This window comes from Symphalangus syndactylus, chromosome 16 (assembly GCF_028878055.3).
Source record: "Symphalangus syndactylus isolate Jambi chromosome 16, NHGRI_mSymSyn1-v2.1_pri, whole genome shotgun sequence".
Taxonomy (NCBI): Eukaryota; Metazoa; Chordata; class Mammalia; order Primates; family Hylobatidae; genus Symphalangus; species Symphalangus syndactylus.
The window spans coordinates 35,972,525-36,260,882 of record NC_072438.2 but is presented as its reverse complement, the minus strand read 5'-3'; the positions used below and the strand labels follow the sequence as shown (position 1 = coordinate 36,260,882).

The 288,358-nt window shown below is 35.8% G+C and overlaps 1 long non-coding RNA gene across 1 annotated transcript; it reads right to left on the bottom strand.

Moving 5' to 3' along the window:
* Positions 1–91,331: 91,331 nt before the first annotated feature.
* LOC134732727 (uncharacterized) lies at positions 91,332–255,550 on the bottom strand. The gene is made up of 3 exons (XR_010116210.1): positions 255,446–255,550; positions 216,008–216,066; positions 91,332–94,480 (listed from the first exon to the last, which is right to left on the bottom strand). It is a non-coding gene; the product is annotated as an uncharacterized lncRNA (long non-coding RNA).
* Between the last annotated feature and the right edge of the window lie 32,808 nt (positions 255,551–288,358).

The window sequence follows — 288,358 nt, the reverse complement described above, 5'->3', positions numbered from 1 at the left end:
GTTTTCTAGGGAGACAAATGCTAACAAAGCAATCAAGCTAATACCTTTGCAAAGGTTTCTTACAGGCAGAAACTAAAAGAAGGTCAATGTGATTAGAGTTGGAGAGCAAAGGGGAGAAGTGGGGCACATAAAATTAAATAGGGGCTGGGATACCTGGGGTTATCTGCAGGGATGTTGGTATTTAATCTTAAGAGCTTTGGGAAGCCATAGAGGCTTTTAACAAAGGAAATTCCACAAGGAGATTTGGGTTTTGAAAACCATTCAGGTTGCAATGCCAAGGAGGAATTAGAAGTGTCAGAGTCTTTGCTGTGGGGCCAGTTGGAGGTCTGTCTTTTTAGAGTGGTAACTATGGGGATAGGACAAAATAATATAATTAGAAGAATAAACTTAACATAAGACAGCTGCAGTGCAATGTGATCAATGTGGAAGAGGCATCAAGGACATTAATCTTTCAGCTCCCATAAAGTATTTTTCTTAACATTATTTGTAAAAGGATAAATAATTTTTGGGTTCATGTAAATCTATTTTCTAATTTTCTATGACTAATGTCTTAAGACTTAATGACAAAAATCCAGGATTTTGAAATGTGAAGGATACTTCAGTTACAGAAGCCACATAACAAATGCATGCTAGTAGGTCTACAAAAGTCAGTTCTAGTATTTGAAGCTCCTGGGTTTTAAACATGCATGTTAGGTGATGTTACCCCGGGACAAATCTAGACACTATGAGGAAATGTTCTCATCTGTGTAGTCTACTCTGGCTGTCCACTGGCAGCCACACTCTGCCCCATAAGTGAAACGGTATTTTCTGAACAATGAAGGTGAGTTTATGGAGTAACTGGAGTTAAACTAATGGAAAGCATTGAATTGATCAGCTGGAAACTCAAAAAAGGTTAAAATAGCCTCCATTTTATGTTACTGTACAGTAGTGAGTAGTGTTAATTGAATTCCCCTTGTGAGATTCTAAGAGATTTTTCCACACGATCCTGTGCTGTATAAAAAGAAACAATCGCTTGTAGTAAAGTTAATTCAAGCTGAGATACATTAACTGCACCACATTATCGGCTGCTAAGAGTGCTATTAACACACATCACCCACTGTGTGTATTTGTGAATTAGGAGATTTCCTTGTTAATGGAAATGAGACACTTTCCTTGAAAATGCCAAGCACTATGCATGTTGATATCGTTTTAAAAAACACAAAAAGAGAAGACTATTTTAATTCTATATGTAATGTGGCTCCTCTCGCTTTTGACACAGCATTATTTTTTACTATTTCTTTTTTTTTTTTTTCTTTTTGGGCTGTCACTGTTTTTTTTTTTCTTTTCTCTTCTTTTTTATTTTTTTTGTAGTGGCTGTGGATCACTGAGAACAGTGTCATACCATGAAAACACTTGCTTTCAATTATACTAATCCATTTCAAATTTTCTAAAATAACAGCTGCTTATAAAACAGAAATATGCCAACTAAGGAATCAGGAAATTCAAGTTCAAATCCTGGCTCTGTCTCTGCCTATGAATGCATGCCTGTGATTGTAGGAAGGAGAAGACAAGCATTATCTGTGGATATTGCCAGAAAGTGGGCTTAGTGCTTCACTCATGATCTTTCTTTTGAATTAATTATTTTTTAACCTTGTAATCTATATACTGTTTTTCTCCTCTCTTGAGGACTGAGGTATTTGTAGCTCAGCAAAAGACAGTCCCAAAACTGATCAATAAAATATAAATATAAGAGGCCAGGTGACTTCAATGGCCTCTGCAATATCGAAAACATATACAAAAATGCACTTACCCTTCTATTCACACAGAAACACTCACACTTATGCCATATTCAAAAAGTTAAAGAAAACAAAACTATTGGATAACTTCATATTTTTATCATTATTAATTACGGCAATCACATGTGAAAAAATATTTTAGTATCATTGGTTTGTTTAATTAACCCCCTACTTATGAACTAAGGCTATGCATCAACGTATTCTTACAGATATTTCTTACACTTGATCAAACACCAAAGAGCATAGCACTTAAAAGCAAAGTAATAATTCAAAACTATGCTGCTGACATTTTCACACTGGAGTTGCTGCGTTCGAAAAGTGGAACCAGGGCATGAATAGAAATATAATTCTTCACCAAGTACATGGAAACAAATGACAGTACAATTACATGATTAAAAATGAACTTTATTTATGCTTTTTCATGCATGAACTCTACATATGTAATTTCCTGCCTAGTTTGTAAATAGGCTCTAAAGCCTATTTACACATTATTACACATACTCTTCCGAATGTGTGATAATTTTCATTGGTGAATTTCTCATAAAATTGCAATTATTTCTGGAAAAAAATAGCTTCCAAAACTCTAAGCTGGAAATGGAGGGGAAGCAACATAAGGGAAATTCAGAAAACATGTTTTCAATTGGCCAAACTCTGCAAATGGCTATGTCACCTACCTAGATTTATCAAGCCGTGGGAACAATAAAAATATCCATTTCATTCATTTATTAAGTTAAAAAAAGATAAAGTAGATCCTGAATCATAAATATACCACAAAGAACACTTTGCATTGTTATTAGTTAAAAATTTAGAACACGTGTAAATAAAAAACCTTGGTCTCTGTTGTTTGCGTATAATATTTACCTTAAAAAAAATCCCCTTTTTTGATAGGTAAAGAGAAACAAACTAAAAACTCTTCTGGGAGATACTGTGTGGGAGAAATGCTAATAATAAGAGTTAATAAAATAGAAAAATAGTTCATAAGCTGTAGATAAAATTATCTAAACCAAATCTTAAAGCGGACTATAGAAAATTCTGAACATTCCATAGCATTCCACTCACTCCTTCTGCATGTCATTTCGTCATTTGTTCCAGGACAGGTAGCTGCTTATGACAACCTGTTTTCTTCTTCCTCTTTTTTTTTTTTTAGACGGAGTTTTGCTCTTATTGCCCAGGCTGGAGTGCAATGGCGCAATACCAGCTTGGCACGGTCTCGGCTTAGCACAACCTCCGCCTCCCAGGTTCAAGCAATTCTCCTGCCTCAGCCTCCCGAGTAGCTGGGATTACAGGCACGAGTCACCACACCTGACTAATTTTGTATTTTTAGTAGAGACGGGGTTTCTCCATGTTGGTCAGGCTGGTCTCGGACTCCCGACCTCCAGTGATCCGCCCGCCTAGGCCTCCCAAAGTGCTGAGATTACAGACGTGAGCCACCGTGTCCAGACACAACCTGTTTTCTTTTCTGCCTGGGCACACAAGTAAAGGATATATGAGCAGAGAAATATGTGCCCTTTCCAGGCCTGGTCCTTAATCATTCACACCTCCCCTGCCATCTTCTTTGAACAATTCTATTTGCTTCTCTTCTTTTTTCCTTTTTGCTATCAGGATGCCAAAGCTTGCGTGGGATTATAAACCATTTGTTGAAGAAAGAGGACTCTCTCTCAAACTGGGTTTCTTTTTCTTTTTTCTTTTTTTTCTTGGTGGTGGTTTTATTTTGAGACGGAGTCTCACTCTGTCACCCAGGCTGGAGTGCAGTGGTGCGATCTCGGCTCACTGCAACCTTCGCCTCTCGTGTTCACGCCATTCTCCTGCCTCAGCCTCCCGAGTAGCTGGGACTACAGGCGCCCACCACCATGCCAGGCTAATTTTTTGTATTTTTAGTAGAGACGGGGTTTCACCATGTTAGCCAGGATGGTCTCAATCTCCTGACCTCGTGATCCACCCACCTCGGCCTCCCAAAGTGCTGAGATTACAGGCGGGAGCCACCGCCACCACGCCCGGCCTCAATCTGGGTTTCTAAACAAAAATATAAATTAGAACCACATATCAGCCAATCTAGAATGATATTGGCTCGATTATGTAAGAAATAGCTACTTTTTATGCTTAGTCCATTATAATTTTAGAGTTTCATTTTCAAGTAGTTCATCTATGCCAATTAATAATTAGTACACTTCACTCTTTCTTGATTAAAATCTACTAAATACATATAGAAAACATATTCTAACATTAGAACATCATAAGACAACAATGAATAAACTGTTAGACATATACATGCAAAATGAATTACGTTTTTGTCGATAGAATTAAAAAACAGGCAATCTCTGGACATTATGTATTTCTTTGAGCAACTACCAAATGACTAAACCTAAAAGTACTATCAGGAGACTGTCAGACTGTTCAAAAAGTAGAGGCTGCGTAGCTGTTCATAAGTTACCTAGTGAGAAAGTTAATTTAATAAGCAATGCTATATACTTATACAGATTATTCTCATTTACATAGATGGAAGAGCAAATGATCCCGAAGTGACCCAAATGAAGAAAACTTTAAGAACTAGGTATTTGGCTTACTCTGTGTGATTCAAGAGAAAATTCAAGCAAGCAATGTTTTTCTTCTTACTTTAGACCACATTTTGTCTCTTTCACTGCTTATTAGCACTACCACCAATATTGGTTAAGGAAGGGAATCTGAACTTCAGCACTCACCAGTATTGATCTATGGAATTGGTATTATTCCCAGCACCTCCACTACCTTGCCTGTATGGCCACTCAATGTCAGTCATGTTTCGACTACATCACTCTAGGGCATGGACTCTAATTTGTAAAATGGAACAACCATTGGCAGCAGCAGACACTAGGCTGCATTTACTAAGTGCTGGCAATGGAAAGAAGCTGGAAGATGGCATTTTCAAGCCAACATTCAATCTATTTGTTGCTATAAAGAAAACATCTCCAGCATTAAGAAATCTGTATTGCAAAAAGCTGAAAAACATTCATTAGCAAAAATCAATGCCTTTCTTTTCTTCCAAACAAGATTGTTTACTTTTGGAAAGTGCTGATTTTTTGTTACTGTTCACCAAAATGTATATCCATATGTTGGTAAATACAATATTTTGTGAATGGTTTGCTTTACCCTTTAATTGTTTACTAAGAGTCTCACAGATCTCAAAATTCTTAAATTTTCATTATAACTAATCATTTTTATAGGCTAGTATTAGAATATGCTGTTTTTGTGAATCAAAAGCTTATAGTATTTCTGTGTAGTCTTTTTTTCTGTAATTATGCTGCTAACATAGCTCTATATATCATTTGTTAGTTTAAAATCTTTGTTGAACATCTATTTTATGCAAGACACTCTGTTAAGTGCTGGGAATATAAAGATAACATAACACAAACTGGTTCCTATTATAAAAATAAACAACACAAACATAAAAGCACTGAAGTTGGACAGTGTTGCTCAGGAGAAGACCTTTTACATAAAAGCCAATCTCAAGCTTAAAAAGAAGGATACTACATTAGAATTTGTTATTATGTTTAATTTATGTCCCAGAGGCCCACTTGTTCTCTGAGTGTACTAGCTGAATCCAGGAAGAGAATATCTAAAGGGGTAGAAGATCATAATATTAAGAAAATATGTTCAATTGTCTTTTGTAAAATTTTAGTTATGGGTAAAATATTTTTTTAATTTGTTAGATTGATGAACAATTAAACCCATTACTGAATATACAAACAAAGGAAAATAAATTATTCTACCAAAAAGACATATGCACTCATACATTCATTACAGCACTACTCACAACAGCAAAGACATGGAATTAACAAAGCTGCCCATCCACAGTGGATTGGATAAAAAAAATGTGGTACCTATACACCATGGAATACTATACAGCAATAAAAAGGAACAAAAATCGTGTCTTTGCAGCAGCATGGATATAGCTAGAGGCAATTATTCTAAGCAAATGAACACAAGAATGCAAACTAAATACTGCATAATCTCACTTGTAACTGGGAGCTAAGCATTGGGTACAAATGGACATAAAAATGGGAACAATAGATAGCGTGAACTACTAGAGGGAACAGAAAGGGAAGGAGGCCAAGGGCTGAAAAATATCTAATATGCATATTGAATATTATGCTCACTACCTGGATGATAGTATCATTTGTAATGCAAACCTGAGCATCACGCAACATATCCATGTAACAAACCTGCACATGTACTCCCTCAATCTGAAAAAAAGTTGAAATTATAAAGAATGAATTAGAATTTAGTTCAATGTCATTTATTCTGTCATATCTGCATACTTGTTTGTTTGGTTTTCGACCCTGTGATTGGTAATCTAAGTCCAAGGTATTTTTTAAATGACCTGAATCATCAAAAATAAATTTGCCTGAGACAAGTTAAAGATGAGTCTGCAAATGTGTTCATATGGTTTTCTAAGCTTACACTGAAGATATTTGCAGTATCATTTATAAGTTAAATATAGGCATTATAAATAATCACATCTTTATAAAAGTTATTTTTATCATTAAATGAAAATCAATAAAATATCTTAGAAATGAAAAACTTTTAGATAATTAAACTAATAAGCTTATGTGAAGGATAAATAATGGACACCTATGAGACTTAGAGCAGGCCTGGATTTCATTCTTGGATTCTGATTCCAGCTCCATCACTATCACATTTTCATTCTTTTAGGCAATTCAGTAAGACATTTAATACTATTCACATTGGTAAATGAGGGAATTTGATTTGATTCTTTGGCTCTTTTTAACAATAAAAGTCTGTGAGTACAAAATATATTTCCATGGTACTCTTACATACTTCATGCCAGTTTAAACTCAAGTATCTTTTCTGAGGTCCAGTGTGCCAGATATGGCTTGTCTTTTCCAACCATCATGCCAGGGTTTTGAATTAAAGATATGACCAGGATTCTATGTCCTCAGAAATTGGAATAAATATTCTTGTTCTCTTTGCACATTAAAGCATATTTGCCTATAAAACACTATTTCTGGCATTTTTCATTGGATAGTTCTAGAATGTAGGTTAGGACTATCCCTCTTCTCCAGGAAGTTAATTGTGGTATTGCATCCTTTCTTTAGATGCCATGTCAAGTTTGATATTAACAGAACACTAGACACTTCAATATGACAAATGTAGGTTTAAATACACTTTTGCTGCTTATTATCCATCTACTTAAACCAATTTGAGGTCTGATCACTGGAAATGAATCTTATATAGTTGAAAGAATTAAAAAGGCATAATATGCAAAATTTCTGATACATAAGCATAAATCTTAGTGTGCTCATTCTTATTGCATGCTAATCTTCTTTCTTTATTTTGCTTTCTAACACTAACCCCTTTTCCCCCCAAGAAAACAAAAACAAAAACCATCTGTTCTCATGCTGCTAATACAGACAGAGCTGAGACTGGGTAATTTATAAAGAAAAAGAAGTTTAATGGACTCACAGTTCCACATGGCTGGGGAGGCCTCACAATCGTGGTGAAAGGCGAAGGAGGAACAAAGGCACATCTTACCTGGCAGCAGGCAATAGAGCATGTGCCGGGAAACTGTCCTTTATAAAACCATCAGATCTCATGAGACTCATTCACTATTACGAGAACATCATGGAAAAACCCACTCCATGATTCAATTGCCTCCAACCGGGTCTGTGCCACGACACATGAGGATTATGGGAGTTACAATTCAAGATGAAATTCGGATGCAGTCACAGCCAAAGCATATCAGTGGGGTATTAAATATAAACTCTAAATGTTATTATGTGTTAGAGAGTAGAGTTATGATAATCCAACCTCCCATCAGTCCTCCCTTCTGAACTAAATGTCTGGAGGAGTTTATACCCTAAAAACAATTGACAATTAATGAATAAAATTCCAGTTAAAAATGGACAGTTTTTAAATACACCAGGAAAGCTAAAGAAGTTTTCTATTTCATCTTCTCTCTGTTTATGATTGCCTAATACATCTTACTTTTTCACCTCTTTACAAATATCTGGTCAGAGTGGAAGGGGCTGCAAAGGACATAGAAAGGATTAGATAGTTTCGTTTTAACTATTTAACCCAGTAAGAAAACATGCCCAATGACTGTTCCATTCTCTGGCCCTTTACATTGGCAATAAGGGCCCTGAATAGGAGTTAAGGAGAAGAAGAACTGCTTATCCTCTCAAAAGCTACAGTGTAGAGAGACAGAAAAATTATCCGCTCCCTCTATATATTTGCTCACAATTTGGAATAATCTGACACTGAAAACTATACTCTGTATTCCAGGAGCCAAAATGTATAAGTGCATTATCATTATATAAATATTTTCTTTCAAAGAGATTCTTTAAGAGGATCTAATAAAAGAAATTTAAATTCTGTAACTTGAGAAGCTGAAATGAAACAGGACTGATGTGTTACATTTTGTAACGCACGATCAGAAAGAAGCACTCAATCCCACTAAGAAAGAGAAACTAACCATCCTCCCAAACCTACATCAACTCCACCCCCATATGGATGACCATGTACTGCCTTGATTTTTAAACAAATTATGATAGTTATTCATGCCTCTTGTTTTTGAAATTCAGCAATTAAGTTTCATATAGGATTTTAATGTATTTGCCACAGGATTCACTGAAAGCAGTTAAAAGGAAAATACCTCTTGGTTTATATTTTAAAATTTCAACTTACTATTCATGTGGATGAGATTAGAGACAGACATAGGATCTTAAGACATCTATTGTATAATGCTTGCTGTCACTCTATTAATAAAGTTTTCAGTGAGTGCACCTGTGGCACATGGAAATAGCCTTGATATATTAAGCTTTACTCAGTATATTTTTCTTGCAATCAGGCAGATGATTTAGTAAGTTAAAAGTCAGGCTCTAAAACCAGAAGGTCAGGGGTTCCCAAGTTCTACTATTTACTGACTTTGTGACAATAATCAAGTCATTTTGCCTTTCATTGCCTCATGCTTCTCACTGTAACATGGGATAAGAGTATAAATGTCACAGTCTTATAGAGATTAAATGAATTAATATATGTAATGTGCTAAGCATAAAACCTGGAAGTGCAATGCATACTGTACCAGTATGGCAACTCTATTATCAATTAAATCTTCTTGAAATTCACGCTTTTTTTTTTTTTTTTTTAATTTGAGACAGTCTTGTTCTGTTGCCCAGGCTGAGTGCAATGGCATGATCTCGGCTCACTGCAACCTCCAACTCCTGGGCTCAAGCGATTCTTCTGCCTCAGCCTCCTGAGTATCTGGAATTACAGGTGCATGCCACCACACCAGCTAATTTTTTGTATTTTTAGTAGAGAGGAGGTTTCGCCATGTTGGCCAGGCTGGTCTCCAACTCCTGACCTCAGGTCATCTGCCCACCTCGGCCTCCCAATGAAATTCACTTTTAATGAGCTTCATCGATACATGTGTGTTTTTTTTTTTTCCCTGTAAACTGTAAGTGTTAAAAGGGCAGACATTTGTCTGTGCTTCTATATCATCAGTGTTTAGAAGTGCCTGCCACAGCCTACATGTTAAAAAAAATTTGCTGAATAAAGTAAATAAATAACTGAATTCAACTTTTAAAAAAGTACTTTAAAACCATGGGGGCTATTGATTATATAATAATAATTTAGAAGTAATAACACAATTGTTTATCAATCAATTACTATATGCCATTCTTGAATGTATCATTTAATAGGAGTCTAACTAGATTCTTACTGGCAGTATTACTATCATCTGCATTTTAAATATGAGGAGGACTCTTGTAATCAAAAGGGTGAATTATAAGCTGCTCAAGGTCATTCACTAAATATTGAAACTAGGATTTATGAACGAGTCACATTATAGAGAAAATGTGATTTTACTCTCATTGACAAGAAATAGTCTCTTTTTCAGATTTCTACAGAAATCTTTGTGGCATAAAAATCTAATAATTGAATTGAATTTAGAAATTAGAAGTAGTTATTTCAAAGTATAAAGTTTAAAGCATTTTCAGAAATGCATTTTCAGTTATATCTCAACACACAGCAAAAGGGACTCAGATGTTATCCCAGGAACAAGCAAATCCTTAAATTTTAAGAAAGTGAGTTTCATTGATTTTAATCTTGGCTGAAGGCCATTTTGAAATAAGTTGGTATGTAGCTCATAAAACATACAATAAAAAACAGGCAAACAATCAAAAGGCCAAGTTAGAATTATCCGGCCATCAGGACTTTTGAGAAGGAAAAAATAGACAGTCTGCCGCCAAATATAGAGTAGGAATTAATTATTGTTTGCTTGATGAGGAAACAAATCAGATAATACCCATCTATTTAAAGATATAATTGATGCTGATCTATCAATCATAGGAAGGAAGGAAAAATAAAACATTTTTCTGGATTTTATGAGAATCAGATTTTAACGCAAAGTAAAAGATACGAGATTCTAGAACCAAATGTATAGTATGTTTATCAAAAGATTACTTCCAGTTTATGTCATAAAGGAAGCTAATATAAATGATAAAAAATAGACAAACACCTTCAATACTAGGGACTGAATGAAAAAGAGCCACAGTCATATAGGCTGGCATAACTGAATTGCTGCCTAATGTGTTGCATGGAACCCCATTAGGAGGAACTTTAGTTTAACAAGCATTAATTTTAAAGTGAACATTAGAAATTCTATAGTAGAGTAAGTTAAAACTTTTGGAATCAAATATGTGATTACATTAAAAATAAATGCAAAGATTCTACAAAGTCATGAGATTTATGAAAAAGTGTAAGAAAAATGATGAGAGCAAAATATCTTCATTTAATATTCAACAAATATTTATTAACTGCCATCTAACAGAGTGCTAGGGTAAAAATGATTACTTCTTCCTTCACCTAGTTAATAACCTAGTCAATATTAGAGGAATTTTCCAACAATTCAAGATAAAGAGCAGAAATTACAGAAAAATAATGATAAACTATAAGAGGTTTAATAGCAGGGCACAAAATTTTGAAATTTAATTTTTTTTTGTTTATTTGCTTTGCATATTTCTCTATTTTCCTGAGTGTTATACAGACTCATTTAAAAATATAAAGTAAATCTGAAGATAGAGACTAATGCATAAATTGTATTTTTACACAAACTTTTAATGTCAATAAACCAATAACCAAAGGTACTTAAAATACTACACCATTCATTAAAATCTCAGTGAATTAAGCAAATCTCTAGGCAGCTTAGTTTCGAAAATTATTTGAGGCTCAACAACATGAAAATATCTAATTTGAAATAAATATTGATACAATGTAGTTACTCATAAAATTTTCCACAAGTAAAATGATGACTTACTATATTCTAGAAATTGACTAGAAATCTGGCAGTATAATGATGAATAAAAGATAATTCCTGCCCTGCACATGCTCATAATTCAATCAGAGCATGAAAATAACATAGGAAGGTAAATAGATAGAAGCCAAGAAATATGCTACAATTAAATCCACATGGACTCAGACAGAAAGATGTCTTTAACTGTGCTTGGTGAAGACAGGAATGTTTTCTGAGATGGTTGCTTTTAGAGCAAGGAAAGGAAACTTTCCACCAAGTCATATAAGAAAGGTGGACTTTCTGGCAGAAGGAACACATATTTAAAAATGTGTATTAAGTTTAGGGATTATAAATGAGCTCAATCAGGATTGCAGGGTCATATGGAAAATTTATATTAATTAAATTTAGAAAACCAGAAGTGCCATGTCTTGAGGATCTTTGGTCTCATATTTAAGGAGTCTGAGTAATAAGGAACATTTGGCTGATTGAGACTGGGTTTTAAAAAGATCACGTGAGCATCAATATGGAGAGTGGTGTGCAAGGAAGAAGAAAATGGGGCCAGGGAACCCAGTAACCAATGTATTCCAATGGTTCAGGAAAAAACGTGTAGAGGCAGGAAATAAGGCAGTGCAGGTGGGGAAGAAGGGAAGGCATGAACTGAAGGGATTTTAAGAAGTTGGGTATGAAAGTACATTTTGGTTAAATTAGAAGTGGGGCTAAATGAAAAGGAAGAATCTAGAAGAGTGATTCTACAATGTTCACTGTCCCTATTAAACATACATATTTAAACACATACAATTTTTACATAGAATTTCAGGAAGTTTTCTCAGATAATCTGACACTCAATGAAACTCAATTCAGAGTTCAATCAGAGAAGCAGAATCAGTAGGAGATTGATGAGATAGATAGATAGATAGATAGATAGATAGATAGATAGATAGATAGATAGAATAGATAAATAGATAGATAGATAGATAGATAGATAGATAGATAGATAGATAGAATAGATGATAGACTAGATGATAGATAGATAGATGATAGATAGATTAGCTAGATATAGAAGAGAGAGAGAGAAAGATAGAAAGCAAGGATTTGGCTTACCCAGTTGTTGGGCTGGCTAGGCAAATCCAAAATGTGTAAGACAGGCAGTCAGGAAGAACAGACTGGGACTCTCAGGCATGACTGAAGCTGCTGTCCACAGGTACAATGTCTCCTCTTTAAGGGAAGTCTCAGCTGCTCTTCAGGCCTTTCAACTGACTGAATTATGTTTTCTCAGATTGGCAAGACTATTCTCTCTTACTTGAAGTAAACAGATTGTTGATTTTATTCACATCTCCAATATATCTTCACAGCAACACTGGATAAGTGTTTGATTGCATAGCTAGAGACTGGTCTATCCACGTTTTCACGTCAAAGACCATCATGCTATCAGCCTCAACCTCAAAAGTCTCTGTTCTCAAATGATACCAGATTTCTTATTTAGGAAAATGGAACTATTATGCTGCAATGAATCAAAATGGGAGAAAAAAAGGAAAGGATAATAGATTTCTTGGTGTCGTCATATTCTGGATATGATTTTGAAGTCACCGTGGAACATTTAAGAATAAAATATGTTTTAACATTTTAAATGAGTGTTAAAATGCTGACATGACATACTAACGTGTAAGAAATAACTTAAAAGCATGCTTTTCCTTAAAGTAGTTTTGTGTGCTAGAAAATATAGGCAAGTGAGGATGGGAAACCTGGCTTTTACTTCTTAATATGTCACTAGGAAACTTTGCGTTTGGAAAAGATACGTAACCTGTGGATGTCACTGTCTTATCTGTTAATTAAAGGGGACAGACCAGATTATAATGCATTGAAATGATTTTTTTTCAGTATGACAAATAATTCTCCTCAAAGTTGGAAGTAGGTTGCTGTTAACTGACACTTCACAAAATGCTTATAGTCAATAGTAGATTAAATACAAGTAAACATAGATAAAAAGATGGCAGAGAGAGAGAAGAGAGATATATTAAATGATTTCTCTGGCTATATCTAATTGTTAACTAGTTATTTTTGTTCTTTCTTAGTATTTAGTTCTACATTTGTTCAACAACATTGGCACTTAATATAGTCAAAACTTTGAAGCCATATGCTTTCAGACACTCAGTATTGCTCTTGCATATTTTTTACATTAAACATTTAAAAAAATTAATAAGAGGAGGATAAAAAATGAAAAGAAGAAGGAAGAGGAAAGTGTGAGAATAAGGAAAATGTGAAAGTGAAGGAGAATAGCTACCAGAAATAGCAATCTCATGGACACAAAATCAATTGTGGTTAATTTTGCCTTTGATGTACAAAAATTCATATTAAATCACTGTGATAATAAATTATTTCATTCCATTAAAATCTTTTCTGTGTAAGATTTCCTATACCACTAGATTATTCGTTGCCTAAATGTATATTGTGTCTGAGTCATTGAATTCATACTCTATTCTGCAATGCTATCAGCAATGGAAGTGATTTGCTACAAATTCCAGTTGTATTTGTGCATAAAATGTATTGATCCTAACTCCATATTCTCTAATTATCAGTCACTGCCAACCCATTTCTTGGTACCTGTCCTTGCCAGATATGCCACAATAGGTAAATGTGATACTGAAATAAAATAAGCCAATGAGATATTACTGAATAAATATTGTTTCTCTCTGTCTACACAATTTCTTTCATTTCTCACTGCGGTTGTTCATCACATCCTAGCAATACTAATGAACATTTACAGGAAGGTTTAGCAAGTAAAAGGAAAATTCTTATCATAGGAGAAATAACAAAACTGAACTATGTTCTCTAGGTTTGGTTTTGCCCAGGCATGAACAAACTCATTACACTCTAATTCCCTCCAAAATTTACATTAATTATATTTACTGACCTGTACTTTTTCAAGTGGCCCAAGTTACTGTCTTGTATTTTGTTTGATGATGTCCAAAATGCTTTTAGCAAATAATGATTCACAAAACTGACCCTTTACAAACTTTCTTTTGTTTTTCACAACCATGTTAATGATGCACTCAATGGCAGTCAGTACTGGCAGCATAATAAAGAAGGAAGATTTGTTTTATTTTACTTTGATATTAACTTACATTTGAATCTCATCTAGGCCTACTTTCTCACAGCATTTTAAAATCTGACTTACGAATTTGCCAAATTTGTCAACCAATACCAACTTCAACTTCTCTGCCTAACAAAGAAAATCAAAGATGACATTGATCCAAAATGATGCATATCATAAAAATAATGTTGATTTTGCTAAGGAACACATTTCTGATTTTCTGCATTGTATCTATTACTATCAATATATGAGCATTTATTCACAATGTTTGAAATAATGAAGCCCCTTAGTCCTCCATCTTCCATTAGCTGTAGGCTGCCATTCAGATTAATTGTAAACAGAACTGGTGATGATATTATCAAAGATGTTACTTCTTGTAGGGACAGCTAATTCCTCTGTTATAATCTTTTTTGAAGCTATGAAAGGCAAAAATGCTTAATCACATTGGAACTTTATAATATATAAGGCATTTTAAGATTTGAAATAAATGAAGTTATATTAGAGATGAACTTAAGAACTGATTCCATTTTCTGAAATAACATTAAACTAGACCATATGCTGTATGTGCGGTATACTTATCTTGCCTCTATAGGCTTATACCTGAAAAAAAAATTCAAGTTGTTTATATTTACCCAATTCTCTAGGAAAGCAAACCTTAAGTCAAATTGCAAAAATACAAAAACAACAATAGTATAAACTAAAAAAAAAAAAAATCATTTAATATGATGCCAACACAGTCACATCAATACAGGACCTAAGCAGTCCCACAGAAAGTGAGTGAGCCAAGGTTGAAATACAGGCTATACAAGACAACTTTTACATGATTGAAAAGTTTTAGTGGAAAAGATCAGTTACTGAAAATCTCTCTGCTATCACCAAGTCAAAATGCCTAAAACATTTCCATAAAGTTAGTTCTTTCACTTAAAGCACTATGCCATCCATTGTCCACCATATGCTTTATTGCTTCTGGAAGATTATAGCTATCAACATGCCAGCTTCAGTTAATTTACTTGATGATTTGCACCAGTATTTAATAACTTTGTGTGATAATCATTATTTACATGGTTGGATTTCCTATTCTCCCACACTCTATAACACAAGCTTCATTTCACAATAACTGTAAACACAAACCAGGAAAAATGCCCAGAAATGTAATTAAATACTTTTAGACATAGAACTTCCGACATAAAGACCTCTTTTTTCCTCCACTGGCAAAGGGTGAAGAGGGCTGTTATACGAGAAGGACACAAGGAGCTCTCTGTGATCTTTTTCTTTTTCTCTCTTTCTCTCCCTTAAATCTGGACATATACAGCCAATATTTAGGTCATAAGCCATATGGAGTCCATGTGGCCCCAAAGTGTGACTCAATAAATATTAGCTACACATATGCAGCATTATAGAATAAAGGGAGGTGAAATGAGTGGTCCGTAGCCTCCATCACAAAGGGTGACATGTGCTAGATGAGCAGATTGATAAATTTGGGGTGATGGTGGTATAGGGGGCTGCATATCCTCGAGTTATTAAACTTATGAAACAATTAATGTTGCATATCAATGATTATTGAGAATATACCAATATATCTCCTTCTCTATTTCTATCTATTTTCCTATATATCAGTCTATCTAAAATAAGTTTAGATATGCTTTGCAGGAATGTGGCAGGCATGGTGTTACTCTGTTAGCCCAATGTTGGTTGGCTATGTTTTTCACATGATCATTCCAGCCAAAAGATGCACAATATTTAGTAATTACATATGCAAAGCCCTTCACTACAGGTAGAAAATAAAAAAGTTTACATGGGACAATGGGTTAGATTGGATTTGAAAATATTTATTTATAAGAGACTTGAAAAAAATAGTCATTTTATTTTTCAATAAAACAAATCCAATTTTAAGAAAATATTAAATAGTTCATTACAAGTTTTAAAATAACATGGTAAATTTAAATTAGGAAAAAGAATGCTTACATCAGTGAATATGATTTTCTTTTATAGTCAAAGTAGCTATTCAATATACCTGATTAGAACTTTTTTTTTTTTTTTTTTTTGGTGGCAGGGGTGGCGTAGACAGAGTCTGGCTTTGTCGCCTAGGCTGGTGCAATGGCACAATCTCAGCTCACTGAAACCTCTGCCTCCCAGGTTTAAGTGATTCTTGTGTCTCAGCCTCCTGAGTAGCTGGGATTACCTGCACTGTCACTATGCCTGGCAATTTTTGTATTTTTAGTAGAGACGGGTTTTTGCCATGTTGGCCAGGCTGGTCTCAAACTCCTGACCTCTGCCCGCCTTGGCCTCCCAGAGTGCTGGGATTACCAGCATGAGCCACTGCGCCTGACCTGATTTGAATTCTTAATAAGGATCTGTTCAAATTTTTCAAAGATACTGTTAACAACAAAAACTGGGTTACAAAATCAATGATAATTTTTAAACAAATCTTTGAAATCATTTAAAAGTTTATATTTTAAAATATTTATTTAAATAATGTAAGTTTTTTTGCTTTTATTATGTAAAAGTTTATATTTTTTAGTTTTTGTTTAAATTTTCTAATTTCATTTGCTTTTATGGAGAGATGTAATGTTAAAATGTAATGTTCAAGTTAATGTTGATTTAAATTGAAAACAGATTCTATGTCTAGAAAAACATGGCAATGCTCTAAGTTCAGGACAAGCATGCATTGTTACAGCAGTCACTGGGCATCTGGCTTGGATGCCATTAAAAGGGCACTCAAGACAGACAGAAGCGTCTAATAAATGTGAATCTAGCCACTCTGGTGATCTCATTAAAGCTCTGCCTGCCAAGAGTGCCCGCATAGCCTTTCTGCCCCCTACTGGACAGGCTGCTGTTCATGTGGCAGAGCATGCATCTCCAGCACCTGGACCACAAAAATGTCCAGCAGTTCCATAGGGACCTTGCCTTCTGCTGGGCAGAGGCGCGAGATGAGACTAGCTGCCGAAGCAGATAGAGCCCCTGCTTGGGAACGTTCATCCCAGAACAGTGGAACTGATGCTGTTTGTCATTCTTCCTTCCTGTTGGGAGGGCAGGGAGTTGCCTCAGACCTTTTGCAGCTAGAGCTACACTCTGAGACATCCCCAAGGAAATCAGTACCTGGGGTTACGCCTGTAACTCATTTAGGACAAACTTGAGGCCAATATTTCACTGACTAGGAGGCTCTATTTTATCAATACATATTCCTAATAAAATACACTCTGGAAGAAAATATACAAAAACATCATTAGCATACACCTTTATTTTAAAATGCCAGGCACAATAAATCTCTGAAAGGACAATCTGTATTGGAGAAATTGGGTGGAAATTTTACAACTGGTCTGGGAATGAGGGAGCAATCAGTCAAATTCCAGTTGATTTTAGAAATTGTTTATGCAAAAAATAGTTCCTGGAAAAATGAGTATTTTCATAGATTAGCAGCCATAGTTTTGGTAATTTTCATTTTATCAAGTGATGTGAGAAAGAAGATTTAGGAGATAAAGTGCTGTGTGAGAAGGTAGGGAAGAAAAATAAGTTTTCCCTCAGCCCTCATAAGTTCTTAGTTGGAGTGGATCCCTGTAACAAAAGACAGATTAACAGGAGAAAAAGAAAAGTTTATTAACATGCAGAGTTTTATGTATACCTGAGTGATAACCAGTAAATCAGTAGTTCTCAATGATATGGCTTTGGGTTCTGGTTTATATAGTATCTTTAATAAAGAAAAGTACGGTTTTAGAGAAGCCACAGGACAAAAGGAAAAGGACTTTTGGGTCTCTAAGGGCAGCAACTTGTGGAAAGGCAAATAGATAATAGATAAAGGCTAGTGAGTAGAGCGTGTTAATGTAGATTCTCCTGGTGCCATCTCCAGCCCTGGATGGGTCTAAAGTGGTCTTCAGCAGTTAACCTTTGTTCTTCTTGATAGAAAGGGGAGGTGGGATCTTTTTTGTCTTTGTAAATTTCTGTCCTGTTTTTAGGCCAATAGAAGGAGGGCAGAGAGCTTTCCATCATTTGCTTCATCTTAATTGCCTTCGGCTCAAGAATTCTTATGCCAAAAGGGAATATTTTGAGGTGGCACAGTCGGGTCCCTCTTCCACAAAAGGATGGAGAGAGAGAGCTGGGAGGGCAAAGGTCATGTGAAAGCCACAGAAGAAAATCCTCAGCCCTTCAGGGTTTCCTACAATACCACCGTAAGTACCTGAAAAACATATGTCAAAAGTTTTCACTTTTCTAGCTTTCTTAACTTTATAATTCCAAGGATCCATTTTGGTAACCTAAATCCGGAAAAAGAGGTGAAAAGAGAAATAAAGAAGAGAGAAAAATGGAAAGACTTAGTTGCTTATTTCTGCCATAAAATATAAAAATAATGATTTATTTCCTTTTAGTCAATTGTTTCCTTGTTATAACTTTATTTTTAATTTCACATTTTGATATTTTATACTCTCTCCCCATGAAATAGCCTGAATGTTATTTAAGAATTACCCAAATAGAATTTGAGTAAAATAACATTACAGTTAGTGGAAATAATTCAGCCTTTTGAGTAAGCTGAATACAGTTTTGGTTCTGTCTGTATCACTTTTTAAAATATATTGTTGAACAAGTTAGACCTCAGAGTCCCCATTTTGAAAATTGATTTTGTGGTTGAATCTACAGATTAGAAGTGTAATATGCTTAAAACACACAAACAGGGTGCTAGCTTATAACAGGTTTATTAACATGTAGAGTTTTATATACAACTGAGTGATAGCCAGTAAATCAGTAGTTCTGTAGGGATTTATTCCTCTCCCTTTTCTCCTTTCCCTTCCCCTTATCTCTTTGATTTGATAAGATCTTACCAGATACTAGGAAAGATACTAATTTTGAATAAAGCAAAATTCACTTACCCATAAAAATACTCACACCTTTACCTTTAAGTTCCTCATCCTTTCTTGCCCTTACCCCTTCAGTAAAATCCAGGAATGTTTTTGTTTTTTCTTTTACCCGAATGGTATAGATACTTTTTTCATTGGTAGGAAAATGCAATGCTTATTAGAGTTAACTGGGAGAGAGGGGTCCATTCATCCACTCAACAGTTATGTACTAATCACCTAAACATTCAAGGCAGTGTTCTAGTAGTTGGGACTAATCAGTGAATGAAACCCTGTACTTAGGGAACTTATATTCCAGAAGGAAAAACACACCATAAGCAAGAAAGAGTATAATATAAGAATATACAGTGGTAAGTGCTGTGAAGGAAAACACATCAGTGCATAAGATGGAGAGTGACAGATTTGGAGAGGGCTAGAACTGCTGATAAAGAAGTCTTAGGTGGTATCATTTGTGCCTATACTTGATGAAGTGAGCGAGGGACGATTGCAGTGTGAGTGGAGATTGTTAATGAAAAAATTATCCTGGCCGGGTGTGGTGGCTCACGCCTGTAATCCCAGCACTTTGGGAGGCCGAGGCGGGTGGATCACCTGAGGTCAGGAGTTCAAGACCAGCCTGACCAACATGGTGAAAAGGTGTTTCTACTAAATACGAAAAATTAGCCTGGCGTGGTGGCGCATGCCTATAATCCCAGCTACTTGGGAGTCTGAGGCAGGAGAATCGCTTGAACCCGGGAGGCAGAGGTTGCAGTGGGCTGAGATTGCACCCTTGTACTCCAGCCTGGGCAAGAAGAGCAAAACTCCATCTCAACAACAACAACAACAAAAAAAAAAAAGAAGAGAAAAGGAAAGAAAAAATTATCCATGATATTTGTTAAAACTGTAAGGCTGACTTTATTCAGCAGGGACTACTACAATGGTGTTTGGTAGTAGGGAAGAGATATTTGGCTCAACTTTGAATCCAGTGAGGAAGAGTGGAGGCTTATAGCCAAGGAACAGAGTAGGGGGATCGATCAGTGGATGGAAAATTAGTAAGTAGGGTAATTCTTTGCTAAACTGATCTAACAGGATTTTTACTGGAGCCAGGTGAGGGTGGCCAGACCAAAGCTGCAGAATTTTCCCTAAAAAAGACTGTTATGATTCTTAAATGATTCTTAATAAAACTGGAATAAATGGGCCAAAACAGAGCCAAGTTCAGGGCTTAGTAAAATAGAGGACTCAGAGGAGCCTGAATAGAGTTAGGTCAAGAAAAGACCATTTTTCATGAGGCAGCAGTGAATGAATATTTACTGTAATATAATATTACATTTTCCCACTCAAGATTTGTTTGTATTTTGGTAGATACACTTTACCTGGAGAATTCAGTATGCTGAGTCAATTAGTATGCTAACAAACATGCAAATAGATCAAACTTCATGAATTTATAAAAGGAGCCTATCCAAAATTATAAGCCATCCCTACAAATCCTATTTTATTAAGCTTTATTAAATATAAAATGAACCTCAATCAAGTAAACAAAAATCTAAAATAATTGCTGAGATATTAGAAATTTTGAGAATGTTTGTAGGAAGAAAAGGAAGGGGAGATTAGTTCAGAAAGAGCAAAAATGTCTTGCAATATGGTAATATGAAATATTTTAGGAGGAGGCAGCTGATCATTTTTCTTACTTCTTACTTTAACTATCCAATCAGCTAGTACTGAAATGCCCTGAATATGTGAAAGCTTCAATTCCTCCCAGATCTCTTTCCATTGTGTGGCTCAGCAGGTATCTTTTTAAAGGTAAAATGTTCTTAGTTGTCATTAACAATAGTGCAGATCTGTGACCACTGTGAGTGCTTCTTTTGTTCCCTCTGGAACTTTCTCTGACAGTTTTTCAATTCTCACTAGTAAAATTGAATCTATCTTTTCCAACTGTTCATCATTGGGTAATTGCATTCCTATTTGGGTAATTATCTCCTTAATGAGAAAATTGCATTCCTTCTCAATTTCTGCCATATTCCTGAGAACCAATTTATTTAGTTCAGTCATAATAAAGGTCAACTACTAGAAATATTTACCCTTCCTTCTTAAATCTGTTATTAGTCTCACAGTAATTCAGTTGTATTTTTTATTATAACTAATCTCTTCCTTCTAAGAACACTAGATACAATCAAATCTATCTCTGATCAAATGCCTATTGTCTTTATTTTCAAATTCTAGAGAATCGTTACTCTTTGAATAGTGACTGTACAGGTAACTTATTTCCTTGGTTCTGGGTTTAAAAAATTTGTTTTTATTTTAACCTTGAAATTAAGCATTCCTATTTAGTATTTGATACATTGAAGTTAGAAATTAGATCTAAAATGATTGTGTCCTGCATTGCATTATTTGTACTTGCAGTTGAGGACATAATTATTTTTCAAACATGTAAATTGTGAGGAACATCAACAGAATTTTATGTGCCCTCAGAATTTTAAAACCTTTTATATAGTTTTTGACCACACAAAATGTAGTTATCATATACCATATCAACATATTTCTAATGATGATGTGTACTTTTTCATCAAAGTAATTCATTAAAACCAGTCAATTTTTGAGGAATATGATTCAACAATTTTGGGGTATATACAAAATGTTTGCAAACATTTTTAAAGATGGCACAACACTGAAGTATGTGTTTTCATTTTTAAATATCTTCTTTGATAAATATTAATGTGTCAGAATAAAGCATACACCATCTTAATTTTTGTAATGTAAAAGAATAAAAATTAAAATGTTATATAAAAATATATATATTGCATACTACAATTATAAAGACAGTGGTTTAAGTCCAGTTCCTAACACTTTCTAGTTTTGTGGTCTTGGCAAGTTACAAAATTTCTTTGAAGTTTTAGTTTTGCACTTGTAAAACACATGCCAGCCTCATAGAATCATTGGAAGGACAAAATATAATAAATATATTTAAATTGAGTACAGTGGTTGAGAGGGTGTGAACATGTAAATTATATCTTGTTTATCCACTTATTCAACAAATACTTATTGACTATCCATGCCTCCTAGGGATAAAATAGTAAATATATGCATATAGCGCAAGCTTATCTAGGAGGTAAGAATGAGGAGTATTACTGTTAGGTTGGAAGTTAAGCTTTAAATTGTTAAGGGCTTTAAAGTTTTAAGGGCTTTTACAGGAAAAGGTAATTGACATATTTAAGGGACAGTAAGGAGATCATGGTAGGTGGAGCCTCAGTAGGAGAAGATCAGCAGTAGTAACTAAAGTTTATTGAACACTTCCAATATACAAGGGATATTCTAGATGCTTTGTATTTATTAACTCACTCTTAAAAATCTCAGTGATCATTTTATTATCCCCGTTGAGGAGCAGAGAGTTTAAATAACACCTGGTAAGTGATGGAGCTGTCATTTGTACTTGTAGGGGTGAAAAGGACTTCTCCTCTGCCTCTGAAAGTATAATAACTGAATCTGCTGAAATAAACTGATAATAGATTAATAGGAGAAAAGGCATACAGATTTATTACTTGCAAGCACATCATAGTCCTACAAAATACAAGATTCAAAGAAGAGCCAGATGGTTGAAGCTTAAATATCCTCTACATAAGAGACAGGCAAATGAAGAGTGTAAGCAATTTTAGAGAAGGGGTAAGTGATTTTTAGAGGTGATCAATGCATCCAAATCACCCAGACCATAGCCTGGGAAAAAGTTTTTCTGGGCTCCGGATGAGTATCAACTCTAGCCTTCTTTCTTGTGAGTTCATCTTTCCAGCTTGATGAGATTATAGGGAAGAGGCTCAAGGTAATTGCATTCCTTCTGGAGGAACATAGGAACATTTCCTAGTCAGGTAAAAGAACTTCAGAGAAAGTTTCCTCCCTGCATTTGCTGCTCCCCAGGTTCTTTTGAAGTCAAAAGCAGCATATTTTGGGATATCATTTCCTGAGCCCACACAAACTAAGAAGTCAGGCTCCTAAGACTATGTTCTGAATCACTGTATGATAGGATTGGAAACAGAGTTGTGAGAGTGGGGGAGGTCATTGCAAACATACAAGATTTTTCTTTGTGATTAAAAGCCACTTGAACATTGGGAGTAGAGCAGTATTATGATTTACCTTTGGTTTTAACAGGAGCACTTTGCCTGTCTAGTTAAGAATGATTGTAGTGGCAAGTGCAGAAGCAGGGAGAACAGTTAGGAAGCCTTTGTAATAATAAAAATGAGCAATGGTGGTAGCTTGGATCAGAGTGATGGTGTTGATGAAATATGTTAAGAAATGGTTAGAATCTGCATACAGTGTGACATTAAACCCTATGGTATTTGCTGGCAGAATGACTGTGAGGTATGATATAGTGTATTCAAGGATAGCCCTGTTGTCAACCTCAACAACGAGAAGGATGCAGTTGTCATTAATTGATGTAGGAGGATGTGGTCTCAGGGTGAAGGTGAAAAGGATAGTTTCAGACATGCTGTACTTCAGATTCCTATTAGACATCCAAGTAGAAATATTGATCGCATCGCTGGATACTCAAGTCTCTATTCTTTAGCATATAAATACTACTTAAAGTCATGAAATAGGATGAGATTACTACAAAAGGGAGTGTGGATCAAAAAGCCGAAAGGTCTAAGGGCACTTCCAGACTGTAGCAGCAGGAAGGTAGGAAAGACATAGCAATGAGAGTGAGAAAAGCTAGCTAGTGAAGTATATGAGAAACACAAAGATTGTGATGTCATGCGTGCCTACTGCAGTGTTCCTAGGAAGAAAGAGTGATTGTGGTAAACGTTGCCGAAAGTGGAAACGTTGCTAAAAGGAGCACTGAAATTTGGGCATTAGAATCAGCAACATGCAGGTCATTTATAACTCTGAGAATAGCAACATTTGTGGAGTGCTGGAGGCAAAGAAAAGAGAGACAAGGAGAGAGTGAGAAACAGAGAAAGAAGGAACTAAAGACGATTTGAATAGACCACTATTCCAAGAAGATTTACTGTAATGAGGAGCAGAATTAGTGCACCTAGCTTCCCTGTTTGTCGTATATGAAATCAAGACACGTTGCTTTATTCTAAAGGTGGTAAAAATCTATTTTTATGGTGATATAGATGATACAATAAAAGGGAAAAATTGATGATGCAGAAGGAAAGAGAAAACACCTAGTGAGATATCCTTATGGCAGCTGAAAGCAGATGGGGTTTAATGTACCCATGGATGTGTTTCGCTTACAATCACAGGGAATTCATATACAGGAAGAAACAAGAGGAAATAGTACAATACCGGCTAATACGGAGAGATGAGAAGATGTGGTGGTGCGGATGTGTGGAATCGGTGTTCTGACTGCTTCTATTTAATATTTCCTGAGCATATAAGAGAAAAGAAAAATGTTATAGATGAATGTAAAATAAGTAGAGAAAAGGAAAGCCTAAGCAAAAATATTATAATGGCCAAACAGCATTACTAGAGCACTTGCAGTCAGTCGTCTTAAATTTAAAATAAGATCTGTTAACATTCACATGATTTTATGTTTTTCTATAACTTTGTTCAGTTACAAGATCTATTACTTTCCATCAAAATTTCTTCCATCATAATCAAGTTAAGCTGTGCATGTGTCTATCTATCTAGGAGTTGTATTTCAAAGGTTTATTTTTACCTAGGTGTAGTAATGTGACTATATTTGTACCTAGGGATGTGAGCAGAAGGATACGGGAAACTCCTCCTTCAATTGTTTAAAATAATACTGTTAACCTACATGTTCTGTCTTTCTAGATTATACAAATTGAGCCATGAGCATGCACATGATCCAGCTCCAATCAGGAAGGTGAGGACAAGGCCCTAGCTGTGGGGGGAAGGAAAAAAGAACCTATATCCCTGAATGTCTGCAATGAGTAGAGGAAGACATTGATGGTAAGCTGGACCATTCATCTTGGTATCTTTAGTTGAAAAACAATAAACCTTTCTCTTGTTTGATTCTTTACATTTGTCATGTCTCTTTGTTAAAACAGTGTATCATTTATCCTGACAGTCAAGTGAGAATGAGAGCTAAGATAATAATTTAATTTTAGTTGGGTTTGGAGGCTTGCTAAAGTACAAGGACAAAGTAAGAGTGGTGACAGAGCTCAGGGTGCATGCATGAAAAGATATAATAATGAATCATGACTTTTAAGCTGTGTAAAAACGGAAGTGAGGACCTCAGCAAGAGATAGGGAATGGTGGTAAGATCAAGTTATATAAGGTCAAAATATTGTGAGAATTAAGTTTCAAAGAGAGAGATACTGGAGAGAGAAGGAAGAGTGGTAAAAAACGGAATATTTGAAATTGAAATTATGAAAGGTACAATTATTTATAACGACAAGATTCAGATCATGACCGTAGAGTTACTTAAACTGAGGTAAAGTGAATAATAAGAGAACCTGAGAGGCAAAAGTGTTTGCTTTTGATCAGCAATCTGGATATTCAAAGAAGCTAGAATTATAACAGGCATTGTTGGGGACAGTGATATTAAAGCAAGAGTTAAATTTTCAAAGAATAAGAAGCAATGACCTAAAGATTGCTGAATGAGTTCAACCATGAGAAGTGATTATTATTGTAGTATGTGTTTAAGCCTTACTTCAGTTAACTTATTTCAAACTTCACAACCATGGAGTTCTTGATAACACATCTTTTACTTCATTTTAGGAACTAAGTATTAAGGATATTTCATAGCAGAGAAAGAGAACATACATAGAACTGTGGAACAATGACAAATGTTGAATTTTAGAGATGTTACAATTTGTTAAAATAACAAACATTTTTATAGCTGGTGTTCTGAGTTTTTCTTTTTTAGCACAAAGCAAAATGCCACTGTCAGCAAGAAAATGCAAATCATTTGTATCACAGCAGGGAACAAAGATAATAAAACAACAGTGTGAGCCAACTACAACCTCTTTTCCTCTAATCACTCTCCTTTGAAAACTAGAACTTGGTAATTAAAAAGAACCTGGCTTATGTATTGGATGCCATGGAAAAGCAGTTCAAGAAAAAAAAATTCGTACCTTAAGGAAAAAAATGGATTGGGTACCTGGAATCACATTGTAATTGAATAATTTTAGAGAGCTCTGGAGCATCCATTTTAATGACAGCTTTCTGGTAACATTTGCAGAAAAATACTAGCATCTTTTTCATTGATACATTATCTTTTACTATTATTTTGTAACACTCTTTAAGCAATAATGTGTCTAATTTTTCTCTTGAGACCTTGAGATTATCTCATAATAGATCCTGACAGGGAGATTTGAGTGTTGGTCAAAGAGTACAAACTTTTAATTATAAAATAAATAAGTTCTGGGGATGTAATATACAGAATGGTGATTACAGTTAATAATACCATAGTATTTACCTGAAATATGCTAAGAGAGTATATCTTATGTCCTCATCACCCCCATACACACAATGGTAACTATTTGTGGTGATTTATGTGTTAATTAGATTGGGGTAACCATTCCACAATGTATACATATATTGAATTATCAGGTTGTACACCTTCAATAAATACAATTTTTCTTTGTTAATTTTCAGTCAATAAAGCTGAAATACATTTTTTAAAAAAATTAATGAGAAACTGACTTAAGAAAAGTCTGGAAATTTACAGGCCTTTGTATTTAAATACACATAATGGGGCACAGACAGATGGTTTTGCAATTTTTTTGTTGTTGTTGTTTCCAAGAAATGGTTGTACTTGGTAATACTCTTAAATTATCTTATGACATGTGGAACTCCTAGCACATTCAGGATGCCCTTCTCCAGTGAAAAAAGGGTCTTCCAGATTAGGCTACTGTTGGGGCTCAGAAAACAATACCTCAAAATGAAAGCCTCAGAAGCAGCTCTCTTAACCTCCTTCCCTCCTGTCTCTGGCCCCTGATTGTCACCTGAGCCTAGGCATAGAAACTAGAATCCTTCTTCCCCGAGGCAGTTCAGAGAAACCAGAACCCCTATTCCCCAAAGCCAGTAATAAAATCTAAAAATATTAACTCGTGCCCCAACCCTCACCTTTCAGTGTACAAATTTGCCACAAAGAAATTATTCAGCTGACCTTGTTTGACTGTAGGTCATAAGACACCCGTCCCAGAGAGGATCCTGCCCCATACCCGGAAGGATGGAAGGCTACACAGAAAGAAGAATCTAAGGCCTTCCCACTCAGTCTACTAGTATTTGATGATACTCTTTTTGTCCAATCATATTTCTGCACAGCTATCCATATTTAATTGAAACTAAGCATAAAAACTGTTTCCCCTATAGCCTTGGGTCATCATTCTGAAGGCTTCTGTGTCATATAAAATAACTACATATATATATATAATATATATACGCGTATATATAATATATATTTTTTATATATCTATACACATATATTATATTTATATATATATATATACACACACACCTATATATATATAATATATATTTATTTTTTTCTTTTGTAGATGGAGTCTCCCTTTGTCACCAAGGCTGGAGGGCAGTGGCATGATCTCTACTCACTGCAACTTCCACCTTCTGGGTTCAAGCGATTCTCTTGCCTCAGCCTCCTGAATAGCTGGGATTAAAGGTGCTTGCCACTGCATCCGGCTAATTTTTGTATTTTCAGTGGAGACCTGGTTTCACCATGTTGTCCATGGCTGGTTTCAAACAACTGACGTCAAGTGATCCACCTGCCTTGGTCTCCCAAAGTGTTGAGATTACAGGTGTGAGCCACAGTGCCTGGCCAAAATATCAGACCATAATATTTTTAAAACGCTTACAAATTTATAATGGCCATTGCACCCAGCTAAAACAATGATACAGTTGCCTGCCTCTTCTTCAGTAAGTCAGCCTTTTGTCAGTTGATTTTCAGTGGATCCTTCCCTTCATCCTTACACTACCACATAATTAAGAACACCATTAGAAATTTTAGGTTTTCTACAAAAGAAACAGGTAATTTAAAGAGGGAAATTGGTAAATTACACATTTCTTTAACAAATAATGGAAATATAAGAAGGAAGGAAGGAGCAGACAGTGAATATGCATCTAAAGGGAAAATTGTGAAAATACATATCCAAAGGCAGTGCACAGTACACTTACCCTAAAATTATAGGAATAGGAAGATATCACTGAAGCTGTTCACAGTAAGAGGAGGAGATGAGAATATGATTGGATAACAGCATGATGAGTAAGACCTTTGTTGGCAAATTTAGTCAGCTCTTAAATAAATACATATTAAATGAGCAAAGTTTAAGATAATCTATAATGCATATAAAAGAAAGCCCTTTATAATCTAATAATCCCCCTCTAGAGTTAAGCAGAGTTAACAGTTCTGTGTTTACTCTTCTAAAATTATGCAAGAAAAAGAGAATTTAATTTTAAATGAGTTAATACATATAAAACTGTAACAAATATGAAGCCTAGCAAGAACATCTATAGATCCACAAGTCAAAAGAACTTTTGCAGTTTCATCTGTCCCTTAGCTGTCTTCCAAAGATAAAAGTGAACACCAATTTAAGCTTATTTATGTAACCATTCCCTTGATTTTTTGGTTTGTTTTTTGTTTGTTTGTTTTTGAGAAAGGCTCTGGCTCTGTTGCCCAGGCTGGAGCAGTGGTGCAATCACGGCTCACCACAGCTTCAACTTCCTGGGATCAAGTGATCCTCCCACTTCTGCCTCCCAAGTAGCTGGGACTACAGGCATGCACCACCACATCTGCCTAATTTCTGTATTTTTTGTAGAGATGAAGTTTTGCCATGTTTCCCAGGCTGGTCTTGAAATCCTGGGCTCAAGCAATTCTGTTGCCTCGGCCACCCAAAGTGCTAGGATTACAGATGTGAGCCACCAGGCCCGGCCTTTTCTTAATGTTCTTTATATTGTTACCACATATATTGTATCCCCAAACGATATATGTTTTATTCTGCTTGTTTTTCTGTGACTTGCTTTTTTAACTATTTTTCTAATAGATGTATATGTTGATGTGTTCAGCTACAGTTCTTTCATTCTAAATATTGCATAATTTCCAATTTTTGAATATATTACGGGGTATCCATTCTCTTCTTATTTGGGTGTTTATTTGTTTGCTACTATAAATGTGCTGCCTCAGTCATTCTTGCGTTTGTCTTCTGGTGGGCCTGAGCTAGAGTCGCTGTATAGTACATACCTTCTAAAAAGTGAAATTGATGGCCTGTATATTAGCATGTGAAACATTGCAGAAGATACTACATAATTTTAAAAATTGTTTTTAATAATTTCACTTTTACCAGAACTGATATCACAATTCTCATTGCATCACATCTTTGTTATCTGATATTATCAAACATTCAAAGTTTTCATCAATGTGTTGGGTTTAAGATTGTGTCTTATTGTAGTTTTAATTTTTATTTCCCTGATTAATATAGAAGTTGAACGTTTTCATATATTCAGTCATCAAATATGATTATTAGGGTTATTTCCCAATTCTAATCTTCTGTGAAATGTACTGAAATTATTTTTTAGTTTATAATTTATCTCTTAGTTTTGATTTAAAAACACATAGTATAACAATGTCTATGTGTAAAGAAAGAAAAAGTGGCTCTGAAAATTGTACTAATAACAGGAGAACATAAAAATAATCAGGCATTATTACAAAACAAAAACAAAAATAAAATTAAATTCTAGCACAGAAGAAAAAAAATTTTTAAATGAATCACTTTTCTGAAGGGTTAAACTATAGAATAATCCCAACTATAAGAAAATTGGTAAACCAGTTTTTCAGTCTGAAAAACTATATAGTATATAGTACAGAAATTATGAACAATGAAAAGAATAAGATACATGGAGAATAGCTAAAAAGTTGCAACCTAAAAGTAATCAGAATTTTAAAAGAAAAATAGACAACATAGAGACAAGATTCAAATAAATTACTGGCAGAGGCTTTTCCAAAATTAAAGGAATTAATCCTTAAAATCTGCAGTCTCTTGTTGGGAATGGTCAACTCCTTTGCTGAGAGATCTTGATAACACTGTAAAGTTTCAAAGAAGCACAAAAAAACAAATGTTTAAGCTCCCACCATGTGGGAGCTTAGAAATTATAGAGTCCCAAACCCTCGTTTCATTAGTAACTGTCAGGAATATTAAGACAGATGGCCAGGTCCACCCACCACTGGCAAGCAGAAGAGGAGTGCACAACACCAGGAGCTTCCATTTGCATTGACTTTGACATGAATCGGTCCCTCAGAGCTACTGAATGCATTGGTTTATTCACTGGTCACAAGGAATGTACAGACTTATACCTTTCTCAGGATTTAAGAGCATAGACAGAGATATAACTCATGTTGCTATCTCCTTCTATAAAACAAAATTGTCTTCTTCTTAAAGGCTGTAAATATTAACTAGATATAATTGTTAAGAGACCATATCAATTTAAACCTTACACTTGAGTGTGACAAAAAATAGCTTCAAAAGGGCAGAATCACGATTTCTTCCTTTTACTTTTAACCTTGGTCAATTGAAGCCTTGTTCAAAACAGGCTTTCCACCATAGCTTTATTAAGCCTCTAGGTGTTGGGTGAAAAAATCAGGCTTATATGTGGAGAAACCATCAGTGCTATTGATTGGGTCATCTAGCCCCAGAGAATTATTAAATGTGTTATTTCTGAGCTCTGCCTCTAGGACCTGTCCCATGGAGGTGTCTCTTTTCTTTAAGAAAAGGAAGAAGTTTTGTCTGAGTTTCAGCAGACATGATATTTTGTTGTCTTTTCAATAACTGAGAAATCAAAGAGACAAATTACTAACTAAAAAAAAAAAAAGCAATTTAATTCTGAAACTGGTGGCAGAGGTTAGAAAGACATGGAGAAATGAACATTTTTCTTCTGCCTTTGTCTGATATTTCTCCATGATTGCTTTGTATAAGGTTCTGGATTTGTACTCTGCTATAGATTTTCCTCACAAGATAAAATGATAAATCATTTTCTGTCTCCATTGTAGATCTCTGTCATGCCTAAGTCCCTCAAAGTTTCTTAAACCTTATTTTGTTCTCTAGACATAGAGAACAATCATATAAAAGGAGACATCAATTTTATGATAGAAAGGCTCAGCTTTAACCACAAATATCAATGCTTTTGTTCAGATTTAGATATTATTGATGGGAGAGGAGGAGACCCTACCCTTCTTATCAAGCTATTTACCTGTTTCAAATACTATACACAACTTAAATAACCTTAGCATTTTGTAACTTTCTTAGATATACTTCTTTGTCACCCAACTATTATCTTGAAATGTAGATTAAAATAGTTAAATAAGAGGAGAGAGCAGGGTTCCATCGTGCTCTTTAACTTTGGACTTGAAACCCAATGCAGTTGTCTGGTGTCTGCTTGCTGTGAGGTAACCTCAAAGGCGAAGTCATTCAAATGACTGGTTTTCCAGGTTACTTCTTAATGGTACGGCCTAACCTCTTATACCCATGCTGTATGGCCTTTGTACAATTGGTTTAATGAGTATATCTTCTAATTGTCCCCCAGAGTGACTTTTTATCTAGAACATTAAGGATTTTAAGAGGTTAGTCAACCTTTTGAACCAAGATCTGCCCTTGAATTAAAAATGTTTACATCCACAGGGCACATCCTGATGGGAACCTTTGAAAAATTGTTTTCATTATTGAAAAGCAAAGCATGTTGTTTTTTTTCTAGGGTTTAAGTGTGTTTTCTTTTTCGTTTTGTTATTTTGCCTGTATCATTCCCATCTCCTGGCTGTACAGAACAAACAGGCAGGCAGACCGTGAAAAACATGTATTTAGCATCCACTAAATCTGGCACTGTTTCACTGGAAGGACTCAGACAATAATCACTGGAATTAATAAGAAGAATACCTTACACACTGAGAAAGGCAATAAAGAAAATAAATATAATAATGTAGTGATAGGAGTGAAGTGGTACTACTTTAGTTCGAGAACTTGAAGGATTTTTCTGAGAAAAATGACAACTAGCAAAGTCCTCACTGATGAGAAAGGGGCAGCCATATGAAAATCTATGAGGAAAAGGAGGAATATGGTGGGAGAAAGATCAGAGAGGTTCGTATAATGCAGCATCTTGAAGACTGTGGTGAAGAGTCTGAGATTTCATTCTATTTTATTTCATTCTATTTCATTTGAGAAACAATTAAAAAACTTTAATAAAGAGGTGAGTGATATTTGAGAAAGTTACCTTTTCAAAGAGAAACAAAACTGGGCGTCAGTTAATGGTGATAAAGACAGATTTTATATGATAACTACTGCGGTAGGGAAAAGAGACTTCAGTACAGAACCGAGCTGTTTTCAACACAGCAAAGACAAATGACGGTTTCTAGGTAACAAGCTGAGTGAGGGAATCAGTGGATGGGAAATTGCTAAGAGACATGAAGGATAGGAAGATTCTTGCCAAACTGGTGCAGCAGGACTCTTGCTAAAGGCAGGCCAAGAACTCAGACAACAAACATGGAAGATGAGAGACTTGATCAAGGATGATCATATATCAAGAAGGGGTGGGATTCTTGCTAAACTGACTTGGCAAAGTTTTTTTTTTTTTGTTTGTTTTACTAAAACTAGCCTCAGCAGGCCAAGAACAGGGCCCCAAAATGAGACCTATTAAAAAGGAGGAGCTTGCATAAAGGTGATGAAGGAGCATCTTTCTTCTCTCTCTAGGTAGAGAATATATTCCAAGGGTGCAAAAGAGCCAAGGAAGGGAAACCTATTAGAAGTCTGTTATCCTAGTGTAAGAAACACTAGTAGCTGAGTTTAGAATTTTAGCATATAAAATAGGAAGAAATGGTTGTTTGTGGATATAACCTTTTGGTTAGATTACTGAAGATACCATCAGAAAGCAGTGAACCCAAGGAGGCCGTCGGAGCATTCTCCTCAGATTTTAGGCTGAGCACCTGTGTGGAAATTGTATCAATTACAGAGACAGATAGACTTGCAGAGGAATGGCAGGTGTAGGGATCAATCAATCATTCTTTTGGCAAGGTTTCGTCTGAGATACTGTTCAACATCTCAATTAGGTGTTAAATGAACAGCTAAGTTTGGAGGTGAAGAGTAAGAGCAGGCCTGGGAATAAAAATAGGAGCCCTCAGCACAGACATGGGATTTAAAGGTATGGGACTAGATGGAATCAGTTAAGTATATGTTAATTTTTAAAAATTACTCATGACATTCGTTAAAACACTAAGGGCAGACTTTATTCAAGACAACTGCAACACGTATAGGGACTACTGCAATGGGGTATTGCAGTAGGGGAGAGAAATTGGGCTCAACTCCAAATACTACCAGAGAAAGTGGGAATTAATAGCCAAGGAGCAGAGCACAATGGGAAGGTGTGTGCATAGAAAATTACTAAGACGAAGTAGCAAGTTAAGAAGGGATACTGGCTCAGTGAACCTAACAGGATTTTGGCTGAAGGCAGGCCAATTGTTCTTCACACATTACCTGAGGGATGGATGAGGAAGAAGAATTTCTGTGAATATGAGGGTGATCAGATCTTGAGGGCAGGGAGTCTGACTAAACTGACTTAGTGGGATTCTTGCTAAAATTGGGCTTTTGATGACATAACCTAGAATGGAGCCAATTTAAAAAATGAGTTCAGGGGAGCTTGACAAGGGTTTGGTCAAGGAAAATATCTTTGTCAGCGATAAACAGAAAGTGCTGGAGTTTCCTCTTTGTTCATAAAGGATCAATAAAGTACTTGAAGCCCTCATATTAAATATTTTGACAAAATCACCATGTAGAAAATGTACATAGAAATATGTAATAGGATGGTATATTCCATATGATTATCGAGTGGTAAATATCCACTTTATATTCTACAAGAGGAGGAAAGGAGAAGAAAACTAATATATTGAATATCTACTCTGCCATGACCTATGATAAATTGTTCACATAATTGTCTCATTTAATTGTTATACTATCTGTACCAAATAGATATAATTTTCATTTTAGAGAGGAGTGAAGCAAACCTTAATAAGAAATGTGACAACTTTCTGATAATAACACTGCCTAGACAGGATTCAAACCCCCATTTGTCTGGTTAAAAAGCTTGTACATAGCTCATTAAGGAAAAAATCTCCAGAACCCTATCTAGATGGGAATAAATTAGTATTACCCCAGCATACGCAATTAAAATTCTCATAATGATTTGTCTCCCTGGATTACAATCAGCTAAAAGTAAGATCCACAAAACAGGGGGAACTGGCTTTAAGGTGAGTTTTTAATTCCAAGGATCCCCTAAGGACTCTACTTTCCCCAAGATTCCTGGATATGGCCATAGAAGTTGGGAACATTGAATGGAAGGTGATGTCGAAAAATAGAAAGTTTTATTACAGTTCAAGATCCCATCCTGGATACACATATGGCCTTCCAAATTAATGGTGACTTTGTTTTCAAAGTAAAATCCCTTATTTGACTGTTTTATGGCTCATTTTGTTGTACATTAGGAGCTATACGTAGGCATTTGTTTTATCTGAGCTCATGATATCACAGCCAGCAAATGTATTATTTCATATTGCAGCATCCTTTTCCCAGAGGTATATCATGGGACTGACATTTATTTACCTCAAAATAATAATCACCAATGGTTTATATAATTGACTTCTCTTACCCAGAACTGCCTTTCCCTTTGAAAATGTCTGACCTTGTTGTGTCTTTCTCAATCTACTGTAAGAGTCAATACACATTATTCCAAACAACACCGTTTGAGCAATGTGTGTGTATGAGGAAATGGGAGGCTAACAAAATAACACATCTAAATTTATTTTCCAGTTCTGTTCATTAGTTGCTTTGATATTATGATAGCATTAAATGAAATTTTTATTTTGCACTTGTGTTCTTAAACCATGCCACTCTTCCTAACCCATGTCACCAAACAGATAACTTGCTTTCATAACATAATTCATTTAAAGTGTTTAGAAGAGTACCTGGTGCACATAATAAATATAAAGACAAAATGAATTGTGAGAGTGAACCATGTGGAAAATTGGGTACAGGTCCCAAGGCAGAGAGAACAGCAAGTGGAAAAGCCCTAAGGCAGAAGCGCACTGGGCATGTTAAAGCCGCAGCATGAGGGACAGCAGCATGGCTGGAGATTTAGGGGACGTAAAATAGGAGATGCATTTGTAGTGGCATTCAGGGGCCAGATCATGTACGGACTTTTAGCCCATGTTAAATGCTTTGGATTTCTTGTAACTGTGATGGGAAACTATCGGAGGGTTTTTATCAAGGGAATGATGTATTTGTCTTACTGCTTATTTAAGTGACTGAGACTGAAATATTAACCTGATTAATATATGTGTGTGTGTATATATATACACACACATATACACACACATATACACACACAAATACTGGGTGCACGCACAGATACCTATATCTATACCTATACCTGATACAGATCAGATACCTATATTACTGATATAAATCTCATAGATAACATATATACATATATAATATACAGTTTATTCCATTTTATGATCCACATTATGTTAAGGAAAAATCTCCTGAATCCTCTCTAGATAGGAATAAATTAGTATCACCCCAGTATACGCAATTAAAATTCTCATAATGATTTGCCTCCCTGGATTGCAATCAGCTAAAAGTAAAATCAAGAATAGAATAAACATAGACAAGAATAAGAAATTGTCCTGAAATACAATATATTTACAATTTTATACAGCAAATAAAATTTATCTGCAATACCTAAGAAATGTGAATGGCTCGAGGCTTATCTTGGTATCTGTCTCAGTGGTCTTAGTTTTATCGCTTGTTAACTGTATAATCTTGGATGTGGTTTTTAGCATCATTAAGGCATTTTGTTACATCTGTGAAATGGCAAAAATTATAATAACTATTTCAGGTAATAACAATCTATTGGAAAGCAGCTGTTCCAAGGCAGATTCTTCAAACATATAACCATATGAAATTTCCATGGAGAAAAAAAAAACCCTAAAATACGCAGATACAAAAATGCCAATACATTGAGTAAAATGAAGTTGCAGTTAGTATTAATACTGTATCTTGGATATTAGTATATTTGAAAGAAATGGAAGGAAGGAAGGAAGGAAGGAAGGAAGGAGGGAGGGAGGGAGGGAGGGAGGGAGGGAGGGAGGGAGGAAGGAATCCTCGATTCCCTAGCTCAGAACACACATTCAGGTGCATCTGCTCTACAGTGTCATCCTAAGGGTTTCCTCAAGTTATTGCTCTCAGAGGCACTTACCTCACACGACACTCAGTTAATAATTTACCAAATGTTGAGTATCGCTTAGTACATGTTATACATTTAATATTTTGCTAGTTTTTGCTTCTACTCTTCTAAAATACCTTTTGAATACCTTGCTGCTATATTTGGAATAAAAATATATAGTAAGTGAGAAAATAAAGACATTATAGTTCCTAAAATAATACCAATAATCTAAAAGAGATGAGAGAAATGCAACCTCCTTCCCCCCAAATGTATAAGCATTCTTCCTGTGTCCAGGTTCTTATAAAATAACTTTATTTAACTAACATATTAAAGAATAATTAAACATTTTTATCTTATACTATATAAAAAGATGGTAGCTCTTCAAACATACTTTCCAAGAACATGCCAACCTATGTAGCATGATCTTAGATTCTGATACGTTCAATTTGCTTTGATTTTATATAATTTATTACTTCCAAGGACCAATTTATTGTATGTACAATTTAATATGGTTACCTTTCATATTGTAATTTATTCTAGCTAAAGGACTTTATCCATAACAAAAGATATTTATATATATATATATATTTTTTTTTAACCAAAGTTGTGACATGAATCATAGGTAAGAGAAGAATGCCAATAGAGAGGATTTGAGGATTAAAGAATGTCAGCCTCCAATTATTCATATTATCATCTCACCTCCACCATGTAGTTCTTCTTAAGTGCTCTAGGACAATGTGGTCTCTTCCTTACATAAATTGCTGTTTTGACATGTTTTGTTTTGCAGGGAACTAGAGTTATTCCCAGAATTCAGGACACTCTGGGAATTTAGTAGTAAATACACTCACCATGAATCTCAATACATTTATGATGAGTGATTCTCCAAGGAAACCATGCATATTTTTTTAAGATGCATACATTTGCACTCCAGTATCTACCACATGGTCATCAAAACTTGTAATTTTATCTTCACATATTCATTTATTCTTTTTTTTTTTTTTTTAGACAGAGTCTTGCTTTGTCACCCAGGCTGGAGTACAATGGCATGATCTCGGATCACTTCAACCTCCGCCTCCCGGGTTCAAGTGATTCTCCTGCTGCAGCTTCCTGAGTAGCTGGGATTACAGGCACGTGCCACCATACCCGGCTAATTTTTATATTTTTAGTAGAGACAGGTTTTAGCCATGTTGGCCAGGCTGGTCTTGAACTCCTAACCTCAAGTGATTCTTCTGCCTCGGCCTCCCAAAGTGCTGGGATAACAGGTGAGCCACCACGCCTGGGCAAAACATTAGACCGTAATGTTATAAGAAAATCTACGAATTTCTATTGGGCCACATTCAAAGCAATCCTGGGTCATAGGTTGGAAAAGCTTTTTCCACATTGCATAAATAAGACTTCCTGGCAGATTTCCAAAACTTTTTTGTGGAAATTTTATGGTGAATTAAATTCCTATGGAAAGTACTATTATATTTAATCATGGACATGTGTGATCCAGAACAGAAAAATGACCTAAACGTGAACAAGGCCATCAACTTTAGAAGCAAGTGTATATAATAATACATTACATAACAATAACATAAAAGAAATGAGGGAAATCCAACTTTCCCTCCCTGAGTCTGTAGGTATTCTTCCTGTGTCTAGGTTCTTACAAAATAAACACATATTTGCGTGTTTGTGTGTTTCCATATGGAATGTACACACACAAACACACGTACATACATACATGCACACATACGCACACAGAGAGGCAGAAAGACCTAGATATCAGAGTTGGGAATCTCTCTGATCCTTGAGATTCTAAAGAAATACTTGTTCCAAATGCAATTTCATACTCTGTAGAAAACAAAATTGCTTCTCCCAAATCCCTGAGAATTATTTTGGGCTTTAATTCTTTTGCCTCCCGTGGCTCTGAGCTTCTATTTCCTACTTTACTACTTTACAGAACTTCTCACTCTCCCATGCGTATCTCTTCTGCAGTTTGAGAACCAAGAAATTGAAAACAGAAATTCCCCATGCCTTCCAAATGAAGCAAAGCAATTCATATAACCAAGTTTATTCAATATTCAGGAAGAGGTAGAGAAAAAGATGACTTACAACAACTTAAAAATTTAAATATTAGCTGTTCCTGTTTTTAAAAGAATATTCTCTATAATTTCCAAAATTACAAATCTTAAGTCCATCTTTGGTTCACTGTCTCCATCTTTTATTTCACTCTGCCCTCTTTGAAGGGACTGCTCATCCTTTTCTTACACCTTCAAATTCATTTATGTTCTTAAATCAAATCTCACCACTGGATCTCTCTCTGCAAGGCTAATATATGGCAGAATTAATGTTTACAAAGCTCCATTTGATTAAGTTCTTAAACATGACCTTTAACCACATTACAGTCATAAGAGAGATTTTTTTTTTTATTTCTTCTACTGTATATAGGCGTCCAGGTGAAATTATTTTATATAATGAAATACAATAGAACAATATAAATTTTGGAGACATAAAGACTAAAGTTGGAGTCAAATTTGAATCCTGATTCTTTTACCTGGAACAATTAAACAATAATATCAGAATTATTCTTTTTTTTTTGGAGTCTGGGTGTTGCTTTGTCATCCAGGCTGGAGTGCAGTGGTGCAATCATAGCTCACTGTGGCACTGAACCCTTGGCTCTAGAGTCTTCCCACATCAACCTACCAAATAGCTAGGACCACAGGCACATACCATCGTGCCCAGCACAAGATTCGTAACACAGTTCAATAACCTGAGGATAGAATAACTTTTCAAATGGATATTATAAAAAATAAAAAGGTGACACGAAAGCCAGTAAATAAGTACTATCTTAATTATCTTCTATTTCTGTTTCTTCCTCATTTACAATGTACAAACTGAGGTCCAAAAGGGTGATGCAACTTGCCCAAGATTATTATTTTCTTCTTATTTTATGTACTTTAATTTTGCTTCCCAACCTTTGACATTGCTTTATTGACAAGAAGATAAAAATTTGATGAGTTTCTGGGTAGGGTAGAGTAGTATCTCCTAGGTCTCATCAAGAACTTAGATTTGTGGTACCCGCAGTCAAGAAGCCATTAAACAGCAAGTCATTCAGAGCAAGTAATTTTTTAAGATAAAAATTAGTCCAATTATTCAGGGAAAATAGAGCAAAACTGTAGGATTATCGAGATAGAGAATGAAAAATAAAGTAAATAAACTAACGGGGAAAAAAAGAGAAGAAAAAATAAGTAGAAAAAATAAATCTGGAGTAATTTCTAGGTGGGAGTGCCAAGGGTCTTTCATGCCTTTACAAATGTTCTCTACTAATGGAGTCACAACCAGAATATTGAAGAGAAGAATAAGAATAAACATACTTGTTATATTGTAGTTTCCGGAGATAGCAAGGATTGTATCTTATTTGCATGGATTGTATCTTATCTGCATTCTGAATGTGCAATGCACATTGATAATCTGGTAGTTACTTAATAAATACATTTTGGTTCAGTCAATCTACTCTGTATGCTGAGCAAAGTTACATATTTCTATATTGATGCTTTCATATAGGCTTTATCTGGTTTCCAAATAATAGTCTTGGCAACCATCAACTAACAGGTTAAGGTTCTTGAGGAAGGTTTCACCCCAGATCCTTCTGTACTCTCCTCCCAGCACTTACAGGTCCTTTATGCCTTGGAACATTCACTTTTTACCAATTATCAAAAAATTGTGGTTTATTCATTGGGAGAAAGATGGAAATATATGAAAAAAGAAAGAAACGAGATAAATCAAGTTTATTTTGTAAAGAATTTAGATACTCTGAGTTTATAAAGACAGGGAAATGTTCCAAGCATCATGAGTTATCCCTGAACTACCTATAATTTGGAATTTTTGTTTTTGGCCAATTCATGAATCTCTAGAAAAATGTAATAGTCATGTTTGCATTTGCATACTAATTTGCACTTCTTACCAATAGAATTTCTGATTTTTCTCTGACAGTAGGAAAAAGAAAAGGGCCCATCAGGCATTTTCTTTTCACTTGCTCGCAGGAAATAATACAGATGTAAATTTATCTTTAAAATATTCTCACAATATTTTAGAATAGTCATACCCCAAGCAAAAACTGTAAATTTTTATTTTAGAAAATCCTTTGAAACTTGAACATATATTTCACTCCCAGGCAGGAGTAATAAACATTGCCTAATCTTTTAGGTACAGTGAGGTAGTGGTGAAGTGGAGTTATGGAAATACTTAATGTTTTAAATTGTATGAAGCAACTTATACTTTCAATTATTGTGAAACTTTGTGTTAATTATATAATTAGACATACTACATCTTTGGGGTTTATGTGGATAAGTTCTTTTCCTGGAGAAAACAGAAAAATTGATGTAGGTTCCAGAATGTTATGAAATCAATGTCATAAAACTTTAGAAGCCACAAAATGAAACACTGTTTTTCTTTACATAGACAGCAATATTTTAAAAGTTATCTCTGAATTGCTTAGAGGTGGATTATTACCAAAATGTCCAGTTTACCATGGGCTGTCAAAAAGAGCGTAAGTGGTAAAAACTCCATGTCTGTATCCCCAGAGGGGAGTAGGGTCAAAGTTGAGCCATGGCAAATCAAACCGAGGCAATTTTATGTTCCAGTCTAATTCTTCAACAAGTGTGTGGACAGAGAGAGTGCAGCGCCCAAGGGCATCCCTATGGTCTGGGCTAAAGGTAAATCACAACATAGATTCAACCTTCCCTTTATCTTTTTCCTTGCTGGGTGTTAATATACTGACAAAATCAGGTTAATGTGAATGCCAAGGTCAACCACGAAAAAGAAAAGGCTTTTACAAAAAGGCAGCCTAAGGCTTTTAATGGTAGTAAACAATGGTTGTTGACCAACTGCACACATGTGTAACCCTGGGTTCTTCAGTATCATCTGACAGAGACACGACCTTTCTAACTAAATCCCATTCTTTCTTCCCAAGGCATTGTCCATTTGACTAAATTCACTAAGAATAACTCTGAAAATGATCAAAGCCGGGTGCAGTGGCTCACACCTGTAATCCCAGCACTTTTGGAGGCCGAGAGGGGTGGATCACCTGACGTCAGGCATTCAAGCCCAGCCTGGCCAACGTGGTAAAACCCCGTCTCTATTAAAAATACAAAAAATTATCTGGGCATGGTGGCAGGTGCCTGTAATCCCAGTTACTTGGGAGGCTGAGGCAGGAGAATCCCTTGAACCTGGGAGGTGGAGGTTGCAATGAGCTGAGATCGTGCCACTGCACTCCAGCCTGGGCAACAAGAGCAAAGCTCTGTCTCAAAAAAAAAAAAAAAAAAGGAAAATGAGCTCATTAAAAATATTACTATAATAAAAATGTTTCCTGTCTTCCTAAAGGAAAGATGATGTCTTCATCAGTTTCAGCTTCTGTAACAGAATACCATAAACCGGGTGGCTTAAACAACCTTTCTTTCTCATCGTCTTGGAGACTGGAATTCCTGCCTTCCAGGGTAGCATGGTCAGATTCTGATACGGACCCATTTCCTGGTTTACAGACCAGCCAGCCGCCTTCTAGTTGAGTCCTTACGTGGTGGAGAGAGTGAAAGCAGGTCTCTTTCTCCTCTTTTTGTAAGGCACTAATCCCACCATGTGGCTTCACCCTCAGGATCTCATCTAAACCTAATTATCTCTCAAAACCCCACCTCTTAACACTACCTCTTTGGGGGTTAAGGCTTCAACCTACAACTTGTATGAGGATATAAATATACACTTCACAAAGGATGAGTTATAAATGTAATCCTTTCTTAAACCTTGATTGTTGAAATGACAATAAATTATATTTGAGTGTTTATATTTGTCTGATAAGATTCTGGCAAGTATTAGAAGCAAGAAGTTATTTACCCAAATCATCACAAAATTGTTTCTTCCTCCCAGAGTGAAACGTGCAGGAAGAGCACTTTTAAAAAACATTGTAATAGAATTCAGTAAAGAAGGTTTTTGTTGTCTATATAAAGATCCAGCTTCCCTCTACTAGTATTTTTAAAAAATAATAAGAGGATGTATTAACTACAAAAAATAGTTTAAAACAGTTAAAAAAGTGTAGTAGTGGACTTCTTGGCATAAAATTGAGAGCTATTTTATCTTGACCATTTGCACTAATCAGTGTTTCTGGAAATGCAGGCTCTGTTGGCTGTTAAGATGCTCCAAATGTCTTCTCACCTTGCCTGCTTCTACTTCTGCTCTTCTCACTTTGCAGGAGGTAATTAGGTGGTTGCAAATCTCACAAAAGTTTCTGCTCACAGTATTGCAGCAAGCTGATCTAGGATATTATGTCTCTGAAGTTGTTGGTTCTAAAATTCCTCTATGGAATGGCCTTAAGGAGCAAATATCATTGTAATTGCTTATTTTGTTAAAGAGGAGATGTAAGGTTAAAGGTGGAGCTGAGCCTGCTGTTCTGTAGTTACATGAAGGCCAGAATAAAGAGAGCAAGCTTGCTCTGCACCATGTGCAAGAGAGGTTGGATTAAAAACAACAACAACAACAACAACAAAAACAAAAAAAATTTGCTGAAAGTGACTAGAGTTTTACCAATAAAACCTGTTTTGGTTAACCTTTTGCTAGAGTTGCCTATGTATAAGAGAAATTTCTATGCCTAGCATCTAAACTACAGAATACATCTGTAATTTCCAAACAGTTCAAAGATGGCAAAGTGTAGAGGTGAATCATTGTTTATGAGCTCTCGCAAATATAGAAAAGTAAAGAAAAGAAAAAAATTCGGCTTACAGAAATCCATGAATGTTTTTGCAGCTTGCCAAGCAGTGTTTACTACCCTCTGCAGTCCTCTGAACATAAAAATGTAAATATATTACTTTAAAGGCAATTCTGAATATGTTTTCAGGTGCTTATGCATGTGTGACCACACACATATACACAAGACTATTTTATTTTCATATTTGTAGTAAATATTATATAAACATTTAGGGAAGCATAGACATTAAAAGTAAAAGTCTAACAGGTTGGCTTTAGCTGGTCACAATTTCTTTGGGTACTTTACAAACTTTGTTTATTCGCTTCATTCCTGATCCAAAACTGCCTTGCTATTCAAAATTGGGCTTCTCTTGAACTGAGTGAACCAAGGCAGGTATATTTCTGCTGAATGGGGCCAATCGTATGGTAGCTTTGTGATTTGAACAAATTTCCATTAGCTACGAGGAAGAAATCACAAAATTGATTTTTATCTGTGAACTGAGACAGAACATGAAAAAGTCTTCAGAGAAAGAAGGAAAAAAAACAAAGATTGCAGGTTGTGTACAGAATGCTGAAAATTATTTCAGAATATTTAAAGTGAAATATACTTTAATCAGTCTCTAAGGAAAACTATGAGGACTCCACACACGTAATATGTTTCTTATACATTTTTGCATTGTGTTTAACACCTGCTCTTAAATAGAGATAAAAGGGCTTAAGCAGCACCAGGGGAATATATTTTTAGGTTGGAGCTGGGATGTCAAAACCACTTAAATGGTTCTTCAAGCGAGATTTCAATTCTCCCACACCAATCTTCTAACACCAGTTTCATGGGCATGAAGACACTTAATAAGTACCACCGAATGATGATTAGCTTTCTAAATTACCAGCTAATTAATCTGCTGTGAACCTAATTGGTGAATTCACTCCTCCAAGTCAGAAGTTAGTAGGGTGGGCAATCTCAAAATTAATTCATCTTGAAAAGCTAGAAAGCTAGAAAAATCCTATTACTTCATGTTAATTATAACCGATTAGAGAAAATATTTTGATAATGTATAGGCTGTTTTGTCTATTCTTTTTCCTTGAGTAATATATGGTGAAAGTGCCAGGTTAATTCTACTTTTAATTGGAATTCTACAATCAAAGCTTATCTTTAAGCAAATACTATGGACATAGACATAGCCATTCTGTATTCTGGCCATGCAAAATATTTTTTAAATAAAAATTAGTTAAGTTGGAATGGCCAATAATATTAGCTGAAAAATCTGCATGAACTAAGTAGCTATCCAAAATCCTAAAGATCTAAAATAAGTCTTGAAATATGCTTCAGATTAAAGTAATGGTTATATATCCCATCAGTGAACTACAGTTAATAAAATATAAATAACTATCATTTGTTAAGCACATACTGTCTCAGGAAATACATATTTTCGTGATTTATAAAGCTAATTAGATACTTGTAAATGAAGAAATTGGGCAACAGATAAGTTAATTGCTTTTCATAGAAACAGAATTTAAAGCCAGGTGCGTGTAACTCTAAGATCTATAATTTTTAAATTGTTTCTTACTCCTTCAAATACAAAGCACAAAATAAAGCAAAACAAATAATAAACACACACAGGCACCTGCTTCTGTAAGCATTACAGAATTATGTCTACAAGATTCTAGCTTCTCATTATGCTGATCTAAAGCCAGCAAAATATACCTGCTTTTAAGTCCCTTCACAGTTTTTTGTCAATAATATCAGATCAGAATGTTAAAGTAGGTGTTAGAAAAGCAGAACAAAGAGCCATAAGAAGAAAGTTTGTGTGAAATAGATATTCTTTTATATTTGGTTTCCTAGACAACTCATGAATTTTGAGTGAAAAGGAAGAAACTTATTCTGTTAATTATTAAGATCAATTAAGATATATAAGGAAGACGTTATCTTCTCTGTCCTGTATTTATAATTTACTACAGGGTCTCTTTTTTGGCTTGTAAATTGCTTTGGCATTCATGACCAAACTACAAAAAAAGCTCAAATAACTAGAGAGTTTGGAAAGAAATTGACATTTTATTCCTTGAGCATTCTTCAAGAGCCTAACATATTGCTTGGCATATACTGTACACCTTTTACAAACCTTCACCTCCTTCTTGACCTGAAACTCCCTTACTCTTTCAGATTGTCCCTTTTTTTAACTGAGTGAACCCAGGAAGATATTTCTATATTAGGCAAAGAGTGTTGTACCTTTGTGAAATGACTTCCTTGTTGTTTAATTCACCTTTGGTATTTATTGAATGCTCTTCCCTAAATATCTTCTTAGAAATGGATAGTGTATTATTTTCTATTGTAATGAAGAGGTGGCAGAACAGACTGAACATGAGTTTTTACTACTTAGGCAGGACGAATTTAATAAGCAACTCACTTATGCATGGTTTTAGGTATTGGTGACGCAAAGACAAATATTAGAAAATGTGCATCCTACGTTTCTGCTGCACAACATTTTCTCTCTTTTAAAAGTCACTTATTGAATCATCATCTGTCTCAGGCTTGATATGGTATAGCCTCTGAAAGACTGGTTTAGTACTTCAACTCGCCTTTCAAAATATTTCCAGTGCAGGCCATTCAGTGTTCCAGGTACCTAATGAGTCATTTTCCTCTTCCCAGTCTACCAGGCAGGATCTCAAAGCCTCCTTTATCTTTCTGGGTGTATACAGAGTCATTAAGCTCAAATATGTCCTTTGCCAATAGACTTGAGGGTTGGGTTTAGTTATTAACTTGGTGAGTCTCCACCCAGCTAACTATTCTAGGAAATTATTTGGTGAGTCAGGCATCCTTATATTCACATTGCAGCAGCCAGTCATCTGCCCTAAGTGCTGCCGCCGAAGACTGGATGTCCTGGAAAGTTTGCTATCACATCTCCATTATGACAAAAGCATTGTGCCGAACAGATGAAAAAATGCGTTGTCAACGGAATCTTTTATGTTCGTTTTCCTTTAAGAAACATTGCCTTACTTGTTATAAAAGATAAATATTTGTTCATTTCAAAAAATAAAAATAAAAGAAAATGTGCACCCTACACTGTCAGTTGTTGTCTACATACATAGACTTGTCTCCCTTGCTGACGTTCTTTCTTGTGTTTCCAACCTGTCACCATATAAGATAGGGAAGGCAACCATTGCCCTTGGTCCATAGATAAAACATGCTTAACATAAGGTTAAGCCAAGCAAAAAAAACTCAAAGTTTTACATTTTTCCTTTTATATGTATACTATAATATTTTGCATATAAATATAGCCAATGTAAATAAGAAAATTTAACTCTTTGCCCAGGTCATCATAATTTTAATTGAGTTCTAGCAGGCTCTGGGCCCCTTCATATATAAAAATTACTTAATCTTATAATCACCTTTAAATAAAAGTGTGTTTTGTCAATAAATATTGAAACTAAACTTTAGAAAGATGGAAGACAGGGCACGTAAAGTAATCCTTGTTCCCCTAAATGCCTAGATGTGAAATAAGATATTTTTCAATAAATTTTTAAAACAATTCGGAAAAAAGATAATTATCAAAGAAATTTGAAAATAAAAAAAATGGAAAACCCTTAAAAGCACAAAGCACACAGATGTACTCAGACTAAAAAACAAAACAACAACAGCAACAACAACAACAACAACAACAAAATAGAGCCTCAATTACCTGTAGAAAAATTTCCCTTAGGGTGCTCCAATTTCAAAAACAATGAACAGAAAAGTACAAGGACTCATGACAACATTCAGAATAATTGTTGGAGAATAATATATGGCAAAGTCAGACTAACTGATTTCTTTTTCCCACCCTGCTTATGCTGAGCTTTGAATCACCAATATCTGTATTCTTAGATTAAAGCCAAGACCTGGACTATTTGAGTTAAAAAGTATAAGAGGTAGCTGGCGGACTGCAACAAATTCTCAACATTCACAACCAACTCAACCATGAGAAACCTCCTGACAACACATCCCACCTATTTCCCACAATCATGAGGAAAAGTTCTTAGAATCAAAAAGATTTTCTTGTGCTTCCACCTCTGAATCTTCCACAAGTTCTTCTGTCCAATTCTATCCCAGGAACATAGAGTGAAGGGATTCTGTGAATGAAGAATCCAGCTCATCCAAATTAGGTTAGCACATTCCAACACATTCCTCAAGGGGCTTAAAGAATAAGCATAAAGACCAAATATTTTTATCAAACTTTAGGTTATTATAAGTAAATTAATAAATACATATACCTGGAAAACACGTTTCCTTCTACATAAAACTGACTTATTTTGTCCTTTGAGGAAAATAAGTAGTCTTACAACTTTGACTACCTACTTTATCAAACGGGAGCATTTCAGTGAGAAAAAATACATATTGCATCTTGATAATACAACATTAATATTGAGGCATAGACAACGGAGGGCAAAAGGGGGTTTATAATTATTCTCTATGCAATAACATCATGGACATATTAAAAATTCAGGTAGAAAGTGACTCATCAGTGGTTCCTTTCCTGTTTTTAATCTAGTCTATAAGTCGAATGAAAAGCAAAGTATAGGATATGATCAGGTTCCTGAATTTGTTTAGACCTGTTTACTACCAGGATAGGAAACATACTAAACAAATATACAAAACTGTAGATGTTTTAATAAAGATAAAAAGAAGACACACGCAAACACTCTACCTTATAGGAGGAAAGAGGAAAATTACTCTCCTTCCCAAGGATGATAATCTGCATATGCCTGGAACCTATGAATATGTCAGTTCACAGGGCAAAGGGTAATTAAGGTTTTACATGAAATAAAGGTTGCTAATCAGCTCACCTTAAAATGGGGAGATTATGCTAGATCATCTGGACAGGACAAATGTATTCATAATGTCCCTCAATAGTGGAAGAGCAAGGCCGAAATGGAGGTTGGAGGTTTGCATTGAGGAAAGACTCAACCTGTCTTTGCTGGCTTTGGGGATATAGAAATGGGAGCAGGAGGCACACAATGCTGGAAAAGGCAAGAAATGGATTCTCCCTTGGAGTATGATTGGTGTCAGACTTCCGACCTACAGAACTATAAGACAATACATTTGTGTTATTTGAAGCCACTATGTTTGTGGTAATTTATTACAGCAGCAATAGAAAGGGAATACAACCCCCATCTCTGACAGACATTTGCTCTTAGATAGTAGGAGCGAGAAAAAGTTCATATTTACACCTCAAAAGAAGATTCTTTGTCCATTTCATTAAATGTTTTATCAATCTTATTCTCTGTGGTAGGTTTTTTTTATCTTTTAGGGAACAAGTCTTCAATTTTTTATGTATATAATTTCCATTTTCATTTTCTGAATGGTGTACTTTAATAAATTTCATTAATGACCTTGATTATATATTTTGAAAATTATATTTGCTTATCAGACTCAAATTCATAAAATGACGTGCATTTGGAAGGAAAAATCGTAGTCGTGCAATAATCTTTGTGAATATATGTTGTTCCTCACTCTTCAAGAAAAAGCCCATAAGCTTTAGGTTCTATGATAGCTGCAACCATGTGTCTCTCCCAGAGTACACCAGATTTTCCCTTGTGTCTGAGCAGGGAGTACCTTCTTCCTGTACCAAGATATTTTTCCCTTTTAAATTTGCCTGGCCCACTCCTTCTCTTCCAGGCCTCAGCTTAAACAGAACTTCTTTTTGGAAGAATAGCCTCCTGCCTATTAGACTGTATTTTCTATGTACTTTCACCTCACCCCATACACCAAAAAAAATCCTAAATTTTATCATACTGAATTTTAATTTACTGTTTTATTCCTGCTATTTTTTTCTCACAGTCATTGTGCCTTAGAAACAATATCAAAAATATTGCAATAATCTGAAGCTCCAAAAAAGATAAAAGAAACAACTAGCACAATGGTTCTGAGGATGGTGTGCCCTTTGCCTGAAGACCAAGGTGGCAAGTGTCGGGAAAGAGGTTAGGGACAGGAGAAGGTACTGATGTTCGATGTTGCCTTGGAGACACTATTACAGAGATGGATTTAACTCAGAGTGAAGTGAGAAGATTTTGGAAAATTTGTGGAAGAACTAATGCTAACAACCGTCCTACAGAGACCATATCAAGAGTAAAGAGAGAATTGCTCATGGTGTCTAAGAGTTGCAGTAGACAAGACATTGGGTCCGTCTCTGAGCCATACCAAATGGGACTTCTGAGAGTTGTTCCTGCTAGGAGGAACAGGCTCTGGAATACACTGAGAGCCAATGCCAAGGAGACCCAATGGGAGTGATGACATCTGCAGCCAGTCCTTAGGGGCAACTGCTAATATGCAGTCTCACAGCCAGGAAGTGTCTGCTTCAAGAACAGATGCCAGGAGACACTTGAGGTGTCTTCTTCATGAAATAAAACTTGTGTGTAACTACAGGGCACACTTACACTTGATGGCATTGGAAGAAATCTCAGAAATATGGATAATCCAATAAACCATGAAAACCTTGGGTAGAAGAAATTTAGAATTTTTTTTTTTTTGGTGGGGAGTGGCTAAGATGGATATCTAGCTCTCACAGAAAGAAATGGAAAGGACGAGTAAATACAACACCTTCAACCGAAACATTCAGGTACTCACATTGGGACTAATCAAGAAAACAATTTGACCCCCACAGAGAATGAAGAAAAACAAGGCAGTACAGGAGTTCACCTGGGAGCAGCACGGAGATGGAGCCAAAGGAACCTCCCTCATCCAGGGAAGTGATGAGTGAATGAGTGACCCCAGGAAACTGCTTCTCCCGTGGATCTTTGCAACCCTCAGGTCAGGAAATCTCCTTGTGAACCACTCCACTGGGGCCTTCAGTCTGACAGGCAGAACTACATGGAGTCTTGGCAGAGTAGCAACAGCCTGCAGGCCCCACTTCCATGGCACCTCACAAGATAAGACCCACTGATTTGGAATTCCAGCCAGCCCCTGGTAGCAGCATTGCACTTCCCTAAGAAGGAGCTCCCAGGGTGAGGGGCAGGCCACCATCTGTGCTGCTTGGGCAGCTTAGCCATTCTGGACTTTGGGATCTGGAGAGTCTGAACCAACTGGGGGCAGAAGGGATCCCCCAGCACAGCACAGCAGCTCTACCAAATCATGGCCAGACAGCTTATCCAAGCAGGTGCACAATCCCATACCTCCTCATTGGTCGGAACCTCCCAATTGGGCCTCCAACCACCCCTGCCTATGTTCTCCAGTCAACAGAAATTTGAAATTCCACCTGGCATGGCACTCCCAGAGGAAGGAGTGGGCTGCTGTCTTTGCTGTCTGGATGACTTAGCCAATCCAGCCTTTGGGCTTTGAAGAGTTCCAGCCAATAGGGACCGTGAGCAGCCCAGGAGTGCCAAATCATGATCTACAACCAGCACTCAAGGAGGAGAGGAACCCTCATTTTCAGAGCATTAAGAGAGAACACTGCTGCAACTTTGACAAAAATAGGGGAGCCACACAACCAAGCAAGAGTCTACCAACTGACCCATAAGCCTAAGTGCCACTTGCCAGATCACACACAAAGCTTCAACAACAAAAATGCCTCATTAACACACCCTTCCCTAAAAGTAGAGACAAGAAGCCAGCTTCAAATAAAGACCCTACACAAAGCCTTGGCCCAGTGAAAACATCCAGAAAAGAATTCTGCTGACTGAACCCAATCTACACTGCAATTAAAGGATCGTCTACATGCAGAGATGAGAAAGAACCAATACAAGGACTCCAGTAACTCAAATGGCCAGAGTGCTGTATGTCCTGCAAACGACTGCACCAGTTCTCCAACAAGAGTTCTTGACAAGGTCAAACTGGCTGGAATGAGAGAAATAGAATTCAGAATATGGATAGGAACAAAGATCATTGAGATTCAGGAAGATAGCAAAACATGATCCAAGGAAAATAAGAACCACAATAAAGCAATACAGGAGCTGAAGGACAAAATAACCATTACAAAAAACAACCTAATGGGTCTGACAGAGCTGAGTAACACAATTCAAGAATTTCACATTGCAGTCACAAATATTAACAGCAGAATAAACCAAGCTGAGGAAAAGATCTCAGAACTTGAAGAATGTTTCTCTGAAATAAGACAGACAAAAATAAAGAAAATAAAGGAAAAGAATAAAGAATAAAAAAGAATGATCAAAAGAAATATGGGCCTATGTAAAGAGGCCAAATCTATGAATCACTGGCATCCCTGAAAGAGAAGGTGAGAAAGCATACAACTTGAAAAACATATTTCAGAATATCATCCATGAAAACTTTCTCAATCTTGCTAGAGAGGCCTACAGTCAAATTCAGGAAGTATAGAAAACTCCTGCAAGATTCTACATAAGAAGATATTCCCCAAGACTCATATTCATCAGATTTTCCAAGGTCTAAATGAAAGAAAGAATGTTAAAGGCAGACAGAGATATCGGGCTGGTCACCTACAAAGCGAACCCCATCAAGCTAACAGCAGATCTCTCAGCTGAAACCCTACAAGCCAGAAGAGATTGAGGGTCTATATTCAACATTCTTAAAGAAAATAATCTTCAACCAATAATTTCATATCCAGACAAACTAAGCTTCCTAAGTGAGGAAGAAATAAGATCCTTTTCAGACGAGCAAATGTTGAGAGAATTCATTATGACCAAACACGCCTTACAAGGGGTCTTGAAAGAAGCACTAAATATAGAAAAGAAAGGCCACTACCAGCTAATACAAAAGCACACTTAAACACATAGACCCGTGTCACTGTAAAGCAACCATACAAACAAGTCAACATAATAACCAGCTAACAGCACAATGACAGGATCAAATCCACACATATCAATAGTAACCCTGAATGTAAACAGGCTAAATGCTCCACTTAAAAGGCACAGAGTGGCAAGCTGTACAAAAAAGCAAGACCCAATGGCATGCTGTCTTCAAGAGACCCATCTCACGTGTAATGACACTCATAGACTCAAAATAAAGGGATGGGGGAAAATCTACTAAGTGAATGGAAAACAGAGAAAAGCAGGGTTGGAATCTTAATTTCAGACAAAACAGATTTCAAATCAGCAAAGATTAGAAAACATTAAGAAGGATAATACATAATGGTAAAGGGTTCAATTAAACAAGAAGAACTAACTATCCTAAATATATATGCTCCCAACACAGGAGCATCCAGATTCATAAAGCAAGTTCTTAGAGACCTCCAAAGAGACATAGACTCCTACACAATAATAGTGGGAGATTTCAACATTACACTGACAGTATTAGACAGATCATCAAGGAAGAAAATGAACAAAGATATTCAGGACCTAAAGAACACAAAGAAGAAAACATAGATGCTGGGATATACTTGAGGGAAGTTAGGGTGGGAGGACAGAGAAGAGTAGAAAAGATAGCTCTTGGGTACTGGGATTAATATCTGAGCGATGAAACGATATGTACAGCAGACCCTGTGACACGTGTTTACCTATGTAACAAACCTTCACATGTACCCACAAACCTAAAATAGAAGTTAAATTTTTCTTTAAAGCTTGGATTTATGTTACTATTTTCACAATGTTTCTTAGATTTAACTGTTCCACTGATAACTTCCATCAAATTACACAGGGCAGGCTGCCTACACACGTAGATTGAGTCAGTCTATAGTTATGAGTTTTTAATAATCACGTGCTTGTGAAAACGTGCCATAATCTCACCTAAAGTGTTTTGGAATTATTTTTGACTTTATGATGGTTTGCAGTATGATATTTATAAGTATATTGTGTTTATAGTAATTAGGTTTATATTTATATAAAACACATTCTAATGCTTTAATATTTTTGGATAAATTGACTTTTCAGTTTAGTCAATGAAATAAACTGTCAAACACACTGCTAGATGTATGCAATTAGACTCAGCCTGGGCTTTGTTGTTTTATTCCTGATAGTTAAATTTCAGGATGGTATCAATAGATGGTCTGGAGAAGATTAGACAATAATTTCCATTTGCTCAGTGATAGAATTCAACTAATCACCTATGCACACATTGAGCATTGACTGTGTATGGTGCTCAATAACATTTTTGCCTGACTAAATTGTGAGTCAATTAATTATTTTTAATATGTTATAAACATCTTACAGTTTTATCTTAGATCTATTGTTTAAGAATAAGGTCAAAGGAGCTGACAAAGCAGTCTCTAATATTTTATTATCTCATGGAGACAAGGGTGGAAAGGAATACTGGATGAAAAAAGTACATTATATAATGGAGTTTCTGTAATGCTATAATATGAGGTATATGAAATAGAATAATTATTTTTTTTTATTGAATGCTTTCTATGAGATTACTGAAGTCAAACAGGTAAAATCCAGCATAAAACATACCACATTTGGTCAGGAAAGTAAGGTGACAAAGAATTATATTTCATTTTTGTGTGTAGCAGTTTTTACATTAAATTAGGGATAAGTGAAGTCACTCAGGATGTGGTAAGCAACAAGAGCAAGAATAGTTTACAATAAATCATGGAGAGTGAGAGAAGAACATGACTTAATTCCATTGAGTTGGTGCTGTCTTTTGTGAAGACTTCATGGGTTATTGACACTCAATTGCATGGCTAAGTTGAATTTATAAAGTTAGCTTGGAGGATGTACAAAAAACGATCTCAAATTATATTATCAAATAATTAAAAAATTAGATCACTGTAACAGAATAGAAAGCCCAGAAGTAGACCCATATACATTTTGTCAACTGATCTCTGGCAACGAAGCAAAGGCAATACAATGAAGAAAAAACAATTGTCTTTTCAACAGATGATGTTGGGATAACTGGATATCACATGCAAAAAAATTAATCCCAACACAGACCTTATACTCTTCTCAAAAAATAACTCAAAATGGGTCACAGGCCCAAATGTAAAGTGTAAAACCCTAAAACTTGTAACAAAGAAAATCCAGATGACCTAGGATTTGGTAATTACTTTATAGATACAACACTAAAGGCACAATCCAAGAATGAATGGATAAGCTGAACTTCATTAAAAGTAAAAATTGCTCTACAAAAGACCCTGTCAAGAGAATGAAAATACAAGACACATAGTGGAAGAAACTCTTTATAAAGGAATTGCAGAGTACTATTATACAAAAAAAACCACAAAGAACATTTGAAACTCAAAAATAAGAAAAAACAAGCAACTCAATTAAAAAATGAGCAAAAAAGCTAAACAGATATCTCATCAAATAAGATATACAGATGGCAATAAACATAAAACAGATATGCACATCACATATCATCAGAAACACGCAAATTAAAATGACAATGAGATACTAATATACAACTATTGGAATGGCCAAATCCAGGACACTGAGTATGCCAAATGCTGGTGAGGATGTGGAGCATAGGAATTCTCATTTATTGCTAGTGGTAATGCAAAATGGTACTCCTACTTTGGAATACAGTTTGGCATTTTCTGACAAAAGTAAACATGCTGTTACCATATGATCCAATCATGCACTTCAGTATTTATTCAAAGAAATTGAAAACTTTTATCTACACAAGAACTTGCACAGAGACATTTATAGCAGCTTTATTCAGAATTGCCAAAACTTAGAAGCCACTGAGATGTCCATCAGGAGGCGAATGAATGAATAAACTGGTATATCCAGATAATGGAATATTTTTCAATGCTAAAAAGAAATGAGCTATCACATCATAAAAAGACATGAAGGAAACTTAAATGTATTTTACTAAGTAAAAAAAAAGCCAATTATAAAAGTCTACATACTGTGAGATTGGAAAGATATGACATTCTGAAAAAAGGTAAAACTATGCAGGCAGTAGATCAATGGTTGGCAGGGTTTAAGGGGCAGGGAAGGATGAATAGGCAGAACACAGGTTTTCAGGGCAGTGAAACTATTCTGTATAACACTATAATGGTGGATACATGTCACTGTAAATTTTTACGAACCCATAGAATGTGCAACACCAAGAGTGAGTCCTAATGTAAACCATGGGCTCTGGGTGATAATTATGTGCCATAGTAGTTCATCAGTTGTAATAAATGTACCACACTGATGTGAGATGCTGACAATACAAAAGATTGCTTATGTGTGAAGGCAGAGGTTGTATGGGAAATCTCTCTACCTTCCACTCAATTTTGCCTTGAACCTAAAACCACTCTAAAAAAGCCAATTAAATATAAAGCTACCTTAAAAGAATTTTGACAAATGGAATATAGTGTTTTATTCAACAAATATTTATTCATCAGCTCCCTTATGCTGTAATTTCATGGGTATAGAAATGTGAAAAATATAAAATTTCAGTAAACTGAGAAAAGAACAGTATAATAGGTGGCAAAGTACTATGCTAACTATTAGATAATAGATGATGGGGACAGATAATGACATATGAATGATCTGGTAATTACTTCCAGCTAGGAAATGAAGAAGACATTCTAGAAGAAGGGACACTTTTCCAGAGCAGTTAATGAATACTGAATATTTTAAAAAAGGTTAAAATGATGTTGGGCATCTTTTTTTGTAAGAATGATCAGGAACAGAGGCACAGAGCCTCAAAATGTAAATAATACCTAGGACTATTGAAAACATGACATAAAGTTAGAAATATTTCAGAAATACATCATCCAGTAAAATATTTTTAAAGTACTGGCAAATGGAAAAAAAATCATATGATGGTTGAGGGACAATATAAAACCTTGGAAAGTATGTGGTCTTTGGAGGTAGAAAAATTTCATTCAAAACCCTCAGTGACTAGGTATATGTATATATATACTTAAGTATATATACTTACTTATAGATAGATAAGTAAGTATATAAATAAGTATATATACCTAAGTATAAATATCTGGGTTAGCTATATAAAATATGAGTGAATACATTTAACTTTATAAAGATCATTATGAGGATGAATTAATTATATTGTAAAAAGATTAGTACATTGCTTAAGACACAGCAGAAATTTTATAAATATTAATGACTGATAGCAATATAATACTTTATCAGTTATTTGAAAAAAATTAAATACTTCATAAGGGAGTAACCTTTGAGGAAATTTAAGAAGAGCGAGGTATGAATTAGTGAGAAGATGAGAAAGTAATGTATTACCCGCCTTACTGGTTCTGTAAATTAAAAAATTATTATTTTATTGCATTAGAAATATATAGCTTATTAAATCAATAAGTAGTAATACATTGTGATAAGTTTGTCTCTATTCGATGCCACTTATTTACTAATCTGTTAATATAGATCCTTTAAAGGCTATAACAAGGTCTCCATCAATGCAGTGAGGAATTTTATAAAATAGAAGGATAACTGACTAAAATGAGCACAACATAAATGTCTTGATGATTTTGGGCTTCTCTATGCAAATATTTTCCAAAATATTGTTAATGTATTTTTATCTCTTTGATAGTTTTTGAAATAACATATTATTTAAATAGATGTTATTTTACAAGGGACCCTACAAAAGGGAAAAGGGTATGTGGAAGTCCTATGGTTATATACATTTTGGGAACATGAAATCATACACCTCCCATTAAAGAGTCACAATATTCAAACTTTGCTTATCAGGGCTCTACGGAATCCTGTTGTAATAAAGCTGTTTAACTTTGTCTAATATAGTCTTTACAAATAGTCTACCATTACCAAAAAGTAGTTTTCCACTATGAAAAATGCAACATTCCAGGAAACCGCATTTTCATGGTGTAATAATTTGTATTATACAGACTTAGAATTTAGAATACGATAATGGAGCAAATTGATTGCTAGAAAGTCTGTTTTAGATAAATGATGTTCAGTGGACCTTTCTATGATGGTGGAAATGTTCTATATTTGTGCCATTCAATACAGTAGCCACTAGACTATTGGTCTATTTGCACTTGAAATGTGGCTAATGAGACTCACAAATACAATTTTAAATTTAATTTAACTTTAAATAACAACACGTATTTTATTGTGTAGCACAGCTATAGTCCCTTTGCAGTACAATTTTAAATAAGCAAATCTGTATCAATTTCCTCACTAATAATCTTCATAGAGAGACATGTGCCTTTGATGTGAAGACTGCGTATCATAAATAGTCTAGACAGAGGTTATTTTATGGCTGGCATGGCTTCATTCAATTACAAGAAGATTTTAATAGGATTAAGAAACTTCGAAAATAAAGTATGACAATTCAGACATGAATTATCTACATATAGACACTCATTGCACATTAAAAAAGAATCTAATGCAAATGTCAAAAATCCTTTTAGAAAGAATTTTTTTTTCTAAAGGTAATGTAAGAACAAAAACTTTATCCTGTTCTGAAAGCCTAGAATGTATTATAATATTATGGCCATCGTAATGAAAATTTAGAACAGTAAAATTTAAACTTAAATTTATAATTTTATACAGAAATTTTGACTCAGCATTAAACATCTTAAAATTGACAATGTTAACTAGAGAAATCTTTATTAAAAGACATTTTAATTAAATGCAGCTAATTATGCCTGTAATCCCAGCACTTTGGAAAGCCGAGACGGGCTGATCACTTATGATGGTGAGGAGTTGCAGAGGAGCCTGGCCAAAATGGTGAAACCCCGTCTCTATTAAAAATACAAAAATTAGCCGAGCATGGGAGCATGCACCTGTAGTCCCGGCTACTCGGTAGGCTGAGGCAGAAGAATCACTTGAACTTGGGAAGAGGAGATTGCAGTGATCTGAGATCCACCCCTATACTCCGGCCTGGGTGACAGAGTGAGACTCTGTCTTAAAAAAAAAAAAAAAAAAAAAAAAAAAAAAAGTAGCTAATCAACAAATATAGGAGCCATATTAATCATTTTAGAACATAAAGCTAAAAAAATCACAATTGGTAGATACAGGGAAAATGTAAAAAGATATTAACAAAATGGAATTAAATACAAAAAGATAAAAGGACAATACAAGAATAATTTTTAAAAATTATTATGAATACAATAAAATTAAAATTAGTGGTGGTGCTTTTTTAAAAAATTGCATGTAGTGTCTGATAATTTTTTCTCTTTTTAAGTTTTCTATGTTTATATAATGTTTGAACTACATGTGTTCAAATGCAAAACCTACTTATTTATGTTTCCTAGGCTTAAAATATCGTATGTATATGTACTGTTTCAATTTTCCCTTACATTTCAAACAGTTTCTACAATTTATATGTGATATTCTACTGTTGGTACATAATGCTTCCTAACAAATATATTTTTATGGCCATTAAATGTATATACAATGAGGCTCCTTTTTACATTATCTTTTTGGTTTGAATATTATTTCATAACACATTACTGTTGCTGCTCATGGCAACCCTGTCTTATGTTGCATTTGTCTTGTAAACCTTTAGTTTTTTTAATAACGAAATGTTCCATGCAGAGAACCATCTCTGGTAAGCCGCTTATCAGGGGCATTTGTTCTGTAACACATTCTATAAATATTTACCTTTCTAAGACTGATTTTAATCAGAATTTCCTAAAGACATGCAGAAAATTACGTGTATTTAAAAGTTTTCCAGGTAGTTCTAATGCAAAGCTAGTTTGGTGTACCTTTATACTAGGCTCCAAAGAAACCGAAAATTTTTTTTAAGAATCAAAGTAATACTGCCCACATGTCATGCCAAGTATAGCAACTAATAAAAGTTTAAATATATAACTAAAAAAGCAAGCTTGATTAGTTTTCAAACTTTTAAATTAGTCTATGATAATGAATACATTACTCTATCCCACTGTCTTTATTTAAATGTTTGCATTATTTGGGGTGCAGGCTAAGTTGTGGCAAACATAGACTCCAAAGCACAATCATTTAAAGACGATAAAAAAGACAAACAACTTTTCTTCAATATAGCACTTCAAAGATAGGCAAGCAGTTTTGGAGACTCTGTTTCAAAAAAAAAAAAAAAAAATGAAATGTGCTTCTATCTGGTTTAACTAAACTCAGAGTTTTTGACATAAAATAATAGTAGAATGAATACCAAGGGGTAATTAACAATATTTTACCTAATACCTTTCTTCTGCCTGGAACTTAATTTTCAGCATTACTCAGATTTATCTCTGGTTCTTTTTCATTTTTTTTGTATTCTTTCTTCACAAAGTTTTATTTTCAGAATTTAAAAAATGTGTCCTTTCTTTATACTCTTATGCACAGTTAAATCATCAGCTGGGCATAATTTTTCATTTCAAGACCTTATATCCAATTGGCCCGTCCACTTGGAGTCCATTAATCCCATTGAACTTAGTATTTTTTGAACTACACAGACACATCTGTTTAATCCCCCACAGACACATCTGTTTAATCCTGAACATATCTTTCCTCCTGTATTTCAGGCATCAGTGAATGCACCACAACTTAGTCATATACTTAGGTCTTTATGGGACCTTCTACTTCTAAAGAGTCACCCAGCCCTATAGATTTCTTCCTTGTATTGTTTGAATACATCTATTCTCTACTATTTTCAAGCCCCTCCCTTAATTTAAATACTTATCACAGTTCATCTACATTATGGCAAATTTATCCCCACTAATCTTCCTACACCCCACTCTTGATTTCTCATATATTCCGAATATAGTACATCCCAGAAATTACAAATCTGATGATGTCACTTTCTTAGATAAAACTTTACAGACTGTAGCCAGGCACAATATACTGAACTTTCCCCAGTCTCTCCACTACCTTACATTCTATGCAGCCCTTCCTGACTAGTGTCAGTTCCCTGTAAAAAGAAGACTTTCTATCATTTTCAAATCTTTCCAACCTCCTTCTTGCGATGAAATGACTACTATTTCCTCCCTTTTCTTCTTTTATCTGTACTTCTTTATGTCATAACATCTGTATTACAATTTTACAATCTTTTGCTTCCATATATACCTCAGGTTACTACCTTAGATTGCAAACACCTTGAAGTCACACAGCAGCTGCTTCATTACTGCTGTGTTTAGAATTATAGAATTTTATAAACTGGGGAAACGAAAGAATCTTCACATTTAAAAAGCTATCTAAACCAAACCTTTAACAAAGATAAGAATCCCAACAGTAATACAATATTATATTATTATTAAACATAGCCATACTTTATCAAAGACTCTATCTCAAAAGTTGAGGGTATTCCTACCACTTTTGAAAGCCATAATTCTCACAATATTCTTCCTTATATTTTCCTGACAGGGTTTTTGTTTTGTGTTTTATTTGACGGATGGAGTTTTGCTTTTGTTGCCCAGACTGGAGTGCAGTGGCGCGATCTCAGTTCACTGCAACCTCAGCCTCCCGTCAAGCAATTTTCCTGCCTCAGCCTCCCGAGTAACTGGGACTTGGGAGTTACTGGGTGCATGTCACCACGCTCGGCTAATTTTTTGTATTTTTAGTAGAGATGGGGTTTCACCGTATTAGTCAGGATGGTGTCGATTTCCTGAACTTGTGATCTGCCCGCTTCAGCTTCCCAAAGTGCTGGGATTACAGACGTGAGCCACCCCACCTGGCCATGATTTTTTATATATGATACACTTTCATCCAACTTCAGGAAAACAATAAAATGCATTTGGTGCAGCATCTACAGCAAACATTGAAACACAAACTAGCATACACTATGAAAAATTTGGTAATACTAAATAAGATATCTTTAATTTTAATACAAGACTTTGGAGTAAATTGCTGTTATCTGCAAAAAAATGTAATTAATTGTCATGAAAAGTGTAATATTCACATATACATGTTTTTCTCAACCTTTAAATGTTAAACTCAAAAACACCTGACCAAGAAAGTATAATTTAGATGCAAAACATTTTGGCTTACTGTGAAACCAATATAATTTACCCACACCAATAAAAATAATTGCTGAAAAGAAAGATTTATTATTCAGTCAATTCAATATATTATAAGCAGAAACCAATATACAGTGGCAATCAATTTATTATACTATATAAAGCATTTCATGTGGAAACCAATTTATAATAAACCAAAGACTTAGTGCCAAACACATTTATAAAAAGCTTGATATAATATTCACATAAATTCCAGGCAAAAAACTAAGACTTGACTTTATAGACACCCTAGGGAGGAACACTGCCCTTCTTTATTTCCAATCCTATCAATTTCCAGAAAAATCACAGATTTATATGAACTAGGTTTCTTTTTTTATTGTCATTGCGAAAATGAAAAAGGAAATCATTAACAAAATAAAAATGAATTATTCTTTAAAAGCTTAACAATTATTCAAATCTGATAAGAGGTGGAAGTTACTATGATAGAACAGCTGTAGAATTACATTTTTGCTGACTTTGATTTTATTTAAAGGAATAATTTAATAATTTCTCAGCATGGATTTTGCAAGCACTGACACAGTTCTCTGATTCACATTTTAGATTTGCTGTAGCCAAAGGAGCACTTGCCAACTTAATAAAGCTTTTGCAACTTGAAATGAGTAGGTGTTTCCAAAACATTTCAATTATTCTCTTGATGACTCTGAGAGATGTGGGGTAAAACTGATTGTAGGAATGCAAAATTAGACATTTAGAGGCAGTCACAATGTCCTCTCTTACACAATCACATCTCTTGTGTCCTTTACACATGAATGACTATGTACAGAGATTTCAAGGGACTAATAAGTCAAAAAGAGGAAAATCAGTTAGGGATATTTCAAGGTTTTCCCTTTTTTCCAAATTTATTTAAAAGTGATTCCACTAGCCAGTTTTTACTAGGGAATGTCCATCCTATAGCTGATGGGACAAATAAAAATAATAGTACTAGTAATCATGATAATAAGTCATTGCTCCAAATATTTTGGGGGGGGATTCATCCTAAAATGAACAGCAGGAGCATTTACTTTCCAATGTGTAAGCACAGACAGTGCAGGATAAACTTTTTTATATACATATTATACCCAATATACCCAATATGAACTATATTTTAAAATTTAAACCAATTATAATTTGTAGGTAGTCTGCATTTTATCTGGTGACCAGGGCTGGCTTCTTTTAAAGTGGCAATTTAGATAGTAAAACTAAATTCCTCACTTTTCCTTAATTAAGATTTTGCTTTTTTTTTTTTTTCTCCTGAACTAAGGTCTCATTCCATCACCCAGGCCGGAGTGCAGTGTCATGATCATGGCTTACTGCAGCATTGACCTCCCTGGGCTCAGGTGATCCTCCCACCTCAGCCTCCTGAGTAGCTGGTAACACAGGTGTCCACCACCACACCTGGCTAATTTTTTGTATTTTTGGTAGAGACGGAGTTTGGCTATGTTGCCCAGGATGGTCTCAAACTCCTGGCCTCAAGCGATCCTCTCACTTCAGCCTCCCAGAATGCTGGGATTACAGGCATAAGCCACCGTTCCCAGCCAGGGCTACATGTTTATGGTCTCAGCTTTAAAAAAAAAAGGATCTAAGAGCTTAAATGCCTCCCTTAATTTCGTACGGATAAACAGAAGCCTGGGTGTAAGAAATGGCTCAGCCTATTGCTGATCAGCAACCCACTCATTTTTTTCCTACTATGGCAATGCCCCTATATAGCACTTTAAAAACAGATGATTTTGGCCCAGGTGTGGTGGCTCACACCTGAAATCCCAGCACTTTGGGAGGCCGAGGTGAGTGGATCATGAGGTCAGGAGATCAAGACCATCCTGGCCAACATGGTGATACCCCGTCTCTACTAAAAATACAAAAATTAGCCAGGCGTGGTGGTGCACTCCCGTAGTCTCAGCTACTCAAGAGGCTGAGGCAGGAGAATTGCTTAAACCCAGGAGGTGGAGGCTGCAGTGAGCAGAGTTTGCACCACTGCACTCCAGCCTGGGCAACAGAGCTAGGCTCTGTCTCAAAAAACAAACAAACAAATAAAAAAACAGATGATTTCTTTGAACTTTATTTACCAGTAACCTTGTCAAGAACTTTGTATGTAATATCTCATTTAATAAACTCAACAAGCTTATGATATGGGAGTTATTATTTTTGCCATGATTTCCATTAACACTATCATTGAGCAAGTAGGGTTACAAGTTGCCTAAAAGTCTATCACGTGTTTAATGATAATTCAGTTACTCAAGACCTATAAAAGTTCCCTTTTTTATGTTGATCTGATCATGTAAATACAAGGCAGAAAATTATGACTCACTGTAGCTCCCCACCCTGGCCAATAATTCCTCACCATTCCAACTTATCTGTATTGTTGCTTATTTTTCGATCACTGCTTTGTTAGGAATAGGAAACAAATGCACATTAGGTAAATAGGGACAACGACAGGAAAAAAAAATCTTTAGAAACATAGACCACACACACACACACACACACACACACACACACACTAGAATGTATGAATATATGAGGATTCATTTAAATATTAAATCCCAGGAGAGTTTACTGGTGAAGTCAGCATCTTAAGAAAAGTAAGGATAAAGATAATGAAAATCCTGTTCAAGTACCTAGAAGAGAAAACACAATCTCAGCGGGGTTCCCACCAGCATGTGGTGACTTTGTGAGAAAAAAATAGATAATCTAGGTGTACATTTAGCTAAAAGGAATATTCTTAGGTAGAACAACTAGGAAAAGAGTGTTCCCCCTTGAATGATGAATTAAGGGGGTTCCCTTCTTTGAGTCTGATGTGGTTGTACACTAGGGATCACAGTTTGGCAAGCAAGCCCACAGCTTGATTTCAGCTGCCACTCCTACCCACTTGGCAAAAGGGCCCATGAAGAGGACACTACACACAGCAATTTTGTGGGTGGTCCAGCAGGGTAGTAAAAATACTCACACCTCCACTGCAAATGGGTGTCAATAATCCAATCTCCAGTAGACTTAGATATATACCCAGTTCCCAAGATGAACACGTTTCCTCTTTGTTCTGCTTTTATGGAAGAAGTAATCTGAATTTGTCTGGGAATTATAAGATGATCAGAGACATAAGGAAGAAGTACAACCTTATATAGTAGGTCATTAAAAAATGGTTTTACTGCTACTACTATCACTGCCAGAGAATAAACTCAAGTATGTTGCTAACTGTAGTTTACTTTTGAGTCATTCTGCTGCTATTTCAGGTATTACAATCGTTTTTTTCTTTCTCACATGCGCTCCAGTGGAACAGAGATTATGTCTGTTGTACTCATGGTTGTACTTGCAGCACATCATAGTACTTAAATAAATGTTAGCTGAATGAATAAAGTAATGAATGGGATGTGGATTATAAATTTTATACAACACATTGTATTTGAGCAATATATTATAGCATGTGGGGAACACATTCTACCATGAGGTAAGATTGGGTGCTCAAACAGAAAACAGAGAATAACTCTCTCCCCAACTTTCTGATGTCTTCCTCCCATTTTGCCTTTCTGAACACTCTTTAAAATGTTTTTAATTGGGCAAAGATTGAGTGTAAGGATAAAAAATAAAGTAGATGTGAGAAGACCTATTCCAAGAGAAACTAGACTTATCTGATTAGTAGGAGTTAGGTAGTCTGAAGCAAGAAAAGTATCCAAATCTGAAAAGTTAAGGGCGATGTTCTCATGCTGAGAAGTATTATGTTGACCCTTGAATGATACAGGTTTGAATTGCACTGGTCTATTTATAGGCAAATTTTTTTCTGCAAATACAGATAAAAAATACAGTATTTGTGGGATGAAGTCCCATGTTTAGGGAGCAAGGACTTTTCATATACATAGGTTGCCCAGGGCTGACTATAGGACTTAAGTATGCCAGGATTTGGAGTTTATTTATTCACTTAATTAATGCATGTTTATAGAACACCAACCATTTGCCAGGTACTAGGTCAAACACTCATTATTCAATAAGATAAAGATGGATGTTAATCTTATTCAAATAAATGCACATTTCTTTGAAAGTAATTACTTATATAATAACAATAAAGAATGACCAGGACCAATGGTCAAATTAGTTGACCACCATAATTCTTTCAAAGCACTGCACTTCTACTACTGGCTGATGGAGAATCAACACAGTGCCCTGCTATAGAGCATTGGCCTGAGTCAAACTGGCCAAGTTTGAATGCTTAACTTTACCAATGACTTAGGAAAGGTGCTTAATCTATGCTTTGTTTTCCTCATTAATGAAATAAAATAACACTAATAATAAAGTTTTCATGAAGAATAAATAAGTTATCATCAGTAGCATACTTAGAACTTATTGCTACATAGTAAGGACTCTGTAAGAATTTAGTAAATAAATAATATTTATGGATCCTTTAAAATACTAGGCTTCTATACACCTTTGGAAATAATGTGCCTAGGTGATGTAAACTCTCCTTACTATCTCCTGGGTTCAGGGGATTTCACTGATAGCTTTGTTCCTAAGAGTAATGTATAAGGTTGATACATGGGAATGTAGCAAGAAGTGGAATCAGTTATTTAGTATTTACTCTAAACGTATTTTAGAAGTTAAGGGATTAATAAGATTTAGAAGTAAAAGGAAATATATGTGTTTATTGTAGAACCATATTAGCAAAATCCAAGCCTGCATAAAGAACCAAGCCATATTTATTTCTTGAGCGCCTACTAGGATTTAACTGTTCAGGATAGATTACAGGCATAAGACCAGCAGCTTATATGATTGAAGAAGTAAGGACAATATCTATGATGTTTTATTAAGGAGTACAAAACAGTATAAGATTATGATTGTGTTATGGGTACTTCTTGACATCAGAAATGGAAGAAAGGGAAAGAATGAAGCTTGAATGAGCCAAATAAGTTATATTTGACCCCACTCCCAAATTCCATCTTTTCAACCCATTTAACTCATCTCTTACTTTTATCCTCGAGTGGTATGCCCTTGTGGTCTTGTCTTAGGCTTTGTCTATTATAAAAGCTGAACAAAAAATTAAGTACAGATCCTGTTCAACTGTCTTCCCAAGTTAGAAGATCTTGTTTCTGGAGATTTTAAATTGGAAACCCATGATATATGAATGTGAGTTTCTCCAAACAGACCCTAGAATAGTCTTCCTTGGAAATTCCAGACTGTGAACAAAGAGGGATTTACATGGAGAAAATGAATCCTTTCTCTGAGGAATTTAGCATTTGGGGATGATTTATTGCAGCTTAGCTATCCTTGTTAGCATCTCAGGAGTGCCTTACATACAGGCACATCCACATATGCAAACATGGAGATTTTAAATTGGAAACCCAAAATATATGAATGTGAGTTTCCCCAAAGAGACCCTAGAATAGTCTTCCTTGGAAATTCCAGACCATGAGCAAATAGGGATTTACATGGAGAAAAAGCATCCTTTCCCTGAGGAATTTGGCATTTGGGGGTGATTTATTATAGGTTAGCTATGCTTGTTACCATCTCAAGAGTGTCTTACATACAGTCACACCCACATATGCAAACATGGATTTATGTAATTCCTCAGAATTAACTCAATTGAAATCTATAAGCTTATTACTTGCTTTATATTTCCCAAAACTGTCCATGTAAACAAATTGAAAATGTTAATGTTTTAAAATCATGCACACAAAGAATAGTAATTAATATTCCTATGTTTGTCTGACCAGTGCTGAAGAATCACTGTAATCCAGTTGTTTCAGAAAGACAAACCAGTACAAGATGGGTTTTATGTCCATTGACTTTCAATTGATATTATCTATTAAACAAGGAGAAGATGGAATAATGAAAAAGAAGCAGTCATTTGTCAGCACCTGAAGTCCACCAACCACCAGGAGTTTTAAAGGTTAAAGGTCACCTATCATTATTTGTATTATAAATGTTAGAGATGATGGATATGCTAATTACCCTGATTTGATCACTGTACATTATATATATAGAAATATTAGTATGCACTCCATGAATATGAACATTTATTATTTGTAAATTTAAACATTTAAAAAGAAAATATTAAATCAAATAACAGCAAACACTTACTGAGAGCTTATTATGTGCCAGGCATTCTTCCAAAAATTAACTCATTCAGTGTGTACTAACTTAATCATCATAACAACTGTAAAAAGCAGGTGAAAAAGAAAAGGAGGGAGAAAGGATGATAAATAACTTGCCTAAGATCACACAGCTAGTAGTCAAACCAAGGGTGTCTGCTCATAGTCTATGCTCTTAACCTTTATATTGCACTGCCTCATATTGACTCATATTTGTATACAAAATAGGTTCACAAGGCAGAACTCACATTTTTGCCTTGTTGAGCTTTTGCAGACAAGACAAATTTGTCATGATATAAAATATTTTTTTCTTAAATATGAGAGCATATTGAGGTCATTTCTGATGTTTTCTTATCTAGTTCAAATAAACAAAAGCTGTTTTTCAACCAAGACATCAGAAGACTGCAGAATTGAATGAATCTAAAGGTCAAAAAGAACAGAAGATACTGCTGGTCCTTGGGTGACCATCATCTTATTAGAAAAATTACACCTCATTCCTCTTTTATATAATGCAACAGGAAATGAATTCTTAGCAAAAAAAAAAAATCTGAAAATGAAAGTTGCTCTTTTCATTAAATGTATATTAGCAAAAAAGAGTAATGATGACTTGTTAATTAAATAAATTTCTTGATCTAAGAGACACAACCAAGTTTGTGTTTGTTAGGTAAATTTGAGGCATAAAAATTTATGTATGGTTTTAAATGTATATAAGTAGCATACTAATTTGCAAATTTCTCCTAAGAAATGGATTACAGAGAGGTAATTACAATGAAAATAAAGAAACAATAGCAGATTTAAGGGAGGTTATGTGCATTTTAAAATTTCTTGTTTTTCATTATTACCCATCATTCCAAATCCCATCTGCTGTAGGCTAGTAAGAAAATTAGTTTCCTCTTTCTTACGGCCTTTTCTTGGTTGATCAGGGACATCTTATAGAGATATATTTGATACACTCATTAACAAGATGGTAGTACCCCCCATTAGATATAGTTGGTGGCGTTGGGAACATTTCTCTCTCCCTGCTCTTATTTGAACAGGGAGGAAAAAAAAAAAGCCAAGGAAAATAATCTAATTTTACTAAAACAGATAAATGAATGAATAAATCACATCTATATGAAATAATTGATACACATCTGCATAAAGTAAACCAAGAAGATACAACAAGCAAATATATAAAAGTGTGATAACATCACATAAAAAGACTGTTTTCCTAGGTTTCATTAATTTAAATAGGCTGTTGAGATGTCTTACTTTCTGATTTTTGGATTGAATGATCTTACATATTGTCTCTATATTAATTCATATTGTAGTCACAAACATGAGTTTAATTACCCAAGATCTTCTAGTATGAATGAATTTACTACATTTAACAAACTTTAAATTTTTGTAAGACTAAAGAAACGTTTAAGCTGTCCTAAAAAATACTGATAGAGGGAAGTTTCTACCCTAAATGTAATGCTATTCCTTAAATTTCTTCTTGTTTACCCCAATCATCTTCATAATGATCATGACTTTTCTGTGAACCATCAACCATCACCAACTCCATCTTTCTTTACAGCTGCTTTACTAACATTGTATATTTTTTTCTCCAAACACTTATTCTTTATAAATAGCTGTGTGCAAATTGTTAATTTTAGTTTTCCCCATCTTTTCTTTAGGTATTTTAAGAAATAGGCTTTGATTCCTTTCTCTTCTTCATATGCATCACTATTTTCATCACTCTTCTTCCTGTTCTATACATTTTTCTGCATTTCCTTTCTTTCATTTTACAATTGTGACAGGCAAAGTCCCTTCAAGAGATACAGTCTAGTAGGAGAGAAAGGCAAGTAAACAGGCAACAACAATACTAGCTGACAAATTCTAAGTTACGAGCAATCATGAGGGATTATGAGAATATGTAAAAGTAGCTGTATCTAATTTTGAGGGATGAGGACATGACATCTAGTCAAAAATCTGCCTTTTAGCTGAATTTGAAAGAATGACAACAAGTTACCTAACAACTAGCAAAATTAATTCTAGGAAACTTGAATCAGATGCTTAGTTAACATTTATTCCAGAATTTTTCATGTTGTGGGAAGTCAAGGACCCACAACGGAGGGACTGGCTGAAGCCACGGCAGAAGAACATAAATTGTGAAGATTTCATGGACATTTATTAGTTCCCCAAATTAATACTTTTATAATTTCTTATGCCTGTCTTTATTGCAATCTCTGAACATAAATTATGAAGATTTCATGGACATTCATCACTTCCCCAGTCAATACTCTTGTAATTTCCTATGCCTGTCTTTACTTCAATCTCTTAATCCCATCATCTTCCTAAGCTGAGGATGTATGTCACCTCAGGACCCTGTGATGATTGTGTTAACTGTACAAATTGTTTGTAAAACATGTGTGTTTGAACAATATGAAATCAAGGCACCCTGAAAAAGAACAGAATAACAGTGATTTTCAGGGAACAAGGAAAGATAACCATAAGGTCTGACTGCCTGTGGGGTCAGGCAGAATATAATCATATTTTTCTTCTTGCAGGGAGCCTATAAACGGATGTGTAAGAGAAATATTGCTGAATTCTTTTCCCAGCAAGGAATATTAACAATTGATAACCCTGGGGAAGGAATGCATTCCCAGGGGTAGGCCTGTAGTTGACTGCTCTGGGAGTGTCTGTCTTATGCAGTTGAGAGAAGGATGAAATACACCCTGGTCTCCTGCAGTGCCCTCAGGCTTACTAGGATTGGGAAATTCCAGCCTGGTGAATTCTAGTCAGACCCGTTGTCTGCTCTCGAACCCTGTTTCCTGTTAAGATGTTTATCAAGAAAATGCATGCCCAGTGGGACATGGACCCTCATCAGTAATTCTAATTTCATCCTTGCCTTGTGATCCTGCTCTGCCCTTTTGCCTTGTGATATTTTATTGCCCTTTGAAGCATGTGATCTCTGTGACCCACTCCCTATTCGTACACCCCTCCCCTTTCGAAATCCCTAATACAAACTTGCTGGTTTTGTGGCTCCGGGTCACCATCACCATCCTACCAATATGTGATGGCACCCCCAGAGGCCCAGCTGTAAAATTTCTTTCTTTGTACTCTTTCTCTTTATTTCTCAGACTGACCAACACTTAGGGATAATAGAAAGAACCTACATTGAAATATTGGAGGCTGGTTCCCCCGATATTTTCAGATATATATTTCTAGAATTATTATAACTACATACCAATCCCACTGGATTGAAGGAAGCTTAACAGAAGTAAAGCACAACAAATGTATTTAATCAAAGTTTTACATGAAGTGAAAGCCTCCAGAATGGAGACCCAATGGAGACAGGAAAACTGTCCAAATTTATGCTTAGATTTGACGAAGAATGGACAGCCATGTAGAACTGTGACGGGATAGGAATAGACTAAAGGGGGAAACCTAGCAAGATGTGTCTATTCAGATTCTCCTTGGCCTCTGTGCAGCATTCTTTCTTTCTGGGTATAAGGCCAGACCCTCGCTGGGATGGGCATCTTATGGCCCATTACCAAATAAGGTCAGTCCGAGAATCTCTTTATGTCCAGGCCTTACACAGAAAGGAAGGGGAAAATTAGAGTAATATTTTTGCGTTTTATAGCTGGCTTTCGGGGATAGGGGTTCTGATTTCTATAGTCTCCCTTAGGGAATAGAGAGTCTAGTTTCTCCACCTTGACTTGAGGAAGAATGAGGCGGAGAGACAGAAAGGCAGAAAGTCAGTGAAAACTGTGCTACTAAGGCTCCTATTGAGGCTGCTTGTGAGGCCTTTATTTTGGGATATTAAAGAAGCGAGGCCAACAAGACCTCACTTCTGAGGTCCTTTCAGTTTCCTTCAGTGTAAGATACTCAGCATGCCAAGGTGTCATGCTTTGGGGTTTCATGCACTGAGTTCCGACAATGGTAACTTTTATGTTCTGCTGGTAAGAGCTGACCAGTTCACTGTAAGGTTTAGGTAAGAGTCACAAAGTAGGTCATAATCTATCTTCCACAATAGCTTTTAGATTGTGTCATCTTCGTCAGCAAGTGAACTAACGTAACATACGCTAAATCTTTGTCTTCTTTATGCATATCTCTGAAAGAAAATAATATTGCTTACAAAATTGAACGAACATGCTCTCCTATCAGCAGGCAGTCTTCAGTTAATATTGTGCTGTGACGCAAAAAAATATAGAATGGTAGATGTGAACCTTTATACTGCATTAAATAACATTTTATGAACAGATATAGAGCATATAATATCTGAGGCAAAGAGGTAGAACACAAAAATGTTGAATAAGATGTAATTTATTTTCTTAAATGGCTCTTTTCTATTATATTTCAGTTCCATTTCTCTTTATAATAGATAGTCTTATCAGACATTTATCTGCCATCACTTTCTGACATAATACACATCTTGTGGTTTCCAATTTTATCACACAATAAACTTCTTTTATGTTCTCAAAAATAACATGAGTTAGAATTGACTAAAAATAATCCACAGTATTACCATAGGTATTTCAAACTAGAAAACTGATTTTTTTATACTGTCACTGCCTATAAAGAATGGGTTTTGGAGGACTTTGAAGGATTCTACTAAAATATACTCAGAGGGTTTTAAAACTTTTATTTCTACTTAAATTACAAGGAGAATTTGTTCAGATCATTACACAAAAACAAAATGAGCCAAAAAAGATGTCTCCTTATATTTCAGCCTCTTTTGTTAGTTTTCTCCATATTAATAATTGCTGTTGTTATAATATTAGCATTATAAATGTTTTTTCAGTTTCATTTGTTAACCTGCTTATGATATATCTTTAGTTACTTATTTTCTGCAAATTTCTATACCAAACCAAAAATAGACTGAATTTCAAAGCATCATAAAGGGTGATTCTGTACTCTTCCCTACAAAACAACAACTTTTTCCCATCTGTAACACGTCTTTCTCTAACTTTATCTTTACAATCATTATTAATAGCTTCTAAATTCCTGATTCTTCCAAAAAGCATTACCAGTAATCAAATCTGTACCTGGTTCCTCTCAATTAATTCTGAAGTGCCCGTGGGGCGTTCCTTCTAATCATCTCTTACAAATGGCAGTAAAATTACATACTTTCCTATGCTTGGCATACCTAATTATTTTATTATCTGTATAACAACAAATAGTAATTGCTTTGTTTGTAGGTGGTCTTTTTGGATGGAGACTAGATTAAATCTATTGCAATGTGATGAACAATTTATGGAGATTAAACATTCAGACCTTATACTCACTCTTTTGCCAAGCAAATTAAAGACATGTCTGTTTCAGTGACAAATGACATACTAACTTTCATAGTAATAAAATAATGCCTCTTTATCTGCTTATTGTCTGTTCTTTTAATTGTCTGTTCTTTTCGTTGTCTTTGCATTATCTACAGTGAAATATAGCTTAAAATCTATAGCAGTATAAGTAAACTTCAAGCGACCTGGCACTTTAGAAAATATTTGAATTAATATTTTATTGTATCTATATATATATAGATATATATACATCTACATATATCTACACTTGGATAAAGAGTATGATGCTTTTCTCAGACATTGAGGGTTTGAATGTTGATCAAACACAGATAGCTTTGTTACCTTCAGCACCAAGCTATAAAATGAGAAAGACAGAATGAAGTTAATTAATTTTCTTGGGTAAATAAAAAAGATGAAGCGCTTAGCACAGGGTATGGCACAGAATAAATATTTGACTGTTAGCTGTGATTTTATGGCCAAATAAAGAACAGTCTGTCAAGATATGATAAGTATGTTAGTATTCCCGTTTTGTCCACTTATTTGATATATATATAATCTTACTTTTATTTCAATTGAAAGTCAATGTATTCTAAACTGAAAATTCTTACAAGATAGAAATGAATTTTAAGTTCTTCCTACCAACCATCTAATGAACAATCTCTACATTTAACTTTGTAGCAATAGTTTTTAGAGATTATGCACAAAATCCATTTATAATTATAGTCTATGAGAACATAGTCTATATGAGTTTCTCCAAGAAAATCTCTTTGGTACCTTTCCAAAGGAAGATATACCACCTAAAAATACTGTGGGATTGGTTCTGGTATTTATCATTACCCAGTGCTATTAGTGTAACCCTGCATTTCAGTGTTATGCAATCAAACTATTTTCATGCAAAACTGTAAAAAGTATTTGTTTACTGAATACAAGTTCTAAGAAAAGTTTTAAGGAAAGCAATACAGTAAAAGGAAAACAATTGCTTAAAAACACGATTTTCATAATATAGTCCCATGAAAACTCATGTAGATTTAAAAAATTATGTCAAAAATTTTCAATGACAATTAGGTCTAGTTAATTAAAACATTGAATTAGCAGTGTTTTAGAATGTATTTGTTTTATTTATTTATTCTATTTATTTATTTATAAGTGCGATGGCACAATCTCGACTCACTGCAACCTCCACCTCCTGGGTTCATGTGATTCTCCTGCCTTAGTCTCCCAAGTAGCTGGGACTACAGGTGCACCACCACGCCCGGCTACTTTTTGTATTTTTTTTTTTTTTTTTTTTTTTAGTAGAGACGGGGTTTCACCATATTGGCCAGGCTGTTCTCAAACTCCTCACCTCATAATCCACCCGCCTCGGCCTCCCAAAGTGCTGGGTTTACAGGAATGTATTTATTCTTTAAATAGAATTTATTCCTTTATATTCTTTGAAATACATTAATTTTAAAAAACAAACCTCACGAAAGCAATTATGCATCATTGAATATCAATAAATAATTTGATAAAATTCATTTGGTAATAAGCAAAAACACAAGATTTTACATTAAATATATGCTGCAATATAGTATTTTGTTCCAAATAGCCATTTATTGCACATCTGTTTATATGTTATATGCTTTGTGTATACTTAAGAGAGTAAAACCCATTAGAGAGTGTCTGAGACACAAAACAGTCACTATTTATTAGCTAGTTATTTTTAGTTTCCTGTAATATTAGGATATTTTTGAGACTTGAGAAGTTGTTTAAAGATTATTTTGCTTATTGCCTAAAATATAAAACTAAAACTATTGTTTCTTTGAGATTTATACGGAAGATGTAAGAAATGAATTTGTCCTAAAATTTACTTCAAAGCTTTTTTTAAGACTCCTCTGAATGACAAAAAACCTTCTTCATACAGAGTCATGGGACAGATCTAATACGAAATATTTTAAAAATCCCCTAAACTGTAAACTAAACATATTTAAAATGACTTTGTATTTTTTTAAACTAAGAAAAATTATGAGAAAAACTATTTTTAAATGCCTTTTGTATCTCACCTATAAAGCTTTTCAAAGACATAAAAGGTTAAATTTGTAAAAATTTTCTTCAGAATGTGTTTTATAAAAAATAATATATGCAATAAAATATTCAAATCTTGCTTTATCATAATCTGAACTATATCAGATTATATTTGAAGCTTCAAGCTTCTAGAAGTGGTTTACCTGGTAGTAATTTTATTTCCTGAAGAATATTTTGAATCACCAGCATCATAGACTCTTACCTGCAGACTTAAAACTCTTGGACACTTTATGGGTTAGCTTTTGTTACAGAATAAATCACCCCAAAATTTAGTGGTTTGTGAAAACAACCATTAATTTAGCTCACCCTGTACTCAGCAGGGGAGTTCTGTTGATTTGGGCCAGGCTCAGCTGATCTTGGCTGGATCTCAATCTTGGCTTTGTGAGTGGTTGCCAGGTAAACTGGGACTAGCTGAGAGTTAGCTGCAGGAGGGTGCTGAATATTACTGCTTCTGCCTTCTTACCTCCCAGCAGAGTAGCCACATCTTGTTTACCAGATAAAGCAAACAGTAAGGAGACATCTCTTTTCATATGTATGCTTATATCACTCTTGCTGCTCTCCCACTGGCCAAAGAAAGTTACTTATGAAGTCCAGAGTCCCTGTGGGAAGGTTCTCCCTAAAGATATAGCTAGAGGGCAGCACGAATAAATTGGGGGTCATTACTGCAACAATCTATCACAGAAATTTGAGCCCTTTTATTCTTTTTTAAATGCCAACAAATAAACATAAAACATTTGAAAAATTGAGATTGGGTCTCACAGAGAATCTTCCATAACGGATTGTTTTCAGTAGATGATTTTGATAACTGCTGCCTGATTGAAATAAGTTCAGTATTTACGGAAGGTGATAAATTAACCAAAGGTATCACAGAACTGCTTGCTCAAGTACGATGAAAATACTGTGCATGGAAGCCAGTTTTTATGAAGTGATGGTTAAGGTTTTCAAAATAAAGAGTAAAATGAAAGAATAAAGAGTATAATGAAAGAATAGATAATGGAGAATCTTGTAATCTAAGTGAAAAATTTGAATTATTTGAGAAAAATTAACAAAGTAATCACTGAAAATATTAGGTTTAAACAGCTTATCACTGATTTAAAAATATATAATGATGAATTCAGGATTTGGGGGATTTTGGCTACTGGATGAAAATGATTTGAGAAATTGCCATTAGCTAATAAATTCCATGTGGACAGGGTCTGTGTGTGTTTTGTTTAACATTGTATCCCCTCAAACCACCTATGTTTAGAAGACAGCCCAGCACAAATAAGGCACTATTTTATGTTTTAATTAACTTAATTAATTTTTTATGTTATATTTTATCATGTCAGGTTCATTCACTAGGTTTAGTGAGAAATTCAGGATCAGTCTAAGATAAGCTCTTTCTTCCCCTGCATGACATTATATGTGTCACAAGAAAATGAGTACTGGATGTAGTTCTTTCTTTCTTTTTTTTTTTTTTTTTGAGACGGAGTCTCGCTCTGTCGCCCAGGCTGGAGTGCAGTGGCGCAATCACGGCTCACTGCAAGCTCCGCCTCCCGGGTTCACGCCATTCTCCTGCCTCAGCCTCTCCGAGTAGCTGGGACTACAGGCGCCCGCCACCACGCCCGGCTAATTTTTTGTATTTTTTAGTAGAGACGGGGTTTCACCATGGTCTCGATCTCCTGACCTCGTGATCCGCCCGCCTCAGCCTACCAAAGTGCTGGGATTACAAGCGTGAGCCACTGCGCCCGGCCTGGATGTAGTTCTTAGCCTATGGCGGTCACCAATTACAAAACACTCCTTCTAATCACCAGCTCTTCACCCAGTATCAGGCAACATTTCTAAGGGCAGGCAGCTGTGATGCTCCCTAGTTACCCTCTTCTCTGGCTACAGGCTGTGTCACATGGACCATTGATTAGTTTGCAAGGCAAGAAGCTTGGTATGGAAAGGCCATACCCTCACGAAGGTGTTATGCATAAGGAGGAAGCAACTTTTCATGTTGTGAAAAACGTCACTTAGTACAGTAGCCTAGAATGGCTTGAGAAAGTTCACTTTTCCTGCCTTTGGTTTTGGAATCACTTTTTCTTTTCTTTGCAAATCATCAAACTATGGGCTTGTCTTTATGGGGCTTCTAAGATATGAATAAGTTGTGAGTCTTCTTCTCATACCTCTGAATCAGTTCCTTCTGAACACAGGTGTGATCATGTCCACTTTACAAAAGAAAAATGGAAAAAAAAACATTTTCCTTTAAGATTAACAAGTTACTCATAGTTAATACGTTGAGAAAAAAAACAGAATTAGAGTCCAGATCTTAATTTTATTACAGTGTTTCCTCTTCTGGCTGGTTCTGCTTCTTCAATTCAGGTGGATAATGTACTGTAGAAATAAATGAATATGAGAAGAGAAAATTACAAATTTTGATGACCGATGTGGTAGATACTGGAGAACAGCTTTAAGCAGGAAGGTGGAATTTGGAGATCTCCTGTTGAGGTAATATCTGAGCTCACAACTGCAGAAAGAGAAAGACCCTGTTAGGTGGTAAGGAGATAAAAGCATTCAGACAAAGGGAACAGCAAGTGTAAAGTCTCTGAGGTGAGAATGAGCTTTCTACAATTGAGAGACAGAAAGGAAGCCAGTCTGGCCAGACTTTTTAAGTAAAGATGAAGCCCCTAAAACATAGATTTCATATGGTAAGAAGAGCCAGGTCATGAGATCTTACAGTGGAAATCAGAAATTTTGATTTTATTTTAAGTGTAATGGCAATTTATTATGTTTTAATTATAACGGCTTTTTAAAAAAGTATTATTATCTCATTGTAGATAATGAATGGAATGTTGTAAGTGAAGGCTGGAAGCAGGGAATCAGACCAGGAGATGATGTTGACTTAGGCTAGGGTAATCATAGTACAGATGGAGGGAATTAAACAAATGCAAAATATAATTTGTGGTTGGAGCTAATAGCACTTTCTGATATAGTCAATGTATATTATAACAATAGAGGAATTAAGGATTGTCCATAATTCTGAATATGGTTACTCAATTGCAGAGGGATACTGTTTACTAACACAGGAAACTAGAAGATACCAGGAATGAGAGATGGAAAAAGGCCAAGTGTTCAGTTTTGTTTTTACATGCTTTGCATTGCCTGTTGGGCAGCCAACTAGAATGTTTCAATAGGCAGTTACATATTGGAGATGGAAGACTAGGAGCTGGTTTGAACTAGAGTCATGAGTGTTAAGGCTTATTACTGTGATGTTATTATCACCTAATATATAAGCACCTAGAAGGTAAAGACAAAGTGTCACATATTTCCATTCTTTTCACAATGCATAGGACATTTTTACAGTGTACCAATGGTGATGGTGGTTTTGCTGCTGCTAGTGATGATAATGGTGATGGTAAAGATGATAATGATGACGATCACAATGAGTCAAACAAAGGTCTTGAAGAAACAGGAAACACATCTGTGATCTCAGGCAGAAAGTTTGTTGCTGCCTGTGGCATGATAGGTTCTATTGTCTATGGGGAGACACGCAGGAGTCAGGTATAGCTGGATCACTTGAGAATGTTCACTAGGAGAGCCTACTATTGCTGCTTCCCCTTTTTATGGGAACTTTGAATAGGTGCTAGTGATATTTATCTGTGCTTATATAAGTGAGAGACTGTTGTTGTAATGAAAGTGACTTTGTTATCTATTAGACACACTCATCTTTAAGCTTGATTCCAACTACGCAGGGAAGTCATGAACCAGTGCTCGTAGTAATTGTATACTCTGTGGCAAAAGGAATATGCAGTGACCTGCTGATGAAAAACAAAGCCATTGGACCAAGATAGCTTAGATCTAGGTGAACAAAGAAAGGCTAAGGTTTTTTGTTTTTTTTTTTAAAAAGCTATGTGCTTCTCTCCACATGAAAATAGCAGGTGTTTATGGACACTATTTGGTACCTACTACGTGCTAAGAAAGTTGTAAATACTTTCCATATAATAACCCATTTGATCCTATTACCATGATATAAGAGAGATCCTATCATCATCACTATTGTACAAGTTAGGAATACTTGAACTCTGAAAAGAAACGAAACTTGCCCAAAGTCACCCAGGTAGTCAGGGAAATAGCTGGGATTTGAGCTGTATCTGCTTGATGCTAAACACTTTGAATCACTTTGAATAAAATTGCTATGGGAGAAAGGGTTTTTTATTGCATAGGGAGTGGGTAGGGAGAGACTATAACCGCAAAGTGAGGGGACAAAATCAGCAGAAGACATTCTGCGTAAGGGAATTTTCTGTACTTAGCTCACTCCTCCTAACATTGTTTCGCTGCATCCTTCAGTTTGTTTCTATAAGTTCTATGCCCCAAATCCTCTGGGTGAAGCCCTGAACTTGATCCTTTTATCACTAGATCATAACATCTATCCTTTGTACTTTACAGCTCAAAGGAGTTTTAGATCTATAAACACTGTTCACTCTGAGCATTGTCTTCCTGTTTTTTGAGAATACTACAGATGCACTGGAAGCACGTTCTACCTCAGGAAAGAGGGAGATTTATCATTTCAAAATGTAATAATGAACAAATTTTGAGACAATCACAGCTTTCATCTTAAAGCTATGTCAATTTAGTACTCAAAATAGGAAAGAATTAATATAGCCCTGAATAGTAACTACTATATATATTGGTAAGTAATTTTTTCACTACTCACTCACCACTCTGCTAGGATATTTGGTGTTAGCTTTTGGCCTTTGCAATTAGAATCCTATATTCAGTGAAGAAACAGAAAATTGCCAGAGTGGTACAAAGCCTCCCAAAGCACAAACATTTATTCCAGGGCAGAGGATGGAGCAAACCATTAAGTTTTCCTTCCACTCATAAGTCAAAAATAATTTGAAACAGAGGGTCCACAAATGGAATCTGCTAGGAGCCCAGGCAGCTACTTGCCATGTTGGTGGTTGGTGGGGAAACTGACAGAGTAAAAAGCCTCAAGAAAGAATGGAAGAAAAAATGTAAAGACTATGCAAATACATAGATAACTTCTCAAACATTCACTTGTAGTTTATGCATGAGCTCAGTGCAGTGAATAGATTCGCACATTTAGTTTTCAATTCATTGGCAGAGATTTGTTATGAAAGTCAAGTAATACAGATGGTATGAAATTATTCATGCTGCATAAGAAAACCACTATGAAGACACTATTAAAATATGATTGTCAATTAGTAATCATGATGGTTTCTGAAAAAAAAAAAAAAAAAAAAAAAAAAAAAGACTTGGTAAAAATTAAATCTCCAACGAGTTTGGATACTTGCTACTGTGTTAAGTTAAGGCAAGGTTAAGATGTCAATGTCATTAACCGTGAGATCAGAAAACCTAGACCATCACTTTATCCTTTAAAATCTGCCAATTTAAACCATTGCTGTTATCATTAGTATCATTAATGTTCTTTTCTAATGTACTCAACTCTCATGTAGCCTTACAGTAAACATGAATATTACTCCTTTATGAAAAAACTTACAATTTTCTACTTTATTAAAACTCTCATTTAATTGTATTTGTTTTTAACGAAGTTTGCAAATACATAATGCATCACTTTGCATTGGTTAACAACCAATACCTAGTGTAACCATACATTTCATTAGTAATGGTAGTAACTTAATGAAAGGTCAATATGCAGTAAATACTATGAAACATGCTTCTTATGGATTATCTCTAACTTTTCACAATAATTTACCAAACTATTGTGAACTATATTGAAAACCTTCTCCAAAATTCATAAATTGAAGCTGTAATCCACAATTTGACTGTATTTAGTGACAAGGCCTTTATGAAGGTAACTAATGTTAAATTAGATTTTTAAGACAAGGTCTTAATCCAATAAGATTTGTATGCTTATGAGATGGGAGAGACAAACACAATTGCACGTGGTCAGAGGAAAAAAAAATGTGTTGCTCTAATATGGCAGCCCTAGCAGGCTAATACACAAGGTAAGTATCAGTGTGCCCATTTGAAAGAAAAGGAATTGTCCTGTGAAAGTTCAGGCTAGAATGTGCCACAAGAGGTCTGCTATTGGAATTAACACAGGCTTGATTATCCTAAGGCCCTTCCATTTTCATAGTCTAGGTTAACCCACTTCATCTACAAATGGCCTTTAAGGGCTGAAAGTTATTTTAATTCAATTCCAAGTATTCCTGAGGTATATAGAATTTGAGGTAAGAAATTAAATATATGCACTTTTTTTGTTGTTGTCATTTTTATAATACCATAGTAACTGGTTCTCCCAAGACAGGGAAGTTCAGGATTCTTGAGTGTTTTGAAACTACTTTGATTATTTAATTTATATATTCAAGGTACTAATAGTTTTTAGTAACTTACTATGTCTCAGGCAGTTTTCAATTTAAGTTATGGATACAACAAATACGACTCAGGCCTTCACTAGAGAATTCCAAGGTGTCAATTCCCTCCTATTGGAGGGAAAAGCTTTATAGCAAATAGTTTTTAATACAATATTCTCTGGCATTATTTCTAATATTACACAATTTCAGTCAACAAACTGTTACTAGCCTGTCATGCAATTAGTTCAAAATTTGAGAGGAAGCATTTAGAAATTTCTAGAATGATTTCAGTGTAAAATCCAAGCACATGCACGTTATCTCTCTCTGTCTCTCTCTCTCTCTCTGTACTCTAAAAAACAAATGGCCTAGTCTATGATCAATTGGGAATTAAAGAAGAAAACAAATAAATAAAAAAGTCTTCTACTTCAATTAGATTAAGAAGCACTGCTCTATATGATACCTTAATTTACTTCAACTTGAGAAGATAGAAAAAAAATTCAACTAGCATCTGTTTACTGGCAACTTTTGCAAATGTTATTGTGTTTACTGTCACTTAGTCAAAAGTAAATAAAATTAATAGTATATTTGGAGTCAGCTATTAAGTATCTTATGTTTGAAAGTAAAAAATTTAAAAGATTCAATGATAACTCTATACAGATTAAATCCTTTCCTTTCTTGTGTTAGGTACCTTTTGTCTCAAGCAGTAAAGTAAAAACTGAACTTAGATAAAATGCTATGGTCTGAATGTTTGTGTCTCCACAAAATTCTTATGTGGAAACCCTATTCCCAATGTGGTAATATTGAGATTTAGGCCTTTGGGGGATAATTAGGTCATAAGAGGTCCACCCTCGTCCTCGTTAAAGAAGCCCAAGGGAGCTTGTTTGCCCCTTCTGTCATGTGAGGACACATAAGCGTCATCTATGAGGGTCAGGCTCTCACCAGACAATCTGCTGGTCTTGAATTTCCCAGGCTCCAAAACTGTGAGCAATAAATTTCTGTTGTTTATAAATTATCCAGTCCAATATAGTTTGTTATAGCAGCCAGCACTAAGATAGACTCTAATTAGACATATGTTCCTCTGACTTAGTCTTATAAGGATGCAATGTAATTGTCCCAGAACCTCTACTCCTTTTATAATAGTTTAGCAGTGAGATGGAACAGTCAGGAGCTGATTTTGGCTTGAAAGCTGGAGCCAGGTAGAAGCTGGGAGAGAAATTTCTCAAAGTTAATTTCTTCAGGTTATGCCTAGGCTATTATTTTCTGGCTTTCTCAAGACAAGTAAGTTGGAAATTCATGTGCCTACCCCTGGACTAGGAGAATTCACTGACATTGGATCAGCCATCAGTCATGTGCCTCCTGAAGTAAAGAATATTTGTATTCTTAGATGATCCTGTTTGGAATCAGCATAGACAAGGGCTTAGCAAATATGCTGATTATTATTATTTTGACAGTATGATTTTTTTGAATTTTAAGTGGTTTGGTTGAAAATATTCCAAATGAAAAATTGCAAGTGGGATTGGAACAGTTTAGATAAACCTATCTAGAAGACAATTGGTAACCAATGCAGATGGGCAACATAAATTTCAAGACAGTCATAAATTGTATTGGTGTCATAGAGAAAGAAGAAACTAATCTTTGTATGTCCCTAAGTGGCACAAAGTTCAAGAAATTTAACATCATATTTTAGACAAGTTTACAGAAAAGTTAACACTATGTATATATTTAAGAATCATTGCCACAAATATTCAATTATGAATATATTTTTATCTTTCCTCAAATTTTAAGAAACATTATGCTTGAACATAAAGTGCTCCTGCTAGGCAAAAATTCTATTCAACGTACTCAAATCTAGACAGGCATTCAGATTTTGTCAGTTATATTAAAAAACTCTGATACCATCTTTTCATGATGCAATCAACTCTCTTCTTCTTTTGCCTTGTCTTTCCACAAAGGAGGACCTTTGTGGATTATGTTGAGGTACACTGTTTATATAAATAATTTGTTGAAATTTTTTGTTATGAAAAGACATTAAATATTACCAAATACTTTTTCTGCATTAAGATTATCATTTGTTTTTTATTTTTCATTCTGTTAACATGGTGTATCACATTTTTTGATTTGCACATGTTGAACACCCTTGCATCCAAGGGATAAATTTCACTTGATCGTGATGCATAATCCTTTTAAAGTGAAGCTGAATTTGATTTGCTTATATTTTTTTGAGTTTTTACATTTACATTAATTAGGCCTATTTGTCTGTAATTTTATTTCCTTGTAGTATCCTTACCTAGTTACGGCATGAGGGTACTGCTGGCCTTGTAAAAGGAGTTTGGAAGATTTTTTTCCCCAGAGTACGTATGTCCTTGCTTGTGCTCCAGTAACTATATAAACACACACATACAGACACACCCACATCCCACAATAAACAAAACAAAACATAATAGTTGCCCACACACCCCTCAGAAAATTTTGCCTAGCCTAGCCTGTGATCTACGTCTTTCTCCGTATCAGTTGTAGGATATTCTGAGTCATTTCCTAACATACTTATTCTTTGGGATATGTTATTTTAGACTTTTCATCACTGAAATGCTTTTGAGATCATATGGAATCTCCAAGTAAGGTACCTGAGAACAGCCCAGTTAGGACTATTCTAGATGTATTTTCGGATCAAACTTCTTAAGTATTCTTTACACAGGCCATTACCCCGACAGTTGGAAAGAGTAAACAGAAAACTTTTTGTGTTTCCCAAGAAAGTAAAAATAATCCAGTGGCTTAGTCTGACCTTCAAGATTCTCCCTGAGTACTATTCTAGATTTATAATCTTATCTACCCTTAGCACACATTTTATGTTCTATCATGTTATTTCACAAATGGACATCACATGAACCCGATTATTATATATGATTAATTATTATTATGAAAATAAGCTGCCATTCATATAAAAATAATTACCTCTGCTTTGTAGAGTCCTCCTTGGTGGTTTTACAATACCCTGCATATATGTTAATTTATGTTAATTGCATTTAAATACCATTTTTAGCTTTTATAAAAAAGGAATTGTTTTGTTCACTTTAAAATTCTAATTCCTAAGTGTAATTATGCCAGGTCTTATATAAAGTAGTATTCAATGATGCTACATCAGTGGATGCTACCTATAGGACCTGGTATAATAATTAAAGTATAATAACTAATTTTCTGCTTTATGATTGTAAATACCTGTTCTATATATGCATAATTTTTCAATTGAGAAAGATGAACATACTTTGGGTGAGAAAGCTTGCCACTTGAATAAGGTTCATGGCAACATAATAGTCTCAAAGTAATTTTAGTGAAAGCAATAACATTTGCAATTACAAACAGGCTCAGCCGTAATCCTCAATATTCTTGCATTTAATTTCAGTAGTTCTCTTACATTCAACACAGTTGTCTCTGAACCTATATCCTCTGTAAGTAATAATTAAAAAAACTTTGAGGGACTTAAATTATTCTTTCTACAATGAAAAATGTATTTTGTAATGCAAATACGTGGAAATTATTTTAGAGTTTTAAGTTCACAATTACCTTTGGAGACTTCTGCTATCTCAGTCCCCACTGCAACACCCAGAGAAAATGTCTCTTCATCATTTTGACAATAGGAGTGATTTTGGAAAATACTATTGGAATGTATTTCACAGGTCAGCAGTCTCATTCTAATATAGATCTACATCTTAGATTAGATCATAATTTGTTTCCTGCTTTACCTTCACCCTGACGTGCTATTTCATATAATTAAACAGTAAATCAATAGAATCCTTTTGGGTGGGATTCTGCAAAGAAAACAACCTGTGTTCTGCTTAATTATAAACTCATTAAAATAAGAACATGAAATTTCCAAAGCACTGATTTGTTCGTACAAATCAAATTCCACTGAAACCTAAGTGTGGGACTTACTGTCCAGAAAACAGTCTTGGTTTGTGGTGACAAAGTCATCACTAATCTTACTGCACTTAAAAAGCCTACTGATTTTGTCCTCCAAACGAATAGGTACAATAGGTCACAGATAAGTAATCTGTCAAATGATAGGTGGAATTACCAAGTAGTCCAGAACTCTATAAAAATAAAAAAAAATGGAATGTTTTCAGAGCAAAGTTATTTCCTGACATATGATTTCTGAGTGGCACATGCTTATAATTCCAAGGGGGGAACACTAGGCTATGTTTTATTTTAAAAATACGAGTGCATCAGGAAGGGGAACATCACGCTCCGGGGACTGTTGTGGGGTGGGGGGAGGGGGGAGGGACAGCATTAGGAGATACACCTAATGCTAAATGACGAATTAATGGGTGTAGGAAATCAACATGGCACATGGATACATATGTAACAAACCTGCACATTGTGCACATGTACCCTAAAACCCTAAAGTATAATAAAAAAAAAAATATTTATAAAAAAAAAAAAAAACAAAACAAAACAAAAAAAAACGAGTGCATGTCGGAGGGTCCTATTCACATACAAATAGATAATTCATAATTTAACTATGTATATGCAACACACTTTAATTTGCTTCTATTTGCTTTCCTCTGGCTTCTCTTTAATTGGTTAGCATTTTATTTTTTGGAGAGGAGAACCATGGTACAGTGAGACTGGGTGACTGGACAAAGATCAAATAGGTAGTATATTACATAATAAAGAAATTTAAGCACTGCCCTTCAAAATTTTATTTGATTTTAATTGACAAATAATAATTCTATATATTTATGGGGCAAAATGTGATGTATTGATATACGTATACACTGTAGAATGATGAAATGTAGCTAATTAACATATTATCACCTCATATATTTATCATTCATTTTTGGTGAGAACATTTAAAACCTATTAACAATTTTCATATATGCAATACATTATTGTTAACTACAGGCACTATGCTGTGCAGTAGATCACTAGAACTCATTTCTCCTGTCTAAAGGAAACTTAGTATCCTTTGATCAACATCTCCCCTTTCCCTGTTCATGTCTCCCACCCCCTGCCTCTAGTAACCACCATTCTGCTCTCTGCTTCTGTGATTTCTACTTTTTTTAGATTCCCCATTATAAGTGAGCTCATACAATACTTGCCTTTTTGTTCCTGGTTTATTTCATTTAGTGTAATGTTATCTAGATCTATCTATGTTGCTGCAAATGACAATAATTTCTTCTTTGTTAAGGCTAAATAGCATTTCTTTGTGTTATAAACCACATTTGCCTTATCCAGTCATCTGTTGATATGTTGATAATCAACTTAGGTTGACTCCATATCTTGGCTATTGTGAATAGTGCTGCAATAAACATGGAAGTGTAGTTGTCATGTCAATATATTGATTTCTATTTCTTTGAATATAGAAGTTCACTGGGATTGCTGAATCATATTTAAAACTGCTGTTGTTGTTTCTGGAAAACAGATCATCCAGTGTCTCCAGGCATTTGGACACGTGGGGCATATAACTTGCCATGCTTGTGACTTTCCTGGTTCTATCATAACAAGAGACTTTTCAGAGGGCTTACTCTCCTGGAACCCTCATTGAGATTTCAATGGTCAATCTGTACTAGTAACTTTACTTACTATTGTGCATTTTCATTTGCAGGAAATGTATTCTAAATGTAAGCTAAACTATAGCATGTTTAAAAGTAATATCTACATATCAATAAACATTATGAAATGCAAAAACAAAACAAAACTAAAAGTAGATCCATAAATCCTATTCTTCTTCTTCTTAATGCATTTTTGTTAACTGATCTCTTCCACATTTTGGGCACTGAAGACTTCAAAAAGGATTCCAATATATTGCTATTTTTTTATGACAAGATGACTCTGGGTTTTAGTAGTTGGCAGATAATGAAAATATGTGGACTTTTACTATTTTGGTAAGGATCTTTTGAATTGATTTACTTGAGAAATAACGAAATATTGCTAACTTCTTGGCTGCCCTACTACGCTAAAAAGTCAATGTATTAAAAAGAACAATGGATTAAACAATAGGCCTTAAATTCACATTTCACATCATCATCAATGTATGACAGTCTTTCTATGGCACTTGGATGAAAACCTGTCTTACAAGTTATTATTCTCCCACACAACTAGTCTTCCACTCACTAAGTCTGTCTTATCCTGAGGAAATAATAAAAAGAAGCATCCCCAAATAAGTAGAAAGTGTTCTTGGTTCACAAATACAATTGGATGAAATACTTATGATCCAGTAAATAAGGGTCAGAGACTTCAATTGGAATTGAAATTGCATTGTAATTCTCCCCAAATGAATAGGTATAGTAGGTCACAGATTACTTAACTGAAAATTAAAGAAAATTGGAAGAAATGATCTCTGTAGAATTACATCCTTAAAAAGCTTAACCACTCAAGCCTGCAAAAAAAATGCGTTTGAAATATACCTCTCCCAAGGGTCAATATTCTAAATAAAGAAATGTATATTTGCTCCTCACTATAGGTCTTGGTAGCCAATAAACTGTCAGCTGAAGGGGAGCATATTTAAGAAAGCATACTTCTTGATGCCTTCTTTATATTAGAAGTAGAGACAGGTTATTGGTGTGGGAAATCATTACTTCTGAGTTGTTATGTCATCTAAAATGTTTTTTGTATAAGTTATATTCCACATATTTGTGGTTGTTAGAAAACATTGATCAGAAATACATCGTTGTAATACATATATAAATATATATCAAATACGTGTAACTATAATCATAAGATATTTTGAATTTATATAAATATATTTTTATAATCATAAGGGATCTAGAGAAAGGAATAAAGCAGCTGTAGAAATCTAAAAGAGACTTCTGATGAAAGCCTAGTACACTTAGATGTATGCATGTACATAGCACATTTTGGTACATAAGTTTAGGCATGTACAATAACTTTTATGATTCTCTCACCCTTTGAATTTAGATATCACATATTCTATTATAGTTGCACAATATAGGGCTGTTTAATTAAGAAAGATTTTACTGGCCTGGCACGGTGGCTCACGACTGTAATATTAGCACTTTGGGAGGCGGAGGCGGGCGGATCACGAGGTCAGGAAATGGAGACCAGCCTGGCTAACAGAGTGAAATCCTGTCTCTACTAAAAATACAAAAAATTAGCTGGGCATGGTGGCACACACCTGCAGTCCCAGCTACTCGGGAGGCTGAGGCAGGAGAATCGCTGGAACCTGGGCGGCGGAGGTTGCAGGGAGCCAAGATCGCGCCACTGCACTCCAGCCTGGGCGACATAGTGAGACTCCATCTCAAAAAAAGAAAAAAAAAGTTTTATTTCTATATAGCTATAATATAATTGTCAGCTCAGAAAACTGTAGCTTTCAAAACGATGGCCTAAAGAGTCATCTAAATGATATATCAGTCTGTATATGAAAATATTGCGTTATGGAGGGTAATACCATGTTTGTACATAATAAAGTGAAATCAAGGGGCACCCTGAGAGAAGCCCATGGAAGAAAGAATTGGGTAATTCACGATTCACTTATGAATTGAGCAGAGTTTTCTCTCAAGAGGCAATAAATAATGTCAAAAGTGTGTTTTCATTTAAGGCACAGAGATATACTTCCAAGATGCATGTGGAGTTTTGATGTTTAAATAGAATAAGCAGTTCCATACATCACTTCCTATCCTTCATTCTGGATTAAATTTCCTGAGAGTCTTCTGGTCATAATATTCACTTCATTGCTAGTGAGTTCAAAGTATTTTATGTGTAAACATTTTGCTAAACACTCTTTATCATAATTCATCTTTGAACTCTTAACTATTTAGTCAATATACTTAAAAAGAAGATAAATTTTGTCAATATTGATTAAAAATAATCTTGTATTTTACTTTTCTAAATGTACAAATAGGGTGAATTTATATTTGTAAAATGCCTAGCACAATTTCTAGCATATAACTTAGAATAGTTTAAAAAGTTTAGGGGATATATGTGTGTGTGTAGGGGAGTACATAGAGTTAATATAGGGAGAAAATACTTTGGGTTGAAAGAACTTGCATAATGGTTAGTTATAAGTATATTCCCAGGGCTTTTATTTAGCCAGATTAGACATAAGGAAGGTTTATTGAATAATACGTTAATTTTATTCCTTCCATCTACTTTAATCATCTTCTATAAGGGGACCCTAATTTGCCTAACCTGTAGCAAGTGCTTCTCCAGGCTGATACACTAATCATTCTTGGTAACATGAAGGTCTTAGTGGCATTTGTGAACCCCCTTGATTCTGGTCTTCAAAATTTCTCAGAATCATGAAGGGGACATGGTATATGTATGAGGCAGGCGTAGTGGTAATGATACAATTCAAGGATGAACCATTGGGACACAAGTTTTTCAGAATCTTTTCTGTCTAAAAAATGTTTACTTCTATTTTGGGATCATGTATCATCCTCATTCTGTTTTGTGTTTTTTTTTTTTTTTTTTTTTTAGTTTCGTATGTATCTCATATTAAGCTATAACTCATTCTCAGCCTGTCCTCCAGGTAAATGATGTTTGCATTTATTTCTGTTTGGAGAATATATATGTAGCGGCTTACAGGTTTATTTCCAGCAAAACATACTTCACAGCTCATAATTCTCAACTCCATGAGGATTCCCCTGATCAAGCAATTTGCCACTTTATAAACAAATCTTTAAAAAAAAACTTTTTAAAATTATTAAGTTTTGGGATACATGTGCAGAACATCCAGGTTTGTTACATAGGTATACACGTGCCATGATGGTGTGCTGCACCCATCAACTCATCATCTACATTAGGTATTTCTCCTAATGCTATCCCTCCCCTAGTCCTCCAACCCTCGACAGGCCCTGGTGTGTGATGTTCCCCTCCCTGTGTCCATGTGTTCTCATTGGTTATAAACAAATCTTAACATTAATAATGTTCTTGCCAAAATTACCAGTGACAAAATTTCAAGACATTCTACATGAATCAGCTTCTTTTTTCTGTTGTAACAGCCAGGCTTCCTTAAATCACAGTATGTGTGATTTCTTCTAAAAGCTTCAATACTGCTTAATGAAACCACAAATGATTAACTATAGGGACACTCTTATATAAGGTTAACACTATGCATATTGATTAAGATAGAGAAATTCAGATAGCTGTTGTTTTAGTCATTTTTCTACCCTGAGTCCATCAGAATACTCTAGCAGAGTACCATATATTTAATAGATATTGAATAAGAATATAGATTCTTCTCACATGCAAAAAGACTTCACAATAATTATGTCAGCATGAATAACAGAAATATGAACCATTAATACATGGGATTTAGAAGCTAAATGTCAGATATTTCGTTTTGCTTTTTTAAGAGACAGTATCCTCCTATATTGCCCAGGCTGTAGTACAGTAGCTATTCACAGGTGCATTCATAGCTTACTGCAGCCTTAAATTCCTGGGCTAAAGTGATCCTCCTGCCTCAATCACCCAAGTAGCTGGGACTACAGATGCACCACCAGATATGTTTTGAGTTCTTTTCTCCCTTCTTGGAGTGAACATGATGTAATACTTTAAAAATATAGATTATTATTAAAAATACTACATACTGAGGACAGAGCTATATTTTCTCTAGCCATTTCTTTGGTGTCCTTTGAATCAGAGATCCAATTATCATCATTTGGGGAAAGATTCTGACTATTAATTTAATATAATACTTTTTTTTGCAGCCTGCAGTGACACATGGAGAAAATGTAACTATAGCCTTATTTAGTGTTAAATTATCTACTTCATGTAATAAGTAAATGTTGAAAATGAAGAAAGAATGTTCTATATAATTTCTCTCAAATGACACAAATTGGATGTCCAGTAATTGGTCCCAAGTCCTGATTTCTGGTCAGTTACTTAAATTTCAGACCACATTGTATCCATTAAGTGTAGCCACTCTTTATTGATATTTTGTTCATTTAATACAGAGCTTCCTATTTATATAATGCCTATCTCCAAGGAATTTAATGCAAATTTAAAGATAATCTCAGTAATCCTTATGACTGGAGATTGTATGATTATGCCTTTATAGTGATGGAAACTGAGGCAGAAATAATTTTAGTGGTTTTCATAAAGTCCTACCATATGCTATCTGTGACAGTCTTCCATGTAGAAGGAATTGTCACCTCATACACATTTAGCACTCGTAGGTCACCATATTAAAAAGTTTCCATGGAGACTGCCCCAAACTTTTAAATTTTGCAGCTCATTAGTGAAGAAAGATGCTTCAATTTTTTGCTACTGCATGTACATCTGACAGAAAAAAAATCTTTTCTGCAACCACTAAAGCAGGAGTGAAGAGAAAATAGAGAGTGCTCAAGATCCTCACTAGCACAAGCAGGGCAATTTTTCTTTCCTCATTATTAATGCATCATATTACATTGTGAAGCAAGTGTCCCAACATAAGTCTAGTTGCTTAATGTCTCAGACAATAACCTATCATACAAGCCAGGAGGCTTAGAATCCAGATCTAGTAGTAAGGCTTCTTAGAATCCTATTAATGGCTTCCTATTTGCAATATATTCAATGTATTCAATAACATAAAGGCTTCAATCTTCAATAGGAAGCGGCAGAGCTGACAGTCACAGCCTGTTATAACCATGTGTGTGTCTGAGTCCATTTTTTCCTACGCACTGAATAAAAATAAGAAACACAGAGTTTCAGATCTCAACGAGTTTCAACAATCATTCTGAAAGGAGAAATTCAGGCATCTATAGTGAAATTTGTTCCTGTAAAGACATCTTATTTTTTAAAGAAAGACAGAGAGAGTGACGAGGCACCCAAGAAAATGTTACTATCAGAGCATCTTTAAGAATCATATCAAATTTGAAATAACTATATAGTAATAATTACAATGATTGTTAAATTGTAGTAAACAAGTGGATATGGGAAAATAGAACCTAAATTCCATTTGCTGTTCTGTAATAGAGTATGGTTACCAAATACCCGCTTTATGATGCCAAAGTATCATTTCGAAAAAGCCATTGCTGAGGATTCCTTTAGTGCCTAATGTTTTTTTTTCCATCTCTTTTTTGTTAATGGCCTAAATTTTAACTAAGTCACTAATGCAATAATAGAATGACATTCTTAATTATTAATTTTTTAGAAAATAACCAATACTAGCATATTCTATATACTGAATGCCCCTAAAGTTGTTAGGTATTCTGAATATGTTTAATAGCTAGATAGATAAATAGATGTAATGCTATGGTTAGCATGATTTAATAGAATAACGTGAATAAAACAAAAGTGTCCTTGCAACATACATTTATCACACTCTTTACAGGAGATAATAAAAACCACTAACAATCTATTCAGGAGAAAGTAAAGTAAGTATTGTGGTATTCACAAACAGAGATAGAACACAGGCTGATTGTGGCTCCCTGTGATGAAATGTGAATGTCTTGAGAGCTGTAAAATAATACAAGCAGAAATGATAGATTGAGAATTTCTGCTTGGAGCAATGCATGGAACATATTATCCAAATCACCCTCTGTGAAAGTATATATGGTTCGCTGTGTAAAAGCAAAAGGAGAAAATCAATATATAGTTAGAGAATATAGTGTTAATAGTTCAGTTGTTTCTTTTTTTCAGGCTTACTTTTTCAAATATGTTTTTAGATGAGAAATTGTACTTAAGTCTATATTAATGTTCTTGAGATTTTAACATTGTGCTTTTTCTCAAGTACAAAATTAGTGTAATGCAATATATCATGGTTTCCTAGGTAATTCCTGACTCAGATATAGTGGGAGCACTTAGTAAATTTCAAATTTCAGGCTGCAATTCCAGAACCGCTGAGTAGAATTTTCAAAGGTAATCACACTATATTGCTCAGGAAATTCTGATGCCTACAAAATATGTTTCCTTTTGCTACTTTGACAAACTGCCACAAATGTAGTAGCTTAAACAACACAAATTTATCTCTTACAGATCTGGAAGTTAGAGTCTGAAAATCTGTTTCACTGAGCTAATGTCAAGGAATCAGTAGGGCTGTTTCCATCTGGAACTTCTAGGGAGAATTCATTTCCTTATCTTCTGCAGCTTCGAAAGGATGCCTGATTTCCTTAGATCTCAACCCCTTCCTCTATCTCTGAATCTAGTAAGGTAGCATCTTCAAATCTCTCACTACTTCTGCTTTCGTAGCCACTTTATGTGTGTATGTGTGTTTTATTCTGAACTTTTGCCTTCCTCTTTTAAGGAACATTGTTCATTGTAATTTCATTGAGTTACTTAGAATAATATTTCTGTCTCAAGATCATTAACTTTATTACATCTGCAAAGTCTCTTTGTTACATAAGGTAACATATTCCAGGTTTGGGAGGTTAGGACTAGGCCATCTTTAAGGGACCATTGTTCTGTTTGCCACACCAAATTTGGGTAGAACTTGGTGATCCTACCAAGCAATTAAATTCTATAATCCTATACGTCTACCAACATTTTTGTTGCTGCATTTAACTATTTACTTATTTATTCATTCATCATTAAATAAGTACTTGTTTCACAGCTACTGGGTGTAAAGCACAGAGCCAGTCCATGGAGACATGAAAATAATCTAAAAGTAAAATACCTACCCTTATGCAATTCTATCTTTCAATATAATTTCTAAACCAAATTAATATATGTGGGTATTACCTACTTATGTGCAAAATATGGTCTATATACAAATAAAAAACACATACTTATGTAGTAGACAGAGAATGTGATATGTTGTTTCCATTGAAATTTCCATTATTATTCTAGAAATAGATTGTAAAATAGCATAAAGAGACATCCATGGGAATACATCATAGAATTGGTAAGTTAAAAAAAAAAAAAGAAAAAAAGAAAGTCTGCAAGACTACAGCCTAGGGAGATATACTGAGCAATTGACATACTGTTAGGGTGTCAATAAAATCAAACATTGCCAGTTAGAAGAATAATGAGCTCTTTTCTCTCTGTACCCAAAGGAGATTAATTCAAGAATATATATTTTCTGCATGTTGCTCACCTCTCCCGATAAAATGAAAGTGCTAAAAATGGTCATCTGGGGGTGGTTTTGACTTTACTTTTTATTCTCTCTACTGAAAAGAAACAAGTTACATAACTTCTATTACACACAGAATTCCATAATAGACATTTTGTTATTTGGATTCCTGGCCAAGTGATTTAATGAATGTTCAGTTAAAGAATATGTGTTTTAAAATTATCGTATCAGAACTGACAGAAGAGTTCCTCTACTGTTAAAAATGTCCCAAGTTAGGCAAAAATCTGTTAATGCCACACACACACACAAAATTGAAATTAGCAAGTCACTGAAAGAAAACAGGAACTCCCACTCTCCATAGTCAGGCTTTTCTGAAATTCAGACCCAGAAACCCTTATCTTGCCTTGGGCTCACTCTATCTGCCTCTCTAAATTTCTGTTTTCCCTGATGCTTCCATGCATTTTTACCATAGCTACTGTCGACTCTCCTTCTCCTGGGATAGTAGCAGAGATGCTTCAGGTGCAATTTTAGCCCTATACTACATGAGCAATTCTTTTCACTTCTGCTGTTTCATCTTCAGGTACCTTGTGCTTTGAAGGTGTTCCCTAGGTATTTAGATATACTTTTGAGTTTGCTTCATGCTTTGAACTTTCCTGAGCTCTTCTGTTTCTTCAAATTCATCTGTCCTGTTCCCCATTTTCTTTACATTTGAAAGAGGAAAGTCAGGGGAAGTGATTTGAGTTTTATGTTAATACGTGCTCCTGGTTTCATATGATTATGCTCTCAGAAAACATGTTTTTATTTTAACAGGAGCCATCAATACCAAAGGCCTGTGCTTCTCAAACTATGTAACTCAAACATCTGTTGAACAGTATATTCGGTAAATCAAAAGCTAAACATCATGCATTTGTCTGAAGCATGCATTTTAATTCATTCTAAATAAAGCATTGCTTTTGTATTATTGAATATAATATGCAGTTTATATTAGATGCTTTTAAGCCAAGTCTCCCACTTCAAATAAATTTTGTCCTTGTGATATGTTATTTTAGGTTCATAAAGCTCTAAATCCTCTTTGTACAGAACCCCACAGAAAACATATTTAACTCATTTGCTCTTCTGGATATTTCAGTATAAAAGTATGAGAATAACTGCGTTAAAAGATGGGAACTTAGCTTTGTTGAAAGATCCTCGTGATCCATCTGAATCACCATCGAGGTTCAGCCTGAAATGGAGAAAGCAGAGGTAATTTTTGAATTCCATGTTGATACTGCAAGTTTAGTAACAAATTCTTTAAGGAGAGTAGGAGAAATGGTTGAGAGGTAGAGGTATCAGAGTAAAAGATGAGTACATAAAAATTGGGTAATAATAATAAGATTTTTTGTTACATTCTAGCTAACATCTATCACACTGTGGCAACCACAAGTGTCAGGAGAAGTTTTATAGACCAATATCCAGAGAGAGAGAATCAGAGTATAAGATGCACATGGCAATTGTTTAGACCCACAGTCTTGGTTTATAAAAATGTGAGAAGGTTAAGAAGCTTTTCCTTGGATCTTATAGTGATTCACTGGAAGAACTGAACACTGTGCTAAGGGAATTAGTTAAAAAAAAAAAAAAAGTTCTAGTTTAATTCAAAAAAACACAACTTGAGTTAGTTTAAGGTACAAAAAGAAATTTATCAGGTCATGTAACAAAACCATGAAATTAGGACAGCTTAAACTGCATCATTTAGGGTTGGCTAAGAACAGATTACTTTATTTAGGGATGTCTCTTCTCTCTACTTCATGCATCAATGGCATGTTCTGTTTTACTATGAGGAATTTTTCTGAACATTGAAACTATGGCAGTAGGTATCTTTTTCTTTTATCTTAACAGCATCTCATCTAAAAACAGCATCTCCAATTTCTTCCTGTTCCAGAAATTAAAATCATAAGGAAAAAGTCTTATTGTCTTGGCTCAGGTCACTTGACACTTGAACCAAGGAAAGGTGAGTTAGTAATCCCTAGTCTTTGTGACTTTTTTGCTCTTGTAACCAAGACAGAAACAGTTTTAAAGGAAGATGAAGATTAGCAAGTGCCCTTCCCCTAGACACTGGGGCTCTAATAATAAACAAAAAAGACATGGGTTTCTGAAGTGCATGTGCTTACAGTCTAGCAGAAGTGTTTTATACCCAACAAATTTCAATTTAGTCAACCTGGAATATCCATTATAGAAATCAGTTTTAAAAGGGCTGTCAAATAAGCAACGGTCAAAAGGATAAGCTGTTTCTTCAGTTGTCACCCTTTAAAAAATTCATTGTCTGAGTCCCAGTACCCATATACTGTATAAAATAATATGTACATATGAGCCAAATAATAACTGCAGATTGCATTTGATTACTTTGCAGAAATGGCCTATTTTGGATTCCTCCCCAAATAATATTTATTTTCTACAATGATGTTTGGACTTGTACTTTTCCCAAAAGACCTTTCTGTCTGTTTTGAAATACAAATGAAGATAATGTTTAAACGCTATAAACCTGACTCTCCTATTCATACACAGAGTTTACCTTGTGACAGTGTCTTATAGTCCTTTAGGTTTCAAAGCAATCAACTAGTTGCTTCTCAGAAGCGTTTGGCTACTGTCTACAGAAACTGTTAATGCTCCCAGTTGGATGGAAAATTAATGAGGACAAGCCAAATATTCTTGGTTTTCTGCAGCTACAATAATCAGGATGCTAATAATCAGAACTTATTCTGAATTTTTAAAATGAAACAGAAATTACTCCAACCTAGCTGCTATTTTTTGACCATGTATAAAATTTGTAAGTGTAATTTTATTTTCTGGAGAATGAGAGAAAACGAATGTCTGACTTCTATCCCCAAACTGAGATAGAAATATAACATATATATATAATATATATATTTGTTAAAGGATATATAGATAAATATCTGTATTCTTTAACAACAAAAGCTTACTTATGAAATCCAGCTTCAGACTCAATTAGTGCACCTTAGTGAAACACACACTATTTTAATTATTGGTTTTATTTAGGGAGAGAAATGGCATCAAATTTAGAGAAAGTGCTTTGTGCGTGTAAGTAGGTCATTGGCCTCAACCCTGCTGTATTTGTGCTCTTGAGAGTAACACTCTCTCAGTTTCCAGGAAACTTCCTCTGCCTTCATAGCTACATTTTACTTGTATTGTAGGATAACATAAAAGAAAAAAGTAAAGGAAATAATATTTCACCAAACAAAATAATTTTGGGAGACTTTTTTGGCAATTTATGTTTATGACCACAAAACATTGTCACTCTTCCACCTGCTACATCTCAGAGAGAGAAATATTCAACAATGTCAATCAAACTAATGTATTAGAATAGCTTCTTCGGGCTCCATACAATTCAGTATCTCTTGTAACCATAGCAACCTACATGTATAAAGGAGCAAGGCAAAGTACCCCTAATACTGTCTTGCTTAAAGGTCCTGTCTAATACTTGATATTCCATGATATATAGCTCTAGCAGCAAGTTAAGCATGTTGTCTTATTATTTTCAGATTATGTAATTATTCTTTCTGCAGTTGAAACTACAATTCTGAGAACTACGAAGACAACAAATTATCAACTGTCCCTTAGCTTAAATCTCTCTATCTTGAATATTGTGTCTGTGTTCTTGTAACCGAGTAAGAATTCCATCTAAAAGACCCTTATCCCCAAAGAATTTCATGAAATTGTAATTCAGTCTTCTCAGAGAGATGTAGAAGAAAAGAACAAGAATAAAACAGACCACATGGTACAGTAGAAAGAGCATGAACTTTGGATTGAGACTGATCTGTTTTGAATCCCAAACCTGCACATTCTGCCAGAAAGAATTCAGACAAGTCACTTCACTTCTGAGTCTCTCTTTCTTATTCTCAAAGCAGGGATATTGACAGGCACTTCTCAAGGCCATTGAGATGATTTAATGAGATTACATATGTAAGTTCCCTAGTATAAAGAGGGCTCAACAATCATATATTGTAGAAAATCATCTCAATTAGAGTTGTATTAGTCCATTCTCATGCAGCTATGAAGAAATATCGAAGATTGGGTAACTTATAAAGAAAAGAGGTTTAATTGATGCACAGTTGTGCATGGCTGGGGAGGCCTCAGGAATCTTACAATTGTGGTAGAAGGCAACCCTTCAGAGGTTGGCAAGAGAGAAAATGAGAACTGAGTGAAGAGGAAAGCCTCTTATAAAACCATCAGAGCTTGTAAGACCTTACCATCAAGAGAATAGCATGGGGGCAGCTGCCCCCATGATCCAATTATCTTCCACTGGGTCCCTCCCATAACATGTGGGGATAATGGGAAGTACAATTCAAGGTGAGATTTGGGTGGGGACACAGCCAAACCATATCATTACAGCCTGGTCCATTTCAAATCTTATGTCCTCACATTTATAAACACAATCATGCCTTGCCAAAAGTCTCCCCAAGCCTTAACTCATTCCAGCATTAACCCAAAAGTCCAAGTCCAAAGTCTTATCTGAGACAAGGCAAGCCCCTTCTGTGTATGAGTCTGTAAAGTCAAAAGCAAGATAGTTACTCCATTGAGACATTGGGGTTACAGGAATTGGGTAAATACAGCTGTTCCAAATGGGAGAAGGTGGCCAAAACAAAGGAGCTACAGGCCCCATGCAAATCCATAATCCAATAGGGCAGTCACTAAACCTTAAAATTCCAAAATAATCTCCTTTGACTCCATGTCTCACATCCAGTCATGCTGATGCAAGAAGTAGGCTCCCACAGCATTGCGCAGCTCCATCCCTCTGGCTTTGCAAGCTATACGCCACCTGCCAGCTGCATTCATGGCATTGAGTGTTTGTGGCTTTTTACAGGCATATGGTGAAAGCTGTCAATGAATCTACCTTTCTGGCATCTGGAGGACAGTGGCCTTCTTCTCACAGCTCCATTAGGCAATGCCCCAGTGGGGACTCTTTGTGGGCCCTCCAACCCCACATTTCCCTTTTGCACTGCCCTGAAAGAGGTTCTCCATGAGGGCTACACCCCTGCAGCAAACTTCTGCTTGGACATCCAGATGTTTCCCTACATCCTCTGAAATCTAAGTGGAAGTTCCCAAACCTCAATTATTGACTTCTGTGCACCGGCAGGCTCAATAACATATGGAAACTGCCAAGGCTTGGGGCTTGCACCCTCTAAAGCCATGCCCTGAGCTGTATATTGCTCCGTTTTAGCCATGGCTGGGATGCAGGGCACCAAGTCCCAAAACTACACAAAGCAGCAAGGCCCTGGGCCCAGCCCATGAAACCATTTTTTTTCTCTCCTAGGCCTCCAGGCTTGAGTTGGGAGGGGCTGCTGTGAAGACCTCTGACATGCCTGGAGACTTTCTCCCATTGTGTTGGCAATTATGATTTAGTTCCTTTTTATTTATGCAAATATCTGCAGCAGGCTTGAATTTCTCCCCAGAAAATGAATTTTCTTTTCTATCACATCATCAAGAATTAAATTTTCCCAACTTTTATGCTCTGCTTCCTCTTGAATGCTTTGCCACTTAGAAATTTCTTCTGCCAGATACCCTAAATCATCTCTCTCAAGCTCAAAGTTCCACAGATATCTAGGGCAGGGACAAAATGCTGCCAGTCTTGTCGTAAGACAGAGTAGAAAATGAGAACTGCAGCACAATTTGTGGTGACTGATAAATGTAAAGCAAAACTTCAGAAAAACAATATTTCCTCAGATAAATCCAGAATATCCGTTGATATGTTGGCTTTGGTTCCAATTTGACAAAGCCCAGATGTTGCTTTCATTAGCACCTGGGTGACTCCCTGGAACAGTCTGTAAATCTCTAGGGTCCTTCCACCAGCTACTTAGTGCAGCTCCTCTCTTAGCAACATCTGGAGAGAACAGCTTGAAGAGGCAGTGGAGCCCACTAAGGCTTCTAGAATGACAATGATGCCATATACTGGAGTATAAGGAGTATATTTATAAGCTGGTCTTTTTAAAAAAATTGATAGATAATATTTGTATACCTTTATGGGGTACATACGACGTTTTGATAAATGCATGGAATGTATAATAATCAAATCAGGGTATTTAGGATAGTCATCACCTTAAACATTTATCATTCCTTTACGTCGAGAACATTTCAAATCTTTTCTAGCTATTTTGAAAAACAACATGTTGTTGTTAACTATAGTCACCCTACTGTGCTATCAAATGTATTCTATCTAACCATATATTTGTATGCATTAACAAACCTCTCTTCATCATTTCACCACCACACTTTCAGCCTCTAGTAGGAGCTGGTCATTTAAAGCCTTGTTCCAAACTCTCTAAAGTTATCTTAAGAAAGCAGATTTGAAAACTTGGAATTATCAACATCAGTGGTTCCCTCAATATCTCTTGCTGTTTCCTGAAGCAGAAACAACCCAACTGATGTGAGCTCGCATACTTCATGCTGCTGATAGAACAGATTGTTAAAGCACAAAAGCCACTAATGTCTTAAAATAATTTCCCTCTCAAGTACTTAAGGGGCTTGGCAAAGATCACCAGTGGCCCTTCATATTCTCCTCTCCTAAGAACAGCCCAGGATACCTGCAAATTCCCAAAGGCAGGATGTGCAAAAGTATCGTTAGAGCAGCCTCTGGATTCTTGTTTCAATAATCATGTTATATTCTGCCAAGGGAATTTTGAGCCATCAAGGTCATGCTCATGTGTTAGTCGTCATTTTCTAGCTGTGATAGGGAACAGTAGCAGAGAAAGAGCCCTGCATTCTTTGTCAGCTGACAAGGGTTCTAATCCCAACTCTGTCACTAGGCAATTATGTGAACTTATGTAAATCATTCAACAGCTCTGGACCCAAGGGCCCTCATCTATGCAGACAATTATTTCTCAGCTCCCATTCAGGACTAAGATTTTATGATCTATACCCTCAATTTGCTTCTGCTTAGATAGCAGGCAGATTGAACGCTCTTTCAAAAGCACTAACCATCCTTCCTGAGAACACTTGCACACAAGGTTATTAGGTAAATAAAAAAGGAGTTTCTGTTTGCAGAAAAAATATCTTGGCATTATGGCTTCATGTTAATATTTAATGCTTTAATATTATAAAGTCCATGCACATAACACTTTCTATTTCTTTCATTTTATTCAGCAAATGTGAATTTTGTGAGCATGATATTCCAGACCCCTAATCATCTCAAAGTCACTGGGCTCTTTAAATACCTCCAAATTGGAGACACCATTTGAGAACAATTTTTACCCTCTAGCCATTTAATAGTGATTTTGTTTTTGTCTTGATGCCCAAATTGCATTTATTTTTAATTTGTAAATTCAATATATATTGCACCAGCATCTATGTTGAATCATATATTCACCAATTAAATTACCCATGAATAATATAATGACTCTGGTTTCCCAGAAATAGAGCATCCCTTGGCTGGGCAAGTTGGCTCATGCCTGTAATCCCAGCACTTTGGGAGGCTGAGGCGGGCTGATCATGAGGTCAGGAGATCGAGACCATCCTGGCTAACACGGTGAAACCCCCGTCTCTACTAAAAATACAAAAAAAATAGCTGGGCTTGGTGGCGGGTGCCTGTAATCCCAGCTACTCGGGAAGCTGAGGCAGGAGAATGGCGTAAACCTGGGAGGCGGAGCTTGCAGTGAGCCAAGATAGCGCCACTGCACTTCAGCCTGGGCAACAGAGCGAGACTCCGTCTCAAAAAAACAAAAAATAAAATAAAAATAAAATAAAATAAAATGGAGCATCTCTTATAAATGATCTTCTTCACTGACATAAATCTAGTCATGCTTATGTTTTATGATGCCAGTAATTGTAGATCACAGCTTCTACTCCTTTTCATCCCTGTACACTACATGATGATACAGCTTAAATTCATACGTATCAAACATCAGACAGGATTTCACAAGATTCCATTAGAGCAAATTGCTGGATATGGTACAATAATATCTGCAAGCTTCTGCCATCCCAGGCTCAAGATGAATGATGTCAGACTTGAGGCTAATCACTTTCATAATTCTACTTTAACTGCAGCTGTCAAAAAAAAACTAAGCCAAAAATATATCAATGATCTATTTCAAATACTTTTTCAGGGGCACAGTTTTGCAAGTGGTGTATTTATACATACAATCACTGAGACAGGTAAAGCCTATACAAATTTAGAGCTGATTTTCTATATCCATTTTTCACTTCATGCTTTAATTTGTTAGAATTACTGAGCCCCTTACAAAACTTGGTATTAATAATCACAATAATACATGCTGAAAAACTAATTTATAATTAAGGAACCTGAACTCATAGTTGTTTTATGAACTAATAGAGTTATATTCAATCTTAAATGTGAGAGGGCTTACGTTTTCCTGTCTATAAATTGCCCAGGGGAGGAGATAGCCCAAGGTTATGGACATCTATCTGATCATCTCAGGGATCTTGTGGGAGTACCAGGTACGTCATCAATAACCTCTAGTGAAGTATCTGCTTACGCTCAATGAAATACACAAGTTTCAATACTATTGGCATCTACAGATTGCCTATGATAGTCCAGTCACTCTGTTGCACACGATATATAAAAAGGAGACTGTGCCTATGTTCTTGTCTCAAAGGCCCCAAGTAGTGAAGAAAACAAGAAAACACATAGATGCCGATTCATATAATTGATGCTTTTTTTAGAGGCCACATACAAATAGCTGCTCTGGGGCTCATCTCTACATGAAGAGGGCAGAGAAGCCTTCCCAGATGAGACGACTGTAACATTCTTTTTTTATTTAATTTAATTAATTAATTTATTAATTATTTTTTGAGACACAGTCTCGCTCTGTGGCCCAGACTGGAGTGCAGTGGCACTATCTTGGCTCACTGCAAGCTCTGCCTCCCGGGTTCATGCCATTCTCCTGCCTCAGCTTCCCGAGTAGCTGGGACTATAGGTGCCTGCCACCATGCCTGACTAATTTTTTTGTATTTTTTTAGTAGAGATGGGGTTTCACCATGTTAGCCAGGATGTTCTCCATCCCCTGACCTAGTGATCTGCCTGCCTCAGCCTCCAAAAGTGCTGGGATTACAGGCATGAAAATATCCAAAGGAGGGTTGTTAGATGAACCATAGGATGTCATCACAGAGGGAGTAGCAAATTAATACATTTCCAACTTTTGTTAATTTGATCAATATGCCAGTCAATCAAAGTTGGCTTTTTAGATAAGCATTTTTTCCTTATCAGTAAACCATAGCATAGAACTTAGGGTCAAGGTTGACTTAGCATAAAAGAACAATACTAAAAGCCACCTTTTTTTCTCACTTTTCTTAGCATCTTGGTAGCTATAATATATATACATGAAGTAATTAATAAGGGCTTCACTCAACAACAATAACAGCTATATCTATGTAAAATACAAATATAGAGCTGAACATTCCTAGTACCTGGTCCTGGTGAGCCCACAGTTAAAGCAGACATTAGTGTTAACATAAATGTTCAGAGCTCTGCAATGTGATTTAGTAGGTACACACGAGGTGATTAACAGCACCAAGGAAGGTATATCCACATGATCTCTCAGGTCCTATTTAAATCAGTGATTCTATGACTGAATGAACTTTTGCATAGTTTATCTCTAGTCTGTGATAGAAAGCAAAAAAGAATTCACTTAAAATGTACAATAAATCCAGTTGGAGATATCCAGGCAACCTTTGAACTGCAAAGACATAATCACACTGTAAACTAATTTTAACATTTACATAGAGACTGGTTTCAGAGTCATGCACGTGAGACATACCCTACATGTCTTCTTGAATATATGCATTAGCATCACTGATCATGAAGAATGTGGATGAGCAAATCTAAAATCATTACTAACATCTTATTAGGGTTAGCTAATCACTTTCATTGAAACAATGCTAACCCCAGTAAAACTAACTGCAGTTTGAAGAAGTCTTAAAAATATTTCCTGGTAGAGTTAAATATGGGTTACTATAAATAGGAAACGCAGGAAAAGAAAAACCTGTTTTTACAAACAAAAGAAAAATTTCATGCGAAGATAAAAAGCTACAGCCTTTAAACAAGGAACATTGGAATTGAGAAAAAAAAAATGCATAGTACTTTTATTGTAAGAAAGAATGGAAACCTACTAAAAAGATCTCAAGATGGAGACTGTGACCAGGTCCAATATCAGGAAGAGTTAAACATAAATGCCCATTACTTTACAATTTGGATATTTCAATATTACTATATCTTGTGGTCATTTATTCTCTTTGTTCATCTATCCATTCATCTTGATTTAATTAGGACTGTTCTGTGCATATTCATTCAACATTTATCACATTTTTTTTATGCTGGCTACTATGCTACATACTGGAAGTGTTGAGACTTTCTTTATGTAGGATGAATAAACAACAGAAACACAATATGCAATTACCACATGAAAGACAATTGTATGTTGTCACTGAGCACAATTTCACCTTTCTTTTCACGTGATTTGTTGTGGCTGCTGTTAACCAGAGTAGATTGATATAACTATAGAGAATCCAGAGGTACAAGTGATTTCTTGTTGAATTTGCTTGTTTGAAAAAAGGGTGTATATAAGCATGGTTAATCAGAACAACAGTTAATTATTTACTAGAAAAGGCAATTAAATTTCCACCTACTCCACATGTAATGGTTCTCAATACTCAAAATTCTGAAATGAGAGTCTATTTTTTAAGAATCAGACTGTATTTGTTGAAGGTTAGAAAATGAGACAGTGTCAAAATAGTTTTTGTCTATTTAATTCATAGAAAGTTGAAATGCCGTTATTTAGAAACATGCCCAGCTTCAACACTACCCACGAACCATCTGATATTCTTGTCTTTTGAATTCATCCTTCATGGTGATGTTAAAACTCAAGTACTCCCTCACAAAGGCAAATTTCTGAGTTTGTAACCTCAAGAGCCTGAAAGGAAAAAAACACCGTCTCCTAAGGATATCAAATACATTTCTCCAAAGAATACTTGATACAGGGGAGATGACACTCATATCCTGATAACAATAACAGTTGAGAGAAAATAAACATGCCTCCAGGTATTTGCTTGAAGGCATTGATCAATGAAAAAATGCTTATTGAGTTATGTGCCTGTAAGTTCCTACTAAAAAATCACAAACAATTAAAACAAGCATGTTACTTGACTTACCACTTTCTCTTTTCATATTTGACAACTAAGAATATCTTTTAAAAAGCTATTCATTCTGCTTAGTGTTAGTAGAGGTTATTTCAATATCTTTCACATCATTCTAATATATTAGTAGTTTAAAATATAAAATAGACACCATCTATATAACACATTTAGCTTTGCCTAGGTGGCATTGCTCCATGTGCTACAGTGATGAATAAAATGTGTAAAATACAACTCTTTCTATATGTGTGATGATTATCTAACCGTGGAGGAAAGTGCAGACAAGTATCTGCAATAAAGAACTGCATGTGCTAAGATACAGGTGATCAGTTCAGTTGAGTAAGAGCTCTTTCTGAATGCTAGAGCTGAAATGCTCAATTCTTTTCTAATTTTACATAAGCCATTTTATTATTTAGAATAAAATTTTGCTAGAAGTCCATGTCTTCCTATTCTTTAATATAATTAAATGGGTATTAGAAGTTACTGCATAGGGAACGTATAAATTAAATCATGTGAGGGGTGTACTAGTTTCAGTAGACAGATGATAAATTGCTTTGAGAAGAGTTGGCTCAAAGAAAAACAGCAATAAAGGCCTATGGTAGAAGAAGCCTTCATAGAGAACACAGTAACTCAGCTGTCACAGGTCACTGGGCTCTTGGAGAGCTGACAATAAAGTAAACGCAAAGCTGATTCTATAGACTGACTCAGACCACAGGCTTAGAAATACATCCACCCACTAAGGTCAATATTGCCATATGTTAGGCAGAACCACTTCCCAACAAACATGGAAATATTGACACTTGGGAGATCCAAAGACCCAAAAAGATATCAATTGGCTTTGATGCACAGATTTGGAACATGGACAGAATTTTCTGAATTCTGGAAGAGAAAGTTGGAAAAAGATGAATTTCATTTTATAATAGGCTTTACTTTACTCAATCCAATAGAAAATCCATCATGAGATGATGAAACCAGAGTGGCAGTGGCACTCCTAAGGTGACAGAGGAGTCAAAACTCAGGCACTAAAAAGATTAAAATTATTTTTTTGAAGGCGGGTGATGGATCCTTCCTTCTAGGTTAGTTTTCCCTGTAAGAGTAAACAGAGAGGGAGTCAGGAAGGGAGAAAGAAACAGACAGACACACACACACAAACACACACACACACACACACTCACACAGAGACTTATTAATTAAAGTAAATACGTAGGAATCAACGTAACACTTTCAATGCAAATGGGCTGGAGTTGTCCACCCCAGTGAAAGTTTAAGTACAGCATAAATGGATTTTAAATAATACAGTAATCAGTTTTAATGCAGTGGTTTTTCTTGACACGTTTTTTTTTTTTTTTTTTTTCCTTGAGACAGAGTCTCTCTCTGTCGCCCAGGCTGGAGTGCAGTGGCGCAATCTCGGCTCACTGCAAGCTCCGCCTCCTGGGTTCACGCCATTCTCCTGCCTCAGCCTCTCCGAGTAGCTGGGACTACAGGTGCCCGCCACCACGCCTGGCTAATTTTTTTGTATTTTTAGTAGAGACGGGGTTTCACCGTGGTCTCCATCTCCTGACCTTGTGATCCGCCCACCTCGGCCCCCCAAAGTGCTGGGATTACAAGCGTGAGCCACCGCGCCCAGCCTTCTTGATACGTATCTTACATTGAACACACATTTTGTTTTGGTTTTAAAAGTTGAGAGGACAAGTTATAAGAAAAAGATTTGGAAGAATATATGAAAAGGCTGAGCTAGTTTTCCTCACTCCCTGGGGTAGAAAATAAATAAAATTTCCAACTCAGATGTAGGAATAATAAGGGGAAAGCAAAAGGTCCTCATGATGGAGTCTTCCTAAATAGCAATGCTCTGACTTGTCTAAGGAAAAGAAAGGGTATGACACAGTTCAGATAGGTTTTCAAGTCTGAAAATGAAGGGTACTAATTCTTCACTTTAGAAGTATATTCCAAATAAATTAAAACTCTATTTTCAGAAAGACATGGGAAAGGGAGTGTTGAAAGGTAAGATTGATGTCTCTATGTAAAAAGGGACTGAAGCTGCATCAGAGTGGCCTCAAAAGGAATAACAAGAACACTTTGCTAGACCTGGACCTAGAGGGGACTCTTGTTTGGGAATAGCTGCAACATTCATGTAATAGCTGCAGCATTCATGTAACAAAGGATGAAGCTGGAACAGGTAAACCTCAGTGGAAACCAGACTGGATAGATGGCAAATAAGGGCAAATGTTCTCACTCCTAAATATGTAAGCATCATTGCCACCACCCCTTCATACATTAAGGAAAGCCAACCAGATGGTAAAGAGAAATTTCAAAGTGTCTGACAATTTTTTCACCACCCATTAGAATTACAATTCAATTAGAAATAGTTTTGTTGTGCAACATTAAAGTAACACTTCATGCTTGCCTGAATTTGTGGACTAGATGTTTACCTAACATGCACTTTGTGTCGATAGCATCAACAAAACAAAATAGGACAAAACAGAACACTCAAATCTATCATAGGATCAACTTCCCTGGGTTTCCCTAGATTGCTGATAATTTCAACTTTAAAAACATTTTGCTATGTTAAACATATTACATCAGATCTCCTTGGTTTCTTTTCCCTGTCTCTGTGTTCCCTCCTCTTTTTATAAGGTTCTCTTCACTGTTTTTTCAGTATTGGACTCGAGTTGGACCTCAAATGTGCTATAAGTTTCAGATTGATCCTGGTAAACCAGGCCACCAACCAGACTCCAAGGACCTCATATATTAGGAACATTCATATTAAACTCTAGTCTTTATATAGGATAAACCAGTCAAATTATTTAATAGCTTCCCACAATTTCATTATGTGTAGGTAAGATACGCAATATGTCAAACTAGCATGAGGGAGTTATATCTTCATTATATTAATTGATTGGCATACCGGTTTTCCCCTAGAGAGACTGATACAGCTGGACCTGGAGAGAAGAGTAGCAGGAAGGTTAACTGGTAACTAACATTTAGTGAGGAAGAAGAGTAATCTAGGATCCAAAGACAGCAGAGCAGGTCTTTCTATTTCCTGAGAGCCAGGAGCCTAGCAAATGCCCCCAGGAGATGAGCTGCAGCAAAGCAACAATACCCCTGCCTATTCATCCCCTCAATAGTCCCTTATTTCTGAAACCCCCTCCTCCACCCAAGGCAACAACCAAACAAACAACAACTTAGAAAAAGGGGAGGGGTTAGAAAGAAATCCTGGACTCCCTAAAAGGAAGGGAGGGCATAAAGTGAGTGCCTTGACTTCCTGTTAAAAAGAAAAACTTTAGTTGAATTACATTTCAAGGAGTTTAATTGAGTAACGACGATTTGCGAATGGTGCAGTCCCCGGAATCACAGCAGATTCAGAGAGACTCCAGGGATGCCTCGTGGTTAGAACAAATTTATCAACAAAAAAAGGGAAGTGACATTCAGAAATCAGAAGTGAGGTACAGAAACAAACGGATCAGTTACAGCTTGGCGTTCACTCAGCAGTGTATGAATGGCCGAAGTATGGCTGCTGGGATTGACCAAGACTCAGCTATTGTTACAGTCATATACTCCTGAGTCAGGTTTTAATCTTGTCCACCTTTTAAGTTAGGCTACAGTTCATCTGCAAGGACTCAAATGTAGAATTACAGAGTCCTTCTCAGGCCATATTTAGTTTGCTTTAGCATTTCCATTTCTGAAAATATACTAAACTCCGTTTATCCCTATTACTCCTTGCACTAACAACTGCTTTTATCTAAGAGGAAAAGTGAGATGCTACAACAGAGACTCAAAACTACAGTGGCTGAAAGAAATGGAAATGCACAAGTATATTTCTCTCATATGACAGTACTCAAGGCTCAAGTTGCTGTACTATAGGCATGTTTAAAGATTGAGGAAGGAGAGAAGGGATAAAGAGAGAGAGAAAAAAAGGAGAGGAAGGAGAAGGAAGAGAGAGGCAGGGAAAGGAGGCTTGCTGCTCACCTACTGTGGGACTGAACTGAAACAGTAGCAAGTACCTCTACTGGTGGAGACAACAATGCCACCACCACTAAACAAAGCCAAACAAAACTCAACTAAACAAAATGGAAGCAGCATAGTGTTAGAAATGCTTGTTCCCTAGTGCCGTAAAGAAATAGCACTAGAACATAAATGTCATTTTCTCAGCAAGGCCATTTTTTTTTTTTTTTACTTTCTGCAGAAAGGGTACACTCGCCAGCAGTTTTGCCACTAGAGTACACCAAATAAAGGAGACAGGGTCATTTATAACCTGACGCATCCACCCTACTGCTGTGTCTGGTTTCCATTGGCTGGAACGGGACCTCACTTTCTGTATTTGTCCTGATTGGCAAGCAACTTAGAACTTTTTTAAAAAGACAAAGGCAGAGGAGAACAAAGGAAGGAGGAACTAGCTTGTGTAATGCTGAGAAAGGTAAAAACAGGCTATGACCTAAAGCTTGCTTGGACCAGTATAAGCAAGCCAGGGCAAATATTTAGGCTACATTGTGGGAGCTAAGAACATAAAGTACACTGATTTCTTTATTACGGCTAGCAGATATTTAAGAATGTTAGCACGGGTCTTTGAATAAATTTTGCTTCTAAGAGAAGTTACTATTCATTCCTAATTAGATGGGGAGGAAAGTCTTTGAAGAGGAACCTCTACTTTACTTTTTACAATAGGTTGAACTTTGGGATGTCTGAATGTTTTCTGTCTCACCACTCGGAGTGGCCACATGCCAGTTGCAAAGAATAAGATTATATTCGTGAGCAAGTCAGAATCTGTCCTGTGATAAATGCCTGGAGGATGAAGGTCAGCATCTGCTCTGTCATTTGAATTTGATATTAGAAAATTTAAATCTGAAAAGAGAATCTCGAAGTGCTTATCAGAAGAAGAGAAGATGTGAGGCACAGGAGGGTAGGATCTACGGTGCTGTTACATCCTCACTGGCATCAACGATTTAGACTCATCTCTATATCCTTGTGTAACTTGTTACAGGTAGGGGTTAATTTAGCCTATTTTTATTCTTTATGCCTTTAAATACATAAAACATACTTTGAAACTGACTTTTATGAATTTGTAGATTTAATTATTTTCCTTATTCTGATTATTTATACTTTATTTCTCAGTCTGCATTCATAAGCTGGACTCAGTACACTAAAGTATATTCAGCATTATAAATACACTGAAACACCAGAAAGGCTGAGATACACATAATTTGAAGAGTGAAAATGGCTCGAGAGCATGAAGTCTCATTATCTGCAGGTAGGTAACCAAAATCTGTGTCTAGATATTTAAATATAAATAGTTCCTGATATCTGGACTGTGACAGATATAAGTCACATTATCACTTCTTAATTACCTCCATTGCTACCTTCATTATTTCTTTTAGCTTTAAGAAGAACCTGCATGAGCTTATGGGGCTCAACTGCTTCGGGTGAAAGAGAAATGAGCACTTTTCCATGGGTACATTGCTGGGATTTTATTGATACACATCACATTCCAACCCCAGGTTATGCTAAATGAATGACTAAAATGATCCTTAGGGAGCTTGTGGTATATGTGGGCTCCCTTAGCAACCCAAATGCCTAAAGCCAGCTCTGCCTATCACATTTTCCAGTCTCTCCCTATTCATATCACCTCACCTCCTGGAGCTCATGGTGTAGTGTTCTACCTAGAGGGCCATTTTGCTTGTCTCAGATAACACGTATATTTTAACAGCAACATTTTTTTTTATTATTGAGATACAATTTATTTTTAAGGAAAAGTCTTCATAGTGTCATACTATATTATGCAAGGGGACTTTAACTTCCCCAGAGTTACATAAATTCTGAGGAACTGAATTGAAAATTCAAGATCACATTTTCTTCATTGCTGATAGATAATGGGACAATTAGCTCTGTCGTATTCATACACCTTGGGACATATTTTGTTGGTGGTTACTATTTTCCAGTAATATCCTCTCTCCTGTCTCTGATTATCAGCTGAAAATCTTCAAATCCCTTTGCCCTTTCCTTCATGCAGATACTTAATCTCTTTCACTTATAGGTTTATGCTATATATTCACTGAGTGCTTGTCAAGAGCTGCAGCTCCTATTTTTGTCTTGGACATATGTTGACTAAATATTTTACCTGCATTGAGAGGGATTATGCAATGTTCAAATTATGTCAGAATAACTCACTGAAAAGTGAAGAATTCAAGTTATGTGTTTTGAACTCTACAAGAAATTTTGTAATAGGCATTTGCTAAACTACTAAAATGTGCTAACACTGTTCTGGGCACTACACAAATCTAGTGTCCAATACATACTCCCTGGCCTCAGTTTAGAGAGGTTGAAGAGTATTACACAACAAAGTATGGAAAAACAAATTGTGTACAACGTAAGATAATGATAAAAACATTGACAGTTGAAGCAAGTTTTGTTTTGGCCACACTAACTGTGAAACTTTAGGTGGGTTATTTCCAAACTTGGTTTCATCATTTGCATAATGAGATAACAATAATAATGCTTGATCTGAGGAAAAAATAGGAACAAAAATGTAACATTCTTAGAATAGTGTTGGCACATAGTAAGCATTAAATAAATCTCAGTTATTTCTACAATTTTCTGTAAAGCAATCAAAATATAGGGTTGTGTTCAGAGCTATGGAGGCTAAGAGAAAGAAGATATTTCTCCTGAATAAGAGTAGACATTACATGTGGCCACAGAGGTGATGTATAAACTGGATGGATATTTATGAATTAGTAGAAACATTCTTTGTCTTGGTCCCATTGTTAAAACATGTATGTAGGTACGCATGTGTATGTGTGCATGTGAGTGGGGGTGTTCAGAGATAGCTCTAATTTGTATTTTGTTTCTGTTCTCCCCTGTATTAGGCCATTTTCAGGCTGCTGATAAAGACATACCTGAGACTGGGAAGGCAAAGAGATTTAATTGGACTTACAGGTCCACATGGCTGGGGAGGCATCAGAATCATGGTGGGAAGTGAAAAGCACTTTTTCTATGGCAGAGGCAAGAGAAGAATGAGGAAGATGCAAAAGCAGAAACCCCTGATAAACCCATGAGATCTCGTGAGATTTATTCACTATCACAATAATAGCACAGGAAAGACTGGCCCTATGATTCAATAACTCCCTCTGGGTCCCTCCCACAACACATGGGAATTCTGGGAGATAAAATTCAAATTGAGATTTGAGTGAAGACACATCCAAACCATATCATTCCTCCCCTGGACTCTCCAAATCTCATGTCCTCACATTTCAAAACCAATCATGTCTTCTCAACAGTCCCCCAAAGTTTTAACTAATTTCAGCATTAACCCAAAAGTCCACAGTACAAAGTCTCATCTGAGACAAGGCAAGTGCCTTCTACCTATGAGCCTGTAAAATCAAAAGCAAACGAGTTACTTCCTGGATACGATGGGGATACAGGTAGTTGGTAAATACAGCATTTCCAAATGGGTGAAATTGGCCAAAATAAAGGGGTTACAGGGCCCATGCAAGTCTGAAATCCAGTGGGGCAGTCAAATTTTAAAGCTCCAAAATGATCTCCTTTGACTTCAGGTTTCACATCCAGATCACACTAATGCAGGAGGTGGGCTCCCATGGTCTTGGGTATCTTTGCCCCTGTGGCTTTGCAGGGTACAGCCTCCTTCCTGGCTCCTTTCACAGGCTGGCATTGAATGTCTGTGGCTTTTTCAGGTGCACAGTACAAGCTGTCAGTTGATCTCAGTTGATCCACCATTTTGGGGTCTGGAGGATGGTGGCCCTCTTCTCACAGCTCCACTAGGCTGTGCCCCAGAAGGGACTCTGTGTGGGGGCTCCAACCCCACATATACATATCCCTTCCATACTGTCCTAGCAGAGGTTCTCCATGAGGGCCCCACCCCTGCAGCAAACCTTTGCTCGGACATCCAGGCATTTCCATACATCATCTGAAATCTAGGCAGAGGTTCTCAAACCTCAATTCTAGACTTCTGTGCACCCGCCAGCTCAACGTCATATGGAACCTACCAAGGCTTGGGGCTTTCACCCTCTGAAGCCACAGCCTGAGCTCCATGTTGGCTCCATTCAGCCATGGCTGTGACACAGGGCACCAAGTCCCTAGGCTGCACACAGCAAGGGGATCCTGGGCCCAGCCTACAAAACCACTCTTTCCTCCTGAGCCTCTGGGTCTGTGATGGGAGGGGCTGCCATGAAGGTCTCTGACATGGCCTGGAGACATATTCCCCATGTTCGTTGGGATTAACATTAGGCTCCTTGCTACTTACGTGAACTTCTGCAATTGGCTCGAATTTCTCCCCTGAAAATGGGTTTTTCTTTTCTATCATATAGGCTGTAAATTTCCCAAAATTTTATGCTCTGTTTCCCATTAAAAACAGAATGTTTCTAACAGCACCCAAGTCACCTTTCGAATGCTTTGCTGCTTAGAAATTTCTTCTGCCAGATACCCTAAATCATCTCTCTCAAGTTCAAAGTTCCACAAATCTCTAGGGTGGGGTCAAAATGCCACCAGTCTCTTTGCTAAAACATAACAAGAGTCACCTTTGCTCCAGTTCCCAACAAGTTCTTCATCTCCATCTGAGACCACCTTAGCCTGGACCTTATTGTTCATATCACAATGTCACAGCCATTCAACAAGTCTCTAGGAGGTTCAGACTTTCTCACATTTTCCCATCTACTTCTGAGCCCTCCAAACTGTTCCAATCTCTGTCTGTTACCCAGTTCTAAAGTTGCTTCCACATTTTCGAGTATCTTTTCAGCAATGTCCCACTCTACTGGTACCAATTTACTGTATTAGTCCATTTTCACACTGCTGATAAAGACAGATCCAAGACTGGGAAGAAAAAGAGCTTTAGTTGGACTTACAGTTATATGGCTGCAGAAGCCTCAGAATTATGATGGGAGGTGGAAGGCACTTCTTACATGATGGTGGCAAGAGAAGAATGAGGAAGAAGAAAAAGTGGAAACCCCTGATAAACCCATCAGATCTCATGAGACTTATTCATTATCATAAGAATAGCATGAGAAAGACCAGCCCCCATGATTCAATTGCCTCCCCTGGGTCCCTCCCACAACACATGGGAATTCTGGGAGATAAAATTCAAATTGAGATTTGGGTGGGGGCACAGCCAAACCATATCATCCCCTAAATAATTAAATAGTCTCACTAAACCCATTGTTTCATTTATAATTCTTTGGTTGCAACATAATCTTTGACTTATTATTTAAAAAGGGAATTTTCTGCACATTAGTGGAATGCATGCAATCAAATGGAATGATGAAGAACTAGGCCCAGAAAAGTAAGGAATCAGCAGTTATGGTAATGGAAACTACTCAGAGGCATCATTTGGCCCCCTCTGCTAGAATGAACAAACTCCAACTGTTTGTTCTTTCCTTCCTTCCCTTTAGGATACGAAATTTCTTGTATTGTCCCACCCGTGCAGGGTCTGCCATTCTTGCCCCCCACCCTTTAAAGATGTCAGTGTCAAAACACACCACACTGCTCGTAACAGAATCACAAGTAATTAAATGTTTTAGTAATAAGGAATATGTGAGCAAAGAGAGATACTGGCTGAGGGGCCCACAGATAGCAACTGGGAGAAGGAAAGAGAAAGAACATGGTCCTGTGGTGGCAGCTGGAACAATGTTGAATAAAGTTAAATAATGTTGGGTGCAGACTAATTGTGGCTGGTCTCTCCTGTTGCATGGGTGGAAGGTCAGAGGATCAGGGTGAGTCACATTGCATGAAATTAATAAGACCTAATAGAAAAGAGCAGGCTGGGCCACCTGACAGCTCCATCAAAACAATTGAAAACAGTTTAACAAAATACAGTTTTGCTGTAAGTGAAGTATTGCTTCAGATGTTATTTCTCCAAAGCTCCCATTGAAGACTGACAATGGATCTGAAAAGACTTCAAAGACTGACTGAAGGATCACGCTTTGGTAATGTGACCACCTTCTGTCTATGGCGGTGACTTTCACTTTGTCTTATGGTTCCACCAAGACTCCATACACTGGAAGATGGCTGTTCCTCAAAAGGAAAGGAAACAAGTACTAGGTAGCCAGATGATCAGAGGGAGCAACTCCCAGCCCTGAGGGTGTAAAGACTGCCATTCTTGGAAATCTTCTGAAAAGTTTTCTTTCTTCTGCTGCTTTACAATAAAAGCAAGAAATTTGATAAGAAATATATTTTTGGGGGTGGAGAAATGTTATATTGAAAGATACAGAGAAATAATAAAGAAGAGAGGAGGAGAGAGAATTTCAAAAAGTATACAGGTAAAAACAAGGATAGTATTCAGATTTTAAATCCTTCTCTTTGAAATCTGTGCTATGCACAAACTTGTGCATATTACTAATCCTCAAAACCACCTCTATGTTTGTTACAGAACATCATGAGATATAGCAACCTTCCAAAGAATTCTTGAGGTAAAATTTTCACCACAGCAGAAGAAAAAGTATTCAATAAGTGTTACATTCGTTTTATAATCTTATACCATGTTCATATAACTGTATTTTGTGAGACTTTCAATACTTGAAATGGTTTTATAATATGCTTCATGCCTACTCTTTCAGCATTTAATTCAAAGAGACACAAAATATTTAGAAAGAAAATTTTAAAAATTACAAAAGCATCCATACTTCAAAGTAGTTAATTAAAATGATTCATATACATTAATACAAATTATAATAACTGTTCGTGTGTTTTGTTGACCATATAGCTTTTAACTATAATTGGAACAGAGAAAGAACAGCTTTTCTGAAGATCCTTGCATTAAAAACAAGACAAGAGACAATATTTAGTGTGACTCTTTAAAAAAAGAAGCCTTACCCCAAAGTATAAAGGTATGATTTAATAACATCAGTATTTTCAAATCATGTTCAAAATGTGTTCAAATGTAGATGCTTTCATTCTATGCATAATTGAACAAGAAATTACTTTGTGACAGCTCTTCTGATTTTCAAGGCAAAATAATCCACCAATGCTTTTAGTCTTATAACAAAATGTTAGTAACTTTATTGTACCACAAATAACAGCCTATGCTAGTCACATGCGTCCACTTTGGCTTACATATGAAAGAATTAGAACAGAATCTGATCTACGTTTTTGTGGTAACAGCACTTAGCAAAAGGCTCACCTTTGATAATAGGTGTGATAGGCCTCTCTGCTAAATAATAAAATGATGGAATATGGCAAAAGAGAAGAAAGAGTGAATTAGGCATAGAACATTATTTCTCCCAACCTGGGTCCACTGTGGACCAACTTCATGACTTTGGAAAAATATTTCCTTTATTTTTGTTCATTTACAAAATGATGTGTGACTCTCTGAGTTGTTTTGAGGATGAAAAGTGATTAAAAGTATATATTAATAAATAAGCAAAATATGATTGTTATTAAAATCCACTTGCTTTCACATTTCCTGGAGAATAAGTGTTTTGTTCAATATGCAACAAACTGTAAGGACTGTCTGGCAGTTAAAGCAAAGTGGTATCTACATTTGAGATTTTCCTCAAAGCACTGAGGAACTCTGAGCACCTAAAAATGGTTTGCATTAAGCTCAATTTGGCCTCTTGTCTATTAGTATTGGAGGCAGTAAAATGAGATAATCCAAGGAAATTTTTGTACCAATGTTTATTGAGTACTTATTCTATCTAAAAATTTTGCTAGTTACCATGGCAATGAGTGAACCAATATGAAAAGTCTTTCATTGTAAAGAGAAATGCACACAAGCAAATAAAAATAATAATAATGTAGATAAAAGGTAAGAGTGCAATGCATTATAGAAGAGATGTGAGCCATTTTTCTGAGGGAATTTACTCAAGTTCTTATGATCACAACGATATAAAATCAGTGGTGTGCTGGGGTTCCTACAAGCTCAGTGAGCCCATTGTATGCATTTCTTCTCAACCTAGCTTTCTGTGCTGTATCCTTGGTAGCTTGAACTTGGCCATGGTGGGGAGGGATACACATGACAGAAACAGACAAATGCTGTAAATCAGGGCTTCACAACCACTTCTAAAGCCATTAAAAAAATATTTATGCAATAGTGCTCATATAATACTGTATATAATTCTAAAAGAAAAAAAATTGAAGAGGAAAACAGTATTTATATTTCTTTAGGCTAAAACAACTTGATATTTTCCCTTTTTTTTTTTTTCATTTCTCTGAAGTCCTGGTTAGCATGCTTATAACAGTTCTAGAGTGATTGTTTTCCTCTTTTCTAGGAGTCTGAAGAAAAATAGAAATAAATAACTTAAAGCTCCTAATAAATGACTTTCTTAAGGCATAAGATAAATTTGGTTGATTGAGAATTTTAATAAGGGGTTATGTAAGTTTTAAACATTTCCCCCCACCTGATAGTATCATTACTTTCCATCACAGATAATAACTCTCATCATATGTTATAGATGAATGCATAGTAAAAATGAAATACCCAACTAGAAAACTGTTGCAAAAAAATGGCTAAGCATTGGCTGCAGTATTCAATAGACCTGAGGCAATAATAACTTGCCTAAATACCAACTGAAATTCACAGAACAGCTTTGCTGGATTGAATGCAGTTTTGCTTAGTACAAATTAATTTCACAGTTTCCTTTTTCACCGGTGATCACCAAGGATCCAGGTCCAATAAATAACACTTCATTTGTTTCTTGAAGTAATTATTTGTGTGCAATAGAACTTGCAGAAGCCAGTTTTTGTAGCCTCCAGCTATCACTTCTCCACAAGAGCCCTCTAAATTAGTTAACTTTTAGCAATTACTTCTGTACCAGATGATTATCTTTCTAACCCAATCAATTTGTCTACATTTTCATTACTACAAAGTCTTTGAGCTGGGAGAAAAATATACCTGCTTGGATACCTGGTAGAGGTTAAATTTCCATTTTATAGCTGCTCTTTTTGGCTTACACAATTGTAAAAACCCGATGAATTATTTGGTAATGTTCCTCTCTAATAACTTTCCATCATTGACTCAGGGTTTAACTTGTTTTAGAAGAGTACATCTTATATTTCCCCTGAATTGCTACAGGTGGGGACAGCTTACAGGACACTGCTGCTACTCTTAGTGACCTGTATACTGCGACTGGTCCATTAGGCTTTTAGTGGCCTGCTGCAGGCAGGAGACATTTATACCTGAGGGTGAGGTTTTAATTGCTAACACCTCCTAAAGGAATCTGAAGGTAGACAAAAGGGAAAGAAAAGAAAAAAAAAAAGGTCAGGAACCCAAAATGAGTCCTAGGGGAAAAAGGTAGAAAACAGGAGATTCCCATTGCATTTTTCAGAGATGTTTCAAAGAACTGTTCATTATATTAGGACTGATGTTCTAAGAACACGAGGAATATGGAAAGGACCTGGATTCCTGAGGTTTTTCACCTAGATCTCCTCTAGATTGTTGAGATGCTTTCTCCACAATTGGCAAGGTTAGTTGACACAGAAGTAAGAAGCTGAGACAGCTGAGAACGAGGACACACATGCCAGACTATCCCAAGGGCAGTCCTGAAGGGCAGTGGGATTCATTTGGTAGGTATATAGTAGTAAGTATAGAGATTGGAGAGCCACACAGATGAGAGTGATAAACTTGATTCACACCCTAGCAGGTTTTCAACCTTGGCTAAATTTCTCCCCCACACCCTGAATGTCTGTAATGACATGGAGGTAAAAATGACAGCTGGGATATATTGAACACTTGAATGTTCCTGCCACCAGGTCAGATGCTTTACCTCCTTCACCTGCTTTGAGTCACATCACTAGCAAATGACAGTTAGAATTCAAACCCAGGAAGTCTCATTCCAAAGTTCACTTTCTTATCCATTATGCTTTACTAACCACTTTATTTCTCATCTAGTTGATAACAATGCAAAATGCGTATGAGGGGCACATATGATTGTTGTGTAACAAAATACCACAATTTTAGCAGCTTGAAACAATACCCATGTATTAGCTCGCAGTTCTGTCAGTCATAAGTCAAGCATGGGATGGTAGGTTTCTCTGCTCTGTATATCACAGCTGGGTATCAAAATACAAAGGCTGAAATAAAGGGATCAGCTGAACTGATTTCTCATAGAGGTTCTGGGGGTTGCAGGGTTAGGGAGGGAATCTGCTTCCAAACTTAGTCTTGTGGTTGGTGGAATGAAGTTCCTTGCAGTTAATGAACTGAAGTTTCTATTTCCCTAAAAACTATCAACCAGGGACTGTCTCAGTTCCTAGAAGCAGATGCTCTCACTGGGAACCCAACATGGGTGTTTGCTTTCCTCAGGCCAGCAAGAGTGGATATTTCTTACTTCTTCTTTTTGACAGTCAGAGCAATCTCTCTGCTCTTGCAGGGATAACATGATTAAATCAGTCTACTTGATAAATTCTCATTCTTAAAGACACATATGTGCCACCTAACATAACTTAATCACAGGAGTAAAACATTTTCTTTGAACAACCCTATGTATTATGTAGGACATCCACAATAGGAGCAGAAAATCTTGTGCACCATTTTAGGAATCTGTCTGTAATGTGAAGTGTTACAATCTCAAATGGTTGTGAGGATTAAAAGTAATAATTTTATGTAATATATTTAGCACCTTGATTAGCATATAACACTTGATACCTGGTAGCAATGATGATGATGATGATGATGATGACGACTATGGGTTTGAAAGTTTGGGTCTCCCCCACATTCATATGTTGAAACATAATCACAAATATGATGGTGTTAAGAAGTGTGGCATTTAGAGTTGATCAGATCATAAAAGCTGATCCCCCATGAATCAAATTAGTGCCCTTATAAAAGAGGACAAGGGACACCCATCTCCCCTTCTGCCATGTGAGCTCAGAGTGAGAAGATAACTGTTTGTGAGAAACTGGGCCCTCACCAGGCACCAGATCTGCTGGTGCTTCAATCTTGGACTTTCTGGTCCCTAGAACTGTAAAAAAATATATTTCTGTTGTTTATAAGCCACTCAATCTATGGTATTGTGTTATAGCAGCCTGAAATGACTAAGACGATGATGATGACTCAAAAAGAGATAGATTCTGACTTCTAAGGGACAAGCATGGAATCAAAAGCAGGGTACAGAATTAGAGATACAGAGTCTCTCTCACTCTCTCTCTCTGTGTGTGTGTGTGTGTGTGTGTGTAAATATATACACAAAGATATGCTTTCACCCCAAAGCAAACCTTAATATGCACAAGACAAGTGATATATAAGCCATAGTTATTGGCTATTATAAATTATGACTGTGTCAAATTAAGTTTCATGGTAATATCTATTAGGTCAGGTTAAGGCAACAATATGGGAGCTCATAATTCTTTTGCATCCATATTTTATCATAGTTTATTTAAAACCAAACTGTAAACAAGAAAATAAAATAGGATATACTACTTTAAATCATCACATTTTGCAACAAAACAATAATTATTCAGATATACAGATTCTATATCAAGAATTCTTGACATTAATAAGAATGAAAATTATTGAATGAAAAATAGCTTTCTTGTTTCATAAAACAGATAATGAGAGCCTACTTTGTGCTAGGTACTGATGATATGAAGCAGGAATAAGTAATATCTACTCTCAAAGCAATTGCAATGTATTTAATGGTGAAACAAGTAAATCAATGACTATATAAGCTGATAAGAAGTATACTAAAATTATGCTCAGAAAGCTATAGTGATAAACTTTATTTTAAAATACATAGCTTGACCTATAACTTCGATTGTAGATTGTGATTGTGACTGTATGTTCCATTAATGTGGATATTACAGACTTAGTTTACTCTTCACTTTTCCTCTAGTTCCTATCATATAATGACACATACAATTGTTTGTAATACATGTATTTTTAATGAATAAAAAATTAGCAGATAATTTATCTATTTGGTTACTGGTATCTGTCCCCCTTTCTCTTAATTATTCTTACAAAAAATATTGTCTATCTATACTATTTTCTTCCCTGCATCCAATTTTAGGGAAATTCTACTCCATTCCTGGTTTAGAATTTAGCTGCAACTCCATCAGACTATCTCGTGGCTGTCATCCAGGATAATTTTTTTCCCTCCAGGATACATTCAGCATGCCTAGAGACATTTTTCCAATGGGAAGGGGTTGTAAATTGCTACTGGCCTCTAGTGATTAAGGCTAGAGATATTGCAGCATATTCTACAGTGCAGAGGACAGTAACTCTCCACATCCACTAATTATCTGGCCCAAAATGTTAATAATAGAGATATTGAAAACTCTGGTCTAATCTCATTTTTCTAGCCCCAGAAATTGGCTCAGGGATGAACACCTGATCTAAATTGGTCTAATCAGACCAAAGGTTGAAAGCTTTCTTTGATGGTTAGGGGAAATGAGGCTCTGTGGGAGCATTCATTGAATGAGAAAATATATAGAGCTGAGACGTAGAGAAACAATTTAAGATCAAGAAGGGAATGTTTTACGTGATTAGAGTCCAACTCAAGATAAGCCAAAGAGTACTAAGAGAGATTAGCATGATTTGAGCAACCACACTGAATATACTCTCTGAAGCTTTTTTCAACCTCTCAATATTTTAGACATTTAATCTAATAAGTTTCTTTTAAATTATTTAAGTCCTGGGGTTTGGGTTACTTGCAACAAATAACTTTTATTCTGAAGAAGAATATATGAATAAATTATAAGTAAGGCACAAATGAAAAATGTTATATATTAAATTACGTTATATTTGCAAAATTACTGAATATTTTTGCATTTTTTTGAAAATAATGTTTTAAAATCTTTAAGGGGGGACTGTTTTGCTATACCCTGTGTATTAGTCTATTTTCACGTTGCTGATAAAGACATACCCAAGACTGGGAAGAAAAAGAGGTTTAGTTAAACTTAACAGTTCCACAGGGATGGGGAGGCCTCAGAGTCATGGCGGGAGGTGAAAGGCACTTCTTACATGGCAGCACCCAGAGAAGAATGAGAAAGAAGCAAAAGCGGGAAGCCCCTGATAAACCATCAGATCTTGTGAGACTTATTCACTATCACAACAATAGCACAAGAAAAGACCAGCCCCCATGCTTCAGTTGCCTCCCCCTGGGTCCCTCCCACAACATGTGGGTATTCTGGGAGACACAATTCAAGTTGAGATTTGGTGAGGACACAGCCAAACTATAACACCCTGTGATATATTCCACTATCCTAGTTATCAAGAGAGAGAGAAAGACAGAAAGAGGGAGAAGGAGAAACGTTTTATTTTAGAGATAGGATTTAGATGCACTTAATCATTTTTTCTTCAAGTTTAAAGCCCTCCTTCCCCTACCCTTCTATGCTAAGTCATTTTCTAAAGATAAAATAAGGTTTTATGAAGAGCATCTCTAAAACACAATTACCCCCCCCTCCTAGACTGGGAACAGAATTATATTGAAAACTCACTTGATAGAAAGACAGCTAGCATTGGAATTCATTTTATCTTATTTGATGAGCCCTCTCTCGACCATACAATGTGACAAATAAAAGCATATTATCCTATCCTTTAATCCTGAAAATGTTCTTAGAACTCCTACTACTATAAATATTTAATATTGTGAAGTATGGCAACAGAAGAGAGTCACAGGGCATTGCTATTAACTTTAGAAGAGAGTCATAGGGCTTTGCTCTTATCCTCAGTTATTATAAATATATTTGTCTCAAACAAACGAAGCAGTAACAAATAGAGAATTAACATATTTTTCATGCTAATTGAGGACAACATTTACTCTTAGATTCTTCCAGGGAGCAGGACAGCTACTGTCGATACACACTCTGTGCAGATGTAGCTCCTCTGTGCTATCTCATACAGCCAGAATAATATTCCCCAAAATCTACTGAAGTCATGAACTCCCTATTTTTAAAATCCTTCAGTAGCTTCCTAAATTTGAAAGATACAAGCCAAAATATTTTGTGATATAGTAGAAACTTTAGATCGTATTTATTGCCTGCATGTGGGCCACACCTTTTCCCATCAACTCTCCTATGTATATCTGCTACTACTACTTATTACTAAAGTACTTCAACATAGCACAAGATTTCCTACCTCATTGGTTTTGCATATAATGTTTGCAAAGCATTCTCCTCTCCCTTGATCATATGCCACATTTCTATCCATGTTGCTGACTTAAAACCCTGAAGCTTACTGATCTTTCTACTACTCCATCACCAGTAAAGATGAGTTTCTCCCTCCCCTCTGTTTCATCAATGCTATGTAAATCTTTCTCTTTGTGCTTGTTGCTTCATTTTTTCTCACTCTCCAAACTTTTAAGTCCCTGCAAGCAAGCACCATTTGATATGAATGTTTTTATCCCTTAAAAGAGTGACTTTCAAATTTTTTGAACAGTTATTCACATGAAACATGTAGTTTAAACAGTGGCTCAGAACACTTATGTATATACGTATGTATACCATGTATATACGTATGCCATGTATATACATACACACATGTGTGTATATACATGAATCTGAGTATAGAGATTTCTCTTACGAAAATTCATCATCATTTTTTCTCCTCTCTTCCTTCTCATGCCTTCCTTACTTCATATTTGAATAAAACTACCCTCTCCCCAACTATTCTTCCTCTCTTTCATGCATAGTTAAATAGCATCAACATCCACCAATTGTTCGAACAAACATTCTGACAGTCATATTGATCTCTCCCTTTTTGTGATCTCTCTTATGTAATCCACATCTAGTCTGCATCCATGGCTTCCAGATCAACTCAAACATTAGTCCAAACTAGAACTATTCCCCATTGAGTAATGAAAATATCCACCACTTGGTCTTCACAATTCCATACTAATCTTTTCATAATCTTTAAAAAAATGGAAATCAAAGCCAGGGCATGTCACTCTGTATTAAATTCCTAGGACTTCCATAACAAATTACTACAATCTTGGTAGCTTAAAACAATGGAAATTTATTTGTTCATAGTTCTGAGAGCCCGAAGTATCAATGAAGGTGCCAGCAGTACCAACCTCCCTCTGAAGGCTCTAAGCGAGAATCCTTCCTTGCCTATTCCAGTTTCCGGTGCCTCTAGGGGATTCTTGTGTTGTGATTGCAGAATTCCAATCTCTGCCTTTGTCTTCTCATGGCTTCTTCCCTGCTTGTCTGTGTCTCAAATCTCCTTTTTCCTTTCTCTGACGCCTTCCACTGTACTTTGGGCCACCCTAAATGACCTCACCATTAGGGTGTCCTCATCTTGAAATTATTAATTATATTTGGAAAGATCTTTTCTACAAAATAAGGTCACAGATGTAAATTCTTGGTTATCCTACTTTTTGGGAGACCACAATTCAACCCACTACACATTAATACACCTTCAGTGACCTCCTAGTGCCTTAATACACCATATTTTTAATTTTTATTGTATAGTAATATGTGAAGCCCTGTCATATGTTCTTTATAACTTAGTTTTAAACATTTGTCACAATAAACAAATTGGTTTTACAACCTAATTAAATGTTGAGACATGTCTAAAGGTCAACATCCTTGTTTTATAGGTCAGCTTAGAACCTCAGACCTAATGATCTTGCCCAAGGTTTTACACTAGATGGTGATGGCATTCTGTTCAGTGACTGGAGATGCTAACCAAAGTGCGTCACATTAATGATTCTAAAATGTGATTATGTGTCAGTATTACATCTGGAAGATGTTAATGTGAAGCTTTTCAGGCCCCTCCCCCAGGATTACTGAGTAAGCCAAATTTTCCTAAATATAATATTGTGTATTGTTTTATTTTAACATGCATCTAGGCTAACACAGGCTTATTAGAAAAATTGAACCTCCAAACAGACAGCCAGGCTAGATAGATTCTTCCATGCTTTGTGTCAGATTATTCCTGCTAGCTGATAGCTTCTCTGAATACTTTTGAAGTACATTGAGTTTATACTAAGAATAGCTAATGTAGCTATAATTTCTAATTAAAAGGAATTAACTAGGGAGAAACAAAACAAAAATATATATTATACAATATATAAGTACTGTATGAATACATGATTTTCTTTCTAAATGAGGCTACATGGGAATGAAATACATGCATCTGACCCTTCACTGTAAGCTTATAAAAAAAACTATTTAATTTTTTCTCTATTTCTATAGTTTCCAGACCAAAACTTACTACCTCTTAAAGAGGTGTGAACGGTGGAGCCAAGATGGCCGAATAGGAACAGCTCCGGTCTCCAGCTCCCAGCCCGAGCGACACAGAAGACGGGTAATTTCTGCATTTCTGCTTGAGGTACCGGTTTCATCTCACTAGGGAGTGCCATACAGTGGGTGCAGGACAGTCGGTGAAGCGCACTGTGCACGAGCCAAAGCAGGGCGAGGCATTGCCTCACTCGGGAAGCACAAGGGGTGAGGGAGTTCCCTTTCCTAGTCAAAGAAAGGGGTAACAGACGGCACCTGGAATATTGGGTCAGTCCCATCCTAATACTGCGCTTTTCCAATGGGCCTGGAAAAGGGCACACTAGGAGATTGTGTCCCGCACCTGGCTCGGAGGGTCCTATGCCCACGGAGTCTCGCTGACTGCTAGCACAGCAGTCTGAGATCAAGCTGCAAGGTGGCAGCGAGGCTGGGGGAGGGCCGCCTGCCATTGCCCAGGCTTGCTTAGGTAAACAAAGCAGCCAGGAAGCTCGAACTGGGTGGAGCCCACCACAGCTCAAGGAGGCCTGCCTGCCTCTGTAGGCTCCACCTCTGGGGGCAGGGCACAGACAAACAAAAAGTCAGCAGGAACCTCCACAGACTTAAATGTCCCTGTCTGACTGACAGCTTTGAAGAGAGTAGTGGTTCTCCCAGCACACAGCTGGAGATCTGAGAACGGACAGACTGCCTCCTAAAGTGGGTCCCTCACCCCTGAGCAGCCTAACTGGGAGGCACCCCCACAGTAGGGACAGACTGACACCTCATTCGGCCGGGTACTCCTCTGAGACAAAACTTCCAGAGGAACTATCAGACAGCTGAATTTGTGGTCTCACGAAAATCCGCTGTTCTGCAGCCACTGCTGCTGACACCCAGCCAAACAGGGTCTGGAGTGGACCTCTAGTAAACTCCAACAGACCTGCAGCTGAGGGTCCTGTCTGGTAGAAGGAAAACTAACAAACAGAAGGGACATCCACACCAAAAACCCATCTGTACATCACCATCATCAAAGACCAAAAGTAGATAAAACCACAAAGATGGGGAAAAAAACAGAGCAGAAAAACTGGAAACTCTAAAAAGCAGAGCACCTCTCCTCCTCCAAAGGAATGCAGTTCCTCACCAGCAACGGAACAAAGCTGGATGGAGGATGACTTTGACGAGTTGAGAGAAGAAGGCTTCAGATGATCAAACTACTCTGAGCTACGAGAGGAAATTCAAAACAATAGCAAAGAAGTTAAAAACTTTGAAAAAAAATTAGAAGAATGGATAACTAGAATAACCAATGGAGAGAAGGGCTTAAAGGAGATGATGGAGCTGAAAGCCAAGTTTCGAGAACTACACGAAGATTGCAGAAGCCTCAGTAGCAGATGCGATCAACTGGAAGAAAGGGTATCGCTGATGGGAGATGAAATGAATGAAATGAAGAGAGAAGGGAAGTTTAGAGAAAAAAAGAATAAAAAGAAATGAACAAAGCCTCCAAGAAATTTGGGACTATGTGAAAAGACCAAACCTACGTCTGATTGGTGTACCTGAAAATGACGGGGAGAATGGAACCAAGTTGGAAAACACTCTGCAAGATATTATCCAGGAGAACTTCCCCAATCTAGCAAGGCAGGCCAACATTCAGATTCAGGAAATACAGAGAACGCCACAAAGATACTCCTCGAGAAGAGCAACCCCAATACACATAATTGTCAGATTCACCAAAGTTGAAATGAAGGAAAAAATGTTAAGGGCAGCCAGAGAGAAAGGTCGGGTTACCCACAAAGGGAAGCCCATCAGACTAACAGCTGATCTCTCGGCAGAAACTCTACAAGCCAGAAGAGAGTGGGGGCCGATATTCAACATTCTTAAAGAAAAGAATTTTCAACCCAGAATTTCATATCCAGCCAAACTAAGCTTCATAAGTGAAGGAGAAATAAAATCCTTTACAGACAAGCAAACGCTGAGTGATTTTGTCACCACCAGACCTGCCCTAAAAGAGCTCCTGAAGGAAGCACTAAACATGGAAAGGAACAACCGGTACCAGCCACTGCAAAAACACGCCAAATTGTAAAGACCATCGAGGCTAGGAAGAAACTGCGGCAACTGATGAGCAAAATAACCAACTAACATCATAATGACAGGATCAGATTCACACATAACAATATTCACGTTAAATGTAAATGGGCTAAATGCTCCAATTAAAAGACACAGACTGGCAAACTGGATAAGGAGTCAGGACCCATCAGTGTGCTGTATTCAGGAAACCCATCTCACGTGCAGAGACACACATAGACTCAAAATAAAGGGCTGGAGGAAGATCTATCAAGCAACTGGAAAACAAAAAAAGGCAGGGGTTGCAATCCTAGTCTCTGATAAAATAGACTTTAAACCAACAAAGATCAAAAGAGACAAAGAAGGCCATTACATAATGGTAAAGGGATCAATTCAACAAGAAGAGCTAACTATCCTAAATATATATGCACCCAACACAGGAGCACCCAGATTCATAAAGCAAGTCCTGAGTGACCTACAAAGAGACTTAAACTCCCACACAATAATAATGGGAGATTTTAACACCCCACTGTCAACATTAGACAGATCAACGAGACAGAAAGTTAACAAGGATATCCAGGAATTGAACTCAGCTCTACATAAAGTGGACCTAATAGACATCTACAGAACTCTCCACCCCAAATCAACAGAATATACATTTTTTTCAGCACCACACCACACCTATTCCAAAATTGACCACATAGTTGGAAGTAAAGCTCTCCTCAGCAAATGTAAAAGAACAGAAATTATAACAAACTGTCTCTCAGACCACAGTGCAATCAAACTAGAACTCAGGATTAAGAAACTCACTCAAAACCGCTCAACTACATGGAAACTGAACAACCTGCTCCTGAATGACTATTGGGTACATAATGAAATGAAGGCAGAAATAAAGATGGTCTTTGAAACCAACGAGAACAAAGACACAACATACCAGAATCTCTGGGACACGTTCAAAGCAGTGTGTAGAGGGAAATTTATAGCACTAAATGCCCACAAGAGAAAGCAGGAAAGATCCAAAATTGACACCCTAACATCACAATTAAAAGAACTAGAAAAGCAAGAGCAAACACATTCAAAAGCTAGCAGAAGGCTAGAAATAACTAAAATCAGAGCAGAACTGAAGGAAATAGAGACACAAAAAACCCTTCAAAAAATTAATGAATCCAGGAGCTGGTTTTTTGAAAAGATCAACAAAATTGATAGACTGCTAGCACGACTAATAAAGAAGAAAAGAGAGAAGAATCAAATAGATGCAATAAAAAATGAAAAAGGGGATATCACCACCGATCCCACAGAAATACAATCTACCATCAGAGAATACTACAAACACCTCTATGCAAATAAACTAGAAAATCTAGAAGAAATGGATAAATTCCTCAACAAATACACCCTCCCAAGACTAAATCAGGAAGAAGTTGAATCTCTGAATAGACCAATAACAGGTTCTGAAATTGTGGCAATAATCAATAGCTTACCAATCAAAAAGAGTCCAGGACCTGATGGATTCACAGCTGAATTCTACCAGAGGTACAAGGAGGAACTTGTACCATTCCTTCTGAAACTATTCCAATCGATAGAAAAAGAGGGAATCCTCCCTAACACATTTTATGAAGCCAGCATCGTCCTGATACCAAAGCCTGGCAGAGACATAACCAAAAAAGAGAATTTCAGACCAATATCTTTGATGAACATTGATGCAAAAATCCTCAATAAAATACTGGCAAACCGAATCCAGCAGCACATCAAAAAGCTTATCCACCATGATCAAGTGGGCTTCATCCCTGGGATGCAAGGCTGGTTCAACATACGCAAATCAATAAATGTAATCCAGCATATAAACAGAACCAAAGACAAAAACCACATGATTATCTCAATAGATACAGAAAAGGCCTTTGACAAAATTCAACAACCCTTCATGCTAAAAACTCTCAATAAATTAGGTATTGATGGGACGTATCTGAAAATAATAAGTGCTATCTACGAGAAACTCACAGCCAATATCATACTGAATGGGCAAAACCTGGAAGCATTCCCTCTGAAAACTGGCACAAGACAGGGATGCCCTCTCTCACCACTCCTATTCAACATAGTGCTGGAAGTTCTGGCCAGAGCAATCAGGCAGGAGAAGGAAATAAAGGGTATTCAATTAGGAAAAGAGGAAGTCAAATTGTCCCTGTTTGCAGATGACATGATTGTATCTCTAGAAAACCCCATTGTCTCAGCCCAAAATCTCCTTAAGCTGATTAGCAACTTCAACAAAGTCTCAGGATACAAAATCAATGTACAAAAATCACAAGCATTCTTGTACACCAATAACAGACAAACAGAGAGCCAAATCATGAGTGAACTCCCATTCACAATTGCTTCAAAGAGAATAAAATACCTAGGAATCCAACTTACAAGGAATGTGAAGGACCTCTTCAAGGAGAACTACAAACCACTGCTCAACGAAATAAAAGAGGATACAAACAAATGGAAGAACATTCCATGCTCATGGGTTGGAAGAATCAATATCGTGAAAATGGCCATACTGCCCAAGGTAATTTATAGATTCAATGCCATCCCCATCAAGCTACCAATGACTTTCTTCACAGAATTGGAAAAAACTACTTTAAAGTTCATATGGAACCAAAAAAGAGCCCGCATCGCCAAGTCAATCCTAAGCCAAAAGAACAAAGCTGGAGGCATCACGCTACCTGACTTTAAACTATACTACAAGGCTACAGTAACCAAAACAGCATGGTACTGGTACCACAACAGAGACACAGATCAATGGAACAGAACAGAGCCCTCAGAAATGATGCTGCATAGCTACAACTATCTGATCTTTGACAAACCTGACAAAAACAAGAAATGGGGAAAGAATTCCCTATTTAATAAATGGTGCTGGGAAAACTGGCTAGCCATATGTAGAAAGCTGAAACTGGATCCCTTCCTTATACCTTATACAAAAATTAATTCAAGATGGATTAAAGACTTACATGTTAGACCTAAAACCATTAAAATCCTACAAGAAAACCTAGGCAATACCATTCAGGACATAGGCGTGGGCAAGGACTTCATGTCTGAAACACCAAAAGCAATGGCAACAAAAGCCAAAATTGACAAATGGGATCTAATTAAACTAAAGAGCTTCTGCACAGCAAAAGAAACTACCATCAGTGTGAACAGGCAACCTACAGAATGGGAGAAAATTTTTGCAACCTACTCATCTGACAAAGGGCTAATATCCAGAATCTACAATGAACTCAAACAAATTTCCAAGAAAAAAACAAACAACCCCATCAAAAAGTGGGCAAAGGACATGAACAGACACTTCTCAAAAGAAGACATTTATGCAGCCAAAAAACACATGAAGAAATACTCATCATCACTGGCCATCAGAGAAATGCAAATCAAAACCACAGTGAGATACCATCTCACACCAGTTAGAATGGCCATCATTAAAAAAGCAGGAAACAACAGGTGCTGGAGAGGATGTGGAGAAATAGGAACACTTTTACACTGTTCGTGGGACTGTAAACTAGTTCAACCATTGTGGAAGTCAGTGTGGCGATTCCTCAGGGATCTAGAACCAGAAATACCATCTGACCCAGCCATCCCATTACTGGGTATATACCCAAAGGACTATAAATCATGCTGCTATAAAGACACATGCACACGTATGTTTATTGCGGCACTATTCACAATAGCAAAGAGTTGGAACCAACCCAAATGTCCAACAACGATAGACTGGATTAAGAAAATGTGGCACATATATACCATGGAATACTATGCAGCCATAAAAAATGATGAGTTCGTGTCCTTTGTAGGGACATGGATGAAACTGGAAAACATCATTCTCAGTAAACTATCGCAAGGACAAAAAACCAAACACCGCATGTTCTCACTCATAGGTGGGAATTGAACAATGAGAACTCATGGGCACAGGAAGGGGAACATCACACTCCGGGGACTGTTGTGGGGTGGGGGGAGGAGGGAGGGACAGCATTAGGAGATATACCTAATTCTAAATGACGAGTTAATGGGTGCAGGAAATCAACATGGCACATGGATACATATGTAACAAACCTGCACATTGTGCACATGTACCCCAAAACCTAAAGTATAATAAAAAAAAAAAAAATAGAGGTGTGACCAAATGTTTTGAGCCATTTAGTATAAACTTTCTGAGGGCATACTCTGAACATTGTGTGTGTGCATGTGTGAATGTATATGTCTGTGTGATATATGTGTAATACAATTTTGTGTATTGTGACAAATGTTTATATGTATACGTAAAGCACATATACACTTATTTATAAAGTATATACATGTGCCACTCTTTCAATTCATTACAATTGTTATACAATATCTACAAAATAGAATTACACAATATCTATCAAAGAGAAATTTAGAAAGTTGTGATAAAAATGAGTAAAAAGATAATTTTTCTTTCTACTCTCCTATTGATAATTTTGCCTATCCCATTATGGAGACTAGGAGAATATTTCTCCAATGTTCCTGATCATTATTTATTAAAAGTATGTATATCAGGGCCGTATTTCAAAGTTATTAGATTGGATTTACCATAGTGGCTGGCTAATACTCTAACCTTCTGTCCTAGTTGGGCCAGTTTCTACCAGAATATCTCACACATTGCAGTAAGTAACATCAACAGAGGTACTGCCAACCTCTACGTACTCATGTTGACTTAGTAGATGTGAGATTGGCTTGGGAATTGGCATTTTATAAAGCTACCATGGTTTTAGGCAGTAAATAATGACATAGAATATATCTAACACGTGCACATTGATTGACAGGTTAATTCACTACCTATGTGTAGTTTTTCCCAAGTTTCTATATGAAACTACTTCCAACTTAGTGGCTAACAATATTTTTCCCTTGAATTTCTAATGATAGTTTAATTGACTACGTATGTGTAGTTTTCCCCAAGTTTCTAAATGGAACTACTTCTGAGTTGGTGGTTAACAATCTTTTTCCCTTGAATTGCTAAGTTTGCATTGTTTTCAACAGTAAAGTTTTATAATAGATATGCTAGCTAATTGTTTTCCACTCAATTTAGAAAATTTACCTTGGGTATTCCTGAATGTTCATCACAGGTATTTGGCATTCGATTTATGTTTTAAACATGTACTCTTTCATTTGGAGAGTTATGTTCTGTCATAATAAATACATTTTAGCACTAAAATGTGTGCTATGTAGAAAACATAGTTTTTGGAATCATTAATTCCAAGCTTTTTATAAATTTTCTTCAAGAAGGGCATGATAATGTGCATATATTGTTCAATTCATTTTCAGGTTTTTCAAATAATCATAAAGTCATGGATTATATAAAAATAGCAAATATTTTAATGCAGTAGGTACTCCTGACTTGTATTCTCACCTTAATTGTGCAAATACACACACACACACACACACATCCATACCTACGTGCTTATACATATTGCCACATAATTGTTGACACATTCAATCAATCAAAAACTCACACAGTATTGATTTTAAAAGTATTGAACAAGAATTTTACATAACTGTATATTGCATATATGAACACTTTTGCCTTGATGAGATCTCACCAAAATTAATTATGGATTATATCAATAACATAAGCTTTCCAGATTTCTAGTCAGGTCTTCTATTTATTGAACCAAGATGGACAAAAAGGAATTGTCTTTAATTTTGCTGTGTTGAGAAGGATTCCAATCCTTCAGAATATGGCATTCTGAAAAAGGGTAATTTGTTTCCCTATATGCAGTTGAAACCTGAGTGAGAATTATGAATATCAACTTGCTGCAAAATGATCCGGCAGACTTAACAAGCTTGCTTAGAATTCTTGGCAAAGTACAAACAGATAATGTTCTACAAAGGGTGCTAATGTTTTTACGAACCGATAATCCATAGTAGCAAAAGGAATTTTAGGGAAATTTATCTTTTAGGAAAGTTCTTCCTGCCTTTAGGCAACACTGTCTAAACATAAATCATTTTCAAACTCTATTTAATTTTTGTAATCCCTCTATATCATTCAGAGGGAATTCTGTGTGCTTCTTGAGTATCTGTTTCCAGTATATCTTGCCAGTTAATTAATCTTTGGTTTGTTTTTGCCAAAAGCAAAACCGACTATTGCTTATTGGTTTTCAGTATTTACTCAGGAAGTTAACAGTAAAGTCAGTTAGCTCTTAGATTACTCATTTCACTGAAGAGTCAAGTTAGGTAGATGACTGCATTAATTTGTTGGATGGAAAGCCTCATAACCATTGTCCACAATCTGCAGCAGTTTTCAAAAAGCTGTATATTTGGCATTTAATTAGTAAAGATTACGTAACTGACTGACCAAATAACTAATTTTCATATTGGATGAATACAAAACAAGCAGACTCACCTTCATGAATCTATTTTGGTTGCTAGGTTGGTTTCCTTTACCAGACTTCTTTAGTGCCTTCTGTTTCTTAGTCTAGATCTCATGTTTGATTTCACATGTGGTCAGTGAGTCTAACACTACAGTTTCTTATATGTTCTCCTCCAGAAGTTGAAAACAAGAGCTGCCTTCTTAATAAGTCACATGACTTTTTAAAAAGGAAGGTGTTGCCTGTTCAGGCAGTTTTTGCTATTTATTTTACTTTTAGAATGTGTTCTATGCTTGTTATGATTATGAAACACTCCTGAAAAATATTAAAGCTACATTTGCTCCGAGGATCTCATCAATTTCTAAGGAGTATAAGTGAAACTTGTATTTGCTTTTTGAAAACACTTATTCAGAAGTTTGTAGATGCTATTGAATATATTTCTTGCACAAATATAAATTCGACCACATTCTCTAAAGAGAAAAATATTTAAAAAAATACTTATTGTTCAGTATTTCCACTTTCAAATGATTTCAATTTTAAGCATTTTGTTATAAGGAATATTATGTATCCCTAACTAAGAATATTAAAGAAAAATGAGAAAAAATGATGAAAGAATCAAATTGGAAATTTATAAGAAAAAGATTTGAAGATACGTTGAAATGTGAATCAAGAGAATAAAACAATAGTTCCAAAGCAGAGTTATCTTCCCTGAGATCCCGTTAAACGGACTTGCTTTCTGGCTTACTAAGAACACAATTGTCACAGTCTTTGATGGCTGCCTTAAGAATTCAAACTTATTTGTGGCTTAAAATCTACATGGCACACAAACTTGAACATAATAATAATTATTAACATTTATTGGACACACACTGCATGCGAGGCACTATGCTAAGTGTTTTAAATAATAACTGATTATTACTATAAATGTCAACAACTCTGTGAGGTAGATCTATTATTATTTCCATTTTATATTTAAGGAAAAAAAAACAGAAGCTTGGGAAATAAAATAGCTTTCTTTACTTGTAGATGGCAGATTGAGGATATAAAACATTTCTCCCTGATTCCAAAGTCCACCCTGTTAATAACTTTCCTATTCATTTATTGTTTCACAACTGGAAAAAGATTACTGAGAGCCTATTACTGTCCAGCTGTGTGGTAGACACTAGAAACAGAGGGGCAAACGCAATAATGTCCCCACCATCATGGAGTGATTAATTATGCAATATGTGATTAATAGATATTTGTTAAATCATAAGTTAATTAATAAGTTGAATCTTTCAAGAACCTTCTCGTCCTAAATAAATGCAAAATTTTAAGTGTATTTTTTTCATCAACTTCACTAGGTCTTTGGTCCCACAGAACATGGGGTAAATTGGCATATTCTCCCATTACTAATATTACTAACTTGTCCTAGAGTATGTTAAATAAGTTAACTTATAAAACAAAACTGAATACTTTTTGTGTTTTGAAGATTGAAGTGTCAATCTTCCACCCACTCCTTCCTAGTGCATGCTTTTAATAGTATCAGTTAATTTTCTGAGGCTGCAAAAACTCAAAATGTTCAAATTGAGATTCCTCCGAATCATGTCCATTGATGTGCTTGCTCTGATCACTGGATTATATTTATCCCATCCATTGTTTTGTAAAAGAATTAAATAGTGGCTGCCTCAATGATGAACAGATTTAATATGCTTATTCTCAAACCCATGCCTTACTCCTATTCTTAATCATTCACCTTGTTCCTCTGATATTACCTCCTAAGTACTTTGGCAATCCATCCCTGCCTCCCTTTTGCCATTACTACCACCCTAGCTTAGGCAAACATCTTTCACATGATTATTGCATGAGCCTCCTAATTGGTCTCCCTGCTGCTGGTTCTACACTTCACACAGCACTCCTATTCTAGCTTTCACATTATCTATATCATCTAGAAGCAACTAGGGTACGTTAAAGTGCTAACCTATTAGAGCATATATATTAAACAATATTCTGACTTTTCTAATATTTTACTGCATTGTATAGAGAAGATTGTATTCCGAAACCATTACAAGCTCCTTTAACTGAAGGTGTATATGTCATTTATCTACATATTGTAACACTTAGTAATGCTTAATTTATTGTGATAGTCACTAAATTCTTGAACTGAACTGAAATTAACATTCATTGACTTTGCCAAGAGAAAATAACTGATTATTATTTGGCTTATGCTTGCTATTCTTTGTTCCTTCTTTCCCTCCTTCTCTTCTTCTAGCCTTTCCTCTTTCCTTCCTTCCCTTCTGTCCCCTTCCGCAGCTTCCCACCTTCCTTCCTTCCTTTCATTCATTCATTCATAGGATATTATTTATTTATTTATTTTACTTTTTGTTCCGGGATAGATGTGCAGAATGTGCGGGTTCGTTACATAGGTATACATGTGCCATGGTGGTTTGCTGCATCTATCAACCAGTCTCAAGTGCCCACTATTGTCAGGTTATTGGTGTTTGGGATCCTATAAAACAAAAAGTGTCTACTCTATTGGAGCTAAGTTTTATAGCGAAAAATTAAAAATAAGAATACAGGCCAGGCACGGTGGTTCACGCCTGTAATCTCAGCACTTTGAGAGGCCGAGGAGGGCAGATCATCAGGTCAAGAGTTTGAGACCAGCCTGACCAACATGGTGATACCTCGTCTCTACTAAAAATACAAAAAAATTAGCTGGGCGTGGTGGTGAACACCTGCAATCCCAGCTACTCAGGAGAATGAGGCAGGAGAATTGCTTGAACCCAGGAGGCAGAGGTTGCAGTGAGCTGAGATTGCGCCACTGTACTCCAGCCTAGGCGACAGAGCGAGATCCTGTCTCATTAAAAAAAAAATACAAAATATTATGAATAGATCATCTGATATATGATAAGATTTTAATTCTTACGGAGAAAATAAATAAAAGCAGAGCAGAGTAAGTGTGATCTGGAGTGCCAGAAGGGGCAGCTGAGATGATCTTAGTAGGTCTCATGGAGAAGGTGATATTTGAACCGACACTTGAAGTAGATGAAGAGGAAAGCCCAGCAAATATCCCAGGGAAAAATCATTCAAGAAGATAGAGAAAAGAGCTGGGCAAAGTCATCTCCTAAGTCATCTCCTACGGGATATGAGATATGATTCTCTTTGGATATAGATATAAGATAGAAGTCCATTCTTCTCTGAAGGCCTTAAAAAATGGAATGCTTTAGTATAGGGCTATTGGATTTGTGCTATTATGAATGGCTATGGAGCTTGTATGCAGTTTTCATTATACTAGTTTCTGTTTCTAAGCAGCAGTTCTAAGAACTCAAAGAAAGAATGTGCCAGGAGGTGGCTGTGCGTAGGAAGAGGGAGAAAAGCTATGAGTTACTCAATGGAAGCTATGGTAGAGGCAGGCCAGGGCCAGCATAGCCAGAGGACAAGGCTCTAGATGAATGCGGGGCAGCCTGAAGTGAGCCATGTGACCTTGATATGGGAAAAGTAGGCTTCAGAACAAGAGGTAGCTCTTTGTCATATAGCAAGGATTATGACTGTGTAATAAGACATAAGCTCAGGTATTAGGAAGAGTAGGGGAGAGAAAACAGAGACTCAAGATTTTTCTCTAAGTTTTTTCAAGCCAAGAAATAATTAAGATTCAACAAATATTACTTTTCTGTGAACAAAAGCTTAATTAAGGATTCATAAATCTAGTAAAACAGATGCAAATTATGAGAACAATGAATAAGTCCTTTTCAGAGTCAGAGGCAAGTATTGATGTGCTTGGAACATTTTAGAGAATAACTTTTTTTGAGGTAATGTCAAATTAATAATATAATTTTTTTCTTTTCTACATATTTATTTTCCTCTTATAGTGGATAGTAAGAGTTTTATTTTAACCCTTAATAACTGACAGTGCCTTTGAGAAGAATTTGCACACATTAAATGTCTAAAAACTTATGAACATTGTAAAGAGTGCCTGCTTCTTATTCTTTTAATTTTATAAAGCAAACAAACAGACATCCAGAACATTCAGAAAACAAACTATATGATTAGCTTTGTAAAGGTGTCCTTCTATTCTTTTCTTTCTTTTTTATTATTTATTTTTTCCTCCTCCCCTTTTATTTTTTCACTTAATTTGGTGTTCAGGAAATTCTTTGATAAAATAGTTTTATTTTTTCAGTTACATAGATGTTTTGAGTTACCTAGTTAGTGTTGAAAACAATGGAAAAACCAATAGTTTATCAGATGGGAAAATCAAATTAACAAGAAACGTGTGTGTGTGTGTGTGTGTGTGTGTGTGTGTGTGTGTGTGTGTGTGTATGTGGGGGGCATTTGCGAGTCAAAGAAAGAGAAGGTCTTCCTCTACTGAAGAGCTCACAGACAAAGACTGCTAGAAAGATGGTGTTTCTAGAGGACACATACAAGAGGAAAAGTAACTCACAAAAGGGGATGAGTGACAAGGAGAACTCAGAGAAGATGAAGAATTAAAACAAAGCATGATCTCAGAAAACTTGGGAAAGGATAATCTGAATGACTCAGTGGTCAATGAGAAGAGGTCCCTTAAATTTGTCATTAGAAAGTCATGATTGAGCACAAACCAATGCGGAAAAGAGGAAACAATTGGAGATGAGGTCATGAGTGCAGTGAGCAAATGCTAGGTTCTCAGGGATTTAGCAATCAAAAGACAGAAGGAAGGAGTTATATAAGTGAAGAGTGGTATAGGCAAGAAAATATTTATTTAGAATAAGAGGGCTGTGTTATTGTTTTTGTTTTCTCTCTTTGGTGGAGTGGAGGTAGGTGAAAGACTTGCAGTTAAAGGTTTAAAGATAAAGATAGAACAATTATGAACTAATTATATGACAATAACTACACTATGCCTCACCTTAAGCACTTATTGAAAATTTTATGCTATTGCTTTGTATTTTAGTTTTGCCTTCCCAATTAGAATAGAAGCTGCACCTTTCAGGGACCAGGTTAAAGACTTCTTTTGCATCCATCATAGCAACATACACAGTGCTGAGCCAACAAGAAGTATAAAGAAAGTGCTTCTTGTTTGAATCACGAAATAACCTGAACTACAGCATCAACTGTTTCAGATTTCACTGTGGATGTTGTTATAGTCTGTTCTCAAGAGTGAGCCAAGTATGTATTTTAGGATAAGTATCAGTTATCCAAAATTTGTGTAAGGCTTTATGTAAGTACTTTTTTTTTTTTTTAGATGGAGTTTGTCTTTTGTTGCCCAGGCTGGTGTACAATGGTGCAATCTCGGCTCACCCCAACCTCCGCCTCCTGGGTTCAAGCGATTCTCCTGCCTCAGCCTCTCAAGTAGCTGGGAATACAGGCAGGTGCCATCACGCCCAGCTAATTTTGTATTTTTAGTAGATACGGGGTTTCTTCAGGTTGGTCAAGCGGGGTTCGAACTCCCGACCTCAGGTGATCTGCCCGCCTTGGCCTCCCAAAGTGCTGGGATTACAGGCGTGAGCCACTGGGCCGGCCGTAAGTACTTTTGCATAAGTACCTTAGTCCTGATGGAAGTCATTTCTTCCACATGCGTGTATTCAAATCCTATTGTCTATCAAGCACTGTTCTAAGCCCTGAGGATGCAGCTGTAAACAAAATAGACCACTTAGCTGTCTTTGTGGAGATTATGTTCCAGTAGAATTACCGGGGCTGTCCGAAAAGGATCAGAACAGTTTCACTATAAAACAAAGAAATATATCATCACAATGGAGTTGAAAAACTGGTAAAACAGGTATCTGCTTTGTGGAGGAAAGTGTTTCAGACCACTCAAAATATTCCAGGCTTCTAATTGCTTAGAAACAACTTCATAGGAATGTTCTAGATAGCTGACCCATTTGGTAGGGGTAAGCTGGAAATCACTATGTTGGATTTTTGCTGTTCCAATAACAGTTTTGTTTTAACCAATAAAACCCAACAGTTTTTCTCTAGCTCCTGACTGCAAGAGTTTGATAATTTCTGCATTTTTTATGCAAAAACACATCAATCTCATCAACGTCTGTATCCTACATAAAGATGTATGTCTTTCCTCCTACAATAGTGAGCAAAGTTACTTGTACCAAGCACTCCTCATCTATGTCAGCATACAGCTAAAACAAGGATTGGGATAAACTTTCCAATTTGAAAAAGAAAAAAAAAGATTATATGACTCAGTGGGCAGGGATCTGGCTGCGTGAATTTTCTGGTTTTCTACTATGAGACAATAGTCCATTTAGATAATTGCAAAAATCATTTGATGTACACTATTACTTGTATTTGTAAATAAAATTTAGAATCATGCAATGACCATAGGAGTACTGCTTACTTGGAGGTGGTCAGTCAAATGGCATTTACAGTAGACAGGGAGAAATCAGAGCTTAAAGCTGCAGTGTGAGCAAAAGCAGACATTAAAAGAGGCCCTTGGCCCGGAGGTTGTCTTCAGGAGGGATGAGCCAACCCTCCTGGGAAAGTTGGAGTTCTGAGCATTTGAGCATCTGTGATTTTGTCCCAGGGAAGCAAGTTTTTACATGCAAGCAAAAATCCGTGTTAGCTCACAGAGCTTTCCCCATGTGACTTCAGACATGGTTGAGCCATGTGAGTTAGTGCAGTGAAGGCACTGTGAAGGCAAATAATCACACCCACCCAAGTGTCTTCCCAAAAGTGGAAATGAATTGCCATGGGAGAGGCAATGATTTCTGGAGACTGAACAGGGACCACCTGAGCACACCGATTGTGCCAATTCTTTACATAGGTCATTTCATATGTTTATGCCTGAGAGGGTACTAAGGATATTATGAATCACTATACAAATATATAATCATTATTATTATTATTCATTAATATAACAAACCTGAATTATAATTATTATTATTATTATTTTTAGAAATTCTCTCCTACATGGGCATAGGGGAAGGAACAAAAAAAAAAAAAGATTGTTTGCATTCCCCCCAATCTCCTGTGGCCCAATAGTGAGATGAAAAGAATTAAAAAGCTAAAGCATTAGTAAAGGGTCTATATTGGCTTGCAGGATTTTGCCTTAAGCTTTATTATGGTATAATTTTTACACTCAGTTCTCAGCAACATTTTTCTCTAATGGAGGCTATATTATGGATTATAAAATGTATCTTTTTTTCCTTTTATTCTCGTTTTTTTCTTCCTCCATTTCTTCTTTCCTTACTTCCTCTCTTCCTGCTTTTTTATCCTTAAAAAAAAATTTGTTAAGTAGCATTATGTGGAAGACAGTCTAGAATTTATTGATTAAGCCATTGTTTTTGTTTTTGACTGTTTTATAGTCTGGGCAACAAAGTTTTGTCTATGCGAAGGATTCATGCTTAGTGCTTCTCTCCTCTGTGCAAAGCATAATTCATTTGTCTCGTGAACAAGATCCAACATATTGGTTTACAGCTGACAGCTTGATCACGTTTTCTTGCTAAAAACTGCTTTTGAAATAATTAGAGTATGTAAATTATAGAATATTATATATTTCATCTGATAAGTTTTGTTTAATGGTGAGAAACAAACTCATTTACTTTTCAAAATCAGATTCAATGATTTCCACAAATCTTTGTCCTTAGAGTTACGGATAATTGGTGCCCTGCATGTAAGACTGGGAAATGTAAAAATGGTATAAGCATGTTGCATTAGATTCCACAGGCTGCCATAATAAATTATGATAAAGTTGATGGCTTATAACAACACTTATCCTCTTAAAGATCTGCAGCCACGAAGTCCAGAATCAAGATTTTGGACTCGGATTTAATGCTCCCTCTGAAGGGTCTTGCAGGAAATCCTTGTCATTTGCAGCTTCTGGTGGTTGAAGGCATTCCTTGGTTTGCAATCTCTACTTCTGTCATCACATGGTCTTCTTCCTTGTGTCTCTGTGTGTCCTTTACTGTCTCTTATAAAATCATTTTCATTGGATTTAGGACCCAGGCTAAACTATTATGATGTCATCTCAATCCTTACCATTATTAAATCTGCAAAGATCGTATTTCTAAATAAGATCACATAATGAGGTTGTAGGTAGACATAAATTTTGAGTGAACACTCTTCAACCCACTATATATGTTAATCTGAAAAGTGAGGACTTTAGAATTGTCACAAGATCTGATGGGTACTGTTATTTACCACGAAGATTTCCCTTCAGAAATGAAGGACCTACTGGGTGTGCTTTTGGAAGACAACCCTTGAATAACAGTTGTCCGTTTTAGAAACTGTTTCAGCTGAAAAGAGCCACCTCACCCAAGATTCCCTGGATAGCCTGCATCCAATGACAGATTGACATGGAAAGAAAGGACTATGAAGACCTAAATTCTTTCCCTTAGTCAGTACAGTTCTTAAATGGTCATCACGTCTTCAGCACCCTGTGATATGGTAAGGCTTTGTGTCCCCACCCAAATCTCATCTTGAGTTATAATCCTCGTAATCCCCATAATCTCCATGGGTCAAGAGAGAGACAAGGTGGAGGTAATTGAATCATGGGGGCTGTTTCACCCATGCTGTTCTCATGATAGTGAGTGAGTTCTCACAAGGGATTATGGTTTTATAAGGGGCTTTTCCCCCTTCCCTGGGCACTTCTCCTTCCTGCTGCCTTGTGAAGAAGGTGCCTTGCTTCCTCTTTGCCTTCCACCACAGTTGTGTTTCCTGATGCTTCCCCAGCCATGCTGAACTGTGAGTTAATGAAACCTCTTTCCTTTATATATTACCCAGTCTTATGTAGTTCTGTATAGCAGTACAAAAACAGACTAATACAACCTGCAAGATAGATCCAGGTTTCCACTGAAACTGCATTGCATCTTGATGCCTCTGTTGGCCTGAAGCTGCACTGACTCTTTCCTTTGCCTCCCTTCTCTTCTCTTGCCAGATGTCCCCTCCCCAACAAGAGCATTCACTATAAACCTCCTGTTTCTTAATCTTTGGCCAAGATTCCACTTCCTAAAGAACTCAACCTGCTATTAAGATATGGATACACAACTTATATGAATGTTTTATAAGATAGTACTAGCCTTCATTATTTGTGATACCCTCTGGTATATTTATATTCAATTCAATTGTATTCTATTCTGTTCCATTTCATTCTATTTCATTGTCTATTATATTCACCAGAATCCAGGTCAAGATCAACTTAATGGACATCATGAGCTACAGTTTGAAAAAAAATGGCTCTTTCATGCTTGCTTAGAAATTAAAATGCATTACTTAAATCACAAAGTTATATTTACTTCATCGAGGCAAATTCATTAATAATAGTCCTATAGAACATGCAAATAACTTGAGTAGTTACATTTTGCCAAAATATCATTACAATTTCTAGAAATGCATAGTGTAAGCAACTACTCATTGGATTTATACATAAAATGTATAAAATATGAAATATAAACTAAAATAATTATTATTTAATCATTTGGCATACCTCATCCTATGTTAAGGTATTCAACTGAAGGTTTGATTCAATTAACCAACTAACAAAAAGTGAGGAAAACTAATACATATTTTTTACTCTAAGTCGGAATTTGGCCTAGAACCTTTAAACTTTCAAGTTAGAAGTCCACAACAAACTCCCCAATAGTAGCAGATCTTTGATACCAATTCTCAGTATAGCTTTTAGTCTTCTACCTGGTAACAATCTTAGAATGCACCAGAAAAAAAACAAAATTATGTAAAAATTGAATTGTCAAAACTATATTAAATTCCCCATCTTTGTTATCTCTGTCCTGTTATTACACAAATTATTTTTCTTCCTCTACCATTTAAAAAGTAATAATATTAATAATTTAAATAATCAAACAATATAATTGTTGCTGTGATATGGTTGTTTTGCTTTTTCGAATAAAATATTTGAAAAAAAATCTACATAGCCTACTGGGAAAAAAAAATTCATCTTAGGCTCAAATGTACTGGATTTGAACTATTATTTGATGTTCAGACACACTTAAATGTTAGGCACTTCATGTCCTTGATTTAAAAATGGTGATTGCCTTAGATCATTCCTGCTATTATAACACAATCCCACAAAATGGGTAACTTTTAAAGTAACAGAAATTTATTTATCACAGTTCTGAAGGCTGTGAAGTCCAAGATCAAGGCTCTGGCAGATTCATTGTCTGGTGAAGCTGTCTCTGCTTCCAGGAGGGTGCCTTGAAATAGAGTCTTGTTGCTGCATTCTCAAATAGTGGAAGGCAGAAGGGCAAGTGAAACAAACACTTAGTAAATCCTCTTTTCTAAGGGCATAAATCCCATTCATAAGGTTGGCACCTTCATGACCTAGTTACCTCCTAAAGGCCTGCTTCTTGGTACTATCATATTGATGGTTAAGTTTCAACATATAAATTTTGGGGGAACACATTCAGGCAATGGTAGTGAGAATAAGGCTGATGAGTGCATTTCAAAGAAGACTAAATGCAAAAATATATTTTTGAAAATGTTTGTGAAAGTAATATAGAGTTTTAGCCACATAATATGAGCTAGCTAATGGTTTAAAAACAATAAAAAAAAGATTCAAAGTATATTTTGGGTACATATTCATGTTGGTATTTTAGTGCTTCTTTAGAGCTTCTTCTTAAACTATTTCAGGAATTATGAGGATTTTGGAGAACTGCTTTCTTTCCACATTGAAAACTACTATATATATGCAGGACATGCTATTAAGACTTCAAGAGATAAAAAGATGAGTTAGATATATTCTGGGGCTATAAAAATGAGGAAAATAATGAGAATATAATTACCAACATGAGTTTGACACTATTAATAATGGAAGTATTTCCATAATAGAGATGTATTACAGACTTCAGGAGTGAAATGCAATCAGGTGTGAAAAGTTACCTTAAAAGGAAATTGACCACTGCATACCTATTAAATGGCAAAAATTCAAAACAATGACAACATCAAATACTGGTGAGGATGTAAGTAACAAGAACTCTCATACATTGCTGATGGTGATGCAAACTGGTACAGCCACTTTTGAAGACAGTTTGGCAGTTTCTTACTAAAGTAAATATACCCTCATAAGATCCAGCAATTATGGTCCTAGGGTTTACCCAAATAAGTTGAAAAATTATATCTACACAAAACCTGCACACAGATGTTTATAGAAGCTTTATTCATAATTGCCAAAACCTGGAAACAACCAAGATATTCTTCAATAACTGAATGGATAACAAACTGTGGCAAATGTAGACAATGAAATAGTATTCAATTCTTAAAAGAAATGAACTACCAACCTATAAAAATACACGGAGAAGCCCTAAATGCATATGATGAAGTGATAGAGGCAACTCTGAAAGGCTACATTCTATATTATTTCAACTATGTTACATCCTAGAAAAGCCAAATCTATGGAAAGAGAAAAATGATCAGTGTTTGGGAAGGAGGATAAAGAGGTAGAGCACAGCGGATTTTTAGGACAGCAATTATTCTGTATGATACTACAGTGGTGGATACATGTCATTATACGTTTGCCAAAACCCATAAAACATAAAATGCCAAGAGGAAAACTTAATGTAAAGTATGCCCTTCAGGTGTCAATGACATGTCAATACAAGCTCATTGATGATAACAAATGTACCCCTTTGGGGCTGGATGTTGGTAGAGAAGGTGGCTAAGTGTGTGGGAGGGCAGGGAGCATTTGGAAACTTTCTGTATTTTCTGCTCAATTTTAGTGTGAACCTTAAACTTCTTCAGCAATTAAAATTAAAAAAATTGTCACAGATCTTAAATAAGTTTTATATAACAAATTCAAGACAGTTTCAATGAAACTAGTGTTATTTAAAAAGAAGATATTATAGAATTAAAAAACAAAGAATTATATTTAGAAAATGTTTTCTCTTTTGAATGAAAAAACTTTCATATTAGAAATTATCAAAAATAATGAATCATGAATATTGGCAAATATTATTCTATAAATTTTTCTATTATATTATTTATCTAAGGATAAAACCTTAAAATTTCTTAAATATCTAACACAGAGAATAATGCCTTAAGTAAAAGATGATTTATACTATATAACAGGTTATTTTACAATCATTTAAATGAGGATGGAAAACAGAATTAATGTAGGAAGAAGTTAAAAACCAAATGAGGAAACTGATTTTTGATGACCTCAAAAGACATTTATTTATTTGTTCATCAGCATGTAGAAAAACAATTCTCTCCCTAGCTTCCAAGAGACTAAGTGAAAAACCATGCCTTGTAATTGCTGAATACTTACACTGAATGGCATAGAAACTGTGTTGGAAATAGATTTTTCTGGTAAGGTCATGCTTTTTGAATATTGCTTCAAAAATGAAACAATATTCAAAATTAAGCATTAACAATTTATCTTCCTGTCATAAACAATGCATTAGCAACAAAGAGAAAAGAGTTATAGTAAGAGTTGGACAGTTGAATTTTGTGTGTGTGTATATATCTGTATATTTTACTGGAGGCAAAATAGAGAGATCATATATGTATGAAAATGGGGATTTAAAATTAAAAACCCAGTGTAAAAGAAAAAATAAAATTATGAAAGTCACAGATTGGTCTACACAAAACAGAAGAGAAAATGAATCTTAACTAAATGTTCTCCAAACCAGTAGCTAAAAATTGATTCTCTAAATTAGATTGGATGAAAAAAAAATAACAAGACCTACACAGAACATTTCCTTTGCCATTAGAAAATATTTTTAAATTTTTCTTTGAAAACTTCATTAAACTAGCTTTATTTTAAAATATAGGATGTAATGAATAGGATGTCATGAATAAAAATACAAAAGGCTTAGACAGCTGGCCAGATACCACATATTGCAAGTGAGCTACAAAACAAAATGGGACTGAAACCAGTTCCAACTCTTATTTTTTTCCTAGCATGTTTAAATGACATACAACATTAGCCACATGGTCTTATGTCACATATTAATATTTGATATGTTTCTCTCTTGCTGGATTCACCCTATATATTCCGGACTCCACCTCTCTCCCCACCACAGATAGAAAATTAAATCAAATATTGTTTCCCAGATTTGTGAGTTTATATATCAACTGAGAGTAAAATCATAATGGCCTAATGTACAAAAATAAGAGAAAAATACCCTGGAACCATAAGACAACAAAAAACAATGTATATTACTTTCTCTTAATACTTATCAAATTCTTGAGCAGCTCTTACAGTGACAATCATACTTCTCTACTTCTGGCCACAACAGAATTTCCAAAACAACCATCTGGAGCCCGAGAGTAAACTGTTTCTCCAAATTAAGGAGAAGGTTGCCCCCACCCCTCAATAACTAGCAAAAGGTTCTAGAAATTTTGGCCCAGAATCATTAAATAAAATGAACTAATGGTTACAAACACCCAAAAGAATAACAATGTAAAACAACACAAAGTGCCAAACAAATTTACCCCAAAGTACACCCCAAGCTAGGACTTTGGCTACCCTGAATTCAAAGTATTGAGCCTTCAATAATTCTGCTTTTTAAAAACTCCTGTGTGATATTTGTTATCCCAGCGCAATGTTGAAGCTATAGCAGTGACTTTCTCTTGTTACCCAAAGCAGAGACACAGAGCCCAGAAAGGTCATAGTGTGCTCTGAGTAAACTCCTTTGAGAAAACAGCACGTATGTCCATGATTTCAATTCTCCTGGAATCAATAAACTTCCAAATATTTCTGGGAATCCATGCCTCTTGAGAGGCAGATTGTTCTTTCCAGACGTACAGCCGCCTTACCTTGGATGCGTTAGCACTTAGCGGCCGATTAACTGCTACCAGAACTGATTCCCCTAAGGAAATGGTTCCTTATCTTTCCAGCCCAGCAAGCTGAAGGATGGTGAAAAGGGAAGGGGAAAAGTCAGTGAAGGAACGTGGTAGTACAGCACATAGGGGAAGAGGAGACTGATATAAATGAGATTTGCTTGGCTGCCTGCCTCTTTTTCTTCCTATTCTGTGCTCGTATCTCAATATTTTACAGTTCCATTTATTTAACTTTTTATTTTTGATTTTTATTTATTTTTTTTTTGCTGTAATGCAAACACATTCAATGCCCAGCTAAAGTCCTCCATGATAGCAAAAACAGTAAGATAATCTGCAAAACAAAAGCTCCCCCCAGGCACATGAAAAGCTAGTCAGAAATTGGTTAATATTTCTCCAGAAGCTATTTTGCTCAATGCTCCTTTTCTTAACATTGTGGACTCTCCCCTGGGAGGTCGTAACACTTACTGTTAAGTACATTTGCGCTCCACGAAATCATAGTCAACTGAGCGAGCGATAAATCAATTAATACTTGCATGAGCTGTGCCTTATTTCAAATAGAAAATCAGCAAAATCCACATATTTAAAGAGTGCATTTAAAACATATTAACAGTATTTCTGGAACAAAATATTTCTGATTTAGGAAAGTGCCGCACTGAGAGTTTATAAAGAAAAACATTTTTTCCCCCAAAGAATTCAACCTACTCAGACTTCCATGAGGTGGAAATAATTGCTGTAAGTTAAAAGCCGCTTTTTCTTTTCTTTTTGTCTTGTTTAATAATTTTACTTAACATTTAAATGCCATTTGACCCTAATGTTTTCACATAGTTTTTAAAGGATAATTATTATTTTTCAATATTCAGGATAATCCATAAATATATACTCCCTTACAGACATGCATTTTTTTCCAGCTACCACCTTTCATCCCTCATGAAGTGGGGTAAAGAGTAGACTCAAATCCTAAAGTGCTTTCTGTAACTCAGACAAAAATTGGTTTTGTTTTGTATTTATAATACGGAAAAAAAATATAGTGGTAATTAAAAATTTTAAAGGAAGACCAATTTCTGTACATTTCTTTATAATACTTGGGTTATTCTATCAGCTACTGAGTCATCCACCTACTATACAGTAGTTAAAGGCAGAGACGCCACAGTCAGAGCGCCTAGGTTAACATTCTGTTTTCTTCATTTATTTCCCATGTAATATTGGAAATCTTTTCTTAGTTTCTTTCAGTCTAGCTAATTTATTTACAGAAAAGGGGTGATAATGATAGTAAGCAAATTCATGGGCCTATTATGAAGATTAAATGAATACACACAGATGCCAATAGCAGTGAGAATTCTCTTTTATCATACAGATGATAGATAAATACATAGTACAAATATGTTTAGCTATTATTCCTAAACTTTATGGCACAATATTTGCCCTATCAAACCTTGAGAATATTTTCAAAATTGAACAGATATGGTTTAGAGGTCAAACATGTTGCCATAATTCTTAGAAAAAAGTTACATGCCACACACGTGACAAACATTCCATTTTCTAATCATATAACAGCAATACGAGCAGACACATTGTGACGGATCTAAAACCGAGATGCATAGTTCTTGGTAGTAATAGGCACTCAAAAGGGACTCCTTGACTTGAAGTGATGAAGTGAAGCAGTAGTATAAGAGATCTTTGTCACTTATGACTGATTTTTAAATGTAATCCACAGATTATTCCTTCTTTTTTATGTAATTAAGCAACTATTATGGGTCAATCAGTCACCATGGTTAGGACTGTTTCCAAGAATACAAAAGTGAATAAAAATAGGAATCTCCATATGTACTTTAATGTGACAAAGGCATTACATTAGTAGTAATATAATTTTTATTTATAAGACAACAAGGGAATGAGAATATCTGAAAATATCTGGAATGGTTTGGCAGATGAAATTTTACAGTTAGATTTTGGATAAGTAAGGCATTCTGAGCTTGGAAAATGAATATTGAAATGATAATGAAGAGCAGTGCGGACAGTAAGAAATGAACTGGTTGAACCTAAGGGAGCTGAAAATAATTCATGGGTATGTCATTTGGATATCTGACACCAAGCAGGAGAAGAGAAGTTTGGACCGATAGGTAAAGACCACACAGACCACAAATGGAAGCCTTCCACAGTGTGTTTGGGAATTCATGCTCTGTTCTCCAGTATTTTGGAGTTATATTATTTTGTAGCTAATGTTATAATAAATATAATATGATATAACATAATATAGTATAAGCCTATATAATTTTATGATACGTAAAATTATAGGATCAGATTTTCATTACAGAAAGATCATTTTTGTAGCAGTGTTGCAGAACTATTCCAAGGAAGAAAGAAAATGAACTATGAGGAAATTATTTCAGTGATGATCCTTGAGGATAAATGGATGTATCTGAATAAAAGTGTTAAACAGACATGAGATAAGTTAAAACCTTCAAAAACCTGGCGCATTTGCAAAAAAAAAAAAAAAAAAAAAATTGGAAAAGAAGAATGACTGTCATGGAGGATGTTCCCAGGCAGTGACGTGCTGGTAAATTGACTTCCTGAAAACAAGAACAAAAATCAAAGTGCCAAATGACAGCATTTGCCAATTTCTAGTGGTATAAATATTCCTGTGAAAGCCAAATTCAAGCTGCCAACATGATGTCATTGAGTACAATGTTGGAAAGAGATACACACAATTGTCTCTCACAAGCCATTAAGTAGCTGGCTCCAGCACACCACTGATTCCAGGTCACTGGCTTGCATAACTAGATTCATTAGGCCATCATTAAAAGGGGGAGAGAATAGAGAAGGAGACAAACTTTAAAGGAGTGATGGGTTGTGAATTTATTTTGAAACATGTTGAGTATAATTTGCTTATAAGACACCCAGATATGGATGTTAATTCTGGTGGCCACTGAGTGGATGGAATTGGTGGGCAGTGGAGAGTCTTCTCTTTTGTTATATAGTAAACTTAGTGAGAATTGATAAACATCTGACCTCAGACAGAATTTGTAGGTAAGCACAGGAAGACACATATTCAAATGATATTCAGAAAAAAAAAAAAAACAAAGGAGAGAAATCATGGCTCAGAATTGATTTATAGAAGAGAATGAAGACTAGAATTTTTTTTTTCAGATTTTTTTCCTGGGAGGCTTGTTTCTAATGGCACCATGAAAGAAGGTACAGAAGTCATGGTGAAAAAGGAGCATTTAAATCCAGGTATTAAACAGTAATAAATTAAGTTTCATATATGTCAAATTTCCTATGTTATAATGTTAGAGATAACTTGCAGAGAGTTGTACTCAGCTAAGCTTGAAAGAGTGGATAGGATGCCAATAAATAGAGACCAGGAGAACAATATTTCCAGTGGTGAGAAGGCAGCAGAAAACACTATGTAGAAAGGAAACACGGGATTACAAGATGATTTATAGAGCATCTTGGTCACGTGAAAAAGTGACAAAAGTTATGCCCAGAAATATTGTTCTTATGCAGCTCGGAAATGGACTCAAAGGCTAAAGTGAAAGAATAATTAGAGGAAGGCGATGGAGATGCTGAGGAAAGAAATGTGAACAAAAGAGAACTGTATAAAAAGCATTTGTGATTTGCTAGATAATTCAGAACAGGGGAATCAAAAATAGTACATGCTTAGGGGATGTTTGTAGGAGTTGGGCTTGAATAAATGAGACTTGGAAACAGGATGAAACTCATGATATTTGAAAAGATGTGAATATTTAAGAACCCCATTTTTCTTTTTATGGAATAAAACTGGTGACATGGAAGAAACCTACTCTCTTTGCTCATCTGGATGCTCAGAAACTGAAATAGCAGCTAGCAATGGCACTAATATTTTTAAATTAACTGTGAAGCTTACAAATTTAGAAAGAAAAGAAAGGACAGGGTATGCCATCACTATCAGAACAAAACAATAAAAAAAAAAGTCATACAGTACACTCAGATCTCAGACAGTTTTTGGGTTATATGTGAATTGGGCTAGTATCCCTAATAGAGTTTATGGCCAAATAGGTAAGGAAAGAAAACTAACCTGTGGTATTGTAACTGGCTGCTTTGCCTTGAAATGTTTCGCTTTCTTCATTCTGGAATCATATTTGTCATTTTCTTTTGCAATGCAAAATATAAAAATAAAAAGATACTGATTTTGAGATATTTGTTTGTTTGTTTCTAGCTTGTATATCTGTCAAAGTCTAGTTTGCAATTGGTTTCAGACACCTAATACACTAGATTAACATAACATTTTTAAAAAGTTGGCTGTTTGCACCATGCATAATACCGCAAAGAGCATTACTGAGTGTCCAATTTCCAAGCATTTATATTGTTTTTTAATTATCACTTGGCTTTGATAGATACCTTACATTTTATTATTTTTAGCTATAATTTTATACTTTGGATGAAATATATTTGCTTTCTACCTTTGATAACATATTTTAATCATGGTATGAGAAAAGAATGATAAATATTTCGTTCTCTAGCTTTCTTAGTGTTTAATTATTTTCTCTTTCTGGGAAATTACTTCACAGTCATGACTGATTTTTTCACATTTGATATGGAATATCCTGGTGATAAAACATTTATTAACACCTTGCTTACTTTGATTACTGTTTAGTTTTATAGGATAAGAATGTACTGGTTTCTCCCACCCATCATAACACTTATCATTGTAACTTATTAGTAGTGCAGGCCAGATCTGAAGCCCAATATTATCATTCTGACTTTATATTAATACTCAGTGTATGGTGCAGGTGAATTCTGACTAAATGCATGTTGAAATAGATAACATGCAGTTCACAACTTCCCTTTTGGACTTTTCTCTGTATTTCTTCCTCAGAAATACTTTGTGTCTTACACAATTCGTATCCTCACAAACATTTTTAGAATTTTCTAATACAATTCCAATTTAAACATATCTTTGCTCATCACTTTTCCCAAGTGCCATCCTGGTTGGCTCCTGCCTCTTTCCTGACTCTATTTTAGGGGCTCACTCCCCCAGTTCTCATTAGCACCTTTACTTGAAGCCAGAGTCAGGAAGAGAAAGGAGGCATTATTTTGCTCAATCATTTCCCCTATGCTAGAAGCTATCATTTGCAACAAGCAAGAAAAAGAAATTGGAGAATTTGTGCACATATGTATGGATTTCAGTTATCCCTATTAACCCAGTTAACATTTACTTAGCTAGTCGAAAAGTAGTGGCATCAGTAAGATTATTATTAGAACTCATTAAAAAACCTAAAATAATCTAAAATTCACCCAGCCCCTATCCAGAAATAATGTTGCTACCACACAAAAGTGAAATATTCCAAGTTGCAAAGGGAGAATAAGTGAGCTAGGACTATAAGTAATTATTAAAGAGAATTTTAAAAAGTGTAAAAGATTATTCTGCAGAATCGATCAGATTTTTTAAAAAGTATTAACATGCAATTTATTTCTTACTTAGATTCATCATACATACTCATTCCATGTCCATTCTAACAGATGTTTATATTTTAAACAATATTTGGCTTATTTATACACTTTGAAGGAGTTTCCCTGGATTTATGTTAAATATTTACTATGTATTTTAGCCATGCAGTAGGAATGATAGTCTGAATAATTAATGAATTAGTAATATGTGTTTAATAGAGCTATTCTCTTAGGTATGTGAAATGCTAGGTGACTTGCATTCACAGTGTATATGTTTCTCAAAAAAAAAAAAAAATCATAACCTGCCACAAAGGATGAAGAATTTAAGAAGTTGTCAGAGATATTCACCAGAGCTGATGGCAGTTGTGAGTGTGTGTTTTTGCTACAAATTGGAATGATCTTGGATGCAATCTTGGAAAAGTTACTGGTTCGAAATGTACCATTTATTAATGGTTATAAAAATCAACAGGTGCATACTAACTTACAATTTGTAAAGAGTTTTCATGAATTCTACTTCATCTTCATTTCTACTCTATGATTCGTAGGACAGTTTGTTTGTTGAAGCTGGTCTTATTAAATAGTACTAATTAGTATTCTCTTTTAATGAAAAAAGTACTGCAATTCAAAAATTTTTAGTGATTAATCCACCTTGAATAGGCTTGAATACAGATATTTTGGCCTAAAATTCTTATACTTTGTCTTTGGATAAAGAAGGATGAAAAACAATTTCAACTTCTGTTTGATAATATAATTTTGGATAAAATCTACAAAGCACAAATTTGTGGAGACTGAATCCAAAATAACAGCAAATAACAGAATATCTACTCCTTATTTAAGACTTAAAAAGTTGTTAAACACCACAGTTCTCAACCTAAAAACAATAAAGAAAAACCACATAAGCTATAAAACAATATATTTTAAAATCAATCAGAAAGTTGAAGATTCAAGGAAACCTAACTAAACTAAATTTCAGACAGAGACAAGACATTTATATGAGAAAAGAGACTTAGCTGTTCTTATCTCTGAAACAGTGGCAGAGGGGTGAAAAAATAAAGAACTTGCTAAAGACTGGTGTAAGAAATGCCAAACTATGTGTTAAAAACCTTTCATGTCTGGTATGACAGATTAGAATTCCAGAAGCCCCAGCCACATGACAAGTTTCACCTACTCCAATTCTTTCCCATGGGTGTTCATTAAGTGCTTGAATGCAGTATGCCAATAACTCGGGGCAGGGAAGGAAAGCTGAGAAAAATCCACACAAGGCACCTTGGGATCCCAGGAACCACAGGCTAGGAAAGTGGTAGGAAGGAAGGTTGAAAGAAATCTATGTGAAAGATTGCTGACGTGTACCTGCAGAAGGCTAAGTGTTGTACATGAGAAGTAAGAAAGATACTCTCTTGGGTTGCAGAGAATAAAATGACTATCCTGTGACTGCTGAGGGAAGTGCAGATGCATATAAATAATTCTCTGAAGTATAGAAAGCACTAGGGAGGATTAGAAAGCAAAGACTGTGTAGCAACCTCAAAACTGGGTAGCAAGACTAAATAGCAAAGAAAGATTTTCTATAAAAAAGAATAGAACACTCGAACAAGCAAGGAAATGGTATATATATGCAAAAGAAGAAAGAGTTAATAAAGACAGGTTCACAGGTAATCAAGATGTTGAAATTATTAGATAGAAACTTAAAAATAACCATATGGATTTTACAAAAAATATTGACAAAAGTTGTGAAGCAATGGACAATTTTAGCAAAGACATAGAATCTATCAAAATGAGTCAAATAAAAATTTTAGGATAAGATATGTAAAGATGTAGATATAGATATACACATGCATTTATATAGATCTATAGATATATAGATAGTATATAGACATATAGATAAAGAATACATTAAATAAATATGAACAAACAACATAGAGGAGAAAATCAGTGAACTTGAAGGCATAAATAGTATTCAATCGGAAGCACAAAGAAAAAAGCAAAAAAAGGTATGAATGTGTGAGATTTGTAGGACGTTATTAAATTGCCTACCACGTATGTAATTAGATCCGGATTTTTCAGAATTAAGAGTCTTTTAGCATTTATTGTGCAAGTCTGTTAGAATTGAATTCTCTCAGCCTTTATGTGCCTGAAAATATATTTATTTAACTTTCATTTTCAATGATATTTTATTTTATTTGGATATAGAATTTTAGGTTTGACAGGATTTTTTTTCCTTTTTAAAAAATTTTAGCGCTTTACAGGTATGATTCCATTGTTATTCAGCCTCCATTATTTTGAATAAGAAGTCAGCCATTACACCATATTATTGTCACCAATATATCACATAACATGTCTGTTTTGTCTCTGGTTGCTTTTAACACTTTCTTTTTAACTTTGGTTTTATAAGTGTGACGACAATGTATCTAAGTAAGATATGTGTTATAGCTTTCCCCTCCTTCAGATTTTATGGGTTTCTTGGCTATATGAGTAATCATTTTTGTAGAAATTTTGAAAGTTCTCAGCTATTGAGATCTTTATTTTACCTTATTTATCCTGTCCTATTTTATTTTCCTTCTCATCCTCTGAGTGTAATTCTGTGAAGGTGCATTGTTATATTAAAGACATATATTGTGATTGCAGGAAAAGTAATAATGGGGCATATATTTTTAAAAATTGGGTGGCAAATGGTAAAGAAAAGGCATTTTATAAAAATTAAAGAAATCAAGGCATATGTACATGCTGATGGGTATAATCCAACAAAAGGGGGAGCTTAATGATGAAGAAAATAGAGGGCCAAAAGTAAAAGGCCAGGCATGGTGGCTCTGTAATCCCAGCACTTTGGCAAGGCCCTATCTCTACAAAAAACAAACAAACAAAATAGCCAGTCATGGTGGTTCATACTTGAGGTCTCAGCTACTCAGAAGGCTGAGGTAGGTAGTAGGATCACTTGCATCCAGGATGTTCAGGCTGCATTGAGGTGTAATTGTGCCACTGAACTCCAGCCTGGGTGATTGAGCAAGAAGAGGAAAGAAAAAGAAAAAGAAAGCAAGAAAGAAAGAAAGAGAAAAGAAAGGTAGGAGGGAAGGAGGGAAGGAAGAAAGGAAGAAAGAGAGAAAGAAGAAAGAAAGAAAGAAAGAAAGAAAGGAAGGAAGGAAGGAAGGAAGGAAGGAAGGAAGGAAGGAAGGAAGGAAGGAAGGAAAGAAAGAAAAAGAAAGAAAAAGAAAGAAAGAAAGAGAAAGAGAAAGAAAGAAAGAAAAAGAAAGAAAGAGAAAAAGAAAATTGAAGACACAATCCATTGAATGAGAAGCAATGACATCCAGGATACAAGCATACAAACAGAAGTACTGGACTTAGATTGAAGCAGACAGAGATTCTTCATTATTATGGGGAAATATAGGAAAGAGTTCTAGAAATTAATGCAACCTGATAGATTTGGTGCTAGCATGATGAAGTAGCTCTACTATAATCCTTTCCATTTTTCTACAGTAAATAGGGAGAAGAGAGAAGAGGAAAGAAATGGTTCTTTTAGAGGATAGTTGAATAGGGTTTTCAAGCAATGATGGAGTCCCAGTTGTGGTTTATGCTGAAAAATTTGTATTTATTTTTTCTCCAGCCATATTCTCTTGCCAGACATAACTGGGGTTTTGCTTATGTCAGGCTATTATAATGAAGGGAGTTGAAGGTATGTGCAAGGAGACAGTCACAGAGACGGAAAATGAAAGAGGCATAACTTATTCTTCCTGAAAGTACAAACAGTGAAAATGTGATAATGTCATGGGTTAAATTTCTATTAGGATGTCAGGGAGATGGAACAGGGAGGAGATTAGGGTAGATACAAAGTCATGTGGGAATAAAAATATGTGTAAAGAGGGTGATTTCTGAAGTCTACTTATAATCTATGGCCTTCACTGAGATGGGTTAGGATATAAGGTATGATAGGATTAATTTTATTTCCTTAAAAAAAGGTGATTGCTTCCTTCTCTTCCTTTTCTTTCTTCTGCTCCCTTTCTTTGTACTTATTTTTCTCATCTTTTGCCTTTTAGGCACCTGCTAGTAAGTAATATGTAAGCTTCCAGAAGTATATTCTTACCAAAAGTATTCTGATTAAACTTTAAAGATTGCCTTTGAAATTTGCCATTTCAAAGACTTTCCCATCAGGAGCAGGTAAAACGGAGTTGTTGTATCAACCCATCCTTTTCTAAAGGTATGATGAATGGTTAGCTTTTTCAACCAAGTGTCTTAAGCACACCTCCATGCTCACTTGGTATATTTGGGAAAGTTAGAGGGTGATTTAGTTGTCAAAATAACTGAAACATATGACCTGCATGTAGTGTCCAGGGCCCATAGATACTAAATATATTTAAAAACACAATTTTTCTGCCAAGATGCCAATAACTATACCAGTGCAAAACATTGGTCTAAGGGAAGAAGTGTATTACAATCTCATCCTTTCATCTTTTGTCCAGAAAAATGACTGAATAGACATAGGTAAAATTCCAATGTGACATAATGAGTTTTAAAAAAGCAAATTTTACTCTACTCATGATTTCACTAAGATACAATTTTGTGTTGATATTGGTGTTTGAGAACTCATCTCTACAAAAAATTTAAAAATAAAAACTTAGCTGGGCATGATGGTGTACACCTGTGGACCTAGTTACTCAGGGATCGCCTGAGCCTGGGAGGTCTAGGCTCAATGAGCTATGATCATATCACTGCACTCCAGCCTGAGCAACAGAGCAAGACACTGTCAAAAAAGAAAGCATGTGTTAATATCTAATGAACTAACTTTATTTGAAACTGTTCAAATATAAATTATTCATGGAATTTCAGCTACTTTTTTAGTTTTACATTATCTATTTGTCCATTTACGCCCTCTTGAAAAGTAAATGTTTTTGTAAAGATTTTTTTTCCAACCCTTTTCTGTCAGAGTTAATCACTCTCCCTTCAGTGTTTTCTTTTTTTTTTTTTTTTTTTTTTTTTTTTGAGGCAGAGTCTCACTCTGTCACCCAGGCTGGAGTGCAGTGGTGCAATCTCGGCTCACTGCAAGCTCCGCCTCCCGGGTTCACGCCATCCTCCTACCTCAGCCTCTCCGAGTAGCTGGGACTACAGGCACCCGCCACCACGCCTGGCTAATTTTTTGTACTTTTAGTAGAGACGGGGTTTCACCATGGTCTCGATCTCCTGACCTCATGATCCGCCCGCCTCGTCCTCCTTCAGTGTTTTCATAAACATTTTACTGATTTTTATTACATAAGTGGTATTTGTATCATAGTATTTTCAATGTTTACATTATACACACGATTTAGAGTTCCTTAAAGATGGGCAGTTTTAAAAATCTCCTGTATGGGTTTCATTAACTGGAGCTCGGAAGATACTCCATAATTATTTACTAAATGGATATATTTTATCAAGCAAAGGACACTGGCCATAAAAATATTACCCCCGAGTTGTTAATGAATGGCATATCTCCCTGCAATATTTGGAATGAGATTAGATTTCCCACCCCAATATGATCTATGTGATATGGATATAGAATATCATATATATATATATATATATATTAGCCAAACAACAAATAAACTTTCAAGTTTTTCTCTCCTTTTTGGACAGAGAACTGCCTAAAACAATCAAATTATCTCCATCATTTTAACAATGAAAGAATAAATGATTTGTAAGTTTAAAAGGGCAGTTTTCTTTAAAAGGTGAATTTAATGCTCATCTACTGAATGTAAGGCTCTCAACTTTTGAAATTAGATCTAGCCCTATACTGTATTTTGAACTAGTTATTTTATGTTTATTTTTCTTTCTGACCCATTGACTGTGCTACCTCTTTTCTATTTCTTTATACCATTGTTCAGAACTCTGTGAATCACAGGACTAAGAACTATTGCTTTGGATAAAAACTAAGAACAACCAAATAATTGTTCAATAAGATTATGTAAAACATCATAACTCTTGATTTCCCCAAACCCCAATAAAATTGTTCTGGCTTTTATTTCATTACTTTGTACTCCATTTGTCTTAGCATATAACAAATTAAGATTTAAGACCAAATGTAAATGCTGGAAAAAGTGTGATCCCTACATCAGTGTTAAACTTCAAGTAGAGTCTCAATATATTTTTGTTAATTAATTATTTCCACCGCTTAGAAAATAATTTGGATTGTAAATAATTTCCTTCATTGATTAACATCAATGGTAAAGATTTCAGCAAAAATTGCAAAATGATTATTTTCTTGGCCTTTTCAACCTACGTCCCCAATCCAGAGATGTCTCCTTAAAGCAGCTACATATTATTGCTGAATCCCTTGGAAACTTGTTATGGTCATCAATGAGACAAGGGCAAAAGCATCTGCCTTTTCTCTTATTGGTTTATAGAAGTCATGAACAAAATAATAGACAAGGAGAATTGTACAACACAGGGTTTTTGCCTTCTTGGAATACGGGTGATCCCAGCATCTGAAATATAGATTGAGAACAGTAGGAACCTAACCCATTTATCGCAGTAGCCACAGAGCCATCCAACTACAATGCTAGGGACTAATTCTTTCCTCACACTTTATGTATAGACACAACATAAACAAGTACTTGACAGTACCATCTCACCGCCTTATTAACACAGAGCTAGTTTTTCTTTCTTTCTCTCTTTCTTTTATTGATGGACATGTCTTCATGTGAGGCAAATACCTCAATCTTATAATAATTTAATGAATTAAATTTTCTTCTTTGCTGAATACATTCCAATAGCTTAAAAGATAGAGGTAGTTTAATTTGTTTCATTTAAATTCAGGGCACTGCTACATTGCAGATACGCTCATTCTGATTTTTGTTGCTTTGAGTTATCATCTTTTTAAAGGATTTTTCAATTTATTCCAGGAAGGATACTAAAAAAAGGAAGGAAAGAAAAGAGAAACCTCAAAATAGAACATAAAAAATTGTCACTCACATTAAGATACGAAAAGAAAATGACAGCATTGTCATCACTGACTCCTAACTCTAAAGACAGTATAGTTTAATAGTCTAGTTTAGAAGAACTAAAAAAAGACGGCATTTGTAAAAAGTTTATCATTTTTAAAAGTGCCCTGTGGTTCTGTTTAGGGGACTTTTATTTAACATACATTGTTTTATTTAACACTGATTTAAGCATTCAAAAAATTAAAAAACAAGATATGCTGTAAAGCCCTGGTCATAAAATCAAAACATCTTTGCATTTTCACTTCCCCATTTCCTAGCTAACTTTGGATAAGTCACTTTCACTCCCCACTTTCCTTCTATATATATTTGGGTTATTAATAGTTACTGCAATACGTTGTTTTTATAAAATTAGTGCAAAATATTCCTTGGTGCACTGTTGGCATTCAGCCAACATTAGATTATTTGGATAGCTTTTCTGAAAATGATCTTTGAATCAGACAGAATCTGAAAATAATATTAACCATAAAGAAAGAATCAGAAATCATGAAATTATGTTCTCAGGGCATTATCGGGACAATGTTTTCAGAAATCTGTCCATCAATCACCTTTCATCTATCTATTCCCTACATCTTAAGTTCCTTGCAGGCCTGATTCTTCAATAGTTATTAAATTATCATTGATAAAAGCTTTGTAATATAGCGCTGAGATTATACAAATTACTTTGAACATATGATACATTTTTGACTGATGGGTACGTTGCAAATCCAACCATCAGTTTTGAATTTAAAGAATAAAGTGATTTTTGCTATCGGAACTTCCATATTTAAAAATTCATGGGTGACCAGGCAGGGTGGCTCATGCCTATAATCCCAGTCTTTTGGGAGTCTGAGGTGGGTGGATCACCTGAGGTCAGGAGTTCAAGACCAGCATGGCCAACATGGTGAAACCCTATCTCTACTAAAAATATAAAAATTAGCCAGGCATGGTGGCACGCTCCTGTAATCCCAGCTATTCAGGAGGCTGAGGCAGGAGAATCGCTTGAACCCAGGAGGCAGAGGTTGCAGTGAGCCGAGATTGTGGCACTGCACTCCAACCTGTGCGACAGAGCGAGACTGTGTCTCACAAAACAAAACAAAAAAGTTCATGGGTAAATGGAAATTTCAAAATGAATTGCCAGAAGAAGAAAGGAATGAAGGCAATATCTAGATAGGTAAAGATATTGAGTAGATTCCCACCTTTTGTAAAGAAATGGTTTCACTAGTTACAAAAGAAGGCAATTTCACATCTTACCTTTGTTTCTCTTAAACAATTGTAGATATCATTATGCTACTGTGGCCACTTTCTGTGTGTAACTTACAGGGTGATATTGACCTTGTTGTCATTATCCTCCGACACATGAGGTCTTTGGAAGTAATGACAAATGGTAGCAACATAGCTCATCATGCCTCCTACAAGGAGAAAATCAAGTTTATCAGCTACTATGCTATCTTCCACATAGTACTTCTTAAAGCGCTCATATTATCAAGCATAAAGATTTTTAAATAGCTTTAAGACAATGAAAAAAGTACTTACAAAAAGTGCAAAGTATGTTATTATCATCCTTTTCCAAAATTCTTAGGTTTCCATTTTCAGCCACCTCTTTTTTCTTTTTCTTTCTTGGGGAGGCTTCAGGGAGCTTTTACTCATGGTGGAAGGCAAAGTGGGAGCAGACTTGTCACATGGTGAAAGCAGGAGCAAGAGCGCAAGGGGGGAGGTTCTCTACACTTTTTTTTTTTTCTTTTTTGAGACAAGGTCTCACTCTGTCATCCAGGCTGGCATGCAGTGGCACAATCTTGGCTCACTGGAGTCTCGACCTCTGGGGTTAAGCAATCCTCCCACCTCAGCCTCCAGAATAGCTGAAAACACAGGCACATGCCGCAGTGCCCAACTTTTTTTTTTTTTTTGTATTTTTCACAGAAACGGGATATTGCCATGTTGCCAGGGCTGGTATCGAACTCCTGGGCTCAAGTTATCCCACCCCGTCAGCCTCCCACAATGCTGAGATTACAAGAGTGAGCTACTGTGCCCAGCCTACACTTCTAAATGATCAGTTCTCAGGAGAACTCACTCACACTAGGGGAGTACCAAGAGGGATTGTGCAAAACCATTCATGAGAAGTCTGCCCTCCTGATCCAATCATCCACCAGGCCACAACACTTTTTATTATTATGATTATTTGTATTATTATTTCCATAGGTTTTGAGGAACAAGTGGTGTTTGGTTGCATGAATGATTTCTTAAGTGGTGATGTCTGAGATTTTGGTCAGCCAAAATCTTTTCAATCCTAGGATGAAAAACTAAAGAAAAACTAAATTTATTTTCCTTCTGTGACTTATACATTGTTGGGTAATGTTTACAATTTATTAAACAGTGCTAAATTTGTAGTAGTGTAATCGAAATAATGTAGAACAATTTATGGCTTAATTTATAAGGAGACTATCAAAAGTAAAATTTCTAACCTAGCTATGCGACATAGTGGGATCTACCCCTTGTAAATTCATAATAATGACATCCAGAAGTAACATTATGTTTCTATTAGGAAAAATGTAAATATCCTAAAGAAGGAATCTTTTAAAATATCACTTAAGATGATTTTTAGATTTTTATTCAAATATATTTAAATAAAACTAGGCAAGATTTTTATATCAAAACTTCTCTTTCTCTCTTTCCATCACAAGCACATACAGGAGGCTTTGGCTCTGCAATTGATTTTTAATGAGGCAAATCCCTCAGATTTAGAGTAGAATCTCCAAAGGCCCTCTATCAATTCCTTTTTATTAAGCTAATGACTTTTTAAATAAATTATTTTAGGGAAAAGAACTAATGGGCTTACGAATGTTGTTTTCACCCTAGGTGAAAAATCTTCAGGCAAGATATGCTTTAAGAATAAATACCTATTTTATTTCCAAGCAAATTGCTTTTTAATTATTATTATTAAAATGAGCTGGGGCTAAGAGCAACTTCTGAGGGTCTTGGGGTTTTTCCACTTGCTTTTGACCAAAATGCTTAAAAAGCATTCAGCTTATACAATGTACACTACTCGGGTGATGGATACCCTAAAATTTAAGACTCTACCACTATACAATACATCCACGTAACCAAAAACTACTTGTACCCCTAAAGCTATTGAAATGTAAGAAAACATTCAGCACAAGTAAGAACGTATTAACGGCCGGGCATGGTGGCTCAGGCCTGTAATCCCAGCACTTTGGGAGGCCGAGGCGGGTGGATCACGAAGTTAGGAGATTGAGACCATTCTGGCTAACACGGTGAAACCCCCTCTCTACTACACACACAAAAAAATTAGCCAGATGTGGTGGTGGGCGCCTGTAGTCCCAGCTACTCGGGAGGCTGAGGCAGGAGAATGGCGTGAACCTGAGAGGTGGAGCTTGCAGTGAGCTGAGATCGCGCCACTGCACTCCAGCCTGGGCGACAGAGCCAGACTCCATCTCAAAAAAAAAAAAAAAAAAAAAAGAATGTATTAATACATTCCATCCATAAACACCTTCCTTAAGAAACTATTTCTTAGCCTTCCTTTTCAATCCATTCTATCATTTTAAAAGCCTGATTAGTAAAAATTTTGACTCCTAATAAAAAGCAGCATCTATAATTTTACTTTAAACATGATTTTCTTGTTAAAGACGAAGAGTTTCACTTTTGATATCTTCTGTTTTAAAAACTTAATAGACCAGTTTATACTTGTCCTCATCTGACCATCTTCTGTACATGCCCACATTCTTCATATCCTTCCTTGTTAGTAATAAAAATTTCATAGTTCATATATATTTTCATCACTGAACATCAAATAGTATGAGCCTCATTCATGAATTAAAGCATTTTGTAGCCATATATAACTAGATTTTTATTTGGTGGCAAAGCTTATAAGGATATAAGAATCCACAATTGCTATGTATATAAACAGAAATGTACACATAAGAGTATACATGAAAGAGGAAACTGTTCGTAGAGAAATAATTGAAAATGAGAAGAGAACTTTATCAATTGTCCGTTGAATATTTACTAAAACCCCCTCTTATGTGATGATTTTCCAAAGACATAATTAGTAATAACTGTGTTAGGGAACATGCTTTATTGATGCAACTTCTGTTTCATTTTGGTTTTTAAAATCATAAATAAAAAGCCACATTGAAAATATGTATATATAATAATCAAGTATTCATGTCTATGGTGCAATTTTCTACTAAAATAATATTTGAATTAAATCAAAAGTTTTTATTTTTTATTTGATTTACATGTTTAGGTCCATCTTGTGTCAAGGAAATTGAATTCAAACTCTTCAAGTAGAAGCCTCTTTTCCATACCTGCTTTCCTATCTCCCTCAACAATGGCGAAACAAGCTGTGTCTCAGAAAATCAATCTTTGGTGCATAAGCCTACTTTATGCTGCAATATACTTTCCACTTATGTGAAGGAGATAATTTAATGAGTGTAAAGATCACAGGCTCTGGGAGACAGGTAGCTCATCTATTAGCTCTGTGACAATGAAAACATTACTCTTTGATCTCTTTTCTCATCATCTGTTAACAGAGCTAATTATACCTACTTTATACTCTTGTAAAAAAATAAGCCTTAGATTTGTGCAAAGCATCAAGCACCACGTATAGAGTCGTTCTCTATTTTGTTCATCTATGTATTTTCATCACCTAGAACAGAGGTGAGTACATAGTATCATTATTAGTTTTGATTGCAATAGAAACAGATTACTGCAAATGTATTGGTTTAAAACAACATAAATTTATTATTTTATAGTTCTGGAGGTTAAAAGTCCTAAATCAAGGGCTCTATTCCTTGTGAATGCTCTAAGGGAGGATCTGTTTCTTTGCCTTTCCCAGATTTTGGAAGTCACCTGTGCTGCTTGTCTCATAGCCTCTTCCTCATCATTGCAACATCGACTGCTGCCTCCTGCCTGTCTCTTATAAAGACCTTTGTGATTATATTGGGCACACATATATATTCCTGAAAAATCTCCATCTCAAGATTCTTCATCTAATCATATCTGCACAATCCCTTTTGCCATTAGTATAGTATATTTATAGATTTGGAAGATTAGGATGTAGTATCTTTGAGAAGCAATTATTCTGTCTACCATAGCATCTTATCAATAAATACGTGTTACATAAAACTGGTTATTTCATTTATGCATTTAAATAACCATCTATTTAATTCATATACATGTAGTTTATTGAAAGCTTGACTTGGTAGGATACAAGTAGGGAACAATTTTATTATTATTACAACATGGTTCATTACAAACTCTTTATCACTTGTTTTTTTCCTGACAATGAAAAAAAATGAGACATGTATCACATATTTTTCTGGTTATTTTCAGTTAGTACAAACTTCTGCAGCCACTGGTAGGTAATAAAACAAAAATAAGTAAATATTTTCTAGAGATTAAAAAAATTTAAACCCAGTGTAATATTGGAAGTCTCATTTGATTTGAAATTGCTTTCTTCCCCTAGTTTAGTCAACATCAGAATGTGGACAGGATGCCTGCACTGAAGATAGGAAGGCATAATTGGTTATCTCTCTAAGTGTTTCCTCACTTCGTAATTGCTGTTTAGATGTTCTAGGATTACAGAATGAAGAAGAATCAAGGACAGAAAATATTTTACCGAACTAATGCAACAGGCATAGCTGGTGTTGTTGCATTCTTGAAGGAACAGATATAAAGGCTGGCTTTCTTTCAGGGAAGTGTTTTTATAAATTATTTTACTTTTTTTGGCTTTGGCAATTTTTTTAGAAAACTATCATGAGAGAGGCTCTTTCTTATAATTTCATTGATTTAAATTGTGAATAATGTCTCCTCCAGATGGCCGCATAAAAATTCCACTACAGATTTCTAGATTTTGGCAGCCTTCTCTCTTTTTCAGGTCCCCCCCCCACCTCACCCCCCTTTTTTTTCCTTCTAGTAGTCCTATTAGGCAGAGTTGTTTTAGAATAAATCAGTTTGACACTTGGCTACTTTCTCATTGCCCTATCATTTGGCCCATGAGAAATACAAAAACATTGCTGTCCCAATATGTTTTGAATATTCTTGGAAGTGTTCTATATTCTGACCTACCACAGGGGTACCTTTAGTATTAGACTCTTCAGTCATGATTCAGATACCAGTACCTGTCTCACAGATTCCAAGGAACACATTTCAAATTCCCCAAAACTGTCCCCCATTGATCCTCCTTAGTTGGTGTCTCTTCTCCTTCCATAGTGCTCTCTCAAGAAATCCTTACTACCATCAACCTCTTAATGAAGTATTTGTTCTCTCTGTAACTTGGAAGGGAGTAGAACATGATGATTTAACATGTTTAGGATATGTCTCAAAATCTTAGTTGAAGGGCAGTTTTACGTCTCACTTTATAATATAGGAATATTTAAAAACTGTTGAATTTTTCTTGACTTTGTGGCACCTTAGCCAAAACCCTATGACTAAAATAATCACACTTCATATTATTTTGCTGTTACATATGAAGGAATATGGAATAACTGTTATGAAACCAGGCTTTCAAATTAAACTACATGAAGTAAAACATAAATCCAGTCATTTTGCTTTTACTTAATGCCATAGTGAAAGAGTAGGTATATCCAAGAGTGTTCCTAGCAGCATGTTCAAATGAGTAAAAACCTGAAAACAACTTAAGTGCCCAATAGAAGAATGAATAATTATTTACAGTTTACAAAGAAATACCTTATGGTAATGAAAATGAATTAATTAAAGCCATATCCATTAATATTTATAAATCATTATAACATAATTTTTTTATTATTATAGCTCAAGTTCTGGGTTACATGTGCAAAACGTGTAGTTTTGTTACACAAGTATACACGTGCATGGTGCTTTGCTGCACCCATCAACCTGCCACCTACATTAGCTATTTCTCCTGTTATCCCTCCCCTAACTCCCAACCCCCAACAGGCCCAGGTGTGTGATGTTCCCCTCCCTGTGTCCATGTGTTCTCATTGTTCAACTCCCATTTATGAGTGAGAACACACGGTGTTTGGTTTTCTGATCTTGTGATAGTTTGCTGAGAATAATGGTTTCCAGCTACATCCATGTCCCTGCAAAGGACATGAACTCATCCTAGTTTTAGGAGGAAAAAAGCTAAGAAAGAATATGCTCAATAAGTTTCCATTTAAGAAGATCAAAAACATATGTCTAAAGTATTAAAGGAAAAAAGGAAATAATTTTTAAAGTAAAATACAGAGTAGAATGATGGTTAACAGAGACTAGGAAGGGTAGCAGAGGTGGGAAGGGGGTATGGAGTATGGTTAATGGTCGCAAAAATATAGTTAGAATGAATAAGATCTAGTAATGGCTAACCCAACAGCGTGACAACAGTCAACAATTATTTATTGTATATATAAAAGTAACTAAACTAGTAGAATTGGAATGTTCCTAGTGCAAATAAATGATAAATATTTGAGATGATGGATACCCCAGTTTCTCTGATTTGATTATTACATATTCTGTGCCTGTATCAAAACATCACATGTACCATATAAATAGGTGGACCTACTATGTACCCACAAAAATTAAAAAAGATACAGTAGATTACTGATTATCCCTGGATTAGGAAGATAGGAATGAAATACGTACTGAGAGAACTTTAATAGCTTGAGAAAAGTTCAATTTCTTAAGTTGAGTGAAATAATTATGAGTGTTTATTTTATTATTTTGCTTTGTAAGTTATGAATATATGTTCTTGTCTTTTTGTGTGAATCAAATATTTTCTAATATTAAGAAGACAGACCATCGACCATTTTAAAAAACAAACTATAAGAAGAAAGACACACACAAAAATAGGTCCACCTGTTGCTAGTTCTGTTCTTTTGGGTGAGTTATTAAACTTTTCTAGATCCCCCTTTCTCTATCTGTGAGATGGAAATAATGGGGGTGGTTGTGAAAATTAACAATAATGCAATTAAAGTTATCATAATTATAATTAGTAAGTGTATATAAAAATGAGTTCAATATAGTCAAGTATGTTCAAATATATTTAGTGTATAATTCATTTTTAAGTATAGTAAACTGACAGCAGCTATTTTAATACCTTTTGGGCGTAAAATACATGAATCTTTTATTATATTTTAATGATCCATGCAAAAGTTACAATTCTTTTAAGATTTTAATAAAGAAAGAGAAGTCTAACCTAGGCTTTTTTATAGTATGCCTACTAACATTTTATTTTTACAACTCTCTATAATTTACACTTTGAAATCCCTTATTACCAAAATTAGAACAGTGATAAATAAGGTTTCCCAGAGAAATGCAACTAGTTTCTCTGTTCCCAATTTTTAAAAAATGTTAGAAAGATATAGCTTCAATAGTATGTTTGATTATCATGCTAGGAAAAGATTTTTGAAAAATTATATTATATTTTATTTTTATTGAAGGGAAAGCTCAGTCATAAGGACCAGTAGAAGATTTTCCAAAGTTATATGACATGATAGAGTTCAGAATCCTGATTACCTAGCTCTTCTCACTGTATCTTTATCACCTATTAGTTTCAATTGACATCAAATGCCACCCAGTTAATACATGCCACCCAGCTTATTATCAATTACCCTTTTTCTCAAATATTGATCACACAGGATGAGCAGCACTAATCTAAGCCCTGGTAGACACAGCCATATCTCTAAGGTAAGAGAAAAAAGAAATAACCAGAGAGAAGAAGAGAAATTAAGTAAGACTAAAATTATACAGATTTGTGAATCTGGCGGAGAAAGGATAAAGGAGATGACTAGAGAAATGAAAAAGAGGTCTTCCGAAAAGATATTTATGTTGAAACCACAAGGGCTAGTAGCTGTTAATTACTCAAAAAGGAAATGGTAGCCCATTTTATACTTATTTTAAGTACCCAGCAATATTTGTTGAGTATTTATTATAGATCAGGTGCTGTTCTAAATTTGAATATTGAATTTGGAGTTGTGAATAAAGCAACTAAATTTGCCTCATTATACAGCTTACATAAATAATGATAGGTATACATACAATAAATTAATTAACAAATACATGTTACATTTGTTATGTGGTTTTAAGAACTATGGAGAAAAAAAAATAAAGCAAAGTAGAAAGATTTGAGAGTTCTGATGGAAGGAGATGGATGTTAATACTGTTTCATATAGAGTAGCCATTATCAATACAGAGTGACAGGCAAGGTCAAATTCCTGAGGTTGGAGCATGGGTTCTAGTAACGGAAAGAGGACAAGCCAGGGGTATCTGAAGGCGATTCGGTCAGAGAAGAATGTAGGGCCAGATCATTCGTGGAGCAATGATGGACTTTGTCTTGTACTTTGGGCTAGATAGTTCCCATTGATGAATTTTAAGAATAGTAACACGATCAACTTTACTGATTAAATGATCACTTTGCTGACTGTGTAAAGACTAAACTGTGGGGAGGGTGAGATGATTTATGAGTGGAGGGTTGGGCAGCTAATGAAATAATCTAAATAAGAGGTAACAGTGGTTTGGACCAGGATGTGGTGGTAGATATGGAAGTGCTGGGAATATAGACATATTTCATAAACAGAGCCAAATACCATAGTAAAGGACTAGATGTACAGTATTACAGACAGAGGGAAATCACAATTTCATGGTATTTGGGTCACACAAACTGAACTGAGCAAGATGAGGGAGACTGCATGTTTAGGGGCTGGGTAGAGTTGTATTCAGTTACATAGGTTTAAGTTGCCTATTAGCTAATCAATTGGAGATGAAGAGCGGGCAAATACAGAAATATTGAGGCAAGAGGAGATTAATATTTGAATGTTGTAAGCTTAATGAATTGTTTGATGCTATTTAAAACCATCATCCTAGATGAAGTCACCTAGGCAGTGAGTACAGATAGAGAGGGCAAGAGACCCTGGGGCTCAGCTCTTGGTTACTACAACATTTAGAGACTGAAGAAATACAGAGAAATCAGTAAAGAAAACTTTAAAAAGTGAGCCAGTTAAATAGAAGAATGATGACTTTTTAAAATAAAATTGAGATACCTAGAGGTTTAAGAGGTTAAGAAACTCTATCAAGATCAAATGAGTCCATGACAAAGCTTAAATTAGAATAGTAAAATTATATTTTTTATCACGTGGATATAAGGCTGCATGAGCACTTTTTAAGAATGCTGTAGAACACTAATCTGTCTATAATATCTGAGGTCATATTAAATAATCTTCAATACAGTGTCTCTTACAGAGTACCTATTAAGTCAACATTAGATTTTGCTTTCTTTCTCAATGTACTTACAGATTTAAGATTAAAGGTCAGATTTTGAAAATAAATTGTCTTTATGGTATGCAATAATTTAATAATTATACAATTTTCAAATGAAAATTTTTCATATACTCAAGATTTTTCTGTTTTTCTAGTTGACAGATGTTTTAGTTTATCTTCTTATTCTACTTTTTTTAGAGGGCTGTTTTAAAACTTGAAAGTCGTATTTCCCTTTTTTCTCTAGTTTTTCTGAAATGATTTCTGTTGGCCCTTACTATCTTCTTTAGTCTTTTATCATTTGTCTCCCTTTCCTTTTTGATATTTCAATTTTTAGATAGCTATTTTTTGTTGTTTAATAGTAGGCATCTTAATCATTAACAATCTATTTGAATTAATACCCATTTATTTTGTAGTCAATGTTTATAGAAAATCACAACCTAACATCTATTTTCAAGATATTTTCACATTTTTAATAAACTGTTAGATATCTAGACTAAGGGAATCATGAGCTCCAATATTTGCATAAGCATTTATATGAGGATGTTAGTTAACCTTAGAACGTTCTATAGGGAATGCTGATGAAACACATTGTCACATGGGTGGCATCAATCCTGTTTATAAAACGACACTAAATAGAGCATTGGACAAGATTTTCTTAACCAGTGTTTCTCAATCTATCTCTGCTGAGGAATTTTGTTTTTCAATTTGTTGTTTACCAAAACTTTGAAAAATAGAGTACAAATGAACTACTAGAAAATAAATAAAAAGACATATAAAATGCAGTCTTGATTTTTATTATTACATTCGATGGACATGAAGTTATTGGCCAAAGTTCTATAAAAACTTTTCAAACATTTGTTCTCATTTCTTCAACTAACGTTCATTGTGGGTACCGGTCTATAGACCACCCTGTATAGGAAAATACTTCTACAAGGTTCTCTCTTCTTGAATTGCCTTTAAAAACACCGAATTTTAGAGGAATATGTTACATAATATTATTTTTAAAGGACCTAAAACCCATTATGCATGACTTTATAGAAAGACATGCTGATAACTGCAGTACCAGTGTAGTGAGGAATACCAGGAGGTGTTATACCATTGAAGAGGGTGTGTGTTTTCTTTCTGCCAAGTAACCAGTAATTATTATAATAATGTAAATGCGTTTCATTATAATATGCTTCAAATTTGTTTTAAACATCTTTCTTTGAAACCTCACAACAATCTTGTGAGGCTGACATGATTTTTCTTACTTTATAAGAAAACAGATACAGAAGTCAAGTGAATTTCCAAGATCACAAATCTCATAATTGGCAGCAGTAGTGCCAGAACTCAGGTTTTCTGCCATCTGTTCTCCTCCAGGTTGATGTAATCGTTATCACTTTGTTATGAAATTTGAATTGAGGAGACATTGAAGCCAATTAACAGAAGAGAGAGGCTGCAAAAAGGGATTTCTTTAGGATGTTTTGTGTATTCATGCTGCATATAAGGGGGGCCTCAGGCTAATGAGAACGACTTAGGGTAGCATTCAGGCTGTTGTAGTAATTAATGCAGAGGTTAAGCCAGGATAATTCTTGGCAATACTATGGTGTTGTATTCCCTTGGGAAGAACTCCAGGGCTGACATTGTACTACACAAACACAGGCCTCCAAGTAGAAGTACAAGTCCTAGGTTAGGACAATAGATTTAGTTAGCTTTCCTGGAAACAAGTCTGTTCTTTTTTATTTTCCTCATTGGAATAGATTTTTAGGAATTTCTATAACAGGTTCAGCTCTATTTTGTGGCTAAAGTGACATAATGGAGTGCAAGTTAACACAAGATTTTCGACATTCACCAAGATGATGCTTTATTGCTTTTTTTTTGGTGTTTAACTAAACCATGAGATAAGGAAGAAAATATAAACTTGGAGAAAAAGCTGACCCTTAACCAGAAATTATAGTGATTGACATTGGTGACTTGCTAATAGGACGGAGATAGTAGGTAATAATTAATATATTGGTGTGTTTGTGTGTGTGCCTGTGTGTGTAAGGGAGGGGTTAGCTCAGTTATATGAGTGATGCCAAATACACCATGCTTCGAGGATGCTGGATTAAAGATATTACCTATTTTAACAAATAAATGCAACTTGAGAGGGAGTCAATTCTGCAGTGTATTAATTCCTTAACATCTTATCCTTAATCAGGTTCTCACCTCACTAAAGCAAGACTGGTAAATAAGTTTTGAAGATGAAGATAAAACAGAATAAATTAAGGAAGAAAAAAAGAAGAGGAAAATCTCCCAAACTGGCCTGTCTTCAATGTTCCTTTGAACTTTCTCCCCTACTGCATTCTTTACATTTTAATGACTCAAGTGTTTACCATTTATGCAGGAACATACCCTTAATGTGCTCAGAAGTGATGCATATCTTCTATATATGAGACAGACCACCCAGCAAAATACCAATCCAACTCTGTGAAGTATTATTCATTTGTCTAAAATGTACTTTATTAAAATTTATAATACTTTGTTAGCTGGTTATGTCAAATTCTTATTGTAATATAAAGATTTAAGTAAAATGCGAATAAATTGACAATATCCAATACCAAAAGGCCATAAAAACCTTTTTCAGAAATATAACAGACTTACAGCCTTGTGTAGGTCAGCAAAAATGGTATGTACCAGAGGATAGATATGAAAATTTAAAGAAGTGTATATTTCTTCATTTATTCTGTACCCGTTCAACATTGTGACAAGCATAACAAATTTACAATTCTTACATGCTTTTTGCTATATTTCCCCTTTCAATATGATGTCATTCCATTTTTTTTACAATTTTTACGAATGGAGACAGAGGCAGCTTATTAAGACCAACTATTCCCAAGTTTATTCGTGACGATAGTAAGACTCACCTGTGCAGGTCCAGAAATGTGCTATTTTTCACAGAAGCATTAAATTTTGGAAAGTTTTACAAGTACTAATACTTTATATTATGCCTGATTTAGTCACAGATAATTTTTACTAAGTCATATTCTTACTTATTTTGCATAGACAATGGTTTTTAAAAATATGCATCTCAAAAAATCTTGTTCGAATTTATTCAAAGAAATTACATCTTCTGGTCTCAAATACTGGCATTCAGAATCATGCATTTTAAAAATGTTCAATTATACTTTAAATTTAGTAACTATAGCATTATATTGATCAAACATATTTGATGATTTAGGCTATAATTTTTAAAAATGCAGTAACTCAGAGTCATTATTAGGAATTAAAACACACATTTGTGGCAGGTTGTAGACTAACTGATCTATTTAGTTACATTTGGATCTGCATTTGGGTCCATTCTTGCCCTTTCCCTTCCAAGCCACTGCCTGCTTAATTTTCCTCATCAGATATTTTCTCACAGAGCAGTCCCTGAAAGGATAACATGAAATACTTTGTAATTTACTGATTTTATTTACACTTAACAAAATATACTCTCTCAGGTGTGGGGTTTAAAATTTTAGCATAAATTTCTTAGATAATACTAACACTGGAAAGAATTTGTGACATCTCATTCTAATAGATATAAACACTACCAATTCAGTTATTTTTATTAAGCAGTGAAAGAGAAAGAGAGAGAAGGAGAGAGAGAGAGAAAGAGAGGTGGAAGGAGGGAAGGAAAGGAAGGAAGGAAGGAAGGAAGGAAGGAAGGAAGGAAGGAAGGAAGGAAGGAAGGAAGGAAAGATAAATTTAATATAATGCTTTTCTGGCTATTATTTTCATTTTACAAGACAGGTGAAATGGAAAAATATAATGCTTAAAGATGAATTTTTATTTTGTGAAATCTAGTGTTTTTAACATACAAACTAGTCCTAGATTATCATTCAAGGCAGATTTCAAAGTTCTCAATATTGAAAATTTTTGATTGATAGAATGACAGATAAGCCAATTGTTTCTGACAAGACTTGTACAACATCTTATTTTTTTACAATTCTGAAGATTTTGTAAAATGCCAATTAGTGCTCAAATCCCATTAGTAAATTAATTAGAATGTAGTTAAAATCTGTCACAGAGATTGTAAAACAAATCAAATAATGCATCACTATCCACTCTTGATAATAAAGAAATTTTCATTTGGCTCAACAGAGTTGGCACATTACTAATTAGTATTCAGTTGTTCTTTGTTGTTTAAGAATAAATTTAGTATGACCCATACCATTTCTAAGAAACAGAAATTAAATAATTTATTCCTCCTTCTTTTACTGATTCTCACACTTACCTTTTTCTTTCTAACTACAGGCTTTTAGAGATATAAACCAGATCAAATTTTTCCATATTGTCTTTTAAATCTTGGCATGACTTTGTATCAGTTAGAATAGCTTAAGTAGAAACTATTAAAGCAAATTAAAATGAAGATCAGGTTTGAAAAACCCCTGAGCTAACCAAGCCACTTAGGCCTTGAAAATAACTTTAACCTTGCTTAAGTTGCAAATATAGGCAGAAAATGTGGGTCATTTCTTGTAAATGCCTGTATTAAAGAAAAACAGAACTTAAGCTTAAACCAATAAAAGGAAGCCAGATAACATGATTATAGAACTAGGGATTTTTCAGTGGGATGGAGCAAATAAGGCAATTTTATGATGCTTATCAATTAAATATTTTCTTTGTATTACCTTCTGATTCATTCTACAAAAGCATACCCTTTATGCTTTTTCAATGGCATTGAAGAACCACTTCTTGCTTAGAGCTGCCCTATTCATGAATTACTGTTTGTTTAAATACATTATATAAATTATATTTACCTAAGTTTATCTTTTTAACACAACTAACAAATATTCTTAATTTGACCTGCTTTGAAAAGTATTGAATTTATTATCTCACATAGGTGGAATCTCACACATGGTGACATTTTCAGGAAGGCTAAGTGGCTCATTGTTTTCAAAGACTCAGGTTCTTCTCACAAATCTGAAATCCATTGGATTAAATTCACCTAAAAGCTTGTTCCTCTCTTGATTTCAAGATAGTGTCTATCACTGCTACAGGTTTTCTTACTCATCGTGCAACATTAAGGATAGCCACAAATAATTTGATATTTTCTCCATCTGGAGATGAGTTCGATGTACCATCCCCTTGAATTTGGGTGAGATCTATGTCTATTTGAACAGTGGAATGTGGCAAAAGTGAATCAGTGCTTTCTCCTAGACCCAAGCCCTAAAATACTGGTAGCTTCTACTTTGTCTGTGTTTGAACACTTGCTGTTGCAGCCCAATGGCCATACTGTGCAAAAGTCTAACAAGCCCCACAACAGGCCCCCATGAAGAGCAACTGTGGCTAGCTGAACTCCCAGGGAACAGCCCGCACCATCTAATGATTCATGTAGATTACCATCTTAAATGTGAATCTTCCATTCCCAGTCCAGCTGCCCAGCTGATGCCACATGGAATGGATATGAGTTATCCTCACATTGTCTTGCCCAGATTACTGGTTTGTGAATTAAATAAATGACCATTGTTTAAACCATTCCTTTGTTCTTGGTTTTTTTTTTTTTTCTTTTTAGTGGGAGGGAAGGAGTGTTTGCGATGCAGCAATTAATAATCAAAACAGTCATATTTCTCAATAGATAGAAAAATGTAAGTCCTTATATTCAGTGTAATGGGACAAACATAGTCCTACTGCTCACTCCCTGAGTCACTCAGGAAATTCCAAAGCCAACTGTCTTTACCTAAACTAAGTCTACTACTAAAGTTGAGATGAGGTCAGTTTCCACAGATGCACATGGCATATGGAGCAGTGCTAGATTCAGTAAGGAGGAAGACAAATAATCTGTAGGGTCCACTGCTAACTACATACTTTCTTTTAAAAAGAGAAAATTTTCAGATACTATTATTTAAGACAGAGATTTGAAACTTTTATAAATTGTCCTTAGGTTGTAAAGATAAAGAGGGACTATTAGAGCAAATGTTAATTTATTAAAGAGCATGTTAAAATTGAGGCTCCACCACTTGAGGCCTTTATTCTAAGAAGACAGATGATTCAGACGCTTACTACAAGATAAAAACAACGACATTTAATGGTTATCTCTTAAAAATATGGGATGAAAAATGTCTGAGCCCTTATGCAAAAAAAAAAAAAAAAAAAAAAAAAAGCTGGCTTTAAAGTGAATTTCGAGAACATTCCTTCTGCAAAGCAGATACTTGGCGCTCCACACATACTTCCCCAATAATCCGAGGGTAGACCACAAACAGTGAGATAGCTAAGTTCCTAGGCTGGTATACACTTTCTACATGACTTTAGGAAAGTTGTCTAACTTTATGAGCTTCTTTTATCTATTTAATAATAATTTATTGAGCAATTAGGCTATACTAGGCACTGTACCTTCATCCATAAAATGAAAATGAAAATAAGCATACTTCTTTTTTTTTTGAGACAGAGTTTCTTTCTTGTCACCCAGGCTGGAGTGCAATGGCGCAATCTCGGCTCACTGCAACCTCCTTCTCCCGGGTTCAAGAGATTCTCCTGCCTCAGCCTCTCGAGTAGCTGAGATTACAGGCATGCACCACCACGTTTTGGCTAATTTTGTATTTTTAGTAGAGACGGGGTTTCTCCATGTTGGTCAGGCTGGTCTCAAACTCCCGACCTCAGGTGATCCGCCCGCCTCAGCCTCCCAAGCACACATCTTTTAAAAGTTTCTCCGAAAATTATATGAAGTCTTCTTTGTAAAAAAAAAAAAAAAAAAAAACTACTTTTATAACAATGTTTGATTATAAATCACATATTTTAAATTTCTGTATAACTATAGATGGAGATAATAATAGCAGAAAGCCAAGTACACCTTCAAGGTTTTACAAAATGTTTTAACCGGTAGCAAATTCAAAGAGGAAAGAAATCCATTATTATCAAAGCAGAAGATAGTCCACACACTAAGGGTATTGTGAAATAACAGGGATGGCTGGAGCCACCTTTATACACAACATGAGAATCTGAAACAAAGTCATTCATCTTTCTGTTACCCATGTAAGAAAGAGGCTACTGCAGATACTATAAAACAAATTCCATTACCTTGAATTCTAAGAGGTTGCAATTACTTTAGGCTATAACAAAATTACTATTAAATCAAGTATTTTTAAAATAAGTCAACTGAAAATTGAGAATACTTTATAATTCACTGATTTTAACTTTGTCGGACTAAAGAACAGCCAGAACTAGCGTCTTTAAAATCTCTTTTTAAATATAGGTTTTATTTTTCAAATTGATCTCAGCTCTGTTCCAAATGACTCTGGTCCTCAGGACTGACAAAAAATTCGGGGAGAGTTTTGCATTTTAGATGTCAGGTTTTTTTTTTTATTTATGTAAGCCTTTATGCTCTTTCTTAAAGGCTTCTCATAATTTGCCTATTGCCCTTTCATTTGTTCATTCGTTCATTTTACACTTACTTATGAGCATTATGCTATATACTGAAGAAATTATTTTAGTAAGGAACCAAACTATTTCATCAGCTTTTAGGGCATGAGGTATGTAATTTTAATGCAATATCCATAATGGAATGAGCAAAGTGACTTCACAGTCTACATCTGCCTCATTTATACCCAGATTGTAATTTTCCTTGATTTTACATTTAATTTAATCTGGATAAATGCCGTAAGTATAAGTTTTAACTAGCATTAGAGTTACTCTACAGATGCAAACATACACATACCATATGTGTATATAATTTTAATTCATCTTTGTTGCAAAAATATTACATCGGTCATTTTCTGTTATAATCCACTACATGATTCCTTGAAATGTTTTTCAAGGTAAATTTAGCGTTATTTGACAATATCTTTTTTTTTTTCTGCAACTGAGAAAGAAAGCCCTTGACCTCCCAGATAATCTTTTCTTATGCAGTGGCTGCAATTTGTCATTCCTGAGTAATTTAGATTGAAACAACAGCAAGTGGCTTTGAAGAACTGTGGTGGGCAATAAAAGGTTAATTTCCTCAAAATGGAAATCTCTAGCTGTCCCTGTGATAACTGAGAGGGCTGCAGAGATAAGTGTTTGCGTGGCAATGAAGAGAGTATTCTGGGCATTAAATGAGAGTTTTGATAGGTTTATTTATGACCATGTTTACTGCAGGAATGGTAAAAATGAATTAAAGTGCACATACCATACTGTACTTACCTGCTCTTGATAATGATGAAACTCTTTGGATTTTATAATGTGGGATTAACCAGCAGTACTCCCCAAGGACATAACTACTCCAAAGAGCTCTTTTGCCCAGTTAGTTATTGAATTTTGTTCACATATGGAAGAACAGAGCTTACCATGAGGAGTCCACCACTGCGGCAAGTGTCTGTTTTAAAGGAAGATTCTGGTTCAGGTCCCTTACTAGTCCTTACTAGCTGAGAAACTTGAACACGTTATTTTGAAACTCGGCTTTGTCATCTGTAGTAAGAATGTTGGTGGTACTGTTATGAAATCTAGAGGTGTTTTACACTCCCCAAAATGCAGATAAAAATGAGAGCAAGATTGCCTTAGCATGAAGAGAAATGAAAGGCACCGAGATTGAGGATTTACAGTTTATATTTAAACACACTAGAGTTTGAGTACTACATCTGTGGCTTACCGATGACATCGATTCAGTCTTGTTAATTTAGCGGTCTACAGTTTAGTTTCCTGATCTGTAAAATGTTGGTTTTTAGCAGGATTGTTGAGAGGATTCAATGAGATAATTAATGTAACATGATGAGAATGCTTTCTAGCACATTGTAAGCACTTAAAATAAATGTTAACTAATAGTAGCTATTTTATTTTATTTCAGTTAACCAAAAGGTTAATTAAAAGCTTAGTTGGTGAGTCAAGAATGAATGGAAAAGAAGACAAAATAGTTACAAAGGCCAATGTTACTCATGTTGCTAAGAACTGAAAATGTCATCCAGGGCAACTCAACATCTTCCTGGCAGCTAGATCCCTATACCGAAGGTGATTACATCAGGATATGTAAGTCTGATGTTGTGAGATTTGAATACTCCACATAATACCCCTTTCTTTTGTTATTATCTCCAGGAAGCCATCTATTATCTGGCTTTTCAATGGTTGGCCTAGAGGAAAAAAAAAACAAAAACGATGATCTCTCCAGGCCCAAATAAATATCTGATATAGATGTTATAGTCTTCACTGAAAATAATACACAGACCTCTGATTGTATATATTAGTCTTCTACATGTTTCAGTAGAAGTTAGTCATTTTAAGCTTTATACCCTGTAAGTATACAATAAAATTTCTAAACTCTCAAACTGAGGATATGACTTGGGATGGGCTGAATACATTAAAATGTGGCTTCCATTTAGGGATCCATTAGAAAAAAATATGGCATTCATCTAACAATATTGCATAACTCTAAAACTAAAAGCCTGTTTTCCCATGACCAGTGGTTTACTGATGAGAGAATATAAGTGAAAAATATTGGTTTTAGTTACAAAGTAAGGATGACAAAAATTTCATTGTGTTTAAGAAAGTTACTAGTTGAATCTAGGACTCTTAGGAAAGAATTTATCTGCCATGTTCTGGGAATGAACTCAAGTGTGTATGGGATTATATGTTACTACAACATTACACGTATTACCTCTTATTGTTACCCATGGCAAATTCTAAAAATAAAAATGAGATACAAGATACATACTTAAGATTTTGACAATTTGAATACAACATAGAAGATACATTGCTTAATCTTACTGAATTTGATGATTTGGAGTAGGGCTGGTCTGATTTGTAGACTACCTCCAAAATTGCACATTCTTTAGCAAAAGTCCACCTTTAGGAAATTTATTTTAATAAATAACAACTTATAATTAGCATATCAATTACGGTATATACTGGATTGCTTCCAAATTACTTTTGTGTCAATTGAAACAATTTGTTTTGCAAAATATTATAAATGATCATCCCAGATATTATTTGTGAAACTGCCTTGTCTATTTATAGTTTTATAAGTAAACTTCTGACAAGCTCTCATTTAAATATTTATAAATTTAGAATTGTATAATCTGAAATGAATCAAGTTCAACGGTAACATGTCAAGTGAAAAGCATCCTAGTCACAGAGGAAGAAATTAATACTTGAGAATTTTGCTGCAGAATTATTATAAGATTGCGATTTTAGCAATACTCTCATAAATGATGTATTAGAAATATGAATTCAGAGCCTATGTAATTAATATTCTTTACACTGAGACACATGTAATATATTATCACATGACAAGGTTAAAATTGTTTAAATTTTTAAATACTCTAAGCAAAAATGTTAAGAAAAAATATAATGTAAACAAAAGTATCAAAATTACTATTCAAAATATTGATATATACAAACTGTTTTTTACTATCTTCAAGGGTATTAAAACGATGTTCATATCTGTGAATGTTAATATGTTGTTCTTATTTACTTACCAGAAGGGTTTCCAGTTGTATCTTTCCTAAATATAACCGTTAATCTTTTTCTATTTACAAGACAGTATACTGAGTCAAAATATATATATTTTTTTTAATTTAGAAAGTCTTTTTTTCAGCTACTTGAGAGGCTGAGGCTCTCCAGCCTGGGCGACAGTGAGACTCTGTCTCAAAAAAAAAAGAAAAAGAAAAAGAAATCTTTTTTTCTTTAATCCTGAAGCCTTTCAATATTTTCACATGTAAAATATTAATGTATTTGTATGTAAAACCTTTATAAAATTTTAAATGAGTAAATTCAATTAATCGCTTATGAAGGTTTAATGTTTTGTGAAAGAGTAATGGCCTATATGTCAAATGTTTAATTACAATTCTTTCTTAAAAAATAGTTGCTATCTTAAATTTTTAAAAATTCTCCATGTTCTTTGTCATTGATTAAAGACCCTGGAATATGAAATGAGCAAATATTATTCTCATTTTAAATTTGAGGACATTAAAACTTTGAAAGATCATGCAGCCTTTTCAAGTGATTTGGCTAATGTTCGGAGAAGCTACCAAAGAGCTAACTCTTATTCTGGTGCTTTCCTCATAATCTTATAAAATTGTGAAATAATGTGATGCAATTTGATAAAATAGGATGTAGATTACTATAACCTATAAAATTTCTCCAGTTCACATGAAAATTAACTTCAATGAGATAAAATAATTATATATATGTATCCCTGTCAATTAAATTTTTTTAAAAAACACACATGCCTAATTATAACTGTGTGTATGCTACAATCTTGGTGTTATTTTAATATCTGAAATGGGATTTGGAAAACTGGAAGTGGCTTTTATGTCATTTTGCCTCACTAGTACCAATAAAGTCATATAATTATTTTTTATTATTATTATTTCCTGAGACAGAGTGTTGCTCTGTTGTCTAGGCTAGTAGGCTAGAGTTCAGTGGTGCTATCTCGGCTTACTGCAATCTCCGCCTCCAGGGTTCAAGCGATTCTCCTGCCTCAGCCTCCCGAGTAGTGGGATTACAGGTGCTTGCCACCATGCCCAGTTAATTTTTGTACTTTTAGTAGAGACAGTTTCACCATGTTGGCCAGACTGGCCTTGACCTCCTGGCCCTCAGGTGATCTGCCCGCCTCGGCCTCCCAAAGTGCTGGGATTACAGGCATGAGCCACTGTGAGAGGCCCAGATAATAATTACTTTAAAAGAAGAAAGTCTTTCTGTAGTTTTCTTATATCATTAGTTTTTATAGGGATGTTTTAATGACCATTATTTTATTTTTCATAATATTATATCTGTATTATAATATTCACCCACATAAATAAAATATGCAGAAATTTGCAAATTGGTGTTTTCTTGTCCCTTCTTAACAACTGCAGAGGACACTTGCCTGGCCCCATGAAAATTCACCCTGGGCTCTAGAACAATCAGCACAGCCCAACTAACTCCAGGGGTTTGATTCACATCTTTAGAACTCTTTCCAGTCTTAACATTCACAACTTACTAAAAAGGCTTAGTTTCTTCCCAACCGAAACACAACAGGATAAAAGAATAAAGAAAAAGGGTGTTCTCTAACTCAGTCTTAAAATAATTACACAGAAAATGAGTTGCATACCGCTGGGCTTGTAAAATAAAGGGAGGCAAAAGGAAAAAAAAGTAACCGAGCACATTCTCTTTCTTTTAACTGCATGGGTAATATAGTGTGTTGAAGAAGAATATCATTATATCCTGGCCTAAAGTATTTTTTAAAATTATGTATTATTCTCCCCTGATTAAAAAGTGAGTATAGTATGTGTGAAACAGCTTTAAAATATTGCAGTAAGAACTTTCTCACTCCACTTAAATAGAGGTTATTTCCTCTGTAAACTCCTGAAACAAGGTTTACTTTGTAGAGACACTTGAATGACTTCCTTTTCATCAACTTAACTAACATTACGCCCCAGAATCTGCCATTGCAAACCAAAGTGAAATGATGATGCAAAGAACATATGACAAAAGAAGTTATAAAATTTGGCTCTGTAGAAGATTTACAACAAAAAGCAAGTAAAATTGACTTAACTGTTTGCAACATCTTAGGCAAAATCCACCTTTACCTTTTAGACTATAATGGGTTATTTAGTTCAGTAACATCTGGCAGTGAGTACATTTTCAATGAATTTGCCAAAGGGGTGAAAAATGAAATTCCCCCCCTTTTAGCTCCAGTTAAGCAATGGACACATTGCTGACTCTGTACTCATTTTATCCTCTCTGTATAGAAAAGAGGGGGAAAAAAGGTTAATAATGTGAGGGCTTTGGCATTTGAAAGAATTAAGAATTAAGTTCTGGTTTTACCTATTATTACTTGGGTAATTTGGGGCGAATAATGGTTTCTTTTCTCCCTTCTGTCTCTTCCCTCTACTCCTTCGCTCTAACTTTCTCTTCCCCTGTTCCTCCCTCTCTCCTTTTTTCTCTTCCTTCCTTCTTCCTTCCCATTTTAGTCTCTCTCCTCCTTTTATAAAAAAGAAATTCAAGTTGAGGACTGAGAGATATGACTCACACCGGTAATTTCAGCACTTTGGGAGGCAGAGGCAGGCGGATTGCTTGAGTCCAGGAGTTCGAGATCAGCCTGGGCAACATGAAAAATCCTTGCCTCTACAAAAAGTACAGAGATTAGGCAGGTGTGGTGGCACACACCTGTAGTTCTAACTGAGCCATGATGGCTCTACTGCACTCTAGCCTGGGTGACAGTATGAGACCCTGTCTCAAGAAAGAGAAAAGAAAGAAAAGAAAAAAAAAGGAAGGAAGGAAGAAGGAAGGAAAGAAGGAAATGAAAGAAAGAAATTCAAATTGAAAAACACTAAAATTACAAAGGGAAAGCATACAATTCTGAATACTTGAATCCTGCTCCTAAGAAGCATGCACTTTGTGCTTTTTCTTCTTTATTTAGTTGAATTTTCCTTGTAAATGTTTTTAAGAATAAACATTTATTTTTAAAATACTTTTTCATTTACTGAAAAATTGAGAAGATAGTACTAATTTTCCATAAATCCCTTGCCCAGCCCCCATAGTTAACATCTTATGTGTGTTGTTATTAAAATTAATGAATCAGTGTTCATTATTTATTTATTCATTTATTTATTCACTTATTTTTGAGATGGAGTTTCACTTTTCTTGCCCAGGCTGGAGTGCAATGGCGGGATCTCAACTCAATGCAACCTCCACCTCCTGGGTTGAATCCCAGCTACTGCCTCAGGCTCCCAAGTAGCTAGGATTACAGGCGCTTGCCACCACTCCCGGCTAATTTTGTATTTTTAGTAGAGACGGGATTTCACCATATTGGCCGGGCTGGCCTCAAACTCCTGGCCTCAGGTGATATACCTGCCTCAGCCTCCCAAAGTGCTGTGATTACAGGGGTGAGCCATCGCATCCGGCAATGTTCGTTATTACCGTATCATGCTTGTCTCTGTTCCAGGATTTCCTCTAGAGCACCAAAATACTTTAAGCTGTCATATTGTTTTATGTGCCTCTGCACTGGAAGAGTTTCACAACCCTTTCTTGCTTTTGATGACATAACAGTTTCAAAAGTACTGCTCAAGCACTTTGCAGAATAGCTCAGGCTTCGTATGGTGTTTTCTCATGATTAGATTGGGTTATGGGTTTGGAGGAGGACAGTCATAGAAATAACGTGCCATTTTCATCACATCACAATAAGAATATATACTATCAATCTAACCTGGGCCATCTAGGTGAGGTAATGTTTATCAGGTTTCTTTATGGAAAGTTACGCCTCCCCTACCCCAACGCCATTCCATAGTGTATTCTTTGCAAGGAAGACACTTTGTACAGCACATTCTTAAAGTGTGAGGACTTATTCTCCATCTCTTGAGGGAGATATATCTACATAAATTATCGAACTAATTCTGCACAGATTTGTCTCTTCTCTCCCATTTATTATGTATTCATATCAGTATAATTCATGGGCATGTATTTTATACTTTGAGTTAGAATCCAATTGTATGGCTCAAATTTTTCTAGTTATGGCCTTTGGAACCTCCTTCAGTTGGCTCCTGTGTCCGTTTGACAAACTCTCATCAATGTATGTAGGTTTGTTTGTTTGTCTGCTTATTGGTTAGGTGGTTTTGGAGAACTTCTTTATTTTCTAGTACTACAAGAAGTTTCAGGATCATCTTGTATATTTCCTGCTGCCCCAGTCTTACAATCAGTGATGTTTTCAAGTTTACCTGAGTCTTTTCAGTGAACAACAGTGTTAGAAACATAGATGCACTAAGTGTGCTCGTTGCTATTGGGCTGTTATTGCTTCTAGGCTCTCTCATCTGTCAGAATAAGAAAATATATGTATGTAGACTAAGCTGTGTGGTTCCGTGCTTCCCCTATTCAATCTTATTCTCCTTCCGTGACCCACTAGTCACCACTGCTGTTTGTACCACTTACCGTAATTCTGTTTATTCCAGAATGTCATATATTTTAAATTGTACCATACAGCCTTCTCAGACTGTCTTTTTAAAGAGTATCAATATGCATTTTATATTCATTCACATCTTTTTGTCTTGATGGCTCATTTCTTTTAATCTCTGAATAATATTCCATTGTATAGATATATCATGGTTTAGTCATCTGTTGAAGAATAGTTTTGGTAATTATGAATAAAGGTATTATAAACATTCACATAAAGTTTTTCGTGTTGACATAGGTGTTCAAGCCAGATTTGTAAATATGCTGGACCCTATTTCCTGAATCATATGATAAGGCTATGTTTAACTTCATAATAAACTGCCAAGCCGTTTCCAAAATAGAAATAGCATCTTGTATTCCTACTAGCAATGAATGACAGTCCCTGGTGCTCTGAATCCTTGCTCAGCAATTGCTATTTCCAGTGTCTTTGGATTATAGTTGTCCTAATAGGTGTGTAGGGATATCAGGTAATTGTTTTAATTTGCAATTCCTGATGACATATGATGTCAAGTATCTTTTTATATGCTTATTTGCCATTTTATATGCTTATTTGCAATATCTTTTCTAGTGAGCATCAATTCTTTGAACCATTTTCAAATTGGTTCATGTGTTTACTTTTGTTGGGTTATAATCGTTATTTGTATATGTTGGGTAGCACTTGTTTAACATATAGTTTTCTCATGTCTGTGCCTTGTCTTTGCATTCTCTTACTGTGTACTAGTCAGAGCAAAAGTTTTTAATTTTGGTAAAGTTCAACTACTATCTTTTCTTTCATTGATCATGCTTTTGTGTTGTATCTCAAATCTCGTTACCAAACCAAAGGTCATCTAGACTTTCTATGTTTTCTTCTGAAAGTTTTTTTTTTTTTTTTTTTTTTTTTTTTTTTTTGAGAAGGAGTCTCGCTCTTTCACCCAGGCTGGAGTGCAGTGGCGCGATCTCGGCTCATTGCAGGCTCCGCCCCCCGGGGTTCACACCATTCTCCTGCCTCAGCCTCCCGAGTAGCTGGGACTACAGGCCCCCGCCACCTCGCCCGGCTAATTTTTTTCTTTGTATTTTTAATAGAGACGGGGTTTCACCATGTTAGCCAGGATGGTCTCGATCTCCTGACCTTGTGATCCGCCCACCTCGGCCTCCCAAAGTGCTGGGATTACAGGCATGAGCCACTGCGCCCGGCCCTGAAAGTTTTATATATTTTTGTTTCACATTTACATGTATGATTCAGTGCGACTTATTTCTGTGAAAAATATAAGGTCTGTATCTGGGTTCCTTCTTTTTAATATGGATACCCACTTGTTTCAGTATCATTTGTTAAAGACTATTCCTTTTCTATCAAATTGCCATCGTTTTGACTATTGTATCTTTTTAAGTCTTGAAATCATATTATTTGAATCATCCAGTTTAGTTCCTGATATGATTTGGCTGTGTCTCCACCCAAATATCATCTTGAATTGTAGTTTCCATAATCCCCCTATGTTATGGGAGGGACCTAGTGGGGGGTAATTGAATCACAGCAACAGTTACTGTGGTGCCACTGTTCTCATGTTAGTGAGTGAGTTCTCACAAGATCTGATGGCTTTATAAGGGCATTTTTCCCTTTTGCTTGGCACTCCTCTCTCCTGCTGCCATGTGAAGAAGGACATGTTGCTTCCCCTTCCACCATGATTGTAAGTTTCCTGTGACCTCCTCAGCCAAATGGAACTGTGAGTCAATTAAACCTCTTTGCTTTATAAATTACCCAGTCTTGGATATTTCTTCATAGCAGCATAAGAACAGACTAATACAGTTCCTTTTCTTCAGCATTGTTTTGGTTATTCTAGGTCTTTTGCCTTTGCATATAAACTTTATAATAAGTTTGCAAGTTTCTATAGAATAGCTTGATGTGCTTTTGACTGAAATTGCATCAAATCTATACATCAACTTGCAGAACCACTATATTAACAATATTGAGTCTTCTAATACATTAACATGAAATAGCTCTTTCTTCGTTTAATTTTTCAATCTCTTTCATCGGAGTTTTGTAGGAATCTGCAAGTAGATGTTATAGATATCTCATTAGATTTATACCTAAGTGTTTCAATTTTGGTTTTCATATGGGAGTGTTGTAAATGGTATCTTTTTAAAAAATTCAAATACCAGTTTATCACTGGTATATATGAAATCAATTAGCTTTTGTATATCAGCCTTGTATCCTGTGTCTTTCCTATATTAATTTGAAGTTTTATTTATTAAATTTGAAGACTCTGAGTTTTTCTACATAGACGTTTATGTCATCTGTAAACCAAATGATTTGATTTCTTCCTCCCAAAATGTATATTTATTTCTTTTCATGTTTACTGCACTAGCTAGGAATTCCAGTATGATGCTTCATGTAATTGTTGAGGAATGATATCATTACCTATTTCCAATTTTAAAATGAGATCATCCAGTTTCTCACTACTAAATACATTGTCCAATAGAGGTTATTTGTATATGTGCTTTATCAAGTTGAGAAAGCTCCCCTCTCTTCCTAGTTTGTTGAGAATTTTTGACATAAATGAGTGTTGCATTTAGTCAACAATGCAAAGGCCTATTTGCATTACATAATTTGTTAAAATATGTTGAAAATATTGGAAGATTTCAGTGTCTTTTTAGAAGGATTAAATAGACTTTTGGAAGTAAATATGGTGACAAAGTATGTATAAGGTATATTTATATTTTTAATAGAACTGCGTAGATTATGAGTAGTGTTTGAGTGTAGTGTCGTTGCATGTATTTTTCCTCCAAAGATATTCAACCACTGGAAAAGTTGTCAAAGAAGCATATCAAGCCATGCTGGAGTGGTCGTTTGACAGTTTTGTAATGCAAAGTATCACTTGTAGTGTCAGTTTAAATTCAGATTTCTGGGCTTCACCCTTTTAAGTGTATGATTTTATGGATGGTTTTGCTATGTGCTACTGATGCAAAGTTGATGCAAAAGCATTTGATAAATTTTGGTCTAGAGGTATGACATGATGACTTCTAACATTTATACTAAACTTTGTATCCCATGAACTTAAAAAGATAAATGCTTATAGCAGAGATGTGATTCAGCCTGGGCCTCAGATGATGAGTATAACTTCACAGTGAATCTTAACATTGTTCAAAATGACATTGCCCAGACTGGCATTATCTACATCAGAAGACAGATAAGTCTTACATCTAAACTAATTTTTAAAATATTAACAAATCCATTGCTGGAATAAAAAGTATTTGGCTTAATGAGGGTATCTTTCCAGTTGTCATATCTTAAACGTAATGAAGCAAAAACTAGGCTGCATTTATTGCTTCTGAGGCAATATATAAATGTATACCCAATGTACTCTATATTAATAAATGTTGATTTAATTGTAAACTTGCTGAGAAAACTGCAATATTTATTTCAGATTACAATTGCTTCTTGAGGTAAGGAAACCCAAACATACTTTAACAAAGGGGTAAGCTATTTCAGAAGCTGCTGCAAACTCAGCACTGTGCTTTTTAAAACTGACAGTATTTTAAGACTAAATGGTTGAACTGAATAATAATAATATTTCAGTCTCATAAAACCTGTTACTTATTAAGTCTGCATAGTAAGTAGATGCATAAGAACCTTATAATTCTATGATTTTCATCCAGGGAATATCATTTTTTATTTGAATAACTTTTCCCTGAATGCATTTAAAATAAGGAAGACAAGGAGTTTATGTGCAATTACATTATTTTAGAACATACAGTGGTAATTCATATCTATTAAATATTTAAGACACATTTCTATTCAAATATTTCCAAAGGTGTTACAAACCTAATCTCCCCTTCATTTCTCATTCTATTATCTTTAAAGAATCATAATCAAGAAGTAAAGTCAGCTAGAATATGGCAGGATATGGCTACTTTTGACATGATAAAAGGCTTTATATATATTGTTATGGTAGTTTAAATATTTGAGATTTTAAAGTTGTATGATTCCAAAAAACAAAAAAAAAAGTGAGAAAGAACTCTGTAGTATTTTCAGTTATTTTCATATTTGAAATAAGAAAATGTTGACATTATTATCTTAATTTGTATGCAACTATTAGCCAATGTATTAGACATATTTCACATTGAAGAAACCCTATATTAATAAGGACACAGTTTTATATGATCAGGCACTCACATTGTGTATGGGAAAGTATTCTGATAGGTAAAGAAATATATCTTACTTCTAAGAACAGATACTTGTGCAAGTGAGTTTGTTATTTAACTTGGGACTCTTACATGTTCTTATTAAAACAATCTCATTAACCAGAGAATCTTATTCTTAATATAGTCTTCCCTTGTCTTTTGGGCACATAGACTAGTTGATATGCTATCTTGTAATTTTTATTTGGTTATTAAAATTTCCCTACCCATAACTTCTCATTTAAATCACAAGGCAGAATAAAACCCCAGCATTTTTCTCATTCTTGATTATGCCACAATGGTTTTAGAAATAGACCTCCTCTTCTTTCCTCGTCTTTGGAGATCTATTACACAGCAATGTGAAAATAACCAAACATAACAGAAACTCACAGGTAGAGCTTAAAACTCTTCCTTTGAAGTCATTACTTGGGGAACAGATGTGATTCATCATCCATACTGGTTAGAGAGAAAGAAGATATTAGACAACAAGTCCTGATAAAACACAAAACTAAAGCCAACCAATTTGTTATGGTGTGAAAGAAACAGATACTGAGAAAAAGAATAGTATTCTTATCAATTGAGCAGGGACTGGAAATGGAGGCTCATACTATTCCAATAGTCAACAAAGTAGATTTACTTCGTTGAGTATTTTTCAGGCCAAATAATATCACTGAAAAAAAGATCCATACCTTTAGATTTATTTTAAAGTACATCTAAACAGTGCTCAGTCACCGTCTTAGGTAACTCCAGTGTACTGACTGAAAACATGGATTCAAACAGACATGGTTTGTTCTCTGTCTTTGCCAAATATTAGTAATATACAGTGGCTCATAGGAGCTGATTGTTAGTTTCTGTTTCTATTTCTTTGTTCAGTGATCACATTTGTAGCTTGAAATCAGCCATGATGTGGATATTTACACTGTGGAACCAGGAAAATGCTACAAGTCAAGCCTCTTTCTGTCCCAATTTTTGTTATTAAGCAAGGCAAATCAGGCTAAATCCTAAAGCATATGCTAAAGCAAACTGATTCAACTCCTTAACTCTCAGATTATTTCATCTATAAAATTGTTCTAATAAAACTATGTATTTTTACAAGAATTATCTTTTGTAATGTTTTAAAGTACCTAGTCTAGTGACTACTTCATAGTAAGTACCCCCAAATGGTAGTGTGTCTTTATTATTATATGTTCACTAGAAATAAATCTACCAAAAATATCTACCTATAATAGATATAATAACATCATGAAAAATCATTATCTAGACAAGTGCAAAAAAGTATAGACATAGATGCTGGAATTCCTTATTGAATGATTAATTGTTAAATGAATTAAAACACAAGTGATATGGTTTGGTTGTGTCCCCACCCAAATCTCATCTTTAATTCTCATGTGTTGTGAGAGGGACCCAGTGGGAGGTAATTGAATAAAGAGGGTGGGTCTTTCCCCTGCTGTTCTCATGACAGTGAATAAGTCTCATTAGATTTGATGGTTTTAAAAATGGGAGTTTCCCTGCACAAACTCTCTTGCTGCCATCCATGTAAGATGTGACTTGCTCTGACTTGTCTTCCACCATGATTGTGAGGCCTCCCCAGCCATGTGGAACTGTAAGTCCATTAAACCTCTTTTTTCCCAGTCTCAGGTTTGTCTTTATTAGCAGTGTGAAAATGGACTAATACAGTAAGTCAGGAAAATATCTCAATAAACTATCAAATAATAAAATAAGTACCTTTGTGGGGGAAGGAAAGAATGCAATGCATTCACATTTCCTTCCATAAATATTTAATGACCACCTACCATTTGCAAAACATTGCTGTTATTTTATAGGGGAAAATCTTACTCTCATGGAAGGCACCTTCTGTTCAGAGAGTATGGTCAATGAGCAAATTAATGAATACAGACACACACAGTGTCAGATGAGTAAGATAAGGGAATAGAAAGTGACAGGGCAGAAGGGAGGGACTACTATATTTAATAGAGTAGAGCCAAATCTTCTTTACTAAGGTATTATTTGAGTGGTTACGTGAATACAGTGAGAAAGAGTTGAGACACGCAGGTATTTGGCAGCAGGACATTCACCATAGTGGGAGAAATAAAGCACACAGTATGATGCAGGAATACGATGTGTTTCACATATTCCAGAAACAGCAAGGAGACCAGTGTGACTAGCAAATCTTCATAATGGACATTTATAAACTGATGTATGCATTACAAAATTAGTTTACTCTGTAAATGAATTCAGTTCTTTGTTTCTCAATCATTATCACATAATATCTCCTCTAAGGTTGCCTGAAATCCTAGATGTTGCCTAGTATTTAAGTGCATACTCTTTGTACAAAATAAACTGGAGATTCAATTCTCAATCTTGTCACTTGCTTTGTGCCCAGAGGACAATTATTCATCTACTCTCTTGTTATGTCATTCAGATATTAATTTGCTTACATTCATATAGTTAATCAATACTTGGTCTTTTGGTCTGCCAATTTATCGTGTGTGTGTGTGTATGTGTGTGTGTTTTTTGTTTTGTTTTGTTTGGCTTTGGTTGTGCTTTTTCTTATTCCCTCAAATTCCCTGCCTCCCATTGGCTTAAAAGTTTTTATTTTCTCTTTTGTACTACCATTATTTTACTGCTGTGATCTGACATGACTTGTGAAATAATAAATCCCACAGTACTATTAATAATTACACATACATATTTCACAAAACTACTTAAAATTGTCTTTTTCTGATAAATTAATTGGAAGGTTTCTCTTCCTTCCAAACAAGGAAAAAAAAATCCCGTTTCTTTTTCTCTATTACTGTTTATATAGGATTTATTTACATATTTTAAAATGTAGAAAGCTACTATTATCTGTTTCTATCATTTACATACTTGAAATGCAGAAGTATTAAGAGTATAGTTCCTTCAGTTTTTAAAAGATGTATTTATTCGAGTAAACTCCATCCTTTTTTCAGGCACAGAGCATTAACATCAGCCTGCAAGTTACTTAAACTCCTTCCTAATCAATTCCTTGAAGAAATCAGTGATCTGATTTTTATCCACATAGCTTAATTTTACCTATTCTTGAACTTTATAAAAATTGAATTATACAGTATTTACTCTTCCATGAATTACTTCTTTCACTAGTCATAAGGGTTTTAAGATGCATTAATGTTCTTGTGTATATAAATAGTTTGATTCTTTTTTCAAGAATTACTTTCTTATTCATATCCACCATTGTATATCTATTTCCTTGTTGATGAACACGTGGGCAGTTTCTAGTTTGAGGGTATTATAAAAAAGTCACCATTATATTACTTATATAAGAGAGTACACCAGCCATCCCATTACTGGGTATATACCCAAAGGATTATAAATCATGCTGCTATAAAGACACATGCACACGTATGTTTACTGCAGCACTGTTCACAATAGCAAAGACTTGGAACCAACCCAAATGTCCAACAACAACAGACTGGATTAAGAAAATGTGGCACATATACACCATGGAATACTATGCAGCCATAAAAAATGATGAGTTCGTGTCCTTTGTAGGGACATGGATGAAACTGGAAACCATCATTCTCAGCAAACTATCGCAAGGACAGAAATCCAAACACCCCATGTTCTCATAGGTGGGAATTGAACAATGAGAACACATGGACACAGGAAGGGGAACATCACACTCCGGGGACTGTTGTGGGGTGGGGGGAGGGGGGAGGGACAGCATTTGGAGATATACCTAATGCTAAATGATGAGTTAATGGGTGCAGCACACCAACATGGCACATGTATACATATGTAACAAATCTGCACATTGTGCACGTGTACCCTAAAACTTAAAGTATAAAAATAATAAAATAAAATAAAGATAAATAAATAAACTACAATTTGGTAACACTAAAAAAAAAAAATCCAGTGAGTTTAAGAACTTTAGGCTGGGGTAGGGGGAGGGGGGAGGAATAGCATAAAAAAAAGAGAGAGTACAGAGATTTTTGCAGGCATGTTTTCTTTTATCTTAGATAAATATCTAAAAGTATGGTTACTGGATTGCAGGGTAGTGTATGTCATGGCTCAGAACACAGTAACCCAAAATATGGCCTTGTGGCAATTGAGAATGCTTCAGAAGCAGGAAAGTCACTCTGACCCTCCTTTGCCATTCTGCATAATGCAGGATCATTACAAATTTCTCTCAACTACCACAATTAAAAATAGTTTATAAGATCCTCATTCCAGAGCAGTCGTGCCCCATACACAGAGGAAAGGGATGTCACAGACACAGAGATGCAGAAAAGCTCTAAACAGGTTTTTGCTGAATTCCCCCGAATTTATTACCATTAATAATATTTACCAGTCCGGGCACGGTGGCTCATGTCTGTAATCCCAGCACTTTGGGAGGCTGAGGCAAGTAGATCGCCTGAGGTCAGGAGTTCGAGACCAGCCTGGCCAACATGGTGAAACCCCATCTCTACTAAAAATATAAAAATTAGCAGGGTGTGGTGGCAGGGCCCTGTAATCCCACCTACTTGAGAGGCTGAGACAGGAAAATCACTTGAACCCGGGAGGAAGAGGTTGCAGTGAGCTGAGACCGCACCATTGCACTCCAGCCTGGGAAACCAGACCAAACTCTGTCTCAAAATAATAATCACATTTACAATACCATTTTTGTCCAACCACTTTTCTAAACAACTATCCACTTCTTTCACCAGACATAGCATAAAAGTACATAGTTTTCTCTGGGTCTTTTTTTCTGAAGGTTTTCATGTGTAAAGTAAGTTTGTTACATTAATTTGTCATTCTTTTCTCTTGTTAATCTGTCTTTTGTTATAGAGGTGCCAGCCAAGATCCTTGCAATGTTTGAGGAAAAGATATTACATTTTCTTCCCCACACGTATATTTTACTTTTAAAAAAATCAGACATTCAAATGGTTGTGTCAATGTATTTTCTTACTACAAATCTGTAGAAGTTTTAATTTTTCCATATCTTTGCCAATATTTGTACTGTTGATTTTCTTTTGCTTTATTTTTTTTGTCATTTCGGTAGGTATAGATTGGTATTTCATCCTGACTTTAATTTGAATTTCCTGAAGGCAAATGATGTTGACCATTATTATGCACTTACTGGCCATATGTTTTCTTATATACTCATTTGTGAAACTTCTATTCAAGCCTTTTACTTATGTTTGAAACTGATAAAATATTATTATTCTTTATGTATTCCAGATGCAAACACTTTGTTGTTGTTTTTTAACTTTTATTTTAGGTTCAAGGATAGATACAGAGATTTATTATATAGGTAATCTCGTGTCACGGGATAATATGATTTGGCTCTGTGTCCCCACTCAAATTTCATTTTGAATTGTAATCCCCATACGTCAGGGGAGGGACCTGGTGGGAGGTGATTGGGTAATCGGGGTGAATTTTCCCCTTGCTCTTCTCATGGTAGTGAGTTCTCCCAAGATGATGGTTTAAAAGTGTGTGGCAGTTTCCTGTTCACTTTCACTCTCTCCCATGCTCCACCATGGTAAGACATGCTTGCTTTCCTTTTCCTGCTTGCTATAATTGTAAGTGTCCTGAGCCCTCCCAGTCACAATTCCTGTTAAGCCTATGGAACTGTGAGCCAACAAAACCTCTTTTCTTGGTAAATTACCCTGTCTCAGGTAGTTCTGTATAGCAGTGTGAGAACAAACTAATACAGAAAATTAATACTAGGAAAGTGGGGTACTGGTATAAAGATACCAGAAAATGTGGAACTGATTTTGGAACTGAGTAGTAGGCAGAAGTTGAGGTAGTTTGGAAGGCTCTGAAAAAGAGAGGAAGATGTGGGAAAGTTTGAAACTTCTGAGGACTTTTTGAGTGGTTTTGACCAAAATGCTGATAGTGATATGGAGAATAAGAGGCTGAGGTGGTCTCAGACGGAGATGAGGAGCTTGTTGGGAACTGGGGTAAAGGTCACTCTTGCTATGTCATATAAAAGAGACTGGTGGCATTGTGTCCCTGCTCTAGGGATCTATGGAACTTTGAACTTGAGAGATGATTTAGGGCATCTGGTAGAAGAAATTTCTAAGCAGAAAAGTAGTCAAGATTTGGTCTCGCTACTCCTAACAGTGTATGGTCATTGGCATTCACAAAGAGATGATCTGAAATTGGGACTTATGTTTTAAAAAGGGAAGCAGAGTATAGAAGTTTGGAAAATTTACAGCCTGATCATGTGGTAGAAAAGAAAACTTCATTTTCTGGGAAGAAATTCAGGCTGGCTGCAGAAATTTGCATAAGTAAAAAGGAACCAAATATTAATTGCCAAGACAATGAGGAAAATGTCTACAGGGCATGTCAGAGACATTTGGCGGAAGCCCCTCCCATCAAAGGCCCAGGGGCTTATCATATTAAAATGGTTTGGTGGGCCAAGCCCAGGGCCCAGCTGCCCTGTGAAGCCTGGAGACACAGTGCCCTGCATCCCAGCCATTCCAGCTCCAGCCATAGATAAAACAAGGAAAGGTACAGCTCAGGCCATTGCTTCAGAGGGTGCAAGCCCCAAGTCTTGGTGGCTACCACAAGGTGTTGGTCCTGTGAGTATGCGGAAGGCAAGGGTTGAGGTTTGGGAACCCCTGCCTAGATTTCAGATGATGTATGGAAATGCAGGGATGTCCAGGTAGAAGTCTGCTGTAGGGGCGGAATCCTCATGGAGAGCTTCTGCTAAGGCAGTGCAGAGAGGAAATATGGGGTTGGAGCCCCCACAGGGAGTACACACTGGGGTACTTCCTAGTGGAGCTGTGAGAATAGGGCAACTGTTCTTTAAACCCCATAATGGTAGATCTACTAATAGTTTGCACTGTGCACCCAGAAAAGCCACACACACTCAATGCTAGCTTGTGAAATTGGCCATGGGGGCTGTATCCTACAGAGCCACAGAGGCAGAATGTCTCAAGACCTTGGGAGTCTACCCCTTCCATCGGCATGCCCTGGATATGAGACATGGAGTAAAAGGACATCATTTTGGAGCTCTAATATTTAATGACTGCTCTTCTGAGTTTTGAATTTGCATCTGGCCTGTAGCCACTTTTTTGGACAATTTATCCCATTTGGAATGGGAGCATTTCCATGAAGTTCTCCATAAGGACTCCATCCCTGCAGCAAACTTCTGCCCGGGCACCTAAGTGTTTCCATACATCCTCTGAAATCTAGGCAAATGTCCCCAAAACTCAATTATTGACTTCTGTGCACCCACAGGCTCAACACCATATGAAAGCCACCAAAAATTGGGGCTTGCACCCTCTGAGTTAATGGCCCAAGGCGTACTTTGGACCCTTTTAGCCATAGCTGGAGCTGAAGCAGCTGAAACAGAGGGCACCACATCCTGAGGCTGCTCAGAGCAAGATGGCCCTGAGCTTGGCCAAAAAAAGCATTTTTTCCCTCCTAGGCCTCTATGAGGGGAAAGGCTGCTGGGGTGGTCTCTGTCATTCCCTGGAGACATTTTCCCATTATCTTAGTGATTAATATTTGGCTTCTCATTATCAATGCCAGTATCTGCAGCCAGCTGAAAATGTTCCCCAGAAAATGTGTTTTTGTTTTCTATCGAAGTCAGGCTGAAAATTTTCCAAGCTTTTATGTGCTGCTTTCTTTGAGTGTTTTGTTGCTTTGAAATTTTTTCCACCAGATACCCTAAATTACCTCTCTCAGCCTCAAAGTTCCATAGATCTCTAGGGTAGGGGCAAAATGCTGCCAGTTTCTTTGCTAAAGCATAGCAAAGGTGACATTTACTCCAGTTTCCAGCAAGTTCTTCATCTCCATCTGAGACCACCTCAGCCTGGACTTCATAGTCCATATCACCATCAGCATTTTGGTCAAAACCAATGAACATGTCTCTAGGAAGTTCCAAACTTTCCCACATTTTCCTGTCTTCTTTTAAGTCCTCCAGACTGTACCAATCTCTGCCTGTTACCCAGTTCTAAAGTCACTTCCACATCTTTGGGCATTCTTACAGCAGCACCTCACCCTCTGTGGTACCATTTTACTGTATTAGTTTGTTTTCATGCTACTGATAAAGAAATACCCAAGGCTGGGTAATTTATAAAGAAAAGAGGCTTAATTGACTTACAGTTCTGCATTGCTGGGGAGGTTTCAGGAAACATACAATCATGGCTGAAGGCAAAGGAGAAGCAGGCATCTTCTTCACAGAGTGACAGGACAGGGCAAGAATGAGTGTCAGCAGGGGAAATGCCAGATGCTTATAAAACCATCAGATCTCACGAGAAATCACTACCAGGAAAACAGCATGGGGGAATCTGCCCCCATGATTTAATTATCATTGATCTCGTCCCTCCCAAAACATGTGGGGACTCTGGGAATTACAATTTAAAATGAGATTTGGGTGTGGACATAGCTAAACTATATTAGACGATTATAATTTGATAGTGTATAATTTGTTGAATTTAACTGATTCTTTTGATTTCTGTGTTTTAACACAAGATTGCTGAGTTGCTCATATTTTATTCTTTTTGTTTGGGTTTTCTGGTTTGAAATACATTATTGAGTAATTTGTAAGAATCTATTGGTAGTATATATTCTTTGTATATCTGAAAATTTCATGTAATAGTCTTGTCTGAATGGCTAGGAAATTCTATGTTGAAAGTTATTTGTTTTATAGTAATTTTACTGTAATAATTTTTATTTTCAATCATATTTTTATTCCTTTGTATGTATGTTTTCTCTTTAGTTGGGATTTAGAGACTTTTCTTCATCCTTAACATATTGCTGTCCCATTATATACTCAGTATAAAGTCAGTGCACAAAGATAATTCATATACTTCTTTAGTTCAACAATGGTTTCAGCCATAGTTCCCTGAAAGTTATCCCTGTCATTCTATTAGGAAAATATTATAATATTAAAAATTTATTCAGTGTTATCTATGCTTATAAATTTGTTCTTCATATTTTTACTTTTTTATTTCCCTGTATTTTTTTATTCTTCCCCTAAAGATATTTCTCTTGAGTTACAATTACATTTTTAAGTTATTTTACATTATTTAAGTTATTTTAAAAAACACAATTAAGTTGTTACTCAATTTCATCACCCTGTTGTGTTATCAAATAGGTGGTCTTCCCTATATTTTTTTATTCTTCAGTGCTATTTTCCAATTTAGAAATCCAATCTAACTATATATAGGTTTACTATTATTCCACTTGTTGTGCCTACTTTGTATTTCAATGCATGTATATATTTCCTTTTTTTAATTTTTAAATTTTACTTTAAGTTCTGGGATAATGTATAGAATGTGCAGGCTTGTTACACAGGTATACATTTGCTATGGCGGTTTGTCACACCTATCAACCCGTCATCTAGGTTTTAAGCTGCACATGCATTTGGTATTTGTCGTAATGCTCACCATTCCCTTGCCCCCCACTTCCAGATAGGCCCCATTGTGTGACGTTCCCCTCCCTGTATCCACGTGTTCTAATTGTTCAACTCCCACTTATGAGTGACAATATGCGGTGTTTGGTTTTCTGTTCTGCATTAGCTTGCTGAGAATGATGGCTTACAGCTTAATCCGTGTCCCTGCAAAGGACGTGAACTCATTTTTTTTATGGCTGCCTAGTATTCTATGGTATATATGTGCCACATTTTCTTTATTCAGTCTATCACTGATGGGCATTTGGGTTGGTTCCAAGTCTTTGCTGTTTTAAATAGTGCTGCAATAAACGTATGTGTGAATGTATATTTATAGTAGAATGATTTATAATCCTTTGGGTATATACCCAGTAATGGGATTGCTGAGTCAAATGGTATTTCTGATTCTAGATCCTTGAGGAATCACCACACTGTTTTCCACAATGGTTGAACTAATTTACACTCCTACAGTGTAAAAGCATTTCTATTTCTCCACAGCCTCGCCAGCATCTGTTGTCTCCTGACTTTTTAATGGTGGCCATTCTAACTGGCATGAGATGGTATCTCAGTGTAGTTTTGATTTGCATTTCTCTAATGACCAGTGATGATGAGTTTTTTTTTTTTTTCCATCTGTTTGTTGGCCGCATAAATGTCTTCTTTTGAGAACTGTCTGTTCATATCCTCTGACCACTTTTTGATGGGGTTGTTTGTTTTTTCTTGTAAATTTGTTTAAGTTCCTTGTAGATTCTGGATATTAGACTTTTGTCAGATGGGCAGATTTCAAAAATTTGCTCCCATTTTGTAGGTTGCCTGTTCACTCAGATGCTAGTTTCTTTTGCTGTGAAGAAGTTCTTTAGTTTAATTAGATCCCATTTATCAATTTTTGCTTTTGTTGCCATTGCTTTTGGTGTTTTAGTCATGAAGTCTTTGCCCATGCCTATGTCCTGAATGGTATTACCTAGGTTTTCTTCTAGAGTTTTTATGGTTTTGGGTTTACATTTAAGTCTTTAATCCATCTTGAGTTAATTTTTATATAAGGTGTAAAAAAGGGGACCTGTTTGTTTTCTGCATATGGCTAATGTTTTGTTTTTGTCACGTTTCTCGAGGATCAGATGGCTGTAAATATGTGGTGTTACTTCTGAGTTCTCTGTTCTGTTCCATTGGTCTGTATATTGGTTTTGGTACCAGTACCATGCTGTTTTGGTTACTGTAGCCTTGTAGTATAGTTTGAAGTCAGGTAGACTGATGCCTCCAGCTGTGTTTTGTTTGCTTAGGACTATCTTTGCTATATGGGCTCTTTTTTGGTTCCTTATAAAATTTAAAGTATTTTTTCTAATTCTTCAAAGAAAGTCAATGGTAGCTTGACAGGAATAGCATTGAATCTGTAAATTACATTGGGCAGTATAGCCATTTTCACAATATTGATTCTTCCTATCCATAAGCACAGGATTTTTTCCCATTTGTTTGTGTCCTCTCTTATTCCCTTGGGCACTGGTTTGTAGTTCTCCTTGAAAAGGTCCTTCACATCCCTTGTATGTTGTATTCCTAGGTATTTTATTCACTTTGTAGCAATTTGAGTGGGAGTTTACTCATGATTTGGCTCTCTGCTTGTCTACTGTTGGTGTATAGAAATGCTTGTGATTTTTGTACATTGATTTTTTATCCTGAGACATTGCTGAAGATGCTTATCAGCTTGAGAAGTTTTTGAGCTGAGATGATGGGGTTTTCTAAATATATAATCATGTCATCTGTAAACAGAGACAATCTGACTTCCTGTCTTCCTATTTGAAGAACCTTTATTTCTCTCTCTTACCTGATTTTCCTGGCCAGAACTTCCAATACTACGTTGAATAGCAGTGGCGAGAGAAGGCATCCTTGTCTTGTGCCAGTTTTCAAAGGGAATGCTTCCAGCTTTTGCCCATTCAATATGATATTAGCTATGGGTTTGTCATAAACAGCTCTTATTATTTTGAGATATGTTCCATCAATATCTAGTTTATTGAGTGTTTTTAGAATGATGTAATGTTCAATTTTATCAAAGGCCTTTTCTGCATCTATTGAGATAATCATGTGGTTTTTGTCATTGGTTCTGTTCTGTGATGGATTACATTTATTTATTTGTGTATGTTGAATCAGCCTTGCATCCCAGGGATGAAGCTGACTTGATCATCGTGGATAAGATTTTTGATGTGCTGTTGGATTCGGTTTGACAGTATTTTACTGAGGATTTCTGCATAGATGTTCATCAGGGATATTGGCCTGAAGTTTCCCTTTTTTGTTGTGTCTCTGCCAGGTTTTGGTATCAGGATGACGCTGGCCTTATAAAATGAGTTAGAGAGGAGTCCCTTTTTTTCTGTTGTTCGGAATAGTTTCAGAAGAAATGGTACCAGCTCCTCTTTGCACCTCTGGTAGAATTCGGCAGTGAATCTGTCTGGTCCTAGGCTTTTTTGGTTGGTAGGGTATTAATTCCTGCCTCCATTTCAGAACTTGTTATTGGTTTATTCAGGGATTCGACTTCTTCCTGGTTTAGTCTTGGGAGAATGTATGTGTCCAGGAATTTATCCATTTCTTCTAGATTTTCCAGTTTATTTGCATAGAGGTGTTTACAGTATTCTCTGATGGTAACTTGCATTTCTGTGGGATCAGTGGTGATATCCCCTTTATCATTTTTTATTGTGTCTATTTGATTCTTCTCTCTTTTCTTCTTTATTAGCCTAGCTAGCAGTCTATCTATTTTGCTAATCTTTTCAAAAAACTAGCTCCAGCATTCATTTGATTTTTTGATATATTTTCTTTCCAAATTTTTCTACTGGTTATTTTAATATCCATTATTTCTTGATGCACATTTATTTATTATTTTATTACTTTTTAAATGTACAATATTATTCAATTTTTTAGGACCTTAAACCTAATGAATGTTTGTTAACTTTTAAGCCATGTTGGCAGCTTCCTACATAGTAATTTGCTTATTATATGGGGAAATTGGTCAAAGATAAAATGAAAATGTCCAGAAAAAATACTCGTCTAGTTAACAGCTAGCAGATGAGAGGATGGCAGAGGTTTCTCAGCATTCAAAGGTTATGACGGCACATTAACTCTGACTTGAAGAAGCAAGAAGAACAATTTGCAAAGGAAGGATTATTTCCTAGATCCTGTTAGTGTAGGAATCAAGGGAAATAAAATTCTAATAAGGTGGAGACTTCAGAGAAAAGTATCTTAGTCTTTAATACAGCACATACGCAAGTTCGAGTTGCTTGAAAACCTGGAGAGTCAGAAACTGTCCATGAGAACACTGAGCATCTAAAATTAAATTTAAAAAGAGAAAAGAGAAAACATTGAAAGCACTGAAGTATAGACGAGAGAAAAGAGGATAGACTTGGGAAATACAAGTCTTTAAGTTCTTCATTCATGAGTTTTACAGTTTTGGGTAAGTAAATTTCTGAATTTTCATGTCTGTAAAGTGGGTATTATAATACTACTCCCTAAATTCTAACAATGTAATAGAGATTATGTTACTCTCTGTAAATCTGAATTATTTGGAAACTGTAGGACCATACAAATATCCCTTATTATTAAGCTGTAACAGATACTGTAGTTACTAATAACGTATATTTCAAAATTGCTAAAAGAGTAGATTTTAGATGTTATCATCAAAAACAAATGATAAGTATGTGAGGTGATGGATATGTTAGACAAAATTAATCATCCCCCAATGCATACAGGTATCTAAAATATCACTGTATACCATAAATATATACAATTATTATTTTTCAATTAAAAATAAAATACAATTTTAAAAATTCAAAAAATGTTATTACCCTTTGCCTAAAAACAACTTTGTATCAGTAGTGGCTTAAATAATAGAGCCCCACTAGAAATAGAAGAATATATGTCTTAATATACTTTAAAAATATGTACTTATTAAATGCGAAAAAAACGTAAGTTATTATTCTAGATGTGCCAGTTAATACCCTATAGGTACTGGAGTTATAACACAGAAGAGATCTGAGTCCATTAAATTTAGAATATATTGCAGGTTTGACACTTGTTAAACTTGTGACTTCTAAAACTATGATAGCACCATAAATTTGCATAGAACTGTTTTTATTAAATGTGAGCAATTACTCATAATTCCTAATACACGATTAGCACACAGTAGGCACTTCAAAATATTATTACTATGGAAGTATAGGAAAACAGCTTTGAAGCAAATTTGCTAGTTCACCTCACTCACCTTCAATTGAAATTTCACTTTACAGTAAGTGGGGGAAGTGAGTCATTCAACTCCCTAGACTCAAGGATCACATTCAGACAATCATCCCTATAATGAGAGCACCAGCATGGAAATCTATTGCCCTGCTATAAAGGCACTGGACCAGCACAGGAGAAAGTTTCAATAACGCGCGGGACAGCTGTCTTGCCAGTGGTCATAGATGTGTTTGCCTTTAGTGTCACCCTATAAAATCTATGATGGCTCAAGTTTGCAAACTCCTCATCACAATTTCAGACTAAGGAAAGTCAGTTGTAATGGAATTCCTTTCCTGATGAAAATGGCAATAATTTGCAAGACTGAGCCTCCCGTCGTTCAGGTTGTTGCTGCTGCTTTCAATGCCTAATGAATCACTGTGCAACATCTCATTGCATCTGAATTTATGCAAATTGACAATTAAACAAGGGGGTTATTTTAGTCAAATCAGTCAGATATTGTATCTATTTCAAATAATAATGTAAGCATAACTGACAGTGCATAATTAATGATTAGCTAAGGCTGCTAATAATTAAATGATAAGAAGCTATGAGAGGAGGGAGGCTCCAGTATCTTGGGCTGTAAGCCAGAAACAGAAAAATATATTTGCCTCATTTCCTCACATCACTGGAACCCTTTTCTAGTTGCACTCATAGCGATGTCTGCACCTCAGGAGGTTGGGCATTTGCTTATAGTTTTCTAGAAACTTTCCTAAGGAAGTTAAGTAAATAAATACTTTGGTTTCATAGAATCCTTACTGGGTTTAATGGATCTTTCTGTGTTTGAATCCTGGCTCTAACACTAACCAACTATATGACCTTGGGAATGCTTTGTAACCTCAATAACTGAGCTTCCACCTTCCTAATTTATAAAACAATTGCTGTGTTTTAATACCACTTATATATAATTATAGTGAGGATGAAATAAAATATTAAATATAAATGTCTTAATTAGTTCCAGAAACTTAATATATGAGAAATATTATTTATTGTAATTGTGATGATCATTTCTGTTGCATGCTCCTTATCTCTTTTTGCCTTATAAAAGACGACTTTATGCCAACATTTAAAACATATTGTTTCAGCTTCCCATATTAATGACTGAGAAATTCCAGTTAAAATGTATGTAGTCACGACACCAAAGACACTGCATGAAACAAATTATTAATAAACTTAACCTCAATACAATTAAAAATTCCTGTTCTGGTGAAATACACTGTTAGGTGAATGAATACAGAAGACACAGACTGGAAGAGAATATTTGCCAAAGATATACCTGATCAATGACTGTTATTCAATTATATGAAGAACACTTAAAGTTCAACAATAGGAAAAATAACCCCCCAAATTGGGCAAAAGGCTTGAATAGACACCCGACAAAAGATATGTTGATGAAAAGTAAGTATATAAAAAGATGTACCACCAGAGAAATGAAAATTAGAACAATAACGAGATACTCAGACACATCTATTAGAATGGTCAAAGTTTAAAACACTAATAATGGCAAATTCTGGGGATGATATGGAGTAACACAAACAATTGTTGATGGGAATGCAAAATGGTACAGTTACTTTGGAAGACTGTTTGGTAGCTTCTTACAATACAAAACATAATCCTACCATAGCAACCAGCAATCACATTCATTAGTATTTAACTAAATGAGCTAAAAACTTATGTCTACACAAAAACCTGCACACAGATGTTTATAGCAACTTCACTCATAATTTTCAAAACTTGGAAGCCACTGAGATGTTTTTTCAGTAAGTGAATGAATACATTAACTGTGCTGCATCCAGACAATAAAACATTATTCAACTCTAAACGGAAATGAGCCGTCAAGCCATGAACATACAAAGAGGAAATATAAATGGACATTAGTAAGTAAAATAAGTCAATCTGAAAATACTACACACTGTATGCTTTCAACTACATGATATCCTGAAAAAAGGCCAAACTATGGACCCAGTAAAAAGATCAGTGGTTGTCAAGGGTTAGAGTGGAAGGAAGAATGAATAGCAGAGCATGGAGGAGTTTTAGAGCAATGACACTACTCTGTATGCTACTACAATGGTAGATACAAGTCATTACATATTTGCCAAGCCCAGGGAATATACAATACCAAGAGTGAGCCCTAATGTAAACTACGCACTTTGAGTGATAATGATGTGTCAATGTAGATTTACTGATATTAACAAACATACCTCTTGGTGTAGGATGTTGATGGAGGAAAGTTGTTTATGTATAGAGCAATGAGGCATGCGAGAACTGTGTGCCTTGTGCCCAACTTTGCTATGAATGTAAAACTACCCTAAAGTCTATTTAAAAACATGAAGTCTACATCATATCAACTTTCATGCTTATGGCAAATCTCAAATCTTATTAGATGTCATTCCTCTTGCCCCTAGAATGATCTAAATCCCACATGTTACTTCATATCTTAATTTTTTTCTTATTCTGGAATATTCTGCACACTATATTTCTGAGTGTGCTCTCCATTCTCTGACAGTATTTTATTTTTTTATTACACTACAGGGTATTTCACGGTATTTTAAATACTATACAAATGCCAAAAAAGCATTGCTGAATTATTACTAAAGTCAAAATTCCATTTTTATTCCAGCAAGACTTTCTTCCCCAATGTAATGTTAAAACTGTTTATTGTATTCATATTATGAGTGTTCCTAATAACCATGCCAAAACTCAACAGCTTTAAATAATAAACCCTTAATCACCTCATGAGTCTGGGAATAAGAGATTTAGATTGCTCTTGGTTGGCTATTGCTTTCAATCTCTGCCATGCTCAGTCCCATATGTGGGGTTGACTGACTGTCAACTTATTTAGGTTGTTCTTGCTTGGGGTGACTGGGCCATTAATACTCTCAGCTTTTCTCTACATATAGCTGTAAACCTCCAACGTGTCATCACAAGCATGTTTTTAGGGAGATGACAGAGGTACAAGAGAAGAAGAAGAATATACAAAGATATCTTCAAGATTTTATGACTTCATTTCTGCTAACACATATTGATTATGAATTCCAAGGCTAAGTTCTGATTTAGAAGGCAAGGGTAGGTCTTCCTGCCCACAATGAGTTGGCACTAGACAGTTACATGAGTGAGAGTGAAGGAGGTGAATAATTAGAACCAAGTGATTTAATTTGCCATACCCATCACCCCCTTTATTATTATTCAGTTTATAATTTACAGATCATAAATGACCCTTTAGATGATAGAAATGAAAAATGAAAAACTTTAAAATGCCAGTTAGCATACAAATAGGCACATCAATCAGTGGAACAAAATAGAGAGCCCTAAAATTAACCCACACATTTACGGTCAGTTGGTTTTCAACAAAGTGGCCAAGAATATACAATGGATAAAAAAAAAAAAACAAAAAACAGTCTCTTCAATAAAATTATTGACAAAACTGGGTATCCACCTGCAGAAGAATAAAACCGGCCCCTTTTCTCACACCACATGCAAAAATCAACTGAAAAAATCAATTAAAGACTTAAATGTAACACTTGAAACTGTAAGACTACTAGAAGAAAACAAGGATGAATAATTGGATGGCAACAGCCTGAGCAATGATTTTTTTTGGATTTGACTCAAAAAGCTCAGGCAACAAAAATAAAACTAGAAAAATGGGGTTAGATCAAATGAAAAAGCTTCTCCACAACAAAGTAAAAAATTAACAGAGTGAAAAGACAACCTGGGAGCCTTTGGATTGGGAGAAAATATTTGCAAGCCATGTATGTAACAAGGAGTTAAAACCAAATATATATACGAAACTACAACAACTCAGTAACAAGAGTTGTTAAATAAATTGACGAAGGACCTGAGTAGATATTTCTCAAAGAAGACATGCAAATAGCAACAGATATATGAAAAAATGTTCAACATCACTAATGTTTAGGAAAATGCAAATAAAAGACAAAACAAAATATCACCTCAGACCTGTCAGCATGGTAATTATCAAAAAGGTGGAAGATCAAAGATGAAAGATGAAAATGGTGAAGATGTAGAGAAAAAGGAACTCTGGTACACTATTGGTGGAAATGTAAATTAGTGTAACCATTGTGGAAAGCAGTATGGAAGTTCCTCAAAAACCTAAAAGTGGAATTACCATATGATCCAGCAACCCCACTTCTGAGTATTTATGAAAAGGATTTGAACTCAGTCTGTTAAAGAAATATCTACACTCTCATGTTCATTGCAGCATTACTCACAATTGCCAAGTTATGGAAGCAATGTAGGAGTCCATCAATGGATAAATGGATTAAAAATGTGGTTTATATACCTGATGGAATATTATTCAGCCTTTAAAAACAGAGAAATTCTGTCATTTGTGACAACAAGGATGAACCTGGAGGACATAATGCTAAGTGAAATAAGCCAGGCACAGAAAGACACATACTGCATGTTCTCATTTATATGTGGAATTGAAAACAATTACACTCACGGAAGCAGAGAGTAGAGTGGCAATTACCAGTGGCTGGGGGTGGGAGAAATGGGAAGATGTTCCTCAAAGGGTACAATATTTTAGTTAGAAAACAGGAATAAATGACAAATATTTGAGGTGATGGGCATGCTAATTAGCCTAATTCAATTATTCCACATTTATACATATATCATGCATCACTTTGTACTCCAAGAATATTAAAATTATAATTTGTTAATATTCAATAAAATGAAAATAATAAATTTTAAAACATTAGACTCGGAGAAGTTTTTCTAAGAAAAAAAAAGAGAAATACCAATGGGTAGACAGCTTGAATTTTTTCCAACAAAATGACATAAGGGTGATGACTTGAAGGCAAAAATGGATTTCCTATTTTGAAATTTTTTACTGTTATATAAGAAAACTCAGAGGAACACTACAGGTATTCTAGAAATTTGTTTCTGGTGTTTGTGTGTGAGAGTGTGTGTGTGTGTGTGTTTGTGTCTAAGCAATCAGCACATTCATTAGTCTATAGGCAATTTACTAGTGGTCCCATTCAATTATGTAGGATATACTGAGATTACACAACACGCCTCATAGTGCAATTTATTGACTTGTATTTTATATAAGTGTTTCAGTTCACATGGCTGCATAACAAACCACTACAAATCTTAGTAGCTTGAAACAGCTCTTTATTTTGGTCACTAATCTGCAGTTCGGCAGGACTCTGTGGCGTCTCATCTGTGTTCCACTCAGCATCAGCTGGGGCATTGTGGAGGCTTGGGGACGGTTTGCTCACTTATATTTTTAGTTGTAAGAAGATTCAAACTGGTGGCTGAAATAGCTGGGGATACTCAAGTATCTGTTTCTATCTTCATTTGACTACTTCAGCATGAATGCTTCAGGATAAATAAAACACAAGGATTTCACAGTTATGTCCCAAGAGAGAAGAGAGCCAGGTGGACTCTGTATCACCTTTTGTCACCCATTGAATCCACATAGTGTCACTTCCATCAAATTATGATCCCTATTTAAGGGGACAGTATTCAGATTTTATCTTTTGATGAGAAGAGTATCAAAGTTCTGGGGGAGTATGTGACAATACTTGTATTTCTATGGTCATTTTTGGGAAGTGCAGTTAGCCACAGATGCCATAAGACTATAGCCCTGTGGTAGGGCCCACCAAGATGGCCAAAGGAAGTTTCTTCATTTCAGCACTAATCCATGGAGGACCCCAGCATTTAAGCTGATAGTTTGTAGCCCCTATACCCTTTAAAACAATCACCATGTGCCCCATTTCCTAAGAACCCTTCTCTTCTAAGAAGAAAGCTCTAGTAAGGGCTAATCAAATAAATTATCTTTGAGCATGTACAATATTTTCAAAATTGTTGATATTTATGATTTACTCATTTATTTTTAGAGTTGGGGTCTCACTATGTCCCCCATGCTGGAGTGCAGTGATGAGGCCATAGCTCACTGCAGTCTCCAACCCCTAGACTCAAGCCATCCTCCCACCTCTATCTTCCAAAGCCCTGGGATTACAGGTGTGAGCCACCAAGCCTGGCAGCCACAGTACCCAGCGTTATTTAGACAAGAAAACGTGTTCCCCTTTCAGATTATACAATACTGGATTCTAGTTATTCCACTTAATTATATGCTAAATTAATCATTATTTGGCTTATAATTTTGAAATTAACCTATGTATTTATTTCTTTTCATTTCTCCCCAAAACTTTCCCATTAACACCATCATCGGAATGTATGATCTATAAGAAAGGAAACACATGTTGTTTTGTGTTTTACCACTATATTCTCAGCACATAAAATAGTTAAGTGAATGAATAAATTAAAATCAAAATAAGTTGTTACTATAAGTAAATAAGGGAGATATTAGGGAAATAGAGCCAGACTTTTACAAACAATGTATAAGTAGCAGATAGGTTTTGCCAATAAGTTTGACAGAACTTAGAGGTGGAGCCCCCATGTCTCAGTCTATTCTTCCACTATAACAAAATACCATAGACTGGTGGTTTACAAACAACAGAAATTTACTTCTCACAGATCTGGAGGCTGGAAAGTGCAAGATTATGGGGCCGACAGATTGGGTGTCCAGTGAGGGCTGGCTTTCTGGTTCATAGATGATTGCCCTTTCACTGTGTCCTCACATGTTGGAAGGGGCAAGGAAGCTCATTGTGGCCTGTATTATAAAGACAACGATCCTATTTATGACAGCTCTGCTCTCGTGACCTAATCTCTCAAGAGCTTCACCTCCCTATACCATCATGTTGGGAGTTAAGATTTCAAAGTACGAGTTTTGAGGGACACAAATATTCAGTCCATAGCACTCCACATAGAGTAGGTTTCTTTTGTGTTTGCATGCAAGAGAAGTGAGGTTATTTTATTCAGATTCTTCATGAGCTAAGAGTTATACTGTACTAAACAGCAAATTGATCCTTTTCAGTATATCCTCTGTAACTGAAAAAAAGTACTATAGAAACTTCCAGGATGTTTATAAAAACAAACTAAACTAAATAGGATCTAAAAGCTCTTCAAGGTTTCTTAAAGCTCTTAAAAACTGAGAGAAGCCATTTCTGTTTCTATAAGAAGTGTTAGCAGCTCTATTTATGAGTAGGGCTCAGGCCTGCATGGTGAGAGAGTCCATTGAAAGAGAAGGCCCTACACAGCTTTTTCCCAGAGATTGTTTGAAGTGGGACCATGGATATGAAATTTAAGAAACTGAAGTATTATAAGAACACCATTCCTCCTTCTCAAACTGTAGATGATGATTAAAATCTAACACAGATCTTTGTTACTTTAGAGTAAGACTTTGATTTCTAAAAGGCAATATATTGACATTGAAGTGAATAAAACTTTTATTGCTGTCATATATCACTAACAAAACTAGGGGAAAGAGTATAAATGTCAGAGAAAGACGCCCCTGGATTCATATTCTAACTCTAACAACTATTAGCTGAGTGTCATTGAGCAAAATACTTTACCTTCCTGAGGTTCAACATTTTCCCCTTCTTTTAATTGAACATACAAAAACTTAGTCCACTGTTTGCTTTTTAAGATTTCATGAAATTGCATATTTAGGTATGAAAACAGTGCCCAATTAAGCAAAAGTAATTGGTCCCCAGATTTCTTCTAAAAATGTGCCCTTAAAATTAGATAACTTACATCCTTTCCCAGGAAAGGAGTGAAAAGTGGCTGAGAGAGTGCAAAGGATAGACACACCATTTGCAGGCGAGCCAAGGAATTGTGCACAGTGAGACCAGCTTCCCCTTCATGATACCTCTGAGGACTATTGGAATTTAGACATATTCAAGGGGGCACTTGGTTAAGAAATATTTAATAAGGTTGTACAATGTACCAGGAACTGTGGGAAGCAAGAAAATGTGCCCCAGGGCAGAATTCCACAGAATCGAACATTACATTTCAGTAAATATCTCAACAGTCTCTTCTGCTTCAATGTGAGTTTTTGCAACGTGAATAAGGTCCCATGTGCTTGATAAACAGGGGGCTGACGTTAGCATAATGGACAAGTCATATTAGCTCAAATGTGATTTTTCCCAGCCAGTTAATTTTTGTGTAATATCAGCTGAGCCCAGCAAGCCGTTGAGGAAAACAAGCCTGTACCTCGTGCCCATTCTTCTCCTGTGGCTCCAATTGACCACCTGTTCTGTTTGGGGAGTCGTTTTCCTGATTTGCCTGCATTTTGACCTTGTCCCCATGACTCAGCAACCTCAACTCTTCTTGAATCTATTTTGTCAAGCTGCCTTTCCCTTTTCTTTTTAAGGCAAAGTCCTATATTTTTCAGAGTAGTTTGTTTGTTTATTTGATAGGATTTAGTGTGTTTTCTCTGTGCTAGTATTTTGATGTGGATTGCCATTGTTTCATTATCATTTTGTTTATATCAGGTTGGGAGTCCCCTATACCAATCATATTAACATTTTCCCCAAAAGCCCTATTTCTATGCACATTTTTTTCGGAATGCTTTTAAAAGCCACAATATAGAAGAGTTTTTGTTACTAACTTCCATAAAAGCCAGAGAAATGGAGGTTACACTTGAACCTTTACTTACAAACTTTCTCTAAATTTGTACCCTGAGTTCTAACAGCACCAGTGACAAACACTGTAACAGCCAATCTCTTCTACTGGAAAATTTCCTCCTGGATACCAGAGTTCAGTGTACCACCTATGAGGTGCCCAAACCCCCTTTGCTTTTTAACACAACAGCAATCTCATGTTAATATAATTTCTTACTGATTTCTCAATGTCAAACACAGATTCTGTCTATAATAATTAAAGTTGTAACAGTTTATCATTATTTTGCACAGCATTTACCCTATCGTCTGATACATTACAGGGTATCAAAAAGCAGTTCCTGAATGGCAGAATGAATTAATGTTTCACGGTGTGCACATATCAGAGGGGAACCAGAAAATTCATCAAGAGAGTCCATGTCCACAGTTATCATAAGCATATCATCATCGATACCAAATTCAATAGGTGATTGCAGCTTATATTTTTTAGCTTTTGTAGGCTATCCAAATCACATCATTTCCAGGGTCCTATTCTATTTTAGATCAATCATTCTTAAGGTAAGTTTTATTGCCACTTTTACAAGTGGTAAACTATAAGGACCAGACAGTTAAAGCAGTTTGACTACAGTGAGAACAGGTATTTCGGGTTCCACAGCCCTCACAATCCACATGTTCTCTTTCCTGGCCAGATTGGCCCTGAATTACAATTATTCCCAGGGATTCGTGCTTAGTAAGACTTATGAAAGGATTATTTAGTACGCAAGGTGTTTGATTCCTGACACATTATCCTCCCTGTTCCAGTGGGCTAAGTAGACGAGGAATTAACATATTTTGTATGGATTAATACTTTCATTTACTATCTCTGTGGAGACGGTTTTACAGCATTGTGTGATGTTTTGTGCATGCTGATTTGAAGAGGCAGGAAAGAGAATGCTTATTTGTTGACATTTTGGTTTTGGTAAATAAAGTGACCTTTAGCTTTCAGTCACACACTTGAATTTAAGTAAAGATAAATGAAAATCTGGAAACCCTGGCTAAAAATCAAGTACATTTAGAATGAGATGTGTGTTGTGCTCAGAGGAAAATACTTATTTACTCCTTCCGTCAGGACCGTTTTCCTCTTAAATATCCAGATATTCATGAAGGACAGATTAGACAAATAAATCCAAATCAAACAGTATTATTTTTCTTTGCAAAGGCATTGATAATATGATTTTCTTAAAAGACTAAGATGTAGGCTGGTGCTGTGGCTCACACGTGTAATCTCAGCACTTCGGGAGGCCGAGGTGGGTGGATCTCCTGAGGTCTGGAGTTCAAGACCCGCCTGGCCAACAGGGCAAAACCCTGTCTCTACTAAAAATACGAAAATTAGCTGGGCACCTGTAATCCCAGCTACTCGGGAGGCTGAGGCAGGAGAATCACTTGAACCCAGGAGGCAGAGGTTGCAGTGAGCCAAGATCGCACCATTGCCCTCCAGCCTGGGCGACAAGAGCAAAACTCTGTCTCAAAAAAACAAAAAGACTGAGATGTAAATCATTGTAGCCCCTGGCACCACACCTTCATGCATTTCTTCCAGAAAGATTTATTTAGTGTATGTTATGGTACAGGTACTGTACTAACTGATGGAGCCAAGCTATGTAGGAGAATTAAAAACAGGATAAGAATCTATGCTTTTAAAGAAAGAAGGGTTTTGTATATCCTTTTTTTATCTACATTTTGAGAGCGCACCCACTGTGCAGAAAGAAGTAAATCCACAGAAACAGATTCAGCCTTTGTCTAGATAAACATGAACTGGGCATTTTTTGCTGTCAGAGAAGTTTTGGGAATGAGCCAAGTACAAATTATTTTACAACAAGCCAGTGGACTGTCAAAATGAATTCAAATGTCTATCTCTCCTTACCCCAACCTACATACACACATATGCCTATTTTGGTTTACCTTTGTATTCCTATTTTTAGGGTTATGTAACACCTTCTCCAGAGACATTCCACAGTGCTGCCAGATTCCCTGTTCATCAGTCTCTTCCCACTGCTTTACATCCTGTCAGCAGTACCAGACCCTCTCCAGGAATGTCCAGACCACCATCCTCCTTTGACCAGATGCAGCTATAACGATACTGGCCTCAGCAGAGAGGTGATACATGAAGGTCACACATTCCTATATTTCAGTCTCATAATTTTCTACTACACCACTAATAGATGACTGATGTGTGTGGATAGCAGAAAGACTGTAACAGATACATAGAGAAAGAGCGGAGGGCAGACCTAGCACTATTTTTTAATACAATTTTCTGCTATATTATGAAGGAATGACTGATACGTGGGGGTAGCAGGAAGAAAAAAAAAACACAGAAAGAAAGAGAGAAAGCTGGCATTCCTATAGTCCATTATATTGCAAATTCCCCCACCCCCTTCCCCCTCTTTTGAGCACCTTACCCTCTATGCAAAGAACCTGGTATCGCTTTAGGATCTCAACCACTTCCTTGCCTGGACAATGGCATATAGAAACTCACAGAGCATAATGTCTGGTTTCTGAGAAATTCTTCTTGAATACCTGAAAGGGCTTTATCAGAACACTCCAAGAGTGGGTCTCTGATGGCTAGTTTGGCATTTCAACTTGACTGGGTCACAGGGCACCCAGACATTTGGCCAAATATTATTCTGAGTGTGTGTGTGTGTATTCCCGGTTGAGTTAACCTTTGAATCAGTACATAGAGTAAACCGGATTGCCCCTCCCAATGTGGCTAGGGCTCATTAAGTCAACTGAAGGCCTGAATAGAACAAAAAGGCTGCATGAGAGGAAACCCTTTCTGCCTGACTGCTTTGCTAAACATTGGTCTTTTCTTGCCTTCTAACTTGGACTGAAACATGTGCTCTTCTTGGGTCTTGAACCTGGTGCTTTTCAGACTTGAACTTAAGCATAGGCTCTCCTGGTTCTCAACCCTTCAGATTTGGACTGGAACTACACACCAGCTCTCATGGATCATCAGCTTGCCAACTTCAGATTGAAAGAGAGCAAGAGGGAGAGACTCAGAGACAGAGAAAACCAATAAGAGATATATATATGTACACACACACACACACACACACACACACGATGATTCTGTTTCTCTGGAGAACACTGACTAAAATAGGTCCAGTCTTATTTAAGTCTTGTGGCCAGTGCGAGATGAATGTATGTTTCTTTATTCTTTTTATTACTAGTAACTTTTGATTTATTGTGCAAAGCATGATTGCAAACACTCACATACACACTCACTCTCATTTACATATACTCTCCAAATATCCGTGAAACCATAGAAAAAAGAGAACCATTTTCCCAAAGGTCACATAATTCACAGGCATTACCACAGTCTGCAAATTGAGTACATATTTCACGTTACCATGCAGAGTCATTTTAATTCTTTTCCTTATCCTTCTTTTCTACACTAATTTTTGAGGCCAGCCTGTGCAGTAAAAATCATTCTTATAGCTTTTAAATTTTATTTGCAGTTAGTTTTCAAAAAAATGGAAGCTATCAACAACCCCCTGATATATCAGCACCCTGTCCTTAACTCTGCATAAATAGGGTAGAAGCTTTGAAATTTAAAGTTTTTTGTATCTTTGTCTTCCTTTTGGGCATCTAAATTGAATTCCTGGGCATTCGTGCTTTTTCTCCCAGAATACTCTGTGTGTACACGAGGAGCAGTGCAATAAGGATTTGTTTTGCCCATTGCAGAGATAATTCCCAGGGCTCGCAGCATCCCAGGGCTTCACGAGAGACGTCCCCTTACACTTAGGCTTGTGAATCTCATTCATGGGTGGATGCCACGGGGCATTACAAATGCCACGACTCCCTCATGATGATCATATAAGCACACTGAGAGCAGGGGTTTGGTCTGTTTTGTTCTTTGTCTTATGCCCCAGCTCTTAAATCACTGCCTGCACATAGTTGGTTCTCAAAAAATAGGATCAAAAGCATTGCAATAATTCATGCTTCCAAAACACACTTGTTGGGGTGTACTGGTGCCAGAAACTGTGAGAAAGAAAGCTAAGTGGAGTGTACAAGAGAGAATGCCAAGACAAATGTAGCAGACTTAAAGTCTAATGACAGTTACAGACATAGAAGGAAAATGCTAAGTGGTAGCTACAGGGAAGCAAACAATATAGAGAGGCATCTATGGCCCAGCATCGTTTTCTGTTTTAAACTTGTATTCGAATGACACATTGCATTTTCTTTCTCAGATCTTCCTCTATTTATGTGCAGTTAAGCAACAAGACAAAACATTTTATTTCCATTGAAAATTTTGAGTTCTAAAGTTTTTAATGAACAAAAGCATAAAAATTGAATTATAGAAGAAATACATATCCCTATAGCAGTACTACAAGTATTTCAGAGTGATGGTTTTTAATGATAGATTTTTTAATTTAACCATACCAACTGGGTCATATTGTTATTAGCCTGCTTGGTGTTCATCTGAAAATATTATTTTTTTTTCTTTTTTGGGATGGAGTCTTGCTCTTGTTGCCCAGGCTGGAGTGCAATGGCACATCTTGCCTCACTGCCTCTGCCTCCCAGGTTCAAGCGATTCTCCTGCCTCAGCCTCCCGAGTAGCTGGGATTACAGATGCCCACCACCATGCCCGGCTAATTTTTGTATTTTTAGTAGACATGGGGTTTCGCCATGTTGGCCAGGCTAGTCTCCAACTCTTGACCTTGTGATCCACCCACCTTGGCCTCCCAAAGTGCTGGGATTACAGGCGCGAGCCACCACACCTGGCCAAATATTATTTTTTAATGGCCTGAAATATCAGTTCAGCTATTTTGAGACATTTGTTATAATGTTGGCTTACTCTCAGGTTCTGTAAAATCAGCTGCTTAAACTACATATTGCTAAAGTGAAAAGACTTTAAATATAATAAACTGGATGACAGAAAAACATGGTAAATATTTTCTAAAGTTATATAATACATCTCAGGACTGACTAGTAAAATTAGAGTCATTGGAATTTACAATTTTACTTCTGATAAATATTAGTGAGTTCAAAAAGTCATTAAATGGGGAATTTGAGGGAAGTAAAGAATCAAAGATTAATTCCTACATGAAATAAAACTTTAAAGACTTTAAATATTCTGTATTTAAGTCAATATGGCTTCATCCTGTCAAAGAGCACAACAGTAATAAAAAAGCAATTAATATTTACTCAGCATCTCTAGTGTGTCAAGCCACAGAATAAGACCTCGATTCCTAAAAAAAAGAATTCTATGCTAATAACAAATGATCAAATTTAAACTTTAAAATAAATTCATAAGGTGTTTACTCCTCACGTGCCTATTTAACAAATGAAGCTATAGTGAGAAGTTTACGGTGGTTAGGTAACTACACAAGGCCAGTAAATGTCAGAACTTGGGTTACAATTCGCTAGTTGTCAACTTTGTTATTCATGAAATAATATTGCCTCTCACAGAGGGAAATGGGGAGAAAAGAGGAGGAAGGAGTAGAAGGAACAAGTGTAGAGTGAATGCATGGCTCTGAGGGATATTTGTGGGCTCTCTCAGTTTAGACAGCAATTTATATGTAAGGCATGTATGTCTTCCTGCAGGCTCCAGCCGGAGTATCTTAGCTTTAAGTTGGCCTCTACCTTTTGCTCACCACCTTGGACATTTGTGCAAATTTACAATGACTCTCTTTGCTGTCCCCTCTTTGGTTTTGGACATTGATATTTCACAAATATCTCAACCACACGCCTCATTGTAACACAGCAGTCTCAACACACTCTTACCTTCTTGTCCCACCTTCCAGAACCTTGCCCCAGGACTCAGTTCCAGGACTTCTGGGCACCTGAAATGAGAGTTCAAAGACATTTTCTCATTAGAAAATTCATTCCCAAACATTTTTTTAAAGCTCATCCAATGGATATAAGCCTTAATTCTTGATTCTGCCAGATATATACACTAACAACCAGACAAAAAAAGGAAAACAAAGTTCAAAAAAAAAAAAAAAAAAGAGGTAGTTATCAATGCATCAGAAGAGTGTGGACTAGCCTGTTTTTTGTTCTGGGCTTATTATTCATTTTCACTTAAGTGTTACAGCTGTGAGTGAAGAGTAGCCAGCCTTTTTTAATCAATCAAAAATCTTTTTTGGTTCACTGTGCAAAAAGAAAGAGATTTGGCACTGCCATTTCATTTTGTTTTTCACTTGTCCATCAATTCTTTTCAGACTCCTCGGGGTGAGTAAAATACAGGTTTGTCAACCCTGTGGAGTATCTGATATGGGATTAAATTTACCTGCTGCTTTAAATTGCCTCAATCCAGGACATTTATGCAATCATTTCCCTTGATTATTGAATTATGTTCGCAATTTTCAACACTTAAAAGACAATGTCCAAGAAGAATTTTATTTAAAAAGAGAAACACATTGGTTTGTGACAGAGGGAAATTTTACTAAGTTTTTCTGTACTTCTCTAGTGTTGCATTTCCAAAGATTTAGTTAGTGTGGAGCACATAGCATATTGCTATCAAGAGTTAATAGACAATATTCAGCAAACAGGCATACTGCCTTTATAAACAAGTATTCCTCTGAAGGAGTGGTTTGAAATACAGAGTTTCAGATCTCTGATGATAGAGAGAGTTGTGTTTTGGTGCAAAAGCATTAACTCAATAATTCCAGCATGTTGTAGTATGGACTACATTAAAATCCAACCTGGCCCTCTGGGACTCATTATGAATTTTTTGGGCCCAGCATTTTTGCATTTGTGTGCTCTTTCTTCCAATAAATAGATACATTTCTAAAGCTGAGTTGTATTATTGTTTTGGTATAAAGATGAATGGAATCCAGTCTAATTGTGTTACTTTATTTTTCTGATTTTTTATTTTTATTATCATTATTATTATTATTTTTCAGAGAGTGAGTCTCACTCTCTTGCCCAGGCTGGAGTGCAGTGGTGCAATCATAGCTCACTGTAACCTCAAACTCCTGGGCTCAAGTGATCCTCCCACATCAGCCTTCTGAGTAGCTAGGACTACAGGTGTGTATCACCATACCTGGTTAATTTTTTAAAGATTTTTTAAAAGTGGGGGAGTTTGCTATGTTGCCCAGGCTGGTGTCAAACTCCTGCCCTCAAGTGATCCTCCTGCCTCAGCTTTCTAAAGTATGAAGATTACAGGGTCCCCATAACCAGCCCAGATTTTACCATAAATAAGAGCATTGATTTGCACCCTTAATATAGCCACAGGCCCTAAAATGCTACAGCTTCAGTGCCTGAAGTATAAGTCAATTTTTTTGGCCCTGCTGAAGTTCAAGGTGGGTGACTATACACATGGCGTGATTTCAAGATCTGTTTGAGATTCAAATTTTCCAAAACCACATAACTTATTACAGTTCTATGTTTCCTTAGTCATTGACCTAAGATGTTTACTTTTTACATTGTTCATTTGGTAAAAGATCTGTGGTTGCTATGGACTTTATGAAGACACATTTTATCCTCAGGTGACAGAGGTTATCAAGATAAATTTGTTTTTGTCCCTGGAGTTCTCAAAAGTTAATTTTTCAGATTATCTAACTGGGATTGTGATAGGAATAGAGTGTCTGACATCATATGTTGGTATTAAAGGAGTTGTATGGAGGCTCTGAAAGACTGGAAATAGGGTATACAGAGAGTGCTCCCATCTGGTTCCAAAACCTGCTCTATCCACAGACTTTCTTTACTCAGTTAATGCCAGCAATTTCATTCTAGGTGCACAGGACAAAACCCTGAGACATCTTTGGTTTCCTATTTTTTCTCATACCTTCTATTAAATCACATCGTCTCTATCCTCAATAAAGATTCACTTCTCTCCACATCCCATTGCTATTACTCTTGTGTAAACAATTATCACCTGTCTGCAATATTGCGATAACCACAATTGGTCTCTATGTTTGTGTCCTTGCCACTTTTGTAGCCCTTCTATATTAGTCCACTTTCATAAAGAACTGCTTGAGACTGGGTAATTCATAAAGCAAAGTGGTTTAATTGACTCACAGTCCAGCATGGCTGGGGAGGATTCAGGAAACTTACAATCATGGCAGAAGGCAAAGGGGACACAAGGCACCTTCTTCACAAGGTGGCAGGAAAGAGAAGTGCTGAGCAAAGTGAAAAGAGTCCCTTATAAAACCAGCAGATCTCATGAGAACTCACTTATTATCATGAAAGGAGAGAAACTGCCTCCATGATCCAATTACCTTCAACTGGGGGATTATGGGATTATAATTCAAAATGAGATTTTGGTGGAGCCACAAAGCCTAACCATATCATTCAACCCTTGGCCCTTCCAAAATCTCATGTTCCTTTCACATTTCAAAACCAAGCATATCTTCCCAACAGTCCCCAAAGTCTTAACTCATTCCAGCATTAACCCAAAAGTCCAAGTTTAAAGTCTCATCTTAGACAAGGCAAGTCCCTTCCACCTATGAGCCTGTAAAATCAAAAACAAATTAGATACTTCCTAGATACAATGGTAGTATAGGAATCGAATAAATGTTCCCATTCCAAATGGGAGGAATTGGCCAGAACAAAGAGGCTGCAGGCTCCATTTTTGTCCAAAATCCAGTGGGGCAATCAAATCTTAAAGCTCCAAAATGATCTCCTTTGACTCCATGTGTCACATCCAGGTCATACTGATGTAAGAAGTGGGTTCCTGTGGTTTCAGGCAGCACTGCCCTGTGGCTTTGCAGGGCACAGCCCTATTCTCAGCTGCTTACATGGGCTGCTATTGAGTGTCTGTTGCTTTTCCAGGGGAACAGTGCAAACTGTCAAAGGATCTACCATTCTGCGGTCTGGAGGAGAGGCCATCTTCTCACAGTTTCACTAGGTAGTGCCCCAGTGGGGACTCTGTGTGGCAGCTCTGACCCCACATTTCCCTTTCACATTGGTAGAACCCTAGTAGAGGTTCTCCATGAGGGCTCCACTCCTGCAGCAAACTTCTGCCTGAAAATCCAGGCATTTCCATACATCCTCCGAAATCTTAGTGGAGGTTCCCAAACCTCAATTCTTGACTTCTGTGCACCCTCAGGCCCAACATCACATGTAAGCTGTCAAGGCTTGGGGCTTGCATTCTCTGAAGTAATCACCTGAGCTGCCTTTTAGCCAAGGCAGGGATGCAGGTCAGCAAGTCCTGAGTCTGCACAAAGTAGCATGATCCTGGGCCCAGCCAAGGAAACCATTTTTCTCTCCTCCACCTCAGGACCTGTGATGGGAAGGGCTGCTGTGAAGACTTCTGACATGCCCTGAAGGCATTTTCTCCATTGTCTTGGCAATTAACATTTGGCTCCTGATTACTTATGCAAAATTTTGGCTTGAATTTCTCCTCAGAAAATGGGTTTTTCTTTTCTATTACATTGTCAGGCTGCATATTTTTCAAACTGTTATGCTCTGCTTTCCTTTTAAACGTAAGTTCCAAGTCCAAATCATTTCTTTGTGAATGCATAAAACTGAATGCTTTTAAGAGCACCCAGGTCACATCTTGAAGGCTTTGCTGCTTAGAAATTTCTTTCTCCACATACCCTAAATCATGTCTCTCAAGTTTAATGTCCCACAGATGTCTAGGGCAGCAGCAAAGTGCCACCAGTTTCTTTGTGAAAGCATAGCAAGAGTCACCTTTATTCCAGTTCCCAACAAGTTTCTCACTCCCATCTGAGACCAGCTCAGCTTGGACTTCATTGTCCTCATCAGTATCAGCATTTTTGTCAAAGCCATTCAACAGGTCTCTAGAAAGTTCCAAACTTTATCACATGTTCCTGTGTTATTCTGAGCTCTCCAAACTGTTTCAATCTCTGCCTGTTACCCAGTTCCAAATTTGCTTCCTCATTTTCAAGTGTCTTTATGGCAGCACCCCACTCTCTGCAGTATTAATTTACTGTATTGGTCTGTTTTCATATCATTATAAGAAACTGCCTGAGTGTAGTAATTTATAAAGGAAAGAGGTTTAGTTGACTCACAGTTCAGCATGGCTAGGGAGGCCTCAGGAAACTTACAATTGTGGTGGAAGGTGAAGGGGAAGCAAGACACCTTCTTCACAAGGTGGAAGGAAGGAGAAGTGCTGAGTGAAGAGGGAAGAGCCCCTTACAAAACCATCAGATCTTGTGAGAGCCCACTCACTATCACAAGAACAGCATGAGGAAAACCACCTCCATGATCCAGTTACTTCCACCTGGTCTCTCCCTTGACATGTGGGCATTAGGGGGATTATAATTCAAAATGAGATTTGGGGTGGGGACACAAAGCCTAACCAATCACCTTCCAAACACAGGGGCCAAAAAGATGCTGTTAAACATATTATTAGATGTCATCCACCTGCTTCATACCCTTTGCTGCTCACCTCTTTTCTCACAGAGTAAAAGCCAAAGTCTTTACTGTGATTTACACAGCTCTATACAATCTGACTCCTCATTCCCTCCTTATGTCATCTTCTATTTCTCTCCTCCATAATGACCACATGGTAGACCAATAAAGCTCCTGGAATCTACTGAGCACTTACTGCCTCAGGAACTCTGCACTGATATTCTCTCATATTGCCTTTTTGGTTGGTCCTTTCTCTCCTTTAATCCACACCATGTTTCTATCATTTTCTCCATGAGACTAACACTGTCCACTACTTCCAATCTCTACCACAGACTCTACCTTAACTCTCTTCCCAGATCTATTTTACCGTATAATTTTAACCTTTCAACATAGCATTTTATTGTCTATCATTTATTGATTACTATCTGTCTTCCAGGGACAAAGATTATTTATTGTCAATTTTTAATCTCTGGTATGCTTATAAACCCTAGGACCATTCTTGACAAATAATCATCACCTGGCATCTCCAACATTATGCATTGTTTGTTGGAAGAAGAGGGAACTTTGCCAATTTTAATATTTCACCTGAGGCCAGTGCCATAAACTAGAATTAAAAGAATAATATATCTCTTTTTTCTTTCTTTTATCCAATTTTGCTCAGGCAGAGCAAAAATAAAATTTTGATTAAGTCTAGGCTTTATTATTCTTCTAATGAGTACCTATGATACTGATTTAGAAAACTCATTGAATGAAGTCCAAAGGTCCCTGTGAGTCCTTAAAACATAGGGTTTTAATGACTAATCTAATGACCAATAGATTTAATAATTAGTAATGTGAACATGGCTGCACTTAGCGTTGCTCAACCTAAAAAGAGACCATGACTAGAAGTAAAGATGAGGCTTCTGGCCAGAGGGTCACTGATAACAGAAGAAATGTCTGTTTTGGTTAATCCTTCCCCTCTGCTATGGATATCCTGGAATATTATATCATTATCCTACCCCAGCTGAATCTAAAATCTATAGAAGCATAATTTTGTCTTGAATATGAGTATTTAGAAATATATAACTTCAAAATTTAGGAGACATTTAAAAAATGGTTTAACTATTTTAGTGGTTATTTTAATATTAAAACCTTTTTAAGGTTATTTTGGAGGTTTTCATGGAGAGACCTGAGACTATGTTCCAATGCACTCTACAAAAAGGACTTCTGGGCTTTTATGAGGAAGTTAAAATTCTGGCAGGATAAACTGATAATAGTGCAAGGGTTATTCTAAAAAATCAGAGCCTGTAGCTTACTTTAGAAAACCAACTTGCAAAGAAGCAATATGTTAAAGTAGAATAGATCAATTGGTCAGCACTGGCCTTCTCTCCTTTGTAAAGTGCTAGAGAGGAATGATGCATATTGATTATGTAATTCTGTTCAGTAGAACCTCTCACACACACACACACACACACACACACACACACACACACACACACGCATGCACTCTTCCCCTCTCTCTCTCTCTGGTTTGGAAACTCGTAATATTTTTTTCATGAGTATTATTGTACAGGCCTTCAGCAGGCTCTTGACAAATTGGAGAACCCTTATTTTCTATAATTTCTACCTCAAATTAACAATTTTTTTGTAAACATAAAAAGAGCTTTCACATATACTTATACGGAGGTGTTTTGGTCAACTATTACTGTGTAACAACTTACAGCAATTAATGGTAGAAGACAATACGAATGTATTGCTCTTGTGTGTTTGCAGGTTGGCTGGGGCAGCTGTACTTCATGCTAAGTAAAGTTAGCTAGTGAGGCTCAGCTCTGCACATCTCTTTCAACTTGTGGGGCCTGTGGGCATGACTAAGGCTGTTTTTTGTTTTTTTTTTCTTAGTGAAGATATAAGCACAAAAGCATTCGTTGAAATACACAAGATTGCTTAAGGACTAAACTAAGAGTTTATGCAAGGTCGTTTTTGCCCAAATCCCATTAACAAAAGCAAGTTCTATGGAAGAAGCCAAAGTAAACAGCAGTAGAGTATATTTCATCTTTCCTAGGAGTTACTTTAAAATCACGTGCTAAAGAACCTATATTCAAGAACAAGTTCAGAATTAGGCCCAATATTTTAAACTACTGCAGAAGGTTTTGCAAAATAACAAAGACAGTATACAGATTTTTCATATATTAAGTATTCTTATATATATATATATATATATATATATATAAAAGCTCTACGGGTACAGTCAAATAAAAAAAAAATCTGAATTCTTTCCCACCGTTATTAAAGCTGGTAACATTACAATACAATGCTCTTGAGCCTATTGTTCCAAATTACCAATTAATATCTCTCAGCCATTTAACATTCAGAGTAAAGGAAGGACTCTTCCTGTGTTTGTGGGTCTGAGTGTTTATCTGTACCTATGATTTTAAAATGACTATGACTACATAGATAAAGGGAAATGGAACTTCCCAAGATGAAAATGTTCATCTGATAATTTTATGAATAAATGGAGCATCTAAGAATAGTCGAGCTGCTAAATATCACCAAACAAATGTCTTGCTGGTCTTAACCCAACAAATCTCTTGTGGAAAAAATATACGTAAACAAACTACAGAGAGCAGTTGCCTCTATTCCTACTTCTCCTTTCTTGGTTTACTATCTACAAAGCCTTTCACTCATGCAGAATAATTTTGAAATGATCTTAACTCCTCTCCTTTTCTTATTCTCCTCACCACCACACCAAAGCAATGCTTAGGCCCTAAGCATTCTACATCTCTACTTGCGCATAATACTCATCATTTTAGAATAATTATTATTTTTTGCTACAGTCATCTATTCTCCAGAGAGGCAGAGAAAGGGGCAGTGGTAAAAAAAACATTGACTCAAAGAGTCAGAGTTTCTGACTGTAATAGTCAAGTCCACCACTTTCAGCCTGTTATACAACCTTTGGTTAACTTAGAGAACCTCTGTATGTCTATTCCTTCACCTTTAAAATAAAAGAGCCAGGCATGGTGGCACACTGTAGTCCCAGCTACTTGTGGGGGAGTGGGGGTTTGAGTTAGGAGGATCACTTGAGCCCAGGAGTTTGAGGCTGCAATGAGTTATGATCGAGCAGCTGCACTCCAGCCTGGGCAACAGAGTGAGACTCCACCTCTAAAAATGAGTAAATAAAAATAAAAATATAAAATAAGAGAAAATATTCTACCTAAAGATATGTCACCTCAAGCTCTAATCACTCTTTCATACCATGGTTACTCTTACATCACAGTCCAACTTCTACAATAATACATCATTACCTATACTATAAATTTTGAAATCTTCAACAAGACATTGCCAATCTCCTTTTGTTTGCGACCACAGTCCTTTTTTAATCCCGTCCCCTCCTGTGTTCTTATAAAAATCCTGCGACAATGTCTTCATTATAGACACTGAGCAGGCCATGCCCAGAAGTTATTCTTACCCTAGATTGCCCTCCACCTCAATCTATGCTTATCCTTTCCATCCTTTAAGTCTCACCTAAAACACCCCTTCCTTTGTAAATATTCCCAAATATCAGAGTGAGAAAATGCAGAACATTTCTGGTGGCATATTTTATTTTCATATTTTGATTAGCTACACACATCACTCATCCTAATATACAGTCAACATTGCACAGTTTTGTCTCACCTGTTGATTGTATGTCCTTTGAAAGCAGGATTATAATAACCATATCATAATTTTTTATTTTATTACCCAAGTGCATTCCTATATCAAACTTTCTGTTTATATTTGTTGATTTAAAATGAGAAGACTTACCAGCAGCCTGATGTCTATCTTTAGAAATTTAAATAAATGTTCTTTTTAAAAAATATATTTATTGGGCCAGACGTAGTGGCACACGCCTGTAATCACAGCACTTTGGGAGGCTGAGGAGGGGGGGATTACCTGAGGTCAGGAGTTCAAGATCAGCCTGGCCAACATGGTGAAATCCCGTCTCTACTGAAAAAAAAAAAAAAAAAAATAGCCAGGCTTGGTAGTGTGTGCCTGTAGTCCCAGCTACTCGGGAGTCTGAGGCAGGAGAATCGCTTGAACCCAGGAGGCGGAAGCTGCAGTGAGTCAAGATTGCGCCACTACACTCCAGCCTGGGCAACAGAATGAGACTCCATCTCAAAAAAACAAACAAACAAAAATATATATATACACATACGCAAACACACACACACACATATATATTTATTTATTTAGTGGGGGATGTAGCTGTTCCCACAAGCTAGCGTTATTTTTAAGTTTTTTGTCGGCTTTACTAACATATAATTGACAAATAAAATTTTACATGTTTTTGATGTTATTGAATGTGGGAGTGCTTTCTTAATTTGATATACGTACATACTGCGAAATGACTACTTCAATCAAATTGATTCACAGATCCATTACCATACATAGCTGTCATTGTGTGTGTGTGTGTGTGTGTGTGTGTGATAGAGAGAAGGAGATGAGAATATTTAAGATCAAATCTCTTAGCATATTTTAAGTAAACAATGTAATATTAACTATAGTAATCATACTGTACATTAGATCCCCAGAATTTATTCAAATTATAACTGAAAGCTTGTACCTTAAGGACAATACCTTCCCATTTATCCCACTCCCCAGCCACTGGCAACCAACTTTCTACTCTCTGCTTCTATTAGTTTGAATTTTGTAGATTCCACATATAAATAATATCATGCAATATGTGTCTTTCTGTACCTAGCTTAATTCGGTTTGCATAATGTCCTCCAGGTTGAGCCATGTTGTCAAAAATGGCGATTTCCTTTTTTTTTTTTTTTTTTTTTTTGAGACGCATTCTCGCACAGTCTCCCAGACGGGAGTGCAGTGGCGCGATCTCAGCTCACTGCAAGCTCCGCCTCCCGGATTCCCTCCATTCTCCTGCCTCAGCCTCCCGAGTAGCCGGGACTACAGGAAATGTGACGCCTCCAGCTTTTTCCCTCTTTCTCAATATTGTTTTGGTTTTTCAGGGTCTTTTGTGGTTCCATAAAAAAAGTAGGATTTTTTTTGTTCTATTTCTGTGAGAAATGCAACAGAAGGTTTAATAGAGAATACATTAAATTTTTAGAGCACTTTGAGTAGTACGGGTATTTTAACTATTAATTCTTCTAATCTATGAACATGATATATGTTCATTGTTTCCTTCAATTTCTTTTATCAGTGTTTCATAATTTTCTTGGAAATACTTTAGCTTTTTGGTTAAAATTATCTTTTAACCAAAAAAAAATTTTATTGTTTTTGATGCTATGGATTTGGGAATGTTTTCTTAATTTTTTTCACATAGTTTGTGTCTAGTGTACAGAAACACAACTCTGTATGTTGATTTTGTACCCTGCAACTTTACTGAATTGATTTCTTAAGGCTATAATTATCCTGAACAGAACAGAAACTGTCATGATCCCCTCCATCTACTTCTTATATTATGTTCTTCGATTTTAAGGATGGGGGAATTATCCTTCCAATTGCCAGAAAATTTTGTCGTAATTCTGACTTACTTCTCATCCCTTAATTCTTGTTAATTGAAGTTCCCAAGAAGACATCCAATAAACAAAATCATTTCCCCACATATATTCTAAGGAAATAGAAAGTTCAAAGAATGTTCAGATAATTGCCAAAATATTATTATTAATCATTTATCACTTAATATTATTTGATATTATTTTATGATAAATTTATTTATTAAGTAATAATACTAAATGAAGGTAAATATCATCAGTATTATCATTTAATAAAAATAAAATTATCATTTAATAACATTATTCACCATTTAATATTATTTTGTTATAATCATTTATCATTTAATTTGCAGATGTGGTTTGGTGTGAACCCAAATGTGCTGGTTCTCTAAATTCCAGAATTAAGCAAATTTATCTACCCAGTTTCAGAAAGGACTAGACTGAGGTAGGTTCTTTCAGACTTAGAGGTTTGCTAGGTAAGACTTAGAGTTGTACTGTCTAATGAGGTAGCTACTCACTATGTGCAGTTAATGAACAATTGAAATGTACCTAATCCAAATTTATATGTGCAACATGTCTAAAATACAGATCAAATTCCAAACACATAATAATAAAAATAGTGTAAGCTATATCATTAGTATATTTTATATTTATTACATGTTGAGGTACTATTTTGAACATATGCTATTAAACTGTATTATTCAGTTTGCTTGTTCATTGCTTATAAGCTTCCTTGCTTAATATTTTTCATCGTGGTTTCACATGCTGTTTATGATTAAGTATACATTTTATAGCAAAACATAAGAGTCTTCATTATATAATCACTTCTCTAGCTTTATCTCTGTATTTTCTATTCCAGCACCAAGAATCTCCTTAAAATTAGAAAGCAGGCAAGTTTTCTCTTGAATCTAGTTCTTGGTGCATTTACTCATTTTGCCTGAAACAGCTTTAACCAACTCTTAGGTCTGATGATAACCTCTTGATCTTCAGCTTTTTAGCTCAACTATCATTTCATCTATAAAATCATCTAGAATTTCAGGACTAGGTATGTCTCCTTCTAATGTCCTCTTGTGGTACCCTGTAATTAGCATTATTATCCAACTTAATTACACAGTATTTAAATTGCCCTTTTACATGTTTGTCTTTTGTACTTCACTTTATGTTCTTGAAAGTCACCCTACATGTCATTCATTTTGACCTCCAGTGCCTCCTATATTGCCTCTTACAATAGATATTTAAAATATTTGTGGAATGCAGAAAATAATACATGAGCCAATGAAATAATCTATTTAATTTAAGGTGAGGACAAAATTCCTTTATGTAGATGAAAACATATTTTGTAAACTCTAGATTGCAATTTTATTATTGTTGAAAATGCTTGTCTTCATATTCTCTGCACCTAGCATTCCCCTCATAGGTAGTTTTTGTATAATAAAGATATTTGAACAAATAACTGAGTGACTAAAATAATTCCATAGTTTAAAAAAGGTAACACAAATTAAGTTATCAGAGCATAAAATGAGTTATTGTGATATTGCTCTTTTGAGCCAAATTGGCCTGTTAAGTTGCTTTGTAACATGCATTTCTTTATTCAGCTGAAAACAAGCAGTCTGCAAGTTTTAAAATGGCTATTCCTTTCTATTTGTCTTTTGCTTCTCATAAATTAGGCCAGCACACGTCATTTCTACACTACCCAAAGCCAAACTCTTAAGCCGTTTCCATTATACGTTCATTCCAATGGAAATAATGGCTTCCATTTACCACAGTGTCAGAGGCCAGCAAAGCCAAACCGGTTGCAGCTGCATTGTTTTATAACAGGAGATAATGTTATCCCCACTGTAGTTACAAATGTGATTTCCTCAGAGTTCAAATACTCTTGGAGCTAAACTGTGATTTGATGTCTAGTGGTCAACTCATGTTCTGGGGATTAAGTTAATTAAAACAGTTGCCCTACTCTATTAAAGCTCCCAGTAGACTAATTATTAAAGTGCCAAGCACCATTACAAACCTACAGCAATTGAAAGTCACAAAGGGAGTTGCTTATATTATGGGAACTCCAGAACTCAGTAGATTATCGCCTGTAGTAAAAGAACATGCACACTGAGAAGTAGATTACCTTCTCCACAGCCACTGAGCTCTTATAAAATGTACAAAGGAAAAGCCAAATGTACAAGCATTTGGATTCATAGCCCTTAGAATCTACTATTTCCAAAGCTAGTCGAATATCAGAAAAGCAGCTTGGTAAAGTGCAAATAACTTTGTTCAGGGAATCAGGAAGCACAGCTTAGAATCCCAGAGCTCCCTCTAACTGTCTGTAATGTAAACTCAGGTAATTCCCTTCATTAGGTATCAGATGTCTCATCTATAAAATGAAGAGTATATATGTGACCAGTGATTCTACTTTGATGTAGTTTGAGTTAATCAGAGATTTTTCTGCTCAAAATCTTTGGATGAAAAGCTACTAATGGGTGGCAGAGAGTGGCAAACGTTCTATCTAAACTACTAGATCTCCTCCTCTTCAGAAATGTCTGATGAATTGTGCTATATAGAATAAAATATAAAATCTTTTGTATATTTCACTGGTACAGAAAGTAGATGCTTGATTTTTTTTTCTTAGTGAATCCCACAGAAGTCAAAAACAAACAAATTATAAATGTTTCCCTAATATGCTTTACCTTAACATATGCATTTTCTTACAATTATATGTCAGTAATAGTCACTATACTAAATAATGTTGCTGTATGTATTAAAATAAAGCAAAGGACATTGGTCATAAAGTTAGACTGACCTAGATTTTAATTTCAATTTTAATAGCTCTGTGGATTTAAGACAAATTGTTTCTGCTTTTGGAACCTCAGTCTAGGTCTACAAAAAAAAAAAAATACCCCCATCTCCCAACTCTATTCCTAGAATTAAGCAGGACACACCCACTCACTCATATCATGTAGTGATCATTTAAATTTACTTCATTTCACTTCCACCTTAAAGAGCAGAGAGAAAATATTCTTTTTTAGAGTATGCTTAATATGATAAGATTTGAATTTATTTCTGTGGGCTGGGATGTGGTTCAAGACATTTAATAGATGGGTACATGACATTTTATGTTGTATTCTGATAAAAATGTCATTATCAGAGGTATAGGAACACAAATTTTAGAGTCTGTTGGGATGAGGCAAATCAAGACAAGGAATTGGATAGGCCTGAAGATAATTATTCTTTCAAGGTTATCTATGAGCTATCACAAACATCAGGTATTTGGCTACTTATATTACATGCAGTTGATTTTCAAGCCTGCAAACCATTAAGATAGGGCTAAGATCTTTTCATTTTAGATATGTCAGCACAGAAATATTTTTTAAAAAATCAGCTTCTATATTAACTTTCCATTTATGTAAGTTTAATATCAACTGGTAATATTATTGTTACTTGCCAGCCAGCAAATCAGTTTGGGAATCATGTTGTGTAGTCAATAAATCATCTTGTAAAATCCCTTTTCTCACTAGAGTTAACAGCAATACCTATTAGGAAGCAGCAGTTCTCATTATTACTCCAAAAAGCGCCAGGGCATCAAAGTATATAAGCTGTGGCAGAGCTCATTCATCAAGGTAGGAAATCTTTTCCCAGCATTAAAACAGAGGCTGAGAAGCAATGGAAACCAATATTTGGGTGAAACAAGGAGGAATTTTAAAAAGAAAAACAGGAAAGGGAGGGATAGAGAGAGGAAATTACAGTATATCTAGAGTTATATGTATAAACTGAAACATGTACTATTATTGAGACAACGTTGCTGTTTAAAAGTACACAAAAGTGAATGAACTAATTTAGAGTTTTTTATCTAGAAAAAGAAGTCTACATTTTGTGTAAAAGCTAATTTTAAACAGTTGCTTCATTTACCCTGATGACAAATCTGCATATTTATAAATTATGTCCAGTAAAATTGTTAATATTTTTGATGATGTATGTGCTATAAAATTCAATAATGAGACTAGTTAACTTGCATCTGAAAACATGCAGCTAGAATAAATTCAAGATTCATTATGCCTGGGCCTTTCAATCAAGTAAAGCTTAAGCATACAATATTTAAAATTCATTTTTTAAGTTTTTAATTGTTATGGGTACATAGTATGTGTATACATTTAATTTACAAGAATCTTGGATATCAGAGCCACAAAAGATCACTCCTTATAGCTTCCAACTGAAAATGGACCAAGTGTCTAGTTCCCAAATGTAACAAATTGAATGACTCTCAGAACCTACTTTTTGGTCCATAGGCTTAAACAAACAAAATCACTGGGGAAAATGTGGTTATCTTTCATCATTTAAAAAAAACTTTTTAATCTAATTATCCAAATTAATTAACATGGGTAACATTTTAAAATACCCTAAAGATTACAGTAGATCCAAAATGGCATGAGTCTCTTAATTGGGTAAGCGTAATGATTAATAAGTAATGTCACATAGCCAATCTGACAATAGTATTATTATCAATTATTAAAAAGGCTTTAACCAATTATGGCCTATCACCTAGTTGGATTGATCACATTTACTGACTGTTTACTTAATATTGCCATTATTAATAGATAAAATTGTTGACACAATTGGTGACAAAATTGTTTACATTCGGATCCACAAAATATCAAATAAAAAATATCACACTGTGTTTTTCAAGGTTTTCCAGAGAAATAGAACCAATAGGACATATAGTGATATATTTAGGTATATTTAGATATATCTATTTAGATATATTTAGATATATTTCAATGAAAGCAATGGCAAAAACCGCAATTACTCTTGCACCAACCTAAATATAGAAAAAGAGATTTATTATGAGGGGTTTGTTTACTTGCTTGTGGAGGTTGAGAAGTCCCTTGATCTACTCTCTATAAGCTAGAACCCAGAAGAGCTGGCAATGTAGTTCCAGTCCACACAGGAAGGCACAAGACACAGGAAGGCCAACAGACAAGGGCAAACGAAGACGAATGACCCAGATCAAGCAAACAGCAAATTCACCCTTTCTTCACTTTTTTGTCGTATTTGGGCCCTTAATGAATTGGATAATGCCCACCTACACTGGTGAGGGCATTCCTCTTTGTTCAGACTACCCATTCAAATGTTATTCTCTTTTAGAAACATCATCACAGACACACCCAGAAATGATGTTTTACCACCTATCTTGATTTCACTTAACCCAGCCAAGGTGACACATAAAATCAATGATCACATACACCAAGTAACCTTGTCCCTTGAAACCTAGGAAATTCACCTTCATAATTGTCATTGGATGAAAAGAATGAAACAAAAGAACACCAGCTTGACTTACTACTTAAGATAGACCCATTTATTTCTTTCAAATTTGACTGGCACTATTCTCAACATGAATGGAAGTTAAGTGAGCTTCAGAGGTGGTCTTGGCTGTGGGATATTGAATGGGATTTTGAGAACTGTGGAGACCAGTAATTCTACATTTAGTCTCTGACAATGCTGGTTCGCATTTTAGCTCCTCAATGAGAACTGTTCAATGACTAGCATTGCTGCCACTGGAAGATATCTACACATAAAATATCGCTTTTTTATATGAAAGCCTCTCATCTTCAGACTGACATCCTAAATCAAAGTCAGCATTAGGAGCCACAGAGAAGAGAAGAATTATTTAGAGAGCTGTGTTAAATCACCATTCAGAATTTTACATAAAGCACTTGGTAAACCACAAAACATACAGCAGATTTATTTTATAATAACACAGTAAACAACCAATAGCACCACTATAAATCAGCTTGTAGTATAACAATACTTTTAGGCACAGCGTTTCCAACATTAAAGACTCCCAATTTACCAAAAATGGTCTTCTGTTGTTTCCTGGTGGTTTCCTGGCTAGTGACACTATCACAAATTGTAGAAAAAATAAATTTAGAATGAGTATGTGTGTAAGGACCATTTAAAAGTCTGACAGCAGTTACAACCAAATTGTACTATATTTTCACATTGTCAAATGAATATGAGCTGGAACATCTTCAATACTGCTGTTTTATTATCATTTAACTGTGTTTCCAGCACACAAGACATTGGCAGTATCAGGCAACTGGGTTTTGATCACAAAAGCAAAAATTTAGTTCTCAGCTCTAGGCCATTGCTTTTTGGGAAAAAAAAAAAAAACTGGCTGAAGAATATAATAGGGCAGCAGAGAATACTTAGTGAAATTTATCTCCATAGCTTCATTCTTTCTCTCTTTGCTTATCTTTTCATTTCCCCCTCTTTTTCTCTATTTCATTTTGCCAGATTGCTGAGATTTTATTACTCTTTCACTTTTACAGCACTTAAAATATATTTATTCTATTTGTTTAAATAATTCTATTTAAATTTTAGGGAAACAATGCATTTTCTTTGCTAAACCTGTATTTGGTCAGGTTAGCTAGATAATCAGTCACCAAGTTGGTGACCAAAATAGTTAACTAAGAGAAATAACAGACTCTTTAGAGCTATGGCTGGATTATAAATTTCAACTTTTCATGTGTTGGTCAATACGCATAGCATGGCTGATTGTACGGGAGTCATTGTTAAGAATAATAAAAGTGTTTAGTCCATTTGATACAAATGTGTAATGTTTAAAAGTACATGAAAAGATAGATAAAATATGCCCGTGACAGCTATATTTTAAAATATTTAATAATATTGTTTTCTGTTCACAAAAGTGGAGTTTCCTAATTAAACATATTCTAAAAATTATTGTAAATCAATAACTTTAATATGGCAAATAATATCTTGTTTTTGAGTGCATGCCTGTGGTGCACTGAATGGCAGAGAAGTCACTTAGGTGCTCTGATGGTGGGCCAGGCTGGAATCCACCCTTTAGGATGTTGGGGAAACATATTCACAAATAGAATTCCCTAAGAGTGAGGGTCAGGAGAAGCTTTTTTTCTAGTACTGAAATAACCATAATGCTCTGCAGGATCCATCCCAGTGCTGGAGAAAATTATTATACTATAGGAATCTGGCACTGAAGAAACCATTTATGCTCCAGTAGCCAGGCACTGGAAAAATCCTTGCTCTGCAGAATCCTGCTGAGACAGTATACAGGAAGATGAAAGAAAAACTCCTTTCTCTAGCAATGCATCTCTAGTGTCCTCTCCTGACAAGGGTTAATATGCCACCCAGCAAAGGGAAAATATTCAAAGAGCTCACCTCTATATTCTCACACCTGGCAATGAAGGATGAATTTGAAACTACAAGAATGTAAATGTAAGAATGCCTGCAATATCATGAAAATCAATAATCCTGAAAATATATGATATGAGTAAAAATGTGGAGAGATTGAAGGAATTAGCCAGGGAAAGATACTTCCAAGCAGAAGAAGTATGTTGAAATATGCCTGGTGTTACTTGACATAAAGGAATCAGTATGGCTGGAATAGAGTGAGTGAAGGTGAAAATGGTATGAGACAGGAACATAAAGGAAAAAGAGCAACCACATTATATAGGGTGTTTTAGGTCTTTGTAGGATGTTGACTCTGAGTAAAGTAGAAAAGTGATACAGAATTTTGAACAAAGGATGGTTATGATTAAACTTTCATTTATAAAAATTCTGGCTGATGCTTTAAGAACAAACTAGAGTTGGATCAGATATAGTAAAATGAAGACCTGTTAGAAAATGATTACACTACTTCAGATAAATGGTGGTTTATTTGGTGGTTTAGATGTAAGTATTAGTAATGGAGAATATAAGCAACAGCCTGCCCTGGATATAATGGAGTTTTGAAAGAATTTATTGATATTTTTATGGATTGAATGTAAAATCAAGAATGACTTCAAAGTGTTTGACCTGTGCAGCTAGAGTTATTAAGTTGCCATCAACTTAGATGGGAAAATTCCCTTTGAGTGGGGAAAAATTCAGATTATGATTTTGGATATATTAAGTTTTATTGTTACTGATGACATTTTTATATTGTTTGTGGTTAGCTTGCATTAAATAAAGTTTATGTGTCTACTAAATATTCATTGGGAGATAACAAGTAAATGTCAATTTGGTAGTTGGATATAAGCATCTGAATATCAAAAAAATCTAATCTGGAGATAGATTTTGGATTTGTGAGCATATAGGTTTATTTAATGGCATGAAACTAGACAATTTCATCAAGGGAGTGATAACAGACAGAAAAGAGTTGAGCTCCAAGACCTGAGCCCAAAATACTTCAATGTTAAGAGATTTGGAAAAGGTGAAATGGTGGCTAATAAAACTGAGAAAGAACAGCCAGTGATATAAGACAAAAAATGTATGCCCCCAAGCCAAGCCAAGTGATACGGTAAGTCAAAGAAAGGATATCACTAGTTCATATCTAAGTAAGAATTTATGACTGAGTATTGTGTTTAGAAACTGCAAGGTCATGTTAGAGCTGAAAAACACACTACAAGAACTTCACAATGCCATTGCTAGTATTAATAGCAGAATAGACCAAGCAGAAAAAAGAATCTCAGAGCTGGAAGACTGGCTTTCTGAATTAAGACAGGTAGACAAGAATAGAAAAAATAAGAATGAAAAGGAATGAAAAAAATATCTGATAAATATGGGATTTTGTGAAGAGACTGAATCTACAACTAACTGGGGTACCTGAAAGTGATGGGGATAATGGAACCAGGTTGGAAAACATACTTCAGGAATTCATTCAGGAGAACTTGCCCAAACTAGTAAGACAGGACAACATTCAAATTTAGGAAATGTAGAGAACCCCAGTAGATACTCCATGAGAAGATCATCCCCAAGACACAAAATCATTAGATTCTCCAAGGTCAAAATGAAAGAAAAAATGTGAAGGGCAGGCAGAGAGAAAGGCCAGGTCACCTACAAGGGGAAGCCCATCAGACTAACAGCAGACCTCTCAGTGGAATCTCTATAAGCCAGAAGAGATTGGGGGCCAATATTCAACTGTTTTTTTTGTTTTGTTTTGTTTTGTTTTGAGATAGAGTCTCACTGTGTCACCCAGGCTAGAGTGCAATGGCACGATCTTGGCTCACTCAACCTCCACCTCCCAGGTTTAAATGATTCTCCTGCCTCAACCTCCTGAGTAGCTGAGATTACAGTCATGCGCCACCACCCCCAGCTGGTTTTTGTGTTTTTAGTAGAGACAGTCTCATCATGTTGCCCAGGCTGGTCTTTAACTCCTGACCTCAAGTGATCCACCTGCTTCAGCCTCCCAAAGTGCTTGGATTACAGGTGTGAGCCATTGTGCCTGGCCTCAACATTCTTAAAGAAAATAATTTCCAACCCAAAATGTCATATCTGGCCAAACTAAGCTTCATAAGTGAAGCAGAAATAAAATTCTTTTCAGACAAACAAATGCTGAGGGAATTTATCACCATTAGGCCTACCTTGCAAGTGCTTCTGAAAGTACTAAGTATGGTAATGGAAAACCATTACCAGCCACTAAAGAACACACTGAAGTACCAAGACCAGTGATGCTATGAAGCAACCACATAAACAAGTCTGCAAAATAACCATCTAGCATCATGATGACAGGATCAAATCCACACATAACAATACTAACCTTAAATGTAAATGGGCAAAATGCCCCAATTAAAAGACACAGAGTTGCAAGTTGGATGAAGAGTCAATCCTCATCAGTATGCTGTCTTCGAAAGACCCCTCTGATGTGCAAAGATACACATAGGCTCAAAATAAAGGGATGGAAGAAAAATTACCAAGCAAATGAAAAACAGAAAAAAAGCAAGGGTTGCAATTCTAGTTTCTGACAAAACAGATGTTGAACCAAAAAAGATAAAAAAACACAAAGAAGGGCATTACATAATAGTAAAGGGTCTTGTCAAAACGTTTCAATTTGACAAGAAGTGCTAACTATCCTAAATATATATGCACCCAATACATGAGCACCCAGATTCATAAAGCAAGTTCTTAGAGACCTTCAAAGAGACATAGACAACCACACAATAAGAATGGGAGACTTTAACACCCCACTGATAATATTAGACAGATCATCAAGACAGAAAATTAACTGGATCAAATGGACCTGATATATCTACAGAACTCTCCACCCAAAACAACAGAATATACATTCTTCTCATTGCTGCATGCAACTTTTTCCAAATTGATCGTATAATCAGAAGTAAAACATTCTTCAGCAGATGCAAAAGACCTGAAATCATATCAGTCTCTCAGATGACAGCACAATCAAATTAGAACTCAAGATTACGAAATTCACTCAAAAACACATAACTATGTGGAAATTGAACAATCTGCTTCTGAATGACTTGGGAAAATAATGAAATTAAGGCAGAAATCAAGAAGTTTTATGCAACTAATGAAAACAAAGATACAATATACTAGAACCACTCGGACAAAGATAATGCAGTGTTAAGAGGGAAATTAATGACACTGAAGTGCCTGCATCAAAAAATTAGAAAGATCTTAACATTTAATGACACTGAAGTGCCTGCATCAAAAAATTAGAAAGATCTTAACAAACAACATCACAACTAAAAGAACCAGAGAACCAAGAGCAAACAAGCCCCAAATCTAGAGAAAATAAGAAATAATGAAGATCAGAGCTGAACTGAAGGAGACAGATACATTAAAAAAAAAAAAAAAACCCTCGAACAATCTACAATGAACTCAAACAAACCAATAAGAAAAAAAAAAATCCCATCCAAAAGTGGGCTAAGGACATGAATAGACAATTCCCAAATGAAGATATACAAATGGCCACCAAACATATGAAAAAAATGCTAACCATCACTAATGATCAGGGAAATGTAAATCAGAACCACAGTGTTATACCACCTTACTCCTGCAACAATGGCCATAATCAAAAAATAGTAGGTGTTGGCATGGATATAGTGAGCGGGGGACACCTCTACACCACTGGTGGGAATGCAAACCAGAACAGCTGCTATGGAAAATAGCGTGGAGATTCCTTAAAGAACTAAAAGTAGAACTACTATTTGATCCAGCAATCCCACTGCTGGGTATCTACCCAAAGGAAAAGAAGTCATTATCTGAAAAAGATACTTGCAGACATATGTTTATGGTGGCACAATTCACAGTTGGAAAATTGCGGAACCAACCCAAATGCCCATCAATCAATGAGTGGATAAAGAAACTGTGGTAGATATATACGAAGGAATACTGCTCAGCCATAAAAATGAATGAACAGCATTTACAGTGACATGGATGAGATTGTAGATTATCATTCTAAGCGAAGTAACTCAGGAATGGATAACCAAACATTGTATGCTCTCACTGTATGTGAGAGCTAAGCTATGAGAACACAAAGGCTTAAGAATGATACAATGGACTGTAGGGACTTGGGAGGAAGAGTGGAAGGGTGATGAGGGATATAAGAATACAAATATGGTGCAATGTATACTGCTTGGGTGATAGGTGCACCAAAATCTCACAAATCACCACTAAAGAACTTACTCATGTAACCAAATACCACCTGTACCACAAGAACATGTGGAAAAATAAAATAATTAAAATAAAATAAATCCATGAATTCAGGAACTGATGTCTTGAAAAAGTTAATAAAATAGACCGATTGCTAGTTCATCAATGAAAGACTGAATAAAGAAAATGTGGTACATATATAACATGGAATACTATGCAGCCATAAAAAATGACACTATATCCTTTGCAGGGATGTAGATGGAGTGTGAAGCCATTATCCTCAGCAAACTGGTGCAGGAACAGAAAAGTAAGCACTACATGTTCTCACTTATAACTGGGAGCTTACTGATGAAACCACATGGACACATGGCAGGGGAACAACACACACTGGGACCTGTGGAGGGAGAGTTTCAGAAAGAATTAGCTAATAAATGCTGGGCTTAATACCTAGGTGATGAGATGATCTGACCTCCTGATCTGCCCACCTCAGCCTCCCAAAGTGCTGGGATTACAGGCATAAGCCACCGCACCAGGCCCATATTTTTTACCTACATTATTATATGGATACTTTGATAACCCTATGAGTTCTGTTTCCCCAATTTTGGATATTGGCAAATAGAACCACACAAAGTTGCATAGCTTGCACCCAACATACCCCCAATTAAGTGACTCCTAAGCCAAACATTTTTAACCTCCAAGATATTCTTCTCTCTGACAACTTTCTTGAAGATCTAATTTTCATACAAGATATATCTATGTTTATATTTTCTCACGATTGTGTACTTGAACCCTCAAAATTGTACCTTCTGTTTTAACATGTGTGTGTTGTGTGTGTATGTGTGTGTTGGGGGGGTGCCTTTTTTAATTCCCCTGAATTCTGGAATATAGCTCTTTCACACTTTTACTATGCTGCTAGATATTCTTCAGATTGAGAAAACCTCTATGAGTGAAGTTCAGTGTTTTCATTAGTCTAGGGACTGCTGCAGATAGAAAAGAGATTAAGAAAAGAACTTTGGTGTTGTGGCTTATAACCTGCTAACCCCCATGCTAAAGGATTTGGAAAACACTTAGTCTACAAATTTCACTTTTAAACATTATCTGAAATTGTAATCTTGAAAGGATTATTTTGTTTGTTTTTAAATTCTACATTATTCCTGGGGAAAATGATAACTTTCTCTATGAAAAATCAAATTTTAATCAATGAAGGTGAAATATGTTTGTTTGCATATTATCTTCCTAGAATAATGTGAAATCAAGAGTTTATTTTACCTTCATATCACAGAATCACAAACTGATTTAACCCATGAACATGACAGTTTTGACATTAGAACTGGACTTCATTTTTGTAAGGATTTGCATTATTGCAATTAGAGAACATTAAGGAATATGGATGAAGTATGTTTTATATATATTTAAATATGTACACAATATATATAATAAAAATCATCTCACTAACATGTAGAAGGTAGAAAAGTAGGAGGAGGTGGATGATAGACAAATCGTGAGTAAAGGAGAACATAAAGATCATAAAAATAGCTTTTTAGTTTGGACTGAAACATGAAATTAATTTTTTTCTTTAGTGCAAACTTTTTTTATAGAAAAGAATGAGAATGACTTGCTCAAATTTTTCAAAATATGTTCAGTAGATGCAATCTTAAAGATGATGTATGTGGTATGACTGATTCATTTCACCTAACACCAGAGGCAAAAATAAAGCCCATAATTTTTATAGTAATAATAAACTAAAATTTTTATTTAGTAGTTCCAAAAATACAGGTCTAGTTATCAGTTCAGTGTTTTACACGGGGTTTCACACCATAGATTTCAAATAATAATAGTCGTAACAATAACAAAATGACATAAAGTATCCCTAAAGAGTGGGGGAAGTCAATCCTGAAAGACTTCGGAAATAAAAATATTTGGCCAGGCATGGTGGCTCATGCCTGTAATCCCAGCACTTTGGGAGGCCGAGAAGGGTGGATTACCTGAGGTCAGAAGTTCAAGACCAGCCTGGCCAACGTGTTGAAATCCCATCTCTACTAAAAATACAAAAATTAGCCAGGTATGGTGGTGCGTGCCTGTAATCCCAGCTACTTGGGAAGTTGAGGCAGAAGAATCGCTTGAACCAGGGAGGCAGAGGTTGCAGCGAGCTGAGGTCATGCCATTGCACTCTAGCCTGGGTGACAAGAGTGAAATTCCATCTCAAAAAGAATAAAAAAGAGAAAGAGAAAAAGAAAGAAAAAATTTTGAAGTAAGTCTCAAACCAAAGTTCTCTAGATGAATGGGGATGAGGAAATGCGGAAGGGTGAGTAGAGCTGGAAGAATGGCCCATGCGGATATAAGCAAGAGAGAAAGGGTGTGGCCAACTCAGGGAACTAGAATTATCTTTGCATGGTCACAGCTGTTCAGGAAAATTGTTGTAGTGTTTTGAGACCATGAGGGAAAGATCAGATTAGGGAAGGTTTGTTTGTCTTGCAGGAGACTTTGGATTTAAGGATATACAGAGTCACTGAGGGAATTAACTTAATGACAAAAATGCAAGGCCATATGAAGGAAAATACCAGTTTTCTGAGCAGCTTTGTTTTGTGTTTGCGTGTATATGTGTGTGTTTGTTTTAAAATTCAAAATAACTTGAGTTTTTCTATTTACCACCGGTGGAAACTTAGGCAAGTACATATTCTCTCAAGTTTTATTTCATCTTGTAAAATGCAGAAAATATTATATATCTTAAGGTATTAGGAAGAAGACTTATTCTAATATTATTTTTGAATACAGTAGAGTGGATGCTATGCACAAAAATAATCTGTGTAAAAAATAGCTAATTGCGAAATGCTATGTTCTCTCTACAAAGCTTATATCCCTAGTAACTCTATAAAATAGGCACTATTGTTTTCAGCTTGCAGATGAAGAGACTGAAATTAGGAAGTTTAATTCCCTCAAGCCATAGAACCAATATGAAATTGGTGAAGCTAGGGTTTGAACACAGGAATTTGACTCTTAACATTGTGCTCCACTACCTCTATTGGTTGAATAGAATTTGGAGATTATACTGTGGAGGGACTATATGGGAAACAGAAATATATTTTTATGGATGACTGCAATCCCTAAGATAAAAAATAATGATCATCTTCATAATAGCAGTAATATTGAGGGTGATTTGGCTCTTCTATCTTTAGTGACCACCTTTGCCTGTAAAAGGACTTACTTGGGGTCTGAGGGCTTAGAAGATTAACTTTGGTGTTTGAAGTCACAAGATTAAAAGTAATTGAATTACCTTGGCAGTTGACTCCTTTACTCCTGGTGGAAGATATAAAGATAATGCAATCTCATCTAACTTAAAAGGTGGAAGGAAGGCTCCAATAAGGTCACTCATAAAGATCAGAGAAGCCTAAAAGGAGTGAAAGCTAGTATCCCCTCCCTGGGTGAATGTCTACTTATAAGGCAGATTTGTCAATCTGCCCTCCAGACCTATGTGAGAAGGGAACAACAGGGTACTGGAGAGAAACAGCAGGGCAGAAAGAAGAATGCTAGTGAAGGGCATATATCCTCACAGTTGGCTTGAAAATGTGCATGTATTTGGCAGTAGTTAATAGAACAATAAAGAAGGTGAATGGGTTACATATCTTGACAGTGTACAACTTTATGATTATCAGCATTGAACCCAGAGATGAGAATGAAGGGAAGCCTAGGGGAGCTGTGTTAGGAGCAGATCAAGCCAAGCAAAACTGCTACAGAAAATCACAAACTCAAGAATGTATTCCCCTGCTAGACTCTGAACATCTCAAAATGCTCCCCACTAGGATGCCACCATTTGAATGTTTGATATGCAAAGGATATTTTTGGCCATTGGTGTACACCAGAAAACAAGCAACAATCAAAAATGTATTTTACACAGGTAGCCATGTATATAAGATATGCTGTAAATTTTCACCTATTCTTAGATTGATACAGAAAAGTGGAGAAAAAATGAACAAAATAGCAGACTCCATCATAATCACGCACATATACACCCTTGATCACAGACACCCACACACCCACACAGAACAGTGGGCTATGGAAAATAAAGGGAATATGTGCATGCACTTGGAATTTTAAATTGAACAAGTTTGTTTTTTGCAATGAAAGCTTCCTGACTCCTTCAAAAGTGATAACAAATAGAGATTCACAAAGCATCACCCAGAGAAATATCAGAAAACAAGTTTCATACTTTTACACAAGATCCAGATCGAGATCATTTAATCAAGATCATTCAATAATGGGACTGCATCTTTAAGAATGTACTATTTCCAGAGTTTTGTCAAGGATGTTGTAGGATGATAGAATGCTGTTGTTTACACAAGTCTTTTCTTTTTCCTGGAGACAATTAAAAGTGAAAGTGAGAGCCCTCATGAATCTGCTGTTGGTAATTTCAATAACACTTAGGTTCCCTCTTCAATTTTCCTTTATGTTTTGACCATGAAGGCAGGCGCTATGGGTTCTAGGGGCACGATTTCTGTAGGTTGGATTTTTGTTGTTTTTTTTTTTTTCTGCAGCTTTTGGCATACCCACAGCTGCCAGCTTCCCCCTGAAAGCCTAGTTTAGCATAACTTAGTTACTTTCCCATCTGTTCTTCCACGTTTTTTTTTTTTTGTTTTTTTTTCATATTCTGCATTGCATTGTGGGGAAAAGGCTGGCAAGGCCACCATGCACAAGATCTTAAGAAAACAGATTATCTTTGACTTTGCACCTAGTAAACTTTCTTTTACATTCTTGGTTCTTAGGAATTTCAACTGTATATGTAAACAGCAAGAAATAAAGTTTGCAAAGTGTGAAGAATCATATAAAATAATTTCTTATTTGTGGACTTTGAATTCAACACATTACAAGCCAACAATGTAATAAAGAATTCCTCAACCTCTCCTCTTTGCTTAATTGCCAATTGTAGGCTTTAGTAGCAAAAGCAGAAAAAAGAATCCATTGATGATTATACATCTCAAAAAGTTGACATAATTCTCTGCAGAAATTAGATTAAATTTTGACATGTTTTGAACTCCAGTGCAATTGCAGAACTTTACTGATCTTTATTTACTTAAAAGTCTTTTCCTACCTACTCATAAGTTATTTTTTAATGTTCTGTTTTATACCAGAACTGGCATCATATATCATTTGATGTGCCAGCTACTAATTAACTGAGTAAGTAAAATTTGAGTTTTCAGTGATTAAAAGGCCTAACACTTTATTCAAGTTGTATTTGCTATTTTAATTTTTTTCTTTGATTTAAAATACAGCTGGCAGTTGGTGATTCTGGAACACAAATTTTCCTCATGACCTTGAAAGGGCTGTATTTCCTTATGAGCTTTATAGCCACCTAGAACCATTAATACATGTAATTCCTAAGTTTAAGAATTTTGCAGGTTATTAAAAAGACCTTATATTACTAAGCTATGCTCAGGCCAAAAGAATGAGCACCATATTCAGGAATATACTTTCTCTGGTGCATCTTACTGCAACCTTAATTTTTTAATTATTCTCACCACTTCAATGTGATTATTGACTGAATTATGCCATTATGTCAAAGGCCAATCCTTACCATATTCCAGTGGGAAAGAAGACTTAATATTTAGTTAATTACATTTGTCCTAGTAAGCCTGAAATTCCTATTGACTCACCAAGTTCTCAATCTCTGTTGCTCATAGGTGAGTTTATTGACGGATCTTACTGAACACTGCAGTCCTCACTGCAGTGCACACTGTAATTCAATTATCTCTAATATAAAAAATTCTTCAGTTCAGCTCTGTAGAATTACAGGGGTCAAAAGTTGCAAACATGTTCCTGCTGCTTCTGCCTATAATTTAGTTTGTAACCTATGTCTCAGAAAATGTCTGGCATGAAATTTGCTTTTCTTCAAAATAAAGGAGTTTGTATTACTTCAGTATTTACAAATTACTTACACATATATCATTATTCAGTCCTCTAAGTATCATTATCATCCCAAATTTACAGATGAAGAAATGGAAGCCCAGAAAGTCAGAGGACCAAAGTTACTCAATCTACAAATGTGACCCCCAAATACAAATATAGATGCCCTATTTCACAGTTTTAATTTTTTTGCTGGCAGCCACTTTGAGAACACAAACTCCAGAGGCAGAGTTCTAACGTGTGAATCCTGGCTCTGGCCACTTGATAGTTGTGTAACCTTAGTGAAGTTGCTTGCTATCTTTATGCCTTACCTTCCTCATCTGTAACGTGAGAATAAGAACATTATAAATATAACTCCATATAGACATGTTGTCAATATTGTGGTAACAGCCTAGCCATGTAGAATACTATGATAACATTTAATTTTTAAAATATCCTCATCATTATGCAGGACAGTTCTCCATGTGACCTTGGACCTACCTAGTTTTCCCACTTTCTTGCTTGTAGTTCTCACGAATAACTGCAGAAAGTTCTGGGAATGCAGCCTCCTGAGATAGGGAAGGACTGACTGCAAAAGCCCAGGTCTTGCTCCTGTCTCTCCTAGGGACTGTAACATCTTGAGTTAGGGAAGAATTGCCCAGGACAGCCTGGGCTTTGGGCTTTGTTCCTTAGAAGCAGGATGTCTTTCAAAGCTTTACTGAGTGAGTCATATGGTTCCTGAAGTATACAACTGGGCTGGCTGTCTTTTGAGGTTCTTTAGCTGTGGTGCAAATGGGGTTCACACAGTCAAGACTCCCTCTGCCTTGTGCAGCTTTCTTGAGTCTTAGACCAGCTCACAATGAATACAAAAATTATTTTGTCCCTTGCTGCCTATCTGTAACTAATAAATGCACATAGCATAAGTTGTTGTGTGTGAGTATGTTCTGTTTCACCAGCCTCAGACATAGTTAACCAGTGCATGGTACAGAAACAATAGCCCAAGATACTGTAGGCATAAGTGTATATGGACATCTGTTTCTGGTGGTTAGCACGGTGATGATCTTTGCTATTCTCCAAACAATGGGAGTCTTCCCTTGGGATTGGTAATTAGCAAACATACTTGGCACATTAATTACTGATTTTAAGGAGACATTTTTTTTAGACATCTTTATCTGTTGCTCCAACATCAAGTGGCTACTTTCTCTGATATGAAACTCTCACCCTGTGGAACACTTCTTCATTATCATTTTTGGAAATTTTCTTTACCTCTCCCACATGTTGGAAAAACTCTTCTGCATCCTAATAATTTTTCTTCTTTAGTCCTTATTAGAGAGAAGCAACTGATCTCTTAGTCTCTTTAAAAGAAAGAATGCTTGAGAAATAAAAGCATTGAGAACATATACAGATGAAATGCCATTATTAACACTTTACCTGGTTATAGAATGTGTGGCTACATTTACTGACTATATAAGTGTAGCCCTCACTGTCTTTGAGATTCTGATCCATTGCCATTCTGATCACCAAACTTTTCTAAGTGACTTGCCACCTGTCTCCATGTATATAAAGGGTGATTGGTGGGCCTTTTATCATTCATTGTGCTGGACACATTTGGGGGCATGAAAATCTCATTTTATGACATTCAATCTGGGGAAATTGCTTTTTTTTTTAAAATTTCTTCAGTTCCATTTTCTCTTTCTATATTGCTAAATGTCTATTTAGATATTATGTTTTCTGGGTCAATGTTCTAAATTTCTCATTTCTGCTTTCCTGTTTTCTACTGTTTTCTTGTTTTTTACCTTCTCTGTGATTTCATTAATTTATCATCATTTTTGACTGTTTTGTAAATTTAAAAAATTCTCCTATCATGCATATCCAAGAGCTTTTTAAGGTCACTGAATGTGTTTTTTGTTTGCTTTGTTTCTATTTTTACTTTTTATGTATGTATGTATGTATGTATGTATGTATTCATTTTGAGATGGAATCTTACTCTGTCCCCCAGGCTGAAGTGCAGTGGCATGATCTCGGCTCACTACAACCTCTGTCTCCCAAGTCCAAGCAATTCTCCTGCCTCGGCCTCCCCAGTAGCTGGGATAACAGGCATGCACCACTACGCCTGGCTTTTTTTTTTTTGTATATTTAATAAACACAAGGTTTTACCACGTTGGCCAGGCTGACTCCTGACCTCAAATGATCTGCCCACCTCGGCCTTCCAAAGTGCTAGGATTACAGGCATGAGCCAGGGTGCCTGGCCTGTTTCTATTTTTAATTCCCCTTTTCTTCTTTCAGGGTTGTAACAATTTATGTTATCTCCTTAAAGACGCTACTAAGAACTTATTTTTGATTTTTGTCTCTATTATTTCTCTTTCCTGTGAGATTTTTTATTATTTATTTATATGCTTGTGTGTATTGAGGTCACCCTGGTATGTTAATGGTTATGTTGGCTTCTTTTCTGTTATGTGTGTATTTTAAATTTTGTTTTGCATTGTTTTGTTTCTTCATCTGATATCTTTTGATTCAACTTATATTAAATATTAGAAGACAAAATATTAACTCCAATCTCTATGTTCATGGGTAGGGTTTGTTAGCTGGTATACTTCAATTTAAAGGAAGTTTAATGATTGTACTTTTGGGTGTCTGTCAACCTTCACTAAGTATCTGTAGTGCATTGGAGCTGAGTATTTCACCAGAGCTGACTCACCCAATTCCCTGACTGACTGTTCCGGCAGTAAGGAAGTGACTCAGAGAAATCTTATTATTCAGTATAGGATTTCCATTATTTCCCTGATTTTATTTATGATATCACCAAATTTAAATATGCCTGGTATCTCCTAACCTAATTATTGGTTTTTCATTATCTCCAGAGAGTAAACTTGTTTTTACCCCCATCTGCACCACCAAATTCAGTTAAATGGAACCTTCAGTTCCCATAAACTTCTGGAATGGTTTGATCCCAATCAGCCTTCTTCTAGGCCTCCTCTGAGCCAGTTTATATTTCAGGAACCTCTGCACAAAGTCAGTTGTCATTGACCTATCTGCTTTCCAGCTTTCAAAATGTGGTACTTTTGTTTTTTGTTTTCTGTTTTGTTTTTTTCTTTCATTTTTTTTGTCCTTGTGGCTTTATGCTTTTATTTATCTGCTTACAATGATTTTAATGAGAATCACAAGATCTAAGCATGAGCAGTCAGTCACAAAATTTGACAATATTTTTCAGCGTAAGAGAATGAGAAACAGTTATGGAAATTAGAAGTCCAAACCTACCTTTGTCAGACTGTGGTCCCCCAAACTAGACATCTATAAGCTCTTTACACCTAATTGCAACCATTAAAAAGTTCCATTGCTCCAAAATCCTAATCACTAAAGTGACTGCTAGAGCAGCTGCCAAGAGAAAATTACCATGAAATCAGTAAAACATTGATTTGGTCATTAAATGGTGGCAAACATTACTAATGAATATCCCCCCAAAATGCATGAACTAGAATGTTCTTCACATAGTGATGAAGACAGGCCAGTCACTAGCAGTGACTGTTAGCCCTTTCATAAATTCACTCATAAGCTGCTATGTCATGCAAGGAAGATTGTACATAGAGATTAAAGCATCTCTCTCAGCTATTTATTAGAATGTCATTTTTCTGATAATGAAAATGAGGCATATGATAACATTCTTTGAAAGTTTATGAAGGCTGACTAAGATAATATGTGTGAACACAACAAGAGTTGTACACATATGGCACTTAAACCTCACGGTGAAATGGCCTAGCTCTGTGGCCCTTGTCATTCTTGATTTCTTGTTCTCCAGCAATGTGTGTAAAACAGTGTACTTCCCTTGAAACAACAGTGTCCTGGCTTGACTTCAGTATAAAATCTCACTCTGTGTATCTCTTCATGGTATTGAACTAACTAGCAAGGCGGCAAGAGAAAATGACAATTTCATACAAAACTCAATGTGTTGAGATAAAGTGCCTGTCAGAATCTCATTCCCTGAGGGAAGAGCAAAGCCTGCACATCAGAAAATGAGCAGCATGACATGCCGTGCTCTGCTGTGAACTGGAAGGAGCTGGGCCAGCTTCTGCCTCCAGGTGTTCATTCACAAGGCTCAAGGCCAAACACGTGAGTCAGGCAAGGAATGGGAATCCATCAGGGCCCAGCCAGCACCCTGTCAAGCTTGGTTATGGTAATTAAATGAATCTGTCTTAATATTTTTACGGATAAAGTAAGAAGATCATTATTTATCAAATTTTCGTACTACAGCGTATTACTCAGTCTAGAAATAGATCTTAACATTTTGCATGACATGAATGAGACTGAAAAGTGATTTGAAAAATGAAACCTTTTAATCATGGCAGCTAATTATCTTGCAGTTTCTTTTCTGCTCTCCTGGATTTCTCTTATGTCACCCCCACTCCTTATTTCCTAGTCTTTCCCTTATTCTCAGCCTCCCACCTTCACCCCCTCAAATCTGGCTTTCCAGGCATCTTTTGGGAGCTCAGAACAGCCATGTGTAACAGTTCGCAACTACTTTAATTCAGACTTTTCTCCTTTCATGTATTAGATGAAAATTCATGCGTTAGGACAACCACAATGCAAACTTTCTGTTATCCTCTGTGACTTCTTAGATTCATGGTATAATTAAATTATACCAGGAACCGGGCAGTAGAATGGTTTAAGGAGAGATACCGGTGTTTTATTTTTTTAATCAGTTACATTCCTTTTTCTTTTTTAGAGGAAGCCACCTGCTGGAGCCAGGATCTAATCATATCCACAACCCACCTCATTCCTTCAATAATTCACTTATTCATCCCCTACTAGATGGCAAGTTGTGTGCTTGGCCCTGAGACCAATAATCATAAGATTTTTTTTTTCTGATTTCAAAGAGCTTATAGGTAGAGTCAAGATTTAAATGCATGAATTTGGAGTATTATAGTGCTCCCAAAATAGCAAGTATAGGATTCTATATGTGCAAATTTGGAAAAAATAAATTTTGATTGCTAGGTTTAGAAAAGTTTCAAAAAGGAGATGAGGCCTGATAATCTTTAAACGAAAGTAGCAGCTCACCAGATGGATCCAGGCAAAAGCAGGAAAACTATAAAATTTGTAAATATGAAAAAACTTTGTTCATTAGAAAAAAAAAAAAAACTGCATTTAAAGGCTTCTGGAAATTCATGTTTGTCCCTATTTATAACAAGCAAAAAAGAAGACCTAATTGTTGTTAAGTCCTTCTGTGCCAAAGGATAGAATTCAGGATTTGAAGAACATGATACAGGTCTTTTTGCAGATAACTGTCATGCTAAATAGCATTTTTGAAAAAACAAATTCTCTTTTTTAACTTTTAAGTTCAAGGGTACCTGTGCAGGTTTATTACACAGGTAAACTTTTGTTATGGGGGTTTCTTGTACAGATTATTTTATCACCCAGGTATTAAGCCTAGACCTATTAGTTATTGTTCCTGATCCTCTCCCTCCTCCCACCCTCCATCCTCCTATAGGCTTGCTAACTGAATTACATTCTAGAAATATCATTCTAACTACAGTTTGGCAGCCATACGGAAATACTGGAAGCAGGCACACTCATTCGATACCTACTGCAATAAATCACGGAAGAGGTAATCAGGGACTGAAGTAAGGTTGTCACAGTAGATACCAAATGGAGGTCATTCTTACAGGTAATATGAGAGTATAGATATAAAATGGAAATGAGAGAGGTGGAGGAGTAAAGGATTATTTTGAGGTTCATGGGTGAGATTAGAAGCACAAAGAGAACAAGGAAAATTGGTGACTTCTGTTGTCAGTTTTGGATGTGTTTTGTTAGGTAGTATTTTGCTGTTTAATTACCTCCATCTTCTTGCAGATACCAAAGAGATTGAAGCATGATAGTTGAAATCCTGGCTCTAACTGCTTGAAGCTCTGTTATTTAGAGCCAACCAGTTAATATCTTTTTGCTTCAAATTATTCATGGATAAACTAGGATCAATTTTAGTATTTAACTTATAGGTTTATATATAGTTTATTGGCAGGCTTGGCATATAGTAAGCACCAACAATGTTTATTGTTGCTGTTGTGCTGATGTTATACTTATCACTATCATCACTATGTTTGGGTGGCAGCAGGGGGAAAATATTAAAGTAATGGCAAAACCTGCAATTACTTTTGTACCAAGCTAATAGAACTGACATAACTGAATCCACTGCAGCACACTAAGTCCTCTCTCACTTGAAGTGCCCCGCTGCACCCTATTACAGCATTTCTTCTAATAAACTTTTCTTTTTCTAATCTATATTGTTGTTGGTAAATAACAACCCATGAGTCAACCACTTCCAATGATGCTGATGCTGGGGCTCTGACACTTTTTTTTTTTCTTTTGAGGCCCTTTTATCTTCCTTATCCTGATCTAGAAAAGAGTACCTCAAAGACAAAAGAAAGTAAAAATACAACATTTTTAAGTATTTGACAGAGAAAGTTTTACCACAGCTGCCATCTGTTCTTTCTGAGAGCTGCTACCTGTGAGGCTTCATCTACATAACAATACAGTCTTCGCTTGCCATGATATGATTTTGGCTGTGTCCCCACCCAAATCACATCTTGAATTGTAATTCCCACATGGCAAGTTTCATCTTCTTTATCCAGATCTAGAAAAGAGTACCTCAAAGACAAAAGAAAGTAAAAATATAACATGCGCTGTTCTCTTGATCATGAGTGAGTTCTCATGAGATCTGATGGTTTTAGAAAGGGCTTTTCCCCTTTTGCTCGACACTTCTTCCTGCTGCCATCTGAAGAAGGGATGTGTTAGCTTTCCCTTCTGCCATGATTATATGTTTCCTGAGGCCTCTCCAACCATGCTGAACTGTCAATTAAACCTTTTTTCTTGATAAATTACCCAGTCTTGGGTATGTCTTTATTAGCAGTGTGAGAACAAACTAAATACACAATGCTTCTTATCCACAACCCTTCTACAGCTTGTGACACTACCTCCCCCACTTCCCAAAAACCTCCAAAGCTCTATTATTTTATATTCTATAAACTTCAATAATCTGGCTCATCCTTTGAGTCTTATAGCTGCGAAGTTCCCATACCTATATGCATGTTCATCAATTTGGACCGATTTTTTCCTGTTATTCTGTCTATTGTCAATTCCTCGTAACAATCTTATATTTAATCCTTCAGAGAGAAGTTTTAGACTTTTCTATACTACATTTCTTTCTGCTACCAAGCCTTCACAAATACTGTATCTTCAGCTTGGAGTCCTATTTTTACTGGCTAACTCCTATTAATTTCTTCTGTGGTGTGTTCTTACAGGAAGACTTCCTTGGCATTTTACATATTGACTGGGGTCCCTTCTCTAGATTTCTATGGATCTCTGAGCTTATATCATCAGTAGACTTCTGTTAGGCTAATGATATACTTGTTTGCTTATATATGCCCTGCAATTTGATTTCCAATACTTAGCATAGTTCTTGGATGAGTGCAGTTCCGGTAAATAAAATATTTCCATTTGTTGTTGGATGTTGTCGATGTCCATGGCTGACAGTATTATTCCCACTTCTAATTATTGGTATCAGTAAAGTATCTAGCTCAGCTACATACTGTAGTATGTAATATGCAGCAGAGTTACTACACTATACAAAAAAAGCATGGAGATCATTCCTACAACATCAGGGGTCCTCTCTCAGCTGCGGCCCCTAATTTTATAAGTTGTCACTTTCTCTCTTTCTAGAGAACAACTATGACTGTTCTTTTTCCCTAATAGGAATGTCTCACTGCTTATGGTGTGGTAAAGGAAGTGTGTGAGCAAGCAAAGATCAACAGAGTCATGAATGGTTTACAAAGCTTGAATTTCCCTCTAGCTTGTGGTGGGCCAATGAAGGGTTTTAATTAAGGGAGGAACAAGGCTAGATTTTTATTTTAGATAGATCGCTCTTCCACCTCTGCAGAAAATGGATTTGGGGAGAAAAGTGAGAGGGAGCAGGGAAGTCAGTAATAAGGGTATTTAATACTGAAGACCAGTATATTAAGGGCCTATCCCCAGAGTCAGCAAATTTTTTTTCATAAAGTGCCAGCAAGTACGTATTTTAGGCTTTGTGGACCATATGATCTCTGTCCCAATGACTTAACTCTGCCTCTGTAGCTGACAATGTAGACAAAATATAAATGAATGAGCTTGTCTGTGTTCCAATAAAGCTTTCTTATGAAATGTAAAATTAGAATTTCATCTGTCACACAATATTATTTTCATTAGTCACATAATTATTATTCTTTTCATTCATTCCAAGCATTAAAAATGTAGAAACCATTCCTATTTGCTGGCTGCACAGAAACAGTCAGCATGCTAGATTTGGCCTATATATTATAATTTACTGACACCTGGCGTCTACTATTTATTTGTTTGCAGAAGAGAAGAGGGATTTTTATAGAGCGCTGATAGGTACTAGGCTTTGATTTACCAGTAATTCATGAGTTCCTAGAATAGTATGCATCAAATAGTAAATATCCAAATATGTGTTGAATAAAGATAAATATATCAAAACTTGGTGACATCAGATTCTGGCCAGGAAGAAAACAAGAATAAATGTCATATTTTAAGTTGGTTGGTTCTTCTGCTCAGGACAAAACATTAGCTGACTTTAAATTGATTAGGATCATCCACTAAACCTCCATGGTATCCAGAGTTTTTGTATCAATACTTCTACAACTATTGCTGACTGAAAAGTTATCTTATTAATATGTTTTCTGAAGAATATTTACCCTTTAACTGGGGATTACTATGAGCTCCCCTTAGTTGAGACATTTGGTTTAATTTATTTTCACTGCACTGGAGAAAGAAAGACATATTTCTCAAAGATGTTCATTTGGTATTACTATTATTAGTTTGAAATATAGACAATAGCAGTCAGGGCCACAACATGAAAAATAAGGTGGAAAAATTATGTCACTTATATTACTATTTTTATTCTCTAATTTAACTTTGTCTTAGGTTTCCCAAGGCCAAAATGAAGAAAACCATTGAAGTACCCTTTATATTACTTTCCCTTTTCTCCCATTTCTTTCCTTCCTTCCATTTTGTTTCTCACATATTCCAGTGACATCTCCAGGCTTACTGAAAATTCTCCCTCTCTCTCTCCTTTCCCTCCCCTCCTTTCCTCTTTCTCCTTCTCTTTGTTCAGATATTTATGTCCTTAAGACTTGTGGTTTCCAATAAAGTAACATCACTAATATTTAAAGTATAACTTATTCTGTTTCTTGGTACATATATACTAATATTTTCAGAATATAATTATATACCCTGAATCCAAAAAATAACAGTCAAAAAGAAAAGAAACATATAAACGTGGCATTGTAAAAATTTGTCTGCCAAGAGTCATCCATGCAAATCATCTGGGGCAAAATGTGATGCCAGTTTGGTTCAATCAATAATCTAGTTTAAGCAGTAGAGCTGCATTTTCAGAGTTGTCACATGATATGGGGCTCACAGAATTTTAGTTTTGTAAGATAACCAGACTTTTTAAATCTAAGAGATCTTTGAAATTCAGAACTAGAAAAAAAATGTTACAAACTTCTAATTAAAAAATGGCATCGGGGAATGCAACAGTCTGATTGGGTCAATTGCTTCCTGCCCTAGTTTTATGAATTGAAATTACTTCTGCTTACTAATGGCATTTGAAAAAACATTAAACTGTTTCTACATATCAAGGTTAGACAGGTTAATGAAGAACAGGGTCCTCAGGCATCATTGTTTATAAAATTTGAGCAACCATGTATGAGTAAAAGTAGGATATTACGACATTACCATTGCATGAAGTGTTTTGAACATAATTCTATTGAATTAATCGCTAGCATTCTTTTTCTGGTGATTAATTCTCTTTTTTCTTTAACCTTCCCAATTTCTTAGAATTCTTATCCCAATTCTGACCTATTTTCTAGTTTTTTTCTCTTTACTCTTATTTTTAAACTCTTTATCTCTTTACTTTTCTATATATGTAGAAAAATGTTTTCTAAGTATTTGTGTTAATTGATTAAACTATTTTCTGTTCAATGACTAAAATCATAAACAAAATTATATAATCCCGAATACTATCTTTTGCATCTCTCTAACACTTAAAACCAGGGAGAAACATTTTTAAAGCAGGTTTGGAAGACATAGAGATCTCATTTGGATCCTGGATTCCTTAATTCTACTTTTCTAAAAACTAAGAAACAAAAAATGCTTAATTCAAACTGGTTTAAAAACTTATAATGCGTATTCATTTTTGTTAGAATTGAGTGCTTAATCCCCTCGTTAATTAACACCTTTTTTTTTTCAATATGTCTATTAAACTTGTGTTATGAAAGGTACTTTGTGTAGTACATTTCATGATAAAAAAGATCTTAAGGAATAATAACCACCTCAAGAAACTAAGAAGAGTTGAATGGTAGATGTACGTTTATATCTTCCTATTAGTATATGATGCCAGGCAATACAAATTGGAAATATAAAATCCTTAAAAAACACAAAACTAAATATTGATCATAAATCATGGAAATAGTTGAGTGGTAGATACAAATTTGGTTATTATAGAATTTCAGGCAAAGAAAGTTTATGTAATGGATTAAAGTTTGAGAAAATAGAGCCAATAAGGTACAATGAATTTATTTTGAAGGGGTATGGTTTATGGAAGTTAATCTTGAGCTATGATATGGTTAGTAAAAACAGATAGCAATGGAAACATTAGAATGATAAGTTATGTCAGTTCTATTTTTCCTTAGGAGTATTTATGGACCTTAAGCCAGGAGCTTAAGGGTAATTTGGACCATACTAGCCACATAGTTCATGATAAATAATCACATTTGTAGTAATTTTGGTGCCTTAACGTAAGCAAGTGTTGTACAATGAGTTTTGGCATGGCATTCTGGAGATGTATAAAAATTCTAGTTATTTATAAATTTTAAGTTTAAAAGAGGTCTGGAACCAGATACTGACTTTAAATACTAGCGAAGTTTAATTACTTCTACATCCCTCAGTTTTGCCTGTTTGAGGGTCACCAGGTGGTCTTTGCTCCCTTCTAAATTCCTCAGATAAGGAGTTTTCGTCTCTGAGGCCTGTTCAGTGGTCACTGGGTGATTTATGCTCTTCTCAATAACCACTGTTTACCTCACTACTGTAGATTTTCTCTGCAGTCAGAAATCTCCCCTACAAGAGAGCAATTTTTCAGAGCTATTTCTATGGATTGTAGCCCCTCTAAATAGTCATAGCAAAATATGTCAAAGAAGTGTGAACCCAAAAGTATCTGAGACAGGTCTCGATTAATTTAGAAAGTTTATTTTCCCAAGGTTAAGGACCTGCCTGTGACACAGCCTCAGGAGGCCCTGAAGACATGTGCCCAAGGTAGTCGGTTCACAGCTTGCTGTCACACATTTTAGGGAGACATGAGACATCAGTCAATATGTATAAGATGTAAATTGGTTTATTCCAGCAAAGTGGGACAACTCAGAGTAAGTCTTCCAGGTTATAGGTAGATAAGAGACAAAAGGTTGCATTCTTTCGGGACTTTGATCATTCTTTCACTGAATACACAACTTATATGAGAGAGGAGGGTAGAGGGATAGTCACTTATGCCTTTAGTCTGACTCACTGAATATGCATTTTTACGTAAATGATAGGACAGAGGTAGTAATCAGATATGCATTTGTCTCAGGTGAGCAGAGGAATGACTGAATTCCGACTGTCCTTTGTCTGGCACCTGTGAAATAAGCTAGTAATTTACATGGCTGGGGTAAAATTCAACAGAGGTGTTTTAGGGTAAAGATCTTGAGACCCACAAGGAAATTCCTGTGGGCAAATTGTGAGGGAGGTGTGTAGTTGTTTTTAATTTGTAGCTAACTTATATAAGAATAAAATAGGAGGCAGGTTTGCCTGATGCAGTGCCCAGCTTGACTTTCCCTTCTGGTTTAGGAAAGGAAATAGGAAAATAAATCTTTGGATTTATACAGAAATACATACAGAAGTATATTTTCAAGTAAAATGTGCTGGTTTCCTTCGGTTCCCCATTTGAAATTTAATTTTCAGAAAGTTTCACATAATAGAGAAGAATTGGTAGCTATGTAGAGATTTGGGTTAGAAGTTTAGAGACGAGAGGAGAAGGCATATATAGGAAAAAGCAGGGAAACAACATCTCAAATTTGAGTACATTACCACATACCTTTTTAAATCAGTCTATTCGTCCTCCAAATAGGTCAGTTCAGTTAAACGGCTCTGTCTCTTTTCAGGAGGTGCATTGCAGATGGGACCCATCAAGGTTAGGTCTCTTTGCAGTGTAAGAATAAGGAAATTTAATAAGAGACTTTTCTATGTAAACAAACAAACAAAAACGCACAAAGCTTAACGTCTGGAGTATTCTCCAAGCTACTTTCTGAGTCTGAATAGTAGCTCACTGAGAAGATTTCTGAACCTGAGCTAAAGTATTTTCAGCTGGAGCAGAGCAGGCAGCGGCAAACTCACAGAATTTCCTCATTTGCAATTACAATGTTATAAAGCTTGTCCAGCTGCAAGCCATCAAGGTAATTTCTCTGAATTCGATTTATCAAGTTGATTAGCTTCAGCATTCAAAGCCTCAGGAAAAGCAGTTTCAATTTTAGTGAAAATTGAAAAAAATCAGAAGGATGGGAGGAAATTTGAAAAATATTAGTTTGGAGATTCAAAGGTTAATATTGAAAAAAACTAAAAGAATTCAGTATCTAGTCCAGATTGTAGAAAAAGAATAAAATCCTCAAAATAATGAGCCAGAATCTAATAACAGATGCACTATACTCGCCTTTTTTAAACGCAATTTTTCTCTCTACATTCACTCCCATTTCTACCAAAGATATTTACGGTCAGACTAATTCGTTTGAAACATAAGTTTAGTCTCATTAACTTGGCAAGATTATTTGCATAAAGTGCAACAAGAATAGTGATTGATAATACAGGCTTTTAAAAAGTTGGCTTTGCTAGAACTTTTTTGTAAGTGACTTTAGATTTTTAAAAGGCCTGTGAAGGCTAGGAGCCAAGAGAAAGTCTTACCATCTGACTGCATCTGTAATACTTCTACAAATTGGTAAATTTCTCTTTTCTCAAAGTTCTCAAAATATTTTGAAATTCCTGGGCCTGTCAGAAAGTTACATTCTTTACTTATCATAAAGCCAGAAACCCTATAAGGGAAGGGTGTAGACAAGGCATATGAGGCCAGTTTTTCCGAGGGACTTTCACTGGCTTTATAATTCAACTTCGGTTCCTGAAAGCTATCTGGTCAGATCAGAAAATATGACATTATTTTCAAAACCTTGGTGAAAGAACCAGGTTTCCAATTGTGTGCTGTTAACAAAGAGATTCTTATTGGAATTATGCAAATAATTATGTTGCTGTAAAATAAGAATACTCACGAATAAATTCTAAATTCTAGAGAGATTAGGTAGAGAGGAAGGTAAATATTTCAATTCTGTTTACAAAAGTATGTATTACCAAATTGCTGCAAATTATATATGGGTTAAAACAAAGTTAACTTAAATCTGGAAAATTAAAAAATAATGAGCAATGTTTTAAACAAAAACTCATTAAAAATTATAATCTTTTGTCAGTTCAATCCCATACAATTAATTCTTATTTTGCTTAATGTTAGGTTAGCAGTTTTTTGAGCCCAGTTTTGTTTTAAATTAGATTTCTGGAAATTTAGACTAATGGCATAGACTCAAAGTTATTAGAGCCCTGTATTGGTTAGGGTTCTTTTTATTCTTTCCATATACAGATATACCTCATTTTATTGGACTTCATTTTATTGCATTCTGAAGATACTGCATTGTTTACAAATTGAAGTTTTATGGCAACACAGTGTAGAATAGTTCTATTGGCCCCATTTTTTCCAACAGCATGTGCTCACTTCATGTTTCTGTGCCACATTTTGCTAATTCTCATAATATTTCAAACATTTTAATTATTATTATATCTGTTATGATGATCTGTGATCAGTGATCTTTGCTGTTACTGTTATAGTCTTGCAGGGTACCACAAACCACACCCATAGAAGGCAGCGAAGTTAATTAATAAATACCGTGCATGTTCTGACTGCTCCACTGACCAGCTTCTCCTCAAGCCTCCCTAGCTATCTCTTGACATGCAAAAATATTGAAATTATGCCAGTTAGTAACACTGCAATGATCTCTCTGTGTTCAAGTAAAAGGAAGAGTCACATGTCTCTCACTTAAAATCAAAAGCTAGAAACAATGAAGCGTAGTAAGGAAGGCATGTCCAAAGCTGAGATAGGCCACAAGCTAGGCTACTTTCACCAAACAGCCAAGTTGTGAATGCTAAGAAAAAGTTCTTGAAGGAAATTAAAACTGCTACTCCAGTGAACACGTAAATGACATGAAAGTGCAGAAGCCTTATTGCTGATATGGAGAAAGTTTTAGTGGTCTGGATAGAAGATCAAACCAACTGCAACACTGTATGAAGCCAAAGCCTAATCCAGAGCAAGACCCTACCTCTTTAATTATATCTAGGGCAAGAGAAGGTGGCTACACTAAACAACAGATTATCAATTAGATGAAACAGACCTCTTGGACTCTCATAGCCAGAGAGAAGAAGTCAATGACTGACTTCAAAGCCTCATAGAAATGGTGGGGAGAGGCTTTAGATGGCTGGCTACAGACACTTCGCACTCATCTCCTGCATAGGAGGACAGTGAGTAGATGACCACACATTGAATACAGCATTTAAGAGAGAACACTGGAATTCTGCAGGGAAATGACAGGGGACATGGAGACACAGGAAGAAAGGGATGCAAGGGCAGCTGAACCAACTGAGATTAGCTGGGAGCCTGTAGAGGCTCCCCAGTGTAGGGAAAAGGTAACTGAGCAACTCCTAGAGGTCCACATTTTCACTGAAAACTCCCACAATCTTAGCCATAAGAGAGCCCCTTGGCTATTGTAGGCCCCGAGACTAAGATAGGCAGCTGTCTGGAGTCTGAGCAACCACACGGTTTCAGAGAAGGAGTTCATGCTGGGTCCTACACACCTCTTGAGACCCAAGCAGCTGCTGAATGGAGACATTATGAAAGCCCACCCTCCACTGGACTGTACCCTGCATTTCCACATTCCTGGAACCCAACTGACATTTTTGCATGCCCTCCTGGAGGGCTGCAGAGACAGAACACCACCTGGCACTTCCAGTGTGCATAGGTCCTGGGATTTCTATCTCACACAATGTTCTGCACCCTGGGGAATGATGGGTGCAGCACACCAGGGCGGCTGCAGCTACGACAAAGGGAGCTGGAGCACATGCTTTCCAGAGCCTGCCAGCTGCCTGACTAGGGCTGCCGCCACTCACAGAAACCTTGACCCCATCCCTGCAGCAGGATGGCCATGCTCCGCCATGAACTTTCAGTGGGCCTAGAGACAGGCCCCATGAAATGTCATTCTGGGGCCTGAGGACAGGCTTGCCCTGTTTACTGCTACCACCACCCAAGCATGCCACCCAAGGGCCTGAGGATGACCCACCCCACCTTTAGACTCAGATACGTGTGTGAAATATCAAGAGTTCTGACAAAAGACCCAGCCTGCTTGCCACAGGAACACAAGAACACCAGCTGGGGCCTAGGGCTTGCTCCACCTGGCCTGCCACAGCCTATGCCCATATGCACCATTAGGGGGACTGAGGGCTGACTCACCCCACCTATTGTCCCAGGTGCATGTGTAATATTAGAAGGCCTGACAAATGGCACAGCTTCCCTGATGCTGGCACTCAAGCATGCCATTAGGGAACCTGGAGATCATCCTTTTCTGTCAATCACATCCTGTGCTTGTGCACACTACTGGGGTCCTGAGGACAGGCCCACCCCACCTGGTGCCAACTCCCTATATGCAAGAACTCTGTCCGGGGACCTGAGGATCAATTTTTCTTGCCTGCTGCTTCTGGTGCACACATGCATGATTAGAGAGCCTAAAAAAAAGGCCCAGATTGTCAGCCACTGGTGCCCAAGCTTGTGATATAGTGGCCTGAGAATCCCACCACACCACCCACCATCACTGGTGTCTGTGCACTACTCCTGGGGGCCCTGAGGACAAGCCAGCCCAACCTGCTGCCACCACCACTGCCAACACCAAAGTGTGCCACCTGAGAGCTGAGGGTTGGCCTGCCTTTGATAGTATCTTGTATTTCCTGCATCATCTATATTGTTAGTATCACCTGTATTGCTGATACAAAACCTGCTGCCCACAATCCCAGTCCACTGCTACCACTGTCATTATCCAAGCAAGCAGCCTTGAAGCTTAAGAATCAACCTGCCTAGGTCTGCTATCAGTGCCCACTTATGCCTCCAACGAACCCAGTAACAGAAAGCCTTGCCTAGCTCACAGTGACAATTACTGGGGACCAAAAACTAGTTTTTTCTGACACCTCTATCCCCAGCAAAGGCTCACTACAGCTTTCACTAACAAGTGCAGGGTAGGCAACTGTGGAAATTACAGACACCACTGATGCTGATTACAACCAAAGTAATCATACAAAAACTATACAGCACACACACAGAATCAAGTCTAAAGTGCCCTACCCAAACAACACTGTAGATACATCTACAGAAAAAAAATGCCTTCCCCTAGGAAAGTAAATCAAAAAGAATTGGAAGAAGTGATTGTTACAACTCACGTGCAGACACAAACATAAGGACACAAGAAACGAAAAAGCAAGAAAACATGATGCCTTTAAAGTAACACAATAATTCCCCAGCAACAGATTTCAACCAAAAAAAATCCATGAAATGACCGAAAAACAACCGAAAACGATATTAATAAAGCTTAGTGAGGTAAGAGAACACAGAAAACTAATACAAAAAAATAAGAAAAATGATTTATGATCTGAATAAGAATTCAACAGAGATAATAAAAAACAGAAATTCTGGATTTAGAAATTATAATACATAAAACAAAAATGTAATTAAGATCTTCAAACAGAATAAAAAATTACAGAACTTCAAGATGTGTTTGGGAATAACCCAATCAGTATATATACATATACTGATGTCTATCTATCTATCTATCTATCTATCTATCTATCATCTATCTCAGGTTGGGCTGGCTTGTCCTCAGGGCCCCCAGGAGTAGTGCACAAATATGTATATAATAATAACCTTGGATATCTATAGCTTTAATTACCTACTTAAAAGATATAGACATGCTGAATAGATAAAAAGCATTACCTAATTGTAAATTGCTTACAATATTCTCACTTCACCTGTAAAGGGACATACACACTGAAAGTGATTGGATGGAAAAGGATTTTCCACACAAACAGAAGCCAAAAATGAGCAGAAGTAGCTATACTTAAGTCAGATAGAACTGACTTTAAGTCAAAAAAGTACAAAAAAAAAGAAGCACATTAAATAATGATAAAAGGATCCATTCAACAAGAAGATATAACAATTCTAAATATATATACACCCAAACCAAAGTATCCCGAGATATAAGGTAAACATGATTAGATCTAAAGAGAAAGATAGACTCCATTACAGTAATAGCTGGACACTTCAACATCCTAGTCTCAGCACTACACAGATCATCTAGACTAAAAATCTACAAAAAAACATTGCATTTAAATTTCATTTAGACCTAACTGGCATTTACAGAATATTCCATCCCACAGCTGCAGAATATACATTCTTCTCACGAGCACATGAGCATTCTTTAAGACAGAGCATATGTTAGGCAAAAAAACAAAACAAAACAAAAAACAAAAACAAACAAACAAAAAAAAACTCAACAAATTTATGAAAACTAAAATTTATTAAATATCTTCTGAGACCAGCATGATACAAAAGAAAAAAAAAAAAACAAGAAATCAAGAACAAGAGAAACACTGAAAACTGTACAAATATATAGAAATTAAACAACATGATCTTGGTGACCATTGGGTTAGTAAAGAATTCAGAAAACATTTAAAAAAATATTTGCAACAAATGAAAGTGTAAAGACAGCATAGCAAAACTTATGGGATACAGCAAAAGGAGTACTAAGAGGAAAGCTTATGGAAATAAACGCCCATATCAAAAAAATAGATTTCAAACCAAATTATGCACCACAAGGGACTAACAAATTAAGAACAAACCAAACCTAAATTCAGTAGAAGGAAATAACAGAGATCAAAGCAGAATTAAGTGAAATAAAGGCTAAAGTTACAGTACAAAAATCAATTAATCTAAAAGTTGTTTTTTAAATCAATAAACAAAATCAAAACACCACTTTCTAGACTAACAAAGAAAAAAACAAAGAATACTGAAATCATAACATAATCGTACATTAAAAAGGAAATATTAAAACTGATACCACAGAAATACAAATGACTCTTACAGACCATTATAAACAACTATATGTTAATAAACTGGAAGATCTAGAGGAAAATGATAAATTCCTGAACATATACAATCTAACAAGATTAAATCAGGAATAAATAGAAAACCTGATCAGCCCTATAATAAGTAATGAGATTGAATCAGTAATACAATGTCTCCCTCCAAAATAGCTCATGACGAGATGGTTTTACTGCCAAATTGTTCCAAGCTTATAAAGAAGATTTAATATCAATTCTTCTCAAACTATTTTAAAAAATTGGAGAAGGAAATTCTTCCTAACTCATTCTCCCAGGCCAACATTATCCTGATACCAAACTCAGACATGGACATACACACACATTCACAAACACATGCAAACACACACACACCCCACTTCAAGCCAATATCCATGATGAATAAAGGCACAAAAATCCTCAACAATATATGAGCAAGCCAAATCCAACAGCAACTCTAAAAGATAATACACTATGATCAAACAGGATTTATCCAAGGGATGCAAAGATAATTCAGCATACACAAATTAATAAGTGTGATACATTACATCAGCAGAATTAAGTACACAAAATATATGATCATCTTAATAGATGCAGCAAAAGGATATGATAAAATCAACATATCAACATCTCTTCATGATAAAAACTCTCAAGCATATAAGAAGCATACCTCAACATAATAAAGGCCATATCTGACATACCTGACAAACCCATAGCTAACATCATACTGAATGGGGAAAAGCTAAAAGCTTTTCTCTAACAACTAGAAAACACCATAAAGGATTATTTTCATCAATTCTATTCAACAGAGTACTATAGGTCCTAGCTAAAACAGGCAAGATAAAGAAATACATGGCACCCAAATTGAAAAAAGAAAGTAAAATTATTCCTCTTTGCAGATGACATGATTTTAAATTTAGAAAAACCTAAACTCCACCAAAAAATTCTTAGAAGAGATAAACACATTCAGTCAAGTAGCAGGTTACAAAATCAACTTACAAAAATTAGTAACATTTCTATATGCCAGCTCTGAACAATCTGAAAAATAAACGAAGAAATAATTTACCAAATGTAAGTCCCTTTTACAATAGCTACAAATAAAATAAGATACCTAGGAATATATTTTACCATGGATGGAAAAGGCCTCTATAAGGAAAACTACAAAATATTGATGAAATAAATTGAAGATGATACAAGTAAATGGAAAAAATCCTATGCTCGTGGATTGAAATGATTAATATCCTTGAAATGACCACACTACCAAAAGTAATCTACAGTTTCAATGCAATCCCTATAAATATACCAATGTTATTCATCACAGAAATGGAAAAGAAAACCCTAAAATTTGTATGGAACCAAAAAAGAGCCCTAATAACTAAAGTATTTCTGAACAATAAGAACAAAACTGGAGGCATCACAATACCTAAATTTAAAATATACTGCAAGACTATAATAACCAAATAGCATGTATTGGCAAAAAACCAGACACACTGGCCAATAAAACAGAATAAAGAATCCAGAAATTAATCCACATATTTACAGTCAACTGATTTGCAACAAAGGTGCCAAGAACATACATTTGGGAAAGGATGTCCTCTTCAGTAAATGGTGTGGGAAAACTGGATATCCACGGGCAGAAAAATGAAACTAGGCCTCTATCTTTCATTATATCAAAACATCAACTCGAAGTGGATTAAAGACTTAAGACTCAAGACTATAAAATTACTACACAAAACCAGAGGAAATGCCTTAGAAATTGGCGTAAGCAAAGATTTTATGGTTAAGACTTCAAAAGCACAGGCAAAAAAAAAAAAAAAAAAAAAAAAGACAAATAGAACCATATTAAACTAAAAAGGCTTCTGTACAACAAAGGAAACAATCAACAGAATGAAGAGACTAACTGTTGAACGGAAGAAGATATTTGCAAACTCTTCATTCAACAAGAGACTAAAATTCAGAATATATAAGAAATTGAAAGAACTCAACACCAGTAAAACGACCACATTTAAAAGCATTTGAAAGATCTGACTGAATAGACATTTCTCAACAGAAGACATACAAATGGCCAACAAGAATATAGAGATGTTCAACATCACAACTCAGCAGGGAAATGCAGATCAAAACCACAATGTGATATCATCTTACCCCAGTTAGGATGGCTATTATCAGAAAGACAACCAAACGAATGCTGGTGAGAAGGCAGATAAAAGGGATTTCTTATACACTGTTGGTAGAAATGCAAATTAGTACAGTCATTATAAAAAACAATTTGAAAATTGCTCAAAAGACAAAAAAAATACCATATGATTCAATGATATCACTACTGGATATTTATTCAAATAAAATGATTCACTATTTCAAACAGACATCTGCCCGTCCATGTTCATTGCAGCACTATTCACAATAGGAAAGGTAGGAGTCAACCTTCGTATGTAGCAACAGATGAATGCATAAAGTAAGAGTGGCATATATACATAATAAAATACTATTTGGTCATAAAAATAATATCCTGTCATTTGAATGGAACTAGAAGTTAATATATTAAGCGAAATAAACCAAGCACAGAAAAACAATGTGTGTTCCCACTCAAATTTGAAAGCTAAAATGTCGTTCTCATGGAGAAAGAGTAAAATCATCTCATACCAGTGGCTGAGAAGGGTGTGTGTGTCAGGGTGTGGGTGTGAAGGAAGGTAGATTAATTGAGATAAACATACATTTAAATACAAGAAATATATTTTACTGTTCAATAGCACAATAGGATGAGCATAGTTAACAATATTGTGTATATTTCATAATAGCTAGAAGAGAAATCTGAAATTTTTCCAACATGAATAATGTTTGAGGTGACAGATATTATAAATATTCTTTTATAATCATTACACATTTTTCTGGGTATTAAAATATTACATGTATGCCAGAAATACATACAAATATGTCAATAAAATAATAAATAACAAAGCTTCAAAGGACAGGCCCATTTTTTTTGTCAGGAGCTAATGACACTGATGACTTTAAATTGAAGCCAATTCTCATTTACAATTTCAAAAAATCCTAGGGCCCTTAAGCATTATGCTAAATCTACTCTGCTCGTGCTCTGTAGCTGGAACAACAAATCTTGGGTGACAGCCCATCTGTTTACAGAATGATTTACTGAATATTTTAAGCCTGGTTTTGAGACTAACTGCTCAGAATAAAATATTTCTTTCAAAATATTGTTGCTTTTGGACCCAAGGGGGCTGATGGAGAGATACAAGGATACGAATGATGTTTTCGTGTCTGCTAACACAACATCATTTTGCAGCCATAGATCAAGGAGTAATTCTGACTTTCAAGTCTTACTATTAAAGAAACACATTTTGTGTGTCTATAGCTGTCACAAACAGTGATTCCTCTAATGGATATTGGCAAAGTAAATTTGAAACTTACTGGAGAGGAATTACCATTCTAAATGTCATTGTGAACATTTGTGATTCATGGAAGAAGGTCAAAATATCAACATGAACATGTGTTTGGAAGAAGTTGATACCAAACTTTATAGATGACTTTGATGGGTTTAAGTCTTCAATGGAGGAAGTAACTGCAGATGGGGTTGATAGCAATAGAACTAGAGTTAGAAGTGGAGCCTGAAGATATAACTAAATTGCTGAAATCTCCAATAAAACTTGAATGGATAAGTAACTCTCTCGTCTGGATAAGGAAAGAAAGCGTTTTTTGAGATGGCATCTACTTGTGGTGAAAATGCTGTGAACATTGGCGAAATGACAAAAAAGCATTTAGAATATTACAGAATAACAGTTGATAAGACAGTGGAAGAGCTGGAGAGGATTGATCTCTATTTCGAAAGAAGTTTTACTGTGGACAAAACACTATCAAACAACATTACATGCTACAGAGAAATCATGGATTAAAGAAAGTGTCAATTTATGTGGCAAAATTTATTGTTGCCTTATTTTAAGAAATTGCCACAGCCAAACCAAACTTCAGCAATCATCACCATGATTAGTCAGCAGCCATCAATATTGAAGCTGTATCCTCCACCAGCCGAAAGATTTTGACATGCTGAAGGCTCAGATGATCATTAGCATTTTTAGTAAGAAAGTATTTATTAATATACATACATTGTTTAGACATAATACTATTGTACACTTCGCAGACTTCAGTATTGTGTAAACATAATATTTATATGCACTGGGAAATCGAAACATTTTTGGGACTCTTTGCATTATAATATTTGATTAATTGCAGTGATCTGGACCTGAACCCTCAACAACTTTAAGATATGATTTTATCTCTTTGAAGACACAACACTTTATCATCTTTTTCATTAGTTATATATTTACTAGAACTTCTATCAAGAAGTTTTATAGTTTTACAGTTATATATGTATATAATTGTTACATATGTATGAAGTTCTATATGTATAAAACTATGTATAGTTATATATGTATATATGACTATATGCATGTGTGTATGTTTCTTCTTTTTCAATTTTTATTTTAAAATCAGAGAGTACATGTGCAGGTTTGTTACAAAGGTATATTACATGATACTGAGGTTTGGGGTATGACTGAACTTGTCACCCAAGTAGTGAGCATAGTACCTAATAGGTAGTTTTTCAGCTCTTGCTCTTTTCTCTCTCTTCTTCTTCTAGTGGTCCCCAGTGTCTATGGTTCCCTTCTTTATGTCCCTGTATACTCAATGTTTAGCACCCACTTATACGTGAGAACATGTGGTATTTGGTTTTCTCTTCACTTAGGATAATGGCCTCCAGCTGCATCTATGTTTCTGCACAGGACATGATCTCATTCTTTTTTATGGCTGCATAGTATTTTATAGTGTATATGTACCACATTTTCTTTATCCAATCCGCTGTTGTGGGGCACCTGGGTTGATTCTATGGTTTTTCTACTGTGAACAGTGCTGCAATGCACATATGGATGTGTTCTTTTGGTAGAATGATTTATTTTCCTTTAGGTATATACCCAGTAATGGGATTGCTGGATCAACTGGTAGTTCCACTTTTAGTTCTTAAAGAAATCTCCCAACTGTCCTCCACAGTGGCTGAATTAATTTCCATTCCAATTGATAGTGGATAAGTGTCCTCTTTTCTCTGAAGCCCTGCCAATATCTATAATTTCTCTGGTGATTAGTGATGATGAGCATTTTTTTCATATGTTTCTGGGCCACTTGTATGTTGTTTCTTGAGGTGTCTGTTCATATCCTTTGCCCAGTTTTTAATGGAGTTATTTGCTTTTTGCTTGTTAATTTAAGTTCCTTATAAATTCTGGAAATTAGACCTCTGTTGGATGTATAGTTTATGAATATTTCTTCTATTCTATATATGATCTGTTTAATGCCTTCATAGTTTATCTTGCTATGTGGAAGCTCTTTTTTATTATTTATTTATTTATTTGTTTGTTTGTTTGTTTTGAGATGGAGTGTCGCTCTGTTGCCCAGGCTGGAATGCAGTGGCATGATCTCGGCTCACTGCAACCTCCACTTCCTGGGTTCAAGCGATTCTCCTGCCTCAGCCTCTCAAGTAGCTGGGACTACGGGTGCATGCCACCATGCCCAGCTAATTTGTATTTTTAGTAGAGATGGAGTTTCACTGTGTTAGCCAGGATGGTCTCGATCTCCTCACCTCTTGATCTGCCCACCTTGGCCTCCCCAAGAAAGCTCTTTAATTAGGTTCGCTTATCAATTTTTGTTTTTGCTGCAATTGCTTTTGAAGACCTAGCCACAAATTATTTGCCAAGACTGACACTAAGAGTATTTCCTAGGTTTTCTTCTATAGCTTTTATAGTCTGAGGTCTTACATTTGTCTTGAATTCATCTTGAGTTAATTTTTGTATATAGTTAAAGTTAGAGTTCTAGTTTCATTCCTTGGCATAAAGATGGCCAGTTATCCCAGAGCCATTTACTGAGAAGAGAGTCTTTTCCTCATTTATAATTTTTGTTGAGTTTGTCAAAGCTATAGGTGTTTAGCTTTTTTTCTGGGTTCTCTATATTTTCCCTTGGTCTATGTGCCTGTTTTTGTACCAGTACCATGCTACTTTGATTACTATAGCTTTATAGTATAGTTTAAAGTCAGTTAATATGATTCCTTTGGCTTTGTTCCTTTATCTTAGGATTGCTTGACACATATTTTAGAATTGTAATTACTTGTTAAATCCCCCCAAAAAATCAGAATAAGGCAATTACCAGTGGACAAAAAGTCTTAAAGTGGCCATGGTTAAAGACCTGATGGGACTTTATTATACTCCACAATCAAGAATAAAATTAGGTTATTTCTGTGGCATAACATTTTAACATAACCAAAACGATGACTAAAAACATTAAATATCTAGGGCACTTATACAATTTTTGTGCAAATATACCAATAACATATTTATATAAATATTACTCAAAGAATGTTAAATATAATTTATTGACAATGAATTCTGTATAATTTTAACATAGCAAATAAGGCTAATTAGTTTAATATATTTCTCCTATGTTTCCAGTGGCCCTTCTGAAACGTCCAATAGTTAGTTTGAGGTTGAAAAGACGTAATTTAGTTCTTGGAATTTGATTTTGTAAAGTCTGCCAAATATGTAAAGGTTTATAACACTTGATTATAATAGAATTACAGATCATTATAAGATCATAGTTATTAATTTAAACAAAACACCAAATAAAGAGAGCATGATACAGAATGTCTTTCTCTCTTTCCTGTTATTCCTTTTCTTTTTCTTTGTTTTTGCAGTTGACTCAAAAAGTAAACAAAAATCTGTTACTGTATCTTATCAATATTACACAAACATCATACTTAAAATAAAAAACAAATTCTAGTTTTATATCAATGTATTTTTGGATATTAAAGCTCAATTTTTAAAACCCTGATAATAAACTTGTTTAATCTTAGCACATTTTATCACATGTAAAATTTCTTTTATAAAATTTTATAACCTTTATAACATTGATATTCATTCAGCTTTATGTATATAATTTATTTTTGTGTTCTTTCATTCTGAAACAACCTTTAAACAACCTGTAAACACTACTTTTTCTTCAACAAAAACCACATCCTCAGGCTTTCATCATAAACTTATTTACCAAAAATATATCTTGCTTTTCTTGTACACTTTGCATACCAAATTTTCCCCTCATTTCCAGTAGTTTAAATTACAGATGTTAATGACAATTTTAACTCTTAATGATACAGTTTGAATATATGTCCCTACCATGTCTCATGTTGAATTGTAATCCCTGATGTTGCAGGTGGGGCCTATTGGGAAGTGTTTAGGCCATGGGAAAAGATCTCCCATGGTTTGGTGCTATCCTCACAACAGTGAGTGAGTTCTCAGGAGATCTGTTTTTTTAAAAGTGTGTGGCACCTCCTCCTTCTCTTTCTCTTGCTCCCACTCTCACCATGTGACATGGTTTGGCTGCATCCCCACCCAAATCTCATCTTGAACCGTAGCTCCCATAACCCCTACCTGTTGTGGGAAGAGCCTAGTGGGAGGTAATTGAATCATGAGGGCAGTTACCCCCATGCTCTTGGTCTTGTGATATGAGTGAGTTCTCACAAGATGATTTTTTTTCTTTTTTTGATGCAGATTCTAGCTCTATTTCCCAGGCTGGGGTGCAGTGGTGCGATCTCAGCTCACTGCAACCTCCACCTCCTGGTTCAATGGATTCTCCTGCCTCAGCCTCCTGAGTAGCTGGGACTATGGGCCCATGCCACCATGCCCAGCTAATTTTTGTATTTTTAGTAGAGACAAGGTTTCACCGTATTGGTCAGGCTGGTCTTGAACTCCTGACCTCGTGATCCACCCGCCTTGGCCTCCCAAAGTGCTGGGATTATGGGTGTGAGCCACCGCACCTGGCCAATCTGACGGTTTTATAAGGGGCTTTTCCCGCTTTTGCTTAGCACTTCTCTTTCCTGCCACCATGTGAAGAAGGACGTATTTGCTTCCCCTTCCACCATGACTGTAAGTTTCCTGGGGCCTCCCCACCCCTATGGAACTGTGAATCAACTAAACCTCTTTCCTTTATAAATTACCCAGTCTCGGGTATTTCTTCATAGCAGTGTGAGAATGGACTGAAACACCACGTGATATAGTGCCTATTCCTCTTTGTATTCCCTCCCTGAGGCCTCTCCAGAAGTCAAGCAGATGCCAGTGCCATGCTTCCTGTACAGCCTGCAGAACTGTGAGTCAATTAAACATCTTTTTTTATCAATTACTCACTCTCAGGTATTTCTTTCTGGCAATGCAAGAGTGGCCTAATACATATAGTAACCTGCATTTCTAGTGAAAACCAAGGTATTTACTCATTTTAATTGTCACATACCAATATTTTATGAATATATACTTCATAATTTCTAAAAATATAGGAATCTTCAAGGTTTTGAATGTGGAACATACTAAGAAATCAAAAAATGTTCTATTTCTTTGTAATGAAAAGCAACAAGTGAATATATTTAAACCCTTTGTTAATGTTTCAGTATTTTGTCTTATTTGAAAATTCTATGAATAGCTATCACTCAATTTAACTTGGCAAAAATTTAAGTGTATAGTTATGAATTTGGAAAATCTTTAAACATATCATTAAACATAATTATTGTAAAAGAAGTATGTTTATAGACTCTTATTGCACCTGTATCTATTTAATTTCTTCATCCTTAACAATAACAGAAAAATTTTTGAGATATTAGACAATGCTTAGTCATTATCTCAAGTTAGTTTTCTATTAACCAGCTTTATAGTACATGTACATTAGGCAATTACCACTAAAGAAAAACCCCTAAAGTTAATTATGTGAGTATTTTGTTGATAACTTATAAGACAAGCTGTTTCTACTAAACCAGCAATGTTTAATAGTCTTATTCACAAAGATGTACCCATATCACAGGAACTTGAAAAGCTTTGGTTTAGCTATTTAATTTGGGATTGTCTATATATTTCTCGGTCAGTTTGGTAGCATGTAGACTATATATAAGGACATGTACAGACATATACATACATGTAAATACAATATATGATGCACACATCCACACGTGTATTTTCAAAAGCCCAGTGATCAGGAGGCTCAATGTAAAAGAGAGCAGAGTTTCAGACCTGAGAGAAATCCACCCACAGCTCCTTGGGCTTTGTGAAATATTTTGATTTCCTTTGGTAGTCTAAACCTCTGCACACAGATACATTTGGACATACATTTGAACATACTCTTTCTGGGGTTAGAATCTATGCTTTATCCGTTACATTAGAGTTCTTGCACTATTTTCTGCCACTGCAACCAATGCTAAAACTATCAATGCTCTGCATTTATTTAAACATGGAAATCAGCTACATGCATCTCTTCACCTGAAACACAGACAGTTAACAATGAAAAGCAAATGAGAATTAATTTTGAACAGGTACATAAAAAAGAGAGTAAGCATTACAAACTCCATAGTGTGGAATGAGCATAGAAGAGTTCCGGTTTAACTTTAGGAAATCTTTTAGCAAGCTTTTTTGTAGGACCCCTGAAAGAGTACGGGAAGGCCTAGAAGTTTCCTTTCTGTTCCTAGTAACAGCATTGAGCTATTTTTGAGGATGTTCGCAAAAAAGTAGCTACGATATTAGTACACAAAAGGATAACTAGAAATCTGTGGAGGTTGGACAAGACATTCTAGAATTTCTATGACATTTCCCAGGAGTCTGTCATTTCAGGAGTGAATAGTAAACTAATGAGGTAAATGTTTCTCTTCTTTTTTTGTTAAAATGAGACAGTCACCCTGTGTTCATGCCTCATTTATCCTGTGAGCTTCCTGTGTATTTTCGATCAATTGCAATATTATGTTTGCATATTTTTGCTTTTTTGTAATGTTTCATTTGTTTTACAAATTTGTCCAAAACTTGGGGGACAAAAGAATGTGTACTAGTAAGACTATGAACAGTAAAAGACTACTGTAATAAGTTTGTTTAGGAAAGCTAGCCACTCTGTTCTAATTATTTCCTTATTTCTGTGGATTAAATGAAAAGGTTCCTCTAGAAGTTTGAGCATAATACCTGGCACATAGTAATCATTCAAAGGACAGTACTTACATATTTATCCAATACGGTAATTGTTTTTATGATCACTAGTTTTAAATTTTCTACAATGTGAAAAAAAATACAAAATATGTGCCACCAAGTATGGCTTAGAAAGCTTTGCAATTTTTTGTGAAGTATTAGATTAAGAGAAAATACATTTTATAGCATTGTTTAATTTCTGTTTTCAAGTAATTCATCTGGAGTATCCTAAATCAACTTGAAAGTCTTATTAAGACAAATGTAATATGAAACACTCCTGAAACAATAATATTTTGAAAAAAATTATTAGAAAAATTAATAAACACAAAGTCAGAGGTCACATTTGAAAATCTGCATTACCTCTTACTGCCTTTATAAATTTAACTTTCTGGAGTTTTCAGTCTCCATATAATATAATGGTCTTGTATCAGTGTAAATATCACAAGAAACAAGTAAACAAAGAAGGTAAAAATTTGGAACATAGACTATAAGACAAATAGAAAAGTTTTTATGTTCCATTGTTTCCCTCAATAGGGCTATTTTTATGTAAAATATTTTCAGTCAAAATACCTAGCTTTGTCCACTTGAATTGCTTGGGTATGCTAAGATAGTTCAGCTCTCAACTACTGTACCTATGGGATTTCTACCCCCAAACAACATTATGAATGAAAACAGGTGTTTATAGAGTCAGAAAAATATGTGTTTAAATCCTACCTGCACCATTTACCAAGCTACACTATCCTGGATAATCATTCTGTGACTCATTTCTCTCTTCCATAAAAGAGAAATACCATCTAAGTCAGGGGTCCCCAACCCCCACGGCACGTACTGGTACCAGTCCGTGGTCTGTTAGGATCTCGTCCGTACAGCAGGAGGTGAGCAGCAGGCGGAGCAGCAAGTATTAATGTCTGAGCTCCACCGCCTGTCAGATCGGTGGCGGCTTTAGATTGGAATAGGAGTGCGAACCCTACTGTGAACTCCAAATGCCAGGGATCTAGATTGCAGGCTCATTATGAAAACATAATTAATGCCTGATGTTCTGAAACCATCATGACTCAAACCACACCCTCCCCTCACCCCCTTGGGAAAAAAAACTGGCTTCCATGAAACTGGTCCCTGGTGCCAAAAAAGTTGGCGGCCGCTGATGTAAATGACAGGACGGCTATGAGAACTGTTATCTGTAGCCTGTAGAGAGCAACACATAACACAGTGCTTGGTATATCATCCATGCTCAGAAACGGCGGTGCTGCTTCTGAGTGTTCTGCTTCTCTCCCTCATAATCGTACAATTCCCTCAGTACGTGCTTGAGAGGATGCAGTGAAATATCGACATAAAGAGCGTTAGGGCAAATTATAAGACATACGAATAAGAGACAGTTTAAAAAAGAGAAATTGAGCAAATTTATTTTCTATAGAATAGAAAGCAACCTTGAGAAACTAATACAAAACTTAGAAAACTCTTAATTATACAAATTGCCAGCTCTGCTGGGAGGTCAACATCCTTTCTAAGATACAATAATAAGTCGTGTAGCAGAAGAGCCCACTCGGCTTCACAGAAGGAGGAATAAAATTGGGCCACTTTGTCCTGAGTTCTAAAGCATAATTCAAATGGTATTTTAACAAGTAGTTCAACTATGTTATTTGTCAAATAGGCTTTTGTAATATGGCCTAGGGGAGCTGACAGTCTTATAGAATATTATTTCTGAAAAGCATAATTGTCAAGTTCCAAGCAATTGACTTATATGCACATGTTAACACTGTAGCATTTGCTAGTTGAAGATGATATGATTTAATATTAATACATCAGAATAACAAGCCATTTTAAAAATCTAGGCCTCTACAATTGAAGTCTGCTTAAGATGTTTACTGACTCCTAATTCTCAAACTTCCTCTCTTCTGCCAACCCAGAGTAACATTGCAGTAAACCTATTTTAAGTACACCAGCAGAAAAAAACTCACGGATATGAAGGTGTGAGTTATGGCATCTAGGAAAATGCTTTATATTTAGGGTTGCTAGATAAAATAAAAGACTCCCACTTTAATTTAAATTTGGGATAAATTACGAGTACTTTTGTTAGTATAAGCCTGTCCTATGCAAACTTTTCTAACTACTAAGACTAGTTTATATTGCAGGATATATTTATGTATGTGTTTGTATGTGTATGTATGCGTTTATATAGACCTATAAAATATCTTTAAAAGTACACACATATATGTCTGTGTATGCATATAAGCATATATAAGCTTTATAAAAATATACACCCTTCATATATATATGCACATATATGTGTGTGTTATAAAAGCTCTATGTGTGTGCACACACACACACACATCCTTTATGGCCTTATGTAGCACTTTCTGACACCACTTCTGAAACTAAGTGTGTGTGTGTGTGTGTGTGTGTGTGTGTTTTGAGATGGAATCTGTCTCCAGGCTGGAGTGTAGCGGGGTGATCCTGGCTCACTGCAACTTCCGCTTCCCAGGTTCAAGCAATTCTCGTGTCTCAGTCTCCTGAGTATCTGGGATTACAGATGTGCACCACCATACCCGGCTAATTTTGATGTTTTTAGTAGAGACAGGGTTTCGCCATGTTGGCCAGGCTGGTCTTGAACTCCTGACCTCAGGTGATCTACCCACCTCAATCTCCCAAAGTGCTGGGATTACAGGCATGGGCCACCATGCCTGGCCATGTGTGTTTTTTAAAACAAATTCATGTTTTTCTACATCAAACAATTCTCCAACTCTCCGACAAACTGGGTGTAGATGAAATCAATAAAATTCTGATACTAACTCCTGGAGTTAGTCCAGACCCTAAAGGTTAAGGACTTCATCCCAGGAGCCTACCCCACGTCAGAGATCAGCCACAAATAGGGCCCTAGGCAACCCAAACTTCTTCCCAGATGGCTAAACAATTGTGGGAGGGGGTCCCAGGGCCTTCTCCTAGGTTTCATAGTTTCCTAGAATAACTCACAGAACTCACAAAAGCACTTTACTTATAATTATTGGTTTATTATAAAAGACGCAATTCAGAAAGAGCAAAATAGAATGATGCATGAAGCCAGGTGTGGGGTAGGGATGGGGGTGTGGATGCAGCTTACCACTTTCCCAGCACATTGCTGTGTTCACCAACCTGGAAAGTCTCCAAATCTTGTTTAAGAGGATTTCTAACTCAATCTCCAGCCCTCCTCTCTGCCCAAGAGATTGGAAGATGGAGGTGAAAATTCCCATTTTATTCATGAGTTTGATCTTTTCTGTTGGCCAAATCCCTCTTCCTTCCAAAGTTTTGCACCATCACCTCATTAGCAAAAACTCAGGTATGGGCTGGGCGCGGTGGCTCACTCCTGTAATCCCATGTAATACCAGCATATTGGGAGGCCGAAGCAGGCTGATCATTTGAGGTCAGAGGTTCAAGACCAGCCTGGCCAAAATGGTGAAACCCCGTCTCTACTAAAAAGTACAAAACTTAGCCAGGTGTGGTGGGACATGCCTTTAATCCCAGCTACTCTGGAGGCTGAGTTGGGAGAATCGCTTGAACCTGGGAGGCAGAGGTTGTAGTGGGCTGAGATCATGCCACTGTACTCCAGCCTGGGTGACAGAGCAAGACTCTCGCTCAAAAAAAAAAAAAAAAACCCTCAGGTATGGTTTACTATGAATATCAAAAGTCACTCCTATTATTCAGCAAATGCCAAGGATTTTAGCAGTTGTGTGTGTGTTTTTATACACACAAATACACACATACACACACATAATACCACAATCTAAAACAAAGGTTTGTAAATTATAAAAATAAATGCATGTATTTGTAAAATGTCATTTCAAAATTCAATATAATTCAGGAAAGGACATTTACTCTAGTTTGCCTTTGCACTAGATCTAGGAACAATGATTCTAGTGAACTCTTAGATATGTGGAAAAAGACACTGGAATATTTTAGAAAGTGAGAGTTATAGATTCAGTTCTGCCCTTAACCTATTGTGTAATAATCAGAAAGTTACTTGACTTTACTGAAGTGAATATTCCTTTTTCACTAAATGAGTGATTGGACTAGGTAACTGCCCATAAGCTTTCTATAATTTGTGTTTTCAAAAATATGAAGAAGTATATTTAAAACCAATGAAACACCAGATGTTTTGAATATCTTAGGAACGTGTCTTTCTATATAAATGAAGACATAAAAGATGGCTAGACTAATAACAAGGCATTTTCTCCTATCAATTTAATAATATAAGCACAATTCTAGGCCTTTATTTAAATGAATAAAAAACATATTAATAAATATATTTTATAATTCAGATGCACCTTGATCTAGGTTTATCAGAATTTTGTTTTTCAGCTCTTGGTTTTCCCCTTTCTTGGTTCCCCCCTTTTTAATATATTCCTTTGTCTATATTTTGTTAAGATAAGGTAGGAAATAAAAGTATACTGAATTGGGAATAAGAGGCCATCATAAGGCTAAATAGGGTGAACTGTTGACATTTTATTCATCAGTTTGTCATTCATAGGATCAATATCACTTTGTACTTGGAATTATACTAGAGAGAAACAGAATATAAAATCCACTGGTAGGGGGGGCACGGTGGATCATGCCTGTAATCCCAGAACTTTGGTAGGCTGAAGTGGGCAGATCATCTTAGGTCCGGAGTTCAAAACCAGCCTAACCAACATGGTGAAATCCCGTCTCTACTAAAAATACAAAAAATTAGACAGGCATGGTAGCCCATGCCTGTAATCCCAGCTACTTGGGAGGCTGAGGCAGGAGAATCAATTGAACCTGGGAGGCAGAGGTTGTGGTGAGCCAAGATTGCACCACTGCACTCCAGACTGGGAGACAGAGTGAGACTTCGATTAAAAAAAAAAAAAAAAATTCCACGAGTATTCTGAAACTCAGGGGAGAGGTATGAACTGCAGATAGAGATTTGGCCATTGCCAGTAAAAAGTAGTAATTGATTTTAGGAATATGTATACTAATAAGAAGAAGAAAAAAGGGGGAGGAGAAAGAGGAAGGAGAAAAGGAGAAAGAAGAAGAGACCACCACAATCATCACAAACCTCATTTGAGAAATAATAATCCATTTTTTAAAATTTGTTTTATTCTATTTGTCAAGAAAGGACAAAGATATAGTATAAGCAACCTACTTATATTACAAGCTTAGACATCTGTAAGACTGAGTATAATGTTAATATGCATAAGATGTATTCAAGTTTCTCATTTTGAAAATTTAATCATCACCTAATTCAGCAACTACTATACATTATCATTAAAACTTTGTTCAGAATGTAGTAGGATTTTTAATAAATTCTTTATAATGATTCATTATTTAACATGTTATAACTGCACATTATAGACATCTTAATGTTTATTATCAGAGATAACTTGATGCAAAGATGTTCTTTTTTCATGAACACAATTTTTTTTTAAAAGCCATTTACAGATAATAAACCATTAGTCAGCCAACCAAAAGATACTCTTGGGAGCTTACAATGTGCAATTACAAGAGATAATTAAAAGCACTGACTAGTTAATAAAGTGTTGGAATACATTTTTGTTTGCATGTTGTTTTGTTTTTGTTTTTTAACATTGCTTAAATTTCTGATATCAAAATTCAATAACGTTAAGTTGTCTAGAAAAGCAAATCTAAACGTGGCTTTCTTTGAGTAAGCAAGTGATAGCCAGTATGAAAGTCTGCCTTGGAGAGCCAAGCATAGCTTACCAGGGAGAGAACATTTGATCAGAGTCAAAAAATAACAAGATTTTTTTCAATAGAAAGTATTTTATTTAACTTTTTATAGTGTTTATCTTACTTTTCAAAAAATCTTTTGAATCTCAAGTACCTAAAAGTTAAGTTAGTCATATTTCCTTTTGAAATTAAGTTAAAGCACTTTATTTTTAAAATTATAATAAATATTTAAATTAACAAATAACAATTTACAAATTTTTAACAAACAAATTAATTAACAAATAAAAATTTTATATATGGGGAACATGATAATTTGATATTTGTATACATTGTGAAATGTTCTTCAAGCTAATTAACATATATGTCATCTCATATAATTAACATTTTTGTAGTGAAAACATTTAAAATCTCTCTCAGGAGTTTCAAAGCATACAATACTTTATTATTATTATTATTTTTATTATACTTTAAGTTCTAGGGTACACGTGCACAAGGTGCAGGTTTGTTACATATGTATACATGTGCCATATTGGTGTGCTGCACCCATTAACTCGTCATTTACATTAGATATATCTCCTAATGCTATCCCTCCTCCCTCCCCCTACCCCATGACAGGCCCTGGTGTGTGATGATCCCCTTCCTGTGTCCAAGTGTTCTCATTGTTCAATTCCCACCTATGAGTGAGAACATGCGGTGTTTGGTTTTTTGTCCTTGCAATAGTTTGCTGAGAATGATGGTTTCCAGCTTCATCCACGTCCCTACAAAGGACATGAACTCATCATTTTTTATGGCTGCATAGTATTCCATGGTGTATATGTGCCACATTTTCTTAATCCAGTCTATCACTGATGGACATTTGGGTTGGTTCCAAGTCTTTACTATTGTGAATACTGCCACAATAAACAAATGTGTGCATGTGTGTGATATGGTAGTATTGCTTTTAATGTTTTGAGGAACTTTCATGATGTTTTTTCTTAATGACTTTACTAATTTTAATTCCCACCAACAGTGTACAAGAGTTCCTTTTTCTCCACATTCTCATCAATGCTTTTGTCTTTTTGATAAGAGCCATTTTAACAGTTATGAAGTAATATCTCATCATGTGTGTGTGTGTTTCTTTTGAGAAGAGTCTGTCTCTGTGGCACAGACTGGAGTGCAGTGGCATAATCTTAGATCACTGCAGCCTTCACCTCCCACATTCAGGTGATTCTCGTGCCTCAGCCTCCAGAGTAGCTGAGATTACAGGAATGCGCCACCATGCCTGGCTAATTCTTGTATTTTTAGTAGAAACAGGGTTTCACCATGTTGGCCAGGCTGGTCTTGATCTCCTGACCTCAAGTGATCCCCCCCACCTTGGCTTCCCAAAGTGCTGGGATTACAGGCGTGAGCCACTGTGACCAGCTCATTGTGTTTTTAATTTGCATTTTTCTAATGGTTAGTAAGGTTGAGAATTTTTTCATAAATCTGTTGGCCATTTTTATGCCTTCTTTTGAAAAATGTCTACTCAAGTTCTTAGCCCATTTTTTAAATTGGATTATTTGTTTTCTTGGTGTTGAGTTGTTTGAGTTTTTAAAATATATTTTATATATTAGCCCTTCATCAGATGTTTGTACAGAATCACAAAAGACCCAGAATAGCCCAAGCAGTCTTGAAAGAAAACAACAAAGCTGGAAGCACCATCTTAGCAGGTCTCAAAATTTACTAAAATATGTAATAATGAAACCATCACAGTACTGGCACAAAAACATACATATAGACCAATCAAACAAAAAGAGAGTGCAGAAATAAATCCACATATTTATGGCCAATTGATCTTCCATAGCAGTGCCAAGAACACTCAACAGGGAAAGGACTGTCTCTTCAATACATGAGGGTGAAAATAAACTGAATGTGCACATGCAGAGACTGATATTGGACCCTTATTTCAACTCTTATGAAAAAAATCAACTTAGAATGGCTTAAACATGTAAGCATAAGACCTGAAACTACACAATCACTAAAAGCAAACATAGACAAAAAGCCTCTTGACATTGGTGGTGGCAAAGCTACTTTGGTTATGATCCCAAAAGCACAGCCAGCAAAAGCAAAAAGAGACAAATGGGATTGCATCAAACTGAAAAGTTTCTCACAAAAAAATCACTACCAACAACGGCAACCACAAAATCAGTCCATAAAGTGAAAAGACAGGATTTGCAATGAAGAAAACATTTGCCATACATATGATAAGGTATTAATATCCAAGATAACAAGAATTTGCCAAGGAAAAAAGAGTGAGGAGGAAATGTCATAATGGAGTATCAATGCATACTGAAATGACCCTTTGCTCATTCATTTAACAGCTTTACTCTTGGCCCCTTTTATGTTCTGAGCAATTTTCAGATACATTGACACCCTTCATATTCAGAGAACTAAAGTAATTCAGTATTTCTGAGGCATGACACCTCTGCATATACTTAAAAAGAGTGAGATAACAGAGGTGGAAGAGAGATGAAGTAATGCAGGCAGGCCAGGGTCAAATTATGAAGGCTTATTCTACCATGTGAAGGCATTTAACTTAACTCTGTAGGGTCTGAGAGCCGCTGAAGAGTCTGGAGTAATCACACCATTTTTAAATTTTAGGAAAATCACATTATGGCAGGATGACAGCGATTAAAGTGTGGTGGTATTAGGCCAGGCGTGGTGGCTCACGCCTGTAATCCCAGCAATTTGGGAGGCCGAGGCGGGCAGATCACGAGGTCAGGAGATACACACCATTCTGGCTAACACAGTGAAACCCAGTCTCTACTAAAAAATGAAAAAAAAAATAGCCAGGCATGGTGGTGGGCACCTGTAGTCCCAGCTACGCGGGAGGCTGAGACAGGAGAATGGCGTGAATCCGGGAGGCTGAGCTTGCAGTGAGCTGAGATCGTGCCACTGCACTCCAGCCTGGGCAACACAGCAAGACTCCGTCTCAAAAAAAAAAAAAAAAAAAACCTATGGTGATATTAGAAGCAGGAATTTTAATAGAGCTATTTTATTACATTTAATATTTTACTAGAAGTCTTGCTGCATATCAGTTCTTCGTTTTCCTCCATTTGGCTTTGGTCTGCACCCACATTCATGAGTGAAGGCAGAGAGGCTCTTTAGAGAAGTTGAATCCAGGGGCCCCTGGGGCCTCCGGAATTGAGCATCAGCTTCATGATCCACTAACTGCGTGGATGTAAGAAAGTTATATAATCTCTTTGAGCCTCAGTTTTAACATTTGCAAAATGAAAAAAAAAAAAAAAAAAAAAAGGTAAAATCCTTACCAGGCCAGGTTAAGAATCGAATGCATTAACAATTTAAAGTTTAGACCGGGTTTCCAGATAAAATACAGAATGTCTACTTAGATTTGAATTTCAGATAAACAATAAATAAGTTTTTAGTGAATGATGTCCTCCAAACAAAAAGAATATTGCCAAATATTGAATGGGATATACTTATATTTGAAAAACAAATTGTTCATTATTTGTTTGAAATTCAAATTTAACTGACCATTTTTTATTTTTATTCACTAAGTCTGTTAAACATCCTTGCACTTAGTAAGCACTCTAGAGGCATTAATTCTTATTAGAACCAGCTTCTGTTACTAATTTGCATTTACATTCCAGGCACCAGTAGGTACTGGGGTTTGAAATCTCCTTCTGGATTCCCTGAGATTTCTCCTTTTATTGAGCACGTTACCCACATTCTCTGAAAATAGACATATTATTCTGATTCCTATGAACTTACGTATATGTTATGACAGCTAAAATTGTGCTTTTAGATTTCATAAAATAATTTCACATATGTACTTACAGGGAATTTCTCAAATTTTTCTGTACTGAAACTCTCAAGAACATTCAATAGAGAGCTCAAAATCTTTTATATAATTATGTACATAAGAAAATTAGCCCAGATCCTAGAGTCATATGTGAGTTTTTCCTTCTTGAATAATGAGATTTGTACTTTTTACTAGCCATAGAACTATGCAACCATCTTCTGTTGCGCCTTTGTCTGTTTGTGAAGAAGCTAATGAAGTTTTCCCTCCTCTTCTCTTAATCCTAGTATTCTCCTCCCTCCTGCTATAAATTGACACTTTCCTCTTAATTTTTTTGTAATAATTTTTGCTTTTGCAGTATTTGAGATTACTATTGCAAAGGATCTAAAATTACTTGGTGAAGGAAACAGCATTAAAATGTGTATAAAATTCTAAACTTATTCCTATTCTAAATATCTTCCCTCTATTTGCCTATGGAGTTTCCAAAGCCTTTTCAATTTCTGTGTACCCCTATAAGTCAAGTATAATAGCAGAAACAACAATCAGTGAACAAAGAACAATGAAAGGAACTCTCTTTACCTTTTCTGTCTTGATAGTGATACGGAAGTGCTGGGAAGGGAAGAGCGTGGTCCTTTTAAATGATACAGAAGTGGGGAAGGGAAGCGCTAGGTAGAGGAGGGCATGGTCTTTGCCTGGGGCTCCACGCAAGTGGACCGACCTGAGGACAGGCATTTCCTGCCCAAATGCTGCATTCCCCCAAGACCACTCTGGCCTGCCACGCCCCCATCCTGGGCCTATAAAAACCCTATCGGGCAGATACGGAAGTGACTGGACGTCATGAGGAACACGTCAGCAGAAGAAGACAAAAGCAGCTGATCATGGAGAATCCGCCGGGGGAAAGAGCACACCTGCAGGCACTGCAGGCCATCGATCGGGGGAAAGAGCACACCTGCAGGCACTGCAGGCCATCGATCGGCGGAAAGACACGGATTTTGGCCAGAATGATCAGAGAAGAGTTTGGCCAGAATGATCAGAGAAGAGTTTGGCCAGAGGGGTCAGAGAAGACTCCAGGGGAAAACCGTCTCCCTCCTGACTCCACCATCTTCTGAAAGCTACTTGTACTTAAACCCTTGCACTCATTCTCCAAGCCCACATGTGATCCTATTCATCCAGTATACCAAGGCAAGAAACCTTGGGATACAGAAATCCCTTTGTCCTTGTGAAAAGGAAAGGGGGCTAATGGAGGTGGTTAATACAAGCCGCCTATACACGGCAACCAAAAAAAGCACCCTGTAACACACGCCCACTGAGGCTTCAGCTGTGGTATTCACCCCTAGACACTGCCGTGGGGTCTCCCCATGACCTGCCCATTTGTATGCTCCCCTAGAGGTTTGAACAGCGGGGTACTGATGAAGTGAGCCACACCCCCATCGTACGCCCTGCGACAGAGACAAGGGAACCTTTCCCGTTTCAACAGTAAACATTGTTGGAATTATACACATGGGGTAAATTAGTTTATGAAGTGGGGTGATATTCATTCTGTCTACCTACCTACCTATATAATGTGTCTTTATCCTTCCAGTTTTATATATAGGGCTGGAAAATAAGAAAACAAAATACATTATCACTATTCTGCACGTACCTTTTTTTACTATCTCTTGCACACATACTCCAGGTTTTAGTCACAAAGGATCTAATGAACCGATCGAAGCCAAAGTAATAATATTGTGGGCCTTCCCCCACTTATGCACACATTTTGTTTTCCAATAAAAGGCTGAGGAAAAGGGACACTGATTAATAAAAATTCTCAGATATACATAGTAAGTTTCAGGCATTGTGGCACCAATGTCTGACTTAGGCTTCAGACTGTGAGAGCTTACCTAATAATGCCTTTTAAATCAAAATACACTGCTGGTATTTCTCCAGCATATTCACTGAGTCCGCAGACTTAGAAGAAAACTCTTCATACAAGTGCCAGAGAGAGACCAAGAGAAGCCCTTCTCTCTCCCTTGCCAGAAAGGATAATAAAACCTCAAGGATCATTATTTGTTTATTAAATATTATGTGATAGAATGGCAACTAAATAGTGTCATTTAATTATAAATAACATTAACTGCTTAATAATAGAGGATACACAGAGAACAACGTTAGCAGTAAGGAATCACAGTGATTTTAGAAAGAAATCACAAAACATTTCTTAAATTAAGTAAAATATATTCCTTCTTCTCTTTTACAATGCAGCACTACAAAGCTTTAAACACCTTGGTTTGGTTTACAACGTTATGAATATTAAAGAATTGCATGAAAACTTTCTTTTAAAGAAGTAATTTATTATTTAATGTTTATTTTCTTTTTATTATTGTTGCCAAGCAAGCAACTTTCTAGTGGTCAAATTAGAATGTTTTCATACTTTAGTGCTACAACATTAGTTCATTTATTATTTATGCAACTCATAAATACTCTAACCATCAAAAATAGCCTCAAACAACCTTATCTGGGCGGACTCAGACTTTCCATCTTCCCCAGGGTTTTCCAGGTTCTGGACTATAATTAGTTGTCATCTATTCTGACGGAGAAGATTCTACGAACCATCCCCCATGTCTCAATAATGTTCTTGACAGATTTTATATCCTGAGGTGACCTAAACAGTTTACTAAGTGAGACCCACTAGAAGAAAAAGAAAAGATAAAATGGGAAAAACTCATTATTTTTAGCCAGAAGTTAATTAGATGTTTTTGTAGGACTATTTTTCTGAAAGCATTCATATTTTGCCAAGTGTGGGACTCAGGTTATGCCTCCTTTTAGAACCATTTTAGCCACTTGTTTTCACACTCTAATTGTAAGCCTGTGTCTTAAAAAAAAGAAAAAATCTTGTTAATTAAATGCCTCCTATTTAAAATTTTATGCTGTTAAATAATTCTTTTAGATTTAACACTCATATGTTCTAGAAAATAGCTCAACTGTCATTTATTTCCTACAATTCGTTGAGACCATAAATGGCCATATAAAAATTTCAGTAGCTTCTACTTCTGATAAATACTACTACGTTTCGGCTACAGTTAACATGAAGAAGCTGCTCTTTCTATGACTACCTCAAGGAATATACAAGCTCATCCTCCATAGTGCAAGCACTGGCAAATGGTTCCAGAAGACTAAAAATAATCACAGCATAATCAAGCCAGGGCTTCACTATCAAAGTGCAGACAAGGGTGGAAATCACCTTTTTTGAAAAGGGAGATCTTGGCTATATCATGTATAGCTGTGTCTGAAACTTCTTGATTGTGCAAGGTATGCAAATGAAAGACTTTTACAAACTAACTGTGAGCATTTTGTAGGCATTGTGTGCCTGTACTTGAAATAAAGGAGTGAATAACACAAGGATCAGCTTTCAAGAAAATGTTTTGTGTTTAGAGTTCATAGGTAGATGAGTAAAGGGACATTTATGGTACAGTGTCACGTGTACTGTGATGAGGATTCCAATACACAGAAGACGGGGCCGTTTATCCAATTTGGAGGTGACATGGTAGTGAGTATTTAATAAAGTCTTTCTAGAAGAAAGGACATGTAAACTATGTTCTAAAATATATTAAATAAATAATAGCTCCTTAAGGTGGAGTCTGGGGTGCGAGTAGAGATAGGTCTTAGATTGATCACTCTTTTTTTTTTCTTTTTTTTTTTTTTTTGAGAAGGCGTCTCGCCCTGTCGCCCAGGCTGGAGTGCAGTGGCGCGATCTCGGCTCACTGCAAGCTCCGCCTCGCAGGTCCATGCCATTCTCCTGCCTCAGCCTCCCGAGCTGGGACTACAGGCGCCCACCATCACGCCCAGCTAATTTTTTTTGTATTTTAGTAAAGACGGGGTTTCACCATGTTAGCCAGGATGGTCTCTATCTCCTGACCTCGTGATCCGCCCACCTTGGGCTCCCAGAGTGCAGGGATTACAGGCGTGAGCCACAGATTGATCACTCTTGTCATAAAATGTTCTCTCTTGGAAATTATCTTTGCTCCTAGAAATTGTCTTATCTATAACTCTGCCTCAAATTATGTTCCTCACCTTTCCTACTCTTCAGTTTAATTTTATTTTATGAGGCAATGAAGTGGAACGAAGTGGCATTGCAGGAAGTGGAGAAAAGCATGTTCTTGAAGCTCACAAGAGAAACAGTTGGTCTTTTGAGACAGTAAAACACTGGGGAAGAGCGTGAACAGGGCTGTTTCTATTAGTTGCTCAGTTCTAACACATCTTCTATGTGTGGCTTTGAGCAAATGACTTAATCTTTCTGTGCCTAAGTCCCCTTATATAAAATATTACCAATTTCACAAGGTTTCCATGAGTGTTGAGTAAAAAATTTAAAGCATACAAAATATTCAATGTTACCTGTGATGATAATGATGATTCTGATCATCATCATCATCATCATCATCATCATCATATTATTAGCTTAAAAATTGGGGGTGCACATTAAATGTTGGTGTCTCCATAGAAACATTGTATACCAGGTCTAGCATATTCAATTAAGTGCAGCTAAATTCTCTCTTTAAATTGACAAGGTAGAATGTACTTATTTTCAAAAGCATTGCCTTGAGATAAATATAGCAAACCAGACAGTTCCTGTTTTATTTAGCTAGATGTAAATAAAATATATGTAGGATTTCCATTTCTAAAGCCATAACGCAGTTCCCATATGAGACCTATGCACCCTTTGTAAACAAGTATTAAAATACCCACAATATATAAAGTAAATGTTTTCAAGCAGTAGACAACAGAGCATGTAAGACTATTTTATTTGAAAGAAGAGAAACACTTGGAGAAACTCTGCATTCACCCTGGCTTCTTGCATGGGGTTTTTTTTTTTTTTAGACCACAGCACAAAGAGGAGGAACCCAGCAAGAAAGCTTGAGTGTCAATGAATGAAACAGGAAGACATAAAAATTCAGATCTTCTGAGTAGGGATAAGTTTATGAGGCAGGATAGTAGAAAGGAGAGAGAAGTATAGAGAAGATCCCCTTAGGGCAGCATGTTATATTCTCTGTTTTTAAGCTGAGGACAAGGCTATGCATGCTCAAGGTGAGACTTTAAGGCCTGCGCAGCTTCCGGGAGGCTAATGAATGAATGGAGACTTCAGAAGTTGCTCAATTCTGGGAAATATTTCACTATAGCTGAGCTAATGGGGAGATGCTTCCTAAGTAGCAAGTAATCCTGCTAAGGTACAGTTGACAGTCCAGAAAGGTCACCCTTCAAAAGTAAGAGTTACAGACTATAACTAGGCAAAAAATTAAAACAGATACATGCAGAAGAAGCCTAAAATAAAGGCACGTGGTGATTAATTATTCATTTAACTGTATGCCAGAACAAAATACAATACTTTAAAGAAAGAAACACAATCCAAACATCTTACAATACAGCAATCGTAAATACTAGACGTGAGATAACCAGAAACAGATTTTTCACACTTGAGAAATAGAAGCATGTATTCTTCAGCCAAAAGAATAAGAGTAGAAACAGACCCTAAAGTGATATAGATGTTGGAATGTGCATATAAAATATTTGAAAAAGATATAATATATATATTCAAGCATTTGAAGGAAAAGGTAGTCAAAAAGAGAAAAAATGGGGGATCTCAGAAAAAGTAAACTGTAAAAAAGAGTCCTAATGAATTCCCATAAAATAAAATATTAAATATCTGAAGTAAAAAAACTCACAGGATCAACTGAAAGGAAAAATAAAAATATCCATTAACTTGAATTTAGGTTAATAGAAATTGTTCAAACTGAAGCAAAAGAGAAGGAAGGCTAGAATAAAAAAATGAGCAGAGACTCAAATACTTGAGGGATCAAGTCAACTGACATACATACAATTGGATTTTTACAAAGGAAAGAAGAGATAGAAAGAAAATTTTGAAGAAATATTTGTCTGCAAAGTTCCTAAATTTGCTGAAAAAGATGAACTCATGGTGTATCTTAAAAGCTTAGCAAGCCCAAAGAAGGTAACTATGTTAAAACAAAACAACAAATACACCAGGCACAGAGATTCGTGCATGTAATCCCAGCACTTTGGGAGGCCAAGGAGGGAGAATTACTTCAATCCAGGGATTCAAGATCAGCCTGGGCAACATAACAAGACCACATTTCTACAAAAAATAAAAAAATAGGCAGATGTGGTAGTGCACATCTGTAGTCCTAGCTACTTGGAAGGGTAACGCAGGAGAATTTCTTAAGCCCAGAAGGTTGAGGCTGTAATGAGCCATGATTGCACCGCTGCATTCTAGCCCGGGCAGCAGAAAGAGGTCCTATCTCAAAAAAAAAAAAAAAACACGCACAACGAAAAACACAGAAAAAAAAAAACCTCACGTATGCATGTCATAGTAAAACTTCTGAAAACCTAACAAATACAAGATATCAATATCAAAAATTCCAGCAATGTTATTAGATGAAGGCATGATAAAACACAGTAAGTTTAATATGTTTTTAAAAAGTTGTCAACTGGAATCCTATAGCTACAGAAATTATCCTTTATAAATAGGACTAAATTTGAAATATAGAATTTTTAGACAAAGAAAGTTTAAAGAAATAGTTCCCAACAGAAAAAAGCTGTAAGAAATGATTAAGGGTGTTCTTCACATTGGAGGGAAATGTTACCAGATAGAAACTCAGGTACACATGAAGAAATGAAGAGAACCAGAAACTAGAATGGGAAAATGTAAGTATAAATATACAATATTATTTTTGCTTCATTTTCTTAATATATTTAAATAAAAATGGACTATTTAAAATGCCAAAATTTTAACATATCTATATATACCATGTATGACAAGAAAGGCACAAAGGTTTGGAGAATTTAATTAAATGATATTGTTTAATATTCTGTTGTTTTTATAATTTACATTTTATGTGAGGTAGTACAGTACTAAACCTAAGTAGTTTGTTAGAAATAAGCAATATATTATAATCCCTAAAGCAAATTGGGAAAAATTATACCATCTGACATTAATAGATACTATAGTAATCAAGCTAATGTAATTTTTACATAGGATTTTAAAAACTCATATTAATGGAACAGAATAGAATCCAGAAGTAGACTGGTATGTACCTGGTAAATTTATTTTTAATAAAGTTATCAGTGTAGTATAATTGGAAAAAGATTATTGGAATAACCATATTAAACAAACAAACAAACAAAACATTTTTGGTCCATCCCACAACATATTAAAACAGTACTTTGCAATAGATCACAGGTTGAAATGTAAAAGCAAACATCATAA